Source organism: Poecile atricapillus, chromosome 39 (assembly GCF_030490865.1).
Source record: "Poecile atricapillus isolate bPoeAtr1 chromosome 39, bPoeAtr1.hap1, whole genome shotgun sequence".
In the NCBI taxonomy this organism is placed as follows: Eukaryota; Metazoa; Chordata; class Aves; order Passeriformes; family Paridae; genus Poecile; species Poecile atricapillus.
In genome coordinates this window covers 667,283-920,642 of record NC_081287.1, presented here as the reverse complement: position 1 = coordinate 920,642, position 253,360 = coordinate 667,283, and the positions used below count along the sequence as shown (strand labels likewise).

General features: G+C 51.4%; 18 protein-coding genes and 3 long non-coding RNA genes across 34 annotated transcripts in view; 8 read left to right on the top strand and 13 right to left on the bottom strand.

The window, feature by feature from the left end:
* ZNF653 (zinc finger protein 653) overlaps positions 1-5,986 on the top strand; it is a 10,611-nt gene extending 4,625 nt beyond the window's left edge. The window contains exons 5-10 of the mRNA XM_058861702.1: positions 873-1,013; positions 1,135-1,289; positions 2,677-2,788; positions 2,884-2,998; positions 5,487-5,586; positions 5,676-5,986. Of these exons, the coding sequence (XP_058717685.1) occupies positions 873-1,013; positions 1,135-1,289; positions 2,677-2,788; positions 2,884-2,998; positions 5,487-5,586; positions 5,676-5,778 (726 nt within the window). The 3' untranslated portion in view covers positions 5,779-5,986. The remainder of the gene's footprint in view (positions 1-872; positions 1,014-1,134; positions 1,290-2,676; positions 2,789-2,883; positions 2,999-5,486; positions 5,587-5,675) is intronic.
* A 545-nt stretch (positions 5,987-6,531) lies between these two features.
* LOC131591341 (uncharacterized) lies at positions 6,532-7,200 on the bottom strand. The gene is made up of 3 exons (XR_009280330.1): positions 7,095-7,200; positions 6,659-6,984; positions 6,532-6,586 (listed from the first exon to the last, which is right to left on the bottom strand). It is a non-coding gene; the product is annotated as an uncharacterized LOC131591341 (long non-coding RNA).
* A 564-nt stretch (positions 7,201-7,764) lies between these two features.
* Positions 7,765-8,259, bottom strand: LOC131591221 (acidic proline-rich protein PRP25-like). The gene has a single exon (XM_058861701.1). It carries the CDS (start codon positions 8,257-8,259, stop codon positions 7,765-7,767), a length of 495 nt encoding a protein of 164 aa, XP_058717684.1.
* Positions 8,260-10,541: 2,282 nt separating this feature from the next.
* Positions 10,542-16,514, top strand: LOC131591301 (ELAV-like protein 3). 2 transcript variants are annotated; one of them, XM_058861862.1, is made up of 6 exons: positions 10,542-10,953; positions 11,982-12,085; positions 12,976-13,129; positions 14,302-14,518; positions 15,398-15,436; positions 15,562-16,514. In XM_058861862.1, exons 1-6 carry the CDS (start codon positions 10,872-10,874, stop codon positions 15,884-15,886), a joined length of 921 nt encoding a protein of 306 aa, XP_058717845.1. In that variant the 5' UTR covers positions 10,542-10,871; the 3' UTR covers positions 15,887-16,514. The 2 variants fall into 2 exon arrangements, with proteins under 2 accessions (XP_058717845.1, XP_058717844.1); XM_058861861.1 differs by having other exon boundaries at positions 15,541-16,514.
* Positions 16,515-20,641: 4,127 nt separating this feature from the next.
* CDC37 (cell division cycle 37, HSP90 cochaperone) lies at positions 20,642-36,846 on the top strand. The gene is made up of 8 exons (XM_058861844.1): positions 20,642-20,796; positions 23,460-23,741; positions 26,237-26,342; positions 27,995-28,110; positions 29,549-29,671; positions 31,851-32,033; positions 34,295-34,366; positions 36,609-36,846. Exons 1-8 carry the CDS (start codon positions 20,695-20,697, stop codon positions 36,750-36,752), a joined length of 1,128 nt encoding a protein of 375 aa, XP_058717827.1. The 5' UTR covers positions 20,642-20,694; the 3' UTR covers positions 36,753-36,846.
* A 2,088-nt stretch (positions 36,847-38,934) lies between these two features.
* TYK2 (tyrosine kinase 2) lies at positions 38,935-81,973 on the top strand. Of its 3 annotated transcripts, XM_058861757.1 has the most exons (24): positions 38,935-39,014; positions 40,419-40,577; positions 43,342-43,465; positions 48,111-48,255; positions 49,939-50,102; positions 55,142-55,484; positions 57,393-57,575; positions 59,025-59,182; positions 61,575-61,698; positions 61,789-61,981; positions 62,052-62,158; positions 64,457-64,630; positions 66,074-66,161; positions 66,244-66,371; positions 67,688-67,823; positions 68,909-69,060; positions 69,138-69,288; positions 71,071-71,168; positions 71,407-71,599; positions 71,767-71,885; positions 73,045-73,217; positions 76,785-76,902; positions 79,261-79,371; positions 81,292-81,973. In XM_058861757.1, the coding sequence occupies exons 1-24, from the start codon at positions 38,957-38,959 to the stop codon at positions 81,424-81,426; spliced, it is 3,534 nt and encodes a 1,177-aa protein (XP_058717740.1). In that variant the 5' UTR covers positions 38,935-38,956; the 3' UTR covers positions 81,427-81,973. The 3 variants fall into 3 exon arrangements, with proteins under 3 accessions (XP_058717740.1, XP_058717741.1, XP_058717742.1); XM_058861758.1 differs by lacking the exon at positions 38,935-39,014 and having other exon boundaries at positions 40,448-40,577; positions 43,364-43,465; XM_058861759.1 differs by lacking the exons at positions 38,935-39,014; positions 43,342-43,465 and having other exon boundaries at positions 40,454-40,577.
* A 2,331-nt stretch (positions 81,974-84,304) lies between these two features.
* FDX2 (ferredoxin 2) lies at positions 84,305-88,396 on the top strand. Its single transcript, XM_058861899.1, has 4 exons — positions 84,305-84,462; positions 84,573-84,679; positions 86,065-86,152; positions 88,189-88,396. The coding sequence occupies exons 1-4, from the start codon at positions 84,347-84,349 to the stop codon at positions 88,343-88,345; spliced, it is 468 nt and encodes a 155-aa protein (XP_058717882.1). The 5' UTR covers positions 84,305-84,346; the 3' UTR covers positions 88,346-88,396.
* Positions 88,221-89,519, bottom strand: LOC131591328 (uncharacterized). The gene is made up of 7 exons (XR_009280317.1): positions 89,385-89,519; positions 89,260-89,323; positions 89,034-89,207; positions 88,942-89,000; positions 88,786-88,899; positions 88,516-88,587; positions 88,221-88,337 (listed from the first exon to the last, which is right to left on the bottom strand). It is a non-coding gene; the product is annotated as an uncharacterized LOC131591328 (long non-coding RNA).
* A 5,540-nt stretch (positions 89,520-95,059) lies between these two features.
* LOC131591312 (uncharacterized) lies at positions 95,060-96,594 on the bottom strand (the record flags this gene model as incomplete). The annotated part of the gene is made up of 1 exon (XM_058861889.1): positions 95,060-96,594. A coding segment is annotated over one exon (1,143 nt), but the record flags the coding sequence as incomplete, so codon positions are not given.
* Positions 96,595-96,693: 99 nt separating this feature from the next.
* On the bottom strand, positions 96,694-104,011 carry LOC131591220 (intercellular adhesion molecule 5-like). The gene is made up of 7 exons (XM_058861700.1): positions 103,954-104,011; positions 103,267-103,545; positions 101,698-102,009; positions 99,999-100,277; positions 99,295-99,891; positions 98,227-99,188; positions 96,694-96,889 (listed from the first exon to the last, which is right to left on the bottom strand). Exons 1-7 carry the CDS (start codon positions 104,009-104,011, stop codon positions 96,818-96,820), a joined length of 2,559 nt encoding a protein of 852 aa, XP_058717683.1. The 3' UTR covers positions 96,694-96,817.
* Positions 104,012-107,350: 3,339 nt separating this feature from the next.
* On the bottom strand, positions 107,351-116,547 carry LOC131591295 (intercellular adhesion molecule 5-like). Its single transcript, XM_058861846.1, has 5 exons — positions 116,174-116,547; positions 114,332-114,595; positions 110,503-110,766; positions 109,374-109,616; positions 107,351-107,603 (listed from the first exon to the last, which is right to left on the bottom strand). The coding sequence occupies exons 1-5, from the start codon at positions 116,226-116,228 to the stop codon at positions 107,392-107,394; spliced, it is 1,038 nt and encodes a 345-aa protein (XP_058717829.1). The 5' UTR covers positions 116,229-116,547; the 3' UTR covers positions 107,351-107,391.
* Positions 116,548-120,721: 4,174 nt separating this feature from the next.
* MRPL4 (mitochondrial ribosomal protein L4) lies at positions 120,722-128,009 on the bottom strand (the record flags this gene model as incomplete). The annotated part of the gene is made up of 8 exons (XM_058861907.1): positions 120,722-121,229; positions 121,407-121,819; positions 121,905-121,975; positions 123,441-123,550; positions 123,646-123,752; positions 124,988-125,105; positions 126,557-126,608; positions 127,822-128,009. Coding segments are annotated over 7 exons (810 nt in total), but the record flags the coding sequence as incomplete, so codon positions are not given.
* Positions 128,010-128,270: 261 nt separating this feature from the next.
* Positions 128,271-130,470, bottom strand: LOC131591338 (uncharacterized). Of its 2 annotated transcripts, none has more exons than XR_009280327.1 (3): positions 130,317-130,470; positions 129,664-129,712; positions 128,271-128,318 (listed from the first exon to the last, which is right to left on the bottom strand). It is a non-coding gene; the product is annotated as an uncharacterized LOC131591338 (long non-coding RNA). The 2 variants fall into 2 exon arrangements; XR_009280326.1 differs by lacking the exon at positions 128,271-128,318 and adding an exon at positions 128,790-128,880.
* A 4,860-nt stretch (positions 130,471-135,330) lies between these two features.
* Positions 135,331-152,191, bottom strand: OLFM2 (olfactomedin 2). Of its 2 annotated transcripts, none has more exons than XM_058861813.1 (6): positions 152,054-152,191; positions 144,331-144,480; positions 141,197-141,352; positions 138,523-138,742; positions 136,822-136,928; positions 135,331-136,008 (listed from the first exon to the last, which is right to left on the bottom strand). In XM_058861813.1, exons 1-6 carry the CDS (start codon positions 152,189-152,191, stop codon positions 135,331-135,333), a joined length of 1,449 nt encoding a protein of 482 aa, XP_058717796.1. The 2 variants fall into 2 exon arrangements, with proteins under 2 accessions (XP_058717796.1, XP_058717797.1); XM_058861814.1 differs by having other exon boundaries at positions 144,331-144,468.
* Positions 152,192-157,051: 4,860 nt separating this feature from the next.
* Positions 157,052-159,013, bottom strand: LOC131591291 (coiled-coil domain-containing protein 1-like). Its single transcript, XM_058861840.1, has 2 exons — positions 158,925-159,013; positions 157,052-158,780 (listed from the first exon to the last, which is right to left on the bottom strand). Exon 2 carries the CDS (start codon positions 158,685-158,687, stop codon positions 157,512-157,514), a length of 1,176 nt encoding a protein of 391 aa, XP_058717823.1. The 5' UTR covers positions 158,688-158,780; positions 158,925-159,013; the 3' UTR covers positions 157,052-157,511.
* Positions 159,014-161,619: 2,606 nt separating this feature from the next.
* Positions 161,620-167,197, bottom strand: PIN1 (peptidylprolyl cis/trans isomerase, NIMA-interacting 1). 2 transcript variants are annotated; one of them, XM_058861898.1, is made up of 4 exons: positions 166,977-167,197; positions 164,661-164,852; positions 163,515-163,625; positions 161,620-161,758 (listed from the first exon to the last, which is right to left on the bottom strand). In XM_058861898.1, exons 1-4 carry the CDS (start codon positions 167,005-167,007, stop codon positions 161,649-161,651), a joined length of 444 nt encoding a protein of 147 aa, XP_058717881.1. In that variant the 5' UTR covers positions 167,008-167,197; the 3' UTR covers positions 161,620-161,648. The 2 variants fall into 2 exon arrangements, with proteins under 2 accessions (XP_058717881.1, XP_058717880.1); XM_058861897.1 differs by lacking the exon at positions 166,977-167,197 and adding an exon at positions 166,428-166,545.
* A 919-nt stretch (positions 167,198-168,116) lies between these two features.
* On the top strand, positions 168,117-188,517 carry LOC131591298 (hepatic lectin-like). 4 transcript variants are annotated; one of them, XM_058861853.1, is made up of 9 exons: positions 168,117-168,270; positions 169,385-169,492; positions 170,300-170,368; positions 172,038-172,189; positions 174,080-174,189; positions 175,681-175,793; positions 179,780-179,845; positions 182,835-183,015; positions 188,361-188,517. In XM_058861853.1, exons 1-9 carry the CDS (start codon positions 168,228-168,230, stop codon positions 188,509-188,511), a joined length of 993 nt encoding a protein of 330 aa, XP_058717836.1. In that variant the 5' UTR covers positions 168,117-168,227; the 3' UTR covers positions 188,512-188,517. The 4 variants fall into 4 exon arrangements, with proteins under 4 accessions (XP_058717836.1, XP_058717835.1, XP_058717834.1 ...); XM_058861852.1 differs by having other exon boundaries at positions 174,077-174,189; XM_058861851.1 differs by having other exon boundaries at positions 174,071-174,189.
* Positions 188,518-198,592: 10,075 nt separating this feature from the next.
* CHCHD5 (coiled-coil-helix-coiled-coil-helix domain containing 5) lies at positions 198,593-204,781 on the bottom strand. Of its 4 annotated transcripts, none has more exons than XM_058861892.1 (5): positions 204,672-204,693; positions 203,766-203,827; positions 202,710-202,843; positions 199,349-199,542; positions 198,593-198,851 (listed from the first exon to the last, which is right to left on the bottom strand). In XM_058861892.1, the coding sequence occupies exons 2-5, from the start codon at positions 203,823-203,825 to the stop codon at positions 198,835-198,837; spliced, it is 405 nt and encodes a 134-aa protein (XP_058717875.1). In that variant the 5' UTR covers positions 203,826-203,827; positions 204,672-204,693; the 3' UTR covers positions 198,593-198,834. The 4 variants fall into 4 exon arrangements, with proteins under 4 accessions (XP_058717875.1, XP_058717874.1, XP_058717873.1 ...); XM_058861891.1 differs by lacking the exon at positions 204,672-204,693 and adding an exon at positions 203,391-203,410 and having other exon boundaries at positions 198,594-198,851; positions 203,757-203,811; XM_058861890.1 differs by lacking the exons at positions 203,766-203,827; positions 204,672-204,693 and adding an exon at positions 202,960-203,005 and having other exon boundaries at positions 198,594-198,851; positions 202,710-202,893.
* Positions 204,711-232,132, top strand: ATP13A1 (ATPase 13A1). The gene is made up of 26 exons (XM_058861756.1): positions 204,711-205,181; positions 207,146-207,235; positions 207,650-207,840; positions 208,274-208,346; positions 209,161-209,316; positions 209,910-209,979; positions 210,807-210,913; positions 211,526-211,655; positions 213,317-213,372; positions 214,552-214,678; positions 216,903-217,040; positions 217,627-217,747; positions 219,304-219,461; positions 220,335-220,507; positions 221,683-221,793; positions 222,062-222,187; positions 223,070-223,175; positions 224,446-224,645; positions 225,926-226,022; positions 226,627-226,799; positions 227,235-227,349; positions 228,624-228,820; positions 229,600-229,742; positions 230,292-230,403; positions 231,083-231,226; positions 231,779-232,132. Exons 1-26 carry the CDS (start codon positions 204,726-204,728, stop codon positions 231,887-231,889), a joined length of 3,681 nt encoding a protein of 1,226 aa, XP_058717739.1. The 5' UTR covers positions 204,711-204,725; the 3' UTR covers positions 231,890-232,132.
* Positions 232,133-233,001: 869 nt separating this feature from the next.
* PNPLA6 (patatin like phospholipase domain containing 6) overlaps positions 233,002-253,360 on the bottom strand; it is a 33,383-nt gene continuing 13,024 nt past the window's right edge. The window contains 22 exon segments of the mRNA XM_058861752.1: positions 233,002-233,691; positions 234,420-234,511; positions 235,479-235,575; positions 236,580-236,696; positions 237,285-237,437; positions 238,837-238,985; positions 242,316-242,432; positions 244,280-244,349; positions 244,429-244,545; positions 245,438-245,594; positions 246,457-246,575; positions 246,653-246,835; positions 247,486-247,654; positions 247,743-247,806; positions 248,727-248,867; positions 248,948-249,023; positions 249,962-250,075; positions 250,185-250,308; positions 250,382-250,513; positions 251,641-251,846; positions 251,999-252,076; positions 252,792-252,992. Coding sequence (XP_058717735.1) covers positions 233,611-233,691; positions 234,420-234,511; positions 235,479-235,575; positions 236,580-236,696; positions 237,285-237,437; positions 238,837-238,985; positions 242,316-242,432; positions 244,280-244,349; positions 244,429-244,545; positions 245,438-245,594; positions 246,457-246,575; positions 246,653-246,835; positions 247,486-247,654; positions 247,743-247,806; positions 248,727-248,867; positions 248,948-249,023; positions 249,962-250,075; positions 250,185-250,308; positions 250,382-250,513; positions 251,641-251,846; positions 251,999-252,076; positions 252,792-252,992 — 2,757 coding nt within the window. The 3' untranslated portion in view covers positions 233,002-233,610.
* On the top strand, positions 238,902-241,143 carry LOC131591311 (PE-PGRS family protein PE_PGRS16-like). Of its 2 annotated transcripts, none has more exons than XR_009280314.1 (4): positions 238,902-239,019; positions 239,138-239,385; positions 239,838-240,581; positions 241,008-241,143. XR_009280314.1 is itself a non-coding variant. In XM_058861888.1 (4 exons), exons 1-4 carry the CDS (start codon positions 238,943-238,945, stop codon positions 240,984-240,986), a joined length of 594 nt encoding a protein of 197 aa, XP_058717871.1. In that variant the 5' UTR covers positions 238,908-238,942. The 2 variants fall into 2 exon arrangements, 1 of the variants encoding a protein (XP_058717871.1); XM_058861888.1 differs by lacking the exon at positions 241,008-241,143 and adding an exon at positions 240,827-240,986 and having other exon boundaries at positions 238,908-239,019; positions 239,838-239,946.

Here is a 253,360-nt window from a genome sequence, read left to right as displayed (position 1 = left end):
TGGGGTCCTGGGGGTGTGGGAGGGGATTTGGGGTGAGCAGGGTGGGGTTTGGGGGGTCCTGGGGGTGTGGGAGGGGTTTGGGGTGAGCAGGGTGGGGTTTGGGGGGATTTGGGGTGAGCAGGGTGGGTTTTGGGGGGGTGGGAGGGGGAAAAGGGGATTTGGGGTGAGCAGGGAGGGATTTGGGGGGTCCTGGGGTGAGCAGGGTGGGGTTTGGGGGATTTGGGGGTGTGAGAGGGGATTTGGGGTGAGCAGGGCGGGGTTTGGGGGGGTCCTGGGGGTGTGAGAGGAGGGGAAAAGGGGATTTGGGGTGGGTTTTGGGGGGTCCTGGGGGTGTGGGAGGGGGAGAGAGGAGGGTTTGGGGGGATTTGGGGTGAGCAGGGTGGGGTTTGGGAGGGGGTTGGGTGAGCAGGGTGGGGTTTGGGAGGGGTTTGGGGGGATTTGGGGTGGGTTTGGGGGGGTCCTGGGGGTGTGGGAGGGGGACAGAGGAGGGTTTGGGGGTCTTTGGGGATGGGTTGAATAATTCTGGGGGGTTTGGGAGGAGATTTTTTAGGGATGAGGATTTTTAGGGATGAGATTTTGGGGTCTGAGGTATTTTGGGGTCTGATGAGGGATTCTTTGGGGGGGTTTGTTTGGGGGGACACTCCCCCCCCCCCCTTGACTCTCCACCTTTCCTCCGCAGCCCTCGGCTCTTCCTCCTCCTCCTCCTCCTCCTCCTCCTCCTCGGGGGGCTGCAGCTCCGGCTCTGAGGCAGCTCCTGGGGGGGGTCCCGCGGTCCCAGCGCCCCCCCCCGGGGGTCCAGCGCCCCCCCCCGAGGCTCTGGAGGCCGTGGTTTGTGTCCCCCTCCCCTCCCGGCCCGGCCCACCCTCCTGCAGGGACCCCCCCTCCTCATCCTCGCCGGGCCGGGCTGTGAGGCTCTGGGGGGGCTGCACTTGGATGTGGGGGGGCACGAGGTGCTGCTGGAAGGGGGGGGAGCCTTCCCGCCCCCCCCGTGGAGCCACACCTGCCTAAAACAGGTGAGGGGCGGGGTCAGGGGGGGATTTGGGGGGGAAAATGGGGGGTGAGGGTCTAAAATGGGCTGGGTCAGGTGTTGGGGTCCCCCCGGGGGGGTCTCACCGGCCCCCACTGGTGGCAGAGGAGGATGAGGAGGACCCCGTGCTGAGGCTGAAGCAGGAGGAGCTGCCCCCTCCCCCCGCAGAGCCCCCCCCTCCGGAGCCCCCCCGGGAGCCCCCCCCGGCCGAGGAGAGCGAGGGTCCCACGATCATCTACGAGATCCCCAAAGAGCCAGAGAGGTCAGGGGGCCCTGGGGGGCACTGGGGAGGGGGTTTGGGGGGGCCCTGGGGGCACTGGGAGGGGGTTTGGGGGGCTCCCTGGGGGGTTTGGGGGTGTCCCTGGGCTGGGCAGGGGGTTTAGGGGTGTCCTGAGGGGGTTTGGGGGTGTCCCTGAGGTAGGGAGGGGGTTTGGGGGTGTCCCTGGGGGGGTTTAGGGGTGTCCTGAGGGGGTTTGGGGGTGTCCCTGAGGGGGTTTGGGGGTGTCCCTGGGGTGGGGAGGGGGTTTGGGGTGTCCCTAGGGAGTTTGGGGGTGTCCCTGAGGTGGGGAGGGGGTTTGGGGGTGTCCCTGGGGGGTTTGGGGGTGTCCCTGAGGTGGGGAGGGGGTTTGGGGGTGTCCCTGGGGGGGTTTGGGGGTGTCCCTGGGGGGTTTGGGGGTGTCCCTGGGGGGTTTGGGGGTGTCCCTGAGGTGGGGAGGGGGTTTAGGGGTGTCCTGAGGGGGTTTGGGGGTGTCCCTGAGGTAGGGAGGGGGTTTGGGGGTGTCCCTGGGGGGGTTTAGGGGTGTCCTGAGGGGGTTTGGGGGTGTCCCTGAGGGGGTTTGGGGGTGTCCCTGGGGTGGGGAGGGGGTTTGGGGGTGTCCCTGGGGGGTTTGGGGGTGTCCCTGAGGTGGGGAGGGGGTTTGGGGGTGTCCCTGGGGGGGTTTGGGGGTGTCCCTGAGGTGGGGAGGGGGTTTGGGGGTGTCCCTGGGGGGTTTGGGGGTGTCCCTGAGGTGGGGAGGGGGTTTGGGGGTGTCCCTGGGGGGTTTGGGGGTGTCCCTGGGGTGGGGAGGGGTTTGGGGGTGTCCCTGGGGGGGTTTGGGGGTGTCCCTAGGGGTTTGGGGGTGTCCCTGGGGGGTTTGGGGGTGTCCCTGAGGTGGGGAGGGGGTTTGGGGGTGTCCCTGGGGGGTTTGGGGGTGTCCCTGGGGTGGGGAGGGGGTTTGGGGGTGTCCCTGGGGGGTTTGGGGGGGTTCCTGGGGGGTTTGGGGGTGTCCTGGGGTGGGGAGGGGGTTTGGGGGGGGTCCCTGGGGGGGTTTGGGGGTGTCCCTGGGGGGGTTTGGGGGTGTCCCTGGGCTGGGGAGGGGGTTTGGGGGTGTCTCTGGGGGGGTTTGGGGGTGTCCCTGGGGGGTTTGGGGGTGTCCCTGGGGTGGGGAGGGGGCTTAGGGTGGGGTTCAGGTTTTACCTGAGCGTGTGAGAAACGGGGGGAGCACCTGGGAGGCTCGTGGGGGGGTCAGGGGTTGTTTTATCCGGGGAGATCGAGGATTTTCGGGGAGTTATTTTGGGGAGGGGTCTCAGGTGGGTCACACAAGGCTGCTTTGATACCTGTCCCCCACCTTTTGAGGAGGGGGGGGGGACGCTCACCCCGGGCTCTGCAGGCGCCGGCGGAGCAGACGGGGCCGAGCCCCCTCCCCAGAGGACCCCCCCTCACCCCTCAGCTGTCCCCACGCCGGCTGCGGGCAGGAGTTCAGCGCCGCCAGCAGCTTCCAGGTACCTGGAGAAGGGAGAAAACCCCGCCCCCAACTCACCTGGGCAGGTTCCTCTCCCTCACCTGTCCCCCTCCCTCACCTGTCCCCCTCCCCCAGAGCCACCTGAAGCTGGCGCACCGCAGGGGCCGCAGCCAGGTGTGCCCCCAGCCCGGCTGCGGGAAGAGCTTTTACCTGGCACAGCACCTGCGCCGGCACATGGGCGTCCACTCAGGTGAGAGCCCAGGTGTGTGTGTGTGCCCCAGAATCCCACCTTTGTTCTCCCCAAAAATCCTCCTTTGTCCCCCCAAAAATCCTCCCTTTGTCCCCCAAAAATCCCACCTTTGGCCCCCAAAAATCCCACCTTTGTCCTCCCCAAAATCCCCCTCCCTCCATCCAGTCAGGTGAGAGCCCAGGTGTGTGTGTGTCCCCCAAAAATCCCACCTTTGTCCCCCCAAAAATCCCACCTTTGTCCTTCCAAAATCCCCTCTTTGTCCCCCCAAATCCCACCTTTGTCCCCCAAAAATCCCCCCTTTGTCCCCCCAAATCCCACCTTTGTCCTCCCAAAAATCCCCCCTTTGTCCCCTGAAATCCCCCTCCCTCCATCCACTCAGGTGAGAGCCCAGGTGTGTGTGTGCCCCAAAATCCCACCTTTGTCCCCCAAAAATCCCACCTTTGTCCTCCCAAAAAATCCCCCTCCCTCCATCCACTCAGGTGAGAGCCCAGGTGTGTGTGTGTGTGCCCCAGAATCCCACCTTTGTCCTCCCAAAAATCCTCCCTTTGTTCCCCAAAATCCCACCTTTGTCCTCCAAAAATCCCACCTTTGTCCCCCCAAAATCCCACCTTTGTCCTCCCCAAATCCCCTCTTTGTCCTCCCAAAAATCCCACCTTTGTCCCCCCAAAAATCCCACCTTTGTCCCCCCAAATCCCACCTTTGTCCTCCCCAAAATCCCCCTCCCTCCATCCACTCAGGTGAGAGCCCAGGTGTGTGTGTGCCCAAAAATCCCCTCTTTGTCCTCCCCAAAATCCTCCCTTTGTCCCCCCAAATCCCACCTTTGTCCCCCCAAAATCCCCCTCCTTCCATCCACTCAGGTGAGCCCCCAGGTGTGTGTGTGTCCCCAAAATCTCCCCTTTGTCCTCCCAAAATTCTCCTCCCTCCACGAGGTTTTTACCTGGGCACTTCCCAAACCTGTGCTGGCACGTGGTTACCTCTCAGGTGAGAGCCCAGGTGTGTGTGTGTCCCCAAAAATCCCACCTTTGTCCCCCCAAAATCCCCTCTGCTCAAGGTTTTACCTGGTGAATCCCCTGTGCTGGCACATGGTGACCTCTCAGGTGTGTCCCCTGTCAGGTGTGTCCCCTCTCAGGTGCTCCTCTCTCAGGTGTGTCCCCTCTCAGGTGCTCCTCTCTCAGGTGTGTCCCCTCTCAGGTGTGTCCCCTCTCAGGTGCTCCTCTCTCAGGTGTGTCCTCTCTCAGGTGTGTCCTCTCTCAGGTGTGTCCCCTCTCAGGTGTGTCCCCTCTCAGGTGTGTCTCCTCTCAGGTGTGTCCCCTCTCAGGTGTGTCCCCTCTCAGGTGTGTCCCCTCTCAGGTGTGTCCCCTCTCAGGTGCTCCTCTCTCAGGTGCTCCTCTCTCAGGTGTGTCCCCTCTCAGGTGTGTCCTCTCTCAGGTGTGTCCCCTCTCAGGTGTGTCCTCTCTCAGGTGTGTCCCCTCTCTCAGGTGTGTCCCCTCTCTCAGGTGCTCCTCTCTCAGGTGTGTCCCCTCTCAGGTGTGTCCCCTCTCAGGTGTGTCCCCTCTCAGGTGTGTCCTCTCTCAGGTGTGTCCCCTCTCAGGTGTGTCCCCTCTCTCAGGTGTGTCCCCTCTCAGGTGCTCCTCTCTCAGGTGTGTCCCCTCTCGGGTGTGTCCCCTCTCAGGTGTGTCCTCTCTCAGGTGTGTCCCCTCTCAGGTGTGTCCCCTCTCAGGTGTGTCCTCTCTCAGGTGTGTCCTCTCTCAGGTGTGTCCCCTCTCAGGTGCTCCTCTCTCAGGTGTGTCCTCTCTCAGGTGTGTCCTCTCTCAGGTGTGTCCCCTCTCAGGTGTGTCCCCTCTCAGGTGTGTCCCCTCTCAGGTGTGTCCCCTCTCAGGTGCTCCTCTCTCAGGTGTGTCCCCTCTCTCAGGTGTGTCCCCTCTCAGGTGTGTCCCCTCTCAGGTGTGTCCCCTCTCAGGTGTGTCCCCTCTCAGGTGCTCCTCTCTCAGGTGTGTCCCCTCTCTCAGGTGTGTCCCCTCTCAGGTGTGTCCTCTCTCAGGTGTGTCCCCTCTCAGGTGTGTCCCCTCTCAGGTGTGTCCTCTCTCAGGTGTGTCCCCTCTCAGGTGCTCCTCTCTCAGGTGTGTCCCCTCTCAGGTGTGTCCCCTCTCAGGTGCTCCTCTCTCAGGTGTGTCCTCTCTCAGGTGTGTCCCCTCTCAGGTGTGTCCCCTCTCAGGTGTGTCCCCTCTCAGGTGCTCCTCTCTCAGGTGTGTCCTCTCTCAGGTGTGTCCCCTCTCAGGTGTGTCCCCTCTCAGGTGTGTCCCCTCTCAGGTGCTCCTCTCTCAGGTGTGTCCTCTCTCAGGTGTGTCCTCTCTCAGGTGTGTCCCCTCTCAGGTGTGTCCCCTCTCAGGTGCTCCTCTCTCAGGTGTGTCCTCTCTCAGGTGTGTCCTCTCTCAGGTGTGTCCCCTCTCAGCTGTGTCCCCCCATGTCCCCCCCGTGTCCCCCCCAGGTGTGCGGGAGTTCACCTGTGACACCTGCGGGAAATCCTTCAAGCGCAAGAACCACCTGGAGGTCCACAGGAGGACCCACACCGGCGAGACCCCCCTGCAGTGAGTGACCCCCCCAGGATGGAGGGAACCCCCCCAAAAAGGTGGGGAGGGGTCCCCGGACACACCTGACCCCCCCCTGACCCCCACAGGTGTGAGGTGTGCGGGTACCGCTGCCGCCAGCGCGCGTCCCTGACGTGGCACATGAGGAGACACGGGGGGCTCAAGAGTCACCCCGAGCCCCGTGGCACGTAGGGGACCCCCTGGAGTCACCTGGGGACCCCCTGGACTCACCTGGGATCCCCTGGACTCACCTGGGATCCCCTGGAGTCACCTGGGACCCTTCTGGAGTCACCTGGGGACCCCCTGGAGTCACCTGGGGACCCCCTGACTCACCTGAGACACCTCTGGAGTCACCTGGGGACCCCCTGGAGTCACCTGGGATCCCCTGGACTCACCTGGGCCCCCCTGGAGTCACCTGGGCTCACCTGGGATCCCCTGGACTCACCTGGGATCCCCTGGAGTCACCTGGGGACCCCCTGACTCACCTGAGACACCTCTGGAGTCACCTGGAGTCACCTGGGGACCACCTGGAGTCACCTGGGGACCCCCCTGGACTCACCTGGGATCCCCTGGAGTCACCTGGGCTCACCTGGGCCCCCCTGGAGTCATCTGGGACCCTTCTGGAGTCACCTGGGGACCCCCTGGAGTCACCTGGGGACGCCCTGGACTCACCTGGAATCACCTGGACTCACCTGGGCCCACCCTGGAGTCACCTGGAGTCACCTGGGGACCCCCTGACTCACCTGAGACACCTCTGGAGTCACCTGACCTCACCTGGGCCCACCCTGGAGTCACCTGGGATCCCCTGGAGTCACCTGGGATCCCCTGGAGTCACCTGGGACCCCCCTGGAGTCACCTGGGGACCCTCTGGACTCACCTGGGGACCCCCTGGAGTCACCTGGGCTCACCTGGAATCACCTGGACTCACCTGGGCCCACCCTGGAGTCACCTGGAGTCACCTGGGGACCCCCTGACTCACCTGAGACACCTCTGGAGTCACCTGACCTCACCTGGGCCCACCCTGGAGTCACCTGGGACCCCCTGGAGTCATCTGGGGACCCCCTGGACTCACCTGGGGACCCCCTGGAGTCACCTGGGGACCCCCTGGAGTCACCTGGGACCCTTCTGGAGTCACCTGGGCTCACCTGGGCCCACCCTGGAGTCACCTGGGACCCCCTGGAGTCACCTGGGACCCCCCTGGACTCACCTGGGACCCCCTGGAGTCACCTGGGCCCCCCCAGACTCACCTGGGCCCCCCCAGACTCACCTGGGACCCCCCAGACTCACCTGGGCCCTCACCTGCTCTCCGGGACCCCCCGATGTACCTGGGGCTGCACCTGAAGATGAAGAAGAACCACCTGGGGGGGGGGGGGGTCCTGAGCCCCTCCCCGGGACCCCCTGAGCACCTGAGGGACCCCATCGAGGGTGTCCCCAAATGTCCCCCCCCCCCAGGTGACCCTGTGACCCCCCCCAGGTGACCCTGTGACCCCCCAGGTGACCCTGAGCACCTGAGGGACCCCATCGGGGGTGTCCCCAAATGTCCCCCCCACTCAGGTGACCCTGTGACCCCCCAGGTGACCCTGTGACCCCCTCAGGTGACCCTGTGACCCCCCCAGGTGACCCTGCTGCCCTCCCCCCTCACCTGTTATTTATTTCCTCATTGTCGTTGTCCCCCCCTGGGGTCACCTGGGGACTTTGGGGACACTGGGGGGGGGCACAGACCCCCCGCCCCCCCCCCCCCCCCCCGAGGTGTCCCAGCCCCTCCAGGACCCCCCAAATTCATTAAAATCAGGAATTTTGGTGGCGCCGCTTCTCTCGGGGGTCTTGGGGAGGGGTCCCGGGGGGGGATGGGGACCCTCGGTGCTGCCCCCTCCCCATTTCGGGGGTCTCCGTGCTGCCCCCTCCCCATTTCGGGGGTCGCTGCCCCCTCCCCATTTCGGGGGTCGCTGCCCCCTCCCCATTTCGGGGGTCTCCGTGCTGCCCCCTCCCCATTTCGGGGGTCTCCGTGCTGCCCCCTCCCCATTTCGGGGGTCTCGGCACTGCCCCCTCCCCATTTCGGGGGTCTCGGCCCCCTCCCCATTTCGGGGGTCTCAGCGCTGCCCCCTCCCCATTTCGGGGGTCGCTGCCCCCTCCCCATTTCGGGGGTCCCGGTGCTGCCCCCTCCCCATTTCGGGGGTCTCAGCGCTGCCCCCTCCCCATTTCGGGGGTCTCAGCACTGCCCCCTCCCCATTTCGGGGCCCTCGCTGCTGCCCCCTCCCCATTTCGGGGGTCGCTGCCCCCTCCCCATTTCGGGGGTCGCTGCCCCCTCCCCATTTCGGGGCCCTCGCTGCTGCCCCCTCCCCATTTCGGGGGTCGCTGCCCCCTCCCCATTTCGGGGGTCGCTGCCCCCTCCCCATTTCGGGGGTCCTGGCGCTGCCTCCTCCCCATTTCGGGGGTCTCGCTGCTGCCCCCTCCCCATTTCGGGGGTCGCTGCCCCCTCCCCATTTCGGGGGTCTCGGTGCTGCCCCCTCCCCATTTCGGGGGTCTCGGGCCCCTCCTCATTTCAGGGGTCTCGGCCCCCTCCTCATTTCGGGGGTCCCGGCGCTGCCCCCGGGGGAGGCGGGCCGGAGCTCGGCGCTGTCCCCGGTGCTGAAGCGGCGGCGGCGGCGGCGCCCGCCCGTCCGCGACCTTCATCACCCTCCTCTTCCTTCATCATCCTCCTTCTCCTTCTCCTTCATCACCTTCCTCTTCCTCTCCGTCCCTTCTCTTCCTTCATCACCCTCCTCTTCCTCTCCTTCATCACCTTCCTTCTCCTTCATCACCCTCCTCTACCTCTCCGTTCCTTCTCTTCCTTCATCATCCTCCTCATTCTTCATCTCCCTCCTCTTCCTTCATCATCCTCCTTCTCCTTCATCACCTTCCTTCTCCTTCATCATCCTCCTCTTCCTTTTCCTTCATCTCCCTCCTCTTCCTCTCCGTCCCTTCTCTTCCTTCTCCTTCATCTCCCTCCTCCTCCTCCTCCTCCATCCCTCCCTCTCCCCGGTCCTTCCTCCTCCTCCTCCATTCCCTCTTTCTTCCTTCTCCGCGTCCCTCCCCGTCCTTCCTCCTCCTCCTCCTCCTCCTCCTCCTCCGGTGGGCGGGGCCTTGGGGGGGTCTCGGGGGGCTCCTGGAAGGGGGGGGGAGGGGAAGGGGGGGGGCGGTTCTTTTTTGGGAGGGGGGAGGGGGCCGGGCTGACCCATCTCTTTTTTTGGGGGGGGGACGGTCGGACCCACCTTTGTGGGGTGGGGGGGGGGGTGCGCGGACGGAACCATCTCGGGAGAAGGGGGGGGGTTGTGGGGGGGGGGGGGGGCGGTTTTTGGGGGGCCCCGCCCCGCGCCCGCCCAAGGACGTTTAAAGGACCGACGGGGCCGCCGCTCGCAGCGCCCGGTGCCGCCGCCGCGACCCCCGGAGACCCCCGGGCTCCCCCCCGGGCCCCCCGAGCCCTCGGGGCCGTGCGGGGACCCCCCCCCCCTCCCCGCGGTGACACGATGGTGACGGTAGGAATGGGGTGGGGAGGGGGATTGCGGGGATCCCCCCGGGTTTTTCATTCCCTCCCCCTCCCCGAATTCCCACCCTCATCCCCCCCCCCCCTTTATCTTCGTGTCCCCCCCCCCCCCGAGCCCCGGGAGCGTGTGACACGCTCGGGTGGGGACACGGCGTCACACGCGTGTGGCACCTGCAGGGACACGCGTGTGCAAGGGAGGGGCGGGGACCCCTCCCCAAAACCGCCGCCGTTTTGAGGAGGGGGGTGTATGGCGGTGGGGGGGGGGCACAGGCGACACGTGTGTCGCTGTCCCCGCGTGTCGCTGTCCCCCCACGCCCCCCGGGGCCGTGGCTGGTGGCCCCGGGTGTCCCCATCACCCGGTGACAAAGGGCCATTGTCACCCACCCCGCGCGGTTGGGGAGGGGGGGAAGGGGCGGGGGCGCTGCTGCACAATGGGGGGGATTGTCCCCCCACGGCCCCACCCGGGGTGTCACTGTCCCCATGTCCCCATGGCTCCGCCCCCCGCTGGCCCTGTCCCCGCACTGTCCCCACCGGCCCAGCGTCCCCATGTGGCTCTGTCCCCTCCGCGTCCTCACGAACGCTGTCCCTGTCCCCTCAGTGTCCCCATGGCCCTGTCCCCTCCCTGTCCCCTCAGTGTCCCCATGGCCCTGTCCCCTCAGTGTCCCCATGGCCCCATGGCCCTGTCCCCTCAGTGTCCCCATGGCCCCATGGCCCTGTCCCCTCAGTGTCCCCATGTCCCCACGGCCCTGTCCCCTCCCTGTCCCCTCCCCGTCCTCACGAACGCTGTCCCTGTCCCCTCAGTGTCCCTATGGCCCTGTTGTCCCTGTCCCCTCACTGTCCCCATGTTCCTGTTCCCTCCCTGTCCCCTCCCTGTCCCCTCAATGTCCCCATGTTCCCATGTCCCTGTCCCCTCAGTGTCCCCTCCCCGTCCTCACGAACCCACACTGTCCCTGTCCCCTCACTGTCCCCATGGCTCTGTCCCACCCCTGTCTCCATAATCCTGTTGTCCCTGTCCCCATGTCCCTGTCTCCATGTCCCTATCTCTCACTGTCCCCTTGTCCCTATCCCCTCTCTGTCCCCACACTTGTCCCCGTGTCACTGTCCCCATGTCCCTGTCCCCACACTCCTGTTGTCCCCATGTCCCTGTCCCCATGTCCCTGTCCCCACACTCCCGTTGTCCCCATGCCCTCACTGTCCCCATGTCCCTGTCCCCACACTCCTGTTGTCCCCATGTCCCTGTCCCCATGTCCATGTCTCTCACTGTCCCCATGTCCCTGTCCCCACACTCCTGTTGTCCCTGTGCCCTCACTGTCCCCATGTCCCTGTCCCCACACTCCCGTTGTCCCCATGTCCCTGTCCCCATGTCCCTGTCCCCACACTTGTCCCCGTGCCCTCGCTGTCCCCGTGTCCCTATCCCCGTGTCCCTGTCCCCACACTTGTCCCCGTGCCCTCGCTGTCCCCGTGTCCCTGTCCCCACGTCCCTGTCCCAACACTTGTCCCCGTGCCCTCGCTGTCCCCGTGTCCCCGCAGTGTCCCCCTGTGACAGCCGCTGTCCCCTCAGCAGATCCTGAGCACGGTGGAGGCGCAGGCTCCCAGCACCGCGGGGCCATCGGGCTGTGGCCCCGTCCCCGTCCCCGTCCCGGTGGTGGCCGTGCCAGGCCCGGGGGTGGCGGCGGCGCTGCCCAACGGGGCCCCCCCGGGTCCCCCTGCGGTGACCGATGACAGCAAAACCAACCTGATCGTCAATTACCTGCCCCAGTCCATGAGCCAGGAGGAGCTGAGGAGCCTCTTCGGGAGCCTCGGGGACATCGAGTCCTGCAAGCTCGTCCGGGACAAGGTCACCGGTACAGGCAGGGGACACGGGACACGGGGAAATGGGACACGGTGACACCTGGGGACACCTGGGGACACACCTGGGGACACCTGGGGACACCTGGGGACACCTGGGGATACCTGGGGATACCTGGGGACACACCTGGGAACACCTGGGGACACCTGGGGACACCTGGGGATACCTGGAGACACCTGGGAACACCCTGGGGACACCTGGGGATACCTGGGGACACACCTGGGGACACCTGGGGACACCTGGGGACACACCTGGGGACACACCTGGGGACACCTGGGGACACCTGGGGACACCTGGGAACACCTGGGGATACCTGGGGATACCTGGAGACACCTGGGGACACCTGGGGACACCTGGGGATACCTGGGGACACACCTGGGGACACCTGGAGACACCTGGGGATACCTGGGGACACCTGGGGATACCTGGGGACACCTGGAGACACCTGGGGACACCTGGGGACAGGGATACACGGTGACCATGGCATGGTTTGGTGTCCCCCCGCCACTGTCCCCGTGACCCCGGTGTCACCCCATGGGTTTGAGCTGGAGTCCCACGTCCTTGGGGACATTGGGGACAGGGACCCTCTGGGACAGCAGGGACATGGATCTGGGGGAGGGGACACGGGGGACAGGGACCCTCTGGGACAGCGGGGACACGGATCTGGGGGACAGGGGTGGATTTGGGGACACGGGGGACAGGGACCCTCTGGGACAGCGGGGACACGGATCTGGGGGACAGGGGTGGATTTGGGGACACTGGGGACAGGGACCCTCTGGGACAGCGGGGACACGGATCTGGGGGAGGGGACACAGGGGACAGGGACCCTCTGGGACAGGGGTGGATTTGGGGACACAGGGGACAGGGACCCTCCAGGACACAGATCTGGGGGACAGGGGTGGGAGCAGAGCAGGGACAGGAATGGCTTTGGGGACACGGGGGACAGGGACCCTGGGGGCAGGGGTGGATTTGGGGACACGGGGGACAGGGCCACCCCCCGGTGACAGTGACACGGTGCCCCAGGGCAAAGCCTGGGCTATGGCTTCGTCAACTACGTGGAGGCCGGCGACGCCGACAGAGCCATCGGGGCCCTCAACGGCCTCAAGCTGCAGACCAAGACCATCAAGGTGCCCTGGGGACACGGCTGTGGGCACCTGGGGACATGGCTGTGGGCACCTGGGGGGGATTTTGGGGCGGGGGAGGCACCTGAGTGGGGATTTTGGGATGGGGGAGGCACCTGGGGGGGATTTTGGGGTGGGGGAGACACCTGAGCGGGGATTTTGGGGTGTGGGAGGCACCTGGGGGGGATTTTGGGGTGGGGGAGGCACCTGGGGGGGATTTTGGGGTGGGAGGAGGCACCTGGGGGGGATTTTGGGGTGGGGGAGGCACCTGAGCGGGGATTTTGGGGTGGGGGAGGCACCTGAGCGGGGATTTTGGGGTGTAGGAGGCACCTGGGGGGGATTTTGGAGTGGGGGAGGCACCTGGGGGGGGATTTTGGGGCGGGGGAGGCACCTGGGGGGGGGATTTTGGGGCGGGGGAGGCACCTGAGGGGGATTTTGGGGTGGGGGAGGCACCTGGGAGGGGATTTTGGGGCAGGGGAGGCACCTGAGGGGGATTTTGGGGTGGGGGAGACACCTGGGGGGGGATTTTGGGGTGTGGGAGGCACCTGGGGGGGGAATTTGGAGCAGGGAAGGCACCTGGGGGGGGATTTTGGGGCAGGGGAGGCACCTGGGGGGGGATTTTGGGGTGGGGGAGACACCTGGGGGGGGATTTTGGGGCAGGGGAGGCACCTGGGAGGGGATTTTGGGGTGGGAGAGGCACCTGGAGGGGATTTTGGGGTGGGGGAGGCACCTGGGGGGGGATTTTGGGGCAGGGGAGGCACCTGGGGGGGGATTTTGGGGCGGGATCCTCCAGGGGGGATCTTGTGAATGCTGTGGTGGAGGGGACAGTTGTGGGGCAGGTGGGGGTGGCCGCTGTCCCCTGGGGGGGGTCCCGAGGGCTCACCTGTCCCCTCCAGGTGTCCTACGCCCGGCCCAGCTCGGCGTCCATCCGCGACGCCAACCTGTACGTGAGCGGCCTGCCCAAGGCCATGGGGCAGAAGGAGATGGAGCAGCTCTTCTCCCAGTACGGCCGGATCATCACCTCCCGGATCCTCGTGGATCAGGTCACAGGTGGGTCCAGGTGGGCCCAGCTCCACCTGGGGAGGTGGGGGGGTCCCTGGGGTGGGGGCGTCCTGGGAGTCCTGGGGGATGCTGGAGGGGGTGGGATGGTTCTGGGAGGTCCTGGGGGGTGGGGGGTGCCTGGGAATGGGGGTGGGATATCCCCAGGAATGGGGGTCCTGGAAGGGTGGGGTGTCCCCAGGAATGGGGGTCCTGGAAGGGTGGGATATCCCTGGGAATGGGGGTCCTGGAAGGGTGGGATATCCCCGGGAATGGGGGTCCTGGAAGGGTGGGGTGTCCCTGGGAATGGGGATCCTGGAAGGGTGGGATATCCCTGGGAATGGGGGTCCTGGAAGGGTGGGATATCCCTGGGAATGGGGGTGGGATATCCCTGGGAATGGGGGTGGGATATCCCTGGGAATGGGGGTCCTGGAAGGGTGGGATATCCCTAGGAATGGGGGTCCTGGAAGGGTGGGACATCTCTGGGAATGGGGTTTGGATATCCCTGGGAATGGGGGTCCTGGAAGGGTGGGACATCTCTGGGAATGGGGGTTGGATATCCCCAGGAATGGGGGTCCTGGAAGGGTGGGGTGTCCCTAGGAATGGGGTCCTGGAAGGGTGGGATATCCCTGGGAATGGGGTTTGGATATCCCTGGGAAAGGGGGTCCTGGAAGGGTGGGATATCCCTGGGAATAGGGGTCCTGGAAGGGTGGGATATCCCCAGGAATGGGGGTCCTGGAATGGTGGGACATCTCTGGGAATGGGGGTTGGATATCCCCAGGAATGGGGGTCCTGGGGGTGTGGGATATCCCTGGGAATGGGGGTCCTGGAAGGGTGGGATATCCCCAGGAATGAGGGTCCTGGAAGGGTGGGATATCCCTGAGAATGGGGGTCCTGGAAGGGTGGGATAGACCCGGGAATGGGGGTCCTGGAAGGGTGGGATATCCCTGGGAATGGGGGTTTGGATATCCCTGGGAATGGGGTTTGGATATCCCTGGGAATGGGGGTCCTGGGGGGTGGGATATCCCTGGGAATGGGGGTCCTGGAAGGTTCTGGAGATGTGGGGCTCCCCTTTGTGGGGAGGGGTCTCCCAGTCACCCCTTTAGAGTCTCCACATGGGTGCCGTTAGGGCAGGAATTTGGGGAGGGGGGGACGTGTCCCCGATGCCAGCGTCACCTGCGCAGGTGTGTCGCGGGGGGTGGGCTTCATCCGCTTCGACAAGCGCGTGGAGGCCGAGGAGGCCGTGCGGGGGCTGCACGGGCAGAAGCCCCTCGGGGCGGCCGAGCCCATCACGGTCAAGTTCGCCAACACCCCCGGGCAGAAATCGGGGGGGGCCCTGCTGAGCCTCTGCCCCGGAGCCCGGCGCTACGGGACCCTGCACCCCCCAGCACAGCGATTCCGGTGAGGGGAGGGGGCTGGAGGGGATAGACACGGGAATGGGGGTCCTGGAAGGGTGGGATAGACACGGGAATGGGGGTCCTGGAAGGGTGGGATAGACCCGGGAATGGGGGTCCTGGAAGGGTGGGATAGACCCGGGAATGGGGGTCCTGGAAGGGTGGGATAGACCCGGGAATGGGGGTGGGATATCCCTGAGAATGGGGGTGGGGTATCCCTGGGAATGGGGGTCCTGGAAGGGTGGGATAGACCCGGGAATGGGGGTGGGATATCTCTGAGAATGGGGGTGGGATATCCCCGGGAATGGGGGTCCTGGAAGGGTGGGATAGCCCCAGGAATGGGGGTGGGATATCCCTGAGAATGGGGGTGGGGTATTCCTGGGAATGGGGGTCCTGGAAGGGTGGGATATCCCTGGGAATTGGGGTCCTGGAAGGGTGGGATATCCCTGAGAATGGGGGTCCTAGAAAGGTGGGATATCCCTGGGAATGGGGAATGGGGATGGGATAGACCCGGGAATGGGGGTCCTGGAAGGGTGGGATAGACCCGGGAATGGGGGTGGGATATCCCTGGGAATGGGGGTGGGATAGACACAGGAATGGGGGTCCTGGAAGGGTGGGATAGACCCGGGAATGGGGGTCCTGGAAGGGTGGGATATCCCTGGGATTGGGGGTGGGATAGACCCGGGAATGTGGGGTTTGGATATCCCCAGGAATGGGGGTCCTGGAAGGGTGTGATAATCCTGGGAATGGGGGTGGGATAGACCCAGGAATGGGGGTCCTGGAAGGGTGGGATATCCCTGGGAATGGGGGTCCCGGTGGGTGGGACACCCCTGTGCACAGGGCCACCCCTGTTTGTCCCCCTCCAACGCCACCTTGTCCCCTCCAGCCTGGACAATTTGCTGAACGTGGCGTACGGGGTGAAGAGGTAACGCCCCCAAATCCCCCCCCAAACCCCCCCAAACCCCCCCAATCCCCCACACCCTGGGGACCCCAGGAGGGTCCCCCCACCCACCGCTGACCCCAGGCCAGCCCCTTGTCGCTGCTGCCCAGGTTCTCACCGTTGGCCATCGAGGCGGTGCCGGCGCTGGCCGGGGTGGGCTTGGGGACCCCCGGCCCGGGCTGGTGCATCTTCGTCTACAACCTGGCCCCGGAGGCGGACGAGAGCGTCCTGTGGCAGCTCTTCGGGCCCTTCGGCGCCGTCACCAACGTCAAGGTCATCCGCGACTTCGCCACCAACAAGTGCAAAGGCTTCGGCTTCGTCACCATGACCAACTACGAGGAGGCGGCCATGGCCATCGCCAGCCTCAACGGCTACCGCCTGGGCGACCGCGTGCTCCAGGTGTCCTTCAAGACCACCAAGCAGCACAAGGCCTGAGGTTTGGGCCCCAGCTGGCGTGGGGGTCTCCCGTCGGGACCCCCCTGGAGAAGCTCTCAGCTGGAGGTTCTGGGGACCCCCTCCGTGGGCACCATGGGGGCCGTGGAGGAAGAGACCTGGAGATCTTGGGGAGCTTCAGGGATCTCACCATGAGCACCATGGAGAACATGGAGAAACTCAGCTGGAGACCTTGAGGAGCTTCAGGGATCTCACCATGAGCACCATGGAGAACATGGAGAAACTCAGCTGGAGACCTTGAGGAGCTTCAGAGACCTTCAGGGACCCCTCCATGAGCACCATGGAGAACATGGAGAAACTCAGCTGGAGACCTCGGGGAGCTTCAGGGATCTCACCATGAGCACCATGGAGAACATGGAGAAACTCAGCTGGAGACCTCGGGGAGCTTCAGGGATCTCACCATGAGCACCATGGAGAACATGGAGAAACTCAGCTGGAGATCTTGGGGAGCTTCAGGGATCTCACCATGAGCACCATGGAGAACATGGAGAAACTCAGCTGGAGACCTTGGGGAGCTTCAGAGACCTTCAGGGATCTCACCATGAGCACCATGGAGAACATGGAGAAACTCAGCTGGAGACCTTGGGGAGCTTCAGAGACCTTCAGGGATCTCACCATGAACACCATGGAGAACATGGAGAACTCAGCTGGAGATCTTGGGGAGCTTCAGGGATCTCACCATGAGCACCATGGAGAACATGGAGAAACTCAGCTGGAGACCTGGAGATCTTGGGGAGCTTCAGAGACCTTCAGGGACCCCTCCATGAGCACCATGGAGAACATGGAGAAACTCAGCTGGAGACCTCGGGGACCCCCATGAGCACCAAACACATCCTGGAGACCTCAAGGACCCCTCCATGGGCACCATGGAGAAACCACGTGAAGACCTGGAGACCTCAGGGTCCCCCCATGAGCACCATGGAGACCATGGAGAGACCCAACTTTAGGTCCTGGGTGCCCCCTCCATGGACACCGAGGACATCCTGGGTCTCCAGGATGGAGAAACACACCTGGAGACCTCGGAGAGACCACGGGGACACCCCACGAGCACCACGGACACCGTGGAGACCCCGGAGAGCCCCTCCATGGCCACTGAGGACAGCGTGGGGACAACCTGGACACCTGGGCGGCCTCACCTGTCCCCGATGGACATCCTGAGGACTCCTCCAGGTGCTCCAGGGAGCTGGGAGGGGCTCCTGGAAAGCCTGGAGATCCCCCCAGGACACTGTGGACACACCTGGGACCCCACCCCGTCCCCTCCAGGTACCCCAAGCCCCACCACTCTGGCAGTGGCTGGACCACCTGGAGCGGTGCCCCCCCCTCACCTGATCCAGGTGTGTCCAGGTGGGGGCTGTGCCCCCCCTTCCCTCCACTCCAGGACTCCGGGGATGGGGGGACAGGGGGGGCGGGGGGCGTCTGCTCGCTCTCTCCTTCTTTCCATGTTTTTTCCTTCATGTTTTGGGAGGAGTGGGGGAGGAATTTTTGGGGAGAAAGAAACAAAAAGGAGGATTAATCGCATTTTTAATTAGACGTGTTGCCCGTTAGCAGGTAAGGAGGAGCGTGACTGACGCAGGGAGACCCAAAATCCATCTATTTTTATAGCAGAATATTAAAAATATCCCACCCCTCCCCAAAAAAAAACCCCAAAATCGCCTTTCCAGAGGGGGTGAGAACCTGTTTTGTGCTCCCCGAGTTCCTCGGAAGCGGCTTGTGAACCCCAAGTGTGGTCAAGGCAAGTTTTGGGGGGTCAGTGGCACTGAAATTCCAGGGATTCCGCTGGTATCCCCAAAACCGGGAGGGAGGGGATGTGTCTTCTCACGCTTCCCCCCCCTCCCACCTTCCCACATTCTCCAAAATGGGCATTTTTTGCCCCAAATTTCTCCATTTGCTGGAGTTTGGCCACTTGGAGCCTCCTGTCCAAAAAAAGAAAAGGGCGGAACCCCACCTCAAAAGCCCCAACCCTGAGTTCCCTCATCCTCCTTATCGTTGTTATTATTCTTAATTATTCTTAATTATTCTTCTAATTAATTATTATTGGTGTTATTATTATTATTATTATTGTTATTATTATTATTATTATTGAGATTCTTATTTATTTTCCCTTCGCCGTCGGGATAATTTCTCACTTTTCAGTGGTTTATTTCCCATTTATTTCCTATTCTTCCCTGGTTTTCCCCAATCCTGGTACTCCCCAGGAGCCTCTTTTTTCCCCCCAGACCCTTCCCCAAACCCCTCCCTGCTCCTGGTTTTTTTGTGTCGTGCCTGTGTGAAGCTTCTTGTAGTTTTAATTATTATTAATATAAGTATTTAGGAGCGACCCCCGTGTCCAGATCCGCCATCACACCCCCAAACTCTGACCCCCGCTCCCTCTTCCAGGGATCCAGCCCTGGAATTTTGGGGAGGGGGGGCCAGGGGACCCCCAATTCAGTAGCAATAAGGGGTCCCCACCTCAGCCCCGGCCCATTTTTGGGGGGCCCAACGCGGGGACAAAACGTGCCCAGGGCCCCCCTGTGGCACCGCGGGACCCCTCGGAGGGGACCGGGACCTCCCTGGCCCCCACCCCTGGACTCGACTCTTTGTATTTTTCATGGAAAAATCAATAAAAAAATTTAAAAGTCAGAATTGTCTGGGATTTTGGCTGGGAGGGAACATCCGTCCAGGAATGGACGGCTGAGGGAGCGTCGGCCATTTTCCCCTCACGTTTTCCCGCTCTTTTTCTCCCTCACGTTTTCTCTTTTTCCCCTCACGTTTCCTGCTCTTTTTCTCCCTCACGTTTTCTCTTTTTCCCCTCACGTTTTCCCGCTCTTTTTCTCCCTCACGTTTTCTCTTTTTCCCCTCACGTTTCCCACTCTTTTTCCCTCACTTCTTCCCCTCATGTTTCCTACTTTTTCCCCTCACATTCCCATTATTTTTCCCCTCACATTCCCATTCTTTTTCCCCTCACATTTCCCACCCTTTTCCCCTCACGTTTCCCTCCCTTTTCCCCTCACATTTTCTCTTTTCCCCTCACGTTTCCCACTCTTTTTCCCCTCACATTTTCTCTTTTCCCCCTCACGTTTCCCGCTCTTTTTCCCTCACTTCTTCCCCTCATGTTTCCTACTTTTTTCCCTCACATTCCCATTCTTTTTCCCCTCACATTTTCTGCCCTTTTTCCCCTCACATTTCCATTCTTTTTCCCCTCATGTTTCCCTCCCTTTTCCCCTCACATTTTCTCTTTTTCCCCTCACATTTCCCACCCTTTTCCCCTCACGTTTCCCACTCTTTTCCCCTCACATTTTCTCTTTTTCCCCTCACGTTTCCCGCTCTTTTTCCCCTCACGTTTCCCGCTCTTTTTCCCCTCACGTTTCCCGCCTTTTTTCCCCCTCACGTTTTCCCGCCCTTTTTCCCCTCACGTTTCCCACCATTTTCCCTCATAATTAATCAAACCCCTCTAATTAAACCCTTTAAAATGACGAAAAAAAGGGGGTTTTCCCCCTCAATTTAACTCCTAAAAACGGAAAAACAGCTTCCCTGCATATTTAGATCCCTAAAATGATGTTTAGGCCCCTAAAATAACGGATAAAAAGGGTCTCCCTCCAAAATAAAACCTAAAAATGGTGAAAAACGGTTAAAAGAGGGCCCCTGTTGATGGAATTCTTAAAAAAGCCCATCAATTTCAATTTAAAATTTAAAATTTCAATTTAAACCCTTAAAAATGACAGAAAACAGAGTTTCCTCCTCAATTTAATCAGTGAAACAATAAAAAAGTTGGATTTGCCCTCAACAGAATCCCTAAAATAACAGAAAATGGGAATTCCCGGTCCATTAAACCTCTTGAAATCATGGAAGAGGCAGGATTTTCCTTTGTCTTAAAATCCTTCAAAAGACTATTTTCCTTTAATTTAATCTCATAATAATCATAATAATGATGATTATATTAATAGTAATAATGATGATAGTGATTATAATAATGATAATAATGGCAATATGATAATGATGGTAATAATAATAATAATGATGATAATGCTGATGATAATAATGATAACAGTGATAATAATGGTAATAATGATAATAATGATAGTGATAATGCTAATAATGCTAATAATATTAATAATTAATTAATAATACTAACAATACTAATAACACTATTACTACTACTATTACTAATAATAATGATAATAATGGTAATAATGATGATAACGATGATAGTAATAATAGTAATGCTGATGATAATGCTGATGATAATAATTATAATGATAATAATGATGGTGATAACGCTAATAATGCTAATAATTTTAATAATTAATAATACTAACAATACTAATAACACTACTACTACTATTACTAATAATAATGATAATAATGGTAATAATGATGATAACGATGATGATAATAATAATAATGCTGATGATAATGCTGATGATAATAATTATAATGATAATAATGATGGTGATAATGCTAATAATGCTAATAATATTAATAATTAACTAATAATACTAATGATACTAATGATACTAATAATACTAATACTACTAATAATACTAATAATACTAATAACACTACTACTACTACTACTACTACTAATAATGATAATAATATCGGATAAAACGCACTGTAGGGATCCTCAGATTACGGTGATGTGTGCGTGTCTCTTTAAATCCGCCGCCATCTTTGAAGCGGGCTCCTTCAACCAAACAACGCGCACGCTCGCGGAGGCGGGGCGAAGCACCGGAAGTGCGTCACGCGCTGGCGGAAGTGCGTCAGGCGCGGGCGGAAGCGGGCGGGTGGCGGAGGGTCGCGGCGGCCGCGCCATGGTGGATTACAGCGTGTGGGACCACATCGAGGTCTCGGACGACGAGGACGAGACTCACCCCAACATCGACACCGCCAGCCTCTTCCGATGGCGGCACCAGGTGAGGCTCGGCCGGCGCTGAGGGCCTTGAGGATGGGCGGCTCGGCCCGTTCCCATGGCGACCGCGATTCCCGGAGGGAATGGGAGTGGGAATGGGAATGGGAATGGGAATGGGAATGAGGGGGGTTCTCCTTGTGTTGTTCCCACAGGAAAAGAGCGGGAATTCTCCTTTTCCAGCCCTCACGGGAACGGGGTTTCACTTTCCCCTCAGCTCCTCGGATTCCCATCCTTGGAGCCCTCAGGATATCCCAAAAAATATTCCCAATTATTTTTCCTCAATCCCTGCCTCATCCGGAGCTTTTTTATCCCTCAGGAAATCCCCAAAAATATTCCCAATTATTTTTCCTCAATCCCTGCCTCATCCGGAGATTTTTTATCCCACAGGAAATCCCAAAAAATATTCCAAATTATTTTTCCTCAATCTCTGCTTCATCCAGAGATTTTTTATCCCTCAGGAAATCCCCAAAAATATTCCCAAGTATTTTTCCTCAATCCCTGCCTCATCCGGAGATTTTTTATCCCTCAGGATATCCCCAAAAATATTCCCAATTATTTTTCCTCAATCCCTGCCTCATCCAGAGATTTTTTATCCCTCAGGATATCCCAAAAAATATTCCCGCTCCTTTTCCTCAATCCCTGCCTCATCCGGAGCTTTTTTATCCCTCAGGATATCCCAAAAAATATTCCCAATTATTTTTCCTCAGTCCCTGCCTCATCTGGAGTTTTTTATCCCTCAGGATATCCCCAAAAATATTCCCAATTATTTTTCCTCAATCCCTGCCTCATCCGGAGCTTTTTTATCCCTCAGGATATCCCCAAAAATATTCCCAATTATTTTTCCTCAATCCCTGCCTCATCCGGAGATTTTTTATCCCTCAGGAAATCCCAAAAAATATTCCCAATTATTTTTCCTCAGTCCCTGCCTCATCCAGAGATTTTTTATCCCTCAGGATCCTCTAAATGAGGCAGAAAAACTCTTCTAAAACCCTTGGAAACATCAAAATTCCAAATTTCCTGCAAGGAGAGGGAAATAAAAACCAAAATTGGGATTTTTTATCCTTCAGGATCCTTTAAATGAGGCAGAAAAACTCTTCTAAAATCCTGGGAAACACCAAAATTCCAAATTTCCTACAAGGGGAGGGAAATAAAAAACAAAATTGGGATTTTTTATCCTTCAGGATCCTTTAAATGAGGCAGAAAAACTCTTCTAAAACCCCGGGAAACACCAAAATTCCAAATTTCCTACAAAGGGAGGGAAATAAAAACCAAAATTGGGATTTTTTTATCCCTCAGGATTCTCTAAAATCCCAAATTTCCTACAAGGAGAGGGAAATAAAAACCAAAATTGGGATTTTTTTATCCTTCAGGATCCTTTAAATGAGGCAGAAAAACTCTTCTAAAACCCTGGGAAACACCAAAATCCCAAATTTCCTGCAAGGAGAGGGAAATAAAAACCAAAATTGGGATTTTTTATCCTTCAGGATCCTCTAAATGAGGCAGAAAACTCATCCCAAAACCCTGGGAAAAACCAAAATCCCAAATTTCACCTCAAAACCCTGGGAAACACCAAAATCCCAAATTTCCTGCAAGGAGGGGGAAATAAAAACCAAAATTGGGATTTTTTATCCTTCAGGATTCTCTAAACAAGGCAGAAAACTCATCCCAAACTCTTGGAAATATGAAAATCCCAAATTTCCTACAAGGAGAGGGAAATAAAAACCAAAATTGGGATTTTTTATCCCTCAGGATTCTCTAAAATCCCAAATTTCCTACAAGGAGAGGGAAATAAAAACCAAAATTGGGATTTTTTATCCTTCAGGATCCTCTAAAATCCCAAATTTCCTGCAAGGAGAGGGAAATAAAAACCAAAATTGGGATTTTTTATCCCCCAGGATCCTCTAAATGAGGCAGAAAACTCATCCCAAAACCCTGGGAAACACCAAAATCCCAAATTTCCTACAAGGAGAGGGAAATAAAAACCAAAATTGGGATTTTTTATCCTTCAGGATTCTCTAAATGAGGCAGAAAACTCATCCCAAAACCTTGGGAAACACCAAAACCCCAAATTTCCTACAAAGGGAGGGAAATAAAAACCAAAATTGGGATTTTTTATCCCTCAGGATTCTCTAAAATCCCAAATTTCCTGCAAGGAGAGGGAAATAAAAACCAAAATTGGGATTTTTTATCCTTCAAGATCCTTTAAATGAGGCAGAAAAACTCTTCTAAAATCCTGGGAAACACCAAAATTCCAAATTTCCTGCAAGGGGAAGGAAATAAAAACCAAAATTGGGATTTTTTATCCTTCAGGATCCTTTAAATGAGGCAGAAAAACTCTTCTAAAACCCTGGGAAACACCAAAATCCCAAATTTCCTGCAAGGAGAGGGAAATAAAAACCAAAATTGGGATTTTTTATCCTTCAGGATTCTCTAAAATCCCAAATTTCCTACAAGGAGAGGGAAATAAAAACCAAAATTGGGATTTTTTATCCCTCAGGATCCTCTAAATGAGGCAGAAAAACTCTTCTAAAACTCTGGGAAACACCAAAATCCCAAATTTCCTCCAAAGGGAAGGAAAAATAAAAACCAAAATTGGGATTTTTTTGGATTTTCCAACTTGGAATTTTTATTTCTTTTCCCTTTTTTTTGTTTCTTTTTGAATTTCAGGCTCGAGTGGAGAGGATGGAGCAGTTCCAGAAGGAAAAGGAGGAGCTGGATAAAGGCTGCAGGGAATGCAAGAGGAAAATCGCCGAGTGCCAGAGGAAGATGAAGGAGCTGGAATTGGCCGAGCCGGAGAGCGGGAAGGGGGAGCTGGAAAAGCTCCAGGCTGAGGCTCAGCAGCTGAAAAATGAGGAGAAAAGTTGGGAGAATAAATTGGAGGAGCTGAGGAAGAAGGAGAAGAACATGCCCTGGAATGTGGATACGCTCAGCAAGGATGGATTCAGTAAGGTGGGGTTCATCTTCCCGAAAAATTCCTGAAAATTCCCGAAAAATTTCCTAAAAATCCACCAAAAAATCCCCAAAAAATTCCCGAAAAATTTCCTAAAAATCCACCCAAAAATCCCCAAAAAATTCCCTAAAAATTTCCTAAAAATCCACCAAAAAATCCCCAAAAAATTCCCTAAAAATTTCCTAAAAATCCACCCAAAAATCCCCAAAAAATTCCCTAAAAATTTCCTAAAAATCCACCCAAAAATCCCCAAAAAATTCCCTAAAAATTTCCTAAAAATCCACCCAAAAATCCCCAAAAAATTCCCTAAAAATTTCCTAAAAATCCACCAAAAAATCCCCAAAAAATTCCCTAAAAATTCCCAAAAATTTTCCTAGAAATCCAAAAAAAAATCCCTAAAAATTCCCCACAAAATTTCCTAAAAATTCTCTAAAAATTCCCTAAAAATTCCCTAAAAATTCTCTAAAAATTCCCCCAAAATTTCCTAGAAATCAAAAAAAAAAATCCCTAAAAATTCCCCCCAAAATTCCCCCCAAAATTTCCTAAAAATTCTCTAAAAATTCCCTAAAAATTCCCTAAAAATTCCCCCAAAATTTCCTAGAAATCCAAAAAAAAAAATCCCTAAAAATTCCCCCCAAAATTCCCCCCAAAATTCCCCCCAAAATTCCCTAAAAATTCCCTAAAAATTCCCTAAAAATTCCCAAAAAATTTCCTAGAAATCCAAAAAAAAAATTCCCCCCAAAATTCCCCCCAAAATTCCCTAAAAATTCTCTAAAAATTCCCTAAAAATTCCCTAAAAATCCACCAAAAAATCCCCAAAACATTCCCTAAAAATTTCCTAGAAATCAAAAAAAAATCCCTAAAAATTCCCCCCAAAATTCCCTAAAAATTCTCTAAAAATTCCCTAAAAATTTCCTAGAAATTCCCTAAAAATTCCCCCAAAATTTCCTAGAAATCCAAAAAAAAATCCCTAAAAATTCCCCCCAAAATTCCCTAAAAATTCTCTAAAAATTCCCTAAAAATTCCCTAAAAATCCACCAAAAAATCCCCAAAAAATTCCCTAAAAATTTCCTAGAAATCAAAAAAAATCCCTAAAAATTCTCCCTAAAATTCCCTAAAAATTCTCTAAAAATTCCCTAAAAATTCCCTAAAAATTCCCCCAAAATTTCCTAGAAATCCAAAAAAAAAAATCCCTAAAAATTCCCCCCAAAATTTCCTAAAAATTCTCTAAAAATTCCCTAAAAATTTCCTAAAAATTCCCTAAAAATTCCCTAAAAATTCCCCCAAAATTTCCTAGAAATCCAAAAAAAAATCCCTAAAAATTCCCCCCAAAATTTCCTAAAAATTCTCTAAAAATTCTCCAAAAATTCTATAAAAATTCCCTAGAAATTCCCTAAAAATTCCCAAAAAATTTCCTAGAAATCCAAAAAAAAATCCCTAAAAATTCCCCCCAAAATTCCCCCCAAAATTTCCTAAAAATTCCCTAAAAATTCCCTAAAAATTCCCAAAAAATTTCCTAGAAATCCAAAAAAAAAATCCCTAAAAATTCCCCCCAAAATTCCCTAAAAATTCTCTAAAAATTCCCTAAAAATTCCCTAAAAATCCACCAAAAAATCCCCAAAAAATTCCCTAAAAATTCCCAAAAATTTTCCTAGAAATCCAAAAAAAATCCCTAAAAATTCCCCCCAAAATTTCCTAAAAATTCTCTAAAAATTCTCTAAAAATTCCCTAAAAATTCCCTAAAAATTCTCTAAAAATTCCCTAAAAATTCCCCCAAAATTTCCTAGAAATCCAAAAAAAAAATCCCTAAAAATTCCCCCCAAAATTTCCTAAAAATTCTCTAAAAATTCCCTAAAAATTTCCTAGAAATTCCCTAAAAATTCCCTAAAAATCCCCCCAAAATTCCCTAAATTCCCAAAAATTCCCTAAAAATTCCCTAAAAATCCTCCAAAAACCCCAAAATAATTCCCTAAAAATTCTCTAAAATTCCCTAAAAATCCCCCCAAAAATCCCAAAAAATTCCCAAAAAATCCCCCCAAAAAATCCCTAAAAATAAAAAAAAAACCCCAAAATTCCCTAAAAATCCCCCAAAAATTCCCTAAAAATCCCCCCAAAAATTCCCAAAAAATTCCCTAAAAATCCCCCAAAAATTCCCTAAAAAATCCAAAAAATTTTTCAAAAAATTCCCTAAAAATTCCCTAAAAATCCCAAAATAATTCCCTAAAAATTCGTTAAAATTCCCTAAAAATCAAAAAAATTCCCTAAAAATCCCAAAAAATTCCCTAAAACTCCCCCCCAAAATCCAAAAAAATTCCAAAAAAATTCTGTGAAAATACCCTAAAAATCCTAAAAAAAAATTCCTAAAAATCCACCAAAAATTCCGTAAAAAAGCCCTAAAAATTCCCAAAAAATTCCCAAAAATTCCCCAAAAATCCCCAAATTCCCAGAGGAATCCCCCTCATGAATTATTCCCAATTTTCCTTCGCTTTCCCAGAGCGTTTTCAACGTGAAACCCGAGGAGAAGGAGGAGACAGAGGAGCAGAAGGAGAAGAAACACAAAAGTTTTGTGGAGAGATACGAAAAGCAGATTAAACATTTTGGTGAGGTTTCTTCATTTGGGAGGTGGGAACTGAATTTTTTGGGATTTTCCAAGCTCTGGGAAACTTCTCTGTGGAAAAATCGAGGATTTTCCGCTTTTTTCCCAGATTTTTGGTCCTCCAAAGAGAAAATTTGGGGGGAATTAAATTGAATTTTAGGGGAAATTAAATTGAATTTTAGGGGGAATTAGATGACGAATTAAACTGAATTTTAGGGGGAATTAAATTGAATTTTAGGGGGAATTAGATCAGGAATTGAACTGAATGTTGGGGGGAATTAAATTGAATTTTATTGGGAATTAAATTGAATTTTAGGGGGAATTAAATCAGGAATTAAAATGAATTTTAGGGAGAATTAAAATGAATTTTAGGGGGAATTAAATTTTATTGGGAATTAAGTTGAATTTATGGGGGAACTAAATTGAATTTATGGGGAATTAAATTGAATTTCAGCAGGAATTAAATTGATTTTTAGGGAGAATTAAATTGAATTTTAGGGTGAATTAAACTGAATTTTAGGGGGATTTAAATTGAATTTTAGGGGGATTTAAATTGAATTTTATTGGGAATTAAATTGAATTTTCAGGGATTTAAATTGAATTTTATTGGGAATTAAATTGGATTTTAGGGGGAATTAAATTGAATTTTAGGGGGAATTAAATTGAATTTTAGTGGGAATTAAATTTTATTGTGATTTAAATTGAATTTTATTGGGAATTAAGTTGAATTTTAGTGGGAATTAAATTTTATTGGGAATTAAATTGAATTTTATGGGGATTTAAATTGAATTTTAGGGAGAATTAAATTGAATTTTAGGGAGAATTAAACTGAATTTTAGGGGGATTTAAATTGAATTTTAGGAGGAGTTAAATTGAATTTTAGCAGGGATTAAATTGATTTTTAGTGGGAATTAAATTGAATTTTATTGGGAATTAAATTGAATTTTAGGGGGAATTAAATTTTATTGGGAACTAAATTGAATTTATGGGGAATTAAATTGAATTTTCGGGGATTTAAATTGAATTTTAGGGGGAATTAAATTGAATTTTATTGGGAATTAAATTGAATTTTAGGGAGAATTAAATTGAATTTTAGTAGGAATTAAATTGAATTTTATGGGGAATTAAATTGAATTTTAGTGGGATTTAAATTGAATTTTATTGGGAATTAAATTGAATTTTAGGGGGATTTAAATTGAATTTTAGGGGGATTTAAATTGAATTTTATTGGGAATTAAATTGAATTTTAGGGGGAATTAAAATGAATTTTAGGGGGAATTAAATTTTATTGGGAATTAAATTGAATTTATGGGGGAACTAAATTGAATTTATGGGGAACTAAATTGAATTTCCCATATTTTAAATTGATTATTGAAATTGAATTTCAGCAGGAATTAAATTGATTTTTAGTGGGAATTAAATTGAATTTTAGGGAGAATTAAATTGAATTTTAGGGAGAATTAAAATGAATTTTCGGGGACTTAAATTGAATTTTAGTGGGATTTAAATTGAATTTTAGTGGGAATTAAATCAAATTTTAGTGGGATTTAAATTGAATTTTATCAGGAAATAAATCAAATTTTAACACAAATTGCTTCCCTTCCACCCCAAGGTTTTTCCAGAGTGGGAAAAATTCCTTTTTTCCCGTTTTTGCAGGGATGTTGAGGCGTTGGGACGACAGCCAGAAATTCCTGTCGGATAATCCTCACCTGGTGTGCGAGGAGACAGCAAATTACCTGGTGATCTGGTGCATCGACCTGGAGGTGGAGGAGGTGAGCAAATCCTGGGAAAATTCTGGAAAAATCCCCAATTTTCCAGGCTGGAATTGGGGATTTTTTGGGATTTTTTGGGGTTTTTTTTTGGAATTTTTTGGGGTTTTTTTGGGGATTTTTTGGGGTTTTTTTGGGATTATTTTTTTATTTTTTCGGAGTTTTTTTGGGTTTTTTTTGAGGGTTTTTGGGGTTTTTTGAGGTTTTTCTGGGGGTTTTTTGGGTTTTTTTTTGTTTTTTGGGGTTTTTTTGGGTTATTTTGGGGATATTTTTTGGGGGTTTTTTGGGGGGTTTTTTGGGTTTTTTTTGGGGGTTTTTTGGGGTTTTTTGGGGGTTTTTGGGGGTTTTTTGGAGTTTCTTTTGGGTTTTTTTGGGATTTTTTGGGATTATTTTTTTATTTTTTTGGAGTTTTTTGGGGTTTTTTTGAGGTTTTTTTGGGGTTTTTTGAGGTTTTTTTGGGTTTTTTTGGGGGGGTTTTTGGGGTTTTTTTTGGGGTTTTTTTTGGGTTTTTTTGGGATTAATTTTTGATTTTTTGGGGCTTTTTTTGGTTTTTTTTTTTTTTTTTTTTGGGGTTTTTTGGGGATTATTTTTTTATTTTTTGGGGTTTTTTTTGGTTTTTTGGAGTTTCTTTTGGGTTTTTTTTGGATTTTTTTGGGATTATTTTTTGATTTTTGGGGGTTTTTTGGGGGGTTTTTGGGGGTTTTCTGGGTTATTTTGGGGGGGGTTTTTTGGGATTATTTTTTGATTTTTGGGGGTTTTTTGGGGGGGTTTTTGGGGGTTTTCTGGGTTATTTTGGGGGGGTTTTTTGGGATTATTTTTTGATTTTTGGGGTTTTTTGGGGTTTTTTTGGGGGATTTTTTGGGGTTTTTTGGGTTTTTTTGAGGTTTTTTTTGTTTTTTGGGGGGTTTTTTGGGGTTTTTTGGGTTTTTTGGGGTTTTTTTGGGGATTATTTTTTGATTTTTGGGGTTTTTTTGGGGGGGGTTTTTTGGGGTTTTTTTTTGGATTATTTTTTGATTTTTGGGGTTTTTTGGGGGTTTTTTGGGGTTTTTTTGGGATTATTTTTTAATTTTGGGGGTTTTTTTGGGTTTTTTTTGGGGTTTTTTTGGGGGGGGGTTTTGGGTGGTTTTTTTGGGGTTATTTTGGTTTTTTTTGGGGGGGGTTGGGGTTTTTTTGGGGTTTTTTTTCAGTTTTTTTGGGGGGGTTTTGGGGGTTTTTTGGTTTTTTTTTGGAACGAGAATCCCAGAAAATCCACGAATTCAATATTAAAAATCTCTTTAAATCCAAACAAACCTCATTTTATTGACTTTAAACCATGGATGGAGCCCCCAGGAGGGGATTTGGGGGTTTTGGGGGGGGTTTTTTGGGGTTTTTTTCAGGTTTTTGGTGCTTTTTGGGTGTTTTTGGGGCGTTTTTTGGGATTTTGATCCCGTTTTTCCTGCAGAAACACGCGCTGATGGAGCAGGTGGCTCACCAGACCATCGTCATGCAATTCATCCTGGAGCTGGCCAAGAGCCTCAAGGTGGATCCCAGGGCTTGTTTCCGGCAGTTTTTCACCAAAATTAAGGTAAAAAAGTCCCCAAAATCTTTTAAAAAACACCCCAAAATCCTTAAAAAACCCAAAAATCCATAAAAACCCACAAAATTCCTAAAAAAAACCCCAAAATCCTTAAAAGAAATCCACAAAATCCCTAAAAAAACCCCAAAATCCCTAAAAGAAAACCACAAAATCCTTAAAAAAAACCCCAAAATCCTTAAAAGAAACCCACAAAATCCCTAAAAAACCCCCAAATCCCTAAAAGAAACCCACAAAATCCTTAAAAAAAAACCCAAATCCCTAAAAGAAAACCACAAAATCCTTAAAAAAAACCCAAATCCCTAAAAAACAACCCCAAAACCCCTAAAAAACCTCAAAATTCCTAAAAACCCCACAAATTCCTAAAAAAAAAAAACCCAAATCCCTAAAAAAACTCCCTCAAATCCCTAAAAAATCCCCCAAATTGCTCAAAAAATACCAATATTGCTAAAAAATACCCAAAAATTGCTAAAAAAGCCCAAAATCCCTAAAAAAACCCCAAATCCTTAAAAATTTGGGGGTTCAGGGGCTGGAATTTTGGATTCAGGGCTGGAATTTTTGATTCAGGGCTGGAATTTGGGATTTCAGGGGTGGAATTGGGGGATTTTGGGGTGGAATTGGGGGATTTTGGGGTGGAATTGAGGATTTTGGGGTGGAATTGGGGATTTTGGGGTGGAATTGGGGGATTTTGGGGTGGAATTGAGGATTTTGGGGTGGAATTGGGGGATTTTGGGGTGGAATTGAGGATTTTGGGGTGGAATTGGGGATTTTGGGGTGGAATTGGGGGATTTTGGGGTGGAATTGAGGATTTTGGGGTGGAATTGAGGATTTTGGGGTGGAATTGGGGATTTCAGGGCTGGAATTTTGGATTTCAGGGCTGGAATTTTGGATTCAGGGCTGGAATTTGGGGCTCAGGGCTGCAATTTGGGGTTTCAGGGGTGGAATTTTTGATTCAGGGCTATAATTTGGGATTCAGGGCTGGAATTTTGGATTCAGGGCTGGAATTTTGGTTTCAGGGCTGGAATTTGAGATTCAGGGGTGGAATTTTTGATTCAGGGGTGGAATTTTTGATTCAGAGCTGGAATTTTGGATTCAGGGCTGGAATTTGGGGCTCAGGGCTGCAATTTGGGGATTTCAGGGCTGGAATTTTTGATTCAGGGCTGGAATTTTTGATTCAGGGCTGGAATTTGAGATTCAGGGCTGGAATTTTGGATTCAGGGCTGGAATTTGGGATTTCAGGGTTGGAATTTGGGATTTCAGTGCTGGAATTTTTGATTCAGGGCTGGAATTTGGGGCTCAGTGCTGGAATTTTGGATTCAGGGCTGGAATTTGGGGCTCAGGGCTGCAATTTGGGGATTTCAGGGCTGGAATTTTTGATTCAGGGCTGGAATTTTTGATTCAGGGCTGGAATTTGAGATTCAGCACTGGAATTTGGGGTTTCAGGGCTGGAATTTGGGGCTCAGGGCTGCAATTTGGGGATTTCAGGGCTGGAATTTGGGGATTTCAGGGCTGGAATTTTTGATTCAGGGCTGGAATTTTTGATTCAGGGCTGGAATTTTTGGATTCAGGGCTGGAATTTTGGATTCAGGGCTGCAATTTGGGATTTCAGGGGTGGAATTGGGGATTTTGGGGTGGAATTGGGGATTTCAGGGCTGGAATTTTGGATTCAGGGCTGGAATTTTGGATTCAGGGGGTGGAATTTGGGGCTCAGGGCTGCAATTTGGGGATTTCAGGGCTGGAATTTTGGATTCAGGGCTGGAATTTGGGATTCAGGGCTGGAATTTGGGGATTTCAGGGCTGGAATTGGGGGATTTTGAGGTGGAATTGGGGGATTTCAGGGCTGGAATTTTGGATTCAGGGCTGGAATTTGAGATTCAGGGCTGGAATTTTGAGATTCAGTGCTGGAATTTGGGATTCAGGGCTGGAATTTGGGGATTTCAGTGCCGTAATTTTGCGATTCAGTGCCTTAATTTTCAATTCAACGCTAAAATCCCACCCTCCAAATCCCACCTCCCACCACAACCAACCCCTCAAACACCCAAACACCCCCCAAAAAAACCCCCAAAACCCCCCAAAACCCCCCTTCCCCTCCCTCCCCGCCCCCTTAACACCCCTCAGGGTTGGATTTTGGGGTTCCAAACCCCCCAAATTCCCATTTTTTGGGGCTCAGACGGCGGATCAGCACTACCTGGAGGGCTTCACCGAGGAGCTGGAGGCTTTCAAGGAGCGCGTGCGGGGCCGGGCCAGGGCCAGGCTGGAGAAGGCGCTCAGGGATTACGAGGAAGAGGAGAGGCAGAAACGCCTCGGGCCCGGGGGGCTCGACCCCGTGGATGTCTACGAGTCCCTGCCTGCCGTGAGTGGGGGGTCCTGAGTGGGGTTTGGGGTGAAATTTTGGGGGTTTGGGGAGTCCTGGGGGGGGTTTGGGGGGTCCTGGGTGGGGTTTGGGGGGTCCTGGGTGGGGTTTGGGTGGTCCTGGGGGGGTTTAGAGTGAAATCTCAGAGGTTTGGGGGGTCCTGGGGGTGTTTGAGGGGTCCTGAGGGGGGTTTGGGGTGAAATCTCAGGGGTTTGGAGGGGGTTTGGGGGGCTCCTGGGGGGGTTTGGGGGGTCCTGGATGGGGTTTGGAGGGTCCTGGGTGGGTTTGGGGGTGTTTGGGGTGAAATCTCAGGGGTTTGGAGGGAGTTTAGGGGGCTCCTGGGGGGGTTTGGGGGGTCCTGGGTGGGGTTTGGGGGGGTCTTGACGGGGTCCTGGGTGGGTTTGAGGGGTCCTGGGAGGGTTTGGAGTAAAATCTCAGGGGTTTGGGGGGCTCCTGGGGGGTTTGGGGGGTCCTGGGTGGGGTTTGGGGGGTCCTGAGGGGGGTTTGGGGGGTCCTGGGGGTGTTTGGGGGGTCCTGGGTGGGGGTTTGGGTGGTCCTGGGGGGGTTTGGGGTGAAATCTCAGGGGTTTGGGGAGTCCTGGGGGGGTTTAGAGTGAAATCTCAGAGGTTTGGGGGGTCCTGGGTGGGGTTTGGGGTGAAATCTCGGGGGTTTGAGGGGTCCTTGGGGGGCTTGGGGGGTCCTGGGTGGGGTTTGGAGGGTGCTGAGGGGGTTTGGGGGGTCCTGAGTGGGGTTTGGGGGGTCCTGGGTGGGCTTGGGGGGTCCTGGGTGGGGTTTGGGGGGTCCTGGGGTGGGGTTTGGGTGGTCCTGGGGGGGTTTAGAGTGAAATCTCAGAGGTTTGGGGGGTCCTGGGGGTGTTTGAGGGGTCCTGAGGGGGGTTTGGGGTGAAATTTTGGGGGTTTGGGGGGTCCTGAGGGGTCCTGGGGGGGTTTGGGGTGAAATCTCAGGGGTTTGGGGAGTCCTGGGGGGGGTTTGAGGGGTCCTGAGTGGGGTTTGGGGGGTCCTGAGGGGGGTTTGGGGTGAAATCTCAGGGGTTTGGAGGGGGTTTGGGGGGCTCCTGGGGGGTTTGGGGGGTCCTGGGTGGGGTTTGGGGGGTCCTGGGTGGTCCTGGGGGGTTTTGGGGTGAAATCTCGGGGGTTTGGGGAGTCCTGGGTGGGGTTTGGGGGGTCTTGAGGGGTCCTGGGGGGGGTTTGGGGTGAAATCTCAGGGGTTTGGGGAGTCCTGGGGGGGTTTTGGGGGGTCCTGGGTGGGTTTTGGGGGTCCTGGGTGGCGTTTGGGGGGTCCTGGGTGGGGTTTGGGGGGTCCTGGGTGAGGTTTGTGGGGATCCTGAGGTGTCCTGAGTGGGTTTGGGGGGATCCTGAGGGGTCCTGGGTGGGTTTGAGGGGTCCTGGGAGGGTTTGGAGTAAAATCTCAGGGGTTTGGGGGGCTCCTGGGGGGTTTGGGGGGTCCTGGGTGTGTTTGGGGGGGGTCCTGGGGGGTTTGGGGGCTCCTGAGGGGGTTTGGGGTGAAATCTTGGGGGTTTGGAGAGGTCCTGGGGGGGTTTGGGGGTCCTGGGTGGGGTTTGGGGGGTCCTGAGTGGTCCTGGGGGGGGGTTGGGGTGAAATCTCGGGGGTTTGGAGGGGTCTTGAGGGGTCCTGGGAGGGGTTTGAGGGGTCCTGGGGGGGTTTGGGTTAAATCTCGGGGGTTTTGGGGGGTCCTGGGTGGGGTTTGGGGGGTCCTGGGTGGGGTTTGGGGGGTCCTGGGGGTGTTTGGGGGGTCCTGGGTGGGGTTTGGGTGGTCCTGGGGGGGTTTGGGGTGAAATCTCAGAGGTTTGGGGGGTCCTGGGGGTGTTTGAGGGGTCCTGAGGGGGGTTTGGGGGGTCCTGAGTGGGTTTGGGGGTGTTTGGGGTGAAATCTCAGGGGTTTGGAGGGCTCCTGGGGGGTTTGGGGGGTCCTGGGTGGGGTTTGGGGGGTCCTGAGGGGTCCTGGGTGGATTTGGGGTGAAATCTCAGGGGTTTGGGGGGTCCTGGGGGGGTTTGGGGGGTTCTGGGAGGTTTTGGGGTTTGGGGGATTGGTGACTCCCAGTCCATCCCAGTCCCTCCCAGTCCATCCCAGTGTGATCCCAGTCCATCCCAGTCTCTCCCAGTCTATCCCAGTCCATCCCAGTCCCTCCCAGTCCATCCCAGTCCATCCCAGTGTGATCCCAGTCCATCCCAGTCCCTCCCAGTCCCTCCCAGCAGCGCTGACCCCGCTCTGGGCCCGCAGGAGCTGCAGAAATGTTTCGATGTCAAGGACGTGCAGCTGCTGCAGGAAACCATCGGCAACATGGACCCCACCGTGAGTGCCCAAAAACCCCAAAAACCACCAAAAACACCCCAAAAACACCAAAAACACCCCAAAAACACCCCAAAAACACCCCAAAAACACCAAAAACACCCCAAAAACACCCCAAAAACACCCCAAAAACACCAAAAACACCCCAAAAACACCCCAAAAACACCAAAAACACCCCCAAAACACCCCAAAAACACCAGAAACACCCCAAAAACACCCCAAAAACTGCTCAGGGGGTCCCAAAAAATCCCAAAAACCGCTCTGGGGAGTCCCAAAAACCCCTCGGGGTGCCCCAAAATCCCTCTGGGAGTTCCCAAATCCCTCTGGGTGTCCCTAAATCCTCTCTGGGTGTCCCCAAATCCCCTCTGGGTGTCCCCAAATCCTCTCTGGGTGTCCCCAAATCTTTCTGGGTGCCCCCAAATCCCCCTGGGTGCCCCCAGATCCTCTCTGGATGCTCCCAAATCCCTCTGAGAGTTCCCAAATCCTCTCTGGGTGCCCCAAAATCCCTCTGGGAGTTCCTAAATCCCCTCAGGGTGTCCCCAAATCTTTCTGAGAGTTCCTAAATCCTCTCTGGGTGCCCCCAAATCTCCTCAGGGTGCCCCAAAATCCCTCTGGGAGTTCCCAAATCCTCTCGGGGTGTCCCCAAATCCCCTCAGGGTGTCCCCAAATCTCCTCTTTGAGTTCCCAAATCCTCTCTGGGTGTCCCCAAATCTCCTCAGGGTGTCCCCAAATCCCCTCAGGGTGTCCCCAAATCCTCTCTGGGTGCCCCCAGATCCTTCTGAGAGTTCCCAAATACCCTTGGGGTGCCCCCAAATCCTTCTGAGAATTCCCAAATCCCTCTAAGAGTTCCCAAATCCCCTTGGGGTGTCCCCAGATCCCCTCGGGGAGCCCCAAAATCCTCTCAGGGTGTCCCCAAATCCCTTTGAGTGTTCCCAAATCCTCTCGGGGTGTCCCCAGATCCCCTCGGGGAGCCCCAAAATCCTTCTGAGAACTCCCAAATCTCCTCTTTGAGTTCCCAAATCCCCTTTGGGTGTCCCCAAATCCCTCTAAGAGTTCCCAAATCCCCTCAGGGTGTCCCCAGATCCTCTCTGGGTGTCCCCAAATCTTCTTTGGGTGTCCCCAAATCCCCTCAGGGTGTCCCCAAATCCTCTCTGGGTGTCCCCAAATCCTCTCAGGGTGTCCCCAAATCCCCTCTGGGTGCCCCCAAATCTTTCTGGGGTGTCCCCAAATCCCTCTAAGAGTTCCCAAATCCACTCAGGGTGTCCCCAAATCTCCTCTTTGAGTTCCCAAATCCCCTCAGGGTGTCCCCAAATCTTCTTGGGGTGTCCCCAAATCTTTTTGGGGTGTCCCTAAATCCCCTCAGGGTGCCCCCAAATCTCCTCAGGGTGTCCCCAAATCTTTTTGGGGTGTCCCTAAATCCCCTCTGGGTGTCCCCAAATCCCCTCTGGGTGCCCCAAAATGTCTCTGGGAGTTCCCAAATCCCCTCAGGGTGTCCCTAAATCCTCTCTGGGTGTCCCCAAATCCCTTTGAGTGTTCCCAAATCCCCTCTGGGTGTCCCCAAATCCCCTTGGGGTGCCCCAAAATCCCTCTGAGAGTCCCCAAATCTTTCTGGGTGTCCCTAAATCCCCTCTGGGTGTCCCCAAATCCCCTCAGGGTGTCCCCAAATCCCCTCAGGGTGTCCCCAAATCTTCTTGGGGTGTCCCCAAATCCTCTCTGGGTGTCCCCAAATCTTTCTGGGTGTCCCCAAATCCTCTCTGGGTGCCCCCAAATCCCTCTAAGAGTCCCCAAATCCCCTTGGGGTGTCCCCAAATCTTTCTGGGTGTCCCCAAATCCCCTCAGGGTGTCCCCAAATCTTCTTGAGGTGTCCCCAAATTTTTCTGGGGTGTCCCCAAATCCCCTCAGGGTGTCCCCAAATCCCTCTAAGAGTTCCCAAATCCCCTCGGGGTGTCCCTAAATCTTCTTGGGGTGTCCCCAAATCTTCTTGGGGTGTCCCTAAATCCCCTCAGGATGTCCCCAAATCCCCTCTGGGTGTCCCCAAATCCTCTCTGGGTGTCCCCAAATCCCTCTGAGAGTCCCCAAATCTTTCTGGGTGTCCCTAAATCCTCTCTGGGTGTCCCCAAATCTTCTTGGGGTGTCCCCAAATCCTCTCTGGGTGTCCCCAAATCTTTCTGGGTGTCCCCAAATCCCCTTGGGGTGTCCCTAAATCCCCTTGGGGTGTCCCTAAATCCCTTTTCCCCCCCTGCAGGAGGCCAAGTACCACATGCAGCGCTGCATCGACTCCGGGCTCTGGGTTCCCAACGCCAAAGGTGGGGAAGGGTCCGAGAGGGGAGCGGGGGAAGCGACCCCCGAAGAGACCCCCAAAGAAAACGGAGCCGAGGAAAAACCCTGAGGAAAGAAAAACAAAAAAAGGGAAAAAAAAGGAAAAATTCCCAAAAAAAAAAGGTGGAAAAACGACAAAAATACACAGAAAAAAAAAAATAAAATGAAATAAAAATCAAGCCACGCCCATCCCCCCACACCCCCCCACTCTATAAAAAAAAAGGGGGGGGAGGGGTCGTGCCCCTCCCCCACCCCCACTCTTCACACCCCTCCCCCACCCTGAGCTTTTCACGCCGTGGAGATTTTTTGGGGTTTTTTTTGGGTTTTTTGGGTTTTTTTGGGAAGGTTTTGGGGGGGGTTGGGCCCCTCCCCCCTTTCCCCTCCCCCCTCTCCCCTCCCCCCCCATTGGGGGTCGGGATTTGAATTTTGGGGGAGGGGGTTTGGGGTTTTTTTTTTTGTTTTTTGGGTTTTTTTTGGTTTTTTGGGGTTTTTGGGGTCGGAGCCGCGCGGTGCCGGAGCGGAGAATAAAGAGGTTGGAGAGGATGAGAGTGGAGTGGGGGTTTGGGGCATTTTTGGGGGGAATTTGGGGGGATTTGGAACATTTTGGGGGGATTTGGAACATTTTGGGGGGAATTTTGAGCATTTTGGGGCGATTTGGAACATTTTGGGGGGAATTTTGGGGGGTTTTGGGCATTTTCGGGGGAATTTGGGGCATTTTGGAGGGGTTTGGAGCATTTTGGGGAGGATTTGGGACATTTTGGGGGGATTTGGAACATTTTGGGGGGATTTGGAACATTTTGGGGGAATTTGGAACATTTTGGGGCGAGTTTGGGGAGGATCTGTGGCATTTTGGGGAGGATTTGGAACATTTTGGGTGGAATTTTGGGGGGGTTTGGGCATTTTTGGAGGAATTTGGAACATTTTGGGAGGGATTTGGAACATTTTGGGTGGAATTTTGGGGGGTTTTGGGCATTTTCAGGGGAATTTGGGGCATTTTGGGGGAATTTGGAACATTTTGGGGGAGTTTGGGGAGAATTTGGGACCTTTTGGGGAGGATTTGGGACCTTTTGGGAGGGATTTGGAACATTTTGGGGGGATTTGGAACATTTTGGGGGAGTTTGGGGAGAATTTGGGATATTTTGGGGAGGATTTGGGACCTTTTGGGAAGGATTTGGGACATTTTGGGAGGGATTTGGAGCATTTTGGGGGGATTTGGAACATTTTGGGGGGAATTTTGGGGGGATTTGGAACATTTTGGGAAAGATTTAGGACATTTTGGGGGGATCTGGAACATTTTGGGGGAGTTGGGGGAGGATTTGTGGCATTTTGGGAGGGATTTGGAGCATTTTCGGGGGGAGTTGGGGCATTTTGGGGGGATTTGGAACATTTTGGGGGAGTTTGGGGAGGATTTGGGGCATTTTGGGGGGAATTTGGGGACAATTTCGGACAGTGAGGGTGGGTTGGGACAATTTGGGGGAGTTTGGGGAGGTTTGGGGGGAATTTGGGGCACTTTGGGGGGGTTGGGGACAGTTTTTGGTGCTCTGGGGGTGATTTGGGGCAGTTTGGGGGCACTTTGGACCATTTTGGGGGCGGTTTGGGGACAGATTGGGGCGATTTGGGGCATTTTTGGAGACAGTTTGGAGCAGTTTCGGGACAGTTTTGGGCATTTTGGGGCGGTTTGGGGACAGTTTTGAGCAGTTTGGGGTGATTTGGGGCATTTTTGGGGACAGTTTTGAGCAGTTTTGGGACAGTTTTGGGCATTTTGGGGTGGTGTGGGGACAGTTTTGGGCATTTTGGGGTGGTGTGGGGACAGTTTTGGGCATTTTGGGTTGGTTTGGGGACAGTTGAGCAGTTTTGGGACAGTTTTGGGCATTTTGGGGTGGTGTGAGGACAGTTTTGAGCAGTTTTGGGCCAGTTTGGGGTGGTTTGGGGACAGTGGGGGTGGTTTGGAACAGTTTTGGAGCAGTTTGGGGACAGTTTTGAGCAGTTTGGGGACAATTTTGGGACAGTTTTGGGCAATTTTGGGACAGTTTTGGGCAATTTTGGGTCCACTTGCGCTCCCGCTCCAGCTCTGCCCCAGGCCCCGCCCCCTGGATCGCTTTGGCCACGCCCCCTCATTCCGCGCCTCTTTATACCCCTCCCTCACGCGAGGCCACGCCCCCTTCCCCCGCTCAGCCAATCAGAGCCTCTCCCCAGCGCTCGGCCCCGCCCATGGCGCGTGGGCGTGGCCTCACCCCTTCGGCGACCAATGGCAGCGCGCGTCTCTCGCAGCCAATGGGAGGCGGCGTCTCTGCGGGGCGGAGGGAACCGGAGCGGCGGCCGGGCCGGGCCGGTACCAATGGGGGGGAACGGAGGGGGGGGAACCGGTACCGGCACCGGCACCGGCACCGGGGGGATAACGGGGGGTTTGTACCAAGTGGGTGAGGCCACAGGGGGGAGAGGGATCGGTTGTAACCGGGAGGGGCGGTACCAAACGGGGGTGGGCCCGGAACCGGCGCTGTGAGGGGACGGGGGCCGGTACCAAACGGGGCGGGGGGGGACGAGGGTCGGTACCAAGGGATGAAGGGGGGGGGGGGGGAGGCTCCTTTGGGAGTCTGAAATGGGTCCAAATTCACCCAAAAATGGGTGCGAATTTCATCTTGAAGGGGTCAAAAATTTGTACGAAAATGGGGCAAAATTTACCCTGAAATTGGGCAAAATTCAGCCTGAAATGGGGGGAAAATTCACCTTAAAATGGGGCAAAACTTATCCTGAAATGGGGCAAAAATTCCCCCTAAACCCGCTCCAAAATCCTTCCTGAAAATCCCCAAATCCTCCTGAAAATGCCTCCAAATCCCTTTGGGAACAATTCCCAAAAATCCCCCTTTTTATCCTCAAAAAAACCCCTGGAATTTTCTCCAAATTCCTCTGTGAAATATTCCCAAAATCCCCCTTTTTATCCCCAAAAAAACCCTGGAATTTTCTCCAAATCCCTTTGGGAACGATCCCAAAAATCCCCCCTTTTAATCCCCAAAATTCCCCCTTTTTATCCCCAAAAAAACCCTGGAATTTCGTCCAAATTCTTTTGGGAACAATTCCCAAAAATCCCCCTTTTTATCCCCCCAAAAACCCCTGGAATTTCCTCCAAATCCCTCTGTAAAATATTCCCAAAATCCCCCTTTTTATCCCCAAAAAAACCCTGGAATATTCTCCAAATCCCTCTGTAAAATATTCCCAAAATCCCCCTTTTTATCCCCAAAAAAAGCCCTGGAATATTCTCCAAATTCCTCTGTAAAATATTCCCAAAATTCCCCTTTTTATCCCCAAAAAACCCCTGGAATTTTCTCCAAATCCCTTTGGGAACGATCCCAAAAATCCCCCCTTTTAATCCCCAAAATTCCCCCTTTTTATCCCCCCAAAAAACTCTGGAATTTCCTCCAAATCCCTTTGGGAACAATTCCCAAAAATCCCCCTTTTTATCCTCAAAAAAAACCCTGGAATATTCTCCAAATCCCTCTGTGAAATATTCCCAAAATCCCCCTTTTAATCCCAAAAAAACCCCGGAATTTCCTCCAACAATCCCCACCCTTAACAACCAAATAAACCCCATTGGGAACCACCCAAAAATCCCAATTTTTTTCCAGGATAAACCGATTTTTCCCGGGATAAAAACACCTGGAAGTTGTGGAAATTTTTGGGAATTTTTTTTTATTTTTATGGATTTGTATCCCAGGTTTTTTTTTTCTCCTTTGGGAAGGGATGAAGGGCGAGGCCGAAGGCTGCGGATTCCCGGCGGGATCCGGGGTCAAGGTGTTCCTGCACTGGAGCGGGGATGAGGAGCGGGAAAAATTCCGGATTTATTCCCAAGGATCGCTGAGCGCCGAGGAAATCTGCATGGATCTGGCCCGAAGGATCGGTGAGGAAAACGGGAAAATTCCCGATTTTCCAGGGGTTTGTGGGGCGGGGGGAGGAATTGGGGAGGAGAGATGGGGTTTTTCCAGGGAAAAGAGCCGGAATTCCCAGGGAAAAGGTGGGAAAATACTGGAAATTTCCAGGGAAAACGGCAGAAACTCACAGGGAAAACATCAGGGAAAAGAGCAGGAATTTCCAGGGAAAAGAGCGGGAATTTCCAGGGAAAACATCAGGGAATTTCCAGGGAAAATATCAGGGAATTCCCAGGGAAAAGAGCGGGAATTTCCAGGGAAAATACCAGAAATTTCCAGGGAAAAGAGTGGGAATTCCCAGGGAAAATATCAGGGAATTCCCAGGGAAAACATCAGGGTTTTTCCAGGGAAAACAGCCGGAATTTCCAGGGAAAAGCTGGGAAAATACCGGAAATTTCCAGGGAAAACGGCAGAAACTCACAGGGAAAAGATCAGGGAAAAGAGCGGGAATTTCCAGGGAAAATACCAGAAATTTCCAGGGAAAAGAGCGGGAATTCCCAGGGAAAAGAGCAGGAATTCCCAGGGAAAAGAGCGGGAATTCCCAGGGAAAAGGGCGGGAATTCCCAGGGAAAACATCAGGGAATTCCCAGGGAAAACATCAGGGTTTTTCCAGGGAAAACAGCCGGAATTTCCAGGGAAAAGGTGGGAAAATACCGGAAATTTCCAGGGAAAACGGCAGAAACTCACAGGGAAAAGATCAGGGAAAAGAGCGGGAATTTCCAGGGAAAATACCAGAAATTTCCAGGGAAAAGAGCGGGAATTTCCCCAGGGGAAGGAGCGGGAATTCCCAGGGAAAATATCCGGGAATTCCCAGGGAAAACATCAGGGAATTCCCAGGGAAAAGAGTGGGAATTTCGAATTCCCAGGGAAAAGAGCGGGAATTTCCAGGGAAAATATCAGGGAATTCCCAGGGAAAAGAGCCGGAATTTTCAGGGAAAAGGTGGGAAAATACCGGAAATTTCCAGGGAAAACGGCAGAAACTCACAGGGAAAAGATCAGGGAAAAGAGCGGGAATTTCCCCAGGGAAAAGGGCGGGAATTTCCCCAGGGAAAAGGGCGGGAATTTCCAGGGAAAAGAGCGGGAATTCCCAGGGAAAAGAGCGGGAATTTCCCCAGGGAAAAGAGCGGGAATTCCCAGGGAAAAGAGCAGGAATTCCCAGGGAAAAGAGCGGGAATTCCCAGGGAAAACATCAGGGAATTCCCAGGGAAAAGAGCGGGAATTCCCAGGGAAAACATCAGGGTTTTTCCAGGGAAAACAGCCGGAATTTTCAGGGAAAAGGTGGGAAAATACCGGAAATTTCCAGGGAAAACGGCAGAAACTCACAGGGAAAACATCAGGGAAAAGAGTGGGAATTTCCAGGGAAAAGAGTGGGAATTTCCAGGGAAAAGAGCGGGAATTTCCCCTGGGAAAAGAGCGGGAATTTCCAGGGAAAAGAGTGGGAATTTCCCCTGGGAAAAGAGCGGGAATTTCCAGGGAAAATATCAGGGAATTCCCAGGGAAAACAGCCGGAATTTCCTGGGAAAAGGTGGGAAAATACCGGAAATTTCCAGGGAAAACAGCAGAAACTCACAGGGAAAACATCAGGGAAAAGGGCGGGAATTCCCAGGGAAAAGAGCGGGAATTCCCAGGGAAAATACCAGAAATTTCCAGGGAAAAGAGTGGGAATTCCCAGGGAAAACATCAGGGTTTTTCCAGGGAAAACAGCCGGAATTTCCAGGGAAAAGGTGGGAAAATACCGGAAATTTCCAGGGAAAACGGCAGAAACTCACAGGGAAAAGATCAGGGAATTCCCAGGGAAAAGAGTGGGAATTCCCAGGGAAAAGAGCGGGAATTTCCAGGGAAAATACCAGAAATTTCCAGGGAAAACACCAGGGAAAAGAGCGGGAATTTCCCCAGGGAAAAGAGTGGGAATTTCCCCTGGGAAAAGAGCGGGAATTCCCAGGGAAAAGAGTGGGAATTCCCAGGGAAAATACCAGAAATTTCCAGGGAAAAGGGCGGGAATTCCCTGGGAAAAGACCAGAAATTCCTAGGGAAAACATCAGGGAAAACACTGGAAATTTCCAGGGAAAACACCAGGAATTCCCAGGGAATTCCCAAGGAAAACACCAGGAATTCCCAGGGAAAATGCCGGAAATTCCCAGGGAAAATCAGGGAAAGCACCAGAAATTTCCAGGGAAAACACCGGGAATTCCCAGGGAACACCTGATCCCCACTGGGTTCCTTCCAAGGCAGAGAAATTCCCAATTTTCTGATTTATTGGGAATAAAATTGGCTGAAATTGAATTTATTTGGAATAAAATTGATTGAAATTTGATTTATTTGGAATAAAATTGATTGAAATCTGGTTTATTGGGAATAAAATCGGCTGAAATTTGGTTTATTTGGAATAAAATTGATTGAAATTGAATTTATTTGGAATAAAATTGGCTGAAATTTGGTTTATTTGGAATAAAATTGGTTGAAATTTGGTTTATTGGGAATAAAATTGATTGAAATTGAATTTCTTGGGAATAAAATTGATTGAAATTGAATTTATTGGGAATAAAATTGATTGAAATTGAATTTATTTGGAATAAAATTGGCTGAAATTCAATTTATTTGGAATAAAATTAATTCTAATTTGATTTATTTGTAACAAAACCGGTTTATTCGGATAAAACCCACCCGGAATCCGATTCCTTTGGGGTTGAGAGCCGGAATTCCCGGTTTTTTTTTGGGAATGATGGGATTTGGCAGGAATTTCGCCGCTGTGCTGCAGCCTCTTCGCTCTGTACCAACCTCAGAGCCGGATGTGGCTCCCGCCCAACCACCAATTCCACATCGGGAAGGAAACCAACGTCTGCCTGATCTTCAGGATGAGGTCTGGGAGCAGCCTGGAAATCCAGGGAATTCCTGGAAAAAATGGGAAAAAATGGGAATAAATAGGGGGGAAAATGGGGAAAAAATAGGGGGGAAAATGGGGATAAAATGGGGAAAAATGAGGAAAAAATAGGGGGGAAAATGGGGATAAAATGGGGAAAAAATGGGAAAAAATAGGGGGGAAAATGGGAATAAAATGGGGAAAAAATGGGGAAAAAATAGGGGGAAAATGGAAATAAAATGGGAAAAATTTGGGAATAAATGGGAAGAAAAAGAGGAATAAAATGGGGGAAAATAGGGGGGGAAATGGGGGGGAAAATGGGAAAAAATGGGGGAAAAAATGGGAAAAAATAGGAATAAAATGGGAAGATAAATGGGAAGAAAAATGGGGAAAAATGGGAATAAAATGGGAATAAATGGGAAGAAAAAGGGGGGGAAATGGGAGTAAAATGGGGAAAAAATGGGGGGGAAAGGGGAAGAAATGGGAAAAATTGGGGGGGGAAATGGAGAAAAAATGAGGGAAAAATGGGAAAAAAATAGGGGGGAAAATGGAAATAAAATGGGAATAAATGGGAATAAATGGTGAGAAAAAGGGGGAAAAACGGGAATAAAATGGGGGAAAAATGGGAATGAAATGGGAATAAATGGGAAGAAAAATGGGAATAAAATGGGAATAAAATGGGAATAAATGGGAAGAAAAATGGGAATAAAATGGGAATAAAATGGGAATAAATGGGAAGAAAAATGGGAATAAAATGGGAATAAAATGGGGAAAGGTTTGGGTGGTCCCATTCCTGCTGCCCCTCATTCCCAATTCCACATCGGGAAGGAAACCAACGTCTGCCTGATCTTCAGGATGAGGTCTGGGAGCAGCCTGGAAATCCGGGGAATTCCTGGAAAAAATGGGAAAAAATGGGAATAAGATGGGGAAAAAATAGGGGAAGAAATGGGAAAAAATAGGGGGGAAAATGGGAATAAAATGGGGAAAAAATGGGAATAAAATGGGGAAAAAAGGGGGGAAAAAATGGGAATAAAATGGGAAAAAATGGGGGAAAAATGGGAATAAAATGGGAAAAAATGGGAATAAAATGGGAATAAATGTGAAGAAAAACGGGGGGAAAATGGGAATAAAATGGGGCAAAAAGGGAAAAAATGGGGAAAAAATAGGGGGGAAAATTGGGGAAAAATGGGAATAAAATGGGAAAAATTTGGGAATAAATGGGAAGAAAAAGGGGAATAAAATGGGAATAAAATGGGGAAAAGGGGGGAAAATGGGGGGGAAAAGGGGAAGAAATGGGAAAAAATGGGGGGAAAATGGGAAAAATTTGGGGGAAAAATGGGAAAAAATGGGGGGAAAAGGGGGAATAAAATGGGAATAAAATGGGGAAAAAATGGGGAAAAATAGGGGGGAAAATGGGGAAAAATGGGGAAAAAATAGGGGGGAAAATGGGAATAAAATGGGAAAAAATGGGGGAAAAATGGGGGAAAAATGGGAATAAAATGGGGAAAAAATGGGGAAAAAATAGGGGGAAAAATGGGAATAAAATGGGAATAAATGGGAAGTAAAATGGGGAAAAATGGGAATAAAATGGGAATAAATGGGAAGAAAAAGAGGGGAAAATGGGAATAAAATGGGGAAAAAATGGGGGGGAAAGGGGAAGAAATGGGAAAAATTGGGGGGGGAAATGGAGAAAAAATGAGGGAAAAATGGGAAAAAAATAGGGGGGAAAATGGGAATAAGATGGGAATAAATGGTGAGAAAAAGGGGGAAAAATGGGAATAAAATGGGGGAAAAATGGGAATGAAATGGGAATAAATGGGAAGAAAAATGGGAATAAAATGGGAATAAAATGGGGAAAGGTTTGGGTGGTCCCATTCCTGCTGCCCCTCATTCCCAATTCCACATCGGGAAGGAAACCAATGTCTGCCTGATCTTCAGGATGAGGTCTGGGAGCAGCCTGGAAATCCGGGGAATTCCTGGAAAAAATGGGAAAAAATGGGAAAAAAATGGGGAAAAAATAGGGGGGAAAATGGGAATAAAATGGAGAAAAAATGGGAATAAAATGGGGAAAAAAGGGGGGAAAAAATAGGGGGGAAAATGGAAATAAAATGGGGGAAAAAGGGGGGGGGAAATGGGAAAAAATGGGGGAAAAATGGGAATAAAATGGGGAAAAAATGGGAATAAAATGGGGGAAAAATGGGAATAAATGGGGGGGAAAAGGGGGAAAGAATGGGAATAAAGTGGGAATAAATGGGAAGAAAAAGGGGGGAAAAATGGGAATAAAATGGGGCAAAAAGGGAAAAAATGGGGGGGAAATGGAGAAAAAATGAGGGAAAAATGGGAATAAATGGGAAGAAAAAAGGGGATAAAATGGGAATAAAATGGGGAAAAAGGGGGGAAAATGGGGGGGAAAAGGGGAAGAAATGGGAAAAAATGGGGGGAAAATGGGAAAAATTTGGGGGAAAAATGGGAATAAAATGGGAAAAAATGGGGGGAAAAGGGGGAATAAAATGGGAATAAAATGGGGAAAAAATGGGGAAAAATAGGGGGGAAAATGGGGAAAAATGGGGAAAAAATAGGGGGGAAAATGGGGGGGAAAATGGGGATAAAATGGGAAAAAATGGGAATAAAATGGGGAAAAAATGGGGAAGAAATGGGAAAAAAATGGGGAAAAAATAGGGGAAAAAATGTGAATAAAATGGGGAAAAATGGGGAAAAAATAGGGGGAAAATGGAAATAAAATGGGAAAAATTTGGGAATAAATGGGAAGAAAAAGAGGAATAAAATGGGGGAAAATAGGGGGGGAAATGGGGGGGAAAATGGGAAAAAATGGGGGAAAAAATGGGAAAAAATAGGAATAAAATGGGAAGATAAATGGGAAGAAAAATGGGGGAAAATGGGAATAAAATGGGGAAAAAATGGGGAAAAATAGGGGGGAAAATAGGAATAAAATGGGGAAAAAATGGGGGGGAAGGGAAAGAAATGGGAAAAATTGGGGGGGAAAATGGAGAAAAAATGAGGGAAAAATGGGAAAAAAATAGGGGGGAAAATGGAAATAAGATGGGAATAAATGGTGAGAAAAAGGGGGAAAAATGGGAATAAAATGGGGGAAAAATGGGAATGAAATGGGAATAAATGGGAAGAAATGGGAATAAAATGGGAATAAAATGGGGAAAGGTTTGGGTGGTCCCATTCCTGCTGCCCCTCATTCCCAATTCCACATCGGGAAGGAAACCAACGTCTGCCTGATCTTCAGGATGAGGTCTGGGAGCAGCCTGGAAATCCAGGGAATTCCTGGAAAAAATGGGAAAAAATGGGAATAAAATGAGGAAAAAATGGGGGAAGAAATGGGAAAAAATAGGGGGGAAAATGGGAATAAAATGGGAATAAAATGGGAATAAAATGGGAAAAAATGGGAATAAAATGGGAATAAATGGGGGTGAAATGGGGGAAAAAATGGGAATAAAATGGGAATAAATGGGAAGAAAAAGGGGGGGAAAAATGGGAATAAAATGGGGCAAAAAGGGAAAAAAAAGGGAAAAAATGGGGGGGAAATGGAGAAAAAATGAGGGAAAAATGGGAATAAATGGGAAGAAAAAAGGGGATAAAATGGGAATAAAATGGGGAAAAAGGAGGGAAAATGGGGGGGAAAAGGGGAAGAAATGGGAAAAAATGGGGGGAAAATGGGAAAAATTTGGGGGAAAAATGGGAAAAATTTTGGGGAAAAATGGGAATAAAATGGGAATAAATGTGAAGACAAGGGGGAAAAATTGGAGAAGAAATGGGGAAAAATGGGGGGAAAATGGGGGAGAAAATGGGAATAAAATGGAGGAAAAATAGGGGGAAAAATGGTAAAAAATGGGGAATGAAATGGAAAAAAATGGGGGAAAAATGGGGAAAAATTTATAAAAAATGGGAGAAAAAAGGGGAAAAAATGGGGGAATAAAGGGAAAATGAGGGAAAAAATGGGGGAAAAAAAAAGGGAAAAAATGGGGGAAAAAAGGGAAAATGGGGGGAAAAAATGGGGGAAAAAAAAGGGAAAACGGGGAAAAAATGAGGAAAAAATGGGAAGAAAAATGGGAAAACCAAGGGGATAAAATGGGGGAAAAAAGGGGAAAAAATGGGGGGGAAGGGGAAGAAATGGGAAAAAATGGGAGAAAAATAGGGAAAAATGGGAATAAAATGGGAATAAATGGTGAGAAAAATGGGGGAAAATGGGAATAAAATGGGGAAAAAATGGGGGAAAAAAGGGGGAAAAAAGGGGAAAAAATGGGGGAAAAAAGGGAAAATGAGGGAAAAAATGAGGAAAATTGGGAAGAAAAATGGGAAAACCAAGGGGATAAAATGGGGGAAAAAAGGGGAAAAAATGGGGGGAAAAAGGGAAAATGAGGGAAAAAATGGGGGAAAAAAGGGAAAATGGGGGAAAAAAGGGAAAATGAGGGGGAAAATGGGGGAAAAAAAGGGAAAATAGGGGAAAAAAGGGAAAATTAGGGAAAAAATGGGAAAAAAAGGGAAAACGGGGGGAAAAAATAAGGAAAAAATGGGAAAAAATGGGAAAAGCTTTGGATGATCCCATTCCTGCTTCCCCTCATTCCCAGCTGGGAATGAAATTCCCATTTTTTCTGAATCCCATCCATCATTCCAGGTATTATTTCCGGAATTGGCACGGGATGAACGCGCAGGAGCCGGCGGTGTTCCGGAACGTTCCGCGCCCGGGGGATTGTCCCGAGGAGAAGGCGCCGGGAGCGGCCGTGCTGGACAGAGCCTCCTTCGAGTACCTCTTCGAGCAGGTGGGAAAATCGGGATGGGATCAGCCCGGGAATGCTTGGGATTGAATCCATCGGGATCCAATGGGATTATTTGGGATTGATTCCATCGGAATCCGGGGGGATTATCCAGGATCCAGTGGGATTATCCAGGATCCAATGGGATTATCCAGGATCCAATGGGATTATTTGGGATTGATTCCATCGGGATCCAGTGGTATTATCCAGGATCCAATGGGATTTGCCAGGATCCAATGGGATTTGCCAGGATCCAGTGGGATTATTTGGGATTGATTCCATCGGGATCCGGGGGGATTATCCAAGATCCACTGGGATTATCCAGGATCCAATGGGATTATTTGGGATTGATTCCATCGGGATCCGGGGGATTTGCCAGGATCCAGTGGGATTTTCCAGGATCCAATGGGATTATCCAGGATCCTGTGGGGTTATTTGGGATTGATTCCATCGGGATCCAGTGGGATTATCCAGGATCCAGTGGGATTATCCAGGATCCAATGGGATTATTTGGGATTGATTCCATCGGGATCCGGGGGGATTATCCAGGATCCAGTGGGATTTTCCAGGATCCAATGGGATTATCCAGGATCCAGTGGGATTATTTGGGATTGATTCCATCGGGATCCAATGGGATTATTTGGGATTGATTCCATTGGGATCCGGGGGATTATTTGGGATTGATTCCATCGGGATCCGGGGGATTATTTGGGATTGATTCCATCGGGATCCGGGGGGATTATCCAGGATCCAGTGGGATTATTTGGGATTGATTCCATTGGGATCCGGGGGGATTTGCCAGGATCCACTGGGATTTTCCAGGATCCAATGGGATTATTCAGGATCCACTGGGATTTTCCAGGATCCAGTGGGATTATCCAGGATCCAATGGGATTATTTGGGATTGATTCCATCGGGATCCAGTGGGATTATTTGGGATTGATTCCATCAGGATCCAGTGGGATTATTTGGGATTGATTCCATCGGGATCCGGGGGGATTTGCCAGGATCCAATGGGATTATCCAGGATCCACTGGGATTATCCAGGATCCAATGGGATTATCCAGGATCCAATGGGATTATCCAGGATCCAATGGGATTATTTGGGATTGATTCCATCGGGATCCGGGGGGATTATCCAGGATCCAATGGGATTTCTTTTCCTCAATCCAATGCAATTTTCCTCAGGATCCAGTGGGATTTTCCTCAGGATCCAGTGGGATTATTTGGGATTGTTTTCATCAGGATCCAATGGGATTTTCCAGGATCCACTGGGATTTTCCTCAATCCAGTGGGATTTTCCTCAATCCAGTGGGATTTTCCTCAGGATCCAATGGGATTATTTGGGATTGATTCCATCGGGATCCAGGGGGATTATCCAGGATCCAGTGGGATTACCCACGATCCACTGGGATTTTCCAGGATCCAGTGGGATTTTCCTCAGGATCCAATGGGATTTTCCTCAGGATCCAATTGGATTATTTGGGATTGTTTTCATCAGGATCCACTGGGATTTTCCAGGATCCAATGGGATTTTCCTCAGGATCCCCCACATTTCTCCATCACTACTTAAAATCAAACTTACAATTAATTACTATCAATAATCTGAATTTTTTTATTTCTCTTCCCCACCTAACCAATTAATTAACCCAAATTAATCATTCCAACTTGAATTTCCATTTCCCACAGGGAAAATTCGAGTTCATCCACGACGTGGCTTCCCTGCAGGATTTCCGGAGCGAATCGGAACTCCAGGGATTCAAGAACGAGAGTTTGGGAATGGCCGTGCTGCACCTGGCTCAGCTGGCGCTCCGCAGGGGCGTGTCCCTTCCGGAGGTGGCTCGCAAGTACAGGTGCAATTCCTGCTTTTCCAGAGCCTTTTTCCCGTTTTTTCTGCATGAAATTCCTGCTTTTCCAAAGTGTTTTCCGTTTTTTTTCCTCCCGTGAAATTCCCGCTTTTTTCCCGTTTTTTTCCCCATGAAATTCCCGCTTTTCTAGAGGTTTTTTCCCATTTTTTCTCAGTGAAATTCCTGCTTTTCCAGAGGCTTTTTTCCCCATGAAATTCCCACTTTTCCAGAGGTGTTTCCTGTTTTTTCCTCCTGTGAAATTCCCGATTTTCCAGAGTTTTTTTTCCCCGTGAAATTCCCACTTTTCTAGAGGTGTTTTCTGGTTTTTTCCTCCCGTGAAATTCCTGCTTTTCCGGAGGTTTTTTTCCTGTTTTTTTCTCTATGAAATTCCCACTTTTCCAGAGGTTTTTTTCCCCATGAAATTCCCGCTTTTCCACAGCCTTTTTCCCGTTTTTTCTCCGTGAAATTCCCGCTTTTCCAGAGGTTTTTTTCCCATTTTTTCTCAGTGCAATTCCCGCTTTTCCAGAGCCTTTTTCCCGTTTTTCCCTCCTGTGAAATTCCCGCTTTTCCAGAGGTTTTTTTCCCCGTGAAATTCCCGCTTTTCTAGAGGTTTTTTTCCCATTTTTTCTCTGTGGAATTCCCGCTTTTCCAGAGGTTTTTTTCCCGTTTTTTCTGCGTGAAATTCCCGCTTTTCCAGAGGCTTTTTCCCATTTTTCCCTCCCGTGAAATTCCCGCTTTTTTCCCGTTTTTTTCTCCGTGAAATTCCCGCTTTTCCAAAGTGTTTTCCTCTTCTTTTCTCCGTGAAATTCCCGCTTTCCAGAGGTTTTTTTCCCCGTGAAGTTCCCGCTTTTCCAGAGGTTTTTTTCCCCGTGAAATTCCCGCTTTCCCAGAGGTTTTTTTCTCATTTTTTCTGCGTGAAATTCCCGATTTTCCAGAGCCTTTTTCCCGTTTTTCCCTCCTGTGAAATTCCTGCTTTTCCAGAGGCTTTTTCCCATTTTTCCCTCCTGTGAAATTCCTGCTTTTCCAGAGGTGTTTTCCAGTTTCTTCCTCCCATGAAATTCCCGCTTTTACAGAGGTTTTTTCCCATTTTTTCTACGTGAAATTCCTGCTTTTCCAGAGGTTTTTTCCCCGTGAAATTCCCGATTTTCCAAAGTGTTTTCCGTTTTTTTTCCTCCCGTGAAATTCCCGCTTTTCCAGAGGTTTTTTCCCCGTGAAATTCCCACTTTTCCAGAGGTGTTTTCCCATTTCTTCTCCGTGAAATTCCCACTTTTCCAAAGTGTTTTCCTGGTTTTTTTCCTCCCGTGAAATTCCTGCTTTTCCAGAGCCTTTTTCCCGTTTTTTTCTCCGTGAAATTCCCGCTTTTCTAGAGGTGTTTTCTGGTTTTTTCCTCCTGTGAAATTCCTGCTTTTCCGGAGGTTTTTTTCCTGTTTTTTTCTCTATGAAATTCCCACTTTTCCAGAGGTTTTTTTCCCCATGAAATTCCCGCTTTTCCACAGCCTTTTTCCCGTTTTTTCTCCGTGAAATTCCCGCTTTTCCAGAGGTTTTTTTTCCCCGTGAAATTCCCGCTTTTCTAGAGGTTTTTTTCCCGTTTTTTCTACGTGAAATTCCCGCTTTTCCAGAGGCTTTTTCCCATTTTTCCCTCCTGTGAAATTCCTGCTTTTCCAGAGGTTTTTTCCCGTTTTTTCTACGTGAAATTCCCGTTTTTCCAGAGGCTTTTTCCCGTTTTTTCTCCGTGAAATTCCTGCTTTTCCAGAGGTTTTTTTCCCGTGAAATTCCCGCTTTTTTCCCGTTTTTTCCTCCATGAAATTCCCGCTTTTCTAGAGGTGTTTTCCCATTTTTTTTCTCTGTGATATTCCCACTTTTCCAGAGGCTTTTTCCTGTTTTTTCTCCCCCTGTGAAATTCCTGTTTTTCCAGAGCCTTTTTCCCGTTTTTCCCTCCCATGAAATTCCCGCTTTTTTCCCGTTTTTTTCTCCGTGAAATTCCCGCTTTTCTAGAGGTTTTTTTCCCATTTTTTCTCAGTGAAATTCCTGCTTTTCCAGAGGCTTTTTCCTGTTTTTTCTCCCCCTGTGAAATTCCTGCTTTTCCAGAGGCTTTTTCCCATTTTTCCCTCCTGTGAAATTCCTGCTTTTACAGAGGCTTTTTTCCTGTTTTTTTCTCTGTGGAATTCCCGCTTTTCCAGAGCCTTTTTCCCGTTTTTTCTGCGTGAAATTCCTGCTTTTCCAGAGGCTTTTTCCCATTTTTCCCTCCCGTGAAATTCCCGCTTTTTTCCCGTTTTTTTCCCCGTGAAATTCCCGCTTTTCCAGAGGCTTTTTCCCATTTTTCCCTCCCGTGAAATTCCCGCTTTTTTCCCGTTTTTTTCCCCATGAAATTCCCACTTTTCTAGAGGTGTTTTCCTGTTTTTTCCTCCCATGAAATTCCCGCTTTTCCAGAGTGTTTTCCATTTTTTTTCCTCCTGTGAAATTCCTGCTTTTCCAGAGATTTTTTTCCCATTTTTTCCCCATGAAATTCCCACTTTTCTAGAGGTGTTTTCCTGTTTTTCCCCTCTGTGAAATTCCCGCTTTTCCAGAGCCTTTTTCCCGTTTTTTCTGCGTGAAATTCCTGCTTTTCCAAAGTGTTTTCCTGGTTTTTCCTCCCGTGAAATTCCCGCTTTTCCAGAGGTTTTTTTCCCCGTGAAATTCCCGCTTTTCCAGAGGCTTTTTCCTATTTTTCCCTCCCGTGAAATTCCCGCTTTTTTCCCGTTTTTTTCTCCATGAAATTCCCGCTTTTTTCCCGTTTTTTTCTCCATGAAATTCCCGCTTTTTTCCCGTTTTTTTTTCCCCGTTTAATTCCCACTTTTCTAGAGGTTTTTTTCCCGTTTTTTCTGCGTGAAATTCCTGCTTTTCCAGAGGCTTTTTCCCATTTTTCCCTCCTGTGAAATTCCCGCTTTTCCAGAGTGTTTTCCATTTTTTTATCTCCCGTGAAATTCCTGCTTTTCCAGAGGCTTTTTCCCGGTTTTTCTGCGTGAAATTCCCGTTTTTCCAAAGTGTTTTCCTGTTTTTTTCTACGTGAAATTCCCGCTTTTCTAGAGGTTTTTTTCCCCGTGAAATTCTCGCTTTTGTAGAGGTTTTTTTCCCCGTGAAATTCCTGCTTTCCAGAGGTTTTTTTCCCCGTGAAATTCCCACTTTTGTAGAGGTTTTTTTCCCGTTTTTTCTGCGTGAAATTCCTGCTTTTCCAGAGGCTTTTTCCCGTTTTTCCCTCCCGTGAAATTCCCGCTTTTTTCCCGTTTTTTTCTCCATGAAATTCCCGCTTTTTTCCCGTTTTTTTCTCCGTGAAATTCCCGCTTTTCCAGAGCCTTTTTCCCGTTTTTTCTGCGTGAAATTCCTGCTTTTCCAGAGGCTTTTTCCCATTTTTCCCTCCCGTGAAATTCCCGCTTTTTTCCCGTTTTTTTCTCCGTGAAATTCCCGCTTTTCCAGAGGTTTTTTTCCCCGTGAAATTCCCGCTTTTCTAGAGGTTTTTTTCCCATTTTTTCTCAGTGAAATTCCTGCTTTTCCAGAGGCTTTTTCCCATTTTTTCCTCCCATGAAATTCCTGCTTTTCCAGAGATGTTTTTCCCATTTTTTCTCCATGAAATTCCCGCTTTTCTAGAGGTGTTTTCCCGTTTTTCTTCCATGAAATTCCTGCTTTTCCAGAGGCATTTTCTCCATTTTTCCTTGGTTTTTTTCCCCATTTTTCCCCACTTTCTTCTCCATGAAACTCCCACTTTTTCCATCAGCATTTTCCCCATTTTCCCTGGTTTTTCCCCATTTTCCCCTGGTTTTTCCCCATTCTTCCCCACTTTCTTCTCCACAAAATTCCCACTTTTCCATCAGCATTTTCTCCATTTTTCCTTGGTTTTTCTCCATTTTTCCTTGGTTTTTCCCCATTTTTCCCTGGTTTTTCCCCATTTTCCCCTGTTTTTTTCCCCCATTTTCCCCTGGTTTTTCCCCATTCTTCCCCACTTTCTTCTCTACAAAATTCCCACTTTTCCCATCAGCATTTTCTCCATTTTTCCCTGTTTATTCCCCATTTTTCCCTTTTTTTTCCCCATTTTTCCCCTGGTTTTTCCCCATTTTTCCTCACTTTCTTCTCCACAAAATTCCCACTTTTCCCACCAGCATTTTCTCCATTTTTCCTTGGTTTTTCCCCATTTTCCCCTGGTTTTTCCCCATTTTTCCCCTGGTTTTTCCCCATTTTTCCCCAATTTCTTCTCTACAAAATTCCCACTTTTCCCATCAGCATTTTCTCCATTTTTCCTTGGTTTTTCTCCATTTTTCCCTGGTTTTTCCCCATTTCCCCCTGGTTTTTCCCCATTTTTCCCCTGTTTTTTCCCCATTTTCCCCTGGTTTTTCCCCATTTTTCCCCTGTTTATTCCCCATTTTTCCCTGTTTTTTTCCCCACTTTCTTCTCTACAAAATCCCCACTTTTCCCATCAGCATTTTCCCCATTTTTCCCTGTTTTTTCCCCATTTTTCCTTGTTTTTTCCCCATTTTTCCTCACTTTCTTCTCCACAGAATTCCCACTTTCCCATCAGCATTTTCCCCATTTTCCCCTTTTTTTCCCCCATTTTTCCCCACTTTCTTCTCTACAAAATTCCCACTTTTCCATCAGCATTTTCTCCATTTTTCCTTGGTTTTTCCCCATTTTCCCCTGGTTTTTCCCCATTTTTCCTCACTTTCTTCTCTACAAAATTCCCACTTTTCCCATCAGCATTTTCTCCATTTTCCCCGTTTTTTCCCCCATTTTTCCCCACGTTCTTCTCCACAAAATTCCCACTTTCCCATCAGCATTTTCCCCATTTTCCCCTTTTTTTCCCCCATTTTTCCCCACTTTCTTCTCCACAAAATTCCCACTTTTCCATCAGCGTTTTCTCCACTTTTCCCTGTTTTTTCCCCATTTTCCCCTGGTTTTTCCCCATTTTTCCTTGCTTTATCTCCATAAAAAAATCCCCATTTTTCCCTCCACAAAACCCCCGCCTTTCCTCCATCACATCCCAACTTTTCCCATCCTTTTCCCATTTTTCCCATCAGTTTCACCGAGTGCATCCCGCGTTCCTTCCGCCTCCACATCCGCCAGCACAACTTCCTGACCCGTTTCCGCCTCCGGAACGTTTTCCGCCGTTTCCTCCGGCGTTTCCAGCGGCACACGGTGGCGGCCGGGAAGCTGACGGAGCGGGATGTGATGTACAAATACCTGGCCACCCTGGAACAGTTGGCTCCCGCCTTCGGATGCGAGATATTCCCGGTTTTTTCCTTGGAAACGGCGGCCGAGGCTCAGGCGGAGCGGGAGAGGAATCCCGGGAATGGGGAGGTCACTCATCAGCTCTTGGTCAGCGGAACCGGAGGCGTCCAGTGGAGGCCGGCGCCGGTGGAGGTCTGGGATAAATCCCGGGTTTTTTGGGTTGGGATGTGCCGAAAATCCCGTTTTTTTCTTGGGTTGGGATGTGCCAAAAATCCCGTTTTTTTCTTGGGTTGGGATGGGATGTTTGTGCCGAAAATCCCATTTTTTTTTGGGGTTGGGATGTGCCAAAAATCCCTTTTTTTTTTTGGGTTGGGATGTGCCAAAAATCCCATTTTTTTCTTGGGTTGGGATGTGCCAAAAATCCCATTTTTTCTTGGGTTGGGATGTGCCAAAAATCCCATTTTTTCTTGGGTTGGGATGTGCCAAAAATCCCATTTTTTTCTTGGGTTGGGATGTGCCAAAAATCCCATTTTTTTTCTTGGGTTGGGATGGGATGTTTATGCCAAAAATCCCGTTTTCTTCTTGGGTTGGGATGTGCCAAAAATCCCATTTTTTCCTTGGTTTGAGATGAGCCATTCCTGCCGAAAATCCCATTTTTTTCTTGGGTTGGGATGTGCCAAAAATCCCATTTTTTTCTTGGGTTGGGATGTGCCAAAAATCCCATTTTTTCTTGGGTTGGGATGTGCCAAAAATCCCATTTTTTCTTGGGTTGGGATGTGCCAAAAATCCCATTTTTTTCTTGGGTTGGGATGTGCCAAAAATCCCATTTTTTTTCTTGGGTTGGGATGGGATGTTTATGCCAAAAATCCCGTTTTCTTCTTGGGTTGGGATGTGCCAAAAATCCCATTTTTTCCTTGGTTTGAGATGAGCCATTCCTGCCGAAAATCCCATTTTTTTCTTGGGTTGGGATGTGCCAAAAATCCCATTTTTTTTCTTGGGTTGGGATGTGCCAAAAATCCCATTTTTTTCTGGGGATGGGATGGGATGTGTATGCTGAAAATCCCGTTTTTTTCTTGGGTTGGGATGTGCGAAAAATCCCATTTTTTTCTTGGGTTGGGATGGGATGTTTGTGCTGAAAATCCCAGGTTTTTTCTTGGGTTGGGATGTGCTGAAATTCCCGTTTTTTCCTTGATTTTGGATGAGCCATTCCTGCCCCAAATCCTGGATTTTCCCTTGATTTGGGATGAGCCATTCCTGCCCTAAATCCTGGATTTTTCCTCGATTTTGGATGAGCCATTCCTGCCCCAAATCCTGGATTTTCCCTTGATTTTGGATGAGATGTTCCTGCCCCAAATCCTGGATTTTTCCTTGATTTTGGATGAGCCATTCCTGCCCCAAATCCCATTTTTTTTCCTTGATTTTGGATGAGCCATTCCTGCCCTAAATCCTGGATTTTTCCTTGATTTGCAATGAGCCATTCCCGCCCCAAATCCTGGATTTTTCCTTGATTTTGGATGAGCCATTCCTGCCCCAAATCCTGGATTTTTCCTTGATTTTGGATGAACCATTCCTGCCCCAAATCCTGGATTTTTCCTTGATTTTGGATGAGATGTTCCTGCCCCAAATCCTGGATTTTCCCTTGGTTTGGGATGAGTTTGGGATGAGCCATTCCCACCCCAAATCCTGGATTTTCCCTTGGTTTGGGATGAACCATTCCTGCCCCAAATCCCATTTTTTTCTTGGGTTGGGATGAGCCATTCCTGCCCCAAATCCTGGATTTTTCCTTGATTTGGGATGAGCCATTCCCGCCCCAAATCCTGGATTTTTCCTTGGTTTGGGATGAGTTTGGGATGAGCCATTCCTGCCCTAAATCCTGGATTTTTCCTTGATTTTGGATGAACCATTCCCGCCCCAAATCCTGGATTTTCCCTTGGTTTGGGATGCTCCATCCCCACCCCAATCCCATCTTTTCCCGTGATCTCTGCTGGATTTGGGATGCTCCTCCCTTCCCATTTTTCCTCAGTTTACCCAGACCCATTCCCAACATTCCCACCCCAAACCCAGGAAGAAAAAAAACCCCTGGAATTCTTCCCCCGGCAGAGCACGGAAAACTTTTCCCGCCGCGGATATTTTGGGAGGAAATCCAGGAGGAAGGAGGAGGAGGAGGAAGAGGAGGAGCGGAGCGATCCCGGCTGGAGCCGGTTCTGCGATTTCCGGGAGATCACGCACGTGGTGGTGAAGGATTCCAGGATCAGCATCCATCGGCAGGATAACGAGTGCCTGGTGAGCGGGGATGGATTCCCGGGATGGAGATGGGAAAATTGGGGGAAAAATGGGGGAAAATTGGGGAAAAAATGGGGGGAAAATGGGGGAAAAAATGGGGAAAAAATGGGAAAAAATGGGGAAAAAATGGGGGGAAAATGGGGGAAAAAATGGGGAAAACACGGGGGAAAAATGGGAAAAAATGGGGGAAAGTTGGGGAAAAAATGGGGGGAAAATGGGGGAAAAAATGGGAAAGAAATGGGGAAAACACGGGAGAAAAATGGGAAAAAATAGGGGAAAAATGGGGAAAAAATGGGGAAAAAAAGGGGGAAAATGGAGAAAAAAATGGAGGAAAAAATGGGGAAAACACGGGGAAAAAATGGGGAAAAATGGGGGGAAAATGGGGAAAAAAAGGGAAAGAAATGAGGGAAAAATGGGGAAAAAAATTGGAAAAAATGGGGGGGAAATGGAGAAAAAATGGGAAAACATGGGGAAAAAATGGGAAAGAAACAGGAAAAACTTTGGATGATTCCATTCCTCCGAGTTCTCCGGGTGTTCCCCGAGTACTTCCGGAATGTTCTCCGAGTGTGCTTTGAGTGTTCTCTGAGTGCTTCTGGAATGTTCTCCAACTGTTCCCTGAGTGTTTCTGGAGTGTTCCCCAATTGTTCTCTGAGTGTTCTCTGAGTGCTTCCGGAATGTTCTCCGAGTGTTTTCAGAGTGTTCTCTGAGTGCTTCCGGAATGTTCTCTGAGTGTTCCCCGAGTGTTTCCGGTGTATTCTCCGACTGTTCCCTGAGTGTTTCTGAAGTGTTCCCCAGTTGTTCTCTGAGTGTTCTCTGAGTGCTTCCGGAATGTTCTCCGAGTGTTTTCAGAGTGTTCTCTGAGTGCTTCTGGAATGTTCTCCGAGTGTTCTCTGGAATTGTTCTCTGAGTGCTTCCGGAATGTTCTCCAGGTGTTCTCTGAGTGTTTCCCGAGTGTTTCCTGAGTGTTCCCTGAGTGTTTCTGAAGTGTTCCCCAATTGTTCTCTGAGTGTTCTCTGAGTGCTTCCGGAATGTTCTCCGAGTGTTTTCAGAGTGTTCTCTGAGTGCTTCCGGAATGTTCTCTGAGTGTTCTCCGAGCGTTTCCGGTGTAATCTCCGACTGTTCCCTGAGTGTTTCTGAAGTGTTCCCCAGTTGTTCTCTGAGTGTTCTCCGAGTGCTTCTGGAATGTTCTCCGAGTGTTCTCTGGAATTGTTCTCTGAGTGCTTCTGGAATGTTCTCTGAGTGTTTCCCGAGTGTTTCCTGAGTGTTCTCCGACTGTTCCCCGAGTGTCCTCCGACTGTTCCCCGACTGTTTCTGGAGTGTTCCCCAATTGTTCTCTGAGTGTTTCTGGAACTTTCTCCGACTGTTCCCTGAGTGTTTCTGGAACGTTCCCCGTGCATTTCCGGAACGTTTTCCGACGTTTTCCGATCTCCGTCGCGTGTCCCCGCGCAGGAGGCGCTGCTCCCGTGCCGCGGCAGCGCGCTGGCGCTGGTGGCTCTGCTGGACGGTTATTTCCGACTGACGGCCGATTCCAGCCATTACCTGTGCCACGACGTGGCGCCGCCGCGCCTGCTCCTCAGCATCCTCAACGGCATCCACGGGCCCATGCAGTGAGTGCTGGGATCATCCCAAAGAATTCCATGGGTTGGGGTTTGTCACAAAGAATTCCATGGATTGGGGTTTGTCACAAAGAATTTCATGGATTGGGGTTTGTCCCAAAGAATTCCATGGATTGGGGTTTGTCACAATGAATTCCGTGGATTGGGGTTTGTCCCAAAGAATTCCATGGATTGGGGTTTGTCACAATGAATTTCATGGATTGGGGTTTGTCCCAAAGAATTCCATGGATTGGGGTTTGTCCCAAACAATTCCATGGATTGGGGTTTGTCCCAAAGAATTCCATGGATTGGGGTTTGTCCCAAACTATTCCATGGTTTGGGGTTTGTCCCAAAGAATTCCCTGGCCTGAGGTTCATTCATCCCAATCCATTCCTCAGGGCTAATCCCAAACAATTCCATGGATTGGGGTTTGTCCCAAAGAATTTCATGGATTGGGGTTCATCCCAGTCCATTCCTCAGGGCTCATCCCAAACAATTCCATGGATTGGGGTTTGTCCCAGAGAATTCCATGGATTGGGGTTTGTCCCAAAGAATTCCATGGATTGGGGTTTGTCACAAAGAATTCCATGGATTGGGGTTTGTCCCAAAGAATTCCATGGATTGGGGTTCATCCCAGTCCATTCCTCAGGGCTCATCCCAAACAATTCCATGGATTGGGGTTTGTCCCAAAGAATTCCATGGATTGGGGTTTGTCCCAAAGAATTCCATGGATTGGGGTTTGTCCCAAAGAATTCCATGGATTGGGGTTTGTCACAAAGAATTCCATGGATTGGGGTTTGTCACAATGAATTTCATGGATTGGGGTTTGTCCCAAAGAATTCCATGGATTGGGGTTTATCCCAAAGAATTCCATGGATTGGGGTTTGTCCCAAAGAATTCCATGGATTGGGGTTTGTCCCAAAGAATTCCATGGATTGGGGTTCATCCCAGTCCATTCCTCAGGGCTCATCCCAAACTATTCCATGGATTGGGGTTTGTCCCAATGAATTCCATGGATTGGGGTTTGTCCCAAACAATTCCATGGATTGGGGTTTGTCACAATGAATTTCATGGATTGGGGTTTGTCCCAAAGAATTTCATGGATTGGGGTTTGTCCCAAAGAATTCCATGGATTTGGGTTTGTCCCAAAGAATTCCATGGATTGGGGTTCATCCCAGTCCATTCCTCAGGGCTCATCCCAAACTATTCCATGGATTGGGGTTTGTCCCAAAGAATTCCATGGATTGGGGTTTGTCCCAAACAATTCCATGGATTGGGGTTTGTCCCAAAGAATTCCATGGATTGGGATTTGTCCCAAACAATTCCATGGATTGGGGTTTATCCCAATGAATTCCATGGATTGGGGTTCATCCCAAAGAATTCCATGGATTGGGGTTTGTCCCAATGAATTCCCTGGCCTGAGGTTCATTCATCCCAATCCATTCCTCAGGGCTAATCCCAAACAATTCCATGGATTGGGGTTTGTCCCAAAGAATTCCATGGATTGGGGTTTGTCCCAATGAATTCCATGGATTGGGGTTTGTCCCAATGAATTCCCTGGCCTGAGGTTCATTCATCCCAATCCATTCCTCAGGGCTAATCCCAAACAATTCCATGGATTGGGGTTTGTCCCAAAGAATTCCATGGATTGGGGTTTGTCCCAATGAATTCCATGGATTGGGGTTTGTCCCAAAGAATTCCATGGATTGGGGTTTGTCCCAAAGAATTCCATGGATTGGGGTTTGTCCCAAAGAATTCCATGGATTGGGGTTTGTCCCAAAGAATTTCATGGATTGGGGTTTGTCCCAATGAATTCCATGGATTGGGGTTTGTCCCAAAGAATTCCATGGATTGGGGTTTGTCCCAAAGAATTTCATGGATTGGGGTTTATCCCAAAGAATTTCAGGGATTGGGGTTTGTCCCAAAGAATTCCATGGATTGGGGTTTGTCCCAAAGAATTCCCTGGCCTGGGGTTTATCCCAAAGAATTCCTTGTCCTGGAGCTCATCCCAATCCGTTCCTCAGGGCTCACCCCATTCCATGTTCCAGGGCTCCTCCCAAATAATTCCCTGTCCTGGGGTTTATCTCAAATAATTCCTTTTCCCAGGGTTTATCCCAAATAATTCCTTTTCCCAGGGTTTATCCCAAATAATTCCTTTTCCCAGGGTTTATCCCAATCCATTCCCTGTCCCAGGGCTCATTTGGAGCTCCTCCCTGTCCTGGGGTTTATCCCAAATAATTTCTTTTCCCAGGGTTTATCCCAAATAATTCCTTTTCCCAGGGTTTATCCCAAATAATTCCTTTTCCCAGGGTTTATCCCAAATAATTCCTTTTCCCAGGGTTTATCCCAAATAATTCCCTGTCCCAGGGCTCATCCCAATCCCTCCCTTCCCTCCCTTTCCCAGTGAGGATTTTGTTTTTGCCAAGCTCCGTCGGGAAGAGCCGGAGGAAGGGCTCTACATCCTCCGCTGGAGCGTCCTGGATTTCAACCGGATCATCCTCTCCGTGCTCAAGCGGAGCCACCAGCAGGTGCGGCCGCCATTCCCGGCGCGCAATTCCCGGGATTCGCCAGCTCCCGGAACCACCCCGGAGCTTCAACTCCTCCCTCGGCTTTTCCAGGCTCCCGGAACGCCGGGAGCCTTCAAGTACCGGCAATTCCGGATCCAGAGGAAAGGAGATTCCTTCGTGCTGGAGGGTTGGGATCGGGAATTCCCGAGCCTGCGGGAGCTCCTGGATGTTCTCAAGGGTTGCACCCTCAAATCCGGGCAGGAAAACTTCACGGTGAAGAGGTGCTGCCCGCCCAAGCCGGGAGGTAGGAACGGGAATATCCCGATGGATCGGGAGCGGGAGGATCCCGGAGCTCATTCCCGCTTTTCCCGCAGAGATCTCGGACCTGCTGATCGTGAGGAGGGCGAAGGAGGAGGGGAAGCAGATCCTGAACCTCACCCAGCTCAGCTTCCACCAGATCCGCAAGAACGAGATCGTCCAGGTGTGGATGATTCCCGGGATTTCTGCTGCTCTGATTCCCGGGATTCCCGCTGCTCTGATTCCTGGGATTCCCGCTGCTCTGATTCCCGGGATTTCCGCTGCTCTGATTCCCGGGATTCCCGCTGCTCTGATTCCCGGGATTCCCACTGCTCTGATTCCCGGGATTCCCACTGCTCCTGATTCCCGGGATTCCCGCTGCTCTGATTCCCGGGATTCCCGCTGCTCCTGATTCCCGCTGCTCTGATTCCCAGGATTCCCGCTGCTCTGATTCCCGGGATTCCCGCTGCTCTGATTCCCAGGATTCCCGCTGCTCTGATTCCCGGGATTCCCGCTGCTCTGATTCCCGGGATTCCCACTGCTCTGATTCCCGGGATTCCCGCTGCTCATATTCCTGGGATTCATTAAGGAAGCTGGAGGAATCTGTTCTGATTCCCGGGATTCCCTCTGCTCCTGATTCCCGGGATTCCCGCTGCTCTGATTCCCGGGATTCCCACTGCTCTGATTCCCGGGATTCCCGCTGCTCTGATTCCCAGGATTCCCGCTGCTCTGATTCCTGGGATTCCTGCTGCTCTGATTCCCGGGATTCCCGCTGCTCTGATTCCCGGGATTCCCGCTGCTCTGATTCCCAGGATTCCCGCTGCTCTGATTCCCAGGATTCCCGCTGCTCTGATTCCCGGGATTCCTGCTGCTCTGATTCCTGGGATTCCCGCTGCTCTGATTCCTGGGATTCCCGCTGCTCTGATTCCCGGGATTCCCGCTGCTCTGATTCCCAGGATTCCCGCTGCTCTGATTCCCGGGATTCCTGCTGCTCTGATTCCCAGGATTCCTGCTGCTCTGATTCCTGGGATTCCCACTGCTCTGATTCCCGGGATTCCCGCTGCTCCTGATTCCCGGGATTCCCACTGCTCTGATTCCTGGGATTCCCACTGCTCTGATTCCCGGGATTCCCGCTGCTCTGATTCCCGGGATTTTCACTGCTCTGATTCCCGGGATTCCCACTGCTCTGATTCCTGGGATTCCCACTGCTCTGATTCCCGGGATTCCCGCTGCTCCTGATTCCTGGGATTCCCGCTGCTCCTGATTCCCGGGATTCCCGTTGCTCTGATTCCCGGGATTCCCAGTGCTCTGATTCCCAGGATTCCCGCTGCTCTGATTCCCGGGATTCCCGCTGCTCTGATTCCTGGGATTCCTGCTGCTCTGATTCCCGGGATTCCCGCTGCTCCTGATTCCCGGGATTCCCAGTGCTCTGATTCCCGGGATTCCCACTGCTCTGATTCCCGGGATTCCCACTGTTCCTGATTCCCGGGATTCCCGCTGCTCTGATTCCCGGGATTCCTGCTGCTCTGATTCCCGGGATTCCCGCTGCTCTGATTCCCGGGATTCCCACTGCTCTGATTCCCGGGATTCCCGCTGCTCCTGATTCCCGGGATTCCCACTGCACCTGATTCCCGGGATTCCCACTGCACCTGATTCCCGGGATTTCCGCTGCTCTGATTCCTGGGATTCCCGCTGCTCCTGATTCCCGGGATTTTCACTGCTCAGATTCCCAGGATTTTCACAGCTCAGATTCCCGGGATTCCCACTGCTCTGATTCCCGGGATTTTCACAGCTCAGATTCCCGGGATTTTCACTGCTCTGATTCCCCGGATTTTCACTGCTCAGATTCCTGGGATTTTCACTGCTCAGATTCCCCGGATTTTCACTGCTCAGATTCCTGGGATTTTCACTGCTCAGATTCCTGGGATTCATTGAGAGAGTTGGAGGGATCCACTCTGCTTTCCCGGGATTTTCACAGCTCAGATTCCCGGGATTTTCACTTCCCAGATTCCTGGAATTTTCACTGCTCTGATTCCTGGGATTTTCACTGCTCAGATTCCTGGGATTATGTGGGGAAACTGGAAGGCTCAGCTCAGCTTTCCTGGGATTTTCACAGCTCAGATTCCCGGGATTTTCACTGCCCAGATTCCTGGGATTTTCACTGCTCTGATTCCTGGGATTTTCGCTGCTCAGATTCCCGGGATTTTCACTGCTCAGATTCCCGGGATTCATTAAGAGAGTTGGAGGGATCCACTCTGCTTTCCCGGCATTTTCACTGCCCAGATTCCCGGGATTTTCACAGCTCAGATTCCCGGGATTTTCACTGCTCAGATTCCCGGGATTCATTAAGAGAGTTGGAGGGATCCACTCTTCTTTCCCGGCATTTTCCCTCTCCCTTCCCGGGATCCATCCACGGATGAATCCGAGTGAGAATTCCCACCTTCCCGCATCCAACAGCCGCCGCTTTTCCCGGTTTTCCCAGCGCTCCCACCTGGGCCAGGGCACCCGGACCAACATCTACGAGGGGATCCTGAGCGTCTGCGGGAATTCCGGGAACGACGAGGAGGATTTTTCCGCGGAGCAGAACAACAACAACGGGCGGGAGATGCGGGTGGTGCTCAAAGTGCTGGATCCCAGCCACAGGGACATCGCCCTGGTGAGCCCCGGGAATGGGATCCCAGGGATCCGGGGGATCCAGGAGAGGGATCCAGAGGTGGAGTTCGGCTCCGAAAGGGCTGGGATGAGGATCCAGGGGCTGGAATTTGGCTCCAGGGGCTTGAAAATGGATCCAAGGGTTGGAATTTGGCTCCAGAAGGGCTGGAATGAGGCTCCAGGGGTTGGAATTAGGTCCCAGGGGTTGGAATTTGGCTCCAGGGGCTGGAATTTGGCTCCAAAAGGGCTGGAATTTGGCTCCAAAAGGGCTGGAATGAGGCTCCAGGGGTTGGAATGAGGCTCCAGGGGTTGGAATGAGGCTCCAGGGGTTGGAATGAGGCTCTGGGGGCTGGAATTTGGATCCAGGAGGGCTGGAATGGGGCTCTCAGGGGCTGGGAATGCTCTCGGGAATCCCGGGATGCCCCTGGCCCTGGAATCCCTGGAATCCCTGAGGGATCCCGGGATTCCCTTGGCCCTGCTCTGGGGAATCCCTGGAATGCCCCTGACCCTGGAATCCCTGGGGAATCCCTGGGGAGTCCCTGGGGAGTCCCTGGGGAATCCCTGGATGCCCCTGATCCTGGAATCCCTGGGGAATCACTGGGGAATCCCTGGGGAGTCCCTGGGGAATCCCTGGATGCCCTTGGGAATCCCCGGATGCCCCTGACCCTGGAATCCTTGGGGAATTCCTGGGGAATCCCTGGAATGCCCCTGACCCTGGAATTCCTTGGGGAATCCCTGGGGAATCCCTGGATGCCCTTGGGAATCCTGGAATCCCCTCGGGAATCCCGGGATGCCCTTGGCACTGGAATCCCTGGGGAATCCCTGGGGAATCCCGGGATGCCCCCGACCCTGGAATCCCTGGGGAATCCCTGGGGGATCCCTGGATGCCCTTGGCCCTGGAATCCCCTCTGGAATCCCTGGGGAATCCCGGGATGCCCTGGGGAATCCAGGAATCCCTGGGGAATCCCGGGATGCCCTTGGCCCTGGAATCCCTGGGGAATCCCTGGGGAATCCCGGGATGCCCTGGGGAATCCAGGAATCCCCTCAGGAATCCCGGGATGCCCCTGACCCTGGAATCCCTGGGGAATCCCTGGGGAATCCCGGGATGCCCTTGACACTGGGATGCCCTCAGGAATCCCTGGGGAATCCCTGGGGAATCCCGGGATGCCCCTGACCCTGGAATCCCTGGGGAATCCCTGGCGAATCCCGGGATGCCCTTGGCCCTGGAATCCCCTCAGGAATCCCTGGGGAATCCCGGGATTCCCCTGACCCTGGAATCCCCTCTGGAATCCCTGGGGAATCCCGGGATGCCCTGGGGAATCCAGGAATCCCTGGGGAATCCCTGGATGCCCTGGGGAATCCAGGAATCCCTGGGGAATCCCTGGATACCCTGGGGAATCCAGGAATCCCTGAGGAATCCCGGGATTCCATTCCCGCTGTCCCGCAGGCGTTCTTCGAGAGCGCCAGCCTGATGTCCCAGGTGTCCCACGTCCACCTGGCCTTCGTGCACGGCGTCTGCGTCCGCGGCTCCGAGAGTGAGTCCTCCGCCGCATCCCCCCAAAATCCCTCCCAAAAAACAATTCCCAGCGGATTATCCCGCTTTTCCCAACCCCTCAGACATCATGGTGGAGGAGTTTGTGGAGCACGGGCCGCTGGACGTGCTGCTCCGCAAGGAGAAGGGCAGGATCTCCGTGGGCTGGAAAATCACCGTGGCCAAACAGCTGGGGAGCGCCTTGAGCTACCTGGTAATTCCAGCTGGGAATATTCCCTGGCGTTTTTATGGGAATAAATGGAATTTTCGGGATCTTTCCCAAATTTCTGGGGTTGTTTTGGAGGTGGGAAAAGCGAGGGGTGAGTGATGGGGTTGGAAAATCTCCTTTATTCCCTTTTTTTGGAGCAAAATTCCCAGAGAGGGAGGTGAAAATTCCAGCCTGGAATTCCAGTTTTTAATTTTATTTTTCCGTATTTATTCATTTATTATTTAATTATAAATTATATATATATATATATATAAAAATTTATTATTTTAATACATGCCCCTGTGGCATTGTTGGGATTTTTCCCTAATATTTCTTTTTTCTAGGGGAAAAATAATCCCAGGAATTTTTTTAGTGGGGGAGCTTTTTATTATTGGGAAATTTATTATTGGAAGATTTATTATTAGAAATTTATTATTGGGAAATTTATTATTGGGAGATTTATTATTAGAAAATGTATTATTGGGAGATTTATTATTGGGAAATTTATTATTAGGAAATTTATCATTGAGAGGTTTATTATTAGAAAAATTATTATTGGGAGATTTATTATTAGAAAATTTATTATTAGGAAATTTATTATTGAGAGATTTATTATTAGAAAAATTATTATTGGGAGATTTATTATTAGAAAATTTATTATTAGGAAATTTATTATTGAGAGATTTATTATTAGAAAAATTATTATTGGGAGATTTATTATTAGAAAATTTATTATTAGGAAATTTATCATTGAGAGATTTATTATTAGAAAAATTATTATTGGGAGATTTATTATTAGAAAATTTGTTATTAGGAAATTTATTATTGAGAGATTTATTATTAGAAAAATTATTATTGAGAGATTTATTATTAGAAAATTTATTATTAGGAAATTTATTATTGAGGGATTTATTATTAGAAAAATTATTATTGGGAGATTTATTATTAGAAAATTTATTATTAGGAAATTTATTATTGAGAGATTTATTATTAGAAAAATTATTATTGGGAGATTTATTATTGGGAAATTTATTATTAGGAAATTTATCATTGAGAGATTTATTATTAGAAAAATTATTATTGGGAGATTTATTATTAGAAAATTTATTATTAGGAAATTTATTATTGGGATATTTATTATTAGAAATTTATTATTAGGAAATTTATTATTGAAACATTTATTATTAGAGAATTTATTCCCAGAGAACAGTAAAATATTTACAACAAATAAACCACAACTAATTTTTTTTTTAATTTTTTTTTTTTTAATTTATTTTTTTGATTTCCCAATAATTTTCCCCTTCTCCCTCTGCTTTTCCCAGGAGGATAAAAACCTGGTCCATGGGAATGTGTGTGCCAAGAATATCCTGCTGGCCAGGAAAGGGCTGGAGGACGGATCCGTGCCCTTCGTGAAACTCAGCGATCCCGGCGTCAGCTTCACCGTGCTCTCCCGGGAAGGTGCAGGACAAAATCCAGTTTATTTTATCTTCCTTTTCCCTAATAATTCCCATGGGATGTGCCAGAGCTCTTTTCACAAAGTATCCCAAACTTTTCCAGCTTGAGTTTTCCTGATATTTGGTATTTTAATAGGGGAATTTTACCTGGTTTGGTTCCCAAAGCTGCACTCAGGGATGATCCAACCCCATTCCAGTGCCGGAAATCCCATATTTTATCTCTTTAAAATCCCAAATTTCCTATATTTTACACCTTTAACATTCCATCTTTTTCCACTTCACAACCCATATTTTCCACCTTTAATATCCTGAATTTAGCAATCCGTATTTAGTTGCTCTCAGGGATGATCCAACCCCATTCCAGTGCCGGAAATCCCATATTTTATCCCTTTAAAATCCCAAATTTCCTATATTTTACACCTTTAACATTCCATCTTTTTCCACTTCACAACCCATATTTCCCACCTTTAATATCCTGAATTTAGCAATCCGTATTTAGTTGCTCTCAGGGATGATCCAACCCCATTCCAGTGCCGGAAATCCCATATTTTATCCCTTTAAAATCCCAGATTTCCTATATTTTACACCTTTAACATTCCATCTTTTTCCACTTCACAACCCATATTTTCCACCTTTAATATCCTGAATTTAGCAATCCGTATTTAGTTGCTCTCAGGGATGATCCAACCCCATTCCAGTGCTGGAAATCCCATATTTTATCCCTTTAAAACCCCAAATTTCCTATATTTTACACCTTTAACATTCCATCTTTTTCCACTTCACAACCCATATTTCCCACCTTTAATATCCTGAATTTAGCAATCCGTATTTAGTTGCTCTCAGGGATGATCCAACCCCATTCCAGTGCCGGAAATCCCATATTTTATCCCTTTAAAATCCCAAATTTCCTATATTTTACACCTTTAACATTCCATCTTTTTCCACTTCACAACCCATATTTTCCACCTTTAATATCCCGTATTTACCGATCCGTATTCCCTATTTTAATCCTTCACACGAAGGCATTACTTCGACGCCCCCAAGCACATAAATCAATATTAAATTAACATTTAATACCTTCTCTTTCAGAGCGTGTGGACAGAATTCCCTGGATCGCTCCGGAATGTATTCGGGATATCGGGAACCTCAGCACAGCCTCGGATAAATGGAGTTTTGGGACAACTCTCCTGGAAATCTGCTTCGATGCCGATGTCCCGCTGAAGGAGCGCACTCCCTCCGAGGTGATCCCCGCTTGTTTTCCTGAGTTTTGGATTTCCAGAGGTTGGAGTTGGAGTTTTTCCTGGTTTTTTTCCTGCAGAAGGAGCGTTTTTATGAGAAGAGGCATCGGCTGCCGGAGCCTTCCTGCCGGGAATTGGCCTCGCTGATCTCCCGGTGCCTCAACTACAGCCCCGGGGAGCGGCCGTCCTTCCGAGCCGTCCTGAGGGAGCTCACCCGGCTCCAGCCGCAGCGTGAGGGCGGGAATGGGATAAATCCCGGGATTCTGTGGGGAAAATGGGGATAAAGGACCTGGATGAGGGAATGGGGAAAATCCCGGCATTCTGAGGGGGAAATATGAGAGAGATCAGCCCGCTCCAGCCGCAGCGTGAGGGCGGGAGAGGGGAACTCCCGGGATTCTGTGGGGAAAATGGGGATAAAGGTCCCGGATGAGGGAATGGGGAAGATCCCGGGAGCTCAGCGGGCTCCGGACGTACCGTGGGGGTCGGGAAAAGAGAAAATCCCGGGATTCTGTGGGGGGAAGGGGCGTGAGGGAGCTCAGCCACAGCGTGAGGGCGGGAATGGGATAAATCCCGGGATTCTGTGGGGAAAATGGGGATAAAGGACCTGGATGAGGGAATGGGGAAAATCCCGGCATTCTGAGGGGGAAATATGAGAGAGATCAGCCGGCTCCAGGCGCAGTGTGAGGGCGGGAGAGGGGAACTCCCGGGATTCTGTGGGGGAAAATGGGGATAAAGGACCTGGATGAGGGAATGGGGAAAATCCCGGGATTCTGAGGGGGAAAAGGGCCTGAGGGAGCTCACCCGGCTCCAGCCGTGCCTTGAGGGCGGGAAGGGGAAAATCCCCGGATTCTGTGGGGAAAATGGGGATAAGGGTCCTGAATGAGGGGATGGGATAAATCCCGGGATTCTGTGGGGAAAATGGGGATAAAGGACCTGGATGAGGGAGTGGGGAAAAATGCCGGGATTCTGAGGGGGAAATATGAGGGAGTTCAGCCGGCTCCAGCCATGCCGTGAGGGTGGGAGAGGGGAAAATCCCGGGATTGTGTGAGGGAAATGTGAGGGAACTCACCCGGCTCCAGCCGCAGCGTGAGGGCGGGAATGGGATAAATCCCGGGATTCTGTGGGGAAAATGGGGATAAAGGACCTGGATGAGGGAATGGGATAAATCCCGGGATTCTGAGGGGGAAATATGAGGGAGCTCAGCCGGCTCCAGCCGCAGTGTGAGGGTCGGGAAAAGAGAAATTCCCGGGATTCTGTGGGGGGAAAGGGGCGTGAGGGAGCTCACCCGGCTCCGGCCGTGCCGTGAGGGCGGGAAAAGAGAAAATCCCGAGATTCTGTGGGGAAAATGGGGATAAAATACCTGGATGAGGGAATGGGATAAATCCCGGGATTCTGTGAGGGAAATGTGAGGGAGCTCACCCGGCTCCAGCCGCAGTGTGAGGGTCGGGAAAAGAGAAATTCCCGGGATTCTGTGGGAGAAAGGGGCGTGAGGGAGCCCACCCGGCTCCGGCCGTGCCGTGAGGGCGGGAATGGGAAAATCGCGGGATTCTGTGGGGAAAATGGGGATAAAATACCTGGATGAGGGGATGGGATAAATCCCGGGATTCTGTGAGGGAAATGTGAGGGAGTTCAGCCGGCTCCAGCCGCAGTGTGAGGGTCGGGAAAAGAGAAATTCCCGGGATTCTGTGGGGAGAAAGGGGCGTGAGGGAGCCCACCCGGCTCCGGCCGTGCCGTGAGGGCGGGAAAAGAGAAAATCCCGAGATTCTGTGGGGAAAATGGGGATAAAATACCTGGATGAGGGAATGGGATAAATCCCGGGATTCTGTGAGGGAAATATGAGGGAGTTCAGCCGGCTCCAGCCGCAGTGTGAGGGTCGGGAAAAGAGAAATTCCCGGGATTCTGTGGGGGGAAAGGGGCGTGATGGAGCTCAGCCACAGCGTGAGGGCGGGAATGGGAAAATCCCGGGATTCTGTGGGAAAAAGGGAAGAAAGGAAAACCCAAGCTCCCTCACAGACCTGGTGGACGTCTCGTCGGTGAATCCTGATTTCCCGGTGTCGGATCCCACCGTCTTCCAGAAGCGGTACCTGAAGAAAATCCGGGAGCTGGGAGAGGTCAGTGGCATCCTGACTTCTGGAATTCTGCGCCTGAGAATCCTCCTTTCCCTGGCTGGACCCAAAATTCCACCTTTTATTCCTTATTTTAGCGTTTCAACCTATTTTCCCTGCTAATTTTCCCCCTCCAGTTCTGAAATCCCTTCCCTCTGGATTCTCCCAGCACAGGGAAAGCCCAAAATCTTTATTATTTTTTTTTTCCCCACACCCAAATCCCGAAAATTCCTTGTTTTTCCAGGGTCATTTTGGGAAGGTGAGCCTGTGCTGTTATGACCCCACCAACGACGGCACCGGGGAGATGGTGGCGGTGAAATCCCTAAAATCTGGGAGCAGCCCCCAGCTCCAGAGCTCCTGGAAAAAGGAAATCCAAATCCTGAAGAATTTATACCACGAGAACATCGTCAAGTACAAGGGGTGCTGCAGCGAGCAGGGTGAGGGAGAAATCTGGATTTTTCCAGTGGATTCAACCACGGAGAGATTAAAAAAAAACCCCAAAAAATAGCAATTCCCGCATTTTTTTGGGCAAGGAATGGCTGTTTTGGCAGGAATTTGGGGGTTTTCAGGGTGGGATCTCAATATTTCAATGTGTCCATTGCAGGGGACAAGGTGGTGCAGCTGATCATGGAATACGTCCCGCTCGGAAGCCTCCGGGAATTCCTGCCCAAACACCCCCTGAGCCTCTCCCACCTCCTGCTCTTCGCCCAGCAGATCTGTGAGGTGAGCCAGGATCCCGGAAAAAACGGGGTGATTCCCAAAAAAATGGGGTGAACAGGTCAAAAATGGGGGTTACAGCCCCAAAATGGGGCTGAGTTCCCAAAAAAATGGGGTTGGAGTCTTTGGAAATGGGGCTGGATTCCCAAAAAATGGGGCTGGATTCCCAAAAATGTGGGTGAATTCCCAAAAAATGGGGTTGGACCCTTTGGAAATGGGGCTGAATTCCCAAAAATGGGGCTGAATTCCCAAAAATGGGGCTGAATTCCCAAAAATGAGGCTGAATTCCCAAAAAATGGGGATGGACCTTTGGAAGTGGGGCTGAATTCCCAAAAATGGGGCTGAATTCCCAAAAAATGGGGATGGAGTCTTTGGAAATGGGGTTGGATTCCCAAAAATGGGGCTGAATTCAAAAAAATGAGGCTGAATTCCCAATAAATGAGGCTGAATTCCCAAAAATGGGGCTGAATTCCCAAAAATGGGGCTGAATTCCCAAAAAATGCATCTGAATTCCCAAAAATGGGGTTGGAGCCTTTGGAAATGGGGCTAGATTCCCAAAAATGGGGCTGAATTCAAAAAATGGGGAGGGAGTCTTTGGAAATGGGGCTGAATTCCCAAAAAATGGGGCTGAATTCCCAAAAAATGAGGCTGAATTCCCAAAAATGGGGCTGAATTCCCAAAAAATGCATCTGAATTCCCAAAAATGGGGCTGAATTCCCAAAAATGGGGTTGGAGTCTTTGGAAGTGGGGCTGGATTCCCAAAAAATGGGGTTGGAGCCTTTGGAAATGGGGCTGAATTCCCAAAAAATGGGGCTGAATTCCCAAAAAACGGGGCTGAATTCCCAAAAATGGGGCTGAATTCCCAAAAATGGGGTTGGAGCCTTTGGAAATGGGGCTGAATTCCCAAAAAATGGGTCTGAATTCAAAAAAATGAGGCTAAATTCCCAATAAATGAGGCTGAATTCCCAATAAATGAGGCTGAATTCCCAAAAATGGGGCTGAATCCCCAAAAATGGGCTGAATTCCCAATAAATAAGGCTGAATCCCCAAAAATGAAGCCGAATTCCCCAAAAATTCCATCCGAATTCCCAAAAAACGCCTCCAAACCCCCCCGAAATTCCCGTTTTTTTCCCGTTTTTTCCCCTTTTTTCCCCCTTTTTCCCAGGGCATGGCCTACCTGCATTCCCTGCACTACATCCACCGGGATCTGGCAGCCCGGAATGTTCTCCTGGAAAACGAACACGTGGTGAAAATCGGGGATTTTGGTTTGGCCAAGGCCGTCCCCGAGGGTCACGATTATTACCGGGTACGCGAGGACGGCGACAGCCCCGTCTTCTGGTGAGCAATTCCGGGATTTCCCCTCGGGAATTTTGGGAATTTCCGAGGATTTTGGGGATGCTGGAATGTAAAAAATTAAGGAATTGCATTAAAAAAAAATTTGGGGGTTTGGGGGGGATTCCTGAAAGTTTTGTTGTTTGAAGGTTGTTGTGGGGTTTTTTGTTTCCTGGTGGGATTTGGGGGGGTTTTTGGGAATTTGGGGGAAATTCTGGGATTTTAGGGTTGGGATTTGGGGGAATTTGGGGGAATTTCTGGGAATTTGGGGGAATTTGGGGGAATTTCTGGGATTTTAGGGTTGGGATTTGGGGGAATTTCTGGAATTTCTGGGATTTTAGAGTTGGGATTTGGGGGAATTTCTGGGAATTTGGGGGAATTTCTGGAATTTCTGGGATTTTAGGGAATAATGGAATTTGGGGGAATTTCTGGGAATTTGGGGGAATTTCTGGGATTTCAGGGTGGGGAGGGTTGGGATTTGGGGGAATTTCTGGGAATTTGGGGGAATTTCTGGAATTTGTGGGATTTTAGGGTTGGGATTTGGGGGAATTTCTGGGAATTTGGGGGAATTTCTGGGAATTTGGGGGAATTTCTGGGATTTTGGGGGAATTTGTGGGATTTTAGGGTTGGGATTTGGGGGAATTTTTGGGAATTTGGGGGAATTTCTGGGATTTTAGGGTTGGGATTTGGGGGAATGTCTGGGAATTTGGGGGAATTTCTGGAATTTCTGGGATTTTAGGGTTGGGATTTGGGGGAATTTGGGGGAATTTCTGGGATTTTGGGGGAATTTGTGGGATTTTAGGGTTGGGGAGGGTTGGGATTTGGGGGAATTTCTGGGAATTTGGGGGAATTTCTGGAATTTGTGGGATTTTAGGGTTGGGATTTGGGGGAATTTCTGGGAATTTGGGGGATTTCTGGAATTTCTGGGATTTTAGGGTTGGGATTTGGGGGAATTTCTGGGAATTTGGGGGAATTTCTGGAATTTCTGGGATTTTAGAGTTGGGATTTGGGGGAATTTCTGGGAATTTGGGGGAATTTCTGGGAATTTGGGGGAATTTCTGGGATTTTAGGGTTGGGATTTGGGGGAATTTGGGGGAATTTCTGGAATTTCTGGGATTTTAGGGTTGGGATTTGGGGGAATTTCTGGGAATTTGGGGGAATTTCTGGGATTTCAGGGTGGGGAGGGTTGGGATTTGGGGGAATTTATGGGAATTTTGGGGGAAATAATGGGAATTTTGGGGGAATTCCTGGGATTTTAGGGTTGGGGAGGGTTGGGATTTGGGGGAATTTTTGGCAATTTGGGATAGGGAAGGTTGGAATTTGGGGGAAATCCCTGGGATTTTGGGTTTTTTTGGGTTCTCTGGGGTTATTTTGGTGTCTCTATTTGGGTTATTTTTGGTTCTATTTGGGTTTTTTGGTATCTCTGGGGTTTCTTTTTGTTCTATTTGGGTTTTGTGGGGTCTCTGGGGTTTTTTGGTGTCTCTATTTGGGTTATTTTTGGTTACTTTTGGGTTTTTTTAGGGTCTCTGGGGTTTTTTGATGTCTCCATTTGGGATTTTTGGGGTCTCTGGGGTTTTTTGGTGTCTCTATTTGGGATATTTTTGGTTCTATTTGGTTTTTTTGGGGTCCCTGGGGTTATTTTGGTGTCTCCATTTGGGATATTTTTGGTTCTATTTGGTTTTTTTGGGGTCTCTGGGGTTATTTTGGTGTCTCCATTTGGGTTTTTTGGGGTCTCTGGGATTTTTTTTTTGTTCTATTTGGGATTTTTGGTATCTCTGGGGTTTTTTTTGTTCTATTTGGGTTTTGTGGGGTCTCTGGGGTTTTTTGGGGTCACTATTTGGGTTATTTTTGGTTACTTTTGGGTTTTTTTAGGGTCTCTGGGGTTTTTTGATGTCTCCATTTGGGATTTTTGGGGTCTCTGGGGTTTTTTGGTGTCTCTATTTGGGATATTTTTGGTTCTATTTGGTTTTTTTGGGGTCTGTGGGGTTATTTTGGTTCCATTTGGGATTTTTGGGGTCTCTGGGTTTATTTTGGTTCTATTTGCGTTTTTTTGGGGTCTCTGGGGTTATTTTGGTGTCTCCATTTGGGATATTTTTGGTTCTATTTGGTTTTTTTGGGGTCTCTGGGGTTTTTTGGTGTCTCTATTTGGGATATTTTTGGTTCTATTTGGTTTTTTTGGGGTCTCTGGGGTTATTTTGGTGTCTCCATTTGGGATTTTTGGGGTCTCTGGGGTTTTTTGGTGTCTCTATTTGGGATATTTTGGGGTCTCTGGGTTTTTTTGGTGTCTCTCTTTGGGTTATTTTTGGTTCTATTTGGTTTTTTTGGCATCTGTGGGGTTATTTTGGTGTCTCCATTTGGGTTTTTTGGGGTCTCTGGGGTTTTTTTTTTGTTCTATTTGGGATTTTTGGGGTCTCTGGGTTTTTTTTTTTGTTCTATTTCGTTTTTTTGGTATCTCTGGGGTTTTTTTTTTGTTCCATTTGGGTTTTTTGGGGTCTCTGGGGTTATTTTGGTGTCTCCATTTGGGATTTTTGGGGTCTCTGGGGTTTTTTTTTGTTCTATTTGGGTTTTTTGGTGTCTCTATTTGGGATATTTTTGGTTCTATTTGGTTTTTTTGGGGTCTCTGGGGTTTTTTGGTGTCTCTATTTGGGCTATTTTTGGTTCTATTTGGGTTTTTTTGGGGTCTCTGGGGTTATTTTGGGGTCTCTGGGGTTTTTTTTTTGTTCTATTTGGGTTTTTTGGGGTCTCTGGGGTTATTTTGGTGTCTCCATTTGGGTTTTTTGGGGTCTCTGGGGTTATTTTGGTGTCTCCATTTGGGTTTTTTGGGGTCTCTGGGGTTTTTTTTTTGTTCTATTTGGGATTTTTGGGGTCTCTGGGGTTATTTTGGTGTCTCCATTTGGTTTTTTTGGGGTCTCTGGGGGTTTTTTTTGTTCTATTTGGTTTTTTTGGGGTCTCTGGGGTTTTTTGGTGTCTCTCTTTGGGTTATTTTTGGTTCTATTTGGTTTTTTTGGAGTCTCTGGGGTTTTTTTTTTGTTCTATTTGGGATTTTTGGGGTCTCTGGGTTTTTTTTTTTGTTCTATTTGGGTTTTTTGGGGTCTCTGGGGTTTTTTGGTGTCTCTATTTGGGTTATTTTTGGGTTATTTTGGGTTTTTTGGGGTCTCTATTTGGGATATTTTTGTGTCTCTGGGATTTTTTTTGTTCTATTTGGTTTTTTTGGGGTCTGTGGGGTTATTTTGGTGTCTCCATTTGGGATTTTTGGGGTCTCTGGGGTTTTTTTTTGTTCTATTTGGGGTTTTTTGGGGACTCTGGGGTTATTTTGGTGTCTCTATTTGGGATATTTTTGGTTCTATTTGGTTTTTTTGGGGTCTCTGGGGTTATTTTGGTGTCTCCATTTGGGATTTTTGGGCTCTCTGGGGTTTTTTTGATGTCTCCATTTGGATTATTTGCGATCCCTGGGATATTTTAATACCCCTATTGTTTTTTTTTTTGGATATTTGGAATTATTCCCCATCCCCATTTCCCATTCCCACTCCTCCCCATCCCAAATCCCGAATTTCCTGATCCCAAACCCTCCAGGTACGCCCCGGAATGCCTCAAGGAATGTAAATTTTATTACGCCTCCGACGTTTGGTCCTTCGGGGTGACGCTCTACGAGCTCCTGACGCGCTGCGAGCCCGGCTGCAGCCCCCCAGCCGTGAGTGACGGAATTCCCGGGATTTGGGGATGGAATCCGGGATTTTCCCATGGATTTGGGGATGGAATCCGGGATTTTCCCATGGATTTGGGGGTTTGGGGATGAAATCCAGGATTTTCCCATGGATTTTGGGGTTTTGGGGATGAAATCCGGGATTTTCCCCACGGATTTGGGGATGAAATCCGGGATTTTCCCATGGATTTGGGGATGAAATCCGGGATTTTCCCGTGGGTTTGGGGATGAAATCTGGGTTTTACCCCACGGATTTTGGGGTTTGGGGATGAAATCTGCAATTTTCCCATGGATTTGAGGCCTGAAATATGGGATTTTCCCATGGATTTGGGGTTTGGAGATGAAATCCGGGATTTTCCCATGGATTTGGGGATGGAATCCGGGATTTTCCCATGGATTTGGGGATGAAATTCGGGATTTTCCCCACGGATTTGGGGGTTTGGGGATGAAATTCAGGATTTTCCCCACGGATTTGGGCCCCAAATCCGGGATTTCCTCATGGATTTTGGGGTTTGGGGATGAAATCCGGGATTTTCCTCATGGATTTGGGGGTTTGGGGATGAAATCTGGGATTTTCCCCACGGATTTGGGGATTTGGGGATGAAATCCGGGATTTTTCCCACGGATTTTGGGGTTTGGGGATGAAATCCAGGATTTTCCCATGGATTTGGGGGTTTGGGGATGAAATTTGGGATTTTCACGTTGAATTTGGGAATGAAATCTGGGATTTTCCCATTGAATTTGGGATGAAATCCGGGATTTTCCCATGGATTTGGGGATGGGATCCGGGATTTTCCCATGGATTTGGGATGAAATCCGGGATTTTCCCATGGATTTGGGGATGGAATCTGGGATTTTCCCATGGATTTGGGGATGGGATCCGGGATTTTCCCATGGATTTGGGGATGAAATCCAGGATTTTCCCCATGGATTTTGGGGTTTGGGGATGAAATCTGGGATTTTCCCCATGGATTTTGGGGTTTGAAGCCCAGAAATCCAGGTTTTTCCCATAGGTTTGGGGCTGAAAACTGGGATTTTTCTCATTGATTTTGGGATTTCGGATTGAAATCCAGGATTTTCCCCTGGATTTGGGGGTTTGGGGATGAAATTCAGGATTTTCCCCAAGGATTTGGGCCCCAAATCCGGGATTTTCCCATGGATTTGGGGGGTTTGGGTATGAAATCCAGGATTTTCCCATGGATTTTGGGGTTTGGGGATGAAATCCAGGATTTTCCCCACAGATTTGGGAGTTTGGGGATGAAATCTGGGATTTTCCCATGGATTTTGGGGTTTGGGGATGGATTCCGGGATTTTCCCATGGATTTGGGGATGGAATCCGGGATTTTCCCATGGATTTGGGGATGTATTCCGGGATTTTCCCATGGATTTTGGGGGTTTGGGATTGAAATCCGGGATTTTCCCGTGGGTTTGGGGATGAAATCTGGGATTTTCCCGTTGAATTTGAGATGAAATCTGGGTTTTACCCCACGGATTTTGGGGTTTGGGGATGAAATCTGGGATTTTCCTGTGGGTTTCGGGGTTTGGGGATGAAATTCAGGATTTTCCCCCCGGATTTGGGCATTTGGGGATGAAATCTGAGATTTTCCCGTGGATTTGGGGGTTGAAATCCAGGATTTTCTCATTGATTTTGGGATTTGGGGATGGAATCCGGGATTTTCCCATGGATTTTGGGGTTTGGGATTGAAATCTGGGATTTTCCTCATGGATTTGGGGGTTTGGGGATGAGATCTGGGATTTTCCCGTTGAATTTGGGATGAAATCCGGGATTTTCCCATGGATTTTGGGGTTTGGGGATGAAATCTGGGATTTACCCCACGGATTTGGGGGTTTGGGGATGAAATCCGGGATTTTCCCATGGATTTTGGAGTTTGGGGATGAAATCCGGGATTTTCCCCGTGGATTTGGGCGTTTGGGGATGAAATCTGGGATTTTCCCATGGATTTGGGGATGAAATCCGGGATTTTCCTCATGGATTTTGGGGTTTGGGGATGAAATCTGGGATTTTCCCATGGATTTGGGGGATGAAATTCGGGATTTTCCCCATGGATTTGGGGGTTTGGGGGTGAAATTCAGGATTTTCCCCACGGATTTGGGCCCCAAATCCGGGATTTCCTCATGGATTTTGGGGTTTGGGGATGAAATCTGGGATTTTCCCATGGATTTGGGGGTTTAGGGATGAGATCTGGGATTTTCCCATGGATTTGAGGCCTGAAATATGGGATTTTCCCATGGATTTTGGGATGAAATCCGGGATTTTCCCACGGATTTTGGGATTTGGGGCTGAAATCCAGGATTTCCCCGTGGATTTTGGGAATTTTTGGGCAGAAATTCCTGGAGATGATCGGAGCCACCCAGGGCCAGATGACGGTGCTGAGGCTGATTGAGCTCCTGGAGAGGGGGAGGAGGCTCCCGGTGCCGGGGGATTGTCCCTGTGAGGTGGGAAAAAATGGGAATAATGGGAATGATGGGAATGATGGGATAATGGGAATAATGGGAATGATGGGATAATGGGATAATGGGAATGATGGGAATAATGGGATAATGGGAATGATGGGATAATGGGAATAATGGGAATAATGGGAATAATGGGATAATGGGGAAAAAATGGGAATAATGGGAATGATGGGAATGATGGGAAAAAATGGGATAATGGGATAATGGGAATAATGGGAATAATGGGAAAAAATGGGATAATGGGATAATGGGAATAATGGGATAATGGGATAATGGGAATAATGGGAATGATGGGAATAATGGGATAATGGGAATAATGGGAATAATGGGATAATGGGAATAATGGGAATAATGGGATAATGGGAATAATGGGAATGGGAATGGGGAATAATGGGATAATGGGAATAATGGGAATAATGGGATAATGGGATAATGGGAATAATGGGAATAATGGGATAATGGGAATAATGGGAATAATGGGATAATGGGAATAATGGGAATGGGGAATAATGGGATAATGGGATAATGGGAATAATGGGAATGGGAATAATGGGATAATGGGAATAATGGGATAATGGGAATAATGTGATAATGGGAATAATGGGAATAATGGGATAATGGGAATGGGATAATGGGAATAATGGGAATAATGGGAATGGGGAATAATGGGAATAATGGGAATGGGAATAATGGGAATAAGGGAATGGGAATAATGGGATAATGGGAATAATGGGAATAATGGGAATGGGAATGGGGAATAATGGGAATAATGGGAATGGGAATAATGGGAATAAGGGAATGGGAATAATGAGATAATGGGAATAATGGGAATAATGGGAATAATGGAATAATGGGAATAATGGGATAATGGGAATAATGGGAATAATGGGATAATGGGAATAATGGGATAATGGGGATAATGGGAATAATGGGATAATGGGAAATAATGGGAATAATGGGAATGATGGGATAATGGGAATAATGGGAATAATGGGGATAATGGGATAATGGGGATAATGGGATAATGGGAATAATGGGATAATGGGAATAATGGGATAATGGGAATAATGGGAATAATGGGAATAATGGGAATAATGGCATAATGGGAATAATGGGATAATGGGAATAATGGGAATAATGGGATAATGGGATAATGGGAATAATGGGATAATGGAATAATGGGAATAATGGGAATGGGAATGGGAAATAATGGGATAATGGGAATGATGGGGATAATGGGAATAATGGGAATGGGGATGGGGAATAATGGGAATAATGGGATAATGGGATAATGGGAAATAATGGGATAATGGGAATGATGGGAATGGGAATAATGAGAATGGGGATGGGGAATAATGGGAATAATGGGATAATGGGATAATGGGAAATAATGGGATAATGGGAATGATGGGAATGGGAATAATGAGAATGGGAATGGGGAATAATGGGAATAATGGGAATGGGAATAATGGGATAATGGGAATAATAGGATAATGGGAATAATGGGAATAATGGGATAATGGGAATAATGGGAAAAAATGGGATAATGGGAATAATGGGAATGGGAAATAATGGGAATGGGAAATAATGGGATAATGGGAATAATGGGAATGGGAATGGGGAATAATGGGAATGGGAAATAATGGGGAATAATGGGAAATAATGGGAATAATAGGAATGGGAATGGGAAATAATGGGAATGGGAAATAATGGGAAATAATGGGAATGGGGAATAATGGGGAATAATTGGGAATAATGGGAATGGGAACTGGGAATGGGAATAGGAAATAATGGGAATGGGAACTGGGAATGGGAACTGGGAATGGGACTGGGAATGGGAAATGGGAAATGGGGAATGGGGATGGGATTTTTCCAGGATTTTCCAGCTTTTTTCCCCCCCAGATTTACCGGCTGATGAAGAACTGCTGGGAGGCCGAGGCCTCGTTCCGCCCGGCCTTTCCCAACCTCATCCCAATCCTGAAGAATTTCCAGGAAAAATATCGGAGCCAGGCCCCTTCCGTCTTCAGCCTCTGCTGAGGGAGCAGGGAATTCCCAAAAAATCCCATGGAATGAGGGGAAATCCCAAAAAAATCCCATGGAATGAGAGGAAAATCCCAAAAAATCCCATGGAATGAGGGGAAATCCAAAAAAATCCCATGGAATGAGAGGAAAATCCCAAAAAAATCCCATGGAATGAGGGGAAATCCAAAAAAAATCCATGGAATGAGGGGAAATCCAAAAAAATTCCATGGAATGAGGGGAAATTCCCAAAAAAATCCCATGGAATGAGGGGAAATCCCAAAAAAATCCCATGGAATGAGGGGAAATTCCCAAAAAATCCCATGGAATGAGAGGAAATCCCAAAAAATTTCATGGAATGAAAGGAAATCCCAAAAAATCCCATGGAATGAGGGGAAATCCCAAAAAAATTTATGAAATTGGGGGTGAAATTCCCAAAAATTTCATTAAACTTGGGTTGAAATCCCCAAAAAAATTTCATGGAATGGGGTGGAAAAACCACAAAAAAATAAAAAATCATGGAATGGGGGGAAAATCCCCAAAAATTTCATGGAATGAGAAGAAATCCCCCCCAAAAAATTTATGGAATGGGGGGGAAAAAAACCACAAAAATTCCATGGAAAAAAAAGTGGAAACCCCAAAAACTCTGGATCCAAAATCCCAAAATTCTGGATCCAAAATCCCAAAATTCTGGATCCAAATCCCAAAATTCTGGATCCAAATCCCAAAATTCTGGATCCAAAATCCCGAAATTCTGGATCCAAACCCCCCCAAAATCCCAAAATTCTGGATCCAGACCCCCCCAAAATTCCCAATTTTCCCCTGAACGAAGATTTTGAGGTGGAAAAAAATTGGAATTTTGGTGGGATTTTAATGGAATTTTTTGTGGGATTTTCATGGAATTTTCATGGAATTTTCATGGGATTTTAATGGAATTTTCATGGGATTTTCATGGGATTTTCATGGAATTTTCATGGGATTTTCATGGAATTTTCATGGAATTTTCATGGGATTTTCATGGAATTTTCGTGGGATTTTAATGGAATTTTCATGGAATTTTCATGGGATTTTAATGGAATTTTCATGGAATTTTCATGGGATTTTAATGGAATTTTCATGGGATTTTCATGGAATTTTCATGGGATTTTCATGGAATTTTCATGGAATTTTCATGGAATTTTTATGGAATTGTTGCCTTATTCCCAATTCCTCCCAAGGAATTCCCGACTCCCCCAAATTTTGGGATCGGGGTCATTTTTTTGGGGTGTGGGAGAGGCTGAATCCCACCAGGATTTGGGATCTTTTCCCAAAAAAAATCCAGGAATTCCATTTAAAAAAAAAACCCAAACCCAGCACTTTATGAGGATTTTTGGGAATTATTCCCAAATTTGGGAATTATTCCCAAAAATTCCTTTATTTATTTCCTGCTGTTCCCCCCCCAAAAAAAAATTGGGATTTGAGGGGGAAAATCCCGGGAATTTGGGGTGGGGGAGGGTTGGGAATTGAGGAGAATTCCCGGGATTTTTTTGGGGGGGATCCGAAGGGTCCCGAAATAAAAGATGGAAAAAAAAAATCCCTGGGCTCCGGAATTTGGGATTTTTGGGTCGAAATTTGGGAATTTTGGGGTCTGAATTTGGGATTTTTTGGGGGTTTTTATTTGGGATTTTTGGGGGTTTTATTTGGATTTTTGGGGGGTTTTTATTTGGGATTTTTGGTGTCAAAATTTGGGATTTTTTTTGGTTTTATTTGGGGTTTTTTGGGGGTTTTATTTGGATTTTTGGGGTTTTTATTTGGGATTTTTGGTGTCAAAATTTGGGGTTTTTTTGGGTTTTATTTGGGGTTTTTTGGGGGGGTTTTATTTGGATTTTTTGGGGTTTTTATTTGGGTTTTTTTTGGTTTTTATTTGGATTTTTGGGGGTTTTTATTTGGGATTTTTGGGGTCGAAATTTGGGATTTTTTCGGTTTTTATTTGGATTTTTTCGGTTTTTATTTGGGATTTTTGGGGTCTGAATTTGGGATTTTTTGGGGTTTTTATTTGGGATTTTTGGGGGTTTTATTTGGATTTTTTGGGGGTTTTTATTTGGGATTTTTGGGGTCGAAATTTGCGGTTTTTTCGGTTTTTATTTGGGGTTTTTGGGGGTTTTTATTTGGGATTTTTTTGGTTTTTATTTGGGATTTTTGGGGGTTTTTATTTGGGATTTTTGGGGTCGAAATTTGGGGTTTTTTCGGTTTTTATTTGGGTTTTTTGGGGGTTTTTATTTGGGATTTTTGGGGTCTGAGTTTGGGATTTTTTCTGGTTTTTATTTTGGATTTTTTGGGGGGTTTTTATTTGGGATATTTGGGTCGAAATTTGGGATTTTTTGGTGTCTGGATTTGGGATTTTTTTTTATTTTATTTGGGGGTTTTGGAGTTTTTATTTTGGAAAGTTTTTTTGTTTTTATTTGGGATTTTTTGGGGTCGAAATTTGGGGATTTTTTTTTTATTTTTATTTGAGATTTTTTGGGGGGTTTTTATTTGGGATTTTTGGCTCGAAATTTGGGATTTTGGGGAGTTTTATTTTGAATTTTTTTTGTTTTTATTTTGAATTATTTTTATTTTTATTTTAAATTTTTTTTGTTTTTATTTTGAAATTTTTTTCGCTTTTATTTGGGATTTTTTTTCCTCCCAGAATCCCAAAATTCCCCTCCGGGACCCCCAAAATTTTCCGATTTCTCCCCAAATTTCGCGTCCCGGCTTTAAAACGCGGCTTTGGCCACGCCCACTCGCGGCTTTGGCCACGCCCACTCGAGGCTTGGCCACGCCCACCCGACCGCGATGGCCACGCCCACTTTACGCACGCGCACGTATTGGCCACGCCCACTCACGCACGCGCGCGCTTTGGCCACGCCCCCAAACGTCTCGTGTCGTATCACGTGATGCCGGTCACGTGGCGCCCAACATGGCGGCGCCCATGGCGGCGGCGAGCGGCGGCTCCGTGACGCAGCGGCTGCTCCGGGGCGTTTCCCGCAGCCTCAGCAGCGGCCGAGCCGCGGTCGAAGAGCCCGAAGCCGCCGTGTGGGTACCGGGGACGCCCTCCCGGGGCGGCGGGAGCGGGCAGCGAGTGCCGGTGCTGAGCCCGGTGTCGTGTGTGCCCCTCCCCTGCCCCCCCCCGCCGGTTTCCTCAGGGTTAACGTCGTGTTCGTGGACCGGGAGGGGCGGGAGGTGCCGGTGAGAGGCAGAACCGGGGACAACGTGCTGCACCTGGCGCAGCGGCACGGGCTGGAGCTGGAGGGTGAGGAGCGGGAACCGGAACCGGCACCGGGAACCGGAACCGGAACGGGAACGGGGATGGGAACGGGAACGGGGGAATTCTCGGCCCCCCCGGTGCTGCCAGGAGGGTTCTGAGAGGCTCCCGGTTCCCACAGAGCGGTCCCGGTGCTAACGGGGCCTTCCCGGGGGGGTCCCGGTGTCATTCCCGGGGAGATTCCCGGTGTCATTCCCGAGGGGTTCCTGGCGGGGGGGTTCCCAGGGGGTTCCCGGTTCTGTTCCTGGTTCCATTCCCGGTTCCCAGTGCCATTCCCGGTTCCATTTCCCGTTTCCCGTTTCCTGTTTCCCGGCTCCTGCTTCCCGTTCTCACTCCCGGTTCTGTTCCCGGTTCCCAGTTCCCATTTCCTGGTTCCCGTTTCCCGTTTCCTGTTCTCACTCCCAGTTCCATTCCCAGTTCCATTTCCCATTTCCCGGTTCTGTTCCCGTTCTCACTCCTGGTTCCATTCCCAGTTCCATTTCCCAGTTCCCGGTTCCCATTTCCCAGTTCCCATTTCCCGGTTCTATTTCCCAGTTCCCGTTCTCACTCCCAGTTCCATTCCCAGTTCCATTCCCAGTTCCATTTCCCAGTTCCCTGTTCCCATTTCCCGTTTCCCGTTCTCACTCCCGGTTCCATTCCCGGTTCTGTTCCCATTTCCCGTTTCCCGGTTCTGTTCCCGTTTCCCATTTCCCGTTTCCCGGTTCCGTTCCCGGTTCCGTTCCCATTCCCGTTTCCCGGTTCCATTCCCGTTTCCCGTTTCCTGTTCTCACTCCCAGTTCTGTTCCCAGTTCCCGGTTCCCATTTCCCATTTCCCGGTTCCATTCCCGGTTCCATTCCCATTTCCCGTTTCCCATTTCCCGGTTCTATTCCCGTTTCCCGATTCCCGGTTCCATTCTCGTTTCCGTTCCCGTTCTCATTCCCGGTTCCATTCCCGGTTCCATTCCCGTTTCCCGGTACCCATTTCCCATTTCCCGGTTCCGTTCCCGGTTCCCATTTCCCGTTCCCGGTTCCCGGTTCCCATTTCCTGTTTCCCGTTCTCATTCCCGGTTCCATTCCCAGTTCCATTTCCCATTTCCCATTTCCCATTCCCGTTCTCACTCCCGGTTCCATTCCCGGTTCCATTCCCGTTTCCCGGTTCTGTTCCCATTTCCCGATTCCCGGTTCCATTCTCGTTTCCGTTCCCGTTCTCACTCCCGGTTCCATTCCCGTTTCCCGGTTCCATTTCCCGTTTCCGTTCCCGTTCTCACTCCCGGTTCCATTCCCAGTTCCATTTCCCAGTTCCCGTTTCCCGTTTCCCATTTCCCATTTCCCGTTCTCACTCCCAGTTCCCGTTTCCCGTTTCCGTTCCCGTTCTCACTCCGGTTCTCCCCCAGGTGCCTGCGAGGCCTCCCTGGCCTGTTCCACCTGTCACGTTTACATCAGCGAGCCCCACCTGAGCCGGCTCCCGGCGCCCGACGAGCGGTAACGGCACCCCCGGACCCCCTAAACACCCCCAAAACATCCCCGGGACCCCCAAAACACCCCCAAAACCCCCCCAAAACACCCCCAGACCCCCCCAGACCCCCAAAACACCCCCAAAACACCCCCAAAACCACCCCAGGACCCCCAAAACACCCCCAAAACACCCCCAAAACCACCCCGGGACCCCCAAAACCACCCCCGGGACCCCCAAAACACCCCCAAAACCCCCCCAAAACACCCCCAGACCCCCCCAGACCCCCAAAACACCCCCAAAACACCCCCAAAACCACCCCAGGACCCCCCAAAACACCCCCAAAACACCCCCAAAACCACCCCAGACCCCCCCAGACCCCCCAAAACACCCCCAAAACACCCCCAAAACCACCCCCGGGACCCCCCAAACACCCCCAGACGCCCCCAGACCCCCCCAGACCCCCAAAACCACCCCCAAAACCACCCCGGGACCCCCCCAAAACACCCCCAAAACACCCCCAAAACCACCCCCAGACCCCCCCAGACCCCCAAAACACCCCCAAAACCACCCCGGGACCCCCCCAAAACACCCCCAAAACACCCCCAAAACCCCCCCCAGACCCCCCCAGAGCCCCAAAACCCCCCGGGACCCCCAAAACCCCCCCAAAACACCCCCAAAACCCCCCGGGACCCCCCCAGACCCCCAAAACCACCCCCGGCACCCCCCAAACACCCCTGGGACCCCCCAAACACCCCCGGGACCCCCCAAACACCCCTGGGACCCCCCAAACACCCCCGGGACCCCCCAAACACCCCTGGGACCCCCCAAACACCCCCGGGACCCCCCAAACACCCCCGGGACTCCCTGGACATCCCCAGGACCCCCCCAAAACCCCCCGGGACTCCCCAAAACCCCCCAGACCCCTCCAGGACCCCCCCAAAACGCCCCAGGACCCCCCCCAAAACCCCCTCGGGACCCCCTCAAACCCCTCCAGGACCCCCCCAGAACCCCCCAGGACCCCCCCCAAAACCCCCCGGGACCCCCCAAACACCCCCGGGACTCCCCTAAAACCCCCCGGGACCCCTCAGGACCCCTCAAACCCCCCCAAAACCACCCCGGGACCCCCCAAAACCCCCCCAAACCCCCCCGGGACACCCTGGACCTCCCCAGGACCCCCCCGGGACCCCTCAGGACCCTTCAGACCCCCCCGGGACCCCCCCAAAGCCCCCCGGGACCCCTCAAACCCCCCTGAGACCCCCCAAACCCCCCCCCAAGATCCCCCCAAACCCCCGAGATTTCGCCCCAAACCCCCTCAGGACCCCTCAAACCTCCCCAAAACCCCCCTGGGACCCCCCCAAAGCCCCCCGGGACCCCCCCAAGAGCCCCCCAAACCCCCGAGATTTCGCCCCAAACCCCCTCAGGACCCCTCAAACCTCCCCAAAATCCCCCTGGGACCTCTCAGGACCCCTCAAAACTCCCCCAAACCCCCCTAAAACCCCCCGGGACCCTTCAAACCCCCCCCAAGGACCCCTCAGGACCCCTCAAACCCCCCTGGGACCCCTCAGGACCCCTCAAAAATCCCCAAAACCCCCCCAAACCCCCCTGGGACCCCCCCGGGAGCCCTTGGGGACCCCCCCAAGCCCCCCCGGGACCCCCCCAAACCCCCTCAGGACCTCTCTGGGACCCCCCGGGACCCCCCCAAAACCCCCCAGGAGCCCCCCAAAACCTCCCCAAAAGCCCCCCCAGGACCCCTCAGGACCCCTCTAACCCCTCTGGGACCCCCCAAACCCCTCAAAACTCCCCCAAACCCCCCCAGGACCCCTTCAAAACTCCCCAAACCCCCCTGGGACCCCCCAAACCCCCCTGGGACCCCCCCAAACCCCCCCAGGACCCCTTCAAAACTCCCCAAACCCCTCTGGGACCCCCCAAACCCCCCTGGGACCCTCCCAAACCCCCCCAGGACCCCTTCAAAACTCCCCAAACCCCCCTGGGACCCCTCAAACCCCCCTGGGACCCCCCCAAACCCCCCCAGGACCCCCTGACGGTGCCGGGTGCCCCCCAGGGAGGAGGATCTGCTGGACCAGGCGCCGCTGCTGCGGGAGAATTCTCGCCTGGGCTGTCAGCTCAGCCTCAGCCCCGCCATGGAGGGAGCGCGCATCGAGCTGCCCCGGCTCACACGGAATTTCTACGTGGATGGGCACGTGCCAAAACCTCATTGATGTACCCCAAAAACCCCCCAAACCTCATTGATGTACCCCAAAAACCCCCAAAAATACCCCAAAAACCTCATTGATGTACCCCAAAAAACTCAAAAAGCCCCCCAAAACCTCATTGGTGTACCCCAAAAACCCCCCAAAACAGATAAAAATACCCAAAAACGCCCCAAAACCTCATTGATGTACCCCAAAAACCCCAAAAATACCCCCAAAACCTCATTGATGTACCCCAAAAACCCCAAAACCTCATTGATGTACCCCAAAAACCCCAAAAAGCCCCCAAAACCTCATTGATGTGCCCCAAAAACCCCCAAAAATACCCCAAAACCTCATTGATGTACCCCAAAAACCCCCAAAAATACCCCAAAAACCTCATTGATGTACCCCAAAAACCCCAAAAATACCCCCAAACCTCATTGATGTACCCCAAAAACCCCAAAAACCCCCCAAAACCTCATTGATGTACCCCAAAAACCCCCAAAATACCCCCAAACCTCATTGATGTACCCCAAAAACCCCAAAATACCCCCAAAACCTCATTGATGTACCCCAAAAAACTCAAAAACCTCATTGATGTACCCCAAAAACCCCCAAAATACCCCAAAAAGCCCCCAAAACCTCATTGATGTACCCCAAAAACCCCAAAAACCCCCAAAACCTCATTGATGTACCCCAAAAAAACCCCCAAAACCTCATTGATGTACCCCAAAAAACCCCCAAAACCCCCCAAAACCTCATTGATGTACCCCAAAAACCCCAAAAACAGATAAAAATACCCAAAAAACCCCAAAACCTCATTGATGTACCCCAAAAAACTCAAAAACCTCATTGATGTACCCCAAAAACCCCAAAAACCCCCCAAAACCTCATTGATGTATCCCAAAAACCCCAAAAATACCCCAAGAAGCCCCCAAAACCTCATTGATGTACCCAAAAAACCCCAAAAATACCCCCAAAACCTCATTGATGTACCCCAAAAAACTCAAAAAGCCCCCAAAACCTAATTGGTGTACCCCAAAAACCCCAAAAATACCCCCAAAACCCCAAAAATACCCCAAAAACCCCCAAAACCTCATTGATGTACCCCAAAAACCCCAAAAAGCCCCCAAAACCTCATTGATGTACCCCAAAAAACCCTAAAAATATCCCAAAAACCCCCAAAAACCACCCAAAACCCCATTGAAACACCCTAAAAACCCCCAAAAAACCCCAAAACCCCCAAAAACCCCATTGATACCCCCTGAACACCCCAAAAAAAACCCCAAAACCACCCCAAAAATACTCAAAAATCCCATTGAAACACCCTAAAAACCCCAAAACCCCCCAAAAACCCCATTGATACCCCCTGAACCCCCCTGTTCTGGGGTTCCCAGTCCCATTTTTGGGGTTCCCAGTTCCCTTTTGGGGTTCCCAGCCCCATTTTTGGGGTTCCCAGTCCCTTTTTGGTGTCCCAGTCCCTTTTAGGAGTTCCCAGTCCCATTTTTGGGGTTCCCAGTCCCTTTTAGGAGTTCCCAGTCCCATTTTTGGGGTTCCCAGTCCCATTTTTGGGGTTCCCAGTCCCCTTTTGGGGTTCCCAGTCCCATTTTTGGGGTTCCCAGTCCCATTTTTGGGGTTCCAAATCCCTTTTTTGGGATTCCAAATCCCTTTTTTGGGATTCCCAGTCCCATTTTTGGGGTTCCCAGTCCCATTTTTGGGATTCCCAGTCCCATTTTTGGGGTTCCCAGTCCCTTTTAGGGGTTCCCAGTCCCATTTTTGGGGTTCCCAGTCCCATTTTTGGGGTTCCCAGTCCCATTTTAGGGATTCCCAGTCCCTTTTTGGGGTTCCCAGTCCCATTTTTGAGATTCCCAGTCCCTTTTTGGGGTTCCCAGCCCCATTTTTGGGGTTCCCAGTCCCATTTTTGGGGTTCCTCTCCCATTTTTGGGGTTCCCAGACCCTTTTTTGGGGTTCCCAGTCCCATTTTTGGGGTTCCCAGTCCTGTTCTCCCCAAAATTCCCACCTGGAAATTGGGGGGGTCCCGGGGGTCTGGGGGGGGTCTCCCATCAAGACAAGATAATTTATTCCATTAATTTTAATTAATTAATTCCATTAATTTCATTAATTTCATTTCTCTGCTGTCGCTTCCCCCCCCCCAAAAACCCTGAGTTGTGCCACGCCCCCAAATCCTTCAAAATCCCCCCAAAAAAATCCCCTTGGGGACCCCCCCAAACCCCCTCCCCATTAATGGGGGGACCCCTCCTCATCCTGGATATTGCACCCCCAAAAAAAACCCCAAAATCCCCTGGGATGGGTTTGGGGGGGTCTGGGGACCCCCAAATCTCCCTGGGATGGGTTTGGGGGGGTCTGGGGACCCCCAAAATCCCCTGGGATGGGATTGGGGGACCCCCAAAATCCCCTGGGATGGGTTTGGGGGGGTCTGGGGACCCCAAAATCCCCCCTGGGATGGGTTTGGGGGGCTCTGGGGACCCCAAATTCCCCTGGGATGGGTTTGGGGGGGTCTGGGGACCCCCAAATCTCCCTGGGATGGGTTTGGGGGACCCCTAAAATCCCCTGGGATGGGGTTGGGGGGGTCTGGGGACCCCTAAAATCCCCTGGGATGGGTTTGGGGGGCTCTGGTGACCCCCAAAATCCCCTGGGATGGGTTTGGGGGGCTCTGGGGACCCCTAAAATCCCTTGGGATGGGGTTGGGGGACCCCCAAAACCCCCTGGGATGGCTTGGGGGGGTCTGGGGACCCCCAAAATCCCCTGGGATGGGTTTGGGGGTTTTGGGGACCCCCAAAATCCCCTCTGGGATGGGGTTGGGGACCCCCAAAACCCCCTGGGATGGGGTTGGGGGGGTCTGGGGACCCCCAAAATCCCCTGGGATGGGTTTGGGGGGGTCTGGGGACCCCCAAAATCCCCTGGGATGGGGTTGGGGGGCTCTGGGGACCCCCAAATCCCCCCTGGGATGGGTTTGGGGGGGTCTGGGGACCCCAAAAACCCCCTGGGATGGGTTTGGGGGACCCCCAAATCCCCGCTGGGATGGGGTTGGGGGGCTCTGGGGACCCCCAAAATCCCTTGGGATGGGTTTGGGGGGGGTCTGGGGACCCCTAAAATCCCCTGGGATGGGTTTGGGGGGGTTTGGGGACCCCCAAAATCCCCTGGGATGGGTTTGGGGGACCCCCAAAATCCCCCAGGGATGGGGTTGGGGGGGGGTCTGGGGACCCCCAAAACCCCCCTGGGATGGGGTTGGGGGGGTTTGGGGACCCCTAAAATCCCCTGGGATGGGATTGGGGGACCCCCAAAATCCCCCCTGGGATGGGTTTGGGGGGGTCTGGGGACCCCCAAAACCCCCTAGGATGGGATTGGGGGGGTTTGGGGACCCCCAAATTCCCCTGGGATGGGTTTGGGGGGGTCTGGGGACCCCCAAAATCCCCTGGGATGGGTTTGGGGGACCCCCAAAACCCCCTGGGATGGGTTTGGGGGGGTCTGGGGACCCCTAAAATCCCCTGGGATGGGTTTGGGGGGGTTTGGGGACCCCCAAATCCCCCCTGGGATGGGTTTGGGGGGGTTTGGGGACCCCCAAAACCCCCTGGGATGGGTTTGGGGGGGTCTGGGGACCCCTAAAATCCCCTGGGATGGGGTTGGGGGGCTCTGGGGACCCCCAAATTCCCCTGGGATGGGGTTGGGGGGCTCTGGGGACCCCCAAATCTCCCTGGGATGGGTTTGGGGGGGTCTGGGGACCCCCAAAACCCCCTGGAATGGGGATGGACCCGGTCAAAATCCTCCCTGCGGAGTTTTGGGGTGGATTTGGGGGGATTTTTGGCATCTTCACCCCAAAAAACACCCCAAAAACACCCCAAAAACACCCCAAAAAAACCCCAAAACCTCTCTGGGGTGTGGAATTTTGGGGGTTCTGGGTTCTGGTGGGGTGAGCTGGATCCCAGAATCGTCCACGTGGAATTTTGGGGAATTTTTGGCATCCTCACCTTCCCAAAAAACACCCCAAAACCACCCAAAACCACCCAAAAACCTCCTGGAATGTGGAATTTTGGTGTCTCAGGGCTGCGTGAGCTGGATCCCGAACACCTGGAGATGTTTTAGCATCCCAAAAACACCCAAAAACACCCAAAAACACCCCAAAACCTCTCTGGGTCTGGGATTTTGGGGGTTCCTGGATCATGGATGGGTGAGCTGGGTACCAAAATCCTCCACGTGGAATTTTGGGGAATTTTTGGCATCCTCACCTTCCCAAAAACACCCAAAAACACCCAAAAACCTCTCTGGGTCCGGGATTTTGGGGGTTCCTGGATCATGGATGGGTGAGCTGGGTACCAAAATCCTCCACGTGGAATTTTGGGGAATTTTTGGCATCCTCACCACCCCAAAAACACCCAAAACCACCCAAAAACCTCCTGGAATGTGGAATTTTGGTGTCTCAGGGCTGTGTGAGCTGGATCCTGAACACCTGGAGATGTTTTGGCATCCCAAAAACACCCAAAAAACACCCAAAACCACCCAAAAACTCTTTGGGTCCGGGATTTTGGGGGTTCCTGGATCATGGATGGGTGAACTGGGTACCAAAACCTTCCCTGTGGAATTTTGGGGAATTTTTGGCATCCTCACCACCCCAAAAACACCCAAGAACACCCAAAAACCTCCTGGAATGTGGGATTTTGGTGTCTCAGGGCTGCGTGAGCTGGATCCCGAACACCTGGAGATGTTTTGGCGTCCCAAAAACACCCAAAACCACCCAAAAACACCCAAAAACACCCAAAAACCTCCTGGAATGTGGAATTTTGGTGTCTCAGGGCTGCGTGAGTTGGATCCCGAACACCTGGGGATGTTTTGGCGTCCCAAAAACACCCAAAAACACCCAAAAACACCCGAAATGTGGAATTTTGGTGTCTCGGCTGTGTGAGCTGGATCCCGAACACCTGGGGATGTTTTGGCATCCCAAAAACACCCAAAAACACCCAAAAACACCCGAAAACCTCCTGGAATGTGGAATTTTGGAGCTTTGGAGGAACTTTTGGCATCCTCACCCTCCCAAAAACACCCCAAAAACACCCAAAAACCTCTGGAATGTGGAATTTTGGTGTCTCAGGGCTGCGTGAGTTGGATCCCGAACACCTGGAGATGTTTTGGCATCCCAAAAACACCCAAAAACACCCAAAAACCACCCGAAATGTGGAATTTTGGTGTCTCAGGGCTGCGTGAGCTGGATCCCGAACACCTGGGGATGTTTGGAGGAACCTTTGGCATCCCAAAAACACCAAAAAACACCCAAAAACACCCCAAAAACACCCAAAAACACCCAAAAACCACCCAAAATGTGGAATTTTGGTGCCTCAGGGCTGCGTGAGCTGGATCCCGAACACCTGGAGATGTTTTGGCATCCCAAAAACACCCAAAACCCCCCAGAACGTGGAATTTTGGTGTCTCAGGGCTGCATGGCTGGATCCTGAACACCTCCCGGGAAATTTTGGAGTTTTGGGGGAATTTTTGGCATCCTCACCCTCCCAAAAACACCCAAAAACACCCAGAAACCTCCCGGAACGTGGAATTTTGGTGTCTCAGGGCTGCGTGAGCTGGATCCCGAACACCTGGGGCTGTTTGGGGCAGCTTTGGCATCCCAAAAACACCCCAAAAACACCCCAAAAACACCCAAAAACGTCCTGGAATGTGGGATTTTGGTGTCTCAGGGCTGCGTGAGCTGGATCCCGAACACCTGGGGATGTTTGGAGGAACCTTTGGCATCCCAAAAACACCAAAAAACACCCAAAAACACCCCAAAAACACCCAAAAACCACCCGAAATGTGGAATTTTGTTGTCTCAGGGCTGCGTGAGCTGGATCCCGAACACCTGGGGATGATTTGGCATCCCAAAAACACCCAAAAAACACCCAAAAACACCCAAAACCCCCCCAGAATGTGGAATTTTGGTGCCTCAGGGCTGCGTGAGCTGGATCCCGAACACCTGGTGATGTTTTGGCATCCCAAAAACACCCAAAAACACCCAAAAAACACCCGAAATGTGGGATTTTGGTGTCTCAGGGCTGCGTGAGCTGGATCCCGAACACCTCGGCGGCGTCGCCGCGGTGCCGGTGCAGACAGGCGGCCTCGGAGGATCCCTCGGCGTCGCGCACGTTGTACTCGCCCTTCTTGCACGCCGTGGTTTTCAGGTAATAACCCCCGGCCGCCGCCAGCGCCAGCGACACCGCGGCAGCCACGGCTCCCAGCGCCGCCAGCACCGCCAGCCAGCTCTCTGCGGGGAAACGGGGACGGTGACACCGGGAAATGGCACCGGGAAACGCCGGTGACACCGGGAAATGGTGCTGGTGACACCGGGAAATGGCACCGGGAAACACCGGTGACACCGGGAAATGGCACCGGGAAATGGTGCTGGTGACACCGGGAAATGGCACCGGGAACTGCTGGTGACACCGGGAAATGGCACCGGGAAACGCCGGTGACACCGGGAAATGGCACCGGGAAACGCCGGTGACACCAGGAAATGGCACCGGGAACTGCCGGTGACACCGGGAAATGGCATCGGGAAACGCCGGTGACACCGGGAAATGGCACCGGGAACTGCCGGTGACACCGGGAAATGGCACCAGTGACACCGGGAAATGGCACCAGGAAATGGTGCAGGTGACACCGGGAAATGGCACTGGGAAACACAGTGACACCAGGAAATAGCGCTGGTGACACCGGTGACACCGGGAAATGGTGCAGGTGACACCGGGAAATGACACCGGGAACTGCCGGTGACACCGGGAAATGGCACCAGTGACACCATGAACAGCCCCGGTGACACCATGAACAGCCCCGGTGACACCGCCAACAGCCCCGGTGACACCGGGAACAGCCCCGGTGACACCAAGGAACCATCGGTGACGCCATGAACAGCCCCGGTGACACCGGGAACAGCCCCAGTGACACCAGGAACAGCCCCGGTGACACCAAGGAACCACCGGCGACACCGCCAACAGCCCTGGTGACACCGTGAACAGCCCTGGTGACACCGTGAACAGCCCTGGTGACACCAAGGAACCACCGGTGACACTACCAACAGCCCCGGTGACACCGGGAACAGCCCTGGTGACACCAAGGAACCACCGGTGACACTACCAACAGCCCCAGTAACACCATGAACAGCCCCGGTGACACCAAGGAACCATCGGTGACACCGGGAACAGTCCCGGTGACACCAGGAACCACCGCTGACACCATGAACAGCCCCGGTGACACCGCCAACAACCCCAGTGACACCGCCAACAGCCCTGGTGACACCAAGGAACCACCGGTGACACCACCAACAGCCCCGGTGACACCGTGAACAGCCCCGGTGACACCAAGGAACCACCGGTGACACCATGAACAGCCCCGGTGACACCAAGGAACCACCGGTGACACCAGGAACAGCCCCGGTGACACCGGGAACAGCCCCGGTGACACCAAGGAACCACCGGTGACACCAGGAACAGCCCTGGTGACACCATGAACAGCCCTGGTGACACCAAGGAACCACTGGTGACACCATGAACAGCCCTGGTGACACCGCCAACAGCCCTGGTGACACCAAGCAACCACCGCTGACACCAGGAACAGCCCCGGTGACACCAAGGAACCACCGGTGACACTGCCAACAGCCCCGGTGACACCGTGAACAGCCCCAGTGACACCAGGAACAGCCCTGGTGACACCAAGGAACCACCGCTGACACCGTGAACAGCCCCGGTGACACCGCCAACAACCCCAGTGACACCGCCAACAGCCCTGGTGGCAACATGAACAGCCCCAGTGACACCAAGGAACCATCGGTGACACCAGGAACAGCCCTGGTGACACCAAGGAACCACCGCTGACACCACCAACAGCCCCGGTGACACCGTGAACAGCCCCGGTGACACCGGGAACCCTCCCCTCACACCCCTCTCCTCACCATCCACCCTGACCAGGACGCTGGCGGCGGTGCGGCCGTGCCGGTTGCTCGCCGTGCAGGTGTAAACTCCCCGGTTGGCCGCCGTGGCTCCGGTCACCGTCACCGAGCGGTTGTCGGGTCCCAGGCGCAGATTTGGGGCTGGGGGCAGCGCCCAACTGAAGGAGGGAGCCGGGACCCCCTCGGCACCGCAATCCACGGTGAAAACGCTGCCTCGGGTGATGTTGGCCGAGGGTAAAACCCGCAGGGTGACACCGGCGGGGCCGTCTGGTGACAAAATAAATCGGGAATGACCCCAAATCCCGAGGTTTTCACCCCAAAAAAATTTAAATTAAAGCTCGTCCGCCACTCACACTCCACGGCCACGGTGATGTTGCGGACGGCGGAGCCGTGAGCGTTGCTGGCCCGGCACTGGTAGGTCCCGGCGTGGGCTCGGGTGACGTTTGGGGGGTCTCGGGGGTCCCCGAGGTCGGTGGAGTTTTGGGGGTCTCGGGGGTCGCGCAGTTTGGAGCAGCTGACGAGGGGAGGGGGGTTCCCGCTGGCGGCGCAGCTCAGCTGGGCCGGGGTCCCCTCCAGCCACAGGCGCCGCTCGGGGCAGCCGCGCTCGGCGATGCTGGGGCGGTCTGGGAATTGGGGAGGGGGCGGGAGTGGTGAGACCACCCCGGGGAGAGCGGGACCGAGCTCGGGGGTCGCCCCGGTACCCCCGGAGAGAGCGGGATGGAGCTCGGGGGTCTCCCCGGTACCCCCGGAGAGAGCGGGACCGAGCTCGGGGGTCTCCCCTCCCACCCCGGGGAGAGCGGGACCGAGCTCGGGGGTCTCCCCGGTACCCCCGGAGAGAGCGGGACCGAGCTCGGGGGTCGCCCCGGTACCCCCGGAGAGAGCGGGATGGAGCTCGGGGGTCTCCCCGGTACCCCCGGAGAGAGCGGGATGGAGCTCGGGGGTCTCCCCGGTACCCCCGGAGAGAGCGGGATGGAGCTCGGGGGTCTCCCCGGTACCCCCGGAGAGAGCGGGATGGAGCTCGGGGGTCTCCCCTCCCACCCCGGAGAGAGCGGGATGGAGCTCGGGGGTCTCCCCGGTACCCCCGGAGAGAGCGGGATGGAGCTCGGGGGTCTCCCCGGTATCCCCCGGAGAGAGCGGGACCGAGCTCGGGGGTCTCCCCTCCCACCCCGGAGAGAGCGGGGTGGAGCTCGGGGGTCTCCCCGGTACCCCCGGAGAGAGCGGGACCGAGCTCGGGGGTCTCCCCGGTACCCCCGGAGAGAGCGGGACCGAGCTCGGGGGTCTCCACTCCCACCCCGGAGAGAGCGGGACCGAGCTCGGGGGTCTCCCCTCCCACCCCGGGGAGAGCGGGACCGAGCTCGGGGGTCTCCCCTCCCACCCCGGGGAGAGCGGGATGGAGCTCGGGGGTCTCCCCGGTACCCCCCGGGGAGAGCGGGACCGAGCTCGGGGGTCGCCCCGGTACCCCCCGGTACCCCCCGGGTCTGCCTCATCCCCGCCCCGGCCGTGCCGGGAGCTGGAATTCCCGGTGTGGATGTGACCCCCGGTGTCCCCTCCCCTGTGTCACCCTCCCTCCTGGTGTCCCCTCCCCCCTGGTGTCCCCTCCCCCCGGTGTCACCACCCGCTGTCCTCCCCCGGTGTCCCTCCCCAGTGTCCCCTCCCCCTTGGTGTCCCCACCCCTGGTGTGGATGTGACCCCCGGTGTCCCCTCCCGGTGCCCCCTCCCCGCTCTCCCACCCCCCGTGTCCCCTCCCCGGTGTCCCCTCCCCGCTGTCCCCTCCCCCCGGTGTCCCCTCCCGGTGTCCCCTCCCCGCTCTCCCACCCCCGTGTCCCCTCCCCGGTGTCCCCCCCGTGTCCCCCGCGGTGTCCCCACCCCCGTGTCCCCTCCCCGGTGTCCCCCCCGTGTCCCCCCGCGGTGTCCCCACCCCCCGGTGTCCCCCCCGGTGTCCCCCCGGTGTCACACTCACACTCCACGGTGACAAGGACACTCCGAGTGGCCACCCCGTGCCGGTTGGTGGCCCTGCACACGTAGCGGCCGCCGTCAGCGCGGGTGACAACTCGCGGGGGCTGCGGCCACGGGTGACACTTCCAGGATGGGTGACACCGCCGTGAGTGTCACCGTTGTGAGTGTCACCTTCACCGTGAGTGTCACCTTCACCGTGAGTGGCATCATCACCGTGAGTGTCACCACTGTGAGTGGCACCATCGTGGGTGGCACTGCCATGGGTGACACTGCCATGGGTGACACTGCCATGGGTGTCATCATCATGAGTGTCACCACCGTGGGTGTCACCACCGTGAGTGCCATGGTCAGGGGTGCCACCATCACGGATGTCACTGTGAGTGTCACCACCGTGAGTGGCATCACCGTGAGTGCCACCACTGTGAGTGGCACCACCACGGGTGTCACTGACATGAGTAGCACTGCCATGAGTGTCATCATCATGGATGTCACCACCATGGGTGCCACCACGACTGTGAGTGTCACCATCATGAGTGCCACCACCACGGGTGTCACTGACACGAGTGGCACTGCCATGAGTGTCATCACCATGGATGCCACCATCATGAGTGCCACCACCACCGTCAGTGCCACCACCATGGATGCCACCACCTTCACGAGTGCCACCACCACCGTGAGTGCCACGGTCACGGGTGCCACCACCGCGGGTGCCACCATCATGAGTGCCACCATCACGGGTGTCATCATCACGAGTGCCACCATCACGAGTGCCACCATCACGGGTGCCACCACCGCGGGTGCCACCACCACGGGTGCCACCACCCCGGGTGTCCCCCCCGCGGTTGTCGCGGTGGCAGCGCGTGCTGGGCGCGGGGTCCCCATCAGCGCGACACTCCAGCTCCCTCCGCTGTCCCTCCAGCCACACCCGGCGTGCCGGACACCCCGACTCGGACATCGTGGGCTCATCTTGGGGACAAGGGACACACACACACAGAGAGAGACAGAGAGAGGACACACGGTCACCCCGCGGGACCCTCCGGTGCCGCGGTGCCACCCCCGGTGCCACACTCACACTCCACCCTCACGGTGACGCGGCGGCTCCGTGTCCCCAAGGCGTTGGTGGCGTTGCACAGGTAAATCCCGGCCCGGGCTCGGGTCACCGGCTCCTCCTCCCCGGTAGCCACGGGCGCTCCTCGCCGGCCGCACACCACGGTGGGCTCGGGGTTGCCGGTGGCGAGGCACCGGAGCGCCTCCCGCGTCCCCCGCAGCCACGTGCGGTTCCCGGGGCAGCCTCCGGCCGGAATTCCGGGAGATCTACGGGAATAAACCGGCATTTCGGAGCGGGGCCAACCGGCACCGGAGGGGCGGCGGCGGTGGGCGCGGCACTCACAGAGCACCTCCAGCCGAGCTTCAGCTTCTTTTGTCACCTCGCTGTCACCCACCGCCAGGCTGGAGCGGCACCGGAACCGGCGGCCGTTGTCGTGGCGCCGGGCCGGTACCGTGAGGTTCAACCGGGGCTGCGGCCCCTCCGCCAGGAGCCGCCCGTGGCTGTCCCGGAGCTGCAGCCGCGCCGAGGGAGGCTCGGTGGCCCCGGTGTGACAAGTGACGGTCACCTCGCTGCCCGCAGCGGCGGAGGACGGGCTCAGCTCCAGGACGGGCGCTGGGAATCCTGCGGGAACATTCCATGGATTCCCAGAGGGATTTTTTTTATTCCCCCCCACCCCCCAAGGGTGTTTTTCTCCCCCGGTCGCCTCCGCCCGTTCCTCGCCGCCTTACGGTAAACGTGGAGCTGCCGCCGAGCCGTCCTCGCCGCCGTGGCCACCGCGGCCGTGCAGGTGAGGAGCCGCGGGCCCGGGAGGAGCGGGGACAGCTCGGTGCTGGCTGTCACCGTGTCCCCGGTGACCGTCACCGTGAGGTTCAGCGGTTGCCGGTCCAGCGAGGCGGTGACGCGGGTGTCGCCGGCAGGGAAGGCGCCGGGGATGCGACAGGTGGCGGTGACAGCGGCTCCGGACTCGAGGATTGAGGGGACCTGGAGCTGAGGAGGCTCCGGGAGAGCTGAGGGGACACCGGGAGGGGGAGGCGGTGACACCGGGAGGGGACAGCGCCACGAAATCCAGAGCGACAACAGCCCAAAATCCAGAGAGACAACAGCCCAAAATACAGAGGAACAACACCCCAAAATCCAGAGCAACAGCACCCCAAAATACAGAGTGACAACAGCCCAAAATCCAGAGAGACAACACCCAAAAATCCAGAGTGACAACACCCCAAAATCCGGAGTGACAACACCCCAAAATCCAGAGCCCCACGAGAGGGGACACGGTGACACCGGGAGGCGACACCGGGAGGTGACACCAACCCAAAATCCGGAGCACTGAGGTGACACCGGGAGGTGACACCGCCCCAAAATCCAGAGCCCCGCCAGGGGACACGGTGGTGACAAGACCCCAAAACCGGGAGCACCGGGAGGAGGGACACGGTGACACCGGGAGGCGACACCGGGAGGTGACACCGGGAGGTGACACCGGGAGGCGACACCGGGAAGGTGACACCGGGAGGCGACACCGGGAGGCGACACCGGGAGGTGACACCGGGAGGTGACACCGGGAGGCGACACCGGGAGGCGACACCGGGAAGGTGACACCGGGAGGTGACACCAGGAGGCGACACCGGGAGGTGACACCGGGAGGTGACACCGGGAGGCGACACCGGGAGGCGACACCGGGAAGGTGACACCGGGAGGCGACACCGGGAGGTGACACCACCCCAAAACCCGGAGCACCACGAGAGGGGACACGGTGACACCAGGAGGTGACACCGGGAGGTGACACCGGGAAGGTGACACCGGGAAGGTGACACCGGGAGGTGACATCGGGTGACACCGGGAGGCGACACCGGGGGGCGACACCGGGGGGCGACACCGGGAGGCGACACCGGGGGGCGACACCGGGAGGCGACACCGGGAAGGTGACACCGGGAGGTGACACCACCCCAAAACCCGGAGCACCACGAGAGGGGACACGGTGACACCGGGAGGCAACACCGGGAGGTGACACCGGGAGGCGACACCGGGAGGTGACACCGGGAGGTGACACCGGGAAGGTGACACCGGGAGGCGACACCGGGAGGCGACACCGGGAAGGTGACACCGGGAGGTGACATCGGGTGACACCGGGAGGTGACACCGGGAGGTGACACCGGGAGGCGACACCGGGAGGTGACACCGGGAGGCGACACCGGGAGGTGACACCGGGAGGCGACACCGGGGGGCGACACCGGGAGGTGACACCGGGAGGCGACACCGGGAAGGTGACACCGGGAGGCGACACCGGGAGGTGACACCGGGAGGCGACACCGGGAGGTGACACCGGGAAGGTGACACCGGGAAGGCGACACCGGGAGGTGACACCACCCCAAACCCCAGAGCCCCGGAGCGGACCCCGATGGCCGCGGGGGACCCGAGGCCGCCACTCACCGAACACCGAGAGCGTGACGGGGACAGCGGCTCTGGCGAAGAGCGGCCCGTGTGGCCTTAGGGACAGCTCGGCGTGGCAGGTGACATCCTGGCCGTGGTCACCGCGGGTGGCGGTCAGCAGGTGACTCACGGCCACGCTGGCGCTGCCCTCGGTGTCGCCGAAGCTCTCGGTGCGCAGCGTTTCGGCTCCGCGCCGCAGGGTCACCGTCAGGTTCCGCAGCGGTGCCACCTCCAGCACGCGACACGTCAGGTTCCGGCTGTCCCCAACTGCCACCGCCGCCACCGGCTCCAGCACAACCCGCTGGGGAAGCTCTGGGGGGTGACACGGGGGTCACAGCGAGTGTCCCCAAACCCCCCGGGGGTGACACGGGGGTCATCGCGAGTGTCCCCAACCCCCTCGGAGGTGACACGGGGGTCCCCTGGTTGTCCCCAACCCGCTGGGGAAGCTCTGGGGGTGACACGAGAGTCACCGCGGGGGTCCCCAACCCCCTCGGGTGTGACACGGGGATCCCCTGGTTGTCCCCAACCCCCTCGGGCAGCTCTGGGGGTGACACGGGGGTCTCCCGCCTGTCCCCAACCCCCCGGAGGTGACACGGGGGTCCCCTGGTTGTCCCCAACCCGCTGGGGCAACTCTGGGGGTCACCGCGGGTGTCCCCAACCCTCTCGGGCAGCTCTGGGAGGTGACACGGGGGTCACTGCAGGTGTCCCCAGCCCCCTCGGAGGTGACACGGGGGTCACCGCGGGTGTCCCAAACACCCTCGAGCAGCTCTGGGGGTCACCGCGGGGGTCCCCAACCCCCCGGAGGTGACACGGGGGTCCCCTGGTTGTCCCCAACCCGCTGGGGAAGCTCTGGGGGTGACACGGGGGTCACCGCGGGTGTCCCCAACCCCCCGGAGGTGACACGGGGGTCACCGCGGGTGTCCCCAGCCCCCCCGGGGATGACAGGGGGGTCACCCCGGTTGTCCCCAACCCTCTCGGGCAGCTCCGGGGGTGACACGGGGGTCCCCTGGTTGTCCCCAACCCCCTCGGGCAGCTCTGGGGGGCGACACGGGCGTCACCCCGGCTGTCCCCCCACTGCCACCGGCTCCAGCAGCTCTGGGGGGGCGACACGGGGGTCCCCCGCCTGTCCCCAACCCCCTCGGGGGTGACACGAGGGTCCCCCCGCTGTCCCCACCCCCTCGAGCAGCTCTGGGGGTGACACAGGGGTCTCCCGGCTGTCCCCAACCCCCTCGAGCAGCTCCGGATGTCACCCCAGCTGTCCCCAACCCCCTCGGGGGTGACACAGGGGTCCCCTGGTTGTCCCCCACCCCCTCGAGCAGCTCCGGATGTCACCCCACCCATCCCCAACCCCCTCGGGGGTGACACGGGGGTCCCCCGCCTGTCCCCAACCCCCTGGGGGGTGACACGGGGGTCCCCTGGTTGTCCCCCACCCCCTCGAGCAGCTCTGGCTGTCACCCCCCGTGTCCCCCCGGTGTCCCCCCGGTGTCTCCCCGGTGTCCCCCCCATTGTCCCCCCGGTGTCTCCCCGGTGTCCCCCCGGTGTCCCCCGGTGTCCCCCCCTCTCACTCACGGTACACCAGCAGCTCGGTGCTGGCGGTGGCCTCGCTGTCGCCGCAGCGGCCGGAGCAGGTGACAGGGCCCGGTTGCCACCGGGACACGTTCGGGAGGACGAAGCTCCTCCAGCGGAGCCCCCCGGAACCGGGGGTGGCTTCCAGGGGGGTCTCCAGCCCCAGGGTCCCGTTGCCCCCCGGGCAGGAGCTCAGGCTGCAGTTGATGGCCACCGAGCCCCCGAAGGCCACCACGGCCACCCTCGGCCACGCCACCACCGTGAAGTTGCCCCGGGCCACCCCTGCGAGACCCCCACCCACCCCAAATTCAGGACCCCCGGATTTAGGATCTCCTCCTCCTCCTCCTCCCCCTCCCCAAAAACTCCCCCCCCCGTGTGTCCCCCCCTCTGTGGTTTTGGGGTCTGGGGGGGGGTCCCTGTGTCACCCCCCCCCCACGGTTTTAGGGGTCCCCGCTGCGCCCCCTCCCCCCAAAAGAGCCGCTGGTGTTTTTTTGGGGGGGGGTCTCTGTGTCCCCCTCCCCCCCCATTCCCGGGGGTCTCCCCAGGGTGGCGCGTTCCCCTCCCCTCCCCCCTCCGCGGTGATTTCGGGGATCCCCCCCCCCCCCAAATTAACGGGGTCGGAGTTTTTGGGGGTCCTCAGAGACGCCCCCTCCCCAAATAAAACCCCCCCGAACCCCCCCCCCCCTTTACCTGCGAGCGCCAGAACGAGGGGGGGCAAAAGGTGCGGGGGGGGACCGGGGGGGCCCATGGGGAGGAAGAGGAGGAGGAGGAGGAGGAGGAGGAGGAGGAGGAGGAGGAGGAGGAGGAAGAGGAGGAGGAGGAGGAGGAGGAGGAGGAGGAGGAGGAGGAGGAGGAGGAGGAGGAGGAGGAGGGGGAAGGAGAGGAGGAGGATGGGGAGAGGAAGAAGAGGAGGATGGGGATGGAGCAGGGGAGGAAGGAGACGGCGAGGAAGGAGAGGATGAGGATGAGGATGAGGATGAGGATGATGAAGAGGAGCAGGGGAGGGAGGAGACGGCGAGGAAGTAGAAGATGAGGAGGAGGATGATGAAGAGGAAGAGGAGGATGGGGATGGAGGCGGCGAGGAAGGGGAAGGTGAGGAGGATGAGGATGGGGATGGGAAGGAGGAGGATGGGGAGGATGGGGAGAGGAAGAAGAGGAGGATGGGGATGGAGCAGGGGAGGGAGGAGACGGCGAGGAAGGAGAGGATGAGGATGATGAAGAGGAGGAGGAGGGGGATGGATGGAGACGGCGAGGAAGGGGAAGGTGAGGAGGATGAGGATGGGGATGGGGAGGAGGAGGATGGGGAGGAGGAGCAGGGGAGGAAGGAAACGGCGAGGAAGGAGAGGATGAGGAGGATGAGGATGGGGAGGAGGAGGAGGAAGAGCCGGCTGAGGCCGAAGGCAGCTCCTCCGCCGCCGATCCCGCGGGGCTGCTCCTCCCCCCGCCCACGCCGACCCCCCCCACCCCCACCCCCACCCCCACCCCCACCCCCACCCGCTGCTCGGCGCTTCACGACCCCCCCCAAAATAAAAACCCCGCCCCGAACCCGAACCCGAACCCGAACCCGAACCGGAACCCGAACCCGAACCCCGAACCCGAACCCGAACCCGAACCCGAACCCCGAACCCGAACCCGAATCCGAACCCCGAACCCGAACCCGAATCCGAACCCGAACCCGAACCCCGAACCCGAACCCGAACCCGAACCCGAACCCCGAACCCGAACCCCAAACCCGAACCCCGAACCCGAACCCGAACCCCGAACCCGAACCCAAACCCCGAAACCGAACCCGAACCCCGAACCCGAACCCGAACCCGAACCCGAACCCGAACCCGAACCCGAACCCGAACCCCAAACCCGAACCCGAACCCGAACTCGAACTCGAACCCGAACCCGAACCCGAACCCGAACTCGAACCCGAACCCGAACCCGAACCCGAACCCCGAACCCGAACCCCAAACCCGAACACGAACCCGAACCCGAACCCGAACCCGAACCCGAACCCGAACCCCTCCCCCCCCCGGGCGCGCGGGGGCGAAGCGACAGCGACAGACGGGGGGGGGAGGGGAGGGGAGGGGACACGGGCGGTGGCGGGGGGTGGCACGAACTGGGGACACTGGGAATGGGCGGGGGGACACCGGGGGGACACCAGGGGGACACTGGGGGGACACTGGGAATGTCCCAGTTGGGTCGGAGGGGCAGGGGGACAATCTGGGGACACTGGGAATGGGCAGGGGGGACACTGGGGACACTGGGAATGGGCAGGGGGGACATTAGGGACACTGGGAATGTCCCCTGGGGGACACTGGGACAATCCAGGGACACTGGGAATGGGCATGGGGGACACTGGGGACACTGGGAATGTCCCCTGGGGGACACTGGGACAATCCAGGGACACTGGGAATGGGCAGGGGGGACATTGGGGACACTGGGAATGGGCAGGGGGGACATTGGAGACACTGGGAATGTCCCCTGGGGGGCAGCTGGGATAAACTGGGGACACTGGGAATGTCCCCAGCCAGGTCGGGGGGGCAGGGGGACAATCTGGGGACACTGGGGGGACACTGGGAGACACTGGGGGACACTGGGAATGGGCGGGGGGACATTGGGGACACTGGGAATGGGCAGGGGGGACACTGGGGACACTGGGAATGGGCAGGGGGGACACTGGGGACACTGGGAATGTCCCCTGGGGGACACTGGGACAATCCAGGGACACTGGGAATGGACAGGGGGACACTGGGGACACTGGGAATGTCCCCTGGGGGACACTGGGACAATCCAGGGACACTGGGAATGGACAGGAGGGACACTGGGGACACTGGGAATGGGCAGGGGGGCACTGGGGACACTGGGAATGTCCCCTGAGGGACACTGGGACAATCCAGGGACACTGGGAATGGGCAGGGGGGACATTGGGGACACTGGGAATGTCCCCTGGGGGACACTGGGACAATCTGGGGACACTGGGAATGGACAGGGGGGACACTGGGGACACTGGGAATGTCCCCTGGGGGACACTGGGACAATCCAGGGACACTGGGAATGGGCAGGAGGGACACTGGGGACACTGGGAATGGGCAGGGGGGACATTGGGGACACTGGGAATGGGCAGGGGGGACATTGGGGACACTGGGAATGTCCCCTGGGGGACACTGGGACAATCCAGGGACACTGGGAATGGGCAGGAGGGACACTGGGGACACTGGGAATGGGCAGGGGGGACACTGGGGACACTGGGAATGGGCAGGGGGGACATTGGGGACACTGGGAATGGGCAGGGGGGACACTGGGACAATCCAGGGACACTGGGAATGGACAGGGGGACACTGGGGACACTGGGAATGTCCCCTGAGGGACACTGGGAATGGGCAGGGGGGACACTGGGGACACTGGGAATGTCCCCTGGGGGACACTGGGACAATCCAAGGTCCCCCCCCGGTGCCACCCCCAGCCCGGAATTCCGCAATCCCGCCGATGTCACCGGCCACCGTTTATTGTCGGGACGTGTCCCCTCCCTCCTCTTCCTCCTCCTCCTCCTCCTCCTCCCCCAAAATCCCAGGAAATTCCACTCCAGGAGCTCCTGGACACCCCCAAAAACCACCGAATCCACCCCAAAAACAACCAAACGACCCTCGGGGAGCACAAAACGCCGAGATCCGGCACCACCGGATCTCACCGGTCCCGCTCCGGTGCCCTGGGGCTGGGCAGGGGGGTCCCGGTGGTCCCGGTCCCGGCACCGCGGATCCGCCGGGGGGTCCCGGTGGTCCCAGTCCCGGCACCACGGATGCACCGGGGGGTCCCGGTGGTCCCGGTCCCGGCACCGCGGATCCGCCGGGGGGTCCCGGTGGTCCCGGTTACGGCACCGTGGATGCCCCGGGGGGTCCCGGTGGTCCCGGTTCCGGCACCGCGGATCCGCCGGGGGGTCCCGGTGGTCCCGGTTCCGGCACCGCAGATCCGCCAGGGGGTCCCGGTGGTCCCGGTCCCGGCACCGCGGATGCACCGGGGGGTCCCGGTGGTCCCGGTTACGGCACCGTGGATCCGCCGGGGGTCCTGGTGGTCCCGGTGGGTCCCGGTGGTCCCGGTTCTGGCACCGCGGATGCACCGGGGGGGTCCCGGTGGTCCCGGTTACGGCACCGCGGACGCGCCGGGAGCAGCCGGAGCCGGGCGCGGTGGTCGCGGCGGTCGCGGTCCCGGCGGTTGTTGGCGCTTCCAGAGCCAGTAGTGGCCGATTTTGGTGGCCCGGCGGTGGAGGAAGAGGAAGGTGGCCACGGCCAGCAGGGCCAGGGCCGGCAGCAGCAGCCCCAGGAGCAGCGGGAGCAGCGGGATGGAGTCGGGGTCTGGGGGGAATTACGGGGTGGGGGGCGGAGGGGAGATGGGGTGAGCACCAAGGGGCTGAAAATCCCAAAGGAGCCCAAGAAAACAAAAATCTCACCCCAAAAAAAAACCCCCAAGAAACCAAAAATCCCAAAGAACCACCAGGATCCCAAATATCCCAAAGGATCCCAAAGAACCCCAGGATCCCAAAAATCCCAAAGATCCCCAAGGAATCCAAAGACCCCCCAAGAATCCCAAAAATCCCAAAGAACCACCAGGACCCCAAAAATCCCAAAGACCCCCAAGAACCCAAAGACCCCCAAGACCACAAAACCCCAAGGAACCCCCAGGACCCCAAATATCCCAAAGAACTCCAGGATCACCAGGAACCCAAAAACCCCCAAGACCTCCAAAAATCCTGAAGACCCCCAAAAACCCCAAAGACCCCAAATATCCCAAAGAATCGCAGGATCCCAAAAACCCCAAAGAACCACCAGGAACCCAAATATCCCAAAGAATCCCAAAGAACCCCAGGACCACCAGGAACCCAAAAACCCCAAAGACCCCCAAGACCCCAAACATCCCAAAACCCCCCAAGACCCCCAAGAACCCCAAATATCCCAAAGAACCCAGGACCACCAGGAACCCCAAGACCCCAAAGACCCCCAAGAACCCCAAAATCCCAAAGAACCCAGGACCACCAGGAACCCCAAGACCCCAAAGACCCCCAAGAACCCCAAATATCCCAAAGAACCCCCAGAATCACCAGGAACCCAAAGACCCCCAAGACCCCAAAAACCCCCCCAGGACCACCAGGAACCCAAAGACCCCAAAGACCCCCAAGATCCCAAAAAATCCAAAGAACCCCCAGGATCCCAAATATCCCAAAGACCTCCAAGAACCCCAAAAATCCCAAAGAACCCCAAATATCCCAAAGAACCCCAGGATCTCAAATAACCCAAAGAATCCCAAAGAACCCCAGGACCACCAGGAACTCAAACATCCCAAAAATCCCAAAGACCACCAGGAATCCAAATATCCCAAAGAACCCCGGGATCACCAGGAACCCAAAGACCCCAAAGACCCACCAGGACCACCAGGAACCCAAAAACCCCAGAGAACCCCAGGAACCCAAATATCCCAAAGAATCCCAAATATCCCAAAGAACCCCAGGACCACCAGGAACCCAAAGACCCCCAAGACCCCAAAAACCCCAAAGAACCCCCAAAATCCCAAAGAACCCCAGGACCCCAAATATCCTGAAGAACCCCCAGGATCCCAAAAATCCCAAAGACCCCCAAGAACCCAAAGACCCCCAAGACCCCAAATATCCCAAAGAACCCAGGACCACCAGGAACCCCAAGACCCCCAAGACCCCAAAAACCCCAAATATCCCAAAGAACCCCAAATATCCCAAAGAACCCCAGGACCACCAGGAACCCAAAGACCCCAAAGACCCCAAGAACCCCAAATATCCCAAAGAACCCCGGGACCACCAGGAACCCAAAGACGCCCAAGTCCCCAAACATCCCAAAGAATCCCAAAGAACCCCCAGGACTCCAAAAATCCCAAAGACTCCCAAGAACCCCAAAAATCCCAAAGAACCCCGGGATCACCAGGAACCCAAAAACCCCAGAGAACCCCAGGAACCCAAATATCCCAAAGAATCCCAAAGACCCCCAAGACCCCAAATATCCCAAAGAACCCAGGACCACCAGGAACCCCAAAACCCCCAAAACCTCCCCCAAACCCCAAAAAAACCCCAAAAAAACCCCCCTGAGCCCGTGACCCACACTGGACCCAGACGGTGACGTTGCTCTCGGCCGTGCCCAGCTCGTTGGTGGCGCGGCACCGGTAGATCCCGGCGTGCTGCCGGAGCGCGGGCCGCGGAATTCCGGTGGGAAGGGAATTCCCGTCCTTGGAGCAGAGCACCTGGGGCTGGGGCCGGCCCCGGGCTCGGCACCGCAGCAGCCCCGGCTCCCCCTCCGTCCAGTTCTGCTGCAAAGGGCACCCCGAGGCGTCCAGACGGGGCTCCGCTGGTGGGAGAGAGGGAAAAGATGGGATGAGGATGAGGAAAAGGCTGGGAAAAGGCTGGGAAAAGATGGGATGAGGGTGAGGAAAAGGTTGGGAAAAGATGGAATGAGGAATGGGAAAAGGCGGGATGAGGATGAGGAAAAGGCAGGATGAGGATGAGGAAAAGGCTGGGAAAAGAGGGAGGAGGGTGAGGAAAAGGCTGGGATGAGGATGAGGATGAGGATGAGGATGAGGATGAGGATGAGGATGAGGATGAGGATGAGGAAAAGGCTGGGAAAAGGTTGGGAAAAGATGGGATGAGGATGAGGAAAAGGCTGGGAAAAGGGACAGGAAAAGGACCAGGAAAATCCGGGATAAAGGACAGGAAAATCTGGGATAAGGGACAGGAAAAGGTGGGAAAAGGACCAGGAAAATCCGGGATAAAGGACAGGAAAATCCGGGATAAGGAGCAGGAAAAGGCAGGAAAAGGGACAGGAAAAGGACCAGGAAAATCCGGGATAAAGGACAGGAAAATCTGGGATAAAGGACAGGAAAATCCGGGATAAGGGGCAGGAAAAGGACCAGGAAAATCCGGGATAAGGGGCAGGAAAATCTGGGATAAAGGACAGGAAAATCTGGGATAAAGGACAGGAAAATCCGGGATAAAGGACAGGAAAATCCGGGATAAAGGACAGGAAAATCCGGGATAAAGGACAGGAAAATCCGGGATAAAGGACAGGAAAATCCGGGATAAAGGACAGGAAAATCTGGGATAAAGGACAGGAAAATCTGGGATAAGGGGCAGGAAAATCTGGGATAAAGGACAGGAAAATCTGGGAAAAGGACCAGGAAAAGGCAGGAAAAGGACACCACGGAGCAGAATTCCCGCCGGGAACGCCGCGCTCTCACCCAACACCGAAATCCTCCTGGAGCTTTTCCGGGAGATGTTTTGCAGCTTGGCCTCGCAGCTCAGCTCCAGCTCCTCATCCTCCCGGCTCGGCCGCAGCCTCAATTCCAGCGGCGGCAGATCCCAAATCTCCCGTTGGTCGCTCCCGTTCCAGATCCGCACCCGGACATCGGCCGTGGCTCCCGGGGGGAGGGAGCAGAGGATCCGCAGCTCCGAGCCCGCGCGCGGTCGCTCGTTGGAAACGTTCAGCTCCGGCACGGGGACGTCTGCGGGGACAGCGGGGTCGGCTCGGGATTCTTCCTGTCCTGATTTTTCCTGATTTATCCCTGATTTTTCCTGATTTTTTTCTGATTTTTCCTGATTTTTCCTGATTTTTCCTGATTTATCCCTGATTTTTCCTGATTTTTCCTGATTTATCCCTGATTTTTTCTGATTTTTCCTGATTTATCCCTGATTTTTCCTGATTTATCCCTGATTTATCCCTGATTTTTTCTGATTTTTTCTGATTTTTCCTGATTTATCCCTGATTTATCCCTGATTTTTTCTGTTTTTTTCCTGATTTTTCCTGATTTATCCCTGATTTTTTCTGATTTTTCCTGATTTATCCCTGATTTTTCCTGATTTATCCCTGATTTATCCCTGATTTTTTCTGATTTATCCCTGATTTATCCCTGATTTTTTCTGATTTTTTCTGATTTTTCCTGATTTATCCCTGATTTTTCCTGATTTATCCCTGATTTATCCCTGATTTTTTCTGATTTATCCTGATTTTTCCCTGATTTATCCTGATTTTTCCAGATTTTTCCTGATTTTTTCCTGATTTTTCCTGATTTATCCCTGATTTTTTCTGATTTTTCCTGATTTATCCCTGATTTTTCCTGATTTATCCCTGATTATTTCTGATTTATCCCTGATTTATCCCTGATTTTTTCTGATTTTTTCTGATTTTTCCTGATTTATCCCTGATTTTTCCTGATTTTTCCTGATTTATCCCTGATTTTTCCTGATTTATCCCTGATTTATCCCTGATTTATCCCTGATTTTTCCTGATTTATCCCTGATTTATCCCTGATTTTTTCCTGATTTTTTCCTGATTTTTCCTGATTTTTCCTGCCTTTTCCTGCCTTTTCCTGATTTTTCCCTGATTTTTCCTGATTTTTCCTGCCTTTTCCTGCCATTTCCTGATTTTATCCTGATTTTTCCTGATTTTTCCTGATTTTTCCTATTTTTTCCTGCTTTTTCCTGATTTTTTCTGACTTTTTCCTGATTTATCCTGATTTTCCCTAATTTTTCCTGATTTTTCCTGATTTTTCCTGATTTTTCCTGATTTATCCAGATTTTTCCGAATTTTTCCTGATTTTTCCTGATTTTTTCCTGATTTTTCCTTCTTTTTTCTGCTTTTTCCTGATTTTTCCTGATTTTTCCTGATTTTTTCCTGATTTTTCCTGATTTATCCTGATTTATCCTGTTTTTTTCCTGATTTTTCCTGATTTTTCCGAATTTTTCCTGATTTTCCCTAATTTTTCCTGATTTTTCCTGATTTTTCCTGATTTTTCCTGCCTTTTCCTCATCCTTATCCCAAGTTTTGGTGCCACCAGGATTTGGTGACACCAGGGATTGGTGACACCAGGATTTGGTGACACCAGGATTTGATGACATCAAGATTTGGTGCCACCAGGATTTGGTGACACCAGGATTAACAACACCCCAATTTGGATTTGGTGCCACCAGGATTTGGTGACACCAAGATTTGGCACCACCGGGATTTGGTGCCACCAGGGATTGGCACCACCAGGATTTGGTGCCACCAGGATTTGGTGCCACCAGGATTTGGTGCCACCAGGATTTGGTGACACCAGGATTTGGTGCCACCAGGATTTGATGACACCAGGATTTGGTGCCACCAGGATTAACAACACCCCAATTTGGATTTGGTGACACCAGGGGATGGTGACACCAGGGATTGATGACACCAGGATTTGATGACACCAGGATTAACAACACCTCAATTTGGATTTGGTGACACCTCGATTATCTGGATTTGGTGCCACCAGGATTTGTCACCACCAGGATTTGATGACACCAGGGTTTGGTGACACCAGGATTTGGTGACACCAGGATTGGCGCCACCAGGATTTGTCACCACCAGGATTTGGCGACACCAGGAATTGGTGACACCAGGATTAACAACACCCCAATTTGGATTTGGTGCCACCAGGATTTGGCACCACCAGGATTGGTGACACCAGGGATTGGTGCCACCAGGATTTGGTGACACCAGGGTTTGATGACACCAGGGATTTATGACACCAGGATTGATGACACCAGGGGATGGTGACACCAGGATTTGGTGACACCAGGGATTGGTGACACCAGGATTGGTGACACCAGGATTTGATGACACCAGGATTTGATGACACCAGGATTTGATGACACCAGGATTTGGTGACACCAGGATTTGATGACACCAGGATTTGATGACACCAGGATTTGGTGACACCAGGATTTGTCACCACCAGGATTTGGTGCCACCAGGGATTGGTGACACCAGGGATTGGTGACACCAGGATTTGATGACACCAGGATTAACAACACCCCAATTTGGATTTGGTGACACCTCGATTATCTGGATTTGGTGCCACCAGGATTTGATGACACCAGGGATTGGTGACACCAGGATCTGGTGACACCAGGGATTGATGACACCAGGATTTGGTGACACCAGGATTTGGTGACACCAGGATTTGGTGCCACCAGGATTTGGTGACACCAGGATTAACAACACCCCAATTTGGATTTGGTGACACCAGGATTTGATGACACCAAGATTTGGCACCACCAGGGATTGGTGACACCAGGATTTGGTGACACCAGGATTGGTGACACCAGGATTTGATGACACCAGGATTGGTGACACCAGGATTGGTGCCACCAGGATTGATGACACCAGGATTGGTGCCACCAGGATTTGGTGCCACCAGGATTTGGTGACACCAGGATTAACAACACCCCAATTTGGATTTGGTGCCACCAGGATTTGGTGCCACCAGGATTTGATGACACCAGGATTTGATGACACCAGGATTTGGTGACACCAGGATTTGTCACCACCAGGATTTGGTGCCACCAGGGATTGGTGACACCAGGGATTGGTGACACCAGGATTTGATGACACCAGGATTAACAACACCCCAATTTGGATTTGGTGACACCTCGATTATCTGGATTTGGTGCCACCAGGATTTGATGACACCAGGGATTGGTGACACCAGGATCTGGTGACACCAGGGATTGATGACACCAGGATTTGGTGACACCAGGATTTGGTGACACCAGGATTTGGTGCCACCAGGATTTGGTGACACCAGGATTAACAACACCCCAATTTGGATTTGGTGACACCAGGATTTGATGACACCAAGATTTGGCACCACCAGGGATTGGTGCCACCAGGATTTGGTGCCACCAGGATTTGGCACCACCAGGATTTGGTGCCACCAGGATTGATGACACCAAGATTTGGTGACACCAGGATTGGTGACACCAGGATTGGTGCCACCAGGATTTGGTGCCACCAGGATTAACAACACCCCAATTTGGATTTGGTGCCACCAGGGGATGGTGACACCAAGATTTGGCACCACCGGGATTTGTCACCACCAGGATTTGGCACCATTAGGATTTGGTGCCACCAGGATTTGGTGACACCAGGATTGATGACACCAGGATTGGTGACACCAGGATTAGTGACACCAGGATTTGGCACCACCAGGATTTGGTGCCACCAGGATTTGGCACCACCAGGATTTGTCCCCAAACCCTCTCACTCACAGTAGATCCCCACGTTCCTGCTCGTCCGTCTCTCCACGCCGTCCACGCCGACCGTGCACCACAGCCGGACGTCGCCGGTGCGGTTGACGGTGACCGCGGCCGTGGCCCGGCGCCCGTCCCGGCTCAGCGTCACCGGGAAGCTCCGGCTGTCGGCGCTGACGGTGAAATCGGCGGCTGAGCCGGAGCTGACGGCGCAGGTGACGTTGAACGGGACCCCCAGTTCTGGGTACGGGGGAACCGAGAGCTTGGGGTCCTCGGAGAGGGCTGGGGAGGGGGAAATGGGGGGAAATGGGGGAAAAATGGGGGGAAATGGGGGAAAATGGGGAGAAATGGGGAGAAATGGGGAGAAAATGGGGAGAAAATGGGGGGAAATGGGGGAAAATGGGGAGAAAATGGGGGGAAATGGGGGAAAATGGGGAAAAACAGCAGGGAAATGGGGGGAAAATGGGGGAAAATGGGGAAAAACAGCAGAGAAATGGGGAAAAAATAGGGGAAAATGGGGGGAAATGGGGAGAAAATGGGAAGAAATGGGAGAAAATGGGGAAAAATGGGGAAAAACAGCAGAGAAATGGGGAGAAAATGAGGAGAAAATGGGGAGAAAATGGGGGGAAATGGGGGGAAATGGGGAAAAATGGGGGAAAATGGGGAAAAACAGCAGGGAAATGGGGAGAAAATGGGGGAAAATGGGGGGAAATGGGGAGAAAATGGGGAAAAACAGCAGAGATATGGGGAAAAAATAGGGGAAAATGGGGAGAAATGGGGAGAAAATGGGAAGAAAGGGGAGAAAATGGGGGGAAATGGGGGAAAATGGGGAGAAAATGGGGGAAATGGGGAGAAAATGGGGGAAATGGCAGAAAATGGCAGAAAATGGGGAGAAAATGGGGAGAAATGGGGAGAAATGGGGGGAAATAGGAGGAAAATGGGGAGGAATGGGTGGAAAATGAGGAGAAAATGGGGAGGAATGAGGAGAAATGGGAAGAAATGGGGAGAAAATGGGGGGAAATGGGGAGAAATGGGGAGGAATGGGGAGAAAATGGGGAGAAAATGGGGAGAAAATGGGGGGAAATGGGGGAAAATGGGGAAAAACAGCAGAGAAATGGGGGAAAATGGGGAGAAAAGGGGAGAAAATGGGGGAAAATGGGGAGAAAATGTGGAGGAATGGGGAGAAATGGGGAAGATCAGGCAGAAAACAGGAAAATGGGGGAAAATGGGAAGAAATGGGGAGAAATGGGGTGAAAATGGGGAAAAATTGGGAGAATCAGGCAGAAAACAACAGGAAAATGGGGGAAATGGGGAGGAATGAGGAGAAATGGGGGAAAATGGGGAGAAATGGGGAAAATCAGGCAGAAAACAACAGGAAAATGGGGTGAAACAGCGGGAAAACGGGAAGAAATGGGAAGAAAATGGGGAGAAAACAGCGGGAAAACGGGGAAAAAAAAAAACCAACAGAAAAATGATTAAAACCAACGAGAAACCACCCGAGGAAAACCCCCCCCGAGGTGAGAAGAGGAAGCAGAGAAATAAAAACCCCCCGAGAGGATGAGGAAGCCCCCGCGGTCCCTCGGAAGCCCCCCGGGATGAGCCCCCGGTGGAGACCGGGGGGATTCCCCCGGCGGGGCCGGGATTTCCGATCCTTCCCCGGTCGCTTTCCCGGAACGCTCCAGGAAGGGAGGGAGGAAGGGAGGGAGAGGGAAAATCCCGCTGGAATTTTTTTGTTTTGATGGATTTGGTGATGATGAATAAAATTCCCGGTTTTTTTCCGGTGGTTCCCCCACCCAAAGGGGGTCCCGGGATTGTCGCCCCCAGCCCTGTTCGGTGTTTTTTCCCCCTCCTCATCCTCACCTGCGATGACCCCCAGGGTGCCCAGGGCCAGCGCCAGCAGAGCCGGGGGCTCCATCCCGGGGGGAGCACCGGGAGCACCGGGAGGCACCGGGACAGGGGCGGGGGGCGGCGGCACCGGCAGGGTCTTTGGGTTGGAGCCGGTGATGGGAACGGAGCACCGGGAGGGGTCGGTGAGGGGTCGGTTCCGGATCTCCGGGAGCACCGGGAGGGGTCGGTTCGGGGTCGGTTCGGGATCTCCGGGAGGACCGGGAGGGGTCGGTTCGGGGTAGGTTCGGGATCTCCGGGAGCAGCGGGAGGGGTCGGTTCAGGTTCGGTTCGGGATCTCCGGGAGGACCGGGAAGGGTCGGTTCAGGCTCCCCGGGATGGGTCGGTTCAGGGTCGGTTTAGTGTCGGTTCAGGGTCGGTTCGGGATCTCCGGGAAAGGTCGGTTCAGGCTCCCTGGGATGGGTCGGTTCAGGGTCGGTTCGGGATGTCCGGGAGCACCGGGAGGGGTCGGTTCGGTCTCTCCGGGATGGGTCGGTTCAGGCCCCCTGGGATGGGTCGGTTCGGGGTCGGTTCCGGCTCTCCGGGAGGACCGGGAAAGGTCGGTTCAGGCTCCCCGGGAAGGGTCGGTTCAGGGTCGGTTTGGGGTCGGTTCAGGGTCGGTTCGGGATCTCCGGGATGGGTCGGTTCAGGCCCCCTGGGATGGGTCGGTTCGGGATCGGTTCGGGATGTCCGGGAGCACCGGGAGGGGTCGGTTCGGGATCTCCGGGAGGGGTCGGTTCAGGTTCGGTTCGGGATGTCCGGGAGCACCGGGAAGGGTCGGTTCAGGCTCCCCGGGATGGGTCGGTTCAGGCTCGGTTCGGGATCTCCGGGAGCACCGGGAGGGGTCGGTCCGGACTTTCTGAGAGCACCGGAAAGGCTCCGGTCCGGTTCTCCGGGCTAAGTCGGTTCGGGCTCGGTTCAGGCTCGGTTCGGGTTCGGTTCAGCCTCAGTTCAAGCTCGGTTCAAGCTCGGTTCAAGCTCGGTTCAAGCTCGGTTCAGGCTCGGTTCAAGCTCGGTTCAGGCTCGGTTCAAGCTCGGTTCGGGCTCGGTTCGGGCTCGGTTCGGGCTCGGTTCGGGCTCGGTTCAGGCTCGGTTCGGGCTCGGTTCAGGCTCGGTTCGGGCTCGGTTCGGGCTCGGTTCGGGCTCGGTTCGGGCTCGGTTCAGGCTCGGTTCGGGCTCGGTTCAAGCTCGGTTCAAGCTCGGTTCAAGCTCGGTTCAGGCTCGGTTCAGCCTCAGTTCAAGCTCGGTTCGGGCTCGGTTCAAGCTCGGTTCGGGCTCGGTTCGGGCTCGGTTCAAGCTCGGTTCAGGCTCGGTTCAAGCTCGATTCGGGCTCGGTTCGGTCTCTCCGTTCCGGTTCCCTCGCGGCTCTTCCGGGTCCGTCCCGTTCGGGGTCTCCGGGTGGGCTCTGGGCGCGCTCCGCACCCCGCGCTCCCTCCGTGTCCGTCTGTCCCTCCCGTGTCCGTCTGTCCGTCTGTCCCTCCCCGTGTCCCTCTGTCCGTCTGTCCCCTCCCGTGTCCGTCCGTCCCCTCCCGCGCTCCGTTTTGTGCCGGTCCCGCCCCCCCGGGGATTTCCGGGGCTGCGGAGATTTCGCATCCCCGGGGGCGGCTCCGGCCCCTCCTGCCCCTCCCCGGGGCAAATTCTGACATTTTTACCCCATCCTGGGGCAAATTCCGACCTTTTTACCCCATCCTGGGATAAATTCCTGCCCTTTTACCCCATCCTGGGGCAAATTCCGACCTTTTTACCCCATCCTGGGGCAAATTCCGACCTTTTTACCCCATCCTGGGATAAATTCCTGCCCTTTTACCCCATCCTGGGGCAAATTCCTGCCCTTTTACCCCATCCTGGGGCAAATTCTGACCTTTTTACCCCATCCTGGGGCAAATTCCGACCTTTTTACCCCATCCTGGGGCAAATTCCTGCCTTTTTACCCCATCCCAGAACAAATTCCGACCTTTTTACCCCATCCCGGGGCAAATTCCTGCCCTTTTACCCCATCCTGGGGCAAATTCCTGCCCTTTTTACCCCATCCCGGGGCAAATTCCTGCCATTTTACCCCATCCTGGGGCAAATTCCTGCCCTTTTTACCCCATCCTGGGGCAAATTCTGACCTTTTTACCCCATCCCAGAACAAATTCCTGCCCTTTTACCCCATCCTGGGATAAATTCCGACCTTTTTACCCCATCCTGGGGCAAATTCCTGCCCTTTTACCCCATCCTGGGATAAATTCCTGCCCTTTTACCCCATTCTGGGACAAATTCCTGCCCTTTTTACCCCATCCCAGAACAAATTCCGACCTTTTTACCCCATCCTGGGGCAAATTCTGACCTTTTTACCCCATCCCAGAACAAATTCCGACCTTTTTACCCCATCCCAGGGCAAATTCCGACCTTTTTACCCCATCCCAGAACAAATTCCGACCTTTTTACCCCATCCTGGGACAAATTCCGACCTTTTTACCCCATCCTGGGATAAATTCCTGCCCTTTTACCCCATCCCAGAACAAATTCCTGCCCTTTTACCCCATCCTGGGGCAAATTCCTGCCCTTTTACCCCATCCCAGAACAAATTCCTGCCCTTTTACCCCATCCCAGAACAAATTCCTGCCCTTTTACCCCATCCTGGGGCAAATTCCGACCTTTTTACCCCATCCTGGGATAAATTCCTGACCTTTTACCCCATCCCAGAACAAATTCCTGCCCTTTTACCCCATCCTGGGGCAAATTCTGACCTTTTTACCCCATCCCAGAACAAATTCCTGCCCTTTTACCCCATCCTGGGGCAAATTCCGACCTTTTTACCCCATCCTGGGATAAATTCCTGCCCTTTTACCCCATCCCAGAACAAATTCCGACCTTTTTACCCCATCCTGGGGCAAATTCCGACCTTTTTACCCCATCCCAGAACAAATTCCGACCTTTTTACCCCATTCTGGGGCAGTTTTTTGCCCCTCCTGCCCCTCTGTCCCCTGTTTGTCACCCTGTGTCCCCTGGTTGGTGTCACGGTTGTCACCCGCCTGTCACCCGCGCTGTCACTTCCTCTCTCCTCTCGCTTTCTGACGTGCTGGGGATTTCTGGCACCCCCAGGAGCCGTGGGAACGTCCCTGATGTCCCCAAAGTGTCACCGGGGTGGCCCTGATGTCCCCAAAGTGTCACTGGGGTGGTTCCTGGTGTCACCAGGGTGGCCCTGATGTTCCCAAAGTGTCCCCAGGATGTCCCTGATGTCCCCAGGATGGTCCTGGATGTCCCCAGGGTGTCCCTGATGTCCCCAGGGTGGTTCTTGGTGTCCCCACAGTGTCCCCAGGGTGGTCCAGGATGGTTTCTGGTGTCCCCAGGACATCCCCAGGGTGTCCCTGATGTCCCCAAGATGGTCCCTGATGTCCCCAGGGTGTTCCTGGATGTCCCCAGGATGTCCCTGATGTCCCCAGGGTGGTCCCTGATGTCCCCAGGGTGTCCCTGATGTCCCCAGGATGGTCCCTGATGTTCCCAGGGTGGCCCTGATGTCCCCAGGATGTCCCTGATGTTCCCAGGATGGTCCCTGATGTCCCCAGGGTGGTCCTGGATGTCCCCAGGGTGTCCCTGATGTTCCCAGGATGGTTCCTGGATGTCCCCAGGATGTCCCTGATGTCCCCAGGATGGTTCCTGGTGTCCCCAGGGTGGTCCTGGATGTCCCCAGGATGGTTCCTGATGTCCCCAAGATGGTTCCTGATGTCCCCAGGGTGGTCCCTGATGTCCCCAGGGTGGTCCTGGATGTCCCCAGGGTGTCCCTGATGTCCCCAGGATGTCCCTGATGTCCCCAGGGTGTCCCTGATGTCCCCAGGATGGTTCCTGATGTCCCCAGGATGGCTCCTGGTGTCCACAGGGTGGCCCTGATGTCCCCAAAGAGTCCCCAAGGTGTCCCTGATGCCCCCAGGGTGGTCCCCAATGTCCCCAGGGTGGTCCAGGATGGTTCCTGGTGTCCCCAGGATGTCCCCTGTGGTGTCCCCATGTCCTGTGATGTCCCCTGTGGTGTCCCCATGCCCTGGGGTGTCCCCTGTGATGTCCCCTGAGGTGTCCCCCTGTCCTGTGATGTCCCCTGAGGTGTCCCCCTGTCCTGAGATGTCCCCTGAGGTGTCCCCTGTGGTGTCCCCATGTCCCCAGGATGTCCCCTGAGGTGTCCCCATGTCCTGTGGTGTCCCCTGTGATGTCCCCTTGTCCTGTGGTGTCCCCAGGATGTCCCCTGTGATGTCCCCTGAGGTGTCCCCCTGTCCTGTGATGTCCCCTGAGGTGTCCCCATGTCCTGTGGTGTCCCCTGAGGTGTCCCCATGTCCTGTGATGTCCCCTGAGGTGTCCCCATGTCCTGAGGTGTCCCCTGAGGTGTCCCCATGTCCTGTGGTGTCCCCAGGATGTCCCCTGAGGTGTCCCCATGCCCTGGGGTGTCCCCAGGATGTCCCCTGAGGTGTCCCCATGTCCTGAGGTGTCCCCTGTGATGTCCCCTGTGATGTCCCCTGTGATGTCCCACCCCCCCAAATCCGACGCCCGTAATTAAAGAAATCCCTTTAATTGCCACAGCAGTGCCCGACAGCCCCGAGATCCCCAAATTCCCGACGGGATCGGGGCCGGATCCGCTTTGGGGGGGTCAAATCCCACCCAGGGGGGTCAAATCCCACCTGGGGGGGGTCAAATCCCACCCGGGGGGGTCAAATCCCACCCAGGGGGGGTCAAATCCCACCTGGGGAGGGGTCAAATCCCACCCGGGGGGGGTCAAATCCCACCCAGGGGGGTCAAATCCCACCTGGGGGGGGTCAAATCCCATCCGGGGGGGGTCAAATCCCACCTGGGGGGGTCAAATCCCACCTGGGGAGGGGTCAAATCCCACCCGGGGGGGGTCAAATCCCACCCCAGGGGGGTCTCACCCAGCTTGGGGGGTTCTGGCAGGTCCTGGCAGGTCATGGAGAGGGGACACAAGACCCAACCCCAAATCCTGACAGGATCAGGACCAGATCCTGCCCCATGGAGGGGTCAAATCCCACCTGAGGGGATCAAACCCCACCTGGAGGGGTCAGATCCCACCCAGGGGGGGTCAGATCCCCCCAGGGGGGTCTCACCCGGCTCGGGGGGTTCTGGCAGGTCCTGGCAGGTCATGGAGAGGGGACACAACACCCAACCCCAAATCATTTCCTGATGGGATCGGGACCGGATCCCACCCCATGGAGGGATCAAATCCCACCTGAGGGGATCGAATCCCACCCAGGGGGGGTCAGATCCCAGCCAGGGGGGGTCAGATCCCCCCAGGGGGGTCTCACCCGGCTCGGGGGGTTCTGGCAGGTCCTGGCAGGTCATGGAGAGGGGACACAACACCCAACCCCAAATCATTTCCTGATGGGATCGGGACCGGATCCCACCCCATGGAGGGATCAAATCCCACCTGAGGGGATCAAATCCCACCCAGGGGGGGTCAGATCCCCCCAGGGGGGTCTCACCCAGCCCGGGGAGCTCCCGGCAGGTCCCGGTAGGGCAGTGAGAAGGGGAACAGGGCCGAGTAGCGCGAGTCGTGCCACAGCAGCCGCCGCTCCAGGAAGGTGACGGCGTCCAGGGTGAGCACCAGGGTCTGGTGTTTCAGCAGGCTGTGAACGTTCAGCCCTGAGGGGACACGTTGGGGACACTCAGGGGACACTCTGGGGACATTTTGGGGTGGCCCAGGGGGGTCAGGGAGGGCGGGGCTCACCCAGGGCTGGGATGAGGGTGATGGATTTGAGCCCCTCGGCCGCGGCGCTGAGCTTCTCCGGGAATTCCTTGCTGGGAGAGGAGAGAGGAAAAAAAAGGGGTTGGGGGTGACCTTGAGTGTCACCAAAGTGTCACCAAAGTGTCCCCAAAGTGTCCTCAAAGTGTCACCAAAGTGTCCTCAAAGTGTCCCCAAAATATCCCAAAATTATCCTCAAAGTGTCCCCCAAGTGTCCTCAAAGTGTCACCAAGGTGTCCTCAAAGCGTTCTCAAAGTGTCCCCCAAGTGTCCTCAAAGTGTCACTGAAGTGTCACCAAGGTGTCCTCAAAGTGTCCCCCAAGTGTCCTCAAAGTGTCCTCAAAGTGTCCTCAAAGTGTCCTCAAAGTGTCCTCAAAGTGTCCTTAAAGTGTCCTCAAAGTGTCCCCCAAGTGTCATCAAAGTGTCCCCAAAGTGTCACCAAAGTGTCCTCAAAGTGTCCTCAAAGTGTCCTCAAAGTGTCATCAAGATGTCCTCAAAGTGTCACCACACTGTCCCCATTGTCCCCGGAGTGTCCCCAGAGTGTCCCCAAGTGTCCCCAGAGTGTCCCCAGAGTGTCCCCAAGTCTCACACATCCACCAGCAGCACGGATTGTCCCCATCCCCGCTGTCGTGCCAGCTCCAGCAGCTCCCGGGGCTCGGCGCTGGGCACCTCCAGCCCTGTCCCCACACTGTCCCCATGTCCTCAGAATGTCCCCAGAGTGTCCCCAGAGTGTCCCCAAGTGTCCCCAAGTGTCCCCAAGTCTCACACATCCACCAGCAGCACGGATTGTCCCCATCCCCGGTGTCGTGCCAGCTCCAGCAGCTCCCGGGGCTCGGCGCTGGGCACCTCCAGCCCTGTCCCCATGGTGTCCCCAGCGTGTCCCCATGTCCCCACACTGTCCCCATTGTCCCCAGAGTGTCCCCAGAGTGTCCCCAGAGTGTCCCCAAGTGTCCCCAAGTGTCCCCAAGTGTCCCCAAGTCTCACACATCCACCAGCAGCACGGATTGTCCCCATCCCCGGTGTCGTGCCAGCTCCAGCAGCTCCCGGGGCTCGGCGCTGGGCAGCTCCAGCCCTGTCCCCACAGTGTCCCCACTGTGTCCCCATGTCCCCAGAGTGTCCCCAAGTGTCCCCAGAGTGTCCCCAAGTGTCCCCAAGTGTCCCCAAGTCTCACACATCCACCAGCAGCACGGATTGTCCCCATCCCCGCTGTCGTGCCAGCTCCAGCAGCTCCTGGGGCTCGGCGCTGGGCAGCTCCAGCCCTGTCCCCACGGTGTCCCCATTGTCCCCACGGTGTCCCCAGAGTGTCCCAAATGTCCCCAGAGTGTCCCCAAGTGTCCCCAAGTGTCCCCAAGTCTCACACATCCACCAGCAGCACGGATTGTCCCCATCCCCGGTGTCGTGCCAGCTCCAGCAGCTCCCGGGGCTCGGCGCTGGGCACCTCCAGGCTGCCCCACACTGTCCCCATGTCCCCACGGTGTCCCCACGGTGTCCCCAAGTGTCCCCAAGTGTCCCCATGTCTCACACATCCACCAGCAGCACGGATTGTCCCCATCCCCGGTGTCGTGCCAGCTCCAGCAGCTCCCGGGGCTCGGCGCTGGGCAGCTCCAGGCTCTCCACCAGGTGCAGCTGGTCCTGGGGGACACCGGTGACGTTGGTGACGTTGGTGACATTGGTGACATTGGTGACAGGTGTGACACGGTGCCACCGCCGTCCCCAGGGTGCCGTACCTGCATCATCTTCACGCTCAGGGCCACCTTCAGCCCCAGGACACGCACACGCATGGGTAACATGTAGAAGTAGCTGGTGGGACCCCGCGGGCCGTGAGCGATGCCACCTGCGGGGAGGGGACAGGGATGTCCCCAAGGAGGGGACAAGGACAGCTGGGTTAACGGTCAGCCCGCCCTGGTGGCACCGTGGTGGTTACTGCTGTCCCCAGGGTGTCCCCAGGGTGTCCCTGATGTCCCCAAGCTGTCCCCAAGCTGTCCCTACTGTCCCCACGTTGTCCCCAAGCTGTCCCTGATGTTCTCAGGATGTCCCCAAGCTGTCCCCACGCTGTCCCTGATGTCCCCAGGCTGTCCCCAAGCTATCCCCAGTGTCCCCCAGGCTGTCCCTGATGTCCCCAGGCTGTCCCCACATTGTCCTCAGGGTGTCCCCGATGTCCCCTGGCTGTCCCCACGTTGTCCTCAGGCTGTCCCTGATGTCCCCAAGCTGTCCCCAGGCTGTCCCCAGTGTCCCCAGGCTGTCCCCAGGGTGTCCCCAGGCTGTCCCTGATGTCCCCAGGCTGTCCCCAGTGTCCCCAGGCTGTCCCCAGGGTGTCCCCAGTGTCCCCAGGGTGTCCCCAGTGTCCCCAGGGTGTCCCCACTGTCCCCAGGGTGTCCCCAGGGTGTCACTCACCCCCACGCCACAGTGGCGAGCCCCAGGCTGTCCCCAGGGTGTCCCCAGGGTGTCCCCAGGCTGTCCCTGATGTCCCCAGGCTGTCCCTGATGTCCCCACGGTGTCCCCAGGGTGTCCCCAGGGTGTCCTCAGGGTGTCCCCAGGCTGTCCCCAGACTATCCCTGATGTCCCCAGTGTCCCCAGGATGTCCCCCAGTGTCCCCAGGGTGTCCCCAGGCTGTCCCTGATGTCCCCAGGGTGTCCCCAGGCTGTCCCTGATGTCCCCAGGGTGTCCCCAGCTGTCCCCAGGCTATCCCTGATGTCCCCAGGGTGTCCCCAGTGTCCCCAGGCTGTCCCCAGGCTGTCCCCAGGCTATCCCTGATGTCCCCAGTGTCCCCAGGGTGTCACTCACCCCCACGTCACAGTGGCGAGCCCCAGGCTGTCCCCAGTGTCCCCAGGCTGTCCCTGATGTCCCCAGGGTGTCCCCAGCTGTCCCCAGGCTGTCCCTGATGTCCCCAGGGTGTCCCCAGGCTGTCCCCAGGGTGTCCCCAGGCTGTCCCCAGTGTCCCCAGGGTGTCCCCAGCTGTCCCCAGTGTCCCCAGGGTGTCCCCAGGCTGTCCCCAGGCTGTCCCTGATGTCCCCAGGCTGTCCCCAGGCTGTCCCTGATGTCCCCAGCTGTCCCCAGGGTGTCACTCACCCCCACGCCACAGTGGTGATCGCACGGATCCGTGGCGGGCGCGGCCGGACCCTTTCTGCCTCCAGGGCTTGCGGCCCCCTCCCCTCACCTCGGCCCTGGTTCTGACCCGGGCGTGGCTCTGGGGACACACGGGGGGGTTTGGGGACCCCCAGAGCTCTGAGGGACCCCCAAAAGCTCCTGGGGACCCCCAAATCCTCCTTGGGACCCCCCAAATCCTCCTTGGGACCCCCAAACCCTCCTGGGGACCCCCAGAGCTCTGAGGGACACCCAAAAGCTCCTGGGGACCCCCCAAATCCTCCTCAGGACCCCCAAACCCTCCTGGGGACCCCCAGAGCTCTGAGGGACCCCCAAAAGCTCCTGGGGACCTCCAAACCCCCTTGGGACCCTCCAAATCCTCCTTGGGACCCTCCAAACCCTCCTTGGGACCCCCAGAGCTCTGAGGGACCCCCAAACCCTCCTGGGGACCCCCAAACCCTCCTTGGGACCCCCCAAATCCTCCTTGGGACACCCCAAAGCTCCTCGGGACCCCCAAATCCATTTTGGGAGCCCCCCAAAGCTCCTCAGGACACCCAAACCCTCCTTGGGACCCCCCAAAGCTCCAAGAGACCCCCAAACCCTCCTGGGGAACCCCCAAATCCTCCTCGGGACCCCCAGAGCTCTGAGGGACCCCCCAAAAGCTCCTGGGGACCCCCAAACCCTCCTTGGGACCCCCCAAAGCTCCAAGAGACCCCCAAACCCTCCTGGGGAACCCCCAAAAGCTCCTCGGGATCCCCCAAACCCTCCTGGGGAGCCCCCAAAGCTCCAAGGGACCCCCAAATCCTCCTTGGGAGGCCCCAAAGTTCCTCGGGACCCCCAAATCCATTTTGGGAGCCCCCAAAAGCTCCTCAGGACACCCAAACCCTTTTTGGGACCCTCCCAGGTGTTACTGGGATCTCCTCAAAGCTCCTCTGCCCCCTCAAACCCCCTTTTCCTCCCCAAACCTCCCTTTTTTCACCCCAAATCCCCCTTTACCCCCCCAAATCCCCCGTTTTTCACCCCAAATCCCCCTTTTCCTCCCCAAACCTCCCATTTTTCACCCCAAATCTCCCCTTTCCACCCCCACATTCCCCTTTCCACACCCAAACCCATTTTTCACCCCAAATCCCCCTTTTTCTCCCCAAATCCCCCGTTTTTCTCCCCAAATCCCCCGTTTTTCACCCCAAATCCCCCTTTTTCTCCCCAAATCCCCCGTTTTTCACCCCAAACCCCCCGTTTTTCACCCCAAATCCCCCTTTTTCTCCCCAAATCCCCCGTTTTTCACCCCAAACCCCCCGTTTTTCACCCCAAATCCCCCTTTTTCTCCCCAAATCCCCCCTTTTTCTCCCCAAATCCCGTTTTTCACCCCAAATCCCCCTTTTTCTCCCCAAACCCCCCGTTTTTCACCCCAAATCCCCCTTTTTCTCCCCAAATCCCCCCTTTTTCTCCCCAAACCCCCATTTTTCACCCCAAATCCCCTGTTTTTCACCCCAAATCCCCCTTTACCCCCCCAAATCCCCCGTTTTTCACCCCAAATCCCCTCCCCACACTCACAATCCTCTTGTAGTTCTTCTGCCACGTGACCACGGCGTGCAGGATGTCCAGCCTTGGGGACAGACACCGGGGTTTGGGGTGACACCCAGGGGATCCCACGGGGTTTGGGGTGACACCCAGGGGACCCCACGGGATTTGGGGTGACACCCAGGGGACCCCCCGAGGTTTGGGGTGACACCCAGGGGACCCCCCCCAGGTTTGGGGTGACACCCAGGGGACCCCACGGGATTTGGGGTGACCCTCCTGAGGTTTGGGGTGACACCCAGGTGACCCCACTGAGGTTTGGGGTGACACCCAGGGGACCCCCCAGGGTTTGGGGTGACACCCACGGGACCCCACGGGATTTGGGGTGACACCCAGGGGACCCCACGGGGTTTGGGGTGACACTCAGGGGATCCCACGGGGTTTGGGGTGACACCCAGGGGACCCCCCTGGGGATTGGGGTGACACCCAGGGGATCCCTTGAGGTTTGGGGTGACACCCAGGGGATCCCACGGGGTTTGGGGTGACACTCAGGGGACCCCATGGGGTTTGGGGTGACACCCAGGGGACCCCTTGAGGTTTGGGGTGACACCCAGGGGATCCCTGAGGCTTGGGGTGACACCCACGGGACCCCCCCCAGGTTTGGGGTGACACCCAGGGGACCCCACTGAGGTTTGGGGTGACACCCAGGGGACCCCACGGGATTTGGGGTGACACCCAGGGGATCCCTTGAGGTTTGGGGTGACACCCAGGGGACCCCACAGGATTTGGGGTGACCCCACTGAGGTTTGGGGTGACACTGAGGGGACCCCATGGGGTTTGGGGTGACACCCATGGGACAGGGATTCCCCCAGGTTTGGGGTGACACCCATGGGACCCCCCCAGCTTTGGGGTGACACCCATGGGACAGGGACCCCCCCAGGTTTAGGGGTGACACCCATGGGACCCCCCCAGGTTTAGGGGTGACACCCATGGGACTCCCCCAGGTTTGGGGTGACACCCATGGCACCCCCCCAGGTTTAGGGGTGACACCCATGGCACCCCCCCAGGTTTAGGGGTGACACCCATGGGACCCCCCCAGGTTTAGGGGTGACCCCCATGGGACCCCCCCAGGTTTAGGGGTGACCCCCATGGGACCCCCCCAGGTTTAGGGGTGACACCCATGGGATCCCCCCAGGTTTAGGGGTGACCCCCATGGGACCCCCCCAGGTTTGGGGTGACACCCATGGGACAGGGACTCCCCCAGGTTTAGGGGTGACCCCCATGGGACCCCCGAGGCTCACCTGGGGGTGACAGCGAACACGTCGGGGTGCAGGTCGGCCAGGCCCCTCAGGGTGTCCCCGGGGTGCCGCAGGGACCCCACCCAGGCCTGAACCGGCACCAGCGGCGCCGGGACCGGCACGGAGCAACCGCGGAGCACCGGGGACGGCTCTGGGGACAGGGACAGGGACAGGGGACAGGGGGACAGGGGGACAGGGGGACAGGGGACAGGGACAGGGGGACAGGGGGACAGGGACAGAGACAGGGACAGGGGGACAGGGGACAGGGACAGGGGACAGGGACAGGGGACAGGGACAGGGGGACAGGGACAGGGGACAGGGACAGGGACAGGGGGACAGGGGGACAGGGGGACAGGGTTACCTGGGAATGCTCTGAGAAGGGTGCTGGCAGCCCCCCAAAGCAGGGATGGCCACGGCTGATGTCCCCAGGGTGTCCCTGATGTCCCCAAGGTGTCCCCAGGATGGTCCCTGATGTCCCCAAGGTGTCCCCAGGATGGTCCCTGATGTCCCCAAGGTGTCCCCAGGGTGTCCCTGATGTCCCCAAGGTGTCCCCAGGGTGCCGCTGATGTCCCCAGGATGGTCCCTGATGTCCCCACTGTGTCCCTGATCTCTCCAGGGTGTCCTCAGGATGGTCCCTGATGTCCCCAGGGTGTCCCTGATGTCCCCAAAGTGTCTCCACAGTGCTCCAGGATGGTTTCTGGTGTCCCCAGGATGTCCCCATGGTGTCCCTGATGTCCCCAGGATGGTCCCTGATGTCCCTAAGATGGTCCCTGATGTCCCCAGGATGGTCCCTGATGTCCCTAAGATGGTCCCTGATGTCCCCAGGGTGTCCCTGATGTCCCCAAAGTGTCTCCACAGTGCTCCAGGATGGTTTCTGGTGTCCCCAGGATGTCCCCACGGTGTCCCTGATGTCCCCAGGATGGTTCCTGATGTCCCCACAGTGTCTCTGATGTCCCCAAGATGGTCCCTGATGTCCCCAGGGTGGTCCCTGATGTCCCCAGGATGGTCCCTGATGTCCCCAGAATGGTCCCTGATGTCCCCAAGGTGTCCCCAGGATGGTCCCTGATGTCCCCAGGGTGTCTCTGATGTCCCCAAGATGGTTCCTGATGTCCCCAGGATGGTCCCTGATGTCCCCAAGATGGTCCCTGATGTCCCCACGGTGTCCCCAGCCCCATGGTGGCCTTGTCCACGATGTCCCCACTGTCCCCAACCCCAGGGCCACCCTCTCCCCACTGTCCCCAAGGTGTCTCCATCCCCCACACTGTCCCCAAAGTGTCCCCAAGGTGTCCCCAGCCCTCACACTGTCCCCAAAGTGTCCCCAAAGTGTCCCCAAGGTGTCCCCAGCCCTCACACTGTCCCCAAAGTGTCCCCAAGGTGTCCCCAGCCCTCACACTGTCCCCAAAGTGTCCCCAAAGTGTCCCCAAGGTGTCCCCAGCCCTCACACTGTCCCTAAAGTGTCCCCAAGGTGTCCCCAAGGTGTCCCCAGCCCTCACACTGTCCCCAAAGTGTCCCCAAAGTGTCCCCAAGGTGTCCCCAGCCCTCACACTGTCCCCAAAGTGTCCCCAAGGTGTCCCCAAGGTGTCCCCAGCCCTCACACTGTCCCCAAAGTGTCCCCAAAGTGTCCCCAAGGTGTCCCCAGCCCTCACACTGTCCCCAAAGTGTCCCCAAGGTGTCCCCAGCCCTCACACTGTCCCCAAAGTGTCCCCAAGGTGTCCCCAAGGTGTCCCCAGCCCTCACACTGTCCCCAAAGTGTCCCCAAAGTGTCCCCAAGGTGTCCCCAGCCCTCACACTGTCCCCAAAGTGTCCCCAAAGTGTCCCCAAGGTGTCCCCAGCCCTCACACTCACCCTTGCAGGGCTCGGGGGCCGCGGGCGGGGCCGGGGGCTCCGTCGAGAGCTGCGACAATGATGGGGGGGGGGGGGACAGGAATCAACCAAGGGCTGAGGGGAGGGGGGGGACACGACCCCCGCCCGCCCCCCGGACCCGCTCCTGGGCCCGTCCGGGACCCCCGAACTCCCCCCCGGCTGAGCTCCCACTTGGTTCCGCCCAATTCAAGCCCCGCCCCCGTCGCCTCAGAGATGGCCCCGCCCCCAGCAATGGCGCCGCCCCCTCCCTCAGCGATGGCTCCACCCCCAGCGATGGCTCCGCCCCCGTTCCCTCAGCGATGGCTCCGCCCCCAGCGATGGCTCCGCCTTCTCCCCTCAGAGATGGCTCCGCCCCGTTCCCTCAGAGATGGCTCCGCCCCCAGCGATGGCTCCGCCTTCTCCCCTCAGAGATGGCTCCGCCCCCAGCGATGGCTCCGCCCCCGTCCCCTCAGCGATGGCCCCGCCCCCAGCGATGGCTCCGCCCCCGTCCTTCAGCGATGGCTCCGCCCCTTCACCGCCCTCACGGCGCTGGCCCCGGCCCGGTTCCGTTCCCGGTTCCGTTCCCGGTGCCGTTCCCGGTGCCGTTCCCATCCCGCTCCCGGTGCCGTTCCCATCCCGCTCCCGGCTGCTCTCACCGCCGCCCAGCCCCGGCCCCTGCTCCAGGCCCTCAGGGCGGCCGCCCCCGCGCGGATCATGGCGGGGAGAGGCGCCGTGACGTCACCGCGCGCGGCGCCACTTCCGGCGGGGGCGGAACGGCGGGAAAAGGGGAGGAAGAGGAGGGAGGGGAGGAAGAGGAGGGAGAGGAGGGAGGGGAGGGAGGGGACGGGAGAGACCCCCCCCCTTTGTGTCCCCCACCCCAGTGACCCCCCCCAGTGCCCCCATCCAACTGTCCCTTCCTGGTGTCCAGTCCCAGTTCCCATTCCCAGATCCAATCCCATTTCCCAGTTCCCGTTCCCCATTCCCCATTCCTGTTCCCATTCCCAGTCCCGTTCCCAGTTCCCATTCCCAGTCCCTATTCCCAGTCCCGTTCCCAGTTCCCATCCCCATTCCCAGTTCCCACCCCCATTCCCAGTTCCCATTCCCATTCCCAGTTCCCATCCCCATCCCCATCCCAATTTTCCATTCCCATTTCCCATTCCCAGTTCCCATTCTCATTCTCATTCCCATTATCCCATTCCCAGTCCCCATTCCCAGTTCCCATCCCCATCCCCATTCCCATTATCCCATTCCCAGTCCCCATTCCCATCCCAATTTTCCATTCCCATTCCCAGTTCCCATTCCCAGTTCCCATTCCCATTTCCCATTCCCATTATCCCATTCCCAGTCCCCATTCCCAGTTCCCATTCCCAGTTCCCATTCCCCATTCCCAGTTCCCATTCCCATTTTTCCATCCCTTTGGATCCCTCCCGGCCGCCATTCCCGCTCCGATCCCAATTAAAATCCCCAATTAAAATCCCAATTAAATCCCTGCAGGGCCTTTTCCCGGAGCCGGCGGGAGCTCGGCCGCGATTCCCGGAATTCCGGCCAGCTCTGGGATCCGAGCCCATTCCCAGTTTCCAGCGGGATCCGTTCCCATTCCCAGTTTCCAGCGGGATCCGTTCCCATTCCCTGCATTTCATCCCAAATTTTCCATTCCCAGTTTCCAGCAGGATCCGTTCCCATTCCCTGCATTTCATCCCAAATTTCCCATTCCCAGTTTCCAGTGGGATCTGTTCCCATTCCCAGCATTTCATCCCGAATTTTCCATTCCCAGTTTCCAGTGGGATCCGTTCCCATTCCCAGTTTCCAGCGGGATCCGTTCCCATTCCCAGTTTCCAGTGGGATCCGTTCCCATTCCCTGCATTTCATCCCAAATTTCCCATTCCCAGTTTCCAGTGGGATCCGTTCCCATTCCCAGTTTCCAGCGGGATCCGTTCCCATTCCCAGTTTCCAGTGAGATCCGTTCCCATTCCCAGTTTCCAGCGGGATCCGTTCCCATTCCCTGCATTTCATCCCAAATTTCCCATTCCCAGTTTCCAGTGGGATCTGTTCCCATTCCCAGGATTTCATCCCAAATTTCCCATTCCCAGTTTCCAGTGGGATCCGTTCCCATTCCCAGTTTCCAGCGGGATCCGTTCCCATTCCCTGCATTTCATCCCAAATTTCCCATTCCCAGTTTCCAGTGGGATCCGAGCCCATTCCCAGTTTCCAGCGGGATCCGTTCCCATTCCCTGCATTTCATCCCAAATTTTCCATCCCCTCTGGATCATCCCGACCTTTCCCTGGTTTTTCCCACTTTTTCCATCGTTTTTTTCCCGTTTTCCGTCTTTTTTTCCCCTTTTTCTGTCTCTTTCTTTTGGGAAAAAAAAAGTGGGAAAATAAGGGGGAAATAATAAAATAATAATAAAATAATTTTTTTAAAAAAGTAAAAATAATAATAATAAAATAATATTAAAATAATAATTTTATTAAAAATATAATTATTTACTATTAAAATAATAATAATAAACACTAATTAATATTAAAATAATAATATTATTAAAAATAGAATTATTTACTATTAAAAAATAATATTAAAAGAATAGCTACTATTAAAACCAGAATAATTTACCATTAAAATAATATTAAAATAATAAGAATTAATATTAAGATAAAGTATTATTAAAATAGAAACTTACTATTAAAGTAATATTACACTATTAATAGTTAATGATAAAATATTATTTATTAATATGCAAATAATAATATTAAAAAAAATAATAATAGGAAAATAAGAGGAAAAAAACTCCAGAAAGAAAAAATTGAAATAAGGATTAAAAAATAAAAAGAAATTAATTAAAAACAAGGGAATAAAAGGAAGGAAAATTCCTGGAAAATTCTGGAATTCAAATAAAGCCAAGGAGATTTTATTTCCATATATTTTTTATTATTATTTTATTATTTGCTGTTAAAATAAAGATGGAATTTGACCCCGAAATTCCCGGAAAAAATGAAATTATGGAAATGACAAAGGCAGAGCAGCTCCATGGGCCGGGATTTGAGGGAATTCCGGTGGGAATGAGGAGGAGGAGGAGGAAAAAGCTGCGGAATTGGGGGGAAAATGTGGGAAAAGAGGAAATTGGATGAGCTGGGGGGGAAAATGGGAAAGAGGGAAAAGAAAATGGAGGAAAAGGGGGGAAAATGAGGGGAAAAATGGGGATAAAATTAGGGAAGAAAGGGGGAAAAAATGGGACAAAAGGGGGGAAAAATGGGAAAAAAATGGGAAAAAATAGGGGAAAAAAAGAGGGAAAAATGGGAATAAAATGGGGGGAACAAAAGGGAAAAATGGGGGAAAAATGGGACAGAAGAGGGAAAAAATATGGGGGGAAAATGAGAAAAAAGAGGGAAAAAAGGGGGAAAAATGGGAAAAAAGGGGGGAAAAATGGAGATAAATAAGAGGAAAAATTTGGGGGGGAAATGGGAGAAAAAGAGGAAAAAATGGGGATAAAATGGGAATGAAACAGGGAAAAATGGGGAAAAAATGGGGAAAAAATATGAAAATATTGGGAAAAAATAGGGAAAAATTGGGGAGAAATAGGAGAAAAAAAGGGGAAAAATAGGGAAAAATTGGGAAAAAATGGGAAATAAAATTTCAAAAAAATAGAGGAAAAAAGGGGGGGAAATGGGACAAAAGGGGGGAAAAATGGGGGAAAAAAGGGGGGAAAATGAGGAATAAATGGGGAAAAAATGGGGGAAAAATGGGGGAAAATGGGGAATAAATGGGGAATAAATGGGGGAAAAATGGGGAATAAATGGGGGAAAAATGGGGAATAAATGGGGGAAAAATGGGGAATAAATGGGAAATAAAATGGGAATAAAATGGGAATAAATGGGGAAAAAATGGGAAAAAATGGGGAAAAAATGGAAAAAAATTGGGAAAAATAGGAGAAAAATAGGGGAAAAATAGGAAAAAAATTGGGGAAAAATAGGGGGAAAAAAGGGGAAAAAATGAGATAAAAGCGGGGAAAAAAGAGGAAAAAAAGGGAAAAAAATGGGAAAAGATGGGAAAAAATAGGGAAAAAATAGGGAAAAAATGGGAAAAAAATGGGAATAAAATGGGAATAAAAGGGGAATAAAAGGGGATAAAATGGGAATAAAAGGGGAATAAAAGGGGATAAAATGGGACAAGAAACCCAGGAAATGAAAATTGGGGAATGAGGGGAATCAGAGCTCTCCGGCGGTGTTGATGACGTGGAAGAGCGTGACGTTGTAGATGACCTGGTGGCCGTTATTCCAGGTGTACAGAACCCTCTCCCGAGGGTTGTAGTCCAGCATGGAAATGTGGGAATATTGATTATGGAATGGGAAGGGGGAAAGAGGGGAAAAAATGGGGAATAAATGGGGAAAAAATGGGGGAAAAATGGGGGAAAAATGGGGGAAAAATGGGGAAAAAATGGGGAATAAATGGGGGGAAAATGGGAAATAAAATAGGAATAAAATGGGGAAAAATGGGGATAAAATGGGGGAAAAATGGGGGAAAATGGGGAAAAATGGGGGAAAAAATGGGAAATAAAATGGGAATAAAATGGGGAAAAATGGGAATAAAATGGGGGAAAAATGGGGGAAAAATGGGACAAAAAAGGGGAAAAATGGGAAAAAAAGAGAAAATATTGGGAAAAAATAGGGAAAAAATTGCAAAAAAATAGAGGAAAAAAGGGAAAAAAATGAGACAAAAGGGGGGAAAAAAGGGGGGAAAATGGGGAAAAAAATGGGAAAAAATAGGGAAAAAATAAGGAAAAAATGGGAAAAAATTGGGAAAAAATGGGAATAAAATGGGAATAAAAGGGGAATAAAAGGGGAATAAAAGGGGATAAAATGGGATAAAATGGGACAAGAAAGCCAGGAAATGAAAATTGGGGAATGAGGGGAATCAGAGCTCTCCGGCGGTGTTGATGACGTGGAAGAGCGTGACGTTGTAGATGACCTGGTGGCCGTTATTCCAGGTGTACAGAACCCTCTCGCGAGGGTTGTAGTCCAGCATGGAAATGTGGGAATATTGATTATGGAATGGGATATCCGTGTACTCGTAGCTGGAAGTGTTCGTGTGATAAGCGAAATAAATCTTGGCTCCCGCCAGGTGGGAGTTGGTGACGTAGAGGATCCCGCAGATGATGAAGGATTGTGGAATGGGAATGGGGAAAAAGGGGGAAAGAGGGGGAAAAAATGGGGAATAAATGGGGGATAAATGGGGAATAAATGGGGGGAAAAAAAGGGAATAAAATGGGAATAAATGGGGAATAAAATGGGGAAAAATGGGGAAAAAATGGGGAAAAATTGGGAAAAAATGGGGGAAAAAGGGGGAAAAAATGGGAAAAAATGGGGAAAAAAATTGGAAAATATTGGGAAAAAATAGGGAAAATAGGGAAAAAATGGGAAAAAAAAGGGGAAAAAATGGGAAAAAAAAAGGGAAAAAATGGGGAAAAAAAGGGGAAAAAAAGGGGAAAAAATGGAAAAAAAAAAGGGAAAAAATGGGGAAAAAAAGGGGAAAAAAAGGGAAAAAAATGGGAAAAAAAAGGGGTAAAATGGGAAAAAAATAGGGAAAAAATGGGAATAAAATGGGAATAAAAGGGGATAAAAGGGGATAAAATGGGACAAGAAACCCAGCAGATGAAAATTCGGGAATGAGAGGAATCAGAGCTCTCCTGCAGTGTTGATGACGTGGAAGAGCGTGACGTTGTAGATGACCTGGTGGCCGTTATTCCAGGTGTACAGAACCCTCTCCCGAGGGTTGTAGTCCAGCATGGAAATGTGGGAATATTGATTATGGAATGGGATATCCGTGTACTCGTAGCTGGAAGTGTTCGTGTGATAAGCGAAATAAATCTTGGCTCCCGCCAGGTGGGAGTTGGTGACGTAGAGGATCCCGCAGATCATGAAGGATTCCCCCGCGCTCCGTTTGGGATACGCCGTGTCCCAAGTCCGTAAAACCTCCAGGGAATGCGGGTCCAGGCGGCTCAGGACGATGTTCCCGGCGTTCTGGTTGGTGGTGTAAACCACCCAGAGTCCGTTCTCGTCCACCATGAAATCCATGTCGGAGAATCCCCCCCAGGAATAGGGGAAGGTGTTGTTGAAGCCGGCGCCGTGGAGGCTGCGCTGCACCAGGACGCTCCGCGATCGGAAGTGGTAGCGGATCACCAGGTTGCTCTGGAATTTGTTGTAGTACAAGGAGCCGTTGAAGACGACGTGGCCGGTGCCGGCCCAGGGGTGAGGGAGGAGGTGCTGGAGGAAGTTCTGGCCGGAGATGAAGTCGGAGAGGGAGCGGAATTCCAGGACGCGGCGGCCTTTGTAGTAACCGTCCATGTACCAGACCTGGGGAGGGGGGAATGGGGGGAAATGGGGGGGAAATGGGGGGAAATGGGGGGAAAATGGGAATAAAATGGGGGGAAATGGGATAAAATGGGGGGAAATGGGATAAAATGGGATAAAATGGGGGAAAATGGGGGGAAATGGGAGGAAATGGGGGGAAATGGGGAAGAAATTGGATAAAATGGGGAGAAAATGGAGGGAAATGGGGAGAAAATGGGATAAAATGGGGGGAAATGGGGGGAAATGGGAATAAAATGGGGGGAAAATGGGATAAAATGGGGGGAAATGGGGGGAAATGGGGAAAAAATGGGGGAAATGGGAGGAAATGGGGAAAAAATGGGGCAAATGGGGATAAAATGGGATAAAATGGGAATAAAATGGGAATAAAATGGGGGAAATGGGGATAAAATGGGATAAAATGGGATAAAATGGGAATAAAATGGGGAGAAATGGGGAGAAATGGGATAAAATGGGAGGAAAATGGGGGGAAATGGGGAGAAATGGGGGGAAATGGGAAGAAATGGGGGGAAAATGGGATAAAATGGGGATAAAATGGGATAAAATGGGAATAAAATGGGGAGAAATGGGGGGGAAATGGGATAAAATGGGAATAAAATGGAAAAAAAGGGGTTTAAATGAGGGAAATGGGAATAAAATGGAGAAAAATGGAGTTAAAATAATGAAATAAATCCCCAGGCAGGCACCAAATCCCTGGATTTTCACCCCAAAGCTGCCGGGATCGTGGGCAAATCCCCCCAGATCCCAAATCCAGGAGTTTTTTTGGGAAAATCCCGGTTTTTTTGGGGTGCTGCTCACCCGGCTGTCGGCGCTGGGGGTCATGGTGTCGGTCATCCAGGAGCCAAAACGCGATCCCGAGGCTCGGATGGTGATGGGATTGCTGACCCCTGTCAGCTTCCCACAGCCTGCAAAAGTCGGGAAAAATCCGGGAATTTGGGGGAAAAATCCGGGAATTTGGGAAAATCTGGGGATTTTGGGAAAATCTGGGGATTTGGGGGAAAAATTTGAGAATTTTGGAGAAAAAATCTGAGAATTTTGGGGAAAAAATCTGAGAATTTTGGGGAAAATCAGGTTTTGGGGAATTGTGGATTGGGGAAATTTGGGAATTATTGGAAATCAGGGATTGGGGAATTTTGGGAATTATTGGAAGTCAGGGATTGGGGAAATTTAGGAATTATTGGAAATCAGGGATTGGGGAATTTTGGGAATTGTTGGAAATCAGGGATTGGGGAATTTTAGGAATTATTGGAAGTCAGGGATTGGGAAATTTTGGGAATTGTTGGAAATCAGGGATTGGGGAATTTTGGGAATTATTGGAAGTCAGGGATTGGGGTCAGGGAATGCCTGGAGGGGCTGGGAATGGGATTGGGAAGGGGAAATGGGAATTTGGGATTTTTTTGGGGATTTTTGGATGGAATTTGAGGGGATTTTGGGGAGGTTTGGGGGGAAATTTGAGAGGGATTTTGGAGGAATTTTTGGAGAGAATTTGAGGGGATTTTGGGAATTTTTGGGGGATTTTTGGATGGAATTTGAGGAGATTTTGGGGAGGTTTGGGGGGAATTTTGGGGGGAAATTTTGGGTTGAATTTTTGGGGATTTTGGGATGAATTTTTGAGACATTTTGAGCAGAATTTTGTGGAGATTTTCTTTGCATTTCAGCGAGATTCCGGCCGATTCCCACCAGGGTTTTTTTGGGATTCGAGTCCAAATCCCTGGAATTTTTTGAGAATTTTTAACTCATTTTAGGAGGGATTTTGGGAGAGATTTTTGGAGAGGATTTGGGGCAATTTTGGGATAAAATTTTGAGAATTTTTGAATAAATTTTTGAGACATTTTGAGCAGAATTTTGTGGAGATTTTCTTTGTATTTCAGCGAGATTCCGGCCGATTCCCACCAGGGTTTTTTTGGGATTTGAGGCCAAATCCCTGGAATTTTTTAACCCATTTTTGGGAAGATTTTGGGAGGGAGTTTTGGGGGATTTTGGGATAAATTTTAGAGCCATTTTGAGCAGAATTTTGTGGAGATTTTCTTTGTATTTCAGCGAGGTTCCGGCCGATTCCCGCCGGGTTTTTTTGGGATTTGAGTCCAAATCCCTGGAATTTTTTAACCCATTTTTGGGAAGATTTTGGGAGGGAGTTTTGGGGGATTTTAGGATAAAATTTTGGGAATTTTGGGATAAATTTTTGAGACATTTTGAGCAGAATTTTGTGGAGATTTTCTTTGCATTTCAGCGAGATTCCGGCCAATTCCCACCGGGATTTTTTTGGGATTTGAGGCCAAATCCCTGGAATTTTTTCACCCATTTTTGGGAAGATTTTGGGAAGATTTTGGGATAAAATTTTGGGAATTTTTGAATAAATTTTAGAGCCATTTTGAGCAGAATTTTGTGGAGATTTTCTTTGCATTTCAGCGAGATTCCGGCCGATTCCCGCCGGGTTTTTTTTGGCGATTCCAACCTGAATTCCCGGAATTCCCGGGTTTTTTTTGGGAATTGCCTTACCCAGTTTCTGCAGGCAGGCGTGGAGCCTGGCCTCCAGCAGCAGAACTCTCTGCTGCAGCTCCTCGTAGTCGTAGGCTCCCATTTCCTCCTGGATCGCCAGGAGAATTCCGGAAAGATTCCGGACCTCGTCCTTGAGGTGCACGATGAGCCGGGAGTCGGATTTGTATTGCTCCAGCACCGGCAGCAGCGGCAGCAGCTCCTTCATCTTCTCCTGGAGATCCTGGAAAAATTCAAAAAAAAAAAAAAAGGGAAAAATTTGGTCCTGGAATCCCCTGGGATTTGAGGTTTTGGGTTTTGGAAAAATTCTGGGGAAAAAAAGTGAAATTTTGGGGTTTGTTTTTAGATCCTGGGGGAAAAAAATGGGGAAAATTTGGTGCTGGAATCTCCTGGGAATTGAGGTTTTGAGTTTTCTGATCTTGGGGAAAAAATTCCGGGGAAAAAAAGTGAAATTTTGGGGTTTGTTTTTTGATCCTGGGGGAAAAAAATGGGAAAATTTGGTTCTTCTGATCTTGGGGAAAAAATTCCGGGGAAAAAAAGTGAAATTTTGGGGTTTGTTTTTAGATCCTGGGGGAAAAAACGGGGAAAATTTGGTGCTGGAATCTCCTGGGATTTGAGGTTTTGGGTTTTGGAAAAATTCTGGGGAAAAAAAGTGAAATTTTGGGGTTTGTTTTTAGATCCTGGGGGAAAAAACGGGGAAAATTTGGTGCTGGAATCTCCTGGGATTTGAGGTTTTGGTTTTTCTGATCCCTGGGAAAAATTGTGGGAAAAATGGTTCTGAAATCCCAAATTTTGTGGGTTTTGTTTCTTCTGATCCCAGGGGAAAATGGTCCCCAAATTTCAGGATTCTCCTGGAGATCCTGAAAAAAAATTGGGAAAAATTTGGTGCTGGAATCTCCTGGGATTTGAGGTTTTGGTTTTTGTGATCTTGGGGAAAAAATTCCAGAAAAAAATCCTGGAATTCCGGGAAAAAAATGGGAATGGGGGGGGAATAAATCAGGGAATAAGAAAATAAATCAAGGAATAAAAGAATAAATCAGGGAATAAGAAAATAAATCAGGGAATAAAAGAATAAATCAGGGAATAAGAAAATAAATCAGGGAATAAAAGAATAAATCAGGGAATAAAAGAATAAATCAGGGAATAAGAAAATAAATCAGGGAATAAAAGAAAAATGGAGAAGGGAGAGGAAAAAAACCCGGGAAAAATCCGGAAAAAATCCTGGAATTCCGGGAAAAAAATGGGAATGAGGAGGGGAATAAATCAGGGAATAAGAAAATAAATCAGGGAATAAAAGAATAAATCAGGGAATAAAAGAATCAATCAGGGAATAAGAAAATAAATCCAGGAATAAGAAAATAAATCAGGGAATAAAAGGAAAATGGAGAAGGGAGAGGAAAAAAACCCGGGAAAAATCCGGAAAAAATCCTGGAATTCTGGGAAAAAAATGGGAATGAGGAGGGGAATTAATCAGGGAATAAAAAAATTAATCAGGGAATAAAAGAATCAATCAGGGAATAAAAGAATAAATCAGGGAATAAGAGAATAAATCGGGGAATAAGAAGATAAATCCAGGAATAAGAAAATAAATCAGGGAATAAAAGAAAAATGGAGAAGGGAGAGGAAAAAAACCCGGGAAAAATCCGGAAAAAATCCTGGAATTCCGGGAAAAAAATGGGAATGGGGGGGGAATAAACCAGGGAATAAAAAAATTAATCAGGGAATAAAAGAATCAATCAGGGAATAAAAGAATAAATCAGGGAATAAAAGAATAAATCGGGGAATAAGAAGATAAATCCAGGAATAAGAAAAGAAATCAGGGAATAAAAGGAAAATGGAGAAGGAAGAGGAAATAAAACCGGAAAAAATCCGGAAAAATCCTGGAATTCTGGGAAAAAAATGGGAATGAGGAGGGGAATAAGTCAGGGAATAAAAAAATTAATCAGGGAATAAAAGAATCAATCAGGGAATAAAAGAATAAATCAGGGAATAAGAAAATAAATCAGGGAATAAAAGAAAAATGGAGAAGGGAGAGGAAATAAAACTGGAAAAAATCTGGAAAAAATCCTGGAATTCCGGGAAAAAAATGGGAATGAGGAGGGGAATAAACCAGGGAATAAGAAAATTAATCAGGGAATAAAAGAATAAATCAGGGAATAAAAGAATAAATTAGGGAATAAGAAAATAAATCAGGGAATAAAAGAAAAATGGAGAAGGGAGAGGAAATAAAACCGGAAAAAATCCGGAAAAATCCTGGAATTCCGGGAAAAAAATGGGAATGAGGAGGGGAATAAAAAAATTAATCAGGGAATAAAAGAATCAATCAGGGAATAAAAGAATCAATCAGGGAATAAGAAAATAAATCAGGGAATAAAAGAAAAACCGAGAAAGGGGGGGAAAAAAACCCCAAAAAAATCCTGGAATTCCGGAAAAAAAATGGGAATGAGGAGGGGAATAAATCAGGGAATAAAAAAATTAATCAGGGAATAAAAGAATCAATCAGGGAATAAGAAAATAAATCAGGGAATAAAAGAAAAATGGAGAAGGGAGAGGAAAAAAACCCAGGAAAAATCGAGAAAAAATCCTGGAATTCCGGGAAAAAAATGGGAATAAAAAAAATTGGGAAAAAAGGGATTTTTGGGGGCTGGGAAAAGCAGGAAAAGTGGGAATTTGGCACCTGGAAGCTGCGGGAATTGAGGGATTTGTGGCTCTCAGAGGCCACGCGGAGCCGCGAGTCCAGGCCCTTCATCATCGCCTCCGTGTTCCGAACGTACTGAAGGTCCCGGAATGTGCGAAGGTCCAGCACCTCCATGGACTGGGAGATGTTCTGGACCTGCAGGGGTTAATTGGGGATGTTAATTGGGCTAATTGGGGTCATTAATGGGGTTAATTACGGTCATTAATGGGGTTAATTGCGGAATTATTTGGGTTATTAAGGAATTATTTGGGTTAATGAACACCCCGGGATCCGCAGGTCCAGCACCTCCATGGACTGGGAGATGTTCTGGACCTGCAGGGGTTAATTGGGGTTGTTAATTGGGTTAATTACAGTCATTAATGGGGTTAATTACGGTCATTAATGGGGTAAGTGGGGAATTATTTGGGTTAATGAACACCCCAGGATCTGCAGGTCCAGCACCTCCATGGACTGGGAGATGTTCTGGACCTGCAGGGGTTAATTGGGGTTGTTAATTGGGTTAATTACAGTCATTAATGGGGTTAATTACGGTCATTAATGGGGTTAATTGGGGAATTATTTGGGTTATTAAGGAATTATTTGGGTTAATGAACACCCCGGGATCTGCAGGTCCAGCACCTCCATGGACTGGGAGATGTTCTGGACCTGCAGGGGTTAATTGGGGTTGTTAATTGGGTTAATTGGGGTCATTAATGGGGTTAATTACGGTCATTAATGGGGTTAATTGGGGAATTATTTGGGTTATTAAGGAATTATTTGGGTTAATGAACACCCCGGGATCTGCAGGTCCAGCACCTCCATGGACTGGGAGATGTTCTGGACCTGCAGGGGTTAATTGGGGATGTTAATTGGGTTAATTGGGGTCATTAATGGGGTTAATTACAGTCATTAATGGGGTTAATTGGGGAATTATTTGGGTTATTAAGGAATTATTTGGGTTAATGAACACCCCAGGATCTGCAGGTCCAGCACCTCCATGGACTGGGAGATGTTCTGGACCTGCAGGGGTTAATTGGGGATGTTAATTGGGTTAATTGGGGTCATTAATGGGGTTAATTACGGTCATTAATGGGGTTAATTGGGGAATTATTTGGGTTATTAAGGAATTATTTGGGTTAATGAACACCCCGGGATCCGCAGGTCCAGCACCTCCATGGACTGGGAGATGTTCTGGACCTGCAGGGGTTAATTGGGGTCATTAATGGGGTTAATTACAGTCATTAATGGGGTTAATTGGGGAATTATTTGGGTTATTAAGGAATTATTTGGGTTAATGAACACCCCGGGATCTGCAGGTCCAGCACCTCCATGGACTGGGAGATGTTCTGGACCTGCAGGGGTTAATTGGGGTTGTTAATTGGGTTAATTACAGTCATTAATGGGGTTAATTACGGTCATTAATGGGGTTAATTGGGGAATTATTTGGGTTAATGAACACCCCATGATCCGCAGGTCCAGCACCTCCATGGACTGGGAGATGTTCTGGACCTGCAGGGGTTAATTGGGGATGTTAATTGGGTTAATTACGGTCATTAATTGGGTTAATTACGGTCATTAATGGGGTTAATTACAGTCATTAATGGGTAATTTGGGTTATTAATTGGATTATTCAGGAAATTATTTGGGTAATTGAGGGAATTATTTGGATTTCCATGGACTGGGAGATGTTCTGGACCTGCAGGGGTTAATTGGGGTCGTTAATTGGGTTAATTTGGATCATTAATGGGGTTAATTACGGTCATTAATGGGGTTAATTTGGGTAATTAATTGGGTTAATTTGGGTTATTAATGAAGTTAATTACAGTCATTAATTGGGTTAATTACGGTCATTAATTGGGTTAATTTGGGTCATTAATTGGGTTAATTTGGGTCATTAATGGGGTTAATTACGGTCATTAATGGGGTTAATTTGGGTCAGTAATTGGGTTAATTTGGATCATTAATGGGGTTAATTACGGTCATTAATGGGGTTAATTTGGGTCATTAATTGGGTTAATTTGGGTCATTAATGGGGTTAATTTGGGTCATTAATGGGGTTAATTTGGGTCATTAATTGGGTTAATTTGGGTCATTAATTGGGTTAATTACAGTCATTAATGGGGTTAATTTGGGTCATTAATTGGGTTAATTTGGGTCATTAATGGGGTTAATTACAGTCATTAATTGGGTTAATTTGGGTCATTAATGGGGTTAATTTGGGTCATTAATGGGGTTAATAAGGGAATTAATGGAATCCCCACTCCTGGAATTCCCACCCCTGGGAATCCCCCAGGAATTTTTTGCTCTGGGAATTCCCTCAGGATCCTCATCCCTGGGAATTCCACTGGAATTTCCATCCCTAAAATCCCCCAGGAATTCCCATCCCAGGGAATCCCACGGGAATTTTCCCCTCTGGGAATCCCCCAGGAATTCCCATCCCTGAAATCCTCCTGGAATTCCCATCCCCAGGGAATCCCACTGGGAATTTTCCCTCTGGAATCCCCTGGAATTCTCATCCCTGAGAATCCCACGGGAATTTTTCCCTCTGGAATCCCCAGGAATTCCCATCCCAGGGAATCCCACTGGGAATTTTTGGTTCTGGAATCCTCCAGAAATTCCCATCCCTGAGAATCCCATGGGAATTTTTCCCTCTGGGAATCCCCCAGGAATTCCCATCCCTGGAATCCTCCTGGAATTCCCATCCCTGAGAATCCAATGGGAATTTTCCCCTCAGGGAATCACCCAGGAATTCCCATCCCTGGAATCCTCCTGGAATTTCAATCCCTGAGAATCCAATGGGAATTTTTGGTTCTGGAATCCTCTGGAATTCCCATCCCAGGGAATCCAACGGGAATTTTCCCCTCAGGGAATCACCCAGGAATTCCCATCCCTGAGAATCCCACTGGGAATTTTTGGTTCTGGAATTCCCATCCCTTGGGAATCCCATGGGAATTTTCCCTCTGGAATCCCCTGGAATTCCCATCCCTGGGAACCCCCCGGGAATTTCCCCTCTGGGAACCCCCAGGAATTTTTAACCCCAAACCCCCCCTGGGAATTCCCACCCTGGAACCCCCCCAATTCCAAATTAACCCCTTCCCTCCCAGTCCATTCCCAGAATTCCGGCTTTTCCCGACCTTTTCCAGGAGCTGTCGGAGCTGGAGGCCGCGGAGGTCGCGGGCGCAGGATCCCTGCACGGGAATCACGGCCGTGCACAGGCAGCGCCCGTCCGGAGCCTGCGCCGAGCTCAGCACCTGCCAGCCCTCGTCCGGGCTCTGGAAAAGGGTCTGGAAAAATGGGAGAGACACTCACAATTCCCAAAAATCCACTCATAAAAAATCCCACCCCAAAATCCCATTTATTCCCATTTTTTTCCCATTTTTTCCCATTTTTTTCTGATTTTTTTCCCATTTTTTTCCCATTTTCCTCCCATTTATTCCCAATTTTGCCACATTTTTCCTCCCTTTTATGCCACATTTTTCCTAAATTTTCCCCATTTTTCCCACATCTTTTCCCTCTTTTTTCCCATTTTTCTCTGATTTTCTTCCCCATTTTTTTCCATTTTTCCCAATTTTCCCCCATTTTTCTCTCTCTTTCCCAGGTTTCTCAGCACCTGCCAGCCCTCATCCGGGCTCTGGAAAAGGGTCTGGAAAACCGGGAAAAACGGTCACAATTCCCAAAAAATCCTAATCCCACAAAATCCCAATTATTCCAATTTTTTTCTGATTTTTTTCTGATTTTTTTCCTATTTTTTTCCCATTTTTTCCCATTTTTTTCTGATTTTTTTTCCCATTTTTTCCCTCATTTCTTTTCCCATTTTTCCCCCATTTATTCCCATTTTTTTCCCATTTTTGCCACATTTTTTTCCCTTTTTTGCCACATTTTTCTCCCTTTTTTGCCACAGTTTTCCTAAATTTTCCCCATTTTTTCCCTCTTTTTCCCCCATTCATTCCCATTTTTCTCCTCATTTTTGCCCCATTTTTTCCCTCATTTTTCCCCATTTTTCTCCCATTTTTTCCCTCTTTTTTCCCCCATTTATTCCCATTTTTCTCTGATTTTTTTCCCATTTTCCCCCCATTTATTCCCATTTTTCCCATTTTTCTCTCTTTTTCTCAGCACCTGCCAGCCCTCGTCCGGGCTCTGGAAAAGGGTCTGGAAAACCGGGAAAAACGGTCACAATTCCCAAAAATCCACTCATAAAAAATCCCACCCCAAAATCCCATTTATTCCCACTTTTTTCTGATTTTTTTCCTGATTTTTTTCCCATTTTTTTCCCATTTATTCCCAATTTTGCCACATTTTTCTCCCTTTTTTCCCCCATTTTCCCCCCATTTTTCCCCCATTTATTCCCATTTTATTCCCATTTTTCTCTTTTTTCCCAATTTTCCCTCATTTTTTCCTCATTTTTTCCCATTTTTCTCTGATTTTTTCCCATTTATTCCCATTTATCCCCCATTTTTCTCTCTTTTTCTCAGCACCTGCCAGCCCTCGTCCGGGCTCTGGAAAAGGGTCTGGAAAACCGGGAAAAACGGTCACAATTCCCAAAAAATCCTAATCCCACAAAATCCCATTTATTCCCATTTTTTTTCCCATTTTTTTCCCATTTTTTTCCCATTTTTTTCCCATTTTTTTCCCATTTTTTTCCCATTTTCCTCCCATTTATTCCCAATTTTGCCACATTTTTCTCCCTTTTATGCCACATTTTTCCTAAATTTTCCCCATTTTTCCCACATTTTTTCCCTCTTTTTTCCCATTTTTCTCTGATTTTCTTCCCCATTTTTTTCCATTTTTCCCAATTTTTCCCCATTTTTCTCTGGTTTTCCCAGGTTTCTCAGCACCTGCCAGCCCTCATCCGGGCTCTGGAAAAGGGTCTGGAAAACCGGGAAAAACGGTCAGAATTCCCAAAAAATCCTAATCCCACAAAATCCCATTTATTCCCATTTTTTTCTGATTTTTTTTCTGATTTTTTTTCTGATTTTTTCCACATTTATTCCCATTTTTCTCCCATTTTTCCCCCATTTTCCCCCCATTTATTCCCATTTTATTCCCATTTTTCTCTTTTTTCCCAATTTTCCCTCATTTTTTCCTCATTTTTTCCCATTTTTCTCTGATTTTTTCCCCATTTTTCCCCCATTTATTCCATTTATCCCCCATTTATTCCCATTTTTCTCTCTTTTTCTCAGCACCTGCCAGCCCTCGTCCGGGCTCTGGAAAAGGGTCTGGAAAACCGGGAAAAATGGTCACAATTCCCAAAAATTCCTAATCCCAGAAAATCCCATTTATTCCCATTTTTTCCCCATTTTTTCCCCCATTTTTAACCCATTTATTCCCATTTTTTTCCCTCATTTTCCCCAAATTTTCCCTCTTTTTTTCCCATTTTCCCCAAATTTTCCCATTTTTCTCCTCTTTTTTCCCATTTTTCTCTGATTTTTTTCCCATTTTTCCCCCATTTATTCCCATTTTTCCCATTTTTCTCTCTTTTTCTCAGCACCTGCCAGCCCTCGTCCGGGCTCTGGAAAACCGGGAAAAACACTCAGAATTCCCAAAAAATCCTAATCCCAGAAAATCCCATTTATTCCCATTTTTCTCTGATTTTTTCCCATTTTTTCCACATTTTTCCCCCATTTTTTCCCCCCATTTTTCCCCATTTTTCTTCCTTTTTTGCCACATTTTTCCCCATTTTTTTCCCCTCTTTTTTCCCGTTTTTTTCCCATTTTTTCCCCATTTTTCCCATTTTTTCCCATTTTTTCCCCATTTTTCTCTGATTTTTTTCCCATTTTTTCCACATTTTTCTCCCATTTTTTTCCCCACATTTTTCCCCATTTTTCTTCCTTTTTTGCCACATTTTTCCCCATTTTTTCCCCTCTTTTTTCCCGTTTTTTTCCCATTTTTTCCCATTTTTTCCCCATTTTTCCCTCAGGAACGCTCCCCCCTCCCCTCGCTGACGTCACAACCGCACTGACGTCACAACCGCGCTGACGTCACCCCTCCAAAACTCCTCCAAATCCCCCCAAAATTTCGGGATAAATCCTAAAAAAAAAAATTCAGGATAAACCCAGATTAAAAAACCCCAAAAATCCGTTTATTCCACCCAAAAAAATCGGGAAAAATCCGGGAATAAAAATTCCCAAAAAAACCGCGGCGGGAGCAGCCGCAGCCCCTCCCCCACCCCCGGGAGCCGCCGGGAATCGTTAATTAAGGGAGCGTTAATGAATAATTAATGAGCGCGGCCTGCGCGAGCAGCGCGGGGGGAAACTTGGGAATTTTTGGGGAATTTTTGGGAATTTTTTGGGAATTTTCTGGGGAATTTTTGGGAATTTTTTGGGAATTTTTGGGAATTTTGGAGGGGAAAAAGAGGGAATTTCCTTGGGATTTTTTGGGGAAAAAATGGGAATTCCCAAAGATTTTGGGATTTTTTGGGGGAGGAAAAAAATTGGGAATTTTCCAAGGGTGAAGGATTTGGGATTTGGGATGGAAAATGGGGAATTTGGGAATTTTTTAGGGGGGAAAAAAGGAGGAATTTCCAAAGGATTTTATCCCTAAAATCCAGGAATAAAAAAAGTGGGAGCTCTTCCCTATCCCAAATCCCACTTTTTTGGGGGGAGGAGAGGGAAGAATCCAAATTTTCCCCCCCAATTCCCAATTTTTCCCCCAATTCCCAATTTCCCTCCCCCAATCCAAATTTTTCCCCCAAAATCCTAAATTTTTCCCCCCAAATTCCCATTTTTTCTGCCCCAAATTCCCATTTTTTCCCCCCAATTCCCAAATTTCCCCCCCAAATTCCCATTTTTTCTGCCCCAAATTCACATTTTTTTCCCCCAAATTCCCATTTTTTCTGCCCCAAATTCCCATTTTTTCCCCCCAAATCCCAAATTTTCCCCCCAATTCCCAAATCCTCAAGTCCCACCCAGGAATTTCCATTTCCTTTGGGAACCGGAGGGGAAAAAAATCGGGAAAAATTTAAAAAATTCCTTTTTTCCCCCAAAATCCCGGGAAAAAAATCCCAGAAAACTCCCGGGATTTTTGGGATGAATTCCGCCCATTCCCGGTTTTTTTCCAGCGCCGCTTCCCGGTGATTAATGAGGGACAAGGGAGCTTAATGAGGCGCTAATTAACGTCCGGCGGCTGCTAATTACCCGCGGTGTTGATTGACAGCTGGGGGAGGGGGAGCTGGGAATGAGATCCTAAAAATTCCCTAAAAATTCCCTAAAAATTCCCTTAAAAAATTCCCAAAAAAACTCAAAAAAATTCCAAAATATTCCCAAAATCCCCTCAAAAAATCACCCCAAAATCCCCCCCCAAATTCCCAAAAATTCCCCCAAAAAATCCTAAAAAATTCCCCCAAAATTTCCCCCCAAAAATCCTAAAAAAAACCCCCAAAAAAATATTCCCAAAAATTCCCCGAGAGTTCCCCAAAAAATCTCCCAAATTCCCCCCAAAATTCCATAAAAATATCCCAAAAAAATCCCCCCAAAATTCCCAAAAAATCCCCCCAGAATTCCCAAAAAATCCCCCCAAAATTCCCAAAAAATCCCCCCAAAATTCCCAAAAAAATCCCCCCAGAATTCCCAAAAAATCCCCCCAAAATTCCCAAAAAAATCCCCCCAAAATTCCCAAAAAATCCCCCCGAAATTCCCAAAAAATCCCCCCAAAATTCCCCAAAAAATCCCCCAAAATTCCCAAAAAATCCCCCCAGAATTCCCCAAAAATCCCCCCCAAATTCCCAAAAAATCCCCCCGAAATTCCCAAAAAATCCCCCCAAAATTCCCAAAAAAATCCCCCCAGAATTCCCAAAAAATCCCCCCAGAATTCCCAAAAAAATCCCCCTAAAATTCCCAAAAAATCCCCCCAAAATTCCCAAAAAATCCCCCCCTTTTCCAGGCCTCCCCCCACCCAAATTCCCAAGTTTTATCCGAATCGATCCCAAATTTTCCCCCTCCTTTTCCCAAAATTCCCAGAATTTCTCCCAAATTTTAATCCAATCATTTTCAATCGGGAATTTTTTGGGGGGGTCCCCAAAATTTGGGATTTTCCAGAGGGGAGATTTGGGGGGGGGGGGTCCCGGGAATGGGAATTTTGGGGAGGGGTCGGAAAATTTGGGATTTTCCAGGAGAATTCGGGGGGGTTCTGGGGGGGGTCCCCAAAATTTGGGGAGGGATTTTGGGGGGGGTCCCGGAGGGGTTTTGGGGGGTCCTGGGGAGGTTTTGGGGGGTCCTGGGGGATTTTGGGGGGTCCTGGGGGGGTCCCGGGTGGGTTTTGGGGGGTCCCGGGGGGTCCTGGGTGGATTTTGGGGGGGTCCTGGAGGATTTTGGGGGGTCCTGGGGGGGTCCAGGAGGGATCGTGGGGGGTCCTGGGGGGTCCTGGAATATTTTGGGGGGTCCCGGGGATGTCCTGGGTGGATTTTGGGGGGTCCTGGGGGGGTCCCGGGTGGATTTTGGGGGTCCTGGGTGGATTTTGGGGGGGTCCTGGAGGATTTTGGGGGGTCCTGGGTGGATTTTGGGGGCTCCCGGGGGGCTCCCGGGGAGGTTTCAGGGGGTCCCGGGTGGATTTTGGGGGTCCTGGGTGGATTTTGGGGGGTCCTGGGGGGGTCCAGGAGGGATCTTGGGGGGTCCTGGGGGGTCCTGGAATATTTTGGGGGGTCCCGGGGACATCCTGGGTGGATTTTGGGGGGTCTTGGTGGATTTTGGGGGGTCCTGGCAGATTTTGTGGGGTCCAGAGGGGATTTTGGGGGTTCCTGGGGAGGTTTCAGGGGGTCCCGGGTGGATTTTGGGGGTCCCGGGTGGATTTTGGGGGGTCCCGGGTGAATTTTGGGGGGTCCCGGGTGGATTTTGGGGGGTCCTGGGGGGGTCCCGGGTGGATTTTGGGGGGTCCTGGGTGGAATTTGGGTGATTTTGGGGGGTCCCGGGGGGATTTTGGGGGGTCCCGGGTGGAATTTGGGGGGTTCTGGGGGGATTTTGGGGGGTCCTGGGTGGATTTTGGGGGGTCCTGAGTGGAATTTGGGGAGATTTTGGGGGATTTTGGGGGGTCCCGGGTGGATTTTGGGGGGTCCCGGGGGGATTTTGGGGGGTCTCGATTCACTGGGGGGGTCCCCAAAATTTGGGGAGGGGTTTGTGGGGGGGGGTCTGGGTTGAAATCGAGCCCCTCCCCCCCCCGCCCCGCCCCCACCTCTGCCGCAGCCTCCAAAAAAATCCCCAAAATTCTCAAAATCCCTGGAAAAAAAAGGTGGGAAAAGGGGAAAAAATGGAATTTTTTAAAGGAAAAAAATCCTTTAAAAATAAAAATTAAAAATTTCAGATATTCCCCTCTAAGGAAAACCTCAAAAAAAATCCTAAAAAGTGCAAAAAAACCCAAAAATAACCCCCCCAAAACCCCAAAATCCCTTAAAAACCCCCAAAATCCTAAAAATCCCCTCCAAAAATTCCCAAAATAAACCATAAAACCCCCCAAAAATAGAAGAAAGTCTTAAAATCCCCCCAAAATCCCCAAGAAACCCCAAAAATTCCCCCCAAAAAACCCAAATATTAAAAAATCTTAAAGAAACCCCAAAAAATATCTCAAAAAAAACCCAAAATACCCCAAAAATTAAAAAAAAAACCAAAAAAATTCCTTTTAGGGGCTTTTTTTGGGTGGAAGAAAAAACCCCCAAAACCCTTTGAAAATTCCCAAAAAATCCTTTAAACCCCCCCAAAAAATCCCTCTCAAACCCACCCACAAAAAACCCTAAAAAGACCCCAAAAACCCTTAAAAAACCCAAAAAACCCAAAAACCCCTCAAATAATCCCAAAAAACCTCTCAAAAAAAACCCTTAAAAAAAACCCCCAAAAATCCAAAATAAACCCTAAAAAAACCTTCAAAAAATCCCAGAAAATCCCTAAAAAATCTCTAAAAAATTCAAATTAAACCTTTAAAACCCCCCATAAAAAACCCCAAAAAATTCCCAAAAAAATCCCTAAAAATCCCAAAAAAATCCCTAAAAAAATCCCAAAAAATTCCCCCAAAACCCCCCAAAATCCCTAAAAAATCCCAAAAAAATCCCCAGAAACCCCCAAAAAATCCCTAAAAAACCCTAAAAAACCCCTAAAAAAACCCTAAAAAACCCCTAAAAAGTCCCCCAAAAATCCCTAAAAAATCTGTAAAAAATCCCTAAAATATAAAAAAAAATCCCTAAAAAGACCCAAAAAAATCCCAAAAAATCCCACAAAAGTCCCAAAAAATCCCTAAAAAATGTCTAAAAAATAAAAAAAATTCCCCCAAAAATAATAAAAAAAATCCCCAAAAAACCCCAAAAGATTCCCAAAAAATCCCTAAAAAAATCCCAAAAAAATCCTAAAAAAATCCCCCCAAAATCCCCCAAAAATCCCTAAAAAAACCCTAAAAAAACCCCAAAAAATCCCTAAAAAATCCCTAAAAAATCCCCAAAAAATAAAAAAAAATCCCTAAAAAAACCCAAAAAATCCCCAAAAAATCCCTAAAAAATCCCCAAAAAATAAAAAAAAATCCCTAAAAAAACCCCAAAAAATCCCAAAAAAATCCCTAAAAAATCCCCAAAAAATCCCCAAAAAATCCCTAAAAAAACCCCAAAAAATCCCACAAAACCCCTAAAAACACCTCTAAAAATCCCTATAAATCCCCCCCAAAAATCCCTAAAAAATCCCAAAAAAACCCCAAAAAATCAAAAAAAATCCCTAAAAAATCCCTAAAAAAACCCCAAAAAATCCCAAAAAACCCTCCAAAAAATCCCCCAAAAATCCCCAAAAAATCCCTAAAAAACCCCCAAAAAATCCCAAAAAATCCCCCCAAATTCCCGGTGTTTTCCCATTGTTTTTTTCCCGTTTCCCGGTCCCGGGAGGGGTCACTCACGATTTTTTCCGAGGTCCCGGCGCGGGGCCCGGCGGTGCCGTTGAGCCCCACGAGGGAGGGCAGGGTCTGGGACATCCAGTTGGTGACCATGGCCATGGTGCTGAGCACGGCCCCGAGCTTCAGCAGCGGCACCGGCATCGTCCCCCCGCCTCCGCCGCCACCGGCCCGAGCCCATCCCACCCCCGGCACCGGGAGCGGCGGGGGGGGCACCGGGAGCGGGACCGGGGCTGATGGATCCCCCCCCGAGAGGTGGAAACGGCTGCGGGGATCGGGAATGACACCGGGAATGGAACCGGGAATTGGGGGTGGGACCCCGGGGGTGGGACCGGGATTCGGGGGTGGGATCGGGAGCGGTACCGGGGGTGATGGATCCCCCCCCGAGAGGTGGAGATGGCTGCGGGGATCGGGAATGACACCGGGAATGACACCGGGAATGGAACCGGGAATGGAACCGGGATTCGGGGGTGGGACCGGGATTCGGGGGTGGGACCCCGGGGGTGGGACCGGGAGCGGCGGGGGGAGCACCGGCAGCGGGACCGGGGCTGATGGATCCCCCCCCGAGAGGTGGAAACGGCTGCGGGGATCGGGAATGACACCGGGAATGGAACCGGGAATGGAACCGAGATTCGGGGGTGGGACCGGGATTCGGGGGTGGGATCGGGGGTGGGACCGGGGGTGGCACCGGGAGCGGTACCGGGGCTGATGGATTCCCCCCCGAGCTGAAAAATGCGCTGCGGGGATCGGGAATGGAACCGGGAATGGAACCGGGAATGGAACCGGGATTCGGGGGTGGGACCCCGGGGATGGCACCGGGAGAGGTACCGGGGGTGATGGATCCCCCCCGGAGCCCTTCCCGGGCTGTGAAAATGCGCTGCGGGGATCGGGAATGGAACCGGGAATTGGGGGTGGGACCGGGGGTGGGACCGGGATTCGGGGGTGGGACCGGGGGTGGCACCGGGAGCGGTACCGGGGGTGATGGATCCCCCCCCGAGAGGTGGAAATTGCTGCGGGGATCGGGAATGACACCGGGAACGGAACCGGCAATGGAACCGGGATTCGGGGGTGGGACCGGGAGCGGCGGGGGTGGCACCGGGAGCGGTACCGGGGATGATTAAAGCCCCCCCGAACTGGAAAATGCGCTGCGGGGAAGGGGAATGACACCGGGAATGGAACCGGGAACTGGGGGTGGTACCGGGGGAGGGACCGGGAGCGGCGGGGGGGGCACCGGGAGCGGTACCGGGGGTAATGGATCCCCCCCGCCCGAGCTGGAAAATGCGCTGCGGGGATCGGGAACGACACCGGGAATGGAACCGGGAATGGAACCGGGAATTGGGGCTGGGACCGGGGGTGGCACCGGGAGCGGTACCGGGGCTGATTAAAGCCCCCCCGAACTGGAAAATGCGCTGCGGGGATCGGGAGTGGAACCGGGAATGGAACCGGGAATCGGGGGTGGGACCCCGGGGGTGGGACCGGGAGCGGTACCGGGGATGATGGAACCTCCCCCGAGAACTGGAAACGGCTGCGGGAATCGGGAATGGAACCGGGAATGGAAACGGGAATCGGGGGTGGCACCGGGGGTGGTACCGGGGGTGGCACCGGGACCCGGTACCGGCCCGATCGGAGCCGCCCCTGCGGTTTTAAATCGGTCCCGGGGGTGTCACCGGTACCCGGGGGTGTCACCGGTACCTCCAGACCCCTCCCGGGGGTGTCACCGGAGCCCCCCCGGTGCCGGTGCCGGTGCCGCTGGCCCGGAACCGGCCCCGAAATGGGGCGGGACCGGTACCGGCACCGGGAGGGGCTGCGGGGGGCGGCACCGGGGGCGGGTCTGGGAGGGATTTGGGGCGGTACCGGGACCGGGGACGGATCTGGGGGGGATTTTGGGAGGTACCGGCACCGGGGGAGGATTTGGGGGGGATTAGGGCGGGTTTAGGGCGGGTTCGGGCCGGTACCGGCACCGGGGTCAGGTTTAGGGGGGATTTGGGGCGGGTTTAGGGCGGGTTCGAGCCGGTACCGGCACCGGGGGCGGGTTTAGGGCCGGTACCGGCACCGGGGGCGGGTCTGGGAGGGATTTGGGGCGGTACCGGGACCGGGGGCGGGTTTAGGGAGGATTGGGGAGGGTTCAGGGCGGGTTTGGGCCGGTACCGGCACCGGGGGAAGATTTGGGGGGGATTGGGGCGGGTTTAGGGGGGATTTGGGCCAGTACCGGCACCGGGGGCGGGTTTAGGGCGGGTTTAGGGGGGATTTGGGCCGGTACCGGCACCGGGGGCGGGTCTGGGGGGGATTTGGGGCGGTACCGGGACCGGGGAAGGATTTGGGGCGGGTTTAGGGTGGGTTTGGGCCGGTACCGGTACCGGGGGCGGGTTTGGGGTGGGTTTAGGGCCGGTACCGGCACCGGGGACGGGTCTGGGGGGGATTTGGGGCGGTACCGGTACCGGGGGCGGGTTTGGGGCGGGTTTAGGGTGGGTTTAGGGCGGGTTTGGGCCGGTACCGGCACCGGGGTCAGGTTTAGGGGGGATTGGGTCGGGTTTAGGGGGGATTTGGGTCGGTACCGGGACCGGGGGCGGGTTCAGGGGGGATTTGGGGCGGGTTTAGGGGGGATTTGGGGCGGTACCGGTACCGGGGGCGGGTTTAGGGCGGGTTTAGGGCGGGTTCGGGCCGGTACCGGCACCGGGGGCGGGTCTGGGGGGGATTTGGGCCGGTACCGGCACCGGGGGCGGGTTTAGGGCGGGTTTAGGGTGAGTTTAGGGCGGGTTTGGGCCGGTACCGGTACCGGGGGCGGGTTTGGGGCGGGTTTAGGGTGAGTTTAGGGGGGGATTTGGGGCGGTACCGGGACCGGGGCGGATTTGGGGCGGGTTTAGGGTGGGTTTAGGGCGGGTTTGGGCCGGTACCGGTACCGGGGGCGGGTCTGGGGGGGATTTGGGGCGGTACCGGCACCGGGGGAGGATTTGGGGCGGGTTTAGGGTGAGTTTAGGGCGGGTTCGGGCCGGTACCGGGACCGGGGGCGGATTTGGGGCGGGTTTAGGGTGGGTTTAGGGCGGGTTTGGGCCGGTACCGGCACCGGGGGCGGATTTGGGACGGGTTTAGAGCCGGTTTGGGCCGGGTTTAGGGTGGAAACCCCCGAACCAAAGCGATCAAAACCCCCCAAACCCCCAAATTTCGGGGATCAGGCCCCCAAAATGCCCCAAAATCCGCTCGGCTCGGGCTTCCCTGGGGCCGAAAATTTGGGGTTTTGGGGGAATTTGGGAATTTTGGGGAAAATTTTGGGAGATTTCAGGGAGAGATTTTGGAATTTTTGGGGATATTCGGGTTTTTTGGGGGGAATTTTAAGGGGGTTTTGGGGTAGATTTGGGGTTTTTTGGAGGATTTGGGGTTTTTGGGGGGAGTTTTTTGGGGGATTTGGGGGTTTTTGGGGGGTCCCCAAATCCTCCCTCCCCCCCTCGCTGTCCCCGTGTCCCTTCCCCTCCCCCCCGGCCACACCCAGCGCCATCCCCGCAATTCCCAAAATCCCAGAAAATTCCAACCCCTCCTTTCCCCTCCCCCCCTACAAAAAAAAAACCAAAATCCCCAAAAATTCACCTCCCAAAAAAATGAAAATTCCCAAAATTCCCTCCCTTACCTGCCTGGCGAGGAGGAGGAGGAGGAAGAAGAGGCTGGGGGGGAAAAAAATCATCCTGCCCCCCCCAAAATCCCCTAAAAAATTCCCAAAAAATCCCAAAAAACTCCTCGAGGACCACCCAAAATTCCCTAAAATTCCCCCAAATTCCCAACCCCCCCCCCTCCCCCACCCCGAGCCCCCTCCCCATCCCCCCCCTCCCCGGAGCCTCCGCGCAGCCGCGGAGCCGCCAGAGCCCAAAAAAACCCCAAAATTCCTCCCCAAAATCCCAAAATATTCCCAAAAAATTCCCAAAAAATTTAAAGAGAGGTGGCCGAGGGGTGGGGAGGGGATTTGGGGGATTTTTGGGGGATTTTGGGGGGTTTTGGAGGGGATTTAAGGGGGGGCGTGGTCTCGTTGTTTCCATCCTCCTCCTCTTTTTGCCGGCTCTCCAAATCCCCCCGAATTCCCCCAAAATTCCCTCAAATCCCAAAATTCCCCTCCTGAAAAACCCCAAATCTCCCAAAATTCCCTGAATCTCAAAATTCCCCTCCTCAAAAACCCAAAATTCCCCTAAAATTCCCCAAAATTCCCCAAAATTCCCCCAAATTCCCCTCCTGAAAAACCCCAAATCCCCCAAAATTCCCTCAAAACTCCCCCAAATCCCCCTAAAATTCCCCAAATCCCAAAATTCCCCTTCCCAAAAATCCCAAATCCCCCCAAAATCCCAAATTTCCCCTTTATTAATTCCCATATTCCCTATTAATAAATCCCATAGTTCCTATTAATTAATTCCACATTCCTTATTAATTAAATTAAATAATTTCTGTTCATTAATTCCCATATTCCCTATTAATAAAACCCATAATTCCTATTAATTAATCCTGCATTCCCAATTAAATATTTCCCATTAATAAATCCCATATTCTTAATTAATAAATCCCATCATTCCCATTAATTAAATCCCATCTTTCCCATTAATTAAATCCCATATCCCCATTAATAAATTTACTATTCCCTATTAATAAATCTTATATTTCCTATTAATTAACCCCATGTTTTCCTATTAATAAATCCCATTTTCCCATCAGTTAAACCCAATTATTCCCCATTAATAAATCCAGCTCCACCCTATTAATAAATCCCATTTTCCTATTAATTAAACCAAATTATTCCCCATTAATAAATCCAGCTCCACCCTATTAATAAACCCCATTTTCCTATTAAATAAATCCCCCAAAATTCCCAATTTTCAGCTTTTTTCCCTCTGTTTTAAGCTCTAAATCCCAGGAAAAATAAAATTAAATAAAATAAACAATCCCAAACCGGAATTTTCTTTTTTTCCAATTTATCCAAAAAAAAAAACCCAAAAAGAGGGAGAAAGAAAGACCCAGAATTCCCAAAAATTCCACTGGAGAGGGATTTATTTCTGCAGGAAAAGAGCCGGGGCTTTACAGCTATTTTTTTTTATTTTTGGGAATTTTTGCACGGATCCAAGCTGGGATTTTTGGGATTTTCAGGATTTTTCCTGTTTTTTTTTTTCTTCTTTTCCCACCCAACGGAAGCAAAAACGACAAAACCGAAAAATCTCAGAAAAAAAAAAACCCAAAACCGTCCCAAATCCGACTTTTCTCACCCCAAACTGAACCCCCCGCGGCCCCGCAGGGCGGGAGAACGGAATTCCGGTGATTTTATCCCGATTTTCCCGGGAATTCACCCCAAAAATCCGATGGATGTTTTATCCTGGAAGTCCAAGCGACGGCGCCGGGAAATTCCCGGGAGAATCCGGACGGACACTGGGAAGGGAAAGGCCGGGAGCTGCCTGAGCTTTGCTGTTAATTAACGGGTTCAGGGTTAATGAATTCGTTAACGAAGCCTTCGGATCGAGGGCGGATTTTGGGGAGAAAAGGGCGGGAATGAGTTCAATAAACATGCACGGGGTGGGGGAGGGGCCTGGCCCCGCGGCGGGGCGGCGGCGGTGACGTCATCGGTGTCGTCGTCGTCATCATCATCATCATCATCATCATGGGTGATGTCATCAGTGTCATCATCATCATCATCATCATCGGTGACGTCATTGGTGATGTCATCGGTGTAATAATCATCATCATCGGTGATGTCATTGGTGATGTCATCGGTGTCATAATCATCATCATCGGTGATGTCATTGGTGATGTAATTGATGTAATCATCATCGGTGACATTATCGGTGACGTCATTGGTGTCGTCATCATCATCATTGGTGATGTCATTGGTGACGTCATTGGTGTTGTCATAATCATCATCATCATCGGTGATGTCATCGGTGTCTTCATCATCATCATCATCATCATCGGTGATGTCACTGGTGACGTCATTGGCGGCGTCATCATCGGTGATGTCATTGGCGACGTCATTGGTGTCGTCGTCATCATCATCATCATCGGTGATGTCATTGATGATGTCATCGGTGTCATCATCATCATTGGTGTCATTGTCATCAGTGATGTCATTTGGTGACATCATTGGTTTGTCATTAGTGATGTCATCAAGGTAATTATCATAATCAGTGATGTCATTGGTGATGTCATCAGTGTCGTCATCATCATCGGTGTCATTGTCATTGATGATGTCATCAGTGTCATCGTAATTGGTGATGTCATTTGATGTCATTTTTTTGTCATTGGTGACGTCATCGGTGTCATCGTCATTGGTGATGTCATTTGGTGACATCATTAGTTTGTCATTAGTGACATCATCAATGTCATTACCATAATCAGTGCTGTCATTGGTGATGTCATCGGTGTCATCATCATCGGTGTCATTGTCACTGATGATGTCATCAGTGTCATTGTAATTGGTGATGTCATTTGGAGGCGTCATTAGTTTTGTCATTGGTGACGCGATCGGAGTCATCGTCATTGGTGACGTCATCGGTGTCATCACTGGTGATGTCATTGGTGTCATCATCATCATTGGTGATGTCATCAGTGTCATTGTAATTGGTGACGTTATCAGCATCATCATCATCATCAGTGATGTCATCGGTGTCATCATCATCATCGCTGTCACTGTCAGTCACTGTCACCCTCAGCATTGCTGGTCATGGTCACTGGTCATGGTCATGTGGTCATCGTCATCATCATCCTCACCATCATTGGTCATGGTCATGGTCACTGGTCATGGTCATGTGGTCATCGTCATCATCATCCTCACCATCATCGGTCATGGTCATGGTCACTGGTCATGGTCATGTGGTCATCGTCATCATCATCCTCACCATCATTGGTCATTGTCATCGTTGGTCATGGTCATGGTCAGCCATGGTCATCGTCATCCTCACCATCGTTGTTCACCATCATTGGTCATTGTCATGGTCGCTGTTGGTCATCGTTGTCCTCATCCTCACCATGGCTGGTCATGGTCATCATCATCATCATCATCATCCTCACCATCACCGGTCACGGTCATTGTTGGTCATGGTCATGCTCATCTTCATCCATGGCTAGTCATGGTCATCATCATCCTCACCATCGTTGGTCACCATCATCGTCATCCTCACCATGGCTGGTCATGGTCATCGTTGGTTATGGTCATCATCATCTTCACCATCATTGGCCATCATCATCCTCCCTGTCACCATCGTTGGTCATCGTTGGTCATCATCATCATCACCATCGCCATCGCTGGTCATCGTTGGCCATCCTCATCCTCACCATGGTTGGCCATCATTGGTCATCGTCACCGTGGTCATTGTTGCCCATCCTCATCATCACTGTCGCCATCGTTGGTCATCGTTGGTCATCACCATCCTCATCCTCACCATGGTTGGTCATCGTCACCGTCATCATCGTTGGCCATGGTCATCATCCTCATCCTCATCCTCACCATGCTTGGCCATTGTTGGTCATCATCACCGTCACCATCATTGGCCATGGTCATCATCCTCATCCTCACCATGGTTGGTCACCATCCTCATCCTCATCCTCACCATGGTTGGTCACCATCCTCATCCTCATCCTCATCATGGTTGGTCACCATCCTCATCCTCATCCTCACCATGGTTGGTCACCATCCTCATCCTCACCATGGTTGGTCATGGTCATCATTGGCCATGGTCATCATCCTCATCCTCACCATGGTTGGCCATCGTTGGTCATTGTCACTGTCACCACCGTTGGTCATGGTCATCATCCTCATCCTCACCATGGTTGGTCACCATCTTCATCCTCATCCTCACCATGGTTGGCCATCATTGGTCATCGTCACCGCCGCCATCATTGCCCCTCCTCATCGTCACCGTCGCCGTCACCACCGCGGCCGCCGCCCCCCCCGGAGCCGGGAACGCCGGGAGCGCCAGGAGCCGGCTCCGGCCGCCCCGACATTCCCAAAAATCCGCGGGAATTCCCGGATTTCCTTCCCGCCCCCGTCCCGGGGCCGAGCGGGAGGAGGACCCGGAGTAACGGAGGAGTCGCGGGATCGGGATCTGGAGTTTGTGGTGAGGAACCGTGGAATTCCATGGATTTCTGTGAATTCCCGTGGAATTCCATGGATTTCTGTGAATTCCTGAGGATTCCCGTGGAATTCCATTGATTTCCGTGAATTCCTGAGGAATTCCATGGATTTCTGTGAATTCCTGAGGAATTCCATTGATTTCCGTAAATTCCTGAGGAATTCCATGGATTTCCGTGAATTCCTGAGGAATTCCATTGATTTCCGTGAATTCCTGAGGAATTCCATGGATTTCCGTGAATTCCTGAGGAATTCCATGGATTTCTGTAAATTCCCGTGGATTTCCATGGATTTCTATGGATTTCCATGAATTCCTGAGGATTTCCATGGATTTCCAAAGATTCCCCCTGGATTTCTGCAGATTCCCGAGGATTTCCACGGATTCCGGTGACTTTCCGTGGATTCCCGTGAATTCCTGAGGATTCCCACGGATTCTTGAGGGTTTCCATGAATTTCCTGTGGATTCCTGAGGATTTCCATGGATTTTTGGGAACTTCCATGGATTCTTGGGGATTCCTGAGGATTCCTACGAATTCCCACGGATTCCTGAGGATTTCCTGGGGATTCCTGAGCACTTCCAAAGATTCCCATGAATTCCTGGGAATTTCCACGGATTTCCATGGATTCCCGTGAACCTCCTTCGGATTCCCACAGATTCCTGAAGATTTCCATGGATTCCCAAGTATTCCCATGGATTCCCAAGTATTCCCATGGATTCCCACGGATTCCCGACGATTCCCATGAATTCCTGAAGATTCCCATGAACTCCTGAGAATTCCCACAAATTCCCGAGGATTCCCAAGAATTCCCATGGACTCCTCAGGATCCTCACAAATTCCTCAGGATTTCCATGAATTCTCGAAAATTCCTGAGGATTCCCACGAATTCCTGAGGATTCCCACAAATTCCCATGGATTTCCACGAATTCCTGAGGATTCCCCACAAATTCTCATGGATTCCCACAAATCCCCACAAATTCCTCAGGATTCCCACGAATTCCCTAAAATTCCTGAGGATTCCCATGAATTCCTGAAAATTCCCCACAAATTCTCATGGATTTCCACAAATCCCCACAAATTCCTCAGGATTCCCATGAATTCCTGAGGATTCCTCACAAATTCCTCAGGATTTCCACGAATTCCCGAAAATTCCCGAGGATTCCCATGAATTCCTGAGGATTCTCCACAAATTCCTCAGGATTTCCACGAATTCCCAAAAATTCCCGAGGATTCCCATGAATTCCCATGGATTTCCACGAATTCCTGGGGATTCCCACAAATTCTCACGGATTCCCACAAATCCCCACAAATTCCTCAGGATTCCCACGAATTCCCAAAAATTCCCGAGGATTCCTGAGGATTCCCACGAATTCCTGAGGATTCCCCACAAATTCCTCAGGATTCCCACGAATTCCCGAGGATTCCCGGGGATTCCCACGAATGCCCACAAATCCCCGCGGATTCCCGAGGATCCCCGCGGGATTCCCGGGAATTCCGGGCTTCCCAAGGCACTTCACTCCGTGCGGAGGATGATGTGGATCCCGGATTCCGTGAACACGGGGCCGCTCATCTCGCCGGCCCTCAGCGCGAACGAGGCGTCCTCAAACGGCTTCTGCATCTGCCCTGCGGAAAACATTCCCAAAAAAACCCAAAACTTGGGATTTCCCGCCTTTTCCCAAAGGAAAAATACCAGGATTTAACATTGTGGGGGTTGATTCCCGGGATTTGGATCCCAGTTGGAATTTTGGGGGATTTGGGGTTTTTTTTTGGGATGAACCTCCTGGAATTGGGGTTTTTCAGGGATAAATCCACTGGAATTCATGGATTTGGGGATTTTTTGGGATGAATCCCTGGGAATTGGGATTTTTGTGAATAAATCCCTGGGAATTGGGATTTTTCAGGATAAATCCCCTAAAATTGGGTTTTTTTGGGATGAATCCCTGGAATTTGGGGTTTTTTTGGGATGAATCCCTGGGATTTGGGGATTTTTGGGATGAATCCCTGGGATTTGGGGATTTTTTGGGATGAATCCCTGGGATTTGGGGATTTTTGGGGATGAATCCCTGGGATTTGGGGATTTTTGGGATGATTCCCTGGGATTTGGGGATTTTTGGGATGAATCCCTAGGATTTGGGGATTTTTTGGGATGAATCCCTGGGATTTGGGGATTTTTGGGATAAACCCCTGGGATTTGGGGATTTTTTGGGATGAATCCCTGGGATTTGGGGATTTTTGGGATAAACCCCTGGGATTTGGGGATTTTTGGGATGAATCCCTGGGATTTGTGGATTTTTGGGATGAATCCCTGGGAATTAGGGATTTTTTGGGATGAATCCCTGGGATTTGGGGATTTTTGGGATGAATCCCTGGGATTTGTGGATTTTTTGGGATGAATCCCTGGGATTTGGGGATTTTTGGGATGAACCCCTGGGATTTGGGGATTTTTTGGGAGGAATCCCTGGGATTTGGGGATTTTTTGGGATAAATCCCTGGGATTTGGGGATTTTTTGGGAGGAATCCCTGGGATTTGGGGATTTTTTGGGATGAATCCCTGGGATTTGGGGATTTTTGGGATGAATCCCTGGGATTTGGGGATTTTTTGGGATGAATCCCTGGGATTTGGGGATTTTTGGGATAAACCCCTGGGATTTGGGGATTTTTGGGATGAATCCCTGGGATTTGTGGATTTTTGGGATGAATCCCTGGGAATTAGGGATTTTTTGGGATGAATCCCTGGGATTTGGGGATTTTTGGGATGAATCCCTGGGATTTGTGGATTTTTTGGGAGGAATCCCTGGGATTTGGGGATTTTTGGGATGAATCCCTGGGATTTGGGGATTTTTTGGGATGAATCCCTGGGATTTGGGGATTTTTTGGGATGAATCCCTGGGATTTGGGGATTTTTGGGATGAATCCCTGGGAATTAGGGATTTTTCAGGATAAATCCCTAGGATTTGGGGATTTTTGGGATAAACCCCTGGGATTTGGGGATTTTTGGGATGAATCCCTGGGATTTGGGGATTTTTGGGATGAATCCCTGGGATTTGGGGAGTTTTGGGATGAATCCCTGGGAATTAGGGATTTTTCAGGATGAATCCCTGGGATTTGGGGATTTTTTGGGATGAATCCCTGGGATTTGGGGATTTTTTGGGATGAACCCCTGGGATTTGGGGATTTTTGGGATGAATCCCCGGGAATTGGGGATTTTTTGGGATGAATCCCTGGGATTTGGGGATTTTTTGGGATGAATCCCTGGGATTTGGGGATTTTTTGGGATGAATCCCTGGGATTTGGGGATTTTTTGGGATAAATCCCTGGGATTTGGGGATTTTTGGGATGAATCCCTGGGATCTGGGGATTTTTGGGATGAATCCCTCACCTCTCCCGAAAGCTCCCAGGTCCCCTCCGGCCTTGGCCGAGCTGCAGTCGCTGAACTGCGAAGCCAAAGACTCAAAATCCTCCTCTCCCGATTTTATCTTCTGGATGTAACCTGGAAAAATCCGGGAAAAATCCCTGACTTAGGGATCCAAACCGCTCCAGAAATTCCCTGGATGCTGCAAATCCCACGGGAAAGGAGACAGAGCCCCGAAATATCCCCAAAAACCACCCCAAAAACAACATTCCTGCGTTTTTTTCCCCAAAAAAATCACAATTCCCACTTTTTTTCACCACTCCAAACCACCATTCCCAGATTTTTAAAAAGAAAACACATTCCCACTTTTTTTCCCCAAAAAATCGCCATTCCCAAAGGTTTTTCACCCTAAAAAAGACAATTCAGGGAGCTTTTATTCCCCCAAAAATAGGGAAATTTGGGAAAAGAACCTTCCAGGGAAGGAATTTTGGGATGAATCCTGGGAAATCCTGGAATTTGGGGCTGAATCTCTTGGAATTCCTGGAATTAATTCCCAGAATTCCGACTTTAAAGAACCTCCAGCTTGTATAATCGTTAATTAATTAAATGGGAGAGAAATATCCGGATAAAACGGGATTAAACCAACGCCCCAACAATTCCAAATCCCTCAGAATTCCTAAAATTCCCAAAATTCCCGGAATTCCCGGGATTTAACCCCTGACTTGCCGTTGACGAGCTGCAGAACACACCAACATCACCCATTGACACAATAAATTACAAATAAACACAAACACACATCAAAAATCCAACAGAACCCCTCATCCCCGAATCCCACAATTCCCAAAATTCCCGGAATTCCCTGGATTTAACCCCTGACTTGCTGTTGACGAGCCACAGAACACACCAACGTCACCCATTGAGACCATAAATTACAAATACACACATCAAAACCCAACAGAACCCCACATCCCCGAATCCCAAAATTCCCGGAATTCCCGGGATTTAACCCCTGACTTGCCGTTGACGAACTGCAGAACACACCAACATCACCCATTGACACAATAAATTACAAATAAACACAAACACACATCAAAACCCAACAGAACCCCACATCCCCCGAATCCCAAAATTCCCAAAATTCCCGGAATTCCCGGGATTTAACCCCTGACTTGCCGTTGACGAGCTGCAGCGCCTCCTCCTTGGAGCGGGTGATGCGCTCCTGTCTCCAGCTGGACGGGCGCCGCGACTGCCGGTGCTTGACCAGGAGGTGAGAGCAGCGCACCCGGCCCGGCTCCGCCCGCGAGCCCCCGCTCGGCCGCTCCCATTGGCTGGCGTTCGTCAGGTGGTTGAAGTAGTACACGCGGCCTGGGGGGTTATTGATCAGTTATCGGTTATTGATCGGTGATTGGTTGGTGATTGGGAGCAAAAAAAATGGTTATTGGCACCAAAAAACAACTGAAAAGCGCCCAAATCGACCCCACTGGTTCGTGTTCGTCAGGTGGTTGAAGTAGTACACGCAGCCTGGGGGGTTATTGATCAGTTATCGGTTATTGATTGGTGATTGGTAGCAAAAAAAATGGTTATTGGCACCAAAAAACAACTGAAAAGCACCCAAATTGATCCCATTGGTTCGTGTTCGTCTGGTGGTTGAAGTGGTACACGCGGCCTGGGGGGGTTATTGATTAATTATCGGTTATTGGTCAGTGATCGGTAGCAAAAAAATGGTTCTGGGTAATGGAAACCAATTTAAAAGGCCCAAAATTGACCCAACTGGTTTGTGTTTGTCAGGTGGTTGAAGTGGTACATGTGTCCTATAGAGACCCCTCCTCAAATTCCCCTCACGGAGGCGATGACCCCCTGAATTGGGGACCCCTCCTCAAATTCCCCTCATGGATTGACAATAACCTCAAAATTCCCCTCACGGAGGCGATGACCCCCTGAATCGGGGACCCCTCCTCAAATTCCCCTCATGGAATTGACAATAACCTCAAAATTCCCCTCAAGGAGGTGCCCCCCCTTTCTCTGAGGCAAAAATTCCCTCAGGACCCCCCTGAATTGGGGACCCCTCCTCAAATTCCCCTCACAGAATTGACAATAACCTCAAAATTCCCCTCAAGGAGGTGCCCCCCCTTTCTCTGAGGCAAAAATCCCCTCAGGGCCCCCCTGAATTGGGGACCCCTCCTCAAATTCCCCTCACGGAATTGACAATAACCTCAAAATTCCCCTCACGGAGGCGATGACCCCCTGAATTGGGGACCCCTCCTCAAATTCCCCTCATGGAATTGACAATAACCTCAAAATTCCCCTCATGGAGGTGCCCCCCCCTTCTCTGAGGCAAAAATTCCCTCAGGACCCCCCTGAATTGGGGACCCCTCCTCAAATTCCCCCCACGGAGGTGCCCCCCCGCTTCTCTGAGGCAAAAATCCCCTCAAGACCCCCCTGAATTGAGGACCCCTCCTCAAATTCCCCTCACGGCGGTGCCCCCCCCTTTCCCTGAGGCAAAAATCCCCTCAGGGCCCCCCTGAATTGGGGACCCCTCCTCAAATTCCCCTCACGGAATTGATGACACCCCCAAAATTCCCCTCACGGAGGTGCCCCCCTCCTTAATTGGGGTGTCCCCCCCTTCCCTGAGGCAAAAACCCCCTCAGATCCCCCTAATTGAGGACCCCCTCCTCAAATTCCCCTCATGGAGGTGCCCCCCCTTTCGCTGAGGCGAAAACCCCCTCAGGACCCCCCTCAATTCGCTGCCCTCCCCCTTAATTCGCTGCTCCCCCTCAAATTCCCCTCACGCATCACCCCGCCCCCCCCACGCCCCCTCATCCCTTCCAAAGCCTGACACCGCCACCCCTACCCCCCTTCCCCACCTCCCCCATCGCCGCCGCCCCTTCCCCGCGCCCCCTGCAGAGCCCCCCCGGTCGCCCCCAGCCCTCAGGCCCGCACCGGAGCTGCGGCTCATGCGCTTCTCCCACCCCGCGGGCAGCTTCTCCTCCTCCGCCATCTTCCCTTCCCTCTGCCTGCCCACAGCGGCCCGCCCACAGCGGCGCGCCGAGGGGCGGGACAAACCCGCCCTTCTCGCGCTCCCATTGGCTACTTGGATCGCGGCTCCCTTCTCCGCGCAATCCTATTGGTGGAACCGCCCGTCAATCATGAGCGCGGTGAAGCCGAGTAGCGAGCGGGAAAGGAGGGACGGTGGCTGCGCTTGGGCAAACTTAACGGGAACGCAAAGCCACAGCGCCGCCTTCCCCGTGCCCCGTTAGGGAGTCCCGGTCCCGGTCCCACCGGAGCCACGAAATAACCGGAGCCTTCAAAAGCAGCTTTGCTATCATGAAACTCAACGCTACAGAAAGAGAGCGGCCCGTTCAAAGCCTCAGCGGGGCGCCGGTTTGGTCACAGCCGGGATGGAAGAGAGAAAACCGGGCTTGGAGAGGATAACGGGGGACACCGGGAGAACCGGGGAGACTCTGAGGGGACGCGGCAGCCGCTCCTCACCGTTCATCCCCGTCGTGGATCTCATCCGCATCAGAACTCAGGACAACGCGAGGACAGGTTGGTGGATTTTGGGGAGAGGGGCGAAGGGTGCGAAGCCTCCCCCGGGAACTCCGGAGTCTTCCCGGGACCCCTCAGGGGTCTCCCGGTACCTCCAGAATCCCCCCGGTACAACCTCATGGGGGGTTCTGAGGGGTCACCGGGGACAAGGGAGCTGGGAGGGGACAAAGGCGCCCAGAGCCACCCCAGTCCCGCCTTTTCCCCACCTTTTCCCCGCCTTTTCCCCGCCCTTTCATTCCCTCTTTTTCCCACCCTCACCTTTTTTCCCACCTTTTCCTTCCCCTCAGGTTTTTTCCCGCCCCTTCTTTCCCCTCAGACTTCTTTTCCCGCCCTTTTTTCCCCCGCCCTTTTTTCCCGCCCTTTCTCCCGCCCCTCAGGGATTTGTCGCCATTTTGACCCCAAATCCTTTGGAATTCTGGCTGGAATTTGGCCCTGGTGACGAAACCCGCTGACATTCCCAGGTCTCCGTGCCCTCAGAATTGCGGGATTTGTTCCCAAATTCAAGGGTTTTTTTGGCGTAATTCCCGATTTTTCCCATTTTCCAAGACCCGTTTCTTCCCGTTTTTTGAGGTGGCAGCTCCGGGATTTTGTGGATTTGGTTTGGATTTGAAGGGAGGAGGAAAATCCATAAAAATTCCCCAAAAATCCCCACAAAAGTCACCGAAATCCTCAAAAGCAAAATAAAAATTCCCCAAATTCAACGAAAAAGCCTCAAAATCCGTTAAAACTCCACAAAAATCCCCTCAAACCCACAAAAATCCACAAAAAACCCCACAAAATTGGAAAAAAACAAAAAAAAAGTTCTTGTGATCTAAAAATAACCCAGGAAGAGCCAAAAAATCCATTAAAATCCTTTAAAATTCCCCTAAAAATTTGTTAAAAATCCATGAAAATCACACAAAAATCCACGGAAATTCCCCCCCCCAAAATTCCTAAAAAATAAAAACAAATTAAAAAAGAAAAAAATCCCTGAAAATGCCCAAAAATCCTTGGATGAGAGGCAAAAAAACCCCACCTGGAATTCTCTGGGATTGGCCTCAATCCAAGCCCCAAAATTCCCAGGATCCGACCCCGAAAATTCCTCGGATTAAATTTTAACCCTCTGGAGGGGGAGGGGGAGCCGGAACATTCTCGGGATCATTCCCGGATTTCTCCCGTGGTCCCTGATCCCAAAAATCCCCAAAAAATCCCGGGATGGACGAGGAGGAGCTCCAGGACGACCTGCGCGTGTTCTCAGGTGGAATTCCCGGATTTTTCCTGCTTTTCCAAGGGTTTTTCCTTCTCTCTCCCTCCCCTGATCAGGGCAGTTGGATATTCCCAAAAATTCCATTCCCGGGAGCTTCAAATTCCTGGAAATCCCAGGAATTCCCAAAAGAATTCCAGAATTCATCAGGAAATTATTTTTTAAAAAATTCCCTAAATAATTCCTCATTAATTCCCAAAATAATTCCCGAAATAATCGTTGGAACAAACCATCCCAAATAAAATAATCCTGGAATTAATTCCTGAAATAATCCCGATAAAAGGAGCCCAAATCCTGGGAATTCTCCCCCAAATTTTCCCCTCCTGGAGCCGAATTCCGACATTCCCAGTTATTAATTAATCCCGGGATAAACAGAGCGGGAAAAGCTGTGGGGAAATCCTGGGAAGAGCAGGGGGGGATTTTCCTTGGATTTTCCCTGCATTTTTCCAGGATTTCCCTTTGATTTCCCCTGGAATTCCTTTAATTTCCCTGCATTTTCTTTGGATTACTCCTGGATCCCCTGGGTTTTCCAGATTTTCCCCATTTTTTCCTGATTTTTTTCTGTTTTATTCTCTTTTTTCTCCACTTATCCCCCATTTTTTCCCATTTTCCCCCCATTTTTCCCATTTCCTCCCTATTTTTTCCCATTTTCCCCTATTTCCCCCCACTTTTCCCCATTTTCTCCCCATTTAATCCCATTTTCCCCCACTTTCCCAATTTTCCCTTCATTTAATCCCATTTTCCCCCATTTTTCCCCATTTTCCCCATTTTCCCCCCAACTTTCCCCCATTTTTCCCCCATTTCCCCCCATTTTTCCCCCATTTTTTCCCATTTTTCCCCATCTTCTCCCCATTTTTCCCCATTTTCCCCCCATTTTTCCCCATTTTCCCTCCATTTCCCCCCATTTTTTCCCATTTTTCCCATTTCCCCCCCAACTTTTTCCCATTTTTCCCCCATTTAATCCCATTTTCCCCCCATTTCCCCCCATTTCCCCCCATTTTTTCCCATTTTTCCCCCATTTTTCCCCATTTTCCCCCCACTTTTCCCCATTTTCCCCCCATTTCCCCATTCCCACCCTGTTTTATCCCGGATTTTCCCGTCATTCCAGGCCGTTCCGTGCTCCCTCCGTGGCTCCGTTCCTTCCCGGCCGTGTACCTGGCTCTGGCTCTCAGCTCCCTGCTCCTGCTGCTCCTCAGCTCCCTGGCGCTCGCCAGAGGTGGGAAAACCCCCCCAAAAATTCCCAAAAATTCCCAAAATTCCCAAATTTCCCAAAAATCCCCAAAATTCCCAAAAATTCCCAGCGCTGGAACTCCCCTTTCTTCCCCAAAATCCCCCAGCGAGCCCCAAAATCCGGCTCCGTTCCCATCCCTGAATCCCCCAATTCCACCCTGAATTCCCAAAGCTTGGAATGCCCAGAATTCCTGGGATTCCCCAATTCCCAAACCCTGGAATTCCCTGGAATCCCCCAATTCCAGCCCCAAATTCCCAAAGCTTGGAATGCCCAGAATTCCCCAATTCCACCCTGAATTCCCAAAGCTTGGAATGCCCAGAATTCCTGGAATTCCCCAATTCCCAAACCCTGGAATTCCCTGAAATCCCCCAATTCCACCCTGAATTCCCAAAGCTTGGAATGCCCAGAATTCCTGGGATTCCCCAATTCCCAAACTCTGGAATTCCCTGGATTCCCCCAATTCCACCCTGAATTCCCAAAGCTTGGAATTCCCAGAATTCCCCAATTCTCTAACTCTGGAATTCCCAGATTTCCCTCATTCCATCCCAAATCCCAGAATTCCCTGAATTCCCAAACCTTGGAATTCCCAGAATTCCCCAACTCCCAAACCCTGGAATTCCAGGAATTCCCGGAATTCCCTCCCAAATCCCAGAATTCCCCAATTCCTCATTCCCAAATCCCCGGAATTCAGGAATTCCCAGACCCCCAAATTCCCTGAATTCCTAAATCCGAGCCCTAAACCCAGAATTCCAAAATTTTTTGGGAATTTTTCCCTCTTTTTTTCCCTCCCAGTTTCCTCCATTTCCTCCCAACTCCAGCAGGAGCTGCTGGGGCAGAATTTTTCTGACCGGGATTCCTTCCGTAAGTCCCGAAATTCCCAACATTTTTCCCAAAAGTTCCCAACCTTTTACCAAAAAACCCCAAAATTCCCAACATTCCCACCCATTTCTCTGGAAAAAAAACCCCAAAATTCCCCAAATTCCCAACATTTAGGTCCATTTCTTTGGGAAAACCCTAAAATTCCCAGAATTCCCACCCATTTTCCCCAAAACTCCCAACATTCCCATCCATTTCTCTGGGAATAACCCCAAAAACCCCAAAATTCCCAACATTTGCATCCATTTCTTTGGGAATAACCCCAAAATTCCCAACATTTTCCCCAAAAACCCTCAAAATTCCCAAAATTCCCAACATTTGGATCAATTTCTCTGGAAAAAACCCCAAAATTCCCAACATTTGTGTCCATTTCTCTGGAAAAAACCCCAAAAATCCCAACATTTTCCCCAAAAAACCCCAAAATTCCCAACATTTGGATCCATTTCTTTGGGAATAACCCCAAAACCCCCCAAAATTCCCAACATTTGGATCAATTTCTCTGGGAATAACCTCAAAATTCCCAACATTTAGGTCCATTTCTCTGGGAATAACCCCAAAATTCCCAACATTTTCCCCAAAAAACCCCAAAATTCCCAACATTTTCCCCAAAAACCCCCAAAATTCCCCAAAATCCCAACCTTTTCCCCAAAAACCCCCAAAATTCCCAACATTTTCCCCAAAACCCCCCCAAATTCCCAACATTTTCCCCCTTCCCAACCCCAAAATTCCCCAAATTCCCAACCTTTTCCCCAAAAACCCCCAAAATTCCCAACCTTTTCCCCAAAAACCCCCAAAATTCCCAACCTTTTCCCCAAAAACCCCCAAAATTCCCAAAATTCCCAACCTTTTCCCCAAAACCCCCAAAATTCCCAACATTTTCCCCCTTCCCAACCCCAAAATTCCCCAAATTCCCAACCTTTTCCCCAAAAACCCCCAAAATTCCCCAAATTCCCAACATTTTCCCCAAAAACCCCCAAAATTCCCAACCTTTTCCCCAAAAACCCCCAAAATTCCCAAAATTCCCAACCTTTTCCCCAAAAACCCCCAAAATTCCCAACATTTTCCCCCTTCCCAACCCCAAAATTCCCAAAATTCCCAACCTTTTCCCCAAAACCCCCAAAATTCCCAACATTTTCCCCCTTCCCAACCCCAAAATTCCCAAAATTCCCAACCTTTTCCCCAAAAACCCCCAAAATTCCCAAAATTCCCAACCTTTTCCCCAAAAACCCCCAGAATTCCCAACATTTGGATCCATTTCTTTGGGAATAACCCCAAAATTCCCAACATTTTCCCCAAAAACCCCAAAATTCCCAACATTTTCCCCCAAATTCCCAACATTTCCCCCCTTCCCAACCCCAAAATTCCCAAAATTCCCAACATTTGGGTCCATTTCTTTGGGAATAACCCCAAAAACCCCCAAAATTCCCAACATTTGGGTCCATTTCTTTGGGAATAACCCCAAAAACCCCCAAAATTCCCAACATTTGGATCAATTTCTCTGGAAAAAAACCCAAAATTCCCAACATTTTCCCCTTTCCCAACCCCAAACCCCCCAAACCCGGCCCCTTTTTCCCCGGAGCCCCTTCCCAGGGCCGTTTTTTCCCGGGGTTTTTTTTGGGATGTGATTCCCGAGGCTCCGGGGCCGTTCCCGCAGTGTTCCCGTGCGGGCCGGATTCCCGGGAATGGGAATATTTTGCCGGGAATTGTTATTATTTCTCGCTGGCGCGGCTGAGCTGGGGGCGGGCGCGGGAGCGGTGCCGGGAGCGCCGGGCTCAGCTCGTGGTCATCGGGAGCTTCCCTGAGCAGGTGAGAAAATATTCCCAAAAAATATCCCAAATATCCCAAAAATCTGCATCCCCAAAAATCCCAGATCCCAAAAATCCCAGATCCCAAAAATCCCAGATCCTAAAAATCCTTAATATCCCAAAAATCTGTATCCCCAAAATCCCAGATCCCAAAAATCCTAAATATCCCAAAAATCTGTATCCCCAAAATCCCAGATCCCAAAAATCCTAAATATCCCAAAAATCCTAAATGTCCTGAAAATCCAAATCCCAAAAATCACAAATCCCAAAAGTCCTAAATATCCCAAAAATCTGCATCCCCCAAATCCCAGATCCCAAAAATCCTAAATATCCTAAAAATCCAAATCCCAAAAATCACGAATATCCCAAAAATCTGCATCCCCAAAATCCCAGATCCCAAAAATCCTAAATGTCCTGAAAATCCAAATCCCAAAAATCCTAAATATCCTGAAAATCTGCATCCCCAAAATCACAAATATCCCAAAAATCCTAAATATCCTGAAAATCCAAATCCCCAAAATCACAAATATCCCAAAAATCTGCATCCCCAAAATCCCAGATCCCAAAAATCCTAAATGTCCTGAAAATCCAAATCCCAAAAATCACAAATATCCCAAAAATCCTAAATATCCTGAAAATCTGCATCCCCAAAATCCCAGATCCCAAAAATCCTAAATATCCCAAAAATCTGCATCCCCAAAATCCCAGATCCCAAAAATCCCAAATCCCAAAAATCCTAAATGTCCTGAAAATCCAAATCCCAAAAATCACAAATCCCAAAAATCCTGAATCCCAAAAATCCTAAATGTCCCAAAAATCACAAATCCCGAAAATCCTAAATATCCTGAAAATCCAAATCCCAAAAATCTCAAATCCCAAAAATCCTAAATATCCTGAAAATCTGTATCCCCAAAATCCCAGATCCCAAAAATCACAAATATCCCAAAAATCCTAAATATCCCGAAAATCTGCATCCCCAAAATCCCAGATCCCAAAAATCCTAAATGTCCTGAAAATCCAAATCCCAAAAATCCCGCCGATTTTCCCATTTTTCCCAGTGATTTTTCCCAATTTTCCCGATTTTCAGGCCGATTTTCCCGCTGATTTTTCCCACTGATTTTTCCCATTTTTCCCGTTTTTCCCACTGATTTTTCCCGTTTTTCCCGCTGATTTTTCCCATTTTTCCCACCAATTTTTCCCAATTTTCCCACTGATTTTTCCCGCTGATTTTTCCCATTTTTCCCGCCAATTTTTCCCGTTTTTCCCGCTGATTTTTCCCATTTTTCCCGCTGATTTTCCCACCGATTTTTCCCATTTTTCCCGCCAATTTTCCCACTTTTCCCAGTGATTTTTCCCAATTTTCCCGATTTTCAGACCAATTTTCCCGCTGATTTTTCCTGCCAATTTTCCCATTTTTCCTGGTGATTTTTCCCAATTTTCCCGCTGATTTTCCCATTTTTCCCGTTTTTCCCACTGATTTTTCCCGATTTTCCCGCTGATTTTTCCCATTTTTCCCGTTTTTCCCACTGATTTTTCCCAATTTTCCCGCTGATTTTTCCCACTGATTTTTCCCGTTTTTCCCAGTGATTTTTCCCAATTTTTCCCACCAATTTTTCCCAATTTTCCCACTGATTTTTCCCGCCAATTTTTCCCATTTTTCCCGTTTTTCCTGCTGATTTTTCCCGTTTTTCCCGCTGATTTTTCCCACTTTTCCCGCCGATTTTTCCCAATTTTTCCCACCAATTTTTCCCAATTTTCCCACTGATTTTTCCCATTTTTCCCGGTGATTTTTCCCGATTTTCCCACTGACTTTTCCCGTTTTTCCCGCTGCCTTTTCCCATTTTTCCCATTTTTCCCGCTGACTTTTCCCGTTTTTCCGGAGCCTCAGCAGTTCCTGATGTCCCGGACTCGCAACGAGCGCTTCTGGATCGGCCTCACGGACGAGAATTCCGAGGGAAAATGGGAATGGGTGGACGGCAGTGACTACGGATCCGCCTTCACGTGAGCCCCGCAATTCCCAGAGCCCCAAAATCCCGGGATTCGGGGGGGGGAGGGATTTATTCCTGGGAAAAAACCACCAAAATTGGGAAAAAACCACCAAAATTGGGAAAAAACCACCAAAATTGGGAAAAAACCACCAAAATTGGGAAAAAACCACCAAAATTGGGATTTTTCCCGTGAAAATCGAAGAAAATTGGGATTTTTCCTGGGAAAATCGACCAAAATTGGGATTTTTCCATGGGAAATTGAGCAAAATTGGGATTTTTCCCATGATAATCGACCAAAATTGGGATTTTTCGGTGGGAAATTGACCAAAATTGAGATTTTTCCGAGGGAAAATGCCAGAAATTGGGATTTTTCCTGGGAAAATTGACCAAAATTGGGATTTTTCCGTGGAAAATTGACCAAAATTGGGATTTTTCCCTGGAAAATCGAATAAAATTAGGATTTTTCCATGGGAAATTGACCAAAATTGGGATTTGTTAGTGGAAATTTGAGCAAAATTGGGATTTTTTCCTTGGAAAATTGACCAAAATTGGGGAAAATTGGGATTTTTCTGTGGAAAATTGACCGAAATTGGGATTTTTCCGTGGGAAATCGGCCCACATTTGGGGAAAATCGGGTTTTTTCCCTGGAAAATCGACCAAAATTGGGATTTTTCTGTGGGAAAACGCCAGAAATTGGGATTTTTCCATTGGAAAATCCCCCAAAATTGGGAAAAATGGGGATTTTTTCCCTGGCAAATCCCTCAAAATTGGAGAAAATCTGGATTTTCATGGCATTTCCCTCCAAAAAAATCAGGATTTCCCACAAAAAACCAGAATTTTCCCCCCAAAAATCTGGATTTCCATCCAAAAAATTGCAATTTCCATCCAGAAAATTGGGATTACCCTCAAAAAATCCGGATTTTCACAGGATTTCCCCCCCAAAAAATCGGGATTACCCTCAAAAAATCAGAATTTCCATCCAAAAAATCAGGATTACCGTCCAAAAAAAAAGGAATTTTTATCCAAAAAAAAGGAATTTTTATCAAAAAAAAAATGGAATTTTTATCAAAAAAAATGGAATTTTTATCCAAAAAAAATGGAATTTTTATCAAAGAAAAATGGAATTTTTATCCAAAAAAAAAAGGAATTTTTATCCAAAAAAAATGGAATTTTTATCCAAAAAAAATGGAATTTTTATCCAAAAAAAAATGGAATTTTTATCCAAAAAAAATGGAATTTTTATCCAAAAAAAATGGAATTTTTATCCAAAAAAAATGGAATTTTTATCCAAAAAAAAAGGAATTTTTATCCAAAAAAAAATGGAATTTTTATCCAAAAAAAAAGGAATTTTTATCCAAAAAAAATGGAATTTTTATCCAAAAAATTGGGATTTCCCCCCTAAAAAATGGGGATTTTCTCTGGATTTGCCCCCCAAACCCTCAGAATTCCCGTTTTTTTTCCCCTCCCGCCTCATCCCGATCCCATTCCCGGTTTTTTTTCCCAGATTTTGGGGGGATGGGGAACCCAACGACAGCGGCAGCAACGAGGATTGCGCTCACCTCTGGATCTCCGGCCGCTGGAACGACGTGCGCTGCTCCTTCGAGTGTTTCTTCATCTGCGAGCGCCCCCTCCCCCCCAAACCCCAGCATTCCCAACATTCCCAACATTCCCAACATTCCCAACAACATTCCCACTGAAATCCTGGAGTTTTCCCGCCCTCCCCCGGGGGCTGAGGTGTGGAATTCCCAAAAAAAACGGGAATTTGGGGTGGAAATAAAAGGAAATTCCTGCTCAGGTTTGGGTGTCCTGGGGGAAATTTGGGATTTTCTTGGATTTTCCCAGATTTTTCCTGAATTTTCCCAGATTTTTCCTGGATTTTCCTGAATTTTCCCAGATTTTTCCTGAATTTTCCCAGATTTTTCCTGATTTTTCCTGGATTTTCCTGAATTTTCCCAGATTTTTCCTGATTTTTCCTGGATTTCCCTGATTTTTCCTGGATTTCCCAAATTTTCGCAGATTTTTCCTGAATTTTCCCAGATTTTTCCCGAATTTTCCCAGATTCTTCCCGGATTTCCCTGAATTTTCCTGAATTTTCCTGAATTTTCCCAGATTTTCCCAGATTTTTCCTGAATTTTCCCAGATTTTTCCCGAATTTTCCCAGATTCTTCCTGGATTTCCCTGGTTTTTCCTGGATTTCCCTGAATTTTCCCAGATTTTTCCTGAATTTTCCCAGATTCTTCCCAAATTTTCCCAGATTTTTCCTGATTTTTCCTGGATTTTCCTGAATTTTCCCAGATTTTTCCCGAATTTTCCCAGATTTTTCCCGAATTTTCCCAGATTTTCCCAAATTTTCCCAGATTTTTCCCGAATTTTCCCAGATTTTCCCAAATTTTCCCAGATTTTTCCCGAATTTTCCCAGATTTTTCCCGAATTTTCCCAGATTCTTCCTGGATTTCCCTGGTTTTTCCTGGATTTCCCTGAATTTTCCCAGATTTTCCCTGAATTTTCCCAGATTTTCCCCGAATTTTCCCAGATTTTTCCCTGAATTTCCCCAGATTCTTCCCGAATTTTCCCAGATTTTTCCTGAATTTTCCCAGATTTTTCCTGAATTTTCCCAGATTCTTCCTGGATTTCCCTGAATTTTCCCAGATTTTCCTGAATTTTCCCAGATTCTTCCCGAATTTTCCCAGATTCTTCCCGGATTTCCCTGGTTTTTCCTGGATTTTCCTGAATTTTCCCAGAATTTCCCTGAATTTTCCCTGAATTTTCCCTGAATTTTCCCAGATTTTTCCCAAGTTTTCCTGACTATTCCTGGAATTTTCCCAAATTTTCCCGACTTTCTGCAGACTTTTCCTGAATTTTCCTGAACTTTCTTGAGTTCTCCCAGATTTTTCTGGAATTTTCCTGAATTCTCCCAAATTTTCCTGGGATTCCCAGATTTTTCCTGAATTCTCCTGAATTTTCCCGAACTTTCCAGGTGTTTTCCCGGATTTTTGGGTGCTTTGGGTTGGGAAATTCCCGGTTTTTGTGCAGAATTCCCGGTTTTGGGGCAGAATTCCCAGGTTTTGGGGCAGAATTCCCGGTTTTTGTGCAGAATTCCCGATTTTTGTGCAGAATTCCCGGTTTTGGTGCAGAATTCCCAGTTTTTGTGCAGAATTCCCGGTTTTGGTGCAGAATTCCCGGTTTTCAGTGCAGAATTCCCAGGTTTTGTGCAGAATTCCCGGTTTTTGTGCAGAATTCCCGGTTTTGGTGCAGAATTCCCAGTTTTTGTGCAGAATTCCCGGTTTTTGTGCAGAATTCCCGGTTTTGGTGCAGAATTCCCGGTTTTTGTGCAGAATTCCCGGTTTTGGTGCAGAATTCCCGGTTTTCAGTGCAGAATTCCCGGTTTTTGTGCAGAATTCCCGGTTTTTGTGCAGAATTCCCGGTTTTTGTGCAGAATTCCCGGTTTTGGGGCAGAATTCCCGGTTTTGGTGCAGAATTCCCGGTTTTTGTGCAGAATTCCCGGTTTTGGTGCAGAATTCCCGGTTTTTGTGCAGAATTCCCGGTTTTTGGTGCAGAATTCCCGGTTTTTGTGCAGAATTCCCGGTTTTGGTGCAGAATTCCCGGTTTTTGTGCAGAATTCCCGGTTTCGGTGCAGAATTCCCGGTTTTTGTGCAGAATTCCCGGTTTTTGGTGCAGAATTCCCGGTTTTTGTGCAGAATTCCCGGTTTTGGTGCAGAATTCCCGGTTTTTGGTGCAGAATTCCCGGTTTTGGGGCAGAATTCCCGGTTTTGGGGCAGAATTCCCGGTTTTTGTGCAGAATTCCCGGTTTTCGGGGCTCTCCCGCCGTTCCCGCCCTCGCCCCTCCCCCCGGGGCGGGGCCGCCGCTGTCGCGATCCCGATCCCGATATTCCAGTCCCGATATCCCGATCCCGGTCCTGATCCCGATATCCCGATCCCGATATCCCGATCCCGATATCCCGATATCCCGATCCCGATATCCCGATCCCGATATCCCGATCCCGATCCCAGTCCTGATCCCGATATCCCAATCCCGATATCCCGGTCCTGATCCCGATCCCGCTCTCCCGATCCTGACCCTATCCCGGAATCCCAATCCCGATATCCCGATCCCGCTCTCCCAATCCCGATATCCCGCTCCCGATCCCGGTATCCCGGTCCTGGTCCCGATCCCGAAATCCCGGTCCCGGGATCCTGATCTCGATCCCAGTCCTGATCCCGATTCCAATCCCGATCCCCCTCTCCCGATATCCCGGTCCCGATCCCGACCCCGGAATCCCGATCCCGGTCCTGATCCCGGTATCCCGATCCCGATATCCCGGTCCCGATCCCGATATCCCGGAATCCCGGTCCCGATATCCCGGTCCCGATATCCCGATTCCAATCCCGATATTCCGGTCCCGGTATCCCGGTATCCCGGTGCCGCTGTCGCCGTCACTGTCGCGATCGCGGTGAGTTCCCCGCGCTGCTCCCCCTGTCCCGATATCCCAAAATCCCGGTATCCCAAAATCCCGGTATCCCGATATCCCGATATCCCAATCCCGGTATCCCGATATCCCAATCCCGGTATCCCGATATCCCAATCCCGGTATCCCGATATCCCGATCTCTCTGTCGCGATCTCTCAGTGCCCCGCGCTTCCCGCTGCTCCCGGAGCCGCCGCTTCCCGACTTTTCCCGACTTTTCCCGGTTTCCCCCCCCCGCTCCCATCCCGGTTTTCCCTCGGTTCATTCCCGGTTTTTCCCCTCTCTCCCATCCCGGTTTTTCCCGACTTTCCCCCTCTCCCATCCCGACTTTTCCCGGTTTCCCCCCCCCCTCCCATCCCGGTTTTTCCCTCGGTTCATTCCCAGTTTTTCCCGGTTTTTCCCGGTTTTTCCCGGTTTTTCCCCTCTCTCCCATCCCGGTCCGGTCTCGGACCTTTCCCGGTTTTCCTCCTCTCCCATCCCGGTCCCGTCCGGCTCCGTCCCCTCCGTTCATTCCCGGTTTTTCCCTCCCTTCATTCCCGGTTTTTCCCTCCGTTCATTCCCGGTTTTTCCCTCCCTTCATTCCCGGTTTTTCCCTCCGTTCATTCCCGGTTTTTCCCTCCCTTCATTCCCGGTTTTTCCCTCCCTTCATTCCCGGTTTTCCCCTCCCTTCATTCCCGGTTTTTCCCTCCCTTCATTCCCGGTTTTCCCCTCCCTTCATTCCCGGTTTTCCCTTCCCTTCATTCCCGGTTTTCCCCTCCTTTCATTCCCGGTTTTTCCCTCCCTTCATTCCCGGTTTTTCCCTCCTTTCATTCCCGGTTTTTCCCGGTTTTCCCCCTCCTCTCCCATCCCGACTTTTCCCAGATTTCCCTCCTCTCCCATCCCAATTTTTCCCGCTTTTTGTCCCTCTCCCATCCCAATTTTTTCCCAGTTTTTCCCTCCTCTCCCATCCCGATTTTCCCCAGTTTTTTCCCCCTCTCCTATCCCAACTTTTCCCGATTTTTCCCTCTTCCCCCATCCCAATTTTTCCCGGTTTTTCCTCCTCTCCCATCCCGATTTTTCCCAATTTTTCCCGGTTTTTCCTCCTCTCCCATCCCGGTTTTTCCCGGTTTTTCCCGGTTTTCCCGACATTTCCCCGCAGCCTCCGGGATGAAGCCGGAGGCGGCTCCGTCCTGCCTGGAGCAGAAAACGCCGCTCCCGAAATTCGGTGAGTGCCTGGAATTCCAGGAAAAAACCCCGGAATTCCAAGAAAAACCCCAGGAATTCCCTAAAAAACCCCGGGAACATCACCAGGAATTCCCAGAAATCCCCAAATTTCCGGATTTTCCCCCATTCCCGCCTCCCTTTTCCCATTTTTCCTCTTTATTCCCATTTTTCCCCAGCTCCAAACCTCTCTCCCTTTTCCCAATCCCGGATTTTTTAGGCAGAATTCCCGGATTTTTTTAGGCAGAATTCCCGGATTTTTTTGGCAGAATTCCCAGATTTTTTAATTTTTTTTTTATTTTTCCCAGGGGGATTTTTCCTGATCCCAAATTCCCAAAAATTCCCAGGAATTCATCCACATTCCCTCTTTAAAAAAACCTCGGGAATGGCATCAAAATCCATGGAAAAACACCCAGGAATTTTTCTTTGGAATTTTGAGGCCCAAATGAAACCTGGGATGGGAATTTTGGGAATTTTCCTTTGGAATTCCGGGGCCCAAATGAAATCTGGGATCAGAATTCCAATTTAAATCCGGGATTTGGGGCTCCCCTGGTTTTTCCCGGGATTTTTGGGATCCATCCCTGGGATCCAGGACCGGATTTTTCCCGGGATTTGAGTGGAAAAAAAACCGGGAATGACCTCGGGATGAGGAGGAGGAGGAGGAGGAGGAGGAGCTGCCAAAGAAAAATTGGAATTTTTCCCTCCCTCCCTTCCCTTTGAGGAGCGGCCAGAGATGAAAATCGGGATAAAAACGAGGGAAAAAAAAATTCCCAAAAAAAATCTGGAAAGGCCAAAAAAAAAAGCCTCAAATTCCCTTTTTTTTCCATGGAAAAAGTTCCCTGTGTCCCATCCCTGATCCCAAGAAAAATTCCCTGGAATTCCTTTGGATTTCTGGGAGTTCCCCATGGAATTTTCCCCCACGTCCACCCCCGATTTTCCCGTTTTTCCCCCAGATTTTCCCATTTTTCCCTGAATTTTCCACTTTTTCTCCCTAATAATCCCATTTTTCCTTAAATTCTCCCAGCTTTTCCCCAAGTTTTCCCATTTTTCCCCAGTTTTTCCTCCAAATTTCCCAGTTTTCCCCCAAATTTTCCCTTTTTCCTCCCAATTTTTGCCATTTTTCCCAATTTTCCCCAAATTCCTCCCCAATTCTCCCATTTTTCTCCCATTTTTCCCCATTTTTCTCCCAAATTCCCCCAAAATTCTCCCTTTTTTCCCAATTTCTCCCCCAAATTTCCCTTCTTCCCCTCATTTTTTCCCACTTTTCCCCCAAATTCTCCCATTTTTCCCGAATTTTCCCCCCAAACTCTTCTATTTTTAACCCCAAACCCCCCTGTTTTTCCCATTTTTAATCCAAACTCTCCCACTTTTCCCCATTTCTCATCCAAATTTTCCCACTTTCCCCCCGTTTTTCCCATTTTTTCCCCAAACTCTCCCATTTTTCCAGCAGGTTTCGTTATTCCCGAGCCCTGCTCCGGCTGTGGCTCCGTGATCCGGGATCGTTTCCTGCTCCCCAAATCCCCCCAATCCCCCAAATCCCCCCATTTATTCCCATTTTTCCCCAGTTTTTTCCCATTTTTCCCCATTTTTAACCCAAATCCCCCCATTTATACCCATTTTTAACCCAAATCCCCCCATTTTTTCCCAGTTTATTCCCAAATCCCCCCATTTTTCCCCCGGTTTATTCCCATTTTTCCCGTTTTTCCAGCCGTTATTCCCGATCCCTGTTCCGGCTGTGGCTCCGTGATCCGGGATCGTTTCCTGCTCCCCAAATCCCCCGGTTTTTCCCATTTTTCCCCCGTTTATTCCCATTTTTCCCCCGTTTATTCCCATTTTTCCCCCATTTATTCCCATTTTTCCCATTTTCCAGCCGTTATTCCCGAGTTCTGTTCCGGCTGTGGCTCCGTGATCCGGGATCGTTTCCTGCTCCCCAAATCCCCCAAATCCCCCAAATCCCCCTGTTTATTCCCATTTTTCCCCATTTTTTCCCCATTTTTAACCCAAATCCCCCCGTTTATTCCCATTTTTCCCCTGTTTATTCCCATTTTTTTCCCATTTTTAACCCAAATCCCCCCGTTTATTCCCATTTTTCCCATTTTTCCCCCATTTATTCCCCATTTTTAACCCAAATTCCCGTTTTTCCAGCCGTTATTCCCGAGCTGTGTTCCGGCTGTGGCTCCGTGATCCGGGATCGTTTCCTGCTCCCCAAATCCCCCCAATCCCCCAAATCCCCCCATTTATTCCCATTTTTCCCCAGTTTTTCCCATTTTTCCCCATTTTTCCAGCCGTTTATTCCCATTTTTCCCCATTTTTAACCCAAATCCCCCCGTTTATTCCCATTTTTCCCCATTTTTTTCCCATTTTTAACCCAAATTCCCATTTTCCAGCCGTTATTCCCGATCCCTGCTCCGGCTGTGGCTCCGTGATCCGGGATCGTTTCCTGCTCCCCAAATCCCCCCGTTTATTCCCATTTTTCCCCATTTTTAACCCAAATCCCCCCGTTTATTCCCATTTTTCCCCAGTTTATTCCCATTTTTCCCCAAATCCCCCCGTTTATTCCCATTTTTCCCCCGTTTATTCCCATTTTTAACCCAAATTCCCGTTTTTCCAGCCGTTATTCCCGATCCCTGCTCCGGCTGTGGCTCTGTGATCTGGGATTGTTTCCTGCTCCCCAAATCCCCCCAGATTTCCCATTTTTCCCCTGTTTATTCCCATTTTTCCCATTTTCCAGCCGTTATTCCCGATCTCTGCTCCGGCTGTGGCTCCGTGATCCGGGATCGTTTCCTGCTCCCCAAATCCCCGGGTTTATTCCCATTTTTCCCCCGTTTATTCCCATTTTTAACCCAAATCCCCGGGTTTATTCCCATTTTTAACCCAATTTCCCGTTTTTCCAGCCGTTATTCCCGATCCCTGCTCCGGCTGTGGCTCCATGATCCGGGATCGTTTCCTGCTCCCCAAATCCCCCGTTTATTCCCATTTTTCCCATTTTCCAGCCGTTATTCCCGATCTCTGCTCCGGCTGTGGCTCCGTGATCCGGGATCGTTTCCTGCTCCGCGTTAACGAGCGCTCCTGGCACGAGCGGTGCCTTCGCTGCTGCGCCTGCGGCCTCGTCCTGGCTGGGAATTCCTGCTTTTCCCGGGAATGTCGGATCTACTGCCGCCACGACTACCTCAGGTCTGGAATAACTGCGATTAGCCCGGATTTTCCCGGGATTTTCCCTGATTTTCCTGGGATTTTCCCTGATTTTTCTGGAATTTTCCCTGATTTTCTCCCATTTTTCCTGATTTTTCTGGGATTTTCCTGGGATTTCCCTGATTTTTCTGGGATTTTCCCTGATTTTCCTGGGATTTTCCCTGATTTTCCCTGATTTTTCTGGAATTTTCCCTGATTTTCTCCCATTTTTCCCTGATTTTTCTGGAATTTTCCCTGGTTTTTCTGTGATTTTCACTGATTATTCTGGGATTTTTTTCACTGATTTTTCTGGAATTTTCCCTGATTTTCTCCCATTTTTCCCTGATTTTTCTGGAATTTTCCCTGTTTTTTCTGTGATTTTCACTGATTATTCTGGGATTTTTTTCACTGATTTTCCTGGGATTTTCCCTGATTTTCCTGGGGTTTTTCTGGAATTTTCCCTGATTTTTCTGGAATTTTCCTGCTTTTCCTGGGAATGTCGGATCTACTGCCGCCATGACTACCTCAGGTCTGAAATAACTGGGATTTTCCCGGATTTTCCTGGGATTTCCCCTGATTTTCCCTGATTTTTCTGGGATTTTCCCTGATTTTCCTGGAATTTTCCCTGATTTTTCTGGAATTTTCCTGAGATTTTCCTGGGATTTTCCCTGATTTTCCTGGGATTTTCCCTGATTTTCCTGGGATTTTTTTCCCTGATTTTTCTGGGATTTTCCCTGATTTTCTCCCATTTTCCCCTGATTTTTCTGGGATTTTCCCTGGTTTTTCTGTGATTTTCACTGATTATTCTGGGAATTTTTCCCCTGATTTTTCTGGAATTTTCCCAGATTTTTCTGTGATTTTCCCCAGATTTTCCCTGATTTTCCTGGGATTTTCCCTGATTTTCCTGGGGTTTTCCCTGGTTTTTCCTGATTTTTCTGGAATTTTCCCTGATTTTCCTGGAATTTTCCTGCTTTTCCCAGGAATGTCGGATCTACTGCCGCCACGACTACCTCAGGTCTGATTGCCCTGCTTTTCCTGGGATTTTCCCTGATTTTCCCTGATTTTCCTGGAATTTTCCCTGATTTTCCTGGGATTTTCCCTGATTTTTTTGAATTTTCCCTGATTTTCTCCCATTTTCCCTGATTTTTCTGGAATTTTCCCTGTTTTTTCTGTGATTTTCACTGATTATTCTGGGATTTTTTTTCCTTGATTTTCCTGGGATTTTCCCTGATTTTCCTGGGGTTTTTCTGGAATTTTCCCTGATTTTTCTGGAATTTTCCTGCTTTTCCCGGGAATGTCGGATCTACTGCCGCCACGACTACCTCAGGTCTGGAATAACTGGGATTAGCCTGGATTTTCCTGGGATTTCCCTGATTTTCCCTGTTTTTTCTGGAATTTTCCCTGATTTTCCTGGGATTTTCCCTGATTTTCCCTGATTTTCCTGGAATTTTCCCTGATTTTTCTGGAATTTTCCTGAGATTTTCCTGGGATTTTCCCTGATTTTTCTGGGATTTTCCCTGATTTTCCTGGGATTTTCCCTGATTTTTCTGGAATTTTCCTGAGATTTTCCTGGGATTTTCCCTGATTTTTCAGGAATTTTCCCTGATTTTTCTGGGATTTTCCCTGATTTTTCTGGAATTTTCCCTGATTTTCTCCCATTTTCCCCTGATTTTTCAGGAATTTTCCCTGATTTTTCTGGGATTTTCCCTGATTATTCTGGGATTTTTTTCACTGATTTTCCTGGGATTTTCCCTGATTTTCCTGGGGTTTTCCCTGGTTTTTCCTGATTTTTCTGGAATTTTCCCTGATTTTCCTGGAATTTTCCTGCTTTTCCCGGGAATGTCGGATCTACTGCCGCCACGACTACCTCAGGTCTGAAATAACTGGGATTAGCCTGGATTTTCCTGGGATTTCCCTGATTTTTCTGGGATTTTCCCTGATTTTTCTGGGATTTCCCCTGATTTTTCTGGGATTTTCCCTGATTTTTCTGGGATTTCCCCTGATTTTTCTGGAATTTTCCCTGATTTTCTCCCATTTTCCCCTGATTTTTCAGGAATTTTCCCTGGTTTTTCTGGAATTTTCCCTGATTTTCTCCCATTTTCCCCTGATTTTTCTGGAATTTTCCCTGTTTTTTCTGTGATTTTCACTGATTATTCTGGGATTTTTTTCCCTGATTTTTCTGGGATTTCCCCTGATTTTTCTGGAATTTTCCCTGATTTTGTCCCATTTTCCCTGATTTTCCTGGAATTTTCCCTGATTTTTCTGGAATTTTCCCTGATTTTCTCCCATTTTTCCTGATTTTTCTGGAATTTTCCCAGATTTTCCCTGATTTTTCTGGAATTTTCCCTGATTTTCCTGTGATTTTCCCTGATTTTTTTCTGCAATTTTCCCTGGGATTTCCCGAGATTTTTCTGGAATTTTTCCTGATTTTTCTGCAATTTCCCCCTGGTTTTTCTGGAATTTTCCCTGATTATTCTGGGATTTATTTCCCTGATTTTCCTGGGACTTTCCCTGATTTTTCTGGGATTTTCCCTGGTTTTTCTGGAATTTTCCCTGCTTTTCCTGGGATTCTCCCTGCTTTTCCCTGGATTTTTGCCATTTTTTCCAAGTTTTTTTTCCCCATTTCCCCCCCATTTTTGTCCCCATTTTTCCAAGGTTTTTTCCCCGCTTTTCCACGATTTTTCCCCATTTTCCAAGTTCCAAAATCATGGAAATCTGGAAACTTCTTTCCAAGCAGCAAAATCCAGGGATTTTTGGAGCAATTCCATGGGTTTTTTATGGAATTCTGGGGAATTCGAGCACCATCCCACAAGAAAAACCAAACCTTGGGAATGGGAATTTTCCATGGAATTTTCTTGTGTTTTTCCCCCAAAAAACCCCAAATCCAAAGGGAATTTTTTTAGGGAATTTTAGCAGCTTTTTCCCACAAAAATCCCTTGGGATTGGGAATTTTTTATGGAATTTTCTGGAGCTTTTTCCCACAAAAAAAACCCAAATCCAGAGGGGATTTTCCATGGAATTTTAGGAAGATTTTCCCACAAAAACCCCAAACCCAAAGGGAATTTTTTAGGGAATTTTAGGAAGTTTTTTCCCCCAAAAAAACCCCAAACCCAGAGGGGATTTTCCATGGAATTCCCTGGAAATTTTTCCCCACAAAAACCCCTTGGGAATGGGAATTTTTTAATGGAATTTTAGGAAGTTTTTCCCATTAAAAACCCCAAATCCAAAGGCGATTTTTTAGGGAATTTTAGGAGCTTTTTCCCACAAAAATCCCTTGGGAATGGGAATTTTTCCATGGAATTTTCTGGAGCTTTTCCCCCCCAAAAAAACCCAAATCCAGAGGGGATTTTCCATGGAATTTTAGGAAGATTTTCCCATAAAAACCCCAAATCCAGAGGGAATTTTCCATGGAATTTTAGGAAGATTTTCCCACAAAAACCCCAAACCCAAAGGGAATTTTTTAGGGAATTTTAGGAAGTTTTTTCCCCCAAAAAAACCCCAAATCCAGAGGGGATTTTCCATGGAATTCTCTGGAAATTTTTCCCCACAAAAACCCCTTGGGAATGGGAATTTTTCCATGGAATTTTCTTGTGTTTTTCCCCCAAAAAATCCCAAATCCAAAGGGAATTTTTTAGGGAATTTTAGGAGATTTTCCCCACAAAAATCCCTTGGGAATGGGAATTTTTAATGGAATTTTCTGGAGCTTTTTCCCCCCAAAAAAACCCAAATCCAGAGGGGATTTTCCATGGAATTTTAGGAAGATTTTCCCACAAAAACCCCAAACCCAAAGGGAATTTTTTATGGAATTTTAGGAAGTTTTTCCCCCCAAAAAAACCCAAATCCAGAGGGGATTTTCCATGGAATTTTAGGAAGATTTTCCCACAAAAACCCCTTGGGAATGGGAATTTTTAATGGAATTTTCTGGAGCTTTTTCCCCCCAAAAAAACCCAAATCCAGAGGGGATTTTCCATGGAATTCTCTGGAAATTTTTCCCCACAAAAACCCCTTGGGAATGGGAATTTTTTAGGGAATTTTCTGGAGCTTTTCCCCACAAAAAAACCCCAATTCCAAAGGGAATTTTTCCATGGAATTTTATGAAGTTTTTCCCATTAAAAACCCCAAATCCAGAGGGGATTTTCCATGGAATTTTCCATGGAATTCTCCCCTTCCCAGGGCCCCTTCCCGAGGCACCTGTCCCGTAAATCCGGAGCCAGAGGGAGGAAAAAAGGGAGGAAAAGTCCCCTGGGATCCCTTTGAAGTCGGATTTCTGGGAATTCGGGAGGGATCCGAGCCCTTGGATCCATTCCCAGCCTCCTCCTCCGGAATTTTTCGGGATGAATTCTCCTCCCGCTCTTTTTCCCGGCTTTTTAAAGGATTTTCCTGGAATTTTTGGGGTTTTTTTTTGGGATTTCATCCCCAAAATTCCCATTGGGAAGCTCAAATTCCTCCCCTGGATCGGGAAAATCCTGGGAATTCTCACCCAGGGTTTGGGGAATTCTCAGGAAAACCAAATTCCCACATTTTCCCCCAGGGTTTTTTCCCAAATTTCCACTTTTCCCCCCAAATTCCCATTTCTCCCTCCCAAAATCCCCTAATTTTCCCAAAACCTCTCAATTTTCCCCCAAAACTCCCAATTTTTCCCCAAAAATCCCAATTTCCTCCCAAAAATTCCCATTTTATTCCCAAAAAGTCCCAAATTTTCTCTAAAAACTCCCATTTTTTCCCCAAAAATACCATTTTCCCCCAAAAATCCTAATTTCCCCCCCAAAATTCCCATTTTATTCCCAAAAATTTTATTTTTCTCCCAAAATCCCAGATTTTCCCCCCCAAAATCCTAATTTCCCCCCAAAATCCCAATTTTATTCCCAAAAATCTCATTTTTTTCCCAAAAAATCCCATTTTTCCCCCCAAAATCCCAAATTTTCCCCTAAAAACCCCAATTTTCCTCCCAAAAATCCCATTTTTCTCCCAAAAATTCCCATTTCTCATCCCAAACCCCCATTTTATTCCCAAAACCCCCATTTTATTCCCAAAAATCTCATTTTATTAAAAAAAATCCCATTTTTACCCCAAAAAATCCCATTTTTTTTCCCAAAAATCCCAAATTTTCCCCCAAAAAATCCCAATTTTTTTCCTAAAAATCCCAGATTTTCCCCCCAAAAATCCGAATTTTCCCCCAAAAATCCAATTTTATTCCCAAAAATCCCATTTTTCTTCCCAAAAATCCCATTTTTCTCCCCAAAAATCCCATTTTTCTCCCCAAAAATCCCATTTTTTTTCCCAAAAATCCCATTTTTTTTCCCAAAATCCCAGATTTTTCCCCCAAAATTCCCATTTTTCCCCCCCAGGCTGTTCCCTCGGCGCTGCAGCCGCTGCCGGGGGGCTCTGGGCGGCTCCGAGCGCATCCAGAAGGTTCTGGAATTCCTTTTCCACGAGCGCTGCCCCCAAATCCCCCTTTTATCCCCCAAATTCCCATTTCTCCCTCCCAAAATCCCCTGATTTTCCCAAAAAACCCCAATTTTCCCCCCAAAATTCCCATTTTATTCTCAAAATTCCATTTTTTTGCCCAAAATTCCCATTTTCCCCCAAAAAATCCCATTTTTTCTCCCCTAAGCCCCATTTTATTCCCCAAAATCCCAATTTTATTCCCAAAAAATCCCATTTTCCCCCAAAAAATCCCATTTTTTTTCCCAAAAATCCCATTTTTTTTTTCCCAAAAAATCCCAAATTTTCCCCTAAAAACCCCATTTTTCCCCCCAAAAATCCCATTTTTCCCCCCAAAAATCCCATTTTCCTCCCCAAAAATCCCATTTTTTCTCCCCAAAATCCGGGATTTTTTCCCAAAATCCCAGATTTTTCCCCCAAAATTCCCATTTTCCCCCCCAGGCTGTTCCCTCGGCGCTGCAGCCGCTGCCGGGGGGCTCTGGGCGGCTCCGAGCGCATCCAGAAGGTTCTGGAATTCCTTTTCCTCCAGCGCTGCCCCCAAATCCCCCTTTTATCCCCCAAATTCCCATTTCTCCCTCCCAAAATCCCCGAATTTTCCCAAAAAATCCCAATTTTCCCCCAAAAATTCCCAATTTTCCCCCCAAAATTCCCATTTTATTCTCAAAATTCCATTTTTTTGCCCAAAATTCCCATTTTTCCCCAAAAAATCCCATTTTTTCTCCCCTAAGCCCCATTTTATTCCCCAAAATCCCAATTTTATTCCCAAAAATCTCATTTTATTCCCAAAAAATCCCATTTTTCCCCCCAAAAATCCCATTTTCCTCCCAAAAAAATCCCATTTTTAATCCCAAAAAATCCCATTTTTTTCCCCAAAAAATCCATTTTTTCTCTTAAAAATCCCAAATTTTCTTCGAAAAATCCCATTTTTTTTCCCAAAATCCCAGATTTTCCCCCCAAAATTCCCATTTCCCCCCCCAGGCTGTTCCCTCGGCGCTGCAGCCGCTGCCGGGGGGCTCTGGGCGGCTCCGAGCGCATCCAGAAGGTTCTGGAATTCCTTTTCCACGAGCGCTGCCTGCGCTGCTGCTCCTGCTCCCGGCGCCTCCGCAGCGGCGATCGCTTCGTGCTGCGCCACGGCCGCATCCTCTGCCCCCGGGAGCCAGAATTCCCGGGAAATCCAGGTCAGGAATCCCCGAATTCCCAAAAAAATCCCGGATCTGGGGCGGGGGAGAGCGGAAATCCCCAAAAACTGGGGGGAGAACCCCGGAAATCCCGGGATTTTGGGGTGGGAAAGGAGGAAAAATGTAGCCAAATCCTGGAAATCCTGGAATTTTGGGATGGAAAAGGAGTTTAAATCCAGTCCAATCCCGAAAATCCTGGAATTCTGGGAATTTCGGGATGGAAAAGGAGGAAAAAATCAGTGAAATCCCAGAAATCCTGGAATTTTGGGATGGAAAAGGAGTTTAAATCCAGTCCAATCCTGGAAATCCTGGAATTCTGGGAATTTCGGGATGGAAAAGGAGGTAAAACTCAGTGAAATCCCAGAAATTCTGGAATTTTGGGATGGAAAAGGAGTTTAAACCTCATCCCAATCCCAGAAATCCTGGAATTCCTGGAATTTCGGGATGGAAAAGGAGTTTAAATCCAGTCCAATCCCAGAAATCCCGGAATTCTGGGATGATTTGGGATGGAAAAGGAAGTAAAACTCAGCCCAGTCCTGGAATTCCAAATATTCCATGGATTTGGCAGCCCCCAGGGGGAATCTGGAGGTAAAAAATTCACGGAATTCCCAAAAAAATCCGGATTTGGGACGGGGGAGAGCGGAAATCCCCAAAAACTGGGGGGAGAATCCCGGAAATCCCCGGATTTTGGGGTGGGAAGGGAGGAAAAATCGGAATTGTGGAATTTTGGGATGGAAAAGGATCCAAAACCCAGCCCAATCCCAGAAATCCTGGAATTCTGGGAATTTTGGGATGGAAAAGGAGGAAAAATCGGTGAAATTCTGGAATTTTGGGATGGTTTGGGATGGAAAAGGAGTTTAAACCTCATCCCAATCCCAGAAATCCCAGAATTCCTGGAATTTTGGGATGGAAAAGGAGCCTAAACCCAGCCCAATCCCTAAAATCCTGGAATTCCAGGAATTTCGGGATGGAAAAGGAGTTTAAATCCAGTCCAATCCCAGAAATCCCGGAATTCTGGGAATTTCGGGATGGAAAAGGAGGTAAAACTCAGCCCAGTCCTGGAATTCCAAATATTCCATGGATTTGGCAGCCCCCAGGGGGAATCTGGAGGTAAAAAATTCACGGAATTCCCAAAAAAAATCCTGGATTTGGGACGGGGGAGAGCGGAAATCCCCAAAAACTGGGGGGAGAATCCCGGAAATCCCGGGATTTTGGGGTGGGAAAGGAGGAAAAATCGGAATTGTGGAATTTTGGGATGGAAAAGGAGCCTAAACCCAGCCCAATCCCAGAAATCCTGGAATTCCTGGAATTTTGGTGTGGAAAAGGAGGTGAAACTCAGTGAAATCCCAGAAATTCTGGAATTTTGGGATGGAAAAGGAGGAAAAATCGGTGAAATTCTGGAATTTTGGGATGGAAAAGGAGTTTAAACCTCATCCCAATCCCAGAAATCCCAGAATTCCGGGAATTTCGGGATGGAAGAGGAGCCTAAACCCAGTCCAATCCCGAAAATCCTGGAATTCCGGGAATTTTGGGATGGAAAAGGAGTTTAAATCCAGTCCAATCCCAGAAATCCCGGAATTCTGGGATGATTTGGGATGGAAAAGGAGGTAAAACTCAGCCCAGTCCTGGAATTCCAAATATTCCATGGATTTGGCAGCCCCCAGGGGGAATCTGGAGGTAAAAAATTCACGGAATTCCCAAAAAAATCCGGATTTGGGACGGGGGAGAGCGGAAATCCCCAAAAACTGGGGGGAGAATCCCGGAAATCCCGGGATTTTGGGGTGGGAAGGGAGGAAAAATGCAGCCAAATCCTGGAAATCCTGGAATTTTGGGATGGAAAAGGATCCAAAACCCAGTCCAATCCCGAAAATCCTGGAATTCCAGGAATTTCGGGATGGAAAAGGACGTAAAACTCAGTGAAATCCCGGAAATCCTGGAAATCCCGGGATTTTGGGGTGGGAAAGGAGGAAAAATCGGTGGAATCTCAGAGATTCTGGATTTCTGGGAATTCCATGGATTTGGCAGCCCCAGGGGGAATCTGGAGGTAAAAATTCCCAGAATTCCCAAACAAAAATCCCGGATTTGGGGGAGGGGAGCGCGGAAATCCCGGGATTTTGGGGTGGGAAAGGAGGAAAAATGGGAATTGTGGAATTTTGGGATGGAAGAGGAGCCTAAATCCAGTCCAATCCCAGAAATCCTGGAATTCTGGGAATTTTGGTGTGGAAAAGGAGGTGAAACTCAGTGAAATCCCAGAAATTCTGGAATTTTGGGATGGAAAAGGAGGAAAAATCGGTGAAATTCTGGAATTTTGGGATGGTTTGGGATGGAAAAGGAGTTTAAACCTCATCCCAATCCCAGAAATCCCAGAATTCCTGGAATTTTGGGATGGAAAAGGAGCTTAAATCCAGTCCAATCCCGAAAATCCTGGAATTCTGGGATGATTTGGGATGGAAAAGGAGGTAAAACTCAGCCCAGTCCTGGAATTCCAAATATTCCATGGATTTGGCAGCCCCCAGGGGAAATCTGGAGGTAAAAAATTCACGGAATTCCCAAAAAAATCCGGATTTGGGACGGGGAAGAGCGGAAATCCCCAAAAACTGGGGGGAGAATCCCGGAAATCCCCGGATTTTGGGGTGGGAAGGGAGGAAAAATCGGAATTGTGGAATTTTGGGATGGAAAAGGATCCAAAACCCAGCCCAATCCCAGAATTCCTGGAATTCTGGGAATTTTGGGATGGAAAAGGATCCAAAACCCAGTCCAATCCCAGAAATCCTGGAATTCTGGGAATTTTGGGATGGAAAAGGAGGAAAAATCGGTGAAATTCTGGAATTTTGGGATGGTTTGGGATGGAAAAGGAGTTTAAACCTCATCCCAATCCCAGAAATCCCAGAATTCCTGGAATTTTGGGATGGAAAAGGAGCCTAAACCCAGCCCAATCCCTAAAATCCTGGAATTCCAGGAATTTCGGGATGGAAAAGGAGTTTAAATCCAGTCCAATCCCAGAAATCCCGGAATTCTGGGAATTTCGGGATGGAAAAGGAGGTAAAACTCAGCCCAGTCCTGGAATTCCAAATATTCCATGGATTTGGCAGCCCCCAGGGGGAATCTGGAGGTAAAAAATTCACGGAATTCCCAAAAAAAATCCTGGATTTGGGACGGGGGAGAGCGGAAATCCCCAAAAACTGGGGGGAGAATCCCGGAAATCCCGGGATTTTGGGGTGGGAAAGGAGGAAAAATCGGAATTGTGGAATTTTGGGATGGAAAAGGAGCCTAAACCCAGCCCAATCCCAGAAATCCTGGAATTCTGGGAATTTTGGGATGGAAAAGGAGGAAAAATCGGTGAAATTCTGGAATTTTGGGATGGTTTGGGATGGAAAAGGAGTTTAAACCTCATCCCAATCCCAGAAATCCCAGAATTCCTGGAATTTTGGGATGGAAAAGGAGTTTAAATCCAGCCCAATCCCAGAAATCCTGGAATTCCTGGAATTTTGGGATGGAAAAGGAGTTTAAATCCAGTCCAATCCCAGAAATCCTGGAATTCCAGGAATTTCGGGATGGAAAAGGAGGTAAAACTCAGTGAAATCCCAGAAATCCCGGAAATCCTGGGATTTTGGGGTGGGAAAGGAGGAAAAATTGGTGGAATCTCAGAGATTCTGGATTTCTGGGAATTCCATGGATTTGGCAGCCCCAGGGGGAATCTGGAGGTAAAAATTCCCAGAATTCCCAAACAAAAATCCCGGATTTGGGGGAGGGGAGCGCGGAAATCCCGGGATTTTGGGGTGGGAAAGGAGGAAAAATGGGAATTGTGGAATTTTGGGATGGAAGAGGAGCCTAAACCCAGCCCAATCCCAGAAATCCTGGAATTCCGGGAATTTCGGGATGGAAAAGGAGTTTAAATCCAGTCCAATCCCAGAAATCCTGGAATTCTGGGATGATTTGGGATGGAAAAGGAGGTAAAACTCAGCCCAGTCCTGGAATTCCAAATATTCCATGGATTTGGCAGCCCCCAGGGGGAATCTGGAGGTAAAAAATTCACGGAATTCCCAAAAAAATCCGGATTTGGGACGGGGGAGAGCGGAAATCCCCAAAAACTGGGGGGAGAATCCCGGAAATCCCGGGATTTTGGGGTGGGAAAGGAGGAAAAATGGGAATTGTGGAATTTTGGGATGGAAAAGGAGGTAAAACTCAGTGAAATCCCAGAAATCCTGGAAATCCTGGGATTTTGGTGTGGAAAAGGAGGAAAAAGTCAGTGAAATCCCAGAATTCCAGGAATTTCGGGATGGAAAAGGAGGTGAAACTCAGTGAAATCCCAGAAATCCTGGAAATCCTGGAATTTTGGGATGGAAAAGGAGGTGAAACTCAGTGAAATCCCAGAAATTCTGGAATTTTGGGATGGAAAAGGAGTTTAAACCTCATCCCAATCCCAGAAATCCCAGAATTCCTGGAATTTTGGGATGGAAAAGGATCTTAAACCCAGTCCAATCCCAGAAATCCTGGAATTCTGGGATGATTTGGGATGGAAATGGAGCTGAAACCTCATCCCAGTCCCAGAAATCCTGGAATTCCTGGAATTTTGGGATGGAAAAGGAGTTTAAACCTCATCCCAAAATTCCCACCCTATGGGAAAATTCCCAATCCCAGCCGGAATCCCTTGGAAATTCCGAGGTCGAAATTCCCCAAAATCCCCCGGAAATCCCAAATTTTCTGGAGATTCCTTCCCCAAAATTCCCAAAATTCCCAATCCATGGGACAATTCCCAATCCCAGCTGAAATTCCTCGGGAATCCCAAACCCCACCGGAAATTCCTTCCCAAAAAAATCCCCAAAATTCCCAAAATTCCCCGAAATTCCCCGAAATTCCCCGAAATTCCCAGAAATTCCCAAAATTCCCAGAAATTCCCAAAATTCCCGGCTCAGGGAATGTTTTCCCCCTCCCCCCACCCCGGGAATTCCCGTTTTTCCGGCGGCAGCTCGGAGCGAGGAAGAGGAGGAGGAGGATTCCCGGAATTCCCGGAATTCCCGGGATTTTTCCGGGAAGGATCCCAAACGCTCCAAGAGGCCCCGGACGGTTCTGAGCTGGCAGCAGCGCCGGGCGTTCCGGGAATCCTTCCGGATCTCCGCCAAACCCTGCCGGAAGGTGCCGGAACGGCGGGAATGGGATCGGGAATGGGATTGGGAATGTCGGGAATGGGATCGGGAATGGGATCGGGAATGGGATCGGGAATAGCGGGAATGGGGTCGGGAATGGGATCGGGAACAGCGGGAATGGGATCGGGAATGGGATCGGGAACAGCGGGAATGGGATCGGGAATGGGATTGGGAATGTTGGGAATGGGATCGGGAATGGGATCGGGAATGGGATCGGGAATGGGATCAGGAATAGCGGGAATGGGATCGGGAATGTTGGGAATGGGATCGGGAATGGGATCGGGAATGTTGGGAATGGGATCGGGAATAGCGGGAATGGGATCGGGAATGGGATCGGGAATGGGATCAGGAATGGGATCGGGAACAGCGGGAATGGGATCGGGAATGGGATCGGGAATGGGATCGGGAATGGGATCGGGAATGTTGGGAATGGGATCGGGAATGGGATCGGGAATGGGATCGGGAATGGGATCGGGAATGTTGGGAATGGGATCGGGAATGGGATCGGGAATGGGATCAGGAATGTTGGGAATGGGATCGGGAATGTCGGGGTTATGGGATTCTGGGATTGGGGTTTTGGAATGGAGTTTTGGGATTGGGGTTGGGATCGGGATTGGAATTCTGGGATTGGGGTTGGAATCCCGGGATTTCCCCTCCCCATCCCCGAATCCCCGGGAATTCCCAGGATTTCCCCTCCCCATTCCCGAATTCCCGGAATTCCCGGGATTTCCCCTCCCCATCCCCGAATCCCCGGGAATTCCCAGGATTTCCCCTCCCCATCCCCGAATCCCCGGGAATTCCCGGGATTTCCCCTCCCCATTCCCAAATCCCCTGGAATTCCCGGGATTTCCCCTCCCTGCTCCCGAATTCCCGGGATTTCCCCTCCCCATTCCCGAATTCCCGGAATTCCGGGCATTCCCAGGTGCGGGAGTCGCTGGCGGCCCAGACGGGGCTGACGGTTCGGGTGGTCCAGGTCTGGTTCCAGAACCAACGAGCCAAGGTGGGAATTCCCAGAATTCCCAGAATTCCCAGAAGAATTCCCAGAATTCCCGCAATTCCCGGAATTTCTCCCGGGGTTTTTCCCGGGGTTTTTCCGGGATTTTTCCCGGGATTTTCCCGCTTTTCCCGGCAGATGAAGAAGCTCGCCCGCCGGCAGCAGCAGGAGCAGCTCGGGAATTCCAGAGGGGAAATTCCAGAGGGGAGGAGAGGCCGGGATCGGGATCGGGATCGGGATGAGGAAGGTCGGGAATGGTGGGAAAATCGGGAATTGGGGAACTGGGAAAATTGGGAACTGGGAAAATTGGGAATTGGGAAAATTGGGAATTGGGAAAATTGGGAAAATTGGGAATTGGGAATTGGGGAACTGGGAAAATTGGGAATTGGGGAACTGGGAATTGGGGAACTGGGAAAATTGGGAATTGGGAATTGGAAATTGGGAAAATTGGGAATTGGGGAACTGGGAATTGGGAAAATTGGGAATTGGGGAACTGGGAAAATTGGGAATTGGGAAAATTGGGAATTGGGGAATTGGGAAAATTGGGAATTGGGGAACTGGGAATTGGGAAAATTGGGAATTGGGAAAATTGGGAATTGGGGAATTGGGAATTGGGAAAATTGGGAATTGGGGAATTGGGAATTGGGAAAATTGGGAAACCGGGAATTGGGAAAATTGGGAATTGGGGAACTGAGAAAATTTGGAAAATGGGAATTGGGGAATTGGGAATTGGGAAAATTGGGAATTGGGAAAATTGGGAATTGGGGAATTGGGAATTGGGGAACTGGGAATTGGGAAAATGGGAATTGGGAAAATTGGGAATTGGGGAACTGGGAAAATTGGGAAAATGGGAATTGGGGAATTGGGAATTGGGGAATTGGGAATTGGGAAAATTGGGAATTGGGATGGGTTTGGGAATGGGGAAATAATTGGGAATGAGGAACTGGGAATTGGGAATGGGGATGGAAACTGGGAATGGGAAAATTGGGAATGGGGAAAAGGGGATGGAAAACTGGGAATGGGAAAATGGGAATTGGGAATTGGGAAAATTGGGAATTGGGAATGGGGAAATAATTGGGAATGTGGAAAATGGGAATGGGGATGAAAATTGGGAATGGGGAAATTGGGAGAAGGGGATGGAAAACTGGGAATGGGGAATTGGGAATGGGGATGGGAAACTGGGGAATTGGGAATTGGGAATGGGAAAATTGGGAATGGGGATGGGAATTGGGAATGGGGAAAAGGGGATGGAAAACCGGGAATGGGAAATTGGGAACTGGGAAAATGGGAATGGCAAACTGGGAATTAATTGGGAAAACTGGGAAATAATTGGGAATGGGGATGGAAAACCGGGAATGGGGATGGGAAACTGGGAATGGGGATGGGAAAATTGGGAATGGGGGTGGAAAATCGGGAATGGAGATGGGAAACCGGGAATGCCGAGGCCCCATCCCGGTTTTCCCCCTTCCCCAATTCCCTTTTCCCGAGGTTTTTTTTCCGCCTTTTCCCAGGCTCGGGAATTTTCCAGGAGCCTCCTGGGGATGCTCCGGGATCCACCGAGAATTCCCGGCGGGTGAACCTCGGGAATGCCGGAATTCCCGGAATTCCTGAGCCTGGGAATCCCCTGGAGCCGCTCTATCCTGGAATTCCTGGAATTCCGGAGTTTGGGAATCCTCTGGAGCGGCTCTATCCCGGAATTCCTGAGCCTGGGAATCCCCTGGAGCGGCTCTATCCCGGAATTCCCGGAATTCCCGAGCCTGGGAATCCCCTGGAGCAGCTCTATCCCGGAATTCCGGGAATTCCTGATCCCAGGAATTCCTTGGAGCGGCTCTATCCCGGAATTCCCAGAATTCCGGAGTTTGGGAATCCTCTGGAGCAGCTCTATCCCGGAATTCCCGGAATTCCCGGAATTCCGGAGCCTGGGAATCCCATGGAGCGCCTGTTCTCCATGCAGAGCTCCTACTTCACCTCCTGACAGCCCCGGGAATGCCGGAATTCCCAGAAATCCCGGGAATCCTGGGAATTCCAGTCCCAGAAATCCTGAAAATCCCAAAATTCCCAATCCCAGAAATCCCAAAATTCCCAATCCCAGAAATCCTGGAAATCCCAATCCTGGCATTCCCAGAAATCCCCAAATTCCCAGTCCTGGGAATTCAGGGAATCCCAAAAATTCCCAATCCCGAGAATCCCAAAATTCCCAATCCTGGGAAATCCCAGGAATCCCAATCCTGGAATTCCCTGAAATTCCAATCCCAGAATTCCCAGAAACCCCAAAATTCCCAATCCCAAGAACCCCAAACTTCCCAATCCTGGGAAATCCCGGGAATCCCCAAATTCCCAATCCCAGAATTCCCAGAAATCCCAAAATTCCCAATCCTGGGAAATCCCAGAAATCCCAATCCTGGAATTCCCTGAAATTCCCAATCCCAGAATTCCCAGAAATCCCAAAATTCCCAATCCCGGGAATCCCAAAAACCGGGATCGGCCGGAATTTGGGATTTTCCCCCTTCTCCCGATTTTTGGGAATTTTCTGGAGGATTTTAAATAAATCCCAGGAAAAAAAAAATAATAAAAAATGGGAAAATTTTTGGGAATTTTTTGGGGTGGGGGATGGGGTTGGAATTCCCGGGAATTTTGGGGCTACTCGGGAGGAAAAGTTGGGAATAAAAAGAGGGAAAATTTGGGAAAAAAGGAGGAAAATTTGGGAAAAAAGAGGGAAATTTTGGGAATAAAAAGGAGGAAAAAATTGGGAATAAAAAGAGGGAAAATGGGAAAAAAAAAGAGAAAAAATTTGGAATAAAAAAGAGGAAAAATTTGGGAAAAAAGGAGGAAAATTTGGGAATAAAAAGGAAGAAAAGTTGGGAATGAAAAGAAGGAAAATCCCAATTTTTGGCCCCTTCCCGGGGAAATTCCCGCTGGAATTTTTTATTTTTCTTTTTTTTCTCCAATTTTTTGGGATCCAAACTCCAGGAATGTTCCAGAAATTCGGGATCAGCTCCTTTTCCAGAGGGGAAATTCCAAAGGTTCCGGAAGGTTCCGAGGCTTTTCCGGAGAGGTTTTAATTCCAGGGATTCTCTGGAAAGGGAAAAAAAAGGGAGAAAATTCCAATTTTTATCCCAAAATTCCAATTTTTCCATGGAAAAAAAGAGGTGGATTTTAAGGAATTCTGATCCTGTTTTTATCCCAAAATTCCAGCTCCAAATTTGCTTCCAGGGGTTTTGGATTCAGCTCCGGGTCTGGAATTCCAGCTGGAATTTTGGGATGGAATTTGGAGCTGGAATTTGGAGCTGGAATTTGGGCACAGAGCAGGAATCGGGAGACAAAAATGGACTAAAAATTGAATTTTTTCCCATTTTTCTCCCAAAATTCCGACTCCCAGGAATCCTGGAATCATCCCCAGGGCTGGAATTCCAGCTGGAATTTTGGGATGGAATTTGGAGCTGGAATTTTGGGATGGAATTTGGAGCTGGAATTTGGGCACAGAACAAGAACTGGGAGACAAAAATTGGGTAAAAATTGAATTTTTTCCCATTTTTCTCCCCAAATTCCGACTCCTGGCGATCCCCCCTCACCTGTGGCTCTGGAATTCCGGCCGGGATCGGGGCTGGAATTCTGGGAATGTTCCCGGGTGACGCTCTGGGCGCAGCTCAGGAATTCCTGGAGCTGGGAGCCGCACGCGGCCGCGTCCCGGGGCTGATCCCGGAGGCAGCGCTCGAACGCTCCGAAGGAATCCGAACAATCCCGGCGGATCCGGCGAACCAGGGGGCTGGGAAAGAGAGGGAAAGGTTGGGAAAAGTTGGGAAAAAAATGGGAAAAAAATGGGGAAAAATTGGGAGAAATTTGGGAAAAAATTGGGGAAAAATTGGGAAAAATTGGGGGAAAAATTGGGAAAAAATTGGGAAAAAAATGGGGAAAAATCGGGGGGAAATCGGGGAAAATTGGGGAAAAAATTGGGAAAAATTGGGGAAAAAATGGGGGGAAATCGGGGAAAATTGGGGAAAAAATTGGGAAAAATTGGGGAAAAAATGGGGGAAATTTGGGGGAAAATTGGGAAAAAATTGAGGAAAAAATGAGGAAAAAATTGGGGAAAAAAATGAGGAAAAAATTGGGAAAAAAATGGGGAAAAATCGGGGGGAAATCGGGGAAAAAATTGGGAAAAAATTGGGAAAAAATTGGGGAAAAAATGAGGAAAAAATTGGGAAAAAAATGGGGAAAAATCGGGGGGAAATCGGGGAAAATTAGGGAAAAAATTGGGAAAAATTGGGGAAAAAATGGGGGAAATTTGGGGGAAAATTGGGGAAAAAATTGGGAAAAATTGGGGAAAAAATGGGGGAAATTTGGGGGAAAATTGGGAAAAAATTGAGGAAAAAATGAGGAAAAAATTGGGAAAAAATTGGGGAAAAAATGAGGAAAAAATTGGGAAAAAATTGAGGAAAAAATGAGGAAAAAATTGGGAAAAAAATGGGGAAAAATCGGGGGGAAATCGGGGAAAATTGGGGAAAAAATTGGGAAAAATTGGGGAAAAAATGGGGGAAATTTGGGGGAAAATTGGGAAAAAATTGGGGAAAATTTGAAAAAAATGGGGGAAAATTGGGGAAAGAATCAGGAAAAATTGGGAAAAATTGGGGGGAAAATGGGGGAAATTTGGGGAAAAATGAGGAAAAAATCAGGAAAAAATTGGGAAAAATTGGGGAAAAATCAGGGGAAAATAGGGAAAAATTGGAGGAAAATCAGGGAAAAAATTGGGAAAAATTGGGGAAAATTTGGGGAAAAATCAGGAAAAAATCAGGAAAAAATCAGGAAAAAATTGGGGAAAATCAGGGAAAAATTGGGGGAAAATTGGGAAAAAAATCGGGAAAAATTGGAGGAAAATCAGGGAAAAATGGAGGAAAAATCAGAAAAAAATCAGGGAAAAAAATTGGGAAAAAAATGGGGGGAAATTGGGGAAAAATTGGGGAAAAATCTGGGAAAAATTGGGGAAAAATTGAGGAAAATTTGGGAAAAAAATCAGGAAAAATCAGGAAAAAATCAAGGAAAATTTGGGAAAAAAATCAGGAAAAATTAGGGAAAAATCAGGGGAAAATTGGGAAAAAATTTGGGAAAAAATGGGGGAAAAACAGGAAAAACGCTCCCAGTTTGTGTCACTCACTGGTCCCAGTGCTCCCAGTGCTCCCAGTTTGTGTCACTCACTGGTGGGAGGTGCAGCGGGTGACGCTCAGGGACACTCAGTGACAATCCCAGTGCTCCCAGTGCTCCCAGTTTGTGTCACTCACTGGTGGGAGGTGCAGCGGGTGACGCTCAGGGACACTCAGTGACAATCCCAGTGCTCCCAGTGCTCCCAGTTTGTGTCACTCACTGGTGGGAGGTGCAGCGGGTGACGCTCAGGGACACTCAGTGACAATCCCAGTGCTCCCAGTGCTCCCAGTTTGTGTCACTCACTGGTGGGAGGTGCAGCGGGTGACGCTCAGGGACACTCAGTGACAATCCCAGTGCTCCCAGTGCTCCCAGTTTGTGTCACTCACTGGTGGGAGGTGCAGCGGGTGACGCTCAGGGACACTCAGTGACAATCCCAGTGCTCCCAGTGCTCCCAGTTTGTGTCACTCACTGGTGGGAGGTGCAGCGGGTGACGCTCAGGGACACTCAGTGACAATCCCAGTGCTCCCAGTGCTCCCAGTTTGTGTCACTCACTGGTGGGAGGTGCAGCGGGTGACGCTCAGGGACACTCAGTGACAATCCCAGTGCTCCCAGTGCTCCCAGTTTGTGTCACTCACTGGTGGGAGGTGCAGCGGGTGACGCTCAGGGACAGTTGGTGACAATCCCAGTGCTCCCAGTGCTCCCAGTTTGTGTCACTCACTGGTGGGAGGTGCAGCGGGTGACGCTCAGGGACACTCAGTGACAATCCCAGTGCTCCCAGTGCTCCCAGTTTGTGTCACTCACTGGTGGGAGGTGCAGCGGGTGACGCTCAGGGACACTCAGTGACAATCCCAGTGCTCCCAGTGCTCCCAGTTTGTGTCACTCACTGGTGGGAGGTGCAGCGGGTGACGCTCAGGGACACTCAGTGACAATCCCAGTGCTCCCAGTGCTCCCAGTTTGTGTCACTCACTGGTGGGAGGTGCAGCGGGTGACGCTCAGGGACACTCAGTGACAATCCCAGTGCTCCCAGTGCTCCCAGTTTGTGTCACTCACTGGTGGGAGGTGCAGCGGGTGACGCTCAGGGACACTCAGTGACAATCCCAGTGCTCCCAGTGCTCCCAGTTTGTGTCACTCACTGGTGGGAGGTGCAGCGGGTGACGCTCAGGGACACTCAGTGACAATCCCAGTGCTCCCAGTGCTCCCAGTTTGTGTCACTCACTGGTGGGAGGTGCAGCGGGTGACGCTCAGGGACACTCAGTGACAATCCCAGTGCTCCCAGTGCTCCCAGTTTGTGTCACTCACTGGTGGGAGGTGCAGCGGGTGACGCTCAGGGACACTCAGTGACAATCCCAGTGCTCCCAGTGCTCCCAGTTTGTGTCACTCACTGGTGGGAGGTGCAGCGGGTGACGCTCAGGGACACTCAGTGACAATCCCAGTGCTCCCAGTGCTCCCAGTTTGTGTCACTCACTGGTGGGAGGTGCAGCGGGTGACGCTCAGGGACACTCAGTGACAATCCCAGTGCTCCCAGTGCTCCCAGTTTGTGTCACTCACTGGTGGGAGGTGCAGCGGGTGACGCTCAGGGACACTCAGTGACAATCCCAGTGCTCCCAGTGCTCCCAGTTTGTGTCACTCACTGGTGGGAGGTGCAGCGGGTGACGCTCAGGGACACTCGGTGACAATCCCAGTGCTCCCAGTGCTCCCAGTTTGTGTCACTCACTGGTGGGAGGTGCAGCGGGTGACGCTCAGGGACAGTTGGTGACAATCCCAGTGCTCCCAGTGCTCCCAGTTTGTGTCACTCACTGGTGGGAGGTGCAGCGGGTGACGCTCAGGGACAGTTGGTGACAATCCCGGGCCCAGCTCCCGGCACTCGCGGCCACGCAGCGACCGAAACGCTCCAGCTCCGGCCCACAGAGAGCGGCGGCCACCGACAGAACCTCCCTGGGGACAGACGGACAGACAGGATGGACAGACAGACAGACAGAACCTCCCTGGGGACGGACAGACGGACAGACAGACAGAGCATCACTGGGGACGGACAGACAGACAGAACCTCCCTGGGGACAGACGGACAGACAGAACATCACTGGGGATGGACAGACAGACAGACAGAACCTCCCTGGGGACGGACAGACAGACAGACAGACAGATAGGATGGACAGACAGACAGACAGACAGGATGGACAGACAGACAGACAGAACCTCCCTGGGGACAGACGGACAGACAGACAGAACATCCCTGGGGACAGACAGACAGACAGGATGGACAGACAGACAGACAGAACCGGCCCACAGAGAGCGGCGGCCACCGACAGAACCTCCCTGGGGACGGACAGACAGACAGACAGAGCATCACTGGGGATGGACAGACAGACAGACAGACAGAACATCACTGGGGACGGACAGACAGACAGAGCATCACTGGGGATGGACAGACAGACAGACAGAACATCCCTGAGGGACAGACAGACAGACAGACAGAACCTCCCTGGGGATGGACAGACAGACAGACAGACAGAACCTCCCTGGGGACGGACGGACAGACAGAACATCACTGGGGACGGACAGACAGACAGAACCTCACTGAGGGACAGACAGACAGAACCTCCCTGGGGACAGACGGACAGACAGACAGAACATCACTGGGGATGGACAGACAGACAAACAGACAGGATCTCACTGAGGGACAGACAGACAGACAGACAGACAGAACCTCCCTGGGGACAGACGGACAGACAGACAGAACATCACTGGGGACAGACAGACAGACAGAACCTCACTGAGGGACAGACGGACAGACAGACAGGATGGACAGACAGACAGAACCGGCCCACAGAGAGCGGTGGCCACGGACAGAACCTCCCTGGGGACAGACGGACAGACAGAACATCCCTGGGGATGGACAGACAGACAGAACATCCCTGGGGACAGACGGACAGACAGACAGAACCTCACTGGGGATGGACAGACAGACAGACAGACAGGATCTCACTGAGGGACAGACAGACAGACAGACAGAACCTCCCTGGGGATGGACAGACAGACAGACAGGATGGACAGACAGACAGACAGGATGGACAGACAGACAGACAGAACCTCACTGAGGGACAGACAGACGGACAGAACCTCCCTGGGGACAGACAGACGGACAGCACCTCACTGAGTGACAGACGGACGGACAGAACCTCGCTGGGGGACAGACGGACAGACAGGATGGACAGACGGACAGAGGGACACACGGACAACGTCATCAGGGGACAGCCAGCACCTCCCTGGGCCAGGGGACACTGAGGGGACACCCAGGGGACACCCAGGGGACACCAGGGGACACCCAGGGGACACTGAGAGACACCAGGGGACACCCAGGGGACACCGGGGGACACCAGGGGACACCCAGGGGACACCCAGGGGACACTGAGGGACACCCAGGGGACACCGGGGGACACCCAAGGGACACCCAGGGGACACCGGGGGACACTGAGGGACACCAGGGGACACCCAGGGGACACCGGGGGACACCCAGGGGACACCAAGGGACACCCAGGGGACACCGGGGGACACCGGGGGACACCCAGGGGACACCCAGGGGACACCGGGGGACACCCAGGGGACACTGAGGGGACACCGGGGGACACCCAGGGGACACCGGGGGACACCCAGGGGACACCGGGGGACACTGAGGGACACCAGGGGACACCGGGGGACACCAGGGGACACCCAGGGGACACCGGGGGACCGGAGCCGGCCCCGCCGCCCCTCACTCACATGGCGCCTCCTGCTCCGCCGCCGCTTCACTTCCGCCACACTCTCGCCGTGCGCATGCGCCGCGCCCTCACTGCCGCCACACCCTCGCCGTGCGCATGCGCCGCTGCGTCACTTCCTGTTCTCCCTCGCTCTGCGCACGCGCGCGGCCCCGAGGCGGGAAACTCGGGCTCGGCGCCTGCGCAGAAGCCAAAGCGAAAGCGGAAGCGGCGCAGCGAGGGTGAAGGGAAGATGGCGGCGGCCGCGGCGGCCCCCGAGGACGAGCTGGTCTCGTCGGTAACGCTTTACCGGCGGCGGCCGCGGCTGCTCCGCGGGACCGTGCTGCCCTTCGCCGCCGGCCTCTACCCGGCCTGGCTGTGGCTGTGGGGGCCGCGCCTGTGGGCGCCGGGGGAGGCGGCGGCGCTGCCCGAGGCGGCGCTGTTGGCGCTCGGCGCCATCGCGGCTCTGCAGCTGCTGACAGCGCTGGCCGGGCTCTGGTCCGTGCACGCCGAGTGCGCCCTCAGCTGCAACAGGGTGAGAGCGGGAAGGGAGCGGCGGGAAGCGCTGAGGGGAGAGGGGGGATCGGGCTGAGGGGGGATTTGGGGCTGAGGGGATTTGGGGCTGAGGGCGGGAAAGGACTGAGGGGGATTTGAGGTTTGAGGAGATCGGGACTGAGGGGATTTGGGGCTGAGGGGATTTGGGGTTGTGAGGACTTAGGGCTGAGGGGATTTTGGGGCTGAGGGGACTTGGGGGGGATTTTGGGGTTGAGGGCGGGAAAAGACTGAGGGGATTTTGGGGCTGAGGGGATTTTGGGGTTGAGGGTGGGAAAGGACTGAGGGGATTTGGGGCTGAGGGGATTTGGGGTTGTGAGGACTTAGGGCTGAGGGGATTTTGGGGCTGAGGGGACTTGGGGGGGATTTTGGGGTTGAGGGCGGGAAAAGACTGAGGGGATTTTGGGGCTGAGGGGATTTTGGGGTTGAGGGTGGGAAAGGACTGAGGGGATTTGGGGCTGAGGGGATTTGGGGGGAATTTTGGAGCTGAGGGGATTTTGGGTTGAGGGTAGGAAAGGACTGAGGGGAATTTGAGGTTTGGGGAGATCGGGACTGAGGGGAATTTGGGGCTGAGGGGATTTGGGGGGGATTTGGGGGCTGAGGGGTTTCTGAGGCTGAGGGCGGGAAAGGACTGAGGAGATTTGGGGATGGGGGGATTTGGGGGGATTTGGGGCTGAGGGGGGGAAAGGATTGAGGGGATTTGGGGAGGATTTTGGGGTTGAGAGGGCTTGGGGGGATTTTGGGGCTGAGGGCAGGAAAGGACTGAGGGGATTTGGGGCTGAGGGGATTTTGGGGCTGAGGAGATTTGTGGCTGAGGGGGTTTTGGGGCTGAGGGCGGGAAAGGATTGAGAGGAATTTGTGGCTGAGGAGATTTGGGGGGGATTTGGGGGCTGAGGGGTTTTTTGAGGCTGAGGGCGGGAAAAGACTGGGGAGATTTGGGGCTGAGGGGATTTTGGGGGGATTTGGGGCTGAGGGCAGGAAAGGATTGAGGGGATTTGGGGAGGATTTTGGGGTTGAGAGGGCTTGGGGGGATTTTGGGGTTGAGGGTGGGAAAGGACTGAGGGGATTTGGGGCTGAGGGGATTTGGGGGTTGAGGGGACTTGGGGGGGATTTTGGGGCTGAGGAGATTTGTGGCTGAGGGGATTTGGGGCTGAGGGCGGGAAAGGATTGAGGGGAATTTGTGGCTGAGGAGATTTGGGGGGGATTTGGGGGCTGAGGGGTTTTTTTGAGGCTGAGGGCGGGAAAAGACTGAGGGGATTTGGGAGGGATTTGAGGTTGGGGGGCTTTGAGGCTGAGGCGATTTCTGGTTGGGATTTGGGGCTGAGGGGATTTGAGGTTGGGATTTGGGGTTGGGATTTGGGGCTGAGGCAATTTCTGGATTGGGATTTGGGGCTGAGGGGATTTGAGGTTTGGGGGGGATTTGGGGCTGAAAGGGTTCAGGGTTTAAACGGCATTTGGGGCGTTAATTTGCAAAATATTAAATGATAAACATTAAGTGTTAAAATACTCTAAAAAGCGTTTAATTTTGGGGTATAAAGCCTGGGGAGAGTGGGATATCAAATATGGGAATGTGGGATATGGGATATAAAACTGGGGGATTTTAAAGGCATAAAATGTGGGATAAAATATGGAGTATTTGGAGCATAAAGATGGGATTTTAAAGGTGTAAAAAATGGGAATTCCAAGGGATTTTAAAGGGATAAATTAGGGAATATTTGGGGTGTAAAGATGGGGTTTTAAGGCCACAAAAAATGGGAATTCCAAGGGATTTGAAAGGGATAAATTGGGGAATATTTGAGGTGTAAAGATGGGATTTTAAGGCCACAAAAAATGGGAATTCCAAGGGATTTTAAAAGGATAAATTAGGGAATATTTGAGGTGTAAAGATGGGGTTTTAAGGCCACAAAAAATGGGAATTCCAAGGGATTTTCCTGCTGTTTTCCCCAGGAGCCCTGTCCCCAAAAAGCCACCCTGGCCAAGGTGGTGCCGACCCCCAACAACGGCTCCGTGGAATTGGTGCCGATCCACAGGGAACAGGTGAGGAAATCTGGGAATTCCTGGAATTTCCACCAGGATTCATCCCAGAAAATGCAATTAATGGGGAAAAATCCTGGAATTTTGTTGGGATTCATCCCAGAAAATGGAATTAATGGGGGAAAATCTGGGAAATCAATGGATTTTAACCCTGAAAATGGGGAAAATCTGGGAATTGTGCTGGGATTCATCCCTAAAAATGGGAAAAATCTGGGAATTGTGCTGGGATTCATCCTGAGTATCCAATTAATGGGGTGAAAATCCAGGAATTTCAGGCAAAACCCCGCAGGAAAATGATGGAATTTGGGGATTTTTCCCTGTGAAATCCTTGGAATTCCAGGATTTTCACCCCATCCGGGCTGGAGATTTTTCCAAGACTGGGAAATTTGGGATTTTTCCCATTTTTTTTTTCCCCAGGGTGAAGATGGGCAGGAGGTGCTGAGCTTCGAGTTCCAGAAGATCAAATATTCCTACGAAATCCATGGAAAAAAACAATTCCTGCCCGTGGCGTTCCCTGTGGAGCATCCCTTGGGATTCTACCAGAATTCCAGAGGGTTCCAAGAGGAGCAGGAAATCCGGGAGGCCGAGAGGAAATACGGGAATAACAAGTGAGGCTTTCCTGGGGGGAAATCCTGGGAAAAATCCTCAAAATATCCTGGGAAAATATTCCCAAAATGACTTAAATATTCTGGGAAAAATCCCTAAAATATTCCAGAAAAAAATCCCCAAGTATTCCAGGAAAATATTCCTAAAATATTTCAAATATTCTGGGGGAAAAAAAATCCTCAAAATATTCTGGGAAAATATTCCAAAATGTCCCAAAATATCCTGGGAAAAATCCCCAGAATATTCCAGAAAAAAATCTCAAAATGTTTTTGGGAAAATATTCCCAAAATAATTCAGATTTCTTAGGGAAATCAAAATATTCCAGGGGAAAAAAAAATACTGAATTTTGAGTGGAAAATCAGGATTTTCCAAGGTTTTTCCAAGGTTTTTCCAAGGTTTTTCCAAGGTTTTTTCTAAGGAATTCTCTCCTGGCAGGGTGGAAATGGTGGTGCCGGAATTCCTGGAGCTTTTCAAGGAAAGAGCCACGGCTCCGTTCTTCGTTTTCCAGGTAAAAAATCGGGAAAAAAGGTGGGAAAAATTCCCAAATTTGGGAAAAAGAACCTGGGAAAAATCCCCAAATCTGCTAAAAATTGGGAATAAACTCAGGGAAAATTCCCATTCCTGTAAAAACCACGGGAATTCTGGGTTGGATTGGGAGAGTTTTGGTTTATTTTTCCTTGGAATTTCAGGAATAATTTTTGTTCTGGAATTGTGGGAATTCTGGGCTGGAATTTGAGGAATTTTGGACTGAAATTTCAGGAATTCTGGGCTGGATTTTGAGGAATTCTGGGCTAGAATTTGAGGAATTCTGCGTTGGAATTTCAGGAATTCTGGGTTGGAATTTCAGGAATTCTGGGCTGGAATTTCAGGAATTCTGAGTTGGAATTTCAGGAATTCTGGGCTGGAATTTCAGGAATTCTGAGTTGGAATTTCAGGAATTCTGGCTCGGATTGGGATGAATTTTCTCCCTTTTCCCCTGGAATTTCCGGGATTTTAAGCTGAAATTTCAGGAATTCTGGGTTGAATTTGGTCACTTTTCTCCTGGAATTTCAGGAATTCTGGGTTGGAATTTCAGGAATTCTGGGCTGGAATTTCAGGAATTCTGGGTTGGAATTTCAGGAATTCTGGGCTGGAATTTGAGGAATTCTGGGCTGGAATTTCAGCAATTCTGGCTCGGATTTGGATGAATTTTCTCCCTTCTCCTCTGGAATTTCCGGGATTTTGGGCTGAAATTTCTGGGATTTTGGGCTGAAATTTCAGGAATTTTGAGCTGAAACACCGGAATATTCCGGAATATCCCAGAATTCCCACGTTTTTCCCAGGTTTTCTGCGTGGGGCTGTGGTGCCTGGACGAGTTCTGGTACTACAGCGTCTTCACCCTCTCCATGCTCGTGGCTTTCGAGGCCTCCCTGGTGCAGCAGCAGCTCCGGAACCTCTCGGAAATCCGGAAAATGGGCAACAAACCCTTCATGATCCAGGTAAAAACCCGGAATTCCGGCCCATCCCACAAAATCCTCCCCTCTGGGAGCGTTTCCTCGCGCTTTTCCCCCCGCTTTGGCCCCCAAAATTGGGATTTTTGGTGTTTAATCCATTGGTTTTCCATTTTTTCCTTGGGTTTTTCCCCAGGAAATCGGATTTTTGGGATTTTTTGGGAATTTTTTCCATTTATTTTCACTTTTTCTTTGGATTTTTTCCCATCAAATTGGATTAAATTGGATTTTTGGGGAATTTTTCCCATTTTTTGTTTTCGTGTGGATTTTTTTCCCAGGAAATTGAATTTTTAGGAATTTTTGGGAATTTTTCCCATTTATTTTCCATTTTCTTGTGGATTTTTTCCCAGGAAATTGGATTTTTGTGGATTTTGGGGATTTTTTCCCATTTATTTTCCCTTTTCCCATGGTTTTCCTGCTGATTTTGCCCCAAAAATTCAGATTTTTGGGTGTTTTTCCCCTTTCCCATCATTTTCCCAACGATTCCCTTTAAAAATCAGGATTTGGGGGGGGTTGGATTAATTTTTGTTCCTTTTCCCACCGATTCCATCCCAAAAATGGGGAATTTTTGGGAATTCCAGGTCTACAGGAACCGGAAGTGGCGCCCGATTTCCAGCGAGGAGATTGTGGCCGGGGACGTCGTCTCCATCGGTAAAAAACTGGGAATTCCCTTGGAAAAACGGGAATTTTCATGGAAAAATTCCTTTAAAACGGGAATTTTCATGGAAAACATCCTGAAAAACGGGAATTCTCCTGGAAAAATCCCTTTAAAATGGGAATTTCCATGGAAAACGCCTCAAAAAACGGGATTTTGTCGTGGAAAACGCCTTGAAAATGGGGATTTTCATGGAAAAATCCCTGAGAAATTGGGATTTTCCCCCATTTTTGAGGTGGAATTCCCATTTTTCCAGGAGATCCCTTTGGAATTTTCCTGGGATTTGCAGCAATTTTGGGTTGGACTTGGGGTGGGTTTTATCACCGGGATTTTTCTCCTTTTTCCTTGGAATTCTTTGGTTTTTCCACCCATCCTGCCAATTCCCAAAATTCCAGGGGCTGCTTGTTCCCGAATTTTTCCTTTTCCAAGCTCTTTTCTTCCAGATCCAGGGGAAAAGGGGTGGGAAAATCGGGATTTTGGGAGCTGGGAAAAAGTTGGGGGGAAAAATGGGAAAAAATGGAGGGAAAATGGGAAAAAATTGAGGGAAAAATGGGAGAAAATTGAGGGAAAAATGGGAGAAAATTGAGGGAAAAATGGGAGAAAATTGAGGGAAAATGGGAAAAAATTGGGGAAAAATGGGAAAAAATTGGGGAAAAATGGGAGAAAATTGAGGGAAAAATGGGAAAAAATTGAGGGAAAAATGGGATAAATTGGGGAAAAATGGGAGAAAATTGGGGAAAAATGTGGGAGAACCCCAGGAAATTTGGGTTTGGGCTTGGGAATTTTGGGAATTGTTGGGAATTTTGGGAATTTGTGCCCCCAGGCCGCTCCCCCCAGGAGAATTTGGTGCCCTGTGATCTCCTGCTGCTGCGCGGGCGCTGCGTGGTGGACGAGGCCATGCTGACAGGAGAGTCCGTGCCGCAGATGAAGGTGGGGAAAAATGGGGAAAAAATGGGGAAAAAATGGGAAAAAGGGGAAAAAATTTGGATTAAATTGGGGGGAAAATTGAGGGAAAATTGGGGGGAAAATGGGAAAAAACGGGGAAAAAATCGGGATAAAATTGGGAAAAAATTGGGGAAAAACAGGAAAAAATTGGGGGAAAAGATTTGAATAAACAGGAAAAAAATTGGGAGAAAATTGGGGAAAATTGGGAGAAAATTGGGGGAAAATTGGGAAAAAACGAGAAAAAAATTGGGATAAAATTGGGATAAAATTGGGGGAAAAATTGGAGAAAAAAGTGGGAAAAATGTGGAGGAAAAATCAGGGGAATTGGGGAAAATACCAGGAAAAAAGTGGGAGAAATTGGGGGGAAAATGGGAAAATTGGGGAAAAAAATGGGAAAATTGGGGGGGAAAAAAGGGAAATTGGAGAAAATACCAGAAAAAAAATGAGGAAAAAATGAGGAAAAAATGAGAAAAAAATGGGAAAAAGTAGTGGAAAATGGGAAAAAATTGGGGGAAATTGGGAAAAAATTGGGAGAAAATCGGGAAAATTGGTGGAAAAGTGGGAATATTTTTTGGGAATGCTGGGGAATCCCTGCAGGAGCCGGTGGAGGGGCTGAGCCCGGAGCGAGTGCTGGATTTGGGGGCGGACGGGCGGCTCCACGTCCTGTTCGGAGGAACCCGCGTGATCCAACACCTCCCGCCCCCGCGCGCCGCCGCAGGGATCCGACGTGGGTGCTCCCCAATCCATGGAATCCATGGAATTCACTGGAATCCCAGCCTGGAATTCCCTGAAATCCCAGCATGGAATTCCCTGAAATCCCATCTTGAAATTCCCCAAAATCCCAGCCTGGAATTCCCTGAAATCCCAGCATGGGATCCCTGAAATCCCGGCCTGAAATTCCCCAAAATCCCAGCCTGGAATTCCCTGAAATCCTGGCCTGAAATCCCAGCCTGGAATTCCCTGAAATTCCCTGAAATCCCAGCCTGATATTCCCAAAATCCCAGCCTGGAATTCCCTGAAATCCCCTGAAATCTCGGCCTGAAATTCCCCAAAATCCCAGCATGGAATTCCCTGAAATCCCAGCCTGGAATTCCCTGAAATCCTGGCCTGAAATTCCCTGAAATCCCAGCATGGGATCCCTGAAATCCCAGCCTGAAATTCCCTGAAATCCCAGCCTGAAATTCCCTGAAATCCCAGCCTGAAATTCCCTGAAATCCTGGCCTGAAATTCCCTGAAATCCTGGCCTGAAATTCCCTGAAATCCCGGCTTGAAATTCCCTGAAATCCCAGCCTGAAATTCCCTGAAATCCCGGCCTGAAATTCCCTGAAATCCCCTAAAATCCTGGACTGAAATTCCGGCCTGAAATTCCCTGAAATCTTGGCCTGAAATTCCCCAAAATTCCACCATGGGATCCCTGAAATCCCGGCCTGAAATTCCCTGAAATCCTGGCCCTGATCCCAGCCTGAAATCCTCTGGAATCCTGGCCTGAAATTCCCAAAAATCCCAGCCTGAAATCCCAGCCTGAAATTCCTGAAATCCCAGCTTGGAATTCCACACTTTCCAACCCAAAATTCCATAATTCCCACTCTGAAATTCCCAAATTCCCACCCTGAAATCCAGGGGTTATTTCCTGGAATTCCTCCCTGGTGATTTTCTCAGGGATTTCCCCATGGATTTCCTCAGGATTTGCTCAGCATTTCCTGGGAATTCCCTGGGAATTCCCTGAGTGGGTTTTCCTGGGATTTCCCTGAGTGGATTTTCCCGGGAATTCCCTGAGTGGATTTCCCGGGAATTCCCTGGGAATTCCCTGAGTGGGTTTTCCTGGGAATTCCCTGAGTGGGTTTTCCTGGGAATTCCCTGAGTGGGTTTTCCTGGGAATTCCCTGAGTGGGTTTTCCTGGGAATTCCCTGAGTGGATTTTCCTGGGAATTCCCTGAGTGGATTTTCCTGGGAATTCCCTGAGTGGATTTTCCTGGGATTTCCCTGAGTGGATTTTCCTGGGAATTCCCTGAGTGGGTTTTCCTGGGAATTCCCTGAGTGGGTTTTCCTGGGAATTCCCTGAGTGGATTTTCCTGGGAATTCCCTGAGTGGGTTTTCCTGGGAATTCCCTGAGTGGGTTTTCCTGGGAATTCCCTGAGTGGATTTTCCTGGGAATTCCCTGAGTGGATTTTCCTGGGAATTCCCTGAGTGGGTTTTCCTGGGAATTCCCTGAGTGGGTTTTCCCGGGAATTCCCTGAGTGGGTTTTCCTGGGAATTCCCTGAGTGGGTTTTCCTGGGAATTCCCTGAGTGGATTTCCCGGGAATTCCCTGAGTGGATTTTCCTGGGAATTCCCTGAGTGGATTTTCCTGGGAATTCCCTGGGATTCAGCGGGATTTGTTCCCTCCCCAGCCGTGGATAACGGGTGCTTGGCCTTCGCCCTCCGCACCGGCTTCAACACCTCCCAGGTGAGCCAAGAATTCCAGGGAATTCCGGGAATTCCAGGGAATTCCAGGGATCTGGGGGTTTGGGAATGCCGGGCTCGGGAAGAGGGAGGAAAATACGGATCGGGAATGGGAGGAATTCCAAGGTTTTTAAGGAATTCCCAAGCTTGGAAAGAATTCCTGGGTTTGGGAGGAATTTCTGCCTTGGAAAGAATTCCCAGGTTTTTAAGGAATTCCCAGGTTTTTAAGGAATTCCCAGGTTTTTAAGGAATTCCAGGTTTTTAAGGAATTCCCAGGTTTTTAAGGAATTCCAGGTTTTTAAGGAATTTCCAGCTTTTCCCAGAGTTGGAATTTCCATTCTGTGGCTCCTTTTGAGGGAATTCTGAGGGGTTTGGAAGGAATCCCAGAGAATTTTCATGGAATTTTGAAGGGATTTGGGGTTTTTTTTAAGGAATTTTGAAAGGTTTGGAAGAAATTCTGTGGGTTTGAAGGGATTTGGAAGGAATTCCATGGTTTTTTGAAGGAATTCAGTGGGATTAGGAAGGAATTCCATGATTTTTTGAAGGAATTCCATGGGATTTAGAAGGAATTCCATGATTTTTTGAAGGAATTCAGTGGGATTAGGAAGGAATTCCATGATTTTTTGAAGGAATTCAGTGGGATTAGGAAGGAATTCCATGATTTTTTGAAGGAATTCCATGGGATTTGGAAGGAATTCCATGATTTTTTGAAGGAATTCAGTGGGATTAGGAAGGAATTCCATGATTTTTTGAAGGAATTCAGTGGGATTAGGAAGGAATTCCATGATTTTTTGAAGGAATTCCATGGGATTTGGAAGGAATTCCATGATTTTTTGAAGGAATTCAGTGGGATTAGGAAGGAATTCCATGATTTTTTGAAGGAATTCAGTGGGATTAGGAAGGAATTCCATGATTTTTTGAAGGAATTCAGTGGGATTAGGAAGGAATTCCATGATTTTTTGAAGGAATTCCATGGGATTTGGAAGGAATTCCATGATTTTTTGAAGGAATTCCATGGGATTTGGAAGGAATTCCATGTTTTTTTATGGAATCCTGTAGGAATTCCAAGAAACTCTCAAATCCTAAAGAGATTTTGGAGGTTTTTTTCCCACAATCCCATGGAATTTTGAAGGAATTCCCAGAGAATTCCATGGAATTCCATCAGCTGGGGCTGTTTTTCCAGGGAAAGCTGCTCCGGACGATCCTGTTTGGGGTGAAGAGGGTCACGGCCAACAACCTGGAGACCTTCATCTTCATCCTCTTCCTCCTCGTCTTCGCCATCGCCGCCGCCGCCTACGTCTGGATCCAGGGTGGGAATCCCGGGAATTCCGGGAATTCCGGCGGTGGGAAGGGTTTGGAGGAGGAATTTCTGCCAAACTTGGAGGGAAAATTGGGAATTTCTGGCCCAGATTTTGGGGAAAAGACGGGAAATTTTTTGGTCCCGAAGGATTTTCCTGTTTTGATCCCATTTTTCCCAATCCTGATTCCTTTTTATTCCCCTCAATCCCATTTTGATCCCATTCTCATCCCATTTTTCCCAATCCTGATTCCTTTTTTCCCCCCAAATCCCATTTTTATCTCATTTCTCCCAGTCCTGACCCCGTTTTTCCCATTTTCATTCCATTTTCATTCCATTTTCATTCCATTTTTTCCTATTTTTATCCCATTTTTCTCATTCCTGATCCCATTTTTCATCCCTAATCCCATTTTTCTGTGATTCCCAAGGAACCAACGATTCCCGTCGGAACCAGCACCGCCTGTTCCTGGAATGTGGCCTTACCCTGACCCCATTTTTCCCCATTTTTAACCCATTTTATCCCATTTTCTCCCATTTTCTCCCATTTTATCCCATTTTAATCCCGTTTTTTCCCATTTTAATCCCGTTTTTTCCCATTTTAATCCCATTTTTCCCCATTTCCAGGCACCAAGGATCCCTGCTGAAACCAGCACCGCCTGTTCCTGGAATGTGCCCTGATCCTGACCCATTTTACCCCATTTTTAACCCATTTTATCCCATTTTTTCCCATTTTTTCCCATTTTAATACCATTTTTTCCCATTTTATCCCATTTTAATCCCGTTTTTTCCCATTTTAATCCCGTTTTTTCCCATTTTAATCCCGTTTTTCCCCATTTCCAGTCACCAAGGATCCCTGCTGGAACCAGCACCGCCTGTTCCTGGAATGTGCCCTGATCCTGACCCCATTTTACCCCATTTTTGACCCATTTTATCCCATTTTAATCCCGTTTTAATCCCGTTTTTTCCCATTTTAATCCCATTTTCTCCCATTTTCTCCCATTTTAATCCCTTTTTTTCCCATTTTTTCCCATTTTAATCCCTTTTTTTCCCATTTTTTCCCATTTTAATCCCATTTTAACCCCGTTTTTTCCCATTTTTAACCCATTTTATCCCATTTTAATCCCGTTTTTTCCCGTTTTTTCCCATTTTAATCCCGTTTTTCCCCATTTCCAGGCACCAAGGATCCCCGTCGGAACCAGCACCGCCTGTTCCTGGAATGTGGCCTTACCCTGACCCCATTTTTCCCCATTTTTAACCCATTTTATCCCATTTTAATCTCCTTTTAATCCCGTTTTTTCCCATTTTTAACCCATTTTATCCCATTTTAATCCCGTTTTTTCCCATTTTAATCCCGTTTTTTCCCATTTTATCTCATTTTAATCCCTTTTTTCCCGTTTTTTCCCATTTTAATCCAGTTTTTCCCCATTTCCAGGCACCAAGGATCCCCGTCGGAACCAGCACCGCCTGTTCCTGGAATGTGCCCTGATCCTGACCCATTTAACCCCATTTTAACCCATTTTATCCCATTTTTTCCCATTTTAATCCCATTTTTTCCCATTTTATCCCACTTTAATCCCATTTTCTCCCATTTTAATCCCTTTTTTTCCCATTTTTTCCCATTTTAATCCCTTTTTTTCCCATTTTTTCCCATTTTAATCCCATTTTTTCCCATTTTTTCCCATTTTAATCCCGTTTTTTCCCATTTTAATCCCGTTTTTCCCCATTTCCAGGCACCAAGGATCCCCGTCGGAACCAGTACCGCCTGTTCCTGGAATGTGCCCTGATCCTGACCCATTTTACCCCATTTTTAACCCATTTTATCCCATTTTAATCCCATTTTCTCCCATTTTAATCCCGTTTTATCCCATTTTACCCCATTTTTAACCCATTTTATCCCATTTTAATCCCGTTTTTTCCCATTTTAATCCCGTTTTTTCCCATTTTAATCCCGTTTTTCCCCATTTCCAGGCACCAAGGATCCCCGTCGGAACCAGTACCGCCTGTTCCTGGAATGTGCCCTGATCCTGACCCATTTTACCCCATTTTTAACCCATTTTATCCCATTTTAATCCCATTTTCTCCCATTTTAATCCCGTTTTATCCCATTTTACCCCATTTTTAACCCATTTTATCCCATTTTAATCCCATTTTTTCCCATTTTAATCCCGTTTTTTCCCATTTTATCCCATTTTAATCCCGTTTTTTCCCATTTTAATCCCGTTTTTCCCCATTTCCAGGCACCAAGGATCCCCGTCGGAACCAGTACCGCCTGTTCCTGGAATGTGCCCTGATCCTGACGTCCGTGGTGCCCCCAGAGTTGCCCATCGAGCTCTCCCTGGCTGTCAACACCTCCCTCATCGCCCTGGCCAAGCTCTGTGAGCCTTCCCGGGAATTTTTTGGGATGAAAATCCCTGTTTGGGATGGGCTGGGATTCCCACAGGAGCTTGGGTTGTTCCAGCTTTTCTTTTCCTGAAAAAATTCCCAATTTTCCCTCAGAATTCCCCATTTTTTCCTCTCAGAATTCCCAACTATTTTTCCCCCAGAAATTCTCTATTTTTTCCCCATCAAAATTCCCAATTTTTCCCCATCAAAATTCCCGATTTTTTTTCCTCCAAAATCCCCCATTTTCCCCTCCAAAAATTTCCCTATTTCTTTCCCCCAAAACTCCCCTTTTTTTTTTTTTCCCAAAACACCCAGTTTTCCCTCAGAATTCCCCATTTATTTCCCCCAAAATCCCACATTTTTCCCCTCTAAAAATCCCATTTCCTCCCCCCTCAAAACCCCCCCTTTTCCCCCCAAAATTCTCCATTTTTTCCCCCAAAATCCCCCATTTTCCCCCCAAAAAATTCCCATTTCCCCTCAAAACTCCCCATTTCCCCCCAAAAAAAATTCCCAAACCCCCCCCATTTTCCCCCCAACCCCTCCCCACTCCCAAAATTCCCAATTTTCCCGTTTTTCCAGACGTTTACTGCACGGAACCTTTCCGGATCCCCTTTGCTGGGAAGGTCCAGGTTTGCTGCTTCGACAAAACCGGGACCTTGACCAGCGACCACCTCGTGGTGCGAGGGGTGGCCGGGCTCAGGTGAGTCCTGATCCCAAAATTCCCACTGGGAAAACCCCGGGAATCGCCAAATTCGGGGTTTTTTGTGGAATTTTGGGATTTTTATTGGGATTTTTCACGTTTTTATTGGGATTTTTGAGGTTTTTATTGGGATTTTTGAGGTTTTTATTGGGATTTTTGAGGTTTTTATTGGGATTTTTCACGTTTTTATTGGGATTTTTGATGTTTTTATTGGGATTTTTGACGTTTTTATTGGGATTTTTCACGTTTTTATTGGGATTTTTGAGGTTTTTGTTGGGATTTTTGACATCTTTATTGGGATTTTTGATGTTTTTATTGGGATTTTTGACGTTTTTATTGGGATTTTTGACGTTTTTATTGGGATTTTTGATGTTTTTAATGGGATTTTTGACGTTTTTATTGGGATTTTTGACGTTTTTATTGGGATTTTTGATGTTTTTATTGGGATTTTTGATGTTTTTATTGGGATTTTTGACTTTTTTATTGGGATTTTTGACTTTTTTATTGGGATTTTTGATGTTTTTATTGGGATTTTTGATGTTTTTATTGGGATTTTTCACGTTTTTATTGGGATTTTTCACGTTTTTATTGTGATTTTTCACGTTTTTATTGGGATTTTTGACGTTTTTATTGGGATTTTTCATGTTTTTATTGGGATTTTTGAGGTTTTTATTGGGATTTTTGAGGTTTTTATTGGGATTTTTGAGGTTTTTATTGGGATTTTTGACGTTTTTATTGGGATTTTTGACGTTTTTATTGAGATTTTTGACGTTTTTATTGGGATTTTTGATGTTTTTATTGGGATTTTTCACGTTTTTATTGGGATTTTTGATGTTTTTAATGGGATTTTTGGAGGTTTCCACCTCGTGGTGTGAGGGTTGATGCTGAAATTCCCGGTGGGAATTCTGTGGGAGAGTTTTGGCAATCTAGGGAGGGAATACAGGGATTTTTAAGGAATTCCTAGAAAAATTTGAGAGTTTTTATAAAATCATCTTGAAACTCGTTCGAAAAATTAAAAATTATGTAATTAATATTGTTCCAAAAAATCCTGAAAAAAGAAAGAATAATCCCTAAAAATCCCCACGGAATTCCACAAAAATCCTGGGATTTTGTGGGAATTTCATGAGGATTCTGTGAGGTTTTTGTGTGATTTTTTTTGTCGGATTTTTTTGGATATTTTATGGGAAGATTTCTTGAGGATTTTTTGTGGAATTTTATGGAGGGATCTTGTGGAATTCTGTGGGGATTTTTAGGGAGAAATTTTATTTTATTTTATGAGGATTTTTGGTGGCATTTTTATGGGATTTTTGGTGGGGTTTTGTGGGATTTTTTGTGGAAATCTGTGCAGATTTTTAGGGAAAAGTTTTTTTTTAGTTTATCAGAATTTTTTGTGGCATTTTTACGGGTTTTTTGGTGAGACTTTACAGCGTATTTCACGGCATTTTTAACAAAATTTCAAATATTTCACCCGTTTTTTCCACTTACCTCAACTCCCCACCGATTCTCTTTACAAAATCCCTTTGGGATGATCCCAGAAATTCCAATTTTTCCCTCAGGGAAGGCAAGGAAGTGCTGCCGGTGTCGGAAATCCCTCTGGAAACTCACCGGGCCATCGCCTGCTGCCACTCCCTGGTGCAGCTGGAGGACGGGACAATCGTGGGAGATCCTTTGGAAAAAGCCATGCTGACCGCTGTGGATTGGACCCTGACCAAAGGTAAATCCCAAATCCCGGATTTTTCCTGGAATTCTGAGGCGTTTTGGGTAGGAAAAGCTAAAAAAAAAAACCGGCACAAAGTGCTGCGAAATCGTTCCGGAAAAATCCCGCAAAATGATGGCAAAAATCCCAGAAAATCCCCACAAAAAATTGTACAAAATATCTCTTAAAATCACCCCAAAAAATCCCACAAAATCCCACAAAAAATCCCACAAAATCCTTCCACAAAAATGCCACAAAATGCTGCCAAAAATCCCAGAAAATCCCACAAAATACCTCTTAAAATCACCCCAAAAAATCCCACAAAATCCAACAAAATCTTTCCACAAAAATGCCACAAAACGCTCTCAAAAATTCAATAAAATCCCCACAGAAAATCACACAAAATCTCACAAAAAAATCCCAAAATTCCCCCAAAACTCTGACCAAAAAAATGTCGAAAATCTCCACAGAAATCCTACAAAATCCCACAGAATGCCACAAAAAAATCCTCAGAAAATCCTCACCATAAAAATTCCACAAAAATCCCACAAAGCCCTCACGAAAACCCCACAAAATCCTCACAAAATCCTACAAAATTCTCACAAAAATCTGTCTGAATTCCATCCTTACCATCCAGAGCTCCAACTGAATTCCCAATAATTTTGTGTAAATTAGCCAAAATTTCTCCTGAATTCCTTAAAATTATTCAGAATTCCATCAAAGTCCCCAAAATTCCCACCAAATTCCACCCGAACCCCTCAGAATTCCACCCAAATGCCTCCAAATCCCCTTCAAACCACCCCAAAATCCCTCTTTTCCCCCTCATTCCCAATTCCCCCTTTTCCCTCCCAGCACCCCCTTTCAGGATTTCCTGATTTCCTTTGTTTCCAGATGAGAAAGTTTTCCCGAGGAGTCTAAAAACTCCGGGAATGAGAATTCACCAGCGCTTTCATTTCTCCAGTGCCCTGAAGAGGATGGCGGTGTTGGCTTCCCTGGAAAACGCCTCCGGAGAAATCCGATACCTGGCGGCCGTCAAGGGCGCTCCCGAGACCCTGCACGCCATGGTGAGGGGAAAAATTCCGGGAAAAAACGGTGGGAAAATGGGAAATTGGGAATGCCGGGAGGACAAAATGGCTGCCCTGCGGTGAGGGGAAACACGGGCCCAGTGCCCATAGTCAGGGGAAATTCCAGGGAAAAATGGGCCCAGAGCCTGTTGTGAGGTAAATTCCAGGGAAAAATGAGGAGTTGGGAATGGTGAAATCCTCTTGAGACCCTGCAGGCCATGGTGAGGGGAAAAATTCCGGGAAAAAACGATGGGAAAATGGGAAATTGGGAATGCTGGAAGGACAAAATGGCTGCCCTGCGGTGAGGGGAAATTTCAGGGAGAAATGGGCCCAGAGCCTGTTGTGAGGTAAATTCCGTGGAAAAATGGGGAGTTGGGAATGGTGGAATGCTCTGGAGACCCTGCAGGCCATGGTGAGGGGAAAAATTCCGGGAAAAAACGGTGGGAAAATGGGAAATTGGGAATGCCGGGAAGACAAAATGGCTGCCCTGTGGTGAGGGGAAATTTCAGGGAGAAATGGGCCCAGAGAATGTTGTGAGGTAAATTCCAGGGAAAAATGAGGAGTTGGGAATGGTGAAATCCTCTTGAGAGCCTGCATGCCATGGTGAGGGGAAAAATTCCGGGAAAAAACGGTGGGAAAATGGGAAATTGGGAATGCCGGGAGGACAAAATGGCCGCCCTGTGGTGAGGGGAAAAACGGGCCCAAACGTAGTCAGGGGAAATTCCATGGAAAAATGGTGAAATTCCGTGGAAAAATGGGGATTTGGGAATGCTGGGAGGTCAGAGAGTTCACCAGAGCCTGTGGTGAGGGAAAATTCCAGAGGAATTCCAGGGAAATTCCGGGTTGAAGGAACATCTGGGAATGGTGGGAGGTCAAAATGGCTGCCCGGGCCCTGAGGTGAGGGAAATTCCAGGGAAAAATGGGCCCAGAGCCTGTGGTGAGGGAAATTCCAGGGAAAAATGGGAATCTTGGGAGATCAAGGAGATGAAAAGGGGTAGGGATTGTAAATTCTAAAGGAATTATCCTGATTTAACTCAAATTCCACCCGGATTCTCTCAAATCCCCATCTCCTTTTTCCCCTTCAAATCTCATTTTTCCCAATTTTCCACCAAAACCCTCTGGAATTTTTTCATTTTCCTCACTCACGGAATGTTTTCCCGTTTTTTTTTCCCCAGTTATCCCAATGTCCCAGGAACTACCACGAGATCCATCGGGAATTCTCCCACGAGGGCGCGCGGGTCCTGGCCCTGGGATACAAAGAACTGGGAGCCCTGAGCCACCAGCAGGTGAAAAAATGGGAAAAATCCCGGAATTCCAGGCCTGGGAAACGCTGGGAGAGGGGTTGGGAAAAGGAAGAATGGAATTTGTGGTTTTTAAAGGAATTTTTCCAGGGAAATTCCCTTTTCTTTTGGGAATTTGGGATCACTCCAAGCTTTTGGGAGCGCTAAACTCATTCCAGGGATGCTCCAAATCCCAGGAATCACCGGGGGGAGGAGGGATTTGCCTTTTGAAGGGGCTTGGGAATGCTGAATCCCGGATTTTTCCATGGAAAAGGTGCGGGAGATGAAGAGGGAATCCCTGGAATGTGACCTGAGATTTGTGGGATTCATCGTGGTCTCCTCCCCACTCAAAGCCGACTCCAAGGCCGTGATCCGAGAGATCCAGAGCGCTTCCCACCACGTGAGGAATCCCGGGAATTCCGGGAATTCCTGGATTTTGGGGAGGGTTGGAAATGGGGGAATTTCCAGGGGGGAAAATTGGGAATTTTCAGGGGTGAAAAATGGGAAAATTCCAAGTGGAAAAACAGGGAAAAATTCAGGTTGAAAATTGGGAAAATCCCCATTGGGAAAGAGGGAAAATTCCAGAGTGGAAATTGGGAAATTTCAGTCGAACACTCAGGAAAATTCCAAGGGGAAAATCCGAGTCTGAAAACTGGGAAAAATTCAAACTGGAGAATGGAAAAATTCCAGCTGAAAACCTGGAAATTCCAGGCTGAAAAGAGAAAAAATTCCAAAGGGAAAAGAGAGAAAATTCCAAAGGGAAAAGAGGGAAAATTCCAAAGGGAAAAGAGGGAAAATTCCAAAGGGAAAAGAGGGAAAATTCTAAAGGGAGAAGAGGGGAAATTCCAAAGGGAGAAGAGGGGAAATTTCAGTGGGAAAAGAGGGAAAATTTCAGTGGGAAAAGAGGGAAAATTCCAAAGGGAAAAGAGGGAAAAATTCAGTGGGAAAAGAGGGAAAATTCCAAAGGGAAAAGAGGGAAAATTCCAAAGGGAAAAGAGGGAAAATTCCAAAGGGAAAAGAGGGAAAATTCCAAAGGGAAAAGAGGGAAAATTTCAGTGGGAAAAGAGGGAAAATTCCAAAGGGAAAAGAGGGAAAATTCCAAAGGGAAAAGAGGGAAAATTCAAGAGGGAAAAAAGGGAAAAATTCAGGCTGAAAAAAGGGAAAATTACAATGGGAAAAGGGAAAATCCCAAGCGGAAAAGAGGGAAAATCCCATGGGAAAAGCAGGAAAATGTGGATTTTCCCGGGAATTCCTGGGAATTCCTGGAATTGTGGCGTTGCAGGTGGTGATGATCACGGGGGACAGCCCGCTGACGGCGTGCCACGTGGCGCGGGAGCTGCATTTCCTGCGCCGGGAAAACGTCCTGATCCTGCAGGAACCGGAGCCCGGTACCGGGAATATCGGGAATGTCGGGATTGGGAATGATGGGAGTGATGGGAATATCGGGAATATCGGGATTGGGAATGATGGGAGTGATGGGAATATCGGGAATATCGGGATTGGGAATGATGGGAGTGATGGGAATAATGGGAATGATGGGATTGGGAATGGGAGCTGCACTTCCTGCACCAGGAAAACGTCCTGATCCTGCAGGAACCGGAGCCCGGTACCGGGAATATCGGGAATGTCGGGATTGGGAATGATGGGAATAATGGGATTGGGAATGATGGGAATGGGAGCTGCACTTCCTGCACCAGGAAAACGTCCTGATCCTGCAGGAACCGGAGCCCGGTACCGGGAATATCGGGAATATCGGGATTGGGAATGATGGGAGTGATGGGAATAATGGGAATGTAGGGATTGGGAATGATGGGATTGGGAGTGATGGGATTGGGAATGGGAGCTGCACTTCCTGCACAAGGAAACTGTCCTGATCCTGCAGGAACTGGAGCCTGGTACTGGGAATATCGGGAATATCGGGATTGGGAACAGTGGAAGTCCAGGGGGTTCTGGGATTTCTGGGATTTGATGAATTCTGGGAATGAGATTGGGAATGTTGGGAATGCCTGGGATTTGAGGGCTTTGAGGAGCTGGGAATGGAGATGGGAATTAGGGTTGGAATTGGCTCTGGAATCTTCCCCGGATCCGTTCCCGTTCCCACAGGGCTGCCCTGGCAGCGGCAATCCCGGAATTCCCATGGAATTCCATGGAATTCCCGTTCCCACAGGGCTGCCCTGGCAGTGGCATTCCCATGGAATTCCCATGGAATTCCCGTTCCCACAGGGCTGCCCTGGCAGTGGCATTCCCATGGAATTCCCATGGAATTCCCGTTCCCACAGGGCTGCCCTGGCAGTGGCAATCCCGGAATTCCCATGGAATTCCCATGGAATTCCCGTTCCCACAGGGCTGCCCTGGCAGTGGCAATCCTGGAATTCCCATGGAATTCCATGGAATTCCCGTTCCCACAGGGCTGCCCTGGCAGTGGCAATCCTGGAATTCCCATGGAATTCCCATGGAATTCCCGTTCCCACAGGGCTGCCCTGGCAGTGGCATTCCCATGGAATTCCTATGGAATTCCCGTTCCCACAGGGCTGCCCTGGCAGTGGCAATCCTGGAATTCTCATGGAATTCCATGGAATTCCCGTTCCCACAGGGCTGCCCTGGCAGTGGCAATCCCGGAATTCCCATGGAATTCCCATGGAATTCCCGTTCCCACAGGGCTGCCCTGGCAGTGGCGATCCCGGGACGGATCCGTGGCTCTCCCGGCGTTCCCGGATTCCCTGCGGGATCTGACGGATCCCTTCGAGCTGTGCCTGACGGGGGAGGGGCTGGAGCAGCTCCGGCTCCGGGATCGGGATCGGCTCCTCCGGCTCATCCCGCACATCCGAGTCTTCGCCAGGGTGGCGCCCAAGCAGAAGGTGAGGGGCTTTGGGATGGGAATTCCTGGGATTTGGGGTCTTTGGGATGAGAATTCCAAGATTTGGGATCATTGGGATGGGAATTCCCAAGATTTGGGGTCTTTGGGATGGGAATTCCCAAGATTTGGGATCATTGGGATGGGAATTCCCAAGATTTGGAGTCTTTGGGATGGGAATTCCCAAGATTTGGAGTCTTTGGGATGGGAATTCCCAAGATTTGGGATCATTGGGATGGGAATTCCCAAGATTTGTGGTCATTGGGATGGGAATTCCCAAGATCTGGAGTCTTTGGGATGGGAATTCCCAAGATTTGGGATCATTGGGATGGGAATTCCCAAGATTTGGGATCATTGGGATGGGAATTCCCAAGATTGGGATCATTGGGATGGGAATTCCCAAGATTTGGAGTCTTTGGGATGGGAATTCCCAAGATTTGGGATCATTGGGATGGGAATTCCCAAGATTTGGGATCATTGGGATGAGAATTCCCAAGATCTGGAGTCTTTGGGATGGGAATTCCCAAGATTTGGAGTCTTTGGGATGGGAATTCCCAAGATTTGGGATCATTGGGATGGGAATTCCCAAGATTTGTGGTCTTTGGGATGGGAATTCCCAAGATTTGGGATCATTGGGATGGGAATTCCCAAGATTTGGGATCATTGGGGTGGGAATTCCCAAGATTTGGGATCATTGGGATGGGAATTCCCAAGATTTGGAGTCTTTGGGATAGGAATTCCCAAGATTTGGGATCATTGGGATGGGAATTCCCAAGATTTGGGGTCATTGGGATGGGAATTCCCAAGATTTGGGGTCTTTGGGATGAGAATTCCCAAGATTTGGGATCATTGGGATGGGAATTCCCAAGATTTGGGATCATTGGGAATGGCAGGAGGGCCCTGGTTTGATTCTGAGCAATCTTGAGCTCCTTCCAGCTCTGAATTCCTGGGATTTTGGGGTTTTGGGTTGGGAATTTCCAGGATTTGGGATCTTCAGGAATGTGGGGACGGTCCTGGGATGATCCCAAAGAGTTTGGAGCTCATTCCAGCCCTGAATTCCAAAATTTTGGGGCCTGGGAAGGATTCCTCAATATCCCAGAGCCCATTCCAGCCCTGAATTCCCAGGATTTCAAAGCTTTGGAAACCTGGAAATGAAAAATCCAGAACCCGTTCCATCCCCAAATTCCCAAAATTCCGATCTCTCCCACCCCACCCCTTGATCCCACCCCACGCCAAGCCAAGAATTCCAGGATTTTGGGAGCTTTTCCCGGGTTTTTTTCCCAGGAATTCGTGATCACGGCGCTGAAGAGCCTCGGCTTCTGCACCCTCATGTGCGGCGACGGCACCAACGACGTGGGAGCGCTCAAACACGCCGATGTGGGTGAGGAAATTCCCAAAATTCCCAACATTCCCGGGATTTTTCCCTCCAAATCCCAACCCCAGCCATGCTCCCAGCGTTTCCCAGGTTTTCTGGGACCAGGAATGGAAATAAGGAATTCCAGGTTTTTTCTTGGGGGGTTTTTCCCATTTTTTCCTCTTTTTTTTCCCTGTTTTTTTTCCCATTTTATCCCTGATTTTTCCCTTCTTTTCCTCCTGATTTTCCCTCTGATTTCCTCCTTTATCCCTGATTTTCCCTGGTTTTTCCCTGATTTTCCCTAGTTTTTCTCATTTCATTCCTGGTTTTTCCCTGATTTTTGCCTGATTTTTCCCCCAATTTTTCCCCATTTCCCCCCAATTTTTCCCCGTTTTTCCCCCAATTTTTCCCTGTTTTTCCCCCAATTTTTCCCTGTTTTCCCCCAATTTTTCCCTGTTTTTCCCACAATTTTTCCCTGTTTTCCCCCAATTTTTCCCCATTTTCCCCCCAATTTTTCCCTGTTTTCCCCCCAATTTTTCCCCATTTTCCCCCCAATTTTCCCCCGTTTTTCCCCCCAATTTTTCCCTGTTTTTCCCCCAATTTCTCCCTGTTTTTTCCCTGTTTTTCCCAGGCGTGGCCCTGCTGGCCAACGCTCCGGAGCGCATTCCCGAGCGGAGGCGGCGGCTCCGGGACGGCCTCGGGGACAGCAGGGCCGGAATTCCGGCCGGGAATGTCAAACCCTCATCCCGAGGAGCCAAGCACCGGATCCTGGCCCAGCGGGAGGAGCAGCTGCCCATCCACAGGGTGGGAATTCCCCCTTTTCCCGGGATTTTTAGCCCTGGGAATGGAGGGATTTAGGGATTGGGAATGTTGGGTGGGGATGGATCTAATCCCAATCCTATTCCAATCTGTGGGCAGGGAACTTTCCAGAATTCCCAGGAAAAAGGGGGGAAAAGAGAGGGAATTCTAGTGGGAAAAGGGATAACATGGAATAAATCCTGGAATTCTGAAGTGCCATAAAACAGGGAATAAATCATGGAATTCTCGGGGCTGGAAGAGACCTGAAATCTGAGATAAACAGGAAATAAATCCTGAAATTCTGGAGGTGGGAAGGCACCTTCAACCCCATCTCAAGATCCCAAAGTCACACTTTTCCCTCTGGATCAGGGCGGATTCAGAGCCCGTTTTTTCCGGAATTCCGGGTGATTTGGGGTTTTTTGGGAATTTCCAATCCCGCAGGAGCGGCTGAGCCAGGTGCTGCGGGATCTGGAAGAGGAAAGAGCCCCGGTGGTGAAGCTGGGGGACGCCAGCATCGCCGCTCCCTTCACCTCCAAACTCTCCTCCATCCAGTGCAGTGAGTGCCCAGCCCGGAAAAACCGGGAAAAACCCCGGGAATGGGATTGGAATGGGATAAACCCTGAATGAGCCTGCTCCAAATCGAAATTCCCAAAATTTGGAGCTCTTGGACTCAGGATTTGAGGCTCAGAATATCCTTGGTTTTATCCTAAATAGTCCTGAGCCTGTTCCGTTCCCAAAATGGAATGGGAATGTTGGGAATTCCCAAAATTGGGAGCTCCTGGAATTTGAGCCTCAGGATGTCCCACGTTATTCTAAAGAGTTCTGAGCCTATTCCAGCTCTGAATTCCCAGAATTTGGAACATTTGGGCTCTGGTTTGAAGCTCAAAACATCCTTAGGTTTATCCTAAACGATCCTGAACCCATCCAATCCCTAAATTCCCAAATCCATTAAAACCCCAGGAAAATCTCTTTTCCCACATTTTTTCCCTCATGGCGGCCTCACATCCCCTCACCCTTTTCCCACCTTTTTTCCCTCTTTTTCTGCTCTTCTTCCCTCTTTTCCCACCCTTTTTCCCCTCTTTTCTCGCTCTTTTTCCCCTCATGAGGGCCTCACACCCCGTCAGCCTTTTCCCGCCTTTTTTTCCCCTCATGGCGGCCTCACTCCCCCTCACCCTTGTTGCACCCTTTTTCCCTCTTTTCCTGCTCTTCTTCCCTCTTTTCCCACCTTTTTTCCCTCTTTTCCCACCCTTTTTCCCTTTTCTCGCTCATTTCCCCCTCATGAGGGCCTCACACCCCCCTCACCCTTTTCCCGCCTTTTTTTCCCCTCATGAGGGCTTCACACCCCCTCACCCTTTTTGCACCCTTTTTCCCTCTTTTCCCACTCTTTTTCCCTCTTTTCCCCTCTTTTCCCACTCTTCTTCCCCTCATGAGGGCTCCCCCTCACCCTTTTTCCCTCTTTTCTCACTCATTTTCCCCTCACGAGGGCCTCACTCCCCCCTCACCCTTTTCCCGCCCTTTTTCCCCTCATGGCGGCCTCACTCCCCCTCACCCTTTTCCCACCCTTTTTCCCTCTTTTCCCACTCTTTTTCCCTTTTTTCCCACCCTTTTTCCCTCTTTTCCCACTCTTCTTCCCCTCATGAGGGCTCCCCCTCACCCTTTTTCCCTCTTTTCTCACTCATTTTCCCCTCACGAGGGCCTCACTCCCCCCTCACCCTTTTCCTGCCCTTTTTTCCCTCATGGCGGCCTCACTCCCCCTCACCCTTTTCTCCCCTTTCCCCCCTGGCTTTTCCCTACTCTCTAATTCCCAGAATTCCCATTTTTTCCCCTCAGTCTGCCACGTAATCAAGCAGGGTCGCTGCACACTGGTGACCACGCTGCAGATGTTTAAAATCTTGGCTCTGAACGCTTTGGTGCTGGCCTACAGCCAGAGCGTGCTGTTCCTTCAGGGAGTCAAATTCAGCGACCTCCAGGCCACGCTCCAGGGGCTGCTCCTGGCTGGATGCTTCCTTTTCATCTCCAGGTCCAAGGTAATTCCGGGAATTCCGTGGGAAAAGGGTTGGAGTAAGGAAAAAAAAAAAATCCCACTCAAAATAAAAAAGCGAGTTTGGCCTCACAAAATGGCGGTTTCGGAAGGAGGGAGGCTGGGATCGTCCTGGGTCTGGGATTATCCCAAAGTTTCATCTCTGAGTCCAAGGGAATTCCATGTGGGAGATGGGAATTCCATGTGGGAGATGGGAATTCCATGGGATTTATCCTAAATTAGGGTAACAAGGGGGTTTTTTTCACCCAAAAAAATGGGGTTTATGGTCAGAAAATGGTGGTTTCTGAAGGTGGGAGTAGGGTTTGGGATGGCTCCCAAAGCTCCAAATCCAAGGTGAGACCCAAGAATTCCATGGGATCTGGCAAAATTAGGGAAAAAGGGGCTTTTCCCCAAAAATATCCCATTTATTATAAGAAATTCTTATTTTTTTGAAGGTGGAGGGGTGGGATTATTGGATTCAGGGTTCTCCCAAGGATATTCCTCCCCTCAGGATCTCAATTTTTGGGATGAACAGCAGGAAAGAGCCATAAAAAAAGGCCCAAATTGAGGCTTTTCCATGGAAATCTGGAATTTTGAGAGGAAAAAAAACTCCTAAATCCCAATTTCCCCAGGAATAAAACACCCCCAAACCTCCTCCCAGATTTAAAAACCCCACAGAATTCCCTGAAAAACTTTGAGATTTGGACTAAACTTTGGGATTTGAACTCCAGCTCATCCCATCCCACATTCCTGGTTTTTATTCCCGTTTTTTTTTAACCCTTCCAGCCCCTGAAGACTCTTTCCAAGGAGAGGCCTCTTCCCAACATTTTCAACCTGTACACGGTGCTGACGGTGCTGCTGCAATTCCTGGTGCATTTCCTCAGCCTGGTGTTCCTGTACCGGGAAGCGCAGGAGCGGAGCGAGCCCAGGTCAGCCTCTGATCCCCAAAAAAAATTCCCAAAATGTTCCCAAAAAATTCCCAAAATGTTCCCCAAAAAAATCCCAAAAACTTACTAAAAAATTCCCAAAAAGTTCCCAAAAAGTTACCAAAAAATTCCAAAAAAAATCCCCAAAAAGTTACCCAAAAAATTCCCAAAAAGTTCCCAAAAAGTTACCAAAAAATTCCAAAAAAATCCCCAAAAAGTTACCCAAAAAATTCCCAAAAAGTTACCAAAAAAATTCCCAAAACGTTACCAAAAAATTCCCAAAAAATTCCAGGACTGAGGGCTTTAATCACAAAGAATTCCAGGATTTTCCCCAATTAAAACTGGGATTTTTTCAGGGATCGATTTATCCTGTTTTATCCCGATTTTTCCATGGATAGGGAGGAGGAATTTGTGTATCTGAGCAAAGAATTCCCATTTGTCCAGCTCCCAAGCCCACTTTACACCCAATTTTAACCCAATTTTCACTGGGATTTTTTGAGGGATCAATCCCAGGATGGATCCCGAGGCTGATCCCGATTTTTCCATGGGCAGGGAGGAGGAATTTGTGGATCTGAGCCGGGAATTTGAGCCGTCGCTGGTGAACAGCACCGTGTACCTGCTGGCCATGGCCATGCAGACAGCCACCTTCGCCATCAACTACAAGGTGGGAAATTCGGGAATATTCCCAACTTTTCCCAGCTTTTCCCAGCCTTTCCCAACTTTTCCCAGCCTTTCCCAGTTTTTTTCCCTCGTTTTTCCTGGTTTTTCCTTCTGATTTTTCCCTTTTTCCATCCCTGTTTTTCCCAGTTTTTTTCTTCCCGTTTTTCCCAGTTTTCCCATCATTTTTATTCCAGTTTCTTCCCATTTTTCCCAATTTTTCCTGCCCATTTTTTCCCGGTTTCTCCTCCCCTTCTCCCCATCACTCCAATCCCCCAGTCCAAACCAGTGCCCCAAAACTCCCTCCCAGTATAAACCAGTCCAAACCAGTCCCTCCCAGTCTCTCCCAGTGCCCTCCCAGTGCCATCAAACCCCATTTATTGCTCCGGAACTGCTTGGAATCAGCTCCCAGTGCCCTCCCAGTATAAACCAGTCCAAACCAGTGCCTGAAAACTCCCTCCCAGTGCCCCCCAACTCCCTCCCAGTCCAAACCAGTCCAAACCAGTGCCATCAAACCCCATTTTACTGCTCCAAAACCTCTCAGAATCGGCTCCTGGTGCCCCAAAACTCCCTCCCAGTGCCCCCAACTCCCTCCCAGTGCCCTCCCAGTCCCTCCCAGTGCCCTCCCAGTCCCTCCCAGTCCCTCCCAGTGCCTCCCAGTATAACCCAGTTTGTTTTGGTGGCAGGGCCGGCCGTTCATGGAGAGCCTGGCCCAGAACCGGGCGCTGCTCTGGGCTCTGCTGCTCTCGGCCGGGGCCGTGCTGGGGCTGCTCAGTGGAGCCTGCCCCGAGCTGGGGGTGGCCTTCGGTCTGGTGCACATCCCAACCGAGGTGAGGAGATCCCAGGAATTCCTGGGAATTCTGGGAGGGATTGGGGTTATTCCCGGGATTCTGGGGGGGATTGGAGCCGTTCCTGGGGGGAATTCCTGGGATTTTGGGGAGGATTTGGGTCATTCCCAGGATTTTGAGGGGGATTCGGGCCCATTCCAGGGGGAATTCCCAGGATTTTGGGAGCCATTCCAGGGCAATTCCTAGGATTCTGGAGGTGAATTCTCGCCAGGAACGTTCCAGAATTCCAACTGGAATGGGATCCATGCCCCATTCCCATGGAACATTCCGGAATTCCCTCATTCTGGGTGGGATTGGGCAGAAATCCCAGGAATTCGGGGATTTGGGGTCGATTCCCTTGGGGAACATTCCGGAATTCCCTCATTCCGGGTGGGATTGGGCAGAAATCCCACGAATTCAGGGATTTGGGGGCAATTCTCTTGGGGAACATTCCGGAATTCCCTCATTCCAGGTGGGATTGGGCTGAAATCCCAGGAATTCAGGGATTTGGGGTCGATTCCCTTGGGGAACGTTCCGGAATTCCTCTTTTCCCAGTTCCGGCTGCTGATCCTGGCGGTGCTGGCGGCCGATTTCCTTCTGGCCTTTTCCGTGGATCGGCTCCTGCAGCTCCTGCTGGGCAATTCCCGCCTCCCGGTGCCTTCCTGAGGGCTCCTCCCGCATTCCCAAAATCCCAAAAATCCCAAAATCCCCCAAAATCCCCCAAAATCCCCCAAATCATGGAATCCACCGCCCCCCGGCCAAGGAGGATCCCGGATTTTTAGCCTTTCCCGGCAGCTTTCCAGGTGGATTTCTCGGGAGTTTTTTTCAGGATTTCCCCAGAGTTTCTCGGTTTTTTTCCCAGGAATTTTTTGGGAATTTGGCAGTTGGAGAAAAAAATTCCAGATCAAGGCGAGGTTTTTTTTTTTTTGGTGTGGAAAGAGTTTGGAATTCTTTTTGCTTGGAGGGAAAAATGGGAATGGGAGGAAATAAAAATTGCCTGGATTTTGGGGGTGGGGTTGTGGATCCTGAAATTCACAAAAATTGCGAATTAAACTCAAAAATTTAGGATTAAACAAAAAAAAAGAGGGGATTAAACCAAAAAAAAATTGGGAAATGAACAAAATAAAAAGGGAATTAAACACAAAAGGCGGGAATTAAACCTCAAAGCTGGGAATTAAAACCGAAAATCCAGGAATTAAGAAAATTGAGGATTAAACCGAAAATCCGGGAATTAAACCCAAAAAATGGGAATGGCCGCGAATCCTGTGGGAGCTCCGGGGTCGCACCCCTGCCCCGCGGGGATTGGCTGAGAGCGATGAGTGACAGCCGCGCTGGCCAATGAGAAGCGCCATCGCCGCAAAGGCGGGAACGCCAAGTACCCGTCTGTGATTGGCTGCGAGCACTGAGTGACAGCCGAGCGGACCAATTAGAAGCGCCATAGCCACAGAGGCGGGAACGCGGGAGCCTTGAGCAGCCGTAAGTACCGGAGAGCACCGGGGACCCCCAGACGTTGTTAACGGCGGCACCGGGGACCCCCAGACGCTCTTAACGGCGGCACCGGGAGCGCGACCCCCGCCCGGGAAAAGCTCCGGAAACCGCCCCGGCAGCGCCGCGGCCTCGGGACAGGGCCCGGAGCGGGAACGGAGCCGCCGCTGCCCCGTGAGGCGATGCCCCGCCCCCCGCCGCTGTGAGAGCTGTGATTGGCTGAGATCTCTTGATTGACAGGTATCAGACCCAATACGAAGTGAGCCCCCCGCTCGCGGGCCGTGACGCAATAATTAATCAGTAATTAATTATAATTAATGACCCATCCAGCCGGCCCGGAGTGCGGTCAGAACCGGTAAAAAAAAAACGAACCGAGAAAGGAACATTTACAGCAGCGGCCCCCGAGGCCGGCGGGGGGGACATTGGGGACACTGAGGGGACATCGGGACCCCTCCCCCACCCCTCAGGGGACATTTGGGACATTGAGGGGTCCCGGAACCCCCCCCAGGGGACACTGAGGGGACATTGAGGGGTCCCAGAACCCCCCAGGGGACACTGAGGGGACATTGAGGGGTCCCAGAACCCCCCAAGGACACTGAGGGGACACTGAGGGGTCCTGAGATCCCCCCGGAGACGTTGGGGACATTGGGGGGACATCGGGACCCCCCCCCGGGGACATTGAGGGGTCCCGGGGACACTGAGGGGACATCGAGACCCCCCAGTGTCACCCCAGGGCCGGGGGGGGGACACTGGGGACATTGGGGGGGACACGGGGGGTCCCAGGCCCCGTAGAAAGTGCTAGAACGGGGGGGAGGGGGGGTCCCCCAGGTTTGGGGACACCGAGGGGACATTTTGGGGACGTTTTGGGGACGTTTTGGGTCGTCGGTGTCACCGTCGGTGCCTCAGAAGCCATCGGGGTCCCCGGGGGGGGGCGGGGGGGTCCCGGCGGCGCTCGGGCGGTGCCCGAGGGGCTTCTCCTCCTCCTGTGGGGACATCGGGGACACCTTGGGGACACCTTGGGGACACCTTGGGGACACCTTGGGGACATCAGGGACACCTTGGGGACATTGGGGACACCTTGGGGACATTGGGGACACCTTGGGGACACCTTGGGGACACCTTGGGGACATCAGGGACACATTGGGGACATCAGGGACACATTGGGGACACCTTGGGGACATTGGGGACACCTTGGGGACACCTTGGGGACATTGGGGACACCTTGGGGACATCAGGGACACATTGGGGACATCAGGGACACATTGGGGACACCTTGGGGACACCTTGGGGGGGACTGGGGACACCTTGGGGACATTGGGGACACCCTGGGGACACTGGGGGACATCAGGGACACCTCAGGGACACCTTGGGGACACTGGGGGGGATTGGGGACACCTCGGGGACACCTTGGGGACACCTTGGGGACATTTTCTGGACACTGGGGTGGGGACAGAACTCAGCCCCTGGGGGATCCTGGCTGTCCCCAAGGTCCCCCCTGGGACCCCAAACCCCCAAAACCCCAAAACCCAAATCCCCAAAATCCCAAATCCCCAAAATCCCAAATCCCAAAATTCCCAAATCCCAAAATTCCCAAACCCCAAAAATCCCCAAAATCCCAAATCCCGTTTTTTGGGGTTCCCGTGCCCCCCTCCCCCCCCCAGGTGGGCTCAGGGCACCTTTGGGACCCCTCCCCATTTTTGGGGTCACTCACGGCCTCGGCGCTGCCCCACTCGGCCGCGTCCTCCTCGCCCCGCAGCGACTCCGGGCCCTCGTCCTCGAACTCCGTCAGGTAATCGGATTCCTCTGGGAGCGGCGCGGGGTCAGACACAAACACGGACCCCAGACCCAAATCCAGACCCCAGACCCAAACCCGGACCCCAGACCCAAATCCAGACCCAAATCCAGACCCAAATCCAGACCCCAGACCCAAACCCGGACCCAAACCCGGACCCCAGACCCAAACCCGGAACCAAATCCGGATCCCAGACCCAAACCCAGACCCAAATCCGGACCCAAATCCGGACCCCAGACCCAAACCCGGACCCAAATCCGGACCCCAGACCCAAATCCGGACCCAAATCCGGACCCCAGACCCAAATCCAGACCCAAATCCAGACCCCAGACCCAAATCCGGACCCCAGACCCAAATCCGGACCCAAACCCGGACCCAAATCCAGACCCCAGACCCAAATCCGGACCCCAGACCCAGACCCGGACCCCAGACCCAAATCCAGACCCCAGACCCAAATCTGGACCCCAGACCCAAACCCCAGACCCAAACCCGGACCCCAGCCCCAAATCTGGACCCGAATCCGGACCTCAGACCCAAATCCAGACCCCAGCCCCAAATCCAGACCCCAAATCCAGCCCCAAATCCAGCCACGAACCTGGACCCCAAACCTGGACCCCAGACCCAAATCCATGCCCCCCTCACACCGTCCCCGCTGTCCCCGTCCCCGCTGTCCCCTGTCCCCGTCCCCGCTGTCCCCTCTGTCCCCGCTGTCCCCATCCCCGCTGTCCCCGTCCCCGCTGTCCCCGCTGTCCCCGCTGTCCCCTGTCCCCGTCCCTGCTGTCCCCTGTCCCCGTCCCCGCTGTCCCCACTGTCCCCTGTCCCCGTCCCCACTGTCCCCATCCCCGCTGTCCCCGCTGTCCCCTGTCCCCATCCCCGCTGTCCCCTGTCCCCGTCCCCGCTGTCCCCTGTCCCCTCCCCGCTGTCCCCGTCCCCACTGTCCCCTGTCCCCGTCCCCGCTGTCCCCGTCCCCGCTGTCACCGTCGCCGTAGCCGTCGCTCAGGTAGGGCTGGGCGGGTTCGATGCGTGAAACGATCTCGGCCAGGTCGGTGAAACCGGCGCTGGGACAGGTGAGCACCTGAGGGGACACCGGGGGGACACCTGAGAACCTGGGGGACACTTGGGGACACCTGAGGGGACACCTGAGAACCTGGGGGGACACCTGAGGGGACACCTGAGAACCTGGGGGACACTTGGGGGGACACCTGAGAACCTGCGGGACACTTGGGGACACCTGAGGGACACCTGAGAACCTGGGGGACACTTGGGGACACCTGAGGGGACACCTGAGAACCTGGGGGACACTTGGGGACACCTGAGGGACACCTGAGAACCTGGGGGGACACTTGGGGACACCTGAGGGACACCTGAGAACCTGGGGGACACTTGGGGGGACACCTGAGAACCTGGGGGACACCTGAGGTGACACCTAAACACATGTGGCCCTTGTGTCCCTCCCCAGCTGTCCCCAGGTGTGTCCCCATCTGTCCCCAGCTGTCCCCAGGTGTGTCCCCAGGTGTCCCCAGCTGTCCCCAGGTGTGTCCCCAGGTGTGTCCCCAGCTGTCCCCAGCTGCCCCCGTGTCCCCAGCTGTCCCCAGGTGTGTCCCCAGGTGTCCCCAGCTGTCCCCAGGTGTGTCCCCAGGTGTCCCCAGATGTCCCCAGGTGTGTCCCCAGCTGTCCCCAGCTGCCCCCGTGTCCCCAGCTGTCCCCAGGTGTGTCCCCAGGTGTCCCCAGATGTCCCCAGGTGTGTCCCCAGCTGTCCCCAGGTGTGTCCCCAGGTGTCCCCAGCTGTCCCCAGGTGTGTCCCCAGCTGTCCCCATCTGTCCCCAGCTGTCCCCATCTGTCCCCAGGTTTGTCCCCATCTGTCCCCATCTGTCCCCAGGTGTGTCCCCAGCTGTCCCAGGTGTCCCAGGTGTGTCCCCATCTGTCCCCAGGTGTCCCCATCTGTCCCCAGCTGTCCCCAGGTGTGTCCCCAGCTGTCCCAGGTGTCCCAGGTGTGTCCCTATGTGTCCCCAGGTGTCCCCAGCTGTCCCCAGCTGTCCCCAGCTGTCCCCAGGTGTCCCCAGCTGTCCCCAGGCTCACGTCCATGCGTTTGCTCTCGTAGAAGTCGGCCGAGCGCCGATCCTTCACCATCTTCTCGATGACGTCCCCGCGGCTCCAGCCCTCGAACACCACCTTGCCGTGCTGGTAGCCCACGTCCTGCAGGGTGACCAAAAACACCGAAAATGACCCAAAAACACCAAAAACGACCCAAAAACTCCAACCATGACCCAAAAACCCCAAAAATGACCCAAAACCACCCAACAATGACCCCAATGATGACCTGAGAACCTCAACAATGACCCAAAACCCCCAAGTGTGACCCAAGAACCTCAATGATGACCCAAAACCCCCAACCATGACCCAAGAACCCCCAACCATGACCCAAGAACCCCAATGATGACCCAAGAACCCCAATGATGACCCCAGAACACCAACCATGACCCAAGAACCTCAGCCATGACCCAAGAACCCCAATGATGACCCCAAAACCCCCAACCATGACCCAAGAACCCCCAACCATGACCCAAGAACCCCAATGATGACCCAAGAACCCCAACCATGACCCAAGAACCCCAATGATGACCCAAGAACCCCAATGATGACCCAAGAACCCCCAACGATGACCCAAGAACCCCCAGTGATGACCCAAGAACCCCAACCATGACCCAAGAACCCCAACCATGACCCCAAGAACCCCGACCCCCACCTCGGAGCCCCCCGCCCGCCCCCCCGGCCCCGACTCACGTAGATCTCGTCGAACTTGCCGAAGTCCATGGTCTTGAAGCGGTCGATGGGTGGCCGGATGTACTCGCAGTAGGAGCTGGACTTGACCACCTCGAGCTGCCGCACGCAGGACACGTAGGCCAGGCGAGATTGGATCTCCGCCATGTCCGGAACCTGACGGGACATCATCATCATCATCATCATCATCATCATCATCATCATCATCATCATCATCCTCATCATCATCATCATCATCATCATCCTCATCATCATCATCATCATCATCATCCTCATCCTCATCATCATCCCCATCATCCTCATCATCATCATCATCATCATCATCATCATCATCATCATTCTCATCATGGTCATTGTCATGGTCATTGTCATGGTCATTGTCATGGTCATTGTCATCATCATTATGGTCATGGTCATCATCATAGTCATGGTTATGGTCATTGTCATGGTCATCATCATCATCATCCTCATCATTGTCATGGTCATTGTCATGGTCATCATCATCCTCGTCATTGCCACGGTCATTGTCATGGTCATCATCATCATTGTCATGGTCATCATCATCATCATCTTCGTCATTGTCATGGTCATTGTCATGGTCATCATCATCCTCATCATGGTCATCATCATCATCCTCGTCATGGTCATTGTCATCATGGTCATGGTCATCATCTTCATCATTGTCATGGTCGTGATCATCATTGTCATTGTCATTGCCATCATCATCATGGTCACGGTCATCATCTTCATCATTGTCATGGTCATGGTCATCATCATCATCATCATCATCATTATGGTCATTGTCATGATTATGGTCATGGTCATCATCATACTCGTCATCATCGTCACAGTCATCATCATCATCGTCGTTATTGTCATCATCATTGTTATTGTCTTACCATCATCATCATCATCACCACCACCACTGTCATCATCACCTTCACCATCATCCCCATCACCACCCCTTGATGTCCTCCAGGATCATCTCCATCCTTCTCCAGCCCTGTCTCCACCAGCCCTCGTCCCCTGGTGGCCCCGGTGCCACCTTGACCTTCTCCCCCCATGGTCTCACCTGGACCTTCTCCCCCGTGGTCTCACCTTGACCTTCTCCCCCCATGGTCTCACCTCAATCTCCTCCCCCCATGGTCTCACCTCGATCTCCTCCCCCCATGGTCTCACCTGGACCTTCTCCCCCGTGGTCTCACCTGGACCTTCTCCCGCCATGGTCTCACCTCGATCTCCTCCTCCCATGGTCTCACCTCGATCTCCTCCCCCCATGGTCTCACCTGGACCTTCTCCCCCCATGGTCTCACCTCGATCTCCTCCTCCCATGGTCTCACCTGGACCTTCTCCCCCGTGGTCTCACCTGGACCTTCTCCCGCCATGGTCTCACCTCGATCTCCTCCTCCCATGGTCTCACCTCGATCTCCTCCCCCCATGGTCTCACCTGGACCTTCTCCCCCCATGGTCTCACCTCGATCTCCTCCCCCCGTGGTCTCACCTCCATCTCCTCCCCCTGTGGTCTCACCTCCATCTCCTCCCCCCGTGGTCTCACCTTGACCTTCTCAGCCCAGGGGTTGAGGCGCTTCCAGAGGAGCCACCAGCCGGACAAGGAGTCTCCGTAGTTGCACAGGTCGGTCTCGTCCTGGCTGCCCACGTCGATGGCGATGACGGTCTTGGCGCCCATGTTGCGCGCGATGTCGGCTGCGGGGACAGACGGACACGGGGACGGTGGGAGGTCAGCGGGGACAGAGGGACACGGACAGATGGACACGGGGACAGCAGGAGGTCAGCGGGGACAGACGGACACGGGGACAGACGGACACGGGGACAGACGGACACGGGGACGGTGGGAGATCAGCGGGGACAGACGGACACGGGGATGGAGAGCGGTCAGCGGGGACGGACGGACACTGGGACGGCAGGAGGTCAGCGGGGACAGAGGGACACGGGGACAGACAGACACGGGGACAGCAGGAGGTCAGCGGGGACAGACGGACACGGGGACAGACGGACACGGGGACGGCGGGAGGTCAGAGGGGACAGACGGACACGGGGACAGAGGGAGGTCAGCGGGGACAGACGGACACAGGGATGGAGAGCAGTCAGTGGGGACAGATGGACACGGGGACAGAGGGACACGGGGACAGCGGGAGGTCAGCGGGGACAGACGGACATGGGGACAGACGGACACGGGGATGGCAGGAGGTCAGCGGGGACAGAGGGACACGGGGACAGACGGACACGGGGACAGACGGACACGGGGATGGTGGGAGGTCAGAGGGGACGGACGGACACGGGGACAGACGGACACGGGGACAGCGGGAGGTCAGCGGGGACAGAGGGACACGGGGACAGACGGACACGGGGACGGCGGGAGGTCAGAGGGGACGGCGGGAGGTCAGCGGGGACAGAGGGACACGGGGACAGACGGACACAGGGACGGTGGGAGGTCAGCGGGGACAGACGGACACGGGGACAGACGGACACGGGGATGGTGAGAGGTCAGCGGGGACAGACGGACACGGGGACAGACGGACACGGGGACCGAGCCAGGGTGGAGGTGTCCTCCAGGAGGGGTCAGAGGGGGTGGACGGGGGGACACGGCTGGGGACACCCCCTGGGGCTGGAGGAGGATGGAGATGGTCCTGGGGGACACCATGGGGTGATGATGATGATGAAATGGATGAAGATGTTCCTGGTGGACATCAAGGGAGAAGGATGATGATGATGATGATGATGATGATGATGATGATCCTCATGATGATGATGATGATGAAGGTCATTTCCACAGGGAGGAGGATGGAGATGGTCCTGGGGGACACCATGGGGTGATGAAGGTGATGATGATGAAATGGATGAAGATGTTCCTGGTGGACATCAAGGGAGAAGGATGATGATGATGATGATGATGATGATGATGATGATGATGATCCTCATGATGATGATGATGATGAAGGTCATTTCCACAGGGAGGAGGATGGAGATGGTCCTGGGGGACACCATGGGGTGATGAAGGTGATGAAATGGATGAAGATGTTCCTGGTGGACATCAAGGGAGAAGGATGATGATGATGATGATGATCCTCATGATGATGATGATGATGAAGGTCATTTCCACAGGGAGGAGGATGGAGATGGTCCTGGGGGGCACCATGGGGTGATGAAGGTGATGATGATAAAATGGATGAAGATGTTCCTGGTGGACATCAAGGGAGGAGGAGGAGGATGATGATGATGATGATCCTCATGATGATGATGATGGTGAAGGCCATTTGCACAGGGAAGAGGATGGAGATGGTCAGCAAGGACACCAAGAGATGATGGTGGTGATGATGATGAAGGAAGTGGATGGAGATGTTCCTGGTGGACATCAAGGGAGAAGAAAGATGATGATGATGATGATCCTGATGATGATGATGATGGTGATGATGAAGGTCATTTCCCCAGGGAAGTGGATGAAGGTGGTCCTGGTGGACACCAAGGGATGATGATGGTGATGATGATGAAGGAAGTGGATGAAGGTGGTCCTGGTGGACACCAAGGGATGATGATGATGACGATGATGATGATGAAGGTCGTTTGCACAGTGAAGAGGATGGAGATGGCCTGGAGGAGCCTGCAGAGGACATCAGGAGATGGAGGGAGGTGCTGGGAGAACAGAGAGGACACCTGGAGATGGGAACGTCCAGAGATGGACAGTGATGGGTGAAGGTGGCCCAGGAGGTCACCGAGGACACCCAGGGATGGCGCAGGACGGAGACCGAGGCAGGTGAAGGACGGAAATCACCAGGGAAAGCACCCGGGACCAGCAGCAGGTGACACCAGGAGGTGACACCAGGAGGTGACACCAGGAGGTGACACCAGGAGGTGACACCACGAAGTGACACCAGATAACACCAGGAGGTGACACCAGGAGGGGACACCAGGAGGTGACACCACGAAGTGACACCAGATAACACCAGGAGGTGACACCAGGAGGTGACACCAGGAGGTGACACCATGAGGTGACACCAGATAACACCAGGAGGTGACACCAGGAGGTGACACCAGATAACACCAGGAGGTGACACCAGGAGGTGACACCAGATAACACCAGGAGGTGACACCAGGAGGTGACACCAGGAGGTGACACCAGGAGGTGACAGAAGATGAAGATGCCCCAAGGGGGGGTGACCAGCACCGAGGACATCAAAAGGTGACAGAGGAGGGATGAAAGATGGACCCTGCACGTGGAAAAACGTGGAATTTCCTGGAAAAACCACCCGACATGGAAAAAACACCAGGAGATGGTCCACGATTGGTGGGTCCTGACCATGAAAATCCATGGAATGTTCTGGAAAAACTGCCTGGCATGGAAAAGGCATCAAGATGATAGAAGATGGATGGATCCTGACCATGAAAATCCATGGAATGTTCTGGAAAACTTCCTGTCACAGGAAAACCACCAAGAGATGATGGAAGACGGATGAATCCTGACCATGAGAATCCATGGAATGTTCTGGAAAACCACTTGGTATGGAAAAGGCATCAAGAGATGATCCATGATGGACGCAAGATGGATGGATCTGACCATGGAAAACCATGGAATGTTCTGGAAAACTTCCTGTCACGGGAAAACCACCAAGAGATGATGGAAGATGGATGGATCCTGACCATGGAAAACCATGGAATGTTCTGGAAAACTTCCTGGCATGGAAAAGGCATCAAGATGATGGAAGACGGATGGATCCTGACCACAAAAAGCCACGGAACATTCCGGAAACCCACCCGGCACGGGAAAACCCACCAAGACGGATGGATCCCGAGCAGGAAAAACCGCGGAACGTTCCGGAAAAAACCACCCAACAACCATTAAAAAAACCAAAAAAAAACCCCAAAAAAACCCCAAAAAAACCCCACGGGGCAGCCACCGAGAGCCCACCGAGCGAGCGACGTCCGTGCGTCCGTTCCGTTCCGTCCGTGCGTCCGTGCGCCGGCCGAGCCCCCGCCCCGCGCCCGCGGTGCCGCCGGAGCCGCGGCGGCCGCACTTGCCTGGCAGGTTGTTGATGTACCCCCCGTCCATCAGGAGGTTGCCGTCCTTGGGGTCGCAGAGCGGGGGGAGGTACCCCGAGAGGGTCATGCTGGCGCGCACGTAGCGCCAGAGCGAGCCTGCGCCGGCCGAACCGGGAACGGCACCGGGAAAACGGGAACGGAACCGGGGAAACGCCGTCAGCGCCGCCGCGCCGCCGCCCCCGGTGACCGCCCTGCCCTGCCCGCGCCGGGACGCGTCTGCGCCGCCACGGGAGGCGCCCGTGGAGGGCAGAGGAATCCCGGCGCGCCCCTGACCGGTGGTGTGGACGCTCTGGACGTGGTTTTGGGGTGGTTTTGGTGGTTTTTTGGGGGGTTTTGGTGGTTTTTTGGGGGTGGCCCCGGCGAGCGAGGTGCTGACCTGGGACATTGTTAACATAGCAGCCGTCCACCAGCCAGTGGCTGTCCTTGGGGTCGCAGAGCGGAGGCAGGTAGGGGGTATAGGAGGCACTGGCTCGGACGTAGCGCCAGAGGCTGCCTGGGGACGGAGAGGACACGGTCACGGCCACCGGGGACCGCGGCGGGTGACCAAGGGACGGGGGGGACGTCGGCAGCCAGCGGCGAGGGGAGGGGGCCGGGTTAGGAGGGGTCAGCGGGGATTAGTGGGCGTTAGACGGGGCGGGGGCCACCGGCAGCGGGGTGGACGTGGACGGCTCAATGTCCCAGGTGAGCTCCAGCAGGCCACCACAAGGGTCCCGCCACCACCGCCGTGTCCCCAGCACCAGCGTGTCCCCAGCACCAGCGTGTCCCCAAGGCCACCACCATCATGTCCCTACCACCGTGTCCCCACGACCATCACGTCCCCACCATCGTGTCCCCAACACCACCTGATGTCCCCGCCATGGCCCAAACACCACAATGATGTCACATCCCCACCACTGCCATGTCCCCACCACCATGTCCCCAGCACCACCATGATGTCCCCACCACCACAATGTCCCTATCACCACGATGTCCCCACCACCACGATGTCCCCCATCACCACCATGTTCCCACATCACCACCATGTTCCATCACCACGTCCCCACCACGATGTCCCCATCACCACCATGACATCCCCACCACCATCATGATGTCCTCACCACCACCATGATGTCCCCACCACCACCACAATGTCCTCACCACCATGATGTCCCCATCATGATGTCCCCACCACGATGTCCTCACCACTACCACAATGTCCCACCACCACCATGATGTCCCCACCACCATGATGATGTCCCACCACCACCACGTCCCCACCACCATCATCTCCCCATCATGATGTCCCCACCACCACGATGTCCCCACCACCACGATGTCCCACCACCACCACCATGATGTCCCCATCATGATGTCCTCACCACCATGATGTCCCCACCACCATGATGTCCCCACCACCACAATGTCCCTATCACCACATCCCCACCACCATGTCCCATCACCATGTCCCCACCATGATGTCCTCACGACCACCACAATGTCCCACCACCACCATGATGTCTCCACCATGACATCCCCACCACCACCATGATGTCCCCATCATGATGTCCTCACCACCATGATGTCCTCACCACCATGATGTCCCCACCACCACAATGATGTCCCACCACCACCACCACCACGTCCCCACCACCACCACCACCATGTCCCCACCATGACATCCCCACCACCACCATGATGTCCCCATCATGATGTCCTCACCACCATGATGTCCCCACCACCACCACCACGTCCCCACCACCACCACCACCATGTCCCCACCATGACATCCCCACCACCACCATGATGTCCCCATCATGATGTCCCCAGCACCACCACAATGTCCCCACCACCACCACGTCCCCGTGCCTCACGGGGGGTTACTGGGGTTAGTGGTCAGCAGCGGTGTTAGCGCCCCAGCCCTGCCCCGTGTCCTCGCTGTCCCCGTGTCCCCGAGGAGCTCTCACCGTCCGTGTGCACCCGCATGGCCGAGGCCGTGATGTCGGTGGTGACGTTGAAGTAGGGCAGCCACAGGTCCTGCGGGGGACGGCACGGGCTGGGTGACGCCGCGGGGACACCGGGACGGGCCCGGGGTGGGACGGCTGAGGGGACACACCTCGATCTGCTTGTCCTGGAACACTCGGTTGATGCTGGCGTTGAAGGCCGAGCCCGAGAACATGGAGGTGATGGGGTAGGTGAGGTCCAGCACGGTCTCGAAAACGGAATTCATGCACTGGGGGAGGAGGAGGAGGAGGAGGAGGAGGAGGAGGAGGAGGAGGAGGAGGAGGAAGAGAAGGAGGAAATGGAGAAGAAAAATGAGGGGGAGAAGGAGGAGGAAGAAGAAGAGGAGGAGGAGGAGGAAGAGGAAGAGGAGAAGAAGGAGGAAATGGAGAAGAAAAATAAGGGGAAGAAGGAGGAAGAAAGGAGGAGGAGGAAGAAGAAGAGGAGGAGGAGGAAGAGGAGAAGGAGGAAAAGGAGAAGAAAAATGAGGGGGAGAAGGAGGAGGAAGAGGAAGAGGAGAAAAGGAGGAGGAGAAAGAAGAAGTGAAACAGGAAGAGGTCGGGTTAGAAACAGCCAGGACAGGGCTGGGCACAGCCTGAGAGGGTCCCTGGAGTGGGATGGCCCTGTCCCCATGTCCCTGTCCCCATGTCCCTGTGTCCCTGTCCCCGTGTCCCTGTCCCTGTGTCCCTGTCCCTGTGTCCCTGTCCAGGTGTCCCCGTGTCCCTGTCCCCATTTCCCTGTCCCTGTGTCCTTGTCCCTGTGTCCCCGTGTCCCTGTGTCCCTGTGTCCCCATGTCCCTGTCCCCCTGTCCCCGTGTCCCTGTCGCTGTGTCCCCGTGTCCCTGTCCCCATGTCCCTGTGTCCCCATGTCCCTGTGTCCCTGTGTCCCCGTGTCCCTGTCCCTGTCCCCCTGTCCCCATGTCCCTGTGTCCCCGTGTCCCTGTGTCCCTGTCCCTGTCCCCATGTCCCTGTCCCCATGTCCCTGTGTCCCTGTCCAGGTGTCCCCGTGTCCCTGTCCCCATTTCCCTGTCCCCGTGTCTCTGTCCCTGTCCCCGTGTCCCTGTCCCCGTGTCCCCGTGTCCCTGTCCCCATGCCCCCTGTCCCCGTGTCCCCAGAGTGACGCACCCGGGCCCACTCGCGGGCGCGCTGTTTGGTGCGCACGGCGCTGCGCTCCTCGGCGTAGAGCGCGCCGATGAAGGCGCCGATGGAGGTGCCCCCCACCAGATCAATGGGGATCCCCGACTCCTCCATGGCCTTGATCACCCCAATGTGAGAGCAGCCCCTGCAGGAGAGACACCGAGTCAGGGGGACACGGGGTGGGGACACGGGGACAGGGGTGTGGGGACAGGGGGACAGGGGTGTGGGGACAGGGTGTGGGGACATGGGGTGTGGGGACAGGGGGACACGGGGTGTGGGGACATGGGGACAGGGGTGTGGGGACAGGGGGACACGGGGTGTGGGGACATGGGGCGTGGGGACAGGGGGTGTGGGGACAGGGGGACACGGGGTGTGGGGACAGGGGGTGTGGGGACAGGGGGACAGGGGGACAGAGCCATGGGGACACAGGGACATGAGGACACAAGGACAGGGGACACAGGGTATGAGGACATAGGGACAGGGGACATGGGGATATGAGGACACAAGGACACAGGGACATGGGGACACAGGGACAGGGGACACAGGGGACACAGGCCCCTGGGGACACAGGGACAGGAGACACAGGGACAGGGGACACAGGGCCACGAGGACATGGGGACACAGGCCCCTGGGGACACAGGGACAGGGGACACAGGGACAGGGGACACAGGGCCACGAGGACATGGGGACACAGGGACAGGGGACACAGGGACAGGGGACACAGGGACAGGAGACACAGGCCCATGGGGACACAGGGACAGGGGACACAGGGCCCTGGGGACACAGGGCCCTGGGGACACAGGGCCCTGGGGACACAGGGACATGGGGACACAGGGACAGGGGACACAGGGCCCTGGGGACACAGGGCCCTGGGGACACAGGGCCCTGGGGACACAGGGACATGGGGACACAGGGACAGGGGACACAGGGCCCTGGGGACACAGGGCCCTGGGGACACAGGGACAGGAGACACAGGGACAGGGGACACAGGGGACACGGGCGCCCACCTGGCGCCGCCGCCGCCCAGCACCAGGGCGATGGTGTTTCCGGTGAGGACGCGCGCCAGGCGCGAGAAGTCGCTGTGCCGGTCGGCGCTCTTCTCAAACACCTTCTCGTACATCTCCCGCTGCGGGGGGACAGCGGCCGGCTGACGGTGGCCACGGTGGCCACGGTGGCCCCGGTGGCCTCGGGGGTGTCACTCACCAGCTTGGCGGGGCTGCGGCGCGAGAAGACGCGGCGGGGACAGCGGATGTGCAGGTGGCCCGAGCACCAGCTGCGCATGTTGAGCCACTCCACCGTGCGCGCCGGGCCGGCGCCGTCCTCGCGGTGCAGCAGCACCAGCTGCTTCAGCGCCCGCACCGCCGTGTTCTCCAGCATCTGCTCCAGCTGCGGGGGACACCACGGGGATGTCACCTTCAGAGCGTGGGGACACCCCTGTGACATCCCTGAGACACCCCTGGGACACCCACACCGCCGTGTTCTCCAACATCTGCTCCAGCTGCGGGGGACACCATGGGGCTGTGTCCCATCCCATCCCTGTCCCCACCCATGTCCCACCACTGTCCCCACGCTGTCCCCAGGCCATGTTCCTGTCCCCACGCTGTCCCCAGGCCATGTTCCTGTCCCCACGCTGTCCCCGTGCTGTCCCCACTCTGTTCCCACGGTGTCCCCACACTGTTCCCACACTGTCCCCACACCGTGTCCCTGTCCCCACGCCGTGTCCCTGTCCCCAGGCCATGTCCCTGTCCCCGTGCTGTCCCCAGGCCGTGTCCCTGTCCCCAGGCTGTCCCCAGGCTGTCCCCACGCTGTCCCCACGCCGTGTCCCTGTCCCCACACCGTGTCCCTGTCCCCACGCCGTGTCCCTGTCCCCGTCCCCACACCGTGTCCCTGTCCCCACGCCGTGTCCCTGTCCCCACACCGTGTCCCTGTCCCCACTCTGTCCCCACACTGTCCCCACGCTGTCCCCACGCCGTGTCCCTGTCCCCACACCGTGTCCCTGTCCCCAGGCCATGTCCCTGTCCCCGTGCTGTCCCCACCTCCCCGAGGGCGGGCTCCTGCTCTCCCAGCCCCACGATGAGGATGCAGTCGGCCTGGCGGATGCAGCGCAGCGTCCACGGGGTCAGCGTGCAGTCCGTCTGGTAGAGCACGATGCGGTGGAGATCCTCCTGCTGCGCCAGCCACCCCGACAGCCGGTACTCCTGGATGCTGCCGGGGACACCGCGCGGTCAGCGCCGGCCCCAGGGGCGGGAGGGACCGCGGCCACCCACCGCTGACCACCGAGAGCCGCCGGTACCTCTCCAGAGCCGAGGAACCCAGGCGGGCGCGGATGATGTCGCTGGTGAGGAGCAGCGTGGGGCCTGTGGAGGTGGGGATGTGGTCAGTGGGGTGGGGATGTGGTCACCTCTAGGGTGTGGTCATCGCCATGCCATGGAGATGTGGTCATCTCCAGGCCATGGGCACCACCGTGGCATGGGGATGTGGTCATCTCCAGGACCACATCATCATGGCCATGGTCACCGTGCCATGGTCACCATCCCATGGTGACCATCCCGCGGTGGTCAGTGTCCCACAGTGACCATCCCACGGTGACCATCCCACAGTGACCATCCCGCAGTGGTCACCATCCCGCAGTGACCATCCAGCGGTGGTCAGTGTCCCACAGTGACCATCCCGTGGTGACCATCCCGTGGTGACCATCCCACAGTGACCATCCCGCAGTGGTCAGTGTCCCACAGTGACCATCCCATGGTGACCATCCTGTGGTGGTCAGTGTCCCACAGTGACCATCCCATGGTGACCATCCCGTGGTGACCATCCGGCGGTGGTCAGTGTCCCACAGTGACCATCCCATGGTGACCATCCCGCGGTGGTCAGTGTCCCACAGTGACCATCCCACAGTGACCATCCCGTGGTGGTCAGTGTCCCGTGGTCACCATCCCGTGGTGACCATCCCACAGTGACCATCCCGCAGTGGTCAGTGTCCCGTGGTCACCATCCCATGGTGACCATCCCGTGGTGACCATCCCGTGGTGGTCAGTGTCCCACAGTGACCATCCCGTGGTCACCATCCCGTGGTCACCATCCCATGGTGACCATCCCGTGGTGGTCACCATCCCATGGTCACCATCCCACAGTGACCATCCCGTGGTGGTCAGTGTCCCACAGTGACCATCCCATGGTGACCATCCCGTGGTGACCATCCCGCGGTGACCATCCAGCAGTGGTCAGTGTCCCGTGGTCACCATCCCGCGGTGACCACCCGGCGGTGGCCGCTCACCGATGGCGTTGAGCGCGTGCTGCAGCTCCAGCGTGAAGGCCGCCATGGGCACCTCGTCGCACACGGGCAGCACCGCCACCGTCGCCAGGTTGCTGGTGGGGTTGATGGGCTCCGAGCTGGAGGCCATGCCCAGGCCGGACCCTGGGTGGACACCGAGGAGTGGACACGCAGCTCTGGTGGCGACCACCGGCCCCGCCGGGGCCACCACAGGGTTGTCCTACCTGGGAAGGGCCCGCGGAGCTGCTGGAGGTTGCCCAGGATCTTCTGGCTCAGGAGGTGGATGAGGCGGGTGACCACCTGTGGGGACAAGGACAGGGACGGCCATCAGAGCTGGCAGGGTCATCAGCACCCCAGGCCAGTGTCCTGCAGGAGATCCTGGGTGCCACCACCACCGTCTGTCCTTGGAGATCTCAGCTGCCATCCAGCCCCATCCATCAACACCTCAGGTGCCATCAACCCTCACCCCTGGGGACCTCAGGTGTCACCACCCATCCTTGGGGACCTCAGGTGCCACCACCCTTCACTCTTGAAAGCCTCAGGTGCCACCAGCCATCCTTGGGGACCTCAGGTGCCACCACCCCTCACTCTTGAAAGCCTCAGGTGCCACCAGCCATCCTTGGGGACCTCAGGTGCCACCACCCCTCACTCTTGAGGACCTCAGGTGCCACCACCCATCCTTGGGGACTTCAGGTGCCATCCAGCCCCATCCATCAACACCTCAGGTGCCATCAACCCTCACCCCTGGGGACCTCAGGTGCCACCACCCATCCTTGGGGACCTCAGGTGCCACCACCTATCCTTGGGGACCTCAGGTGCCACCACCCCTCACTCTTGAAAGCCTCAGGTGTCACCACCCATCCTTCGGGACCTCAGGTGCCATCAACCCTCACCCCTGGGAACCTGAGGTGCCACCACCACCCATGCCTGGGAACCTCAGGTGCCACTACCCCTCACCTTTGGGGACCTCAGGTGCCACCAACACCCATCCATCAAGACTTCAGGTGCTGCCACCTATCCCTGGGGATTTCAGATGCCACCACCCATCCATCAACACCTCAGGTGCCACGACCCCTCACCCTTGAGAGCCTCAGGTGCCACCAACACCCATCCTTGAGAACCTCAGGTGCCACCACCCCTTCCTCCACTCTCCTCCTCCAACAGCTTCATTAACTCCTTCATTACAGCCGCTTCTAATTAGAGCCACGGGGCCACCTTGGCGGGCCACCGGGGGCTACCTGCGGGTATCTCCTCTTGATGTTGTTGAGGGTCCCCTCGGGCAGCTTGGCCAGCTCCGTGTCCCTCACCGCGTGCACCGTGGTGGCCCTGGGCTGCCGCGTCAGCGCCTCCACCTGCGGGGGCGACCGAGCCGTGGAACCACCCGGGGACGTCCGGCCGCCGTCCCCGCGGCGTCCCCGAGGTGCTGCTGCTGGTGGAGGTGGTGGTGGAGGTGACACTGACCACGCCCACCAGGTCGCCGCGGCCGTACTCGCCCACCAGCTCCTTCTTGCCGCTGCCCTTCTGGATGACCGAGCGCAGCCGCCCGTTGAGGACGATGTAGGTGCAGTCCGACTTGTCCCCCTGCCTGGGGACAGCGCTGGTGGCACCTCTGGTGGCCGTCCCCGAGCTCGGGTGGACACCTGGGCGTGGTCACTCACCTGTAGAGCGCCCGGCCGGCCTCCACGGCCATCCAGTCGATGGCGAAGTCCATCTGGCGCACGAAGGGCGACATGCGGGCGGCCACCGTGTGGGCCACGCTCAGGACCACGCTGGGCTGCTCCCGCATGATCCTGGGGGGACACGGCCACGCCGTGGTGACCCCAGAGTGTCCCACCCCAAGGTGGGGAAGCTCAAGGGTGGAGGGTGACCGTCAGCATCGTGGTGGCCTCTCGCTCGGGACAGCCCAAAATTCCACCCCGGGGAGCTGCCCGACCTTGGGAAGGATCCCTGGGGAGATGTTTTGGGGTTCCACCACCCTCTGGGGGAGGAACCTGCACCTGATGTCCCACCCAACCGGGTCCTGTCACCGGCACCGCAGCAGAGAGCGGTGCTGAGGAAGATGAGGAGCTCGAGGGTCTCCAGCTGAACATTCCCAGCTCCCTCAGCCCCTCCAGACCCTTCCTCATCCTGGGGGCCTCTTTTGGGCACTTCCAAAGGTTTCTTTTTCCACGTTTTGGTGACCAAAACTTCACAAAATACCCAAAACTTCATGGAATATCCAACTTGAGGCCTGGGGACAACCCCGAGGCAACTGGGGCCACCATAAAGTGATGGGGGACCACCTCAAAGAGGTGAGGGACCACCCTGAAGTCAGAAGGACCACCCCAAAGCCATGAGGAACCATCCCAAAACCACGTGGGACCACCCCAAAACCATGTGGGACCATCCCAAAGTGATGGGAACCATCTCAAAGTGATGGGAACCATCCCAAAGCCATGAGGAACCACCCCAGAGACATGGGACCACCCCAAAGCCATGAGGAACCATCCCAAAGCCATGAGGAACCACCTCAAAGCCTTGAGGAACCACCCCAAAGCCTTGAGGAACCACCTCAAAGCCATGTAAGACCATCCAAAAACCACATGGAACCATCCCAGAGATGTGGGACCATCCCAAAGTGATGAGGAACCACCCCAAAGCCACATGGGACCACCCCAAAACCACGTGAGACCATCCCAGAGATGTGGGACCACCCCAAAGCCATGAAGAACCACCCCAAAACCACGTGGGACCATCCCAGAGATGTGGGACCATCCCAAAGTGATGGGAACCATCCCAAAGCCATGAGGAACCATCCCAAAACCACGTGGGACCATCCCAGAGATGTGGGACCACCCCAAAGCCACGTGGGATGCCCTGAGCTCAGGGAGCACCACCAAGCGCTGGAGATCCACCACGGGGACGCGCCAGGACTCACTCGTAGAAGTCGGACTTGGAGATCTTGAGGAAGGTGCAGTCGCGGTTGGCCTTGATGGTGAAGATGAGAGGTTCCCCGGTGAGCACGGCCAGCTGTCCCACCAGCTCGCCGGGCTGCGTGAGGAACAGGCAGACGTCCTCCTCCTTGTCGATCATGCGCTGGTAGACGTGGAGACACCCCCAGAGCACGAAGTGCAGGCTCACGTCCTGCCCAGAAGGTCCCCTGTCACCTCCCGAGGTCACCACGGGAGGTCCCACCACCACCACCACCACCAGAGGTTCTTCTGGTTCTCCTCTGCTCTTGGGGTTGTTTCTGCCCCACCACGAGGCAGGAGGAGGTGAAGGTCCCCCAAACCCACCTGGTCACCCTGGCGAGCGATGACCGTGCCGCCCTTGGCGTGGTGGAGCAGGACGCGGTTGTTGAGCAGAGAAGGGTCCTGGAGAGGAGAATGAGACCATTGTGGGGTCACCATGAGGGTGATGGGATGACCAGGAGGCCATGGAGACCACCACGAAGCAATGGGGTCCACCATGAGGAGATGGGAACCCACCCCAAAGTGATGGGGACCACCATAAAGGTGGCCAAGACCACCACGGAGAACTCACTAGGAGCCCATCCTGACCCTACAGGACCACCAGGAACCCATCCCAACCCTACAGGACCATCAGGAACCCACCAGGAACCCACCAGGAACCCATCCCAACCCTACAGGACCATCAGGAACCCATCCTGACCCTACAGGACCACCAAGAACCCACCAGGAACCCATCCTGACCCTACAGGACCACCAGGAACCCATCAGGAACCCATCCTGACCCTACAGGACCACCAGGAACTCACCAGGAACCCATCCTGACCCTACAGGACCACCAGGAACTCACCAGGAACCCATCCCAACCCTACAGGACCACCATGAACCCACCAGGAACCCATCCTGACCCTACAGGACCATCAGGAACCCATCCTGACCCTACAGGACCACCAGGAACCCACCAGGAACCCACCAGGAACCCATCCTGACCCTACAGAACCACCAGGAACTCACCAGGAACCCATCCCAACCCTACAGGACCACCATGAACCCACCAGGAACCGACCAGGAACCCATCCTGACCCCACAAAGCCCTCTGTGACCCCGTGGCCACCCTCACCTCGATCTTCATGAGCTTGATGAGCTCCCTCTTGGCCTCCTCGAAGATGTCGCTGGTCTGGCGGCCCTGGTAGGGCCCGAAGGGACAGGTCCCCGTGGCGGTGGCCGTGGCCGTGTCCTCCTCGCAGGAGCTGTAGTGGTAGATCCCCGAGGGCTGCTCCTCCAGCGTCACCGACTTGCGCTCCTTGGGCTCCTGGGACGCCTGGGGGGGATTTGGGTGGGATTTGGGTGGGATTTGGGGGGATTTGGGTGGGATTCAGGAGGAGTTTGGGTGGGATTTGGGGTGGGATTGGGGGTGGGATTGGGGGTGGGATTTGGGTGGGATTTGGGGTGGGATTCAGGAGGAGTTTGGGTGGGATTTGGGGTGGGATTTGGGTGGGATTTGGGGTTGGATTTGGGGGGATTTGGGTGGGATTTGGGGTGGGATTTGGGTGGGATTTGGGGTGGGATTTGGGTGGGATTTGGGTGGGATTTGGGGTGGGATTTGGGTGGGATTTGGGTGGGATTTGGGGTGGGATTCAGGAGGAGTTTGGGTGGGATTTGGGTGGGATTTGGGGTGGGATTTGGGTG

What these genes read in the sequence shown, in the direction of transcription:
- LOC131591295 (XM_058861846.1), bottom strand. Translation starts at nt 116,228, where the DNA reads ATGGAGCCCCCGGCTCTGCTGGCGCTGGCCCTGGGCACCCTGGGGGTC. An exon ending in CACCCTGGGGGTCATCGCAG is followed by an intron (nt 114,596 to 116,173) that starts GTGAGGATGAGG and finishes CCCCCTCCCCAG; the next exon opens with CCCTCTCCGAGGACCCCAAG. An exon ending in CAGGAACGTGGGGATCTACT is followed by an intron (nt 110,767 to 114,331) that starts GTGAGTGAGAGG and finishes CTGTCCCCGCAG; the next exon opens with ACGTCCCCGTGCCGGAGCTG.
- OLFM2 (XM_058861813.1), bottom strand. Translation starts at nt 152,191, where the DNA reads ATGCCGGTGCCGCTGCTGAAGCTCGGGGCCGTGCTCAGCACCATGGCC. An exon ending in CCGGGACCTCGGAAAAAATC is followed by an intron (nt 144,481 to 152,053) that starts GTGAGTGACCCC and finishes CCATTTTTCCAG; the next exon opens with ACCCTTTTCCAGAGCCCGGA. An exon ending in CGCCTGCCTGCAGAAACTGG is followed by an intron (nt 136,929 to 138,522) that starts GTAAGGCAATTC and finishes CGACTTTTGCAG; the next exon opens with GCTGTGGGAAGCTGACAGGG.
- FDX2 (XM_058861899.1), top strand. Translation starts at nt 84,347, where the DNA reads ATGGCGGCGCCCATGGCGGCGGCGAGCGGCGGCTCCGTGACGCAGCGG. An exon ending in GAAGAGCCCGAAGCCGCCGT is followed by an intron (nt 84,463 to 84,572) that starts GTGGGTACCGGG and finishes CGGTTTCCTCAG; the next exon opens with GGTTAACGTCGTGTTCGTGG. An exon ending in GCACGGGCTGGAGCTGGAGG is followed by an intron (nt 84,680 to 86,064) that starts GTGAGGAGCGGG and finishes GTTCTCCCCCAG; the next exon opens with GTGCCTGCGAGGCCTCCCTG.
- LOC131591220 (XM_058861700.1), bottom strand. Translation starts at nt 104,011, where the DNA reads ATGGGCCCCCCCGGTCCCCCCCCGCACCTTTTGCCCCCCCTCGTTCTG. An exon ending in CCTCGTTCTGGCGCTCGCAG is followed by an intron (nt 103,546 to 103,953) that starts GTAAAGGGGGGG and finishes GGGGTCTCGCAG; the next exon opens with GGGTGGCCCGGGGCAACTTC. An exon ending in CGTCACCGTGAGGGTGGAGT is followed by an intron (nt 99,189 to 99,294) that starts GTGAGTGTGGCA and finishes CTTGTCCCCAAG; the next exon opens with ATGAGCCCACGATGTCCGAG.
- CHCHD5 (XM_058861890.1), bottom strand. Translation starts at nt 202,990, where the DNA reads ATGTTCTGTCTGTCCGTCTGTCCCCAGGGAG. An exon ending in GTCCGTCTGTCCCCAGGGAG is followed by an intron (nt 202,894 to 202,959) that starts GTTCTGTCTGTC and finishes GTCCCCAGGGAG; the next exon opens with GTTCTGTCTGTCTGTCTGTC. An exon ending in ACCCGCTGCACCTCCCACCA is followed by an intron (nt 199,543 to 202,709) that starts GTGAGTGACACA and finishes TCTCTTTCCCAG; the next exon opens with CCCCCTGGTTCGCCGGATCC.
- PIN1 (XM_058861897.1), bottom strand. Translation starts at nt 166,485, where the DNA reads ATGGCGGAGGAGGAGAAGCTGCCCGCGGGGTGGGAGAAGCGCATGAGC. An exon ending in GCGCATGAGCCGCAGCTCCG is followed by an intron (nt 164,853 to 166,427) that starts GTGCGGGCCTGA and finishes ATAACCCCCCAG; the next exon opens with GCCGCGTGTACTACTTCAAC. An exon ending in GGCGCTGCAGCTCGTCAACG is followed by an intron (nt 163,626 to 164,660) that starts GCAAGTCAGGGG and finishes GGATTTTTCCAG; the next exon opens with GTTACATCCAGAAGATAAAA.
- CDC37 (XM_058861844.1), top strand. Translation starts at nt 20,695, where the DNA reads ATGGTGGATTACAGCGTGTGGGACCACATCGAGGTCTCGGACGACGAG. An exon ending in GCAAGGATGGATTCAGTAAG is followed by an intron (nt 23,742 to 26,236) that starts GTGGGGTTCATC and finishes TCGCTTTCCCAG; the next exon opens with AGCGTTTTCAACGTGAAACC. An exon ending in TCGGCAACATGGACCCCACC is followed by an intron (nt 34,367 to 36,608) that starts GTGAGTGCCCAA and finishes CCCCCCCTGCAG; the next exon opens with GAGGCCAAGTACCACATGCA.
- LOC131591221 (XM_058861701.1), bottom strand. Translation starts at nt 8,259, where the DNA reads ATGAAGGTCGCGGACGGGCGGGCGCCGCCGCCGCCGCCGCTTCAGCAC.
- LOC131591291 (XM_058861840.1), bottom strand. Translation starts at nt 158,687, where the DNA reads ATGATGATGATGACACCGATGACATCACTGATGATGATGATGATGCTG.
- LOC131591311 (XM_058861888.1), top strand. Translation starts at nt 238,943, where the DNA reads ATGGCGATGACGGTCTTGGCGCCCATGTTGCGCGCGATGTCGGCTGCG. An exon ending in GGACACAGGGATGGAGAGCA is followed by an intron (nt 239,386 to 239,837) that starts GTCAGTGGGGAC and finishes GGACCGAGCCAG; the next exon opens with GGTGGAGGTGTCCTCCAGGA. An exon ending in GTCCTGGGGGACACCATGGG is followed by an intron (nt 239,947 to 240,826) that starts GTGATGATGATG and finishes GTGGACACCAAG; the next exon opens with GGATGATGATGATGACGATG.
- LOC131591298 (XM_058861851.1), top strand. Translation starts at nt 168,228, where the DNA reads ATGGACGAGGAGGAGCTCCAGGACGACCTGCGCGTGTTCTCAG. An exon ending in CTCCCTGGCGCTCGCCAGAG is followed by an intron (nt 169,493 to 170,299) that starts GTGGGAAAACCC and finishes TTTCCCTCCCAG; the next exon opens with TTTCCTCCATTTCCTCCCAA. An exon ending in GACTACGGATCCGCCTTCAC is followed by an intron (nt 174,190 to 175,680) that starts GTGAGCCCCGCA and finishes TTTTTTTCCCAG; the next exon opens with ATTTTGGGGGGATGGGGAAC.
- ATP13A1 (XM_058861756.1), top strand. Translation starts at nt 204,726, where the DNA reads ATGCGCCGCGCCCTCACTGCCGCCACACCCTCGCCGTGCGCATGCGCC. An exon ending in AGGAAATACGGGAATAACAA is followed by an intron (nt 207,841 to 208,273) that starts GTGAGGCTTTCC and finishes CTCTCCTGGCAG; the next exon opens with GGTGGAAATGGTGGTGCCGG. An exon ending in GCTCAAACACGCCGATGTGG is followed by an intron (nt 226,023 to 226,626) that starts GTGAGGAAATTC and finishes TGTTTTTCCCAG; the next exon opens with GCGTGGCCCTGCTGGCCAAC.
- TYK2 (XM_058861757.1), top strand. Translation starts at nt 38,957, where the DNA reads ATGGGAGGCGGCGTCTCTGCGGGGCGGAGGGAACCGGAGCGGCGGCCG. An exon ending in GGCATCCACGGGCCCATGCA is followed by an intron (nt 59,183 to 61,574) that starts GTGAGTGCTGGG and finishes TCCCTTTCCCAG; the next exon opens with TGAGGATTTTGTTTTTGCCA. An exon ending in CACCGTGCTCTCCCGGGAAG is followed by an intron (nt 67,824 to 68,908) that starts GTGCAGGACAAA and finishes CTTCTCTTTCAG; the next exon opens with AGCGTGTGGACAGAATTCCC.
- LOC131591301 (XM_058861861.1), top strand. Translation starts at nt 10,872, where the DNA reads ATGAGCCAGGAGGAGCTGAGGAGCCTCTTCGGGAGCCTCGGGGACATC. An exon ending in CCTCGTGGATCAGGTCACAG is followed by an intron (nt 13,130 to 14,301) that starts GTGGGTCCAGGT and finishes TCACCTGCGCAG; the next exon opens with GTGTGTCGCGGGGGGTGGGC. An exon ending in CCCCCAGCACAGCGATTCCG is followed by an intron (nt 14,519 to 15,397) that starts GTGAGGGGAGGG and finishes TGTCCCCTCCAG; the next exon opens with CCTGGACAATTTGCTGAACG.